The sequence below is a fragment of the Salvelinus fontinalis genome, chromosome 4 (genome assembly GCF_029448725.1).
Source record: "Salvelinus fontinalis isolate EN_2023a chromosome 4, ASM2944872v1, whole genome shotgun sequence".
In the NCBI taxonomy this organism is placed as follows: Eukaryota; Metazoa; Chordata; class Actinopteri; order Salmoniformes; family Salmonidae; genus Salvelinus; species Salvelinus fontinalis.
Window position 1 is genome coordinate 15,979,564 of NC_074668.1, and position 288,358 is coordinate 16,267,921.

At 42.6% G+C, this 288,358-nt stretch overlaps 3 protein-coding genes across 9 annotated transcripts; 2 read left to right on the plus strand and 1 right to left on the minus strand.

Annotated features, from left to right (window-relative positions):
* Window positions 1–1,273: 1,273 nt before the first annotated feature.
* LOC129853163 (netrin-G2-like) lies at window positions 1,274–79,312 on the minus strand. 3 transcript variants are annotated; one of them, XM_055918904.1, is made up of 13 exons: window positions 78,715–79,312; window positions 77,241–77,963; window positions 62,635–63,278; window positions 31,181–31,353; window positions 30,703–30,726; window positions 11,377–11,463; window positions 10,934–11,089; window positions 8,253–9,281; window positions 7,857–7,922; window positions 6,744–6,815; window positions 5,318–5,485; window positions 3,693–3,827; window positions 1,274–3,274 (listed from the first exon to the last, which is right to left on the minus strand). In XM_055918904.1, the coding sequence occupies exons 2-13, from the start codon at window positions 77,475–77,477 to the stop codon at window positions 3,051–3,053; spliced, it is 3,015 nt and encodes a 1,004-aa protein (XP_055774879.1). In that variant the 5' UTR covers window positions 77,478–77,963; window positions 78,715–79,312; the 3' UTR covers window positions 1,274–3,050. The 3 variants fall into 3 exon arrangements, with proteins under 3 accessions (XP_055774879.1, XP_055774880.1, XP_055774881.1); XM_055918905.1 differs by lacking the exon at window positions 11,377–11,463; XM_055918906.1 differs by lacking the exons at window positions 6,744–6,815; window positions 7,857–7,922; window positions 8,253–9,281; window positions 10,934–11,089; window positions 11,377–11,463 and having other exon boundaries at window positions 78,715–79,304.
* A 938-nt stretch (window positions 79,313–80,250) lies between these two features.
* On the plus strand, window positions 80,251–181,137 carry med27 (mediator complex subunit 27). Its single transcript, XM_055918907.1, has 8 exons — window positions 80,251–80,466; window positions 85,039–85,183; window positions 124,512–124,642; window positions 142,715–142,808; window positions 165,024–165,131; window positions 176,088–176,129; window positions 177,340–177,417; window positions 179,901–181,137. Exons 1-8 carry the CDS (start codon window positions 80,264–80,266, stop codon window positions 180,033–180,035), a joined length of 936 nt encoding a protein of 311 aa, XP_055774882.1. The 5' UTR covers window positions 80,251–80,263; the 3' UTR covers window positions 180,036–181,137.
* Window positions 181,138–218,565: 37,428 nt separating this feature from the next.
* On the plus strand, window positions 218,566–265,308 carry rapgef1a (Rap guanine nucleotide exchange factor (GEF) 1a). 5 transcript variants are annotated; one of them, XM_055918910.1, is made up of 26 exons: window positions 218,566–218,788; window positions 233,891–234,036; window positions 234,274–234,452; window positions 234,927–235,083; window positions 235,339–235,427; window positions 235,565–235,726; window positions 237,918–238,044; window positions 238,461–238,638; window positions 244,105–244,623; window positions 246,610–246,812; window positions 249,998–250,144; window positions 251,167–251,421; window positions 253,496–253,585; window positions 257,255–257,337; window positions 257,493–257,598; window positions 259,197–259,272; window positions 259,667–259,751; window positions 259,939–260,031; window positions 260,164–260,349; window positions 260,635–260,719; window positions 260,810–260,904; window positions 261,064–261,142; window positions 261,257–261,358; window positions 261,541–261,638; window positions 261,825–261,953; window positions 262,124–265,308. In XM_055918910.1, the coding sequence occupies exons 1-26, from the start codon at window positions 218,761–218,763 to the stop codon at window positions 262,272–262,274; spliced, it is 3,648 nt and encodes a 1,215-aa protein (XP_055774885.1). In that variant the 5' UTR covers window positions 218,566–218,760; the 3' UTR covers window positions 262,275–265,308. The 5 variants fall into 5 exon arrangements, with proteins under 5 accessions (XP_055774885.1, XP_055774886.1, XP_055774888.1 ...); XM_055918911.1 differs by having other exon boundaries at window positions 251,281–251,421; XM_055918913.1 differs by lacking the exon at window positions 251,167–251,421.
* Window positions 265,309–288,358: the final 23,050 nt, after the last annotated feature.

Sequence of the window (288,358 nt, forward strand, 5' to 3'; positions counted from 1 at the left end):
AAGCCACCACCGTGGTCAGATGCCCACCCAGACCCTCCCCTGGACTTTTTGGTGATGCGTTCGGAGTACGCATCTTGAGGGGGGGGTTATGTCATGTTCCTGACCTGTTTTCTGTTTAGTTTTGTGTGTTAGTTGGTCAGGACGTGAGTTTGGGTGGGCATTCTATGTTGTCTGTTTCTATGTTGGTTTAGGGTTGCCTGGTATGGCTCTCAATTGGAGGCAGGTGTTTGGCGTTCCTCTAATTGAGAGTCATATTTAGGTAGGCGGTTCACAGTGTTTGTTTGTGGGTGGTTGTCTCCTGTGTCCGTGTCAATGTTTGCACCATACGGGACTGTATACGGTTTGTTCATTTCATGTAGTCTGTTCCTGTTCATTTCGTTCGTTACGTTGTATGTAAGTTCGTCGTTCAGGACTGTCTACTTTCGTTTTGTTATTTTGTATCATTTTCAAGTATAGTTCGTTTTGTCTTGTTTAATAAATTCATCATGTCATTTCAACGCGCTGCACCTTGGTTCAATCCCTGCTCCTCCTCTTCAGAAGAAGAGGAGGAGAACGATCGTTACACCGGTACTCATTTTGAGTACTGCTACTGTTTATATTTAGGTGCAGGAGCTCCACAATACTTTCGAGCTAATATTCTATAAGAGGTGCAGGAGCTCAAGCAGTAGAACATTTTAGGTGGCGGTACTCAGCTCCGGTGAGTTCCTGCCCAAGTCAAGCACTGCCCATAGGAGTGTCTACTTACCCCCTTGTTGTAGTAGTTGAAGTTATTTCAAGTGAGACTGATGCTGTTGTACTATAAGAGAGAGAGAGTAGTATTGTGCATGAAGAAGATGCATTATTTGTTTTAGAGTTGGCCAAATGACCACATAGCAAAGTTAGTATTGTTAATTCCAAATTAAATTCTTTATTCATGCTGAATCTTAAGAGCCATACCTAAAAGTCTACCAAACAAACATGAAGCACATGCAAAGGATCCTGCAAAGTTAATCAGAGGGATAATTGAATTTAAAATGAACGTTGCCCCTCACCACTTACCATTCAGTATCAGTACACTGCTATTCCCTGGAGGATCAGTGTGTTCTAACCCAAAAATAGCTGTTGTTCCGATGGCTAACTGGTAAGACCTAACATGTGTCATGCTTCTAGGAATGAGTACAAATGTACACATTAATTAATAAGCTCTCTATCATATACATTTTATTAAACCAAGATAGATTTTTTGGAAAATCACAAACACAAAATAGAAGATTTTGCATACCTTATTTTCTGACTGCGGTGCTCTTCTTCCATTGAGGATTTGTAGTGTCTCTCAATTATTTTGTGCTTCAAAACTGTCATCCAACAAATCATTGGCTGCTAAAATCCAGAGCTGTGATCTTGTTCATTTTGGATATGCACAGTTTCAAAACAGAATTTCATGACAAATATCCCGTAATGATATCCCTTGCATACCAGGTTTCTGATGCTCAGGATAAGGATACATAGAAAATCATAATACTGTAGTATCAATGTCACGGTTTCATATCATAATACTGTAGTATCAATGACATGGTTTCATATCATAATACTGTAGTATCAATGTCACGGTTTCATATCATAATACTGTAGTATCAATGACATGGTTTCATATCATAATACTGTAGTATCAATGTCATGGTTTCATATCATAATACTGTAGTATCAATGACATGGTTTCATATCATAATACTGTAGTATCAATGTCATGCTTTCATATCATAATACTGTAGTATCAATGACATGGTTTCATATCATAATACTGTAGTATCAATGTCATGGTTTCATATCATAATACTGTAGTATCAATGTCATGGTTTCATATCATAATACTGTAGTATCAATGTCATGGTTTCATATCATAATACTGTAGTATCAATGTCATGGTTTCATATCATAATACTGTAGTATCAATGTCATGCTTTCATATCATAATACTGTAGTATCAATGTCATGGTTTCATATCATAATACTGTAGTATCAATGTCATGGTTTCATATCATAATACTGTAGTATCAATGACATGGTTTCATATCATAATACTGTAGTATCAATGACACGGTTTCATATCATAATACTGTAGTATCAATGTCATGGTTTCATATTGTGTGACCTAAATCAAGCACCTAATTGTAGCTCTAGCATTGTACATGTTTTGTTAGAGACATACGTGATAATGCTCGTTTGTGATCTCAACAAGTCAAAATAAATATCTAAAGCTAGGTGTGTGTGTGTGTGTGTGTGTGTGTGTGTTTGTGTTGGATAAAACCTTGGACTGAATTCTTCAACTTTCAGACCTTCAGGCTTTATTCCTTCAACTGTCTGTATGCAATGGCATCAGGAACAGCATCTAACAGTCACATTCTCAGGAAGGTTTACAATAATAAAAAGCTCATCGTGGGTCATTTTCTTCAGAATGATAACGTTTACTTGGAACAAAAATAACAATTTCTACAAAAAAATATTCATACATAGATTTGTTTGATTTGGATAGGTTATACTCTCTCTCGTTGCTTCATGATTTCCATGTGACAATTGATTCTCCACCACAAGCTACTGAAACATCAACTCTGGTAAAAAAAAAAAAAATGGTTTACTTTTTCTCCACTTTTCAGTTCAATGATTGTTCCAGGAAACAAATAAACTATGCAGCAAAGTAAGGAAATGTGAATTTGAGAGTAAGATAAACTTGGCATTAGTAGGCCTCAGCAGTGATTACAGCCATCTCTGTTCAGAAAGCAAGTTGGGTAAGTGCAGTATTTCAGTGAGAACAAACTTAGATGTACGACAATACAATTCGCTCTAAACTTTTCTAAGATAGTGATTTAGTTTTTTTGGTATAAGTTCTTTCAGCACTGGCTTTCATAGAGAGAGAGTAACTCTCTCTGTCTCATCGTGGCGAAGGTGACAGGGGGGCTGGAGCCCTCAAACACTCTCCCAGAATGCAACAGCACAGTTAGACTGAGCTAAGCACTGCGAATGGCGGGTCCCAAAAATGTAGCCAGGTGTACTCCAGCTGTCCCGGGTGTAGCTCAGCAAGCAGTGACTAGTCTAAGCAGGGTGTTGGCTAGAAGGCAACTCAGCATGGCAACCAGGCTGAGGTAGGAGGCAGAGGCACTGCTGCAGCCCCTCTCTCCCTCACAGAGCAGCTGCTCACACAGCAGGCCCTTGTACTCTGGCAGACACAGACACTTCTGGTTCTGGAAGCAGGTGCCTCCATTCTGGCACAGCAGCATGTCGTCGTCGCAGACGTTGGCTACGAGGGGAGACAGGGAGGAGATGGAGAATAAGGAGGGAGGAAACAAAGTGGCCCGCTGAATGCCTCAAGACTAGAAACAATACAGGATACTCTGGTTCTGGCAACAGTTACTGTACATTAACAAGACACCTGTTCTGACCTTACCTGTACAGTTCTAATTTTCTCTTGAATTAGTGATTATAGTTGTTATACAACCTTGCGAAGGACTCATGGCGCTCATTGTGCATTGATAAACTTCTCAACTTTAGGCTACTCAGAACAATACCCCCCATTTTACTTCCCCTACACACACACACACACACACACACGCACACACACACACACACACACACACACACACACACACACACACACACACACACACACACACACACACACACACACACACACACACACACACACACACACTCCTTACGAGAGCAGCCTTGTCTCCAGCTGTATCCAGGCAGGCAGTCCTCGCACTTTGGCCCAGTGGAGCCATCCCTACACTGGCAGTACCCCGTCTCGTTGCAGCGGGCGTGGAAGGACCCCAGCTGGTTACAGTTACACTCTGCACAAAGGCATTAACAAGACATTGCTGTTTTAGTGAGGGTAGAAATACAACACAGCACATGTAAATAAGCTAAGTGCTCATCAATCTAGTTGAAACAGCAGTGTCACTAGCCCCGGTCACATAGACCTACATCAACATAAACATGTCAGTGGTATTATACTGACCATTCTATGCACGTTTAATCATTTTACATGACACGTCTCTCAGCCTGAGGAAACTTTGACAGCCTGAGGAAACTTTGACAGCCTGAGGAAACTTTGACAGCCTGAGGAAACTTTGACAGCCTGAGGCGTTGCTTTACCATTTCTCTGTAATATTATATTACTTTAGTACATGTCTTATCCTTTGCCTGAAAACATTAGGCCCACTTCACAGCTGTATCTTATAACACTGACACTGGATTCTGTGACAAACTTATTTGGATAAAATATCATAAACTTTGTTTTTAACATTTGATAAGAGCTCAGCTGACTTCATTGTTCAAACGGTCAGCATTTTCCCAAGGTAGGACACGGTCGTCTTCATTCGCTACCAAACAGAAGGAAATGGACTGAAACGGGGGAACTTGCCAAGTAAGAAAACTTCCTGATTTTGTTTCCATTGCAAAATGTTGAATGTCCAATAGATCACGACTAACAGTACGAACAGTATTGCTGTTGTGTATGATAGATCCTCCAGTAGGTGTCAGTGTGCCATTGTGTCATTCTTGCTCGGCACTGTGCAGTACTTTGTGTAGTGCTACTGTATTTGTGTAGTAAAATGTTAATCAAGGGTTTATAAATGGGTCTGAAAAGTGTATACGTTCATAGACTATTTATTATGAGTATATATAAATCATTAAACCTCATTGGTTGAAATTGTGTAATTGTAATTTTCTTGGTTTACAAATCATTTGTTTATAAATACACCTGAATGTTGCATGCTGTTTAAAATTGTCGACAGTTACATTTAATTTAGACACTGGCTGTATTCTTTAGCTACAGTCATTTTTTCATCTTACCTATGATAAATAGGATGCATGGTAATGGGCTCCACCAACACAATTCTAATATAGATGTGAAAAGAGCATTTAAAGTATACTTAACAACGTAACAGTTAACAACTTTAGACAGGGTACCTTCATGTATTGTTACATATGCTGCTTTACAAACATTGTATGCTGATTAATTTAGATCCAGCAGGTGTAATTGTAATTCCTTAGCATTTTAGGTTACTATGGTATGAATCGCAATGTTTTCAACCTTTTCTGAATAAATGATTAGCTAGCTATAATGATTCTATTTAGCTGTTATAGGCTCAAGGGATCATGCTTTAATACTCTTGACCTGCAAGGGGTCATACAGGAGACATCACAGATTTGCAGGTGATTAGTAAGGATTGAAGGCAATACACAATGATACATCTGTCTTGTTTTGCCTTTATCAAACATTTTCCGTTGTGCATATCATTGTGTAATGTACATGAAGGAACTGATGAGAGGTCCTGACCTATACAAACGTTGTCATCGTCCAGCTCGGCAGAGATATTCCGGAAGTATCCCAGTCGACAGTGCTGACAATTCTGCCCCCTAGTGTTGTGTTTGCAGCTGACACAAGTCACGATGTTGATAAAGTCAATATAACTGCAGCGGTTCGAGTGGCCATAGCACTCACAGTCTGACAAGGGGAAAGAGCGGAGTAGGGTTAGTGGTGGAGGAGGAGGAGGAATGGTCCTATTCAAACAATTCAAACTGAGGTAGCACTCAAAGTTATTTACTCTACACTCTTAGAAAAATGTTTCCAAAAGGGTTATTTGGCTGTCCCCATAGGAGAACCCTTTTTGGTTCCATGTAGAACCCTTTTTGGTTCCATGTAGAACCCACTATGGAAAGGGTTCTACATGCAACCCAAAAGGGTTCTACCTGCAACTAAAAAAGCTTATTCAAAGGGTTCACCAATGGGGACAGCCGAAGAACCCTTCAAGGTTCTCGATAGCAAATGTATTTCTAAGTGTACAACTTAACTGTTTCACTCATTATACAAAAGCCAAATGGATAAGACATAACAGGCTCCATAGACATGAATTATGCTGAGTTCAGAAACCAGTTCCTGACTTTGTGGCCACATGGGAAATCCATTGACCTCAATAAGTCAAAATCTGCATTATTTAACCAGCTAACGATCCGGCCTCAATACTGTACATTGATTTACAGAGGTGTAACATGTAATCAATGGTAGCGCAAATACACTAAATAAGTTGTTTCAATTTTGTTTGCATTACAGTCTTGATCAATTGATTGTCATAATGGAGCTTATTATGCATTAGTAGTTTGTTCCATTATACTACAAGAAGCCTAAAAATGCTAAATTTACAAGGAGATTTAGATTATGGTTTAGTTGTTTAATCAGGCATCATGTTACATCTCTTTGTTTAGAGGGGATTCATTATTGACACGTTATTTTGAAGATGCTGCTGGTGCAATATGAAGACCTGCTGTGCCACAGAGTAGAGCAGTGGGACGGGGGGGCGGGACAAGGGGGGCGGGGGGCGGGGGGCGGGGGGGCAAGAACAGCTTATCAAATATGAATGGGCCAATTACCCTACAGTTTGTTGAAAGAATGGCAACTGTCTCACAAATGAATCCACAGTTCAAACAGACATCCACACTAATGACATTACACAATCAGTGGAAACATAGACGCTATAGGTTGTGAGATTTCATTAAGTTCACAATAAAAAAGAACGACAGTATTACTAAAATGGAAGAGAAATTAGTTGCTTACCTTATGAAACAAACAGAACACCAAAATGCAACAAAGAAACACATGGAAACAACAAAAGATGAATGAATGAAGGAAAATAATGGACAAACTTTGGCCATTTTTCCACAGTTGTCTTGTCCAAACAGATCTAATGCGGGAAATTATTTCTTACCTTGAAACTGGATGTATGCAACCTTAGACTGGCTGTATTTGGACCCACCAGGAATCAACAGTTTGACAACCGCTTGAGAAATAAAGCATATATTTAACCGAGTTATAGTTAATACTAACATGCCAATGTGAACACGCCTCTAATACGCAGTCGCTGAAATATAGGGACCACTAAAATCAAAATGTCTGTCAAACACAAGAGGGTACGACCTGCTAATAGTGAGTCACTCTCAGACATCTCACAGGATTCACAGAAAAAGACAGCATACAATCCATAAATAGTTATCAACCATGTAAATCTACCCATTAACACAAAGCATTGTGCATTACAACGTTCAGTAATTAACAAGTATAGCTATTTACTGCTCTACCAGAACAACATCTCATTCCCAATCAGACAATCCACCTCACCAGCAGTAAGAGGCCTTATTAGGGATGTGTATATTATGGAACGCGATGGGGGAAAAGTGTAATGTTTTTTTTACAACTGAAAACAAAAATTAGCTTCAGTCTGTTTTCTTCAGTTTTAGTGCCTAATGAAAACCACCCTGAAATGATTGTAATCACCGTCCAAAGCTAGTTTTCAACACTGGTTCATCTACAGCTGATGAGTGGAGTCTAAGTGGTGACAGAATCACCCACACAATAGTATGTGGCCCATTCTGTAACATGTCAACAACAAAAATACATTAGGTTTCACACACACACACACACACACACACACACACACACACACACACACACACACACACACACACACACAAACTACTCCTAATGCATGTTAGCAGCTTGGTGCTTTGAGTCAATAGCCTCATGAATCCATGGATCAGGTATCTTACTAGGACATGGGCTCAGCCCAAAAAATGGCTCAATGCTTTTCTACTCCTATTTTGTCCATCAATTATCTGTTTGCAATCTGACCCCCCATTAGGGATGTTTTCCTATAGCAACCAGGCGACTAACACGTCAACTTCAACCCCATTGCTGAGTCACCGTGAGTGGGTTCAGGGAATTCAAAATGGATGGTTACCGACACCGCTACAAATTGACATGCTAATGATAGCAGAATTAGCATACAGTACAAACACTACTAGACTACTGTTGATCAATATACCTTTTTTTGTCTCTTTCTTTTTCACCTTTCCTTTGCTTTCCCATTTGGCTTCAGTTTTGGGGGTAACTATGTACACCAGAGAGATTGTGAGAGATCAGAATAAATAGCAACTTCAAACTGTTTACTCATTCTTTATTAGTGTCGAATGAACCTTTAGGTATTGTCCCCCCAACTATTTGATGAAGCCATTAAGGCAACACCTTGTGTGAAGGTCATAACACCGTACTGACACGACTGCATATTAGCAGCATATAGACTGCATACACAACTGCACATCAGAGGATCATTTTGTTCATTCTAAATGTGGTTCCTTCAATATTTGCAGTGTTATCATAGTTTACTGATGCAATATGCATAAACTTATAAATGGAAGAAAAAATATATATCACAATGTACCTGTTTCCTGTTTAACATTTTCTTCTTTATTTTCCCCTTTCTCACTATCGCCAGTATCATTAGTTGGACCACCTGAATCGGGAGCTGGATCACCTGAATCGGGAGCTGGATCACCTGAATCGGGAGCTGGATCACCTGAATCGGGAGCTGGATCAACTGAATCGGGGGCTGGATCAACTGAATCGGGGGCTGGATCAACTGAATCGGGGGCTGGATCAACTGAATCGGGAGCTGGATCACCTGAATCGGGAGCTGGATCAACTGAATCGGGGGCTGGATCAACTGAATCGGGGGCTGGATCAACTGAATCGGGAGCTGGATCACTTGTGTCAGGAGATGGGGTTGCTGAAGATGAGTCTGGAGCTGTAGTAACTACATCAGGTGCCTGGGTAGGATCATCAGATGTTAAGGTATCTGTGTCAGGGGATGGAACAGCTGCATCAGGCGCAACTATATCAAGAGCTAGGGTAGCAGCATCAGGTGTAGATTTGTCTGGTACTTGGGTGGTAGCTCCACCCAGTGCCCGGGAAAGAGGTTCAGGTTCTGAAGTAACAGTGTCGGGAGGTGGTGGAACTGCTCCTGGTATTGAAATAACTCCATCAGATGCTGAAGTAGCCACGTCAGAGGCGAGTGTATCTCCATTAGATGCTGGAATAAATGTAGCAGATACTGAGGTATCAGCATCAGGTGCTGAGGTAAATCCATTTATTAGTGGTGTTACTATATCAGATACTGGAGTAACTGTGTCCGATGCCAGAAAGGGCACACCAGATGTCGAAGTGAATACATCAGATGCTGAGGTAACGGTGCCAGAAGTTGTGGTAAATATGTCAGATGTTGGAGTCACTGTGTAAAATGTTGTAGTACTGGTGTCAGATGCTTTGGTACTGGTGTCAGATGCTGTGGGACTGGTGTCAGAAGTCACTGTGTAAGAGGTTGTCATTGTGCTGTCTAGTGTTTGAGTAAATCCATCTGATGTTGGAATGGTTGCATCAAATGTGACGTCAGCTGCTTCAGATGATTGAGTAACTGCAATTGTGTACAGAAAAATCATGAGTTGTCAAGATGGCATATTAACCACTATATCAATAATATATTGATGTTGGCTCACTAACTTTTCCCCCATTTCAGTCAGTATCAGTAGAAATGGAATACCCCATGCCCTGATATCATCACTTCCATTGCATCTGCCCTGTAGCCCAACCTTAGGCACAGTGTTCTGTGCCTCCATCCTGTTATGGTTTCATGTATGTATCTATCTCCACGGGCTCCATAATTTTGCCTGTTTTGGTCTCCCTTACCACGACCGGTCTTCTCTCGGCTTGTGAAATATTTAGCATCTGTTCATTCAATTGGTATTCAGAAATAGATCAGAAATGCTTGAGCTTTGGCTCCCAGCGCAGTAATGCTGGCTCAACCTTGTGCTCCAGAAAGAGATGATGTTACACAATGATAGCGTATTTCATGATTTATCACCCCTGGCTGTTGATTGTGTCCAGTGACAGCACTTTCCCTGTACGGTGTGAGGTATAGCACCGGCTGGGCGGGCAGCACACAATGCATCGGTGGATATAATCAGACCCTTGCTAAGCAGGAGGAAGGTGCTAAGGGGGCAACAAACAGAATGGCCATTTGATTTAAAAGTAAAATGCCACAAAGCACTTTGGTGTCGTTTTTATTGCAGGTGATTGGAAATGATCTGTTCCATTCTTTTTCCTATAAAACATTCCCAAGGGAATCAAAGTAGCTACATTCATCTGTGTTCTAGAAATCCCTGGGATAAGATCAACATGCTGCCAGTTCCTGAGAAATAGTGAGCCTGCTGGGTATTTAATCGTCCAAATAAGAGAGTAGAAAACCCCTGGCCAACTTCTCACCTTCAGTATTTACAAACTGTCTCTGTCAAAATAGACAAAAAACAGCATAGAATGATAGTTACCTTATCATCATTGGTCCTGTCAAAGTATGCTTTCCATACTCTCCATACTCCCCTATTCACTCCACTGTCTCTGTATATCTGGGGGTTACAAATGTGGGCTCTGTACAGTGAGTAAAAAAACAAGGCTCTGTTCTAATACTCACCCAGCCTCTGGGGGACACAACTAAGTGTAAGCTAGTAGCTGACACAAGACAGGAACCCCTGAAGTGTAAGTACCCTAGCACATGGAGATGTTAACAGAGCAGCATCATGGCCCACATACCGTATCGTGCCTTAAGGACTACTTTAGCCTCGTAATCATGTTTAATCTCTTTACCCCAGTGCAACCTCCGGGGAGATTAAGACACTCTATGGCCTCCAGCAGTCGTGATCCACACTGAAAGAGGTTAATGGGTGTAAATAGGGGGTCTACAGGCTTCTTTGAGTTTTCTCGGACAAACAGTGAGGATTTCTGATCCTCTTGCCTGTCACGCTTACACATCTGTTTCAAGTGAGGCGTGTTTCGCTATCCTTATAGTCCAAACGTTTGTAAAATGTACTAAATGATAAGTCATAGAAAAATCTGTGACTATCAGTATGTCCAAGGTGGATGCATTGCAAGAATAGTCTAACCAATATTCACATGTTTAGATCTATAAACAATATCAAAAAGACATTTACAGAAAAAGGGTGACAAAGCTAATGTAGTGTAAGGGTGCAAAGTCAGAGGTCAGGGATTCCTCCGGTGTATCTGGGTACTTACCTTTCGGCTGCACTTTCACTGTGGTTGTGGGGGGTGTTACCTCCAGGGGTGGCGAGGTCACTGTGTTTAACGATGGGCTATCTGTCTGGTCGGGACTGGCAGAGGCTGGCACAGTGGCTGGTATAGTGGAGGTTTGGTCAGTTGCCACAAGCAACACTTGAGGGAGCAATTGGAGAGCATTTACTGAGTCAGTAATGAGGTAGTTAGGTTGAGAGGTTTATTGTGTATTCATAAGGCAGGTATTCTTTCATTAACTTCAACAGCTACACACCAATGCTCTCCAGATGTTGTCTAACATCATATTACAACTGCAATCCTAGTGTGTGCCTAGTGAGACTAAATGTACCCCGACTAAAATACTTTGAATTCATATACAGTTTGAGGTGATCATACTCTATACTACTACTACTACGAGACTTGTGTTCATCTCACTAGTTTCCCACCTGGTGTGTTGGTGAGGGAGTCCCTGAGCTGCGTGCTGGATGTGGGACCCACCACAGCTGTCACTGTGTCAGTGAAGCTGCTGGTGTCTATTTGGCACAGAAGATGATGAGGGTCATACAGTGTCTCGTAAGGGTCTGACATTTTGAACTATTCTAACAATGAACGCTATGCTTCTAACTAAAGGTACATTGGCTGAGAGACAGAAATACAAGCACACACACAAATTAATGCACGCACATATAAAACACACACACACACACGTGCATGTATGCAAACATGCCTACACACACACAATATTGGTTTCTTTGCGCTTGACCTATAACTAAATCATGTTTTTTTTTATCCCTTATCCTGTCTAGGATGAGGGTGCCGCTAGCGGCACTCCCCCCCCACCCCCACTGAAAAACCAGTGCCGCGAAATTCTAAAAAAATATTTTTTTTAAATATTTAACTTTCACACATTAAAGTCCAATACAGCTAATGAAAGACACAGATCTTGTGAATCCAGCCAACATGTCCGATTTTTAAAATGTTTTACAGGGAAGACACAATATGTAAAGATGTACATCTATTACCTAAAAACACATTAGCATAATCCACCATCTTTTATTTGTCCACCAACACCAGTAGCTATCACCAATTCGGCTAAACTAAGATATTTATAGCCCCTAACCAAGAAAAAACCTCATCAGATGACAGTCTGATAACATATTTATGGTATGGGATAGGTTTTGTTAGAAAAAAGTGCATATTTCAGGTAGATGGCATAGGTTACAATTGCACCCACCGTCACAAATGGACTAGAATAACTACATAGAGCAATGTGTTTACCTACTTACTAATCATCAAACATTTCGTAAAAATACACAGCATACACTAATCGAAAGACACAGATCCTGTGAATACAGACAATATTTCAGATTTTCTAAGTGTCTTACAGCGAAAACACAATAAATCGTTATATTAGCATAGCACATAGCACATAGCAGCCCAGCATTGATTCTAGCCAAAGTGAGCGATAACGTCAACATCGCCAAAATATATTAATTTTTTCACTAACCTTCTCAGAATTCTTCAGATGACACTCCTGTAACATCATATTACACAATCCATATAGAGTTTGATTGAAAATGTTTATATTTAGCCACCAAAATCATGGTTAGACAATGTGAAATGTAGCCCAGCTGGTGAGAAAATGTCCGTGCGCCATATTAGACAGTGATCTACTCTTATACATAAATACTCATAAACGTGACTAAAAAATATAGGGTGGACAGGGATTGATAGACAATTTACTTCTTAATACAATCGCGGAATTACATTTTTTAAATTATCCTTACTTTTCAATACAATTTGCGCCAAGCGAAGCTACGTCAAAAAACATGGCGTCCTAAGCCACTAACATTTTTCGACAGAAACACGATTTATCATAATAAAAATGTCCTACTTTGAGCTGTTCTTCCATCAGTATCTTGGGCAAAGGATCCTTTCTTGGGTCTAATCGTCTTTTGGTGGAAAGCTGTCCTCTTGCCATGTGGAAATGCCAACTGCGTTCGGGATGAACTGGAAGCGTGCCCAGCAATTCACAGCGTTTCAGAAATAAATGTCCCAAAATCGCACTAAACGGATATAAATTGCTATAAAACGCTTTAAATTAACTACCTTATGATGTTTTTAACTCCCATAACGAGTAGAAACATGACCAGAGTAATATTACTCCCTCCACTAATGCTTGGAACAAGTGCGGGTCGATGTCCTCCAGGCGCATTACGCAGCAAGAAAAGACTTGCTAGCTACAGGGTTTTTTAATTTATAGTGCCTGTGAACGCGCAATCGACCCCATTCAAACCGTCATCACATAAAGGCATCCAGGGGAAGACGTAAGCAGTGTCCGTATACTCATAGCAATAACAGTGCCCTTTTAACTGACTCCAGATCAGGGGCCAACATTTCTGAAATCTGACTCCATGTCAGGGAAATTGCTGTAGAATGGGTTCTGTTCCACTTAGAGACAAAATTTCAACTCCTATAGAAACTATAGACTGTCTGTTTTCTATCCAATAATAATAATAATATGCATATTGTACGATCAAGAATTTTGTGGGAAGCCGTTTCAAAAATTACACGATTAGCATAAATAGTGACAACAGCGCCCCCATCCTCAACAGGTTAAGTCCGATATTTCAAATCATACTAATATTATGCGTCAACGTCAACATGGTTCAGGTATAGCACTAAGCGTGGAGTCTCCCTGTAGTGTAGTGAGACGTGGCAGAGAGGAGGGACTCGCCCTCCTCCTGTAGATGGGCGCATTGTGATTCAGTGGGGCGCACTTGGAACAGTGGGAGCATTCCTGCTGTCTGGCAGGCTGATGTTTTATTAACGCAGAATCCCTCCCCAGTGGTTGATCATTAGCACATGGCCAAAAGGACACACTCTCAATTCAATCTTTACTTAAAAAGATGCCCAATTATCAGCCGGGAAGAGTTAATACACGCTGGGCACCAGGCACAAGCGCATATCATTAAGGAAATGTTTGTGCATGTACTTTGGGACAACTGCTGGAGCATATCTTAGTAGCATCCATGTGGGGAATTCAATTCTGTTCCGCTTTGTTATGATCTGTATTTACATATTTGAATACTACGTGCCAAGAGGAACATCATGGCTTCGTTAGGGTGGGGTATTATTGCCAAATGGCCGTGCTAAAATCATATGTCTGCTGGAGGTGAATTTACCTGTGGTAAACTATCTGGGCTACATGGGACTCACACGTATGTGGAGCAGAGCTAGGTACTGAGGCAAGTCACAATTCATATGTACTGCAGCTATGGTAACATGAAGGTTGGGAGATTGGGACAGCTTTCCCCTAACACCTCCCCTCTCCCCCCACTTACTATCTGCCTCAATGGACAACCAGTTTAGAGAATAATGTTACCAGAGAAGATCTGCTCCCTGAATGACATCCCTAGATCATATATCACTCTCAGCCTCTTGATGGTGGAGTTACACTGACGTGTCTGTGTGTACGTGTGTGCGTGCGTGTGTGTGTGTGCTTGAAGGTAATGTAAATGAACACCACTACAATGTGCCATTGCTTGAATTTGTCATCGGTCATCCATAAATTCAATGAATTTCACCTTGTACATACAGTGCATTCGGAAAGTATTCAGACCCCTTGACTTTTACCAGCCTTATTCTAAAAGTGACTAAATAAAAACTATTCCTCTGCAATCTACAAACAGTACCCAATAATGACGAAGCGAAAACATGGTTTTATAAATGTTTGCACATTAATAAAAAAAAAAAACAGAAATACTATGCTACTAATACTTTGCTATGAGACTCGAAATTGAGCTCAGGTGCATCCTGTTTCAATTGATCATCCTTGATGTTTCTACAACTTGATTGGAGTCCACCTGTGCTAAATTAAATTGATTGGACATGATTTGGAAAGGCACACACCTGTCTATATAAGGTCCCACAGCTGACAGTGCATGTCAGAGCAAAAACCAAGCCATGAGATAAAATAAATTGTTCATAGAGCTCTGAGACAGGATTGTGTCGAGGCACAAATCAGGGGAAGGGTACCAACAAATTTCTGCAGCATTGAAGGTCCCCAAGAACACAGTGGCCTTCATCATTCTTAAATGGAAGAAGTGTGAACCACCAAGACTCTTCCTAGAGCTGGCCAACTGGCCAAATTGAGCAATCGGCGGAGAAGGGCCTTGGTCAGGGAGGTGACCAAGAACCCGATGGTCACTCTGACAGAGTTCTAGAGTTCCTCTGTGGAGATGGGAGAATCATCCAGAAGGACAACTATCTCCGCAGCACTCCACCATTCAGGCCTTTATGGTAGAGTGGCCAGATGGAAGCCACTCCTCAGTAAAAGGCAAATGACAGAACTGCTTGGAGTTTGCCAAAAGGCACCTAAAGACTCTCAGAACATGAGAAACAAGATCCTCTGGTCTGATGAAACCAAGATTGAACTCTTTGGCTTGAATGCCAAGCTTCACGTCGGGAGGAAACCCGGCACCATCCCTACAGTGAAGCATGGTAGTGGCAGCGTCATGCTGTGGGGATGTTTTTCAGCGGCAGGGACTGGGAGACTAGTCAGGATCGAGGGAAAGATTAACAGAGCAAAGTACAGAGAGATCCTTGATGAAAACCTGCTCAAGAGCACTCAGGACCTCAGACTGGGGAGAAGGATCATCTTCCAACTGGACAAAGACCCTAAGCACACAGCCAAGACAACGCAGGAGTGGCTTCGGGACAAGTCTCAATGTCCTTGAGTGGCCCAGCCAGAGCCCAAACTTGAACCCGATCGATCATCTCTGGAGAGACCTGAAAATAGCTGTGCAGCAAAGCACCCCATCCAATCTGACAGAGCTTGAGAGGATCTGCAGAGAAGAATGGTAGAAACTCCCCAAATACAGGTGTGCCAAGCTTGTAGCGTCATACACAAGAAGACTCAATGCTGTAATCGCTGCCAAAGGTCCTTCAACAAAGTACTGAGTAAATGGTCTGAATACTTATGTCAATGTTATATTATTGTTTTTTATTTTTAATAAATTAGTAAACATTTCTAAAAACCTGTTTTTGCTTTGTCATTATGGGTTATTCTGTGTAGTTTTAGAATACGGCTGTAATGTAACAAAATGCGGAAAAAGTCAAGGGGTCTGAATACTTTCCGAAAGGCACTGTATTGTATAGTAAATCCTATTACAACCGTCTTGTGATTGTTTTATAGTATTAATATCTAAAAAATATTGCCCTTGGTGGGGAATGTATTGTACAGTATGCACTATTTGTGGTGAGAATGGAGGGATATAAATATTCATCACTCATCCCTCCATAATTCCAACCTTTCTCCCTCCCGGAGACAGGGAAAGGTTCTGTCACCGTGAGGAATCTCACCTTGGAGAACAACGCCACTGTGATACAGGGATCATGTGTGGAATTAATATGATATAGAATGATACAGTCATCCTCTGTTATAATCAATCTTTAATCACCTTTAATCCTATGGTTGGGACTGACTACACACCTGGAATTGATAGGAACCCCACCAAGATCTGTATTCATAAAGCGTCTCAGAGCAGGACTGCTGATCTAGGATCAGGACCTCCCCTGTTCATAATCTTATTCATTATTTATTAAAAGTCTAAGCCGTTGGGGGTGGTCATACTATGGATCATTTAGCTATTTGATTTCAATTTTAGGGCCCCTTTAGGTATAAAATATATATATATATATATATAAATAAATATATATATATATATATATATATATATATATATATATATATATATACTGCTCAAAAAAATAAAGGGAACACTAAAATAACACATCCTAGATCTGAATGAATGAAATATTCTTATTAAATACTTTTTTCTTTACATAGTTGAGTGTGCTGACAACAATATCACACAAAAATCAAATTTATGAACCCATGGAGGTCTGGATTTGGAGTCACACTCAAAATTAAAGTGGAAAACCACACTACAGGCTGATCCAACTTTGATGTAATGTCCTTAAAACAAGTCAAAATGAGGCTCAGTAGTGTGTGTGGCCTCCACGTGCCTGTATGACCTCCCTACAACGCCTGGGCATGCTCCTGATGAGGTGGCGGATGGTCTCCTGAGGGATCTCCTCCCAGACCTGGACTAAAGCATCCGCCAACTTCTGGACAGGCTGTGGTGCAACGAGCGAACGAGTTGGTGGATGGAGCGAGACATGATGTCCCAGATGTGCTCAATTGGATTCAGGTCTGGGGAACGGGCGGGCCAGTCCATAGCATCAATGCCTTCCTCTTGCAGGAACTGCTGACACACTCCAGCCACATGAGGTCTAGCATTGTCTTGCATTAGGAGGAACCCAGGGCCAACCGCACCAGCATATGGTTTCACAAGGGGTCTGAGGATCTCATCCCGGTACCTAATGGCAGTCAGGCTACCTCTGGCGAGCACATGGAGGGCTGTGCGGCCCCCCAAAGAAATGCCACCCCACACCATAACTGACCCACCGCCAAACCGGTCATGCTGGAGGATGTTGCAGGCAGAAGAACGTTCTCCACGGCGTCTCCAGACTCTGTCACGTCTGTCACATGTGCTCAGTGTGAACCTGCTTTCATCTGTAAAGAGCACAGGGCGCCAGTGGTGAATTTGCCAATCTTGGTGTTCTCTGGCAAATGCCAAACGTCCTGCACGGTGTTGGGCTGTAAAGCACAACCCCCACCTGTGGACGTCGGGCCCTCATACCACCCTCATGGAGTCTGTTTCTGACCGTTTGAGCAGACACATGCACATTTGTGGCCTGCTGGAGGTCATTTTGCAGGGCTCCTCCTGCTCCTCCTTGCACAAAAGCGGAGGTAGCGGTCCTGCTGCTGGGTTGTTGCCCTCCTACGGCCTCCTCCACGTCTCCTGATGTACTGGCCTGTCTCCTGGTAGCGCCTCCATGCTCTGGACACTACGCTGACAGACACAGCAAACCTTCTTGCCACAGCTCGCATTGATGTGCCATCTTGGATGAGCTGCACTACCTGAGCCACTTGTGTGGGTTGTAGACTCCGTCTCATGCTACCACTAGAGTGAAAGCACCGCCAGCATTCAAAAATGACCAAAACATCAGCCAGGAAGCATAGGAACTGAGAAGTGGTCTGTGGTCACCACCTGCAGAATCACTCCTTTATTGGGGGTGTCTTGCTAATTGCCTATAATTTCCACCTTTTGTCTATTCCATTTGCACAACAGCATGGGTAATTTATTGACAATCAGTGTTGCTTCCTAAGTGGACAGTTTGATTTCACAGAAGTGTGATTGACTTGGAGTTACATTGTGTTGTTTAAGTGTTCCCTTTATTTTTTTGAGCAGTGTATATATATATATTGAATTTGGCCTTTACTACTATAGCCCAGAGAAACTGTCATGTTTTGTCTTTGATCTTCATGTCTTGTCCCTGTGCTTCCCTCTGCTGGTCTTATTAGGTTCTTTCCCTCTTTCTATTCCCTCTCTCCTCCTCCCTCTCTCCCTCCCCCGCTCTCTCTCTCTATCATTCCGTTCCTGCTCCCAGCTGTTTCTCTTTCTCCTAACGACCTCATTTACTCTTTCACACCTGTCCCCTATTTTGCCCTCTGATTTGAGTCCCTATTTCTCCCTCGGTTTTCTGCTTCTGTCTTTGTCGGATTCTTGTTTGATGTTTGCTGTTCTGTGTCCTGGTTCCGCCCTGTCGTGTTTTTGCCTTCATCAGATGCTGCGTGTGAGCAGGTGTCATCTAAGATATATCCTGGAGTACCGTTTTGTTTAAGACTGGAATAAAGACTCTGTTTTTGTTAAGTCGCTTTTGGGTCCTCATTCACCAGCATAACAGAAGAATCCGACCAAGAATGGACCCAGCGACTACGGATTCTCTCTACACTACCGTCAAGTTCCAGGGAGCAATGCTCGGCAGACACGAGCAGGAATTGTCTGCTGCTCGTCATGCCGTTGAGACCCTGGCCGCTCAGGTTTCCGATCTCTCAGGACAGTTTCAGAGTCTTCGTCTCGTACCACAAGCTACTTCCTGGTCTTCCGAGTCTCCGGAACCCAGGGTTAATAATCCACCATGTTACTCTGGACAGCCCACTGAGTGTCGCTCCTTTCTCACCCAGTGTGATATTGTGTTCTCTCTCCAGCCCAACACATACTCTGGAGAGAGAGCTCGGATCGCTTACGTCATATCACTCCTTACTGGGCGGGCTCGGGAGTGGGGCACAGCTATCTGGGAGGCAAGGGCTGAGTGTTCTGACGTTTATCAGAACTTTAAGGAGGAGATGATACGGGTCTTTGATCGTTCAGTTTTTGGGAAGGAGGCTTCCAGGGGTCTGGCTTCCCTATGTCAAGGTGATCGATCCATAACGGATTACTCTATAGAGTTTCGTACTCTTGCTGCATCCAGTGACTGGAACGAGCCGGCGTTGCTCGCTCGTTTTCTGGAGGGACTCCACGCTGAGGTTAAGGATGAGATTCTCTCCCGGGAGGTTCCTTCCAGCGTGGACTCGTTGATTGCACTCGCCATCCGCATAGAACGACGGGTAGATCTTCGTCACCGAGCTCGTGGAAGAGAGCTCGCGTTAGCGGGGCTTCCCTTCTCCGCATCTCGACCATCTCCTTCCATCGGCTCAGAGACTGAGCCCATGCAGCTGGGAGGTGTTCACATCTCGACTAAGGAGAGGGAACGGAGAATCACCAACCGCCTTTGCTTCTATTGCGGTTCTGCTGGACATTTTGTCATGTCATGTCCAGTTAAAGGTCAGAGATCATCAGTAAGCGGAGGGCTACTGGTGAGCGCTACTACTCAGGTCTCTCCATCAAGATCCTGTACTACCTTGTCGGTCCGGGTCGGCTGCTTCCTGCAGTGCCTTGATAGACTCTGGGGCTGAGGGTTGTTTTATGGACGAAGCATGGGCTCGGAAACATGACATTCCTCTCAGAGAGTTAGGGAGGATCACACCCATGTTCGCCTTAGATGGTAGTCCTCTCCCCAGTATCAGATATGAGACACTACCTTTAACCCTCACAGTATCTGGTAACCACAGTGAGACCATTTCTTTTTTGATTTTTTGTTCACCTGTTACACCTGTTGTTTTGGGTCATCCCTGGCTAGTATGTCATAATCCTTCTATTAATTGGTCTAGTAATTCTATCCTATCCTGGAATGTTTCTTGTCATGTGAAGTGTTTAATGTCTGCTATTCCTCCTGTTTCTTCTGTCCCCTCTACTCAGGAGGAGCCTGGTGATGTGACAGGAGTGCCGGAGGAACATCATGATCTACGCACGGTCTTCAGTCGGTCCAGAGCCAACTCTCTTCCTCCTCACCGGTCGTATGATTGTTGTATTGATCTCCTTCCGGGGACCACTTCTCCTCGGGGTAGATTATTCTCTCTGTCGGCTCCCGAACGTAAGGCTCTCGATGATTATCTGTCTGCTGAAGGCATTCAGATGGATCCCGCTAAGGTCCAGGATGTCAGCGATTGGCCCGTTCCTAAGTCACGTGTCGAGTTACTGCGCTTTCTCGGTTTCGCTAATTTCTATCGGCGTTTCATTCGTAATTTCGGTCAAGTGGCTGCCCCTCTCACAGCTCTGACTTCTGTCAAGTCTTGCTTTAAGTGGTCCGGTTCCGCCCAGGGAGCTTTTGATCTCCTCAAGAAGCGTTTTACATCCGCCCCTATCCTTGTTACTCCTGACGTCACAAGACAGTTCATTGTCGAGGTTGACGCTTCAGAGGTGGACATGGGAGCCATTCTGTCCCAGCGCTTCCAGTCTGACGATAAGGTCCATCCTTGCGCTTACTTTTCTCATCGCTTGTCGCCATCGGAACGCAACTATGATGTGGGTAACCGCGAACTGCTCGCCATCCGCTTAGCCTTAGGCGAATGGCGACAGTGGTTGGAGGGGGCGACCGTTCCTTTTGTCGTTTGGACTGACCATAAGAACCTTGAGTACATCCGTTCTGCCAAACGACTTAATGCACGTCAAGCTCGTTGGGCATTGTTTTTCGCTCGTTTCGAGTTTGAGATTTCCTATCGTCCGGGAAATAAGAACACCAAGCCTGATGCTTTATCCCGTCTCTTTAGTTCTCCTGTGGTTTCTACCGAACCCGAGGGGATTCTCCCTGAAGGGCGTGTTGTCGGGTTGACTGTCTGGGGAATTGAGAGACAGGTAGAGCAAGCACTCACTCACACTGCGTCGCCGCGCGCTTGTCCTAGTAACCTTCTGTTCGTTCCTGTCTCTACTCGTCTGGCTGTTCTTCAGTGGGCTCATTCTGCCAAGTTAGCTGGTCACCCCGGTGTTCGGGGTACGCTTGCTTCTATTCGCCAGCGGTTTTGGTGGCCTACTCAGGAGCGGGACACGCGCCGTTTCGTGGCTGCTTGTTCGGACTGCGCGCAGACTAAGTCAGGTAACTCTCCTCATGCCGGTCGTCTTAGACCGCTTCCCATTCCTTCTCGACCATGGTCTCAGATCGCCTTAGACTTTAGTACCGGTCTGCCTTCGTCTGCGGGGAGGACTGTGAGAGCCGCCAATAAACGTAGGATTAAGAGTCCTAGGTATGGTCGCGGTCAGAGAGTGTGGCTTTCCACTCGTAACCTTTCCCTTACGACAGCTTCTCGCAAGTTGACTCCGCGGTTCATTGGTCCGTTCCGTGTCTCTCAGGTCGTTAATCCTGTCGCTGTGCGACTGATTCTTCCGCGACATCTTCGTCGCGTCCACCCTGTCTTCCATGTCTCTTGTGTCAAGCCTTTTCTTCGCGCCCCCGTTCGTCTTCCCTCCCCCCCTCCCGTCCTTGTCGAGGGCGCACCTATTTACAAGGAACGGAGGATCATGGACATGCGTTCTCAGGGACGTGGTCACCAGTACTTAGTGGATTGGGAGGGTTTCGGTCCTGAGGAGAGGAGTTGGGTTCCATCTCGGGACGTGCTGGACCGTTCGTTGATTGATGATTTCCTTCGTCGCCGCCAGGGTTCCTCCTCGAGTGCGCCAGGAGGCGCTTGGTGAGTGGGGGGGTACTGTCATGTTTTGTCTTTGATCTTCATGTCTTGTCCCTGTGCTTCCCTCTGCTGGTCTTATTAGGTTCTTTCCCTCTTTCTATTCCCTCTCTCCTCCTCCCTCTCTCCCTCCCCCGCTCTCTCTCTCTATCGTTCCGTTCCTGCTCCCAGCTGTTTCTCTTTCTCCTAACGACCTCATTTACTCTTTCACACCTGTCCCCTATTTTGCCCTCTGATTTGAGTCCCTATTTCTCCCTCGGTTTTCTGCTTCTGTCTTTGTCGGATTCTTGTTTGATGTTTGCTGTTCTGTGTCCTGGTTCCGCCCTGTCGTGTTTTTGCCTTCATCAGATGCTGCGTGTGAGCAGGTGTCATCTAAGATATATCCTGGAGTACCGTTTTGTTTAAGACTGGAATAAAGACTCTGTTTTTGTTAAGTCGCTTTTGGGTCCTCATTCACCAGCATAACAGAAACGCTTTGAATAAAACATTCATAACAATCAAAAAATAAATAATACGAAACAAGGTGTTGAAGTGTTTGTTCTATATCTAGGAGATATAAGACAGCTCAGGAAATATATTTACACTACCGTTCAAAGATTTGGAGCCACTTAGAAATGTCCTTGTTTTTGAAAGAAAATACATTTTTTTGTCCATTTAAAATAACATCAAATTGATCAGAAATACCGTGTAGACATTGTTAATGTTGTAAATAACTATTGTAGATGGAAACGGCAGATTTTTTATGTAATATCTATGTAGATGTGCAGAGGCCCATTATCAGCAACCATCACTCCTGTGTTCCAATGGCACGTTGTGTTAGCTAATCCAAGTTTATCATTTCACAATGTCACAATGTCAACAGTGAAGAGGCGACTCCGGGATCCTGGCTTTCGAGGCAGAGTTGCAAAGAAAAAGCCATATCTCAGACTGGCCAATAAAAAGAAAAGATTAAGATGGGCAAAAGAACACAGACACTGGACAGTGGAACTCTGCCTAGAAGGCCAGCATCCCGGAGTCGCCCCTTCACTGTTGACGTTGAGACTGGTGTTTTACGGGTACTATTTAATGAAGCTGCCAGTTGAGGACTTGTGAGGCGTCTGTTTCTCAAACTAGACACTCTAATGTACTTGTCCTCTTGCTCAGTTGTGCCTCCCACTCCTCTTTCTATTCTGGTTAGAGCCAGTTTGCGCGGTTCTGTGAAGGGAGTAATACACAGCATTGTACGAGATCTTCAGTTTCTCACATGGAATAGTTCTCATTTCTCAGAACAAGAATAGACTGATGAGTTTCAGAAGAAAGGTCATTGTTTCTGGCCATTTTGAGCCTGTAATCGAACCCACAAATGCCGATGCTCCAGAGATACTCAACTAGTCTAAAGAAGGCCAGTTTTATTGCTTCTTTAATCAGTACAACAGTTTTCAGCTGTGCTAACATAATTGCAAAAGGGTTTTCTAATGATCAATTAGCCTTTTAAAATGATAAACTTGGATTAGCTAACACAACGTGCCATTGGAACACAGGAGTGATGGTTGCTGATTATGGGCCTCTGTATGCCTATGTAGATATTCCATGAAAATAAATTGCAGTTTCCAGCTACAATAGTCATTTACAACATGAACAATGTCTACACCGTATTTCTGATCAATTTGATCTTATTTTAAATGACAAATTATTATTTTTTCTTTCAAAAACAAGGACATTTCTAAGTGACCCCAAACTTTTGAATGGTAGTGTGTATATATATACTCACACATGTATACTGTATATTTTTACACATATTTAAACCCTTTTTTGGGTAGGCACAAAACTAACTTCTATCACATTTCAGGTAAGACCCAAGTGCAGACTGTGTTGAATTAACAATGTTTATTACAGCAACAGGGGCAGGCAAACGAGGTCAAGGCAGGCAGGGGTCGGTAATCCAGAGTAGGGGCAAAGGTACAGGACAGCAGGCAGGGGCAGGGGCAGGCAGAGTCAGGACAGGCAATGGTCAAAACCAGAAGGGCGAGAAGAGAGACTAGGGAAACGCAGGAGCTGAGATACAAAACACTGGTTGACCTGACAAACAAGACAAACTGACATAGACAGACAGAAAACACAGGTATAAATACCCAGGGAATAAGTGGGGAAGATGGGCAACACCTGGAGGGGGTGGAGACAAGCACAAGGACAGGTGAAACAGATCAGGGTGTGACACCTTCATCCTTTAAAACCGGTTCCGGGTACCTTCAGACGATTGCGTGACACTTGTGGAAAACGGATACCAACATCGTGTGCGTGAGAGTCTCCCCTTTCCATAGAGTGGTCATAATAGTTTGTAGGTGAAACCGTTCTGACGCTACATACGTTTTCGTGAGAAGGTCGATTTTCGGGATGTCTCATGGAATGACAAAACACCTCTCTAACTCTGCCACCTTTCACCGCAGAAGCGGAAGTGAGATATCGGCAGATGCTGTGAATTTAGACGCATCCTATATAAAAAAAATAACAGGTCTCTAGTTCAAACTGACAGATTTGAATGGGGACTTTTTTTATTATGTTACTTACATGCAATCGACTATAGATTTTATAATACAAATAATCCAAACTGTTCATAGATCAGCCCTCCAAGTCAAAAAAAGGCTGCCTTTGTACTTTAACAAACAAGTGAGGATTGTCTAATGAACAAGCATGTCGAATTAATTTGGAGAAAAAAATATGACTGCCAAGCATCGTAGGTGGATGTAGAGTAGAATCTACTCTCATACCATTCATTTTGAGCAAATTCATAATCGTCTACTAGGTACAGATGTAGTATCTTAAATTGATCAATGTTTTCGTTGCTGAGAATTTTCCTGCACAGCAGGAAATGCAAACTTGTAGTCTATTTATCAACCCCTATAAAAAATGTCCATTATAATCCACATAATAATTCACATTTCCTGTTGTTGCAGGATACATTTTCTGCTGTAGCAAACTGGCTCAAACCATATGAAATCTCCCTCTGATCCTTTAACTTATTGTGTACATAATGTTGCTGCTACTGTCTCTTATGACCGAAAATAACTTCTGGACATCAGAAAAGCGATTACTCACCGCTTACTGGAAGAAACGTTTTCCTTTAACGAGTCCGACGAGAAGGATATCTTGCTTTCACTGGAACAGGCCCAGATCCACGCCTTTTGCGTGAAACTGTAACATCTTATGTTTCACCGTGACGTGGCTGGATTTTCCATGCACCGGCAGAACAGAGATGCTACCTCTGGTAAGACGAGGGGCTGGGGTGTGTGTCTTTTTGTCAATAACAGCTGGTGCGCGATGTCTAATATTAAAGAAGTCTCAAGGTATTGCTCGCCTGAGGTAGAGTACCTTATGATAAGCTGTAGACCACACTATATACCAAGAGAGTTCTCATCTTTATTATTCGTACCCATCTATTTACCACCACAAAGCGAAGCTGGCGCTAAGACAGCTCTCAACCAACTCTATAAGGCCATAAGCAAAAAAGAAAATGCTCATCCAGAAGCGACGCTCCTAGTGGCCGGGGACTTTAATGCAGGCAAACTTAAATCCGTTTTACCAAATTTTTACCAGCATGTCACTTGTGCAATCAGGTAAGGAAAAAAAAATCCTAGACCACCTTAACTCCACACACAGAGATGCGTACAAACCTCTACCCCACCCTCCATTTGGCAAATCTGACCACAATTCTATTCTCCTGATTCCTGCTTACAAGCAAAAACTAAAGCAGGAAGTACCAGTGACTCGCTCAATATGGACGTGGTCAGATGATGCAGATGCTACACTACAGGACTGTTTTGCTAGCACAGACTGGTATTTGTTCCGGGATTCATCCAATGGCATTGAGGAATATACCACCTCAGTCATCGGCTTCATCAATAAGTGCATCGATGACGTCGTCCCCACAGTGACTGTACGTACATACCCCAACCAGAAGCCATGGATTACAGGCAACATCCACATCGAGCTAAAGGCTAGAGCTGCCGCTTTCAAGGAACGGGAGACTAATCCGGGCGCTTATAAAAAATCCAGCTATTCCCTCAGACGAACCATCAAGCAAGCAAAAAGCGTCAATACAGGATTAAGATTGAATCCTACTACACCAGCTCTGACGCTCGGATGTGGTAGGGCTTGAAAACTATTACGGACTACAAAGGGAAACCCAGACATGAGCTGCACAGTGACGCGAGCTTACCAGATGAGCTAAATGTCTTTAATGCTCGCTTCGAGGCAAGCAACACTAAAGCATGCACAAGAGCACCAGCTGTTCTCGATGACTGTGTGATAACGATCTCGGTAGCGATGTAAACAAAAGCTTTAAACAGGTCAACATTCACAAAGCCGTTGGGCCAGACGCATTACCAGGATGCGCGGACCAACTGTCAAGTGTCTTCACTTGACCGAGTCTGTAATGCCTACATGTTTCAAGCAGACCACCATCGTCCCTGTGCCCAAGGAAGCGAAGGTAACCTGCCTAAATGATTACCGCCTGCCTAAATGATTTCCTTTGTATTATGACTTTTTATTTTAGCCTTGGTAAATGTTCTTGGTTAAGGACTGCACTGTTGGTTAAGGGCTTGTAAGTAAGCATTTCACGGTAAAGTCTACACTTGTTGTATTCGGCGCATGTGACAAATAAAGCTTGATTTGATTTGTGTCACCACAGAGAAAGGTATCAGAGCAAGGTGCTTAAAAATAAACATGGATTACCTTTCCTCTTGAGTATTCATATTGAGCATATTCCATAATTCATCAGGACAAATGGGGGGAGACATAACCAGGGCCGGATTAAGATTACGTTTTTTTTATAGCCCCAAAACACCAAACTGTGTTTTTCCAGTAATTGTATTTTGAAATCTGCAAAAGGCAAACGAACAGCCGCAACCAACCATAGAAAGATATATCCTTACATTTTTTTGTTTTCCGGCCTCTTCGGCCCCCCACTGGCCTGGGCTTTAGCCCTGGTAAGCCTCTGCGTTAATCCGGCCCTGTACGTGTCTATAGGCTTCCAATTATGAAATAAAAAAATGACTAATTTCCTCCCATGAGCTTAGAATAGTTCAAGCTATCATGAACATTTTAAACATTTCAGAGTACAACTATGAGCCCTTGACATTAGAAAGACCCATTTCAGGGAAAGCTAAATGGACAACTGACCCTGAAGTTCTCCACTGTTAACACCATATCACTTTCCCAATGGACAGTAGCTGGCATAATCACAGTACAGTATCCTGTCCTATGCTGTTCCCGTGGGGATTGTCCTTAGACTTTACTACACTCTACAAACTAGCCTAGAATTTCTCTATTTTCAGACAGCTTAACTAAAAGATTTCTTCTGTGCAAGTGTATTGTGGAATTTGACATTTTCACTTGTGAGGTTTTGAAGTCACTACTGACAGGGAACACAAGCTGTAAAAACTCTCACACTCAGCGCCTGTGAGAGTTTGTCACTTCACGGCAGTAGACAGAGCCATGAGGTGGTTCCAATCTACTGAGCCGCACGCACACGCGCACGCACACGCACACACACACGTCAGAAATCACTAGGCCTGTGTCCAGCCTGACATTCTGGGAGATCCAGTTCTATGGAAGTATAATTCAGCACAAATTCTCTCTCTCACACGCACATACAGAAATTAATGCATACAAATACAAACAGAAATGTGCATGAATGCAAACCATCACACACAAACACACACAGACAGACACGCACAGAAAATGTTTACTATAAATATCTTTACTCCTCTGATAACACAACACACATGCAGATATGAATATGTTATATTCTTTCCAGTATGCTATGCATCATAAACTACTGTAGTGGGGCTGATAAAAACTATGGGTGAGATATACAACACTCATACTCAACCAGCCACTTTACTAGTACAAACTAAATGACCAAGATTCATCAACTCCTCTCTTCTCCTTTGCCTTTGTGCTACGTCAACACTATAGTATACTTCCCTTTCAGCTTTGCAGTACTACACATTTCCTGGTCATCAGGAATGTACCGGGGACGCATTCTACTGTATGTGCTGCTTTAGTAAATGTACTCTGGTTTAAAAGTCAATAGGAGGCAGGAGGTTGATGAGCTCTCAGGCTGTCTGCATCTGAAATGGCACCTTGTGTCTTTCATATACCCGAAATATAGTAAGTGCACTTAAATGGAACGTAATTGCTTTTTTAATACAATTTTCTCTCAACGCGTAGTCTGATCTTGAACAGGCATGAGAATAGCATGCTATTCACCTCACTATTCGTTGGGGGAGGAGATCAAATAAATGAAAGTGTGTCTTCAGATACAACGTATTCTGACCTCGACTTAAATTCCCTCATAACTCCACCACCTTTACACACAATGAAATTATGAATAAAGTCGAGCAACCTGTGGGTTCCAAGTGGAACATCATCTACATCATTTTTTCAGATAGAAAAAACACCATTCTCCATGCACTGTAATTTACAAATTGATGAGAGCTATAAATAAGAGCTAGGTACATGAGTAATCTGTTCAGGTAAGGGGATTGAAAATATTAATGACAGTTGTTTTAGATCTATTTGACCATATGATCGCTGGTGACAAATGTGAAACCAGTCACATGGTGGCAAACTGAAGAATATCAACATGTCACCTTTTCCACAGTGACATTTATAAAATGCTGGCCTTATAACTTATATGAAATGTGGAGACCCAAGCAATAGGCTTTTGTAGCCTATCGCAAATGACAGTGTAGTGCCAAACCTACCAAGTGGATTCATGAATTTTTATAAATCGGCAGACTATTCTCTGTATTTAAAAAAAAATACTAGCCATTATCGGTAGCCACCGTCAGTTATACCAACATACATTTATAACAGTCACTGACTTTAGTGTTAGTTTCCTTACATTTTGCATCATTCTATTACATGGTTAGTTTACCTTTCTTTCCTCTGTCACGTTTGTGTGGTAGTTCCTGAGGATCGCTAGCAATAGTGGCTAACGTATTACAAGTTGTGCAATAATATGGAACAATATAACCTATTTGAATCATTATGGAACGCAGACCATACATAGCAGACATGGATCCTGGTGCATGGTTCACAACAACTGGAACGTTGTCATCACAGTTCCATGATTAGTGAGGATTATTAGGGTAGATTTATAGTAATACCGTTCAACCCCTATTGTACACTTTCTCACCGTCCAATAATTCATGGACGGAGTAATTGAATATGGTAACTTTCAGGATGAATCAAACCACTGTATTTTTGATTTACCAATATATTTAGTGCATAAAGGCCCTCCAAAAATGTTTTTTTAATTCATAAATACTTTGCTAACCCTAAATAATATAAATATTATTTTATAAATAATAATAATAATATTTTGAAATCTACCAATTGGTGCTGAAAGGAGAGGAATATGCATTTAGGCCTACATGGTTTCCTTTTATTGATCCGTAATATTCTGAAATGTTTTCCTGTATATTTTCTAACTAAGTTAGGCTACCCCATATTAAATGGATGGATTTAGATAAATGTACTGAAAACCTTATTGAATGAAAACCCCACTAGAAATTATATTGGCCAGCAAGTGGGAGGTTTTCAGCTGTTCAATTCATTCAGAGCACGCAAGGGAACCACGCCTGCAAAGCCTGTTACGCAGCTAAAAAATGTACGTCTGCATACCAACTTCTAAGAAGTGCGTAGGAAAGGCGTACATTTCCTAAGTCTGAATCGGGCCCATAGTGCACTACTTTTTACCAGGGCCCATAGGGTTCTGTAGTAGTAGTGCACTATATAGGCAATGTAGGGAATAGGGTGTCATTTCGGATGCAGCCTATGTTCCTTTTAGACAGGCACTCTGCCTGGCTGTCAGACACTCCAACCATAGTTGCTCTCCCACCTTCTATACTAGTGGCAACTGTGGGCAGTTGGTCTGTGGGTGGATTGGCTGTAGTTGCCAACGCAGGTGTGGTTGTTGGCAGGGGCTGGACTGTTGTGGGGGCTGAGAGGGCACAACACCAAGAAGGTAGAGAGAAACAGTCAAATTATATCAACAGATGCACTAACATGAGAATATCCGGATCATGGATATACCATCAAATCAACCCATTATGTGATTGCGCTTGCCACAGACATGTACAGAGCCATCACTTGTTTGGCCGTTGTGGAGAACACCTTGCTTTCAACAATATGGTTACTCCACCACCGCTGTGGCTGTACAGCATCTCTTATACAGATGTACGATCTTAATTTGGAAAAACTTTTCTGCAACACAGGAAATGTAAAACTTATAGTGCATTTGAGGTTTAAAAAGGCTTCTGAAGTTAAATTTCCACTGAAATTTCAGACTTGATTTTCCCTTACAAAAAATGTATCAACCCCTACAAAAATGTCCATTAATTATGATCCATATAATAGTTTACATTTCCTGTTGCTGCAGCATTATTGTCCTGCTGTAGCAAACTGGCTAAAATTAAGATCTTGCATCTTTAGGTCTGCACAGAACCCCCATACACTCACAGTCCCTCTCACACCATGTCCTTGGGCTAGCCCTCATCTACAAAACCTGTTACACTGAAACACTTTGAATCCCCTCCCCCCATTTGAATTATAGACCAGCACTGAGGGATATAAAACTGTGGAAAAATGTGTTGTGAGTGTGATCATTGTGATTACCATGAAGGGACCCACCACAACACCAGAGGGGAGCGACATAAATTATATAATATGATAGACAATAATTTTTATGGCATACGAACAGAGAATGAAAAAGAAATGATAACAAGCTCTATCCCGTTTGATTAGGATTGTTACTTACTGCCAAGAGTCCCAGCAGCCTCACCTGACAGACAGACAGACAGACAGAGAAAGAGAGAGAGTGAGAGAAACAAATTGAGATTTACTCATTTATTTTTGAGAATCAGTGACTTTATTTATATATACTGTATACATATTTTTTTTAGAGATGAAGGCTTTTCAGCTTTCAGTGCTTAATGTACAGAACATCAGGCACCAAATCTGTCATTGGAAGCGGCAAGCCCCCATTCCCGCTGTAGTTTGTGAGTTTAGAATAGGGTGCTTCTGCATACAGTGTCAGTATACATCTGTAGAATTCCTCAAGACAACGGACTTCTCTCCTGTGAAATGTGACAGCTTCGGCTGCACCACTCTGTGGCTGTATAGAGCAGATGGCCCAAATTGTTTTTCAGCCATTACTTCATCCATCAAGTAACGTGCCTGATACAGTATTTTTGGTATAATATGATGTTTGAAGTGTATAGCTGTCAGCTACGTACAGGTATTGGGGGATCCGTTGGGGGTGGGTAGGTAGGATCCAGGTTTCCATGATTTGGCTTTGAAGCCCCTCTCACAGCGAGTGCAGTCCTGGCCTGTCGTATTGTGCTCACAGTCACACTGCAGGCTGCCCTCCCGAAAGGTGCACTGGCCAGCATGGAGATTACACTTACACCTATGGCAAGATGGGGGGGGGGGGGGGGGGGGGGGGGTAGAAGCAACGTCAATCCACAACACTGTCATGGCCTCACTTGAACAACTCCTGCGCTAATCATGCATGATCAAGTACACCTTGCGGTTATTGACATTGTTTTTGATCAATTTTATTTTTTATAAATTGCCTTCCTGGATAAATTGCGGTTTTAAAGAGTAAGCCGAAAGAGTACGATTTAGAGAACATTGATAATTTATTGAGAGCTCAAAGAAGAGTATGACGAGAGAGAGAGAGAGAGAGAGGGAGCACAAGAGATAAAACGTTCTTGAAGATCGTGATTGACAATCAGCAGTATGCATTTGCATGTTTTATAAGTGGCAAGAGCTAAATCTTTCAGGGAAACAGAATAAAATAAATAGATAAGAAAATAAAAAAATACCAGGTCAAACAACATTTTCTGATCTCGAGAAATTACCAGGCCATTTACATCCAAATCATTTTTTGAAGGGGTAAGATTGAGATGGCGAGAAAGGTGGCAAGCAGGATAGCATGGTAATGGTGACATTTGAATAACAATCATAATCAGATGAGGGAGTCACTTCCAATATAAAGTGTTCCACTCTGGTGAGCCGACCACCCTTCATTTGCATGAAATATTCATAGGACGGACCTCCACACCTCCACAAGGATTTGTATTTTTGTATTTTATTACGGTTCACCATTAGCTGCTGCCCTGCAGCAGTGTGTTCCAAACAAGATTAAGGCAATTACATACAAAATAAAACAGTACATCACACAACACATTATTACACACTACTACACCACAACACATTATTACACACTACTCTACCACAACATATCTACAATATAACACATTATTACACACTACTCTACCACAACATATCTACAATACAACACATGATTACACACTACTCTACCACAACATATCTACAATATAACACATTATTACACACTACTCTACCACAACATATCTACAATACAACACATTATTACACACTACTCTACCACAACATATCTACAATATAACACATTATTACACACTACTCTACCACAACATATCTACAATACAACACATGATTACACACTACTCTACCACAACATATCTACAATATAACACATTATTAAACACTACTCTACCACAACATATCTACAATACAACACATTATTACACACTACTCTACCACAACATATCTACAATATAACACATTATTACACACTACTCTACCACAACATATCTACAATACAACACATTATTACACACTACTCTACCACAACATATCTACAATACATCACATTATAACATACTAATCTACCAAATCTCTACAATACAACACATTATTACACACTACTCTATGACAACATATCTACAATACAACATCCATAATACAGCAATATAACAATATTACAATGTAGGTGTGTGTAGAGTGCATGTGTCTGACTGTGTGTGTACCTCTTCACAGGATGCACTGTTCCATAAGGTGTATTTTTATCTGTTTTTTTTGTCTCTGATTTTACTGCTTCCATGAGTTACTTGATGTGGAATAGAGTTCCATATAGCCATGGCTCTGTGTAAGTACTGTGCGTTTCCCATGGTCTGTTCTGGACTTTGGGACTGTGTAAAGACCTCTGGTGGCATGTCTTGTGGGTTATGCATGGGTGTCTGAGCAGTGTGCTAGTAATTTAAACCGCAAGACAAGTAGTGATGCAGGGGAGATTGACATGCATGTTATTAATGATGTTAGGTCTCTGTGAACATTTAAGGACCAGCCGTGCTGCTTTTGTCCCTCTTTGTGGCACTTGACCATATGACTGGACAGTAGTCCAGGTGTGACAAAACTAGGGACTGTTGGACTTTTTGTTGATAGCGATGTCAAGAAAGCAGAGCAACACTTTATTATGAACAGACCTCTCCCAATCTTAGCTACCGTTGCATCAATACATTTGACCATGAGTAGTTTAGTTTATAATGCAGGGCTGAGCCAAGCAGTTTATTCTCCTCAACTTGCCCCATTTCCACATTATTCATTACAAGATTTAGCAGAGGTTTAGGGTTTAGTGAATGATTTGTCCCAAATGCAATGCTTTTAGGTTTTAAAATATGTAGGACTACACTCTTAGAAAAAAGGGTTCCAGAAGGGTTATTCGGCTGTCCCCATAAGATAACCCTTTTTGGTTCCAGGTAGAACCCTTTTTTGGTTCCAGGTAGAACGCTTTTTTGGTTCCAGGTAGAACCCTTTTTTGGTTCCAGGTAGAACCCTATGTGGAACAAATTCTACACGGAATCCAAACGGGTTTTACCTGGAACCAAAAATGGTTCTTCAAAGGGTTCTCGTATGGGGACAGCCAAAGAACCCATTTAGGTTCTAGATAGCACCTTTTTTTCTAAGAGTGTAGCTTATTTCTTGCCACCCATTCTAAAACTGACTGCAGCTCTTTGTTAAGTGTTGCAGAGATTTTACTTGCTGTGGTAGCTGACAGCATACATAGACACACAGGCCTTACTCGTGCGAGGTCATTACTGTAGATTGAAAAAAGTAAAGGTGCCTAGACAGCTGCCCTGGGGAATGCCTGACTCTACCTGGATTATGTTGGAGAGGCTTCCATTAAAGAACACCCTCTTTGTTCTGCTAGACAGGTAACTCTCTATCCACGATATAGCAGGAGATGGAAAGCCATAACATAAATTTTTCCAGTATCAGATGATGATTGATAATGTCAAAAGCTAACAAGACAGCTCCCACAATCTTCTTATTATCAATTTCTTTCAGCCAATGATCAGTCATTTGTATACGTGCCGTACATGTTGAGTGCCCTTCCTTATAAGCGTGCTGAATGTCCGTTTCTTTTGTACCTCGTCAAACACCATTTTTTTTAAATGTACCAAGGGTTGGTAACAGGCTGATTGGTTGGCAGTTTGAGCCAGGAAAGGGTGCTTTACTATTCTTGGGTCGCAGATATCTCGTCTCCTCTCCTCGCCCCTCTTTGCCTACTCATCTCCTCTGATCTACACTTACTGTGCCCTATAGCTAGCTAGAATTCCATTGAAAAACCTGATTGAGATTACAGTGAACTTCCTGAACTCTCCAAAGGATGCTCTTTGTCTGTACATGTCCAGCAAACACAACGACATTGTGTCAACATTGTCCAACAACAAATCATACTGTTAGAGGCATATAAAAAAAAAATCTGAATCTTATCAATCAATTCTGAGTTCTGGAATTTGGAATTTGGTTCTTAGCATATCCAAATACTGAAACTTTGATACCATGAAGATGTACAGTCGTGACCAAACGTTTTGAGAATGAAACAAATATTAATTTTCACAAAGTCTGCTGCCTCAGTTTGTATGATGGCAATTTGCATATACTCCAGAATGTTATGCAGAGTGGTCAGATGAATTGCAATTCATTGCAAAGTCCCTCTTTGCCATGCAAATGAACGGAATCCCCAAAAAACATTTCCATTGTATTTCAGCCCTGCCACAAAAGTACTAGCAGACATCGTGTCAGTGATTCTCTCGTTAACACAGGTGTGAGTGTTGATGAGGACAAGGCTGGAGATCACTCTGTCATGCTGATTGAGTTCGAATAACAGACTGGATGCTTCAAAAGGAGGGTGGTGCTTGTAATCATTGTTCTGCCTCTGTCAACCATGGTTACGTGCAAGGAAACACATGCCGTCATCATTGCTTTGCACAAAAAGGGTTTCATAGGCAAGGATATTGCTGCCAGTAAGATTGCACCTAAATCAACCATTTATAGGATCATCAAGAACTTCAAGGAGAGCAGTTGTGAAGAAGGCTTCAGGGCACCCAAGAAAGTCCAGCAAGCGCCAGGACCGTCATCTAAAGTTGATTCAGCTGTGGGATCGGGGGACCACCAGTACAGAGCTTGCTCAGGAATGGCAGCAGGTAGGTGTGAGTGCATCTGCATGCACAGTGAGGCAAAGACTTTTGGAGGATGGCCTGGTGTCAAGAAGGGCAGCAAAGAAGCCACTTATCTCCAGGAAAAACATCAGGGACAGACTGATATTCTGCAAAAGGTACAGGGATTGGACTGCTGAGGACTGGGGTAAAGTCATTGTCTCTGATGAATCCCCTTTCCGATTGTTTGGGGCATCCGGAAAAAAGCTTGTCCGGAGAAGACAAGGTGAGCGCTACCATCAGTCCTGTGTCATGCCAACAGTAAAGCATCCTGAGACCATTCATGTGTGGGGTTGCTTCTCAGCCAAGGGAGTGGGCTCACTCACAATTTTGCCTAAGAACACAGCCATGAATAAAGAATGGTACCAGCACATCCTCCGAGAGCAACTTCTCCCAACCATCCAGGAACAGTTTGGTGAGGAACAATGCCTTTTCCAGCATGATGGAGCACCTCGCCATAAGGCAAAAGTGATAACTAAGTGGCCCGGGGAGCAAAACATCTATATTTTGGGTCCATGGCCAGGAAACTCCCCAGACCTTAATCCCATTGAGAACGTGTGGTCAATCCTCAAGAGGCGGGTGGACAAACAAAAACCCACAAATTCTGACAAACTCCAAGCATTGATTATGCAAGAATGGGCTGCCATCAGTCAGGATGTGGCCGAGAAGTTATTTGACAGCATGCCAAGGCAGATTGCAGAGGTCTTGAAAAAGAAGGGTCAACACTGCAAATATTGACTGTTTGCATCAACTTCATGTAATTGTCAATAAAAGCCTTTGACACTTATGAAATGCTTGTAATTATACTTCAGTATTCCATAGTAACATCTGACAAAAATATCTAAAGACACTGAAGCAGCAAACTTTGTGTAAATTAATATTTGTGTCATTCTCAAAGCTTTTGGCCACGACTGTACTGTAGGCTATCACCTTTTTGTGTGTGTTTTATTCAGTGAATATGTCATCACACGGTCTTCAACATTCGCATAAAATGACATACCCAAATGTAACTGCCTGTAGCTCAGGACCTGAAGCAAGGATATGCATATTATTGATACCATTTGAAAGGAAACACTTTGAAGTTTGTGGAAATTAGAAATGAATGAAGGAGAATAACACATTTGATCTGGTAAAAGATAATACAAACAAAAAAACATGCGATTTCTCCATCATCTTTGAAATGCAAGAGAAAGACCATAATATAATGTTTCAGTTTAGGCGCAATTTAGATTTTGGACACTAGATGGCAGCAGTGTGTGTGCAAAGTTTCAGATTGATCCAGTGAAGAGTCGCAATACTGTACAGTATTTTGTATCAAGTCTGCACAAAAGTGCCGAATTGGTCAATTGATACATTTTCAAGTACATAGCTACAGAGAAGATACAAAAATGATATGCTAATACAAAATATAAGTTTACACACTCACAGGAATGTCATACATGATGGATCGTTAGCTTATACACACATTTTCACACATCTAGATGGCCAGGCGGGGTAGGTATGGAGCCAGAGACAGCAGGGGTTCAAACTGTTGAACCCAGTTCCTACATTTGAATATGAAATTAATTTTATCAAACATAACTATGCCACATTTTATCTCTGGGACTCTCAGGATGACAAATCAGAGCAAGATTACTGAATGTAAGTACATTATTTACCTTCAGAGGTGAATGTATCAAACCAGTTGCTGTGTTGTTGTGCACTCTCCTCAAACAATAGCATGGTATTTTGTTCACTGTAATAGCTACTGTAAATTGGACACCGTAGTTAGATTAACAAGAATTTAAGTTTTCTGCCCAATTAAGACATGTTTATGTCCTGGAAAGTTTGCTGTTACTTACAATGTCATTCTGATAACGGGTTTCCAGCATGCATACAAAGAAGGGCATTCTACGAGTACGGTCTTAGCACAAACGACAGATGATTGGTTAAAGAGTATGGATGACAGGAAGTTAGTTGGTGTACTGTTGCTAGATTTCAGTGCTGCCTTTGATGTAATTGATCATGAACTGTTACTAGGTAAACTCAAATGTTATGGTTTTAAGTCTGCAGCTCTATCCCAGATGGAAAGCTATCTATCCTGGAGATGGCAAAAAGTGTTCTTTAATGGTAGCTTTTCAAACAGTAAAGATATACACTGTGGTGTTCCTCAAGGAAGTTGCCTAGGCCCACTTCTCTACTCTATCTATACTAATGGTTTAACTTCAGGAATGAATAAAGCAAGAGTGGTCATGTATGCTGATGACTCTAGCATCAGAATGCAATGAGCTAACATATGTACTGAGCAGTGAACTAAGAATGGTGTCTGAGTGGGTTGATATGAACAAATTGGTGTTGAGCATTTCTAAAACTAAATATATTGTATTTGGTTCAAGATATATGCTTGCTGATGATCCCCAATTGAATTTGTCATTGAATAGAACACATGTAGAGCAAGTGAAAAAACTAAACTACTAGGCTTCATGTTGGACGCAGCTTAATCATGGTCAGAACGCATAGACACTATTATTATTAAGATGGGTAAGGGAATTGCTGTTACAAGAAAATATTCAGAGTATGTAACATCTAGCACTCTGAATCAGGTGATTAAATCCCTTGTCCTATCACACTTAGAGTACTGTCCAGTTATATGGTCATTTGCAGCAAAGAAAGATATGAAAAATCTCCAAATCGCTCAAAACAGGGCTGCCAGATTAGCGCTTCATTGCTCTATCTGTATGAATATTATCCAAATGCATCAGAATCTCTCATGGCTTCACGTTGAAAACAAATTACTATCCAGTCTTCTGATTTTTTTTAGGAATGTTATATATTTTTAAAAACCACAGTATTTTTCAGGCCAGTTAGTACATCCTAGCAACACGATAACCACCAAACCAGACAGGCAAGGACAAATCACCATAAATCTACAGTTTTATATAGAGCCATAGCTGAATGGAACTCTTTACCAATCCATATTTCTGAGGCAAAGAGTAAATCCACCTTCAAGAAAAAATTAAAATAACATCTAACGCTATAGACCATATCACTGGAGAGGAAATAGAAAGCATCAACTGAATGTTAAATGTGTTTCCTGTCAGGTATTTTAATTGTCTGTATTGTCTACTTGTTGAATGTTTGTGAAGTCTTGATTTGTGGTTGTTTGTAATGTCTTGTTAATTGGTGTTGGACCCCAGGAAGATTAGCTAGCGTTACGGTGTTAGCTAATGTAGATCCTAATAAAAATAACAAATTAGTCACATTAGCGCACGTTAGCATCAACCATCCCGGTATAGGGACACCGATCCCGTAGAGGTTCCTCCTGGTAAAGATAGATACAAGGGTGGGTTATATGAAGATGTGGCTCTTTCTCATTTCAAACTGAACACAATGAGGAGGATAATTGACAGACAGAGCCTGGTTTCATTCCAAACCGATTGACTTCAATTAAGTCTGTTTTCAAAACCCCCTCTGGAAACTGTTGGAGTTTCTCCCACCCTCTTAAGACCTTTAAGCCATAATTAAAAAATTGGTGACAATCGCAGGGCTTTTTTATCCCAGGGCTCCTGGAAACAGAACTCCCATCAAGTGCCTCTTCATTACAAATAAATCAGTAGCCCACTTCGTCTCAGTGCCCTCTGTGAAAACCCCCGGCGCTCCAGCTTATCACTAGGTCCTCCACTTTAGCTACACTATTAATCAATTACAGAACTCTTTCGGCAGTTAGCGATCTCCCACCAAACATCTATGAACAAAGATAATCTTATTCACTCCTTTACATGCCCATGGAACTTGCTCATCAACTATTTTGCAAGAAAGCTCTAAACATTGGATAAATATAGTCTTTCCCAAACCATTTCTGGCTTTCATAGGAACATTTTACATCCTCCTCCACCATTTATGCTTACAAATACTGCATGAACATTTGCATCCACTGGATGGTCCCTTATTACTGTAACAAAGCCACTGTGCCTTATTTAATGACAGAGACCCTACCCAAGCCCTATCCCTGACTGTAATGCTTCCAGGAGAAAGTGCAAGCTCTAAAAAACATCTGATGCAAAATAGATCTGTCTTGTCTGATGGCAGAATAAATGCCTGCTGGCATTTTCTAAATGTGCTTAGTTATGGACTGTGAAACACTATGCAATGTGCACACACTAGTAGGCAGACTGGTATGCATCACCATCAACATGAATATTACAAATTATTGACACCTCACGAAAGTGCAAAGTGGACAGTAAAGCCCCATGATTAAACATGGAGAGTGAGCCAAGGACAGGATGAATCATTTGCTACACTGTAAAGGACAATATGGACAAGGTCGCTCTGTCTTTGAGAAAAACATATTGTTTTCCCTTCTCCTTTGAGAAGTCACTGAAGCATGGGGGTGGCTGTGGAATAGAGAACAGACCCTCACATCAAGCCGTATACTATATATTAATGGCTTTGCTCACACTACGCTCTACATTCAGGAAGTATCCTGCCTTCATGCAGTGGCTGTCACACACACGTACACAGTCACACAAGTACACACACAAGCGCACACACACACACACACACACACAGTCATTCATTACTGAGACCATGTTAGATTTTCAAGCGCAAAAACAGTGTGCGGAAATAGTGATTTTGTCAAGGTGTGAGGATGTGTGCGTAGGATTTTCAAAGTGCCTTCAGAAACCCCCCGTTATGATTGTGGATGGAGCCTCACTCCTGTACTCTCGGAGGAAAATGCTCTCCTTCCTTCCCAGAACCAGGGCAGCTATATCCGGCTGCTGCAGGGCAACACCCCCGCTGCCTAGGCTCATGAGCTCATGTTAAGGGCCAGAGCCAGCCAGGCCCTGCTATTGGGCCAGGATCAAACCCCCATCCGGCCATCTGGAGAGGAAGAAGGAACAGGACCGTACATTCTACATATTTTTTAACAGGGAAGACATATTGAGACCTAGGTCTATTTTTCAAATGGGCCCTGTATAATACAACATAAATATACACATTATACACAAAATATATATGTATATATACACACGCTAAAATAGAAAAACCCAGTCATGGGAAGCACTAATAAAACATTACAAACCACCTGGAAAAACAGCATTCCTCCACAAATAAGTCCCCAATCAATACTTTAAATTGCCCAAATGGCACCAGAACATCAAGATGAAATGTATTTATAAGTTTGTTCCAGCAATACGGTGCATTAAAACTAAAAGCAGATTTACCTAGCTCGGTGGAGACCCTAGGAACATCAAGAGTTAACCAATCCTATGAACAGGTTAGGCAACTCAGGTGTATATACTTCAACAGCAAAGTTGATAAGACAAAAGTTTATGAAGTAGGGCCTTGTAAACACAAAGGAAGTAATGCAGAGATCTGCGGGTCTTTTAGCGAAGTCCAGCCAACCTTTTGATACAGGATGCAGTGATGAGTATCAAAACTGTCACCTGTTACAAAACTAAGGGCACTATGGTAGATGGCATCCGATGGATTAAGAATAGTAGCAGCTGCACCTTGATAAATAATATCACCATAATCAAGAACAGATAAAAAGGTTGACTGAAAATGTGATTCCTACTACTTAGAAAAAAGCACCATTTGTTTCTGTAGAAAAAGTCAACTTTAAATCTTAGCTTCTTAACCAGTTCATCTATATGTTTTTTTAAACGTCAAATCCATATAAATCCAAATGCATAAGTATTTATATGCGGGAACACATTCAATTGGAGAACCATCTAATGAGTGAACATGTAGATCTGAAACATTCTTACGAGAGATTAAAAACAACGTGTACTGTATTCGGTTTTGCCCCCATTGAGCACAAGTTTTGAATCAGCAAGGGATTCTTGCATAGCTATACAATCTGACAGTAGTTTTGACACAGACCAGATCTACAATTAGGGCAATAGTATAATAGTATCAGCCGCATGTAGATTAAGTTTACAATTTTTAACAGATTGCCCAATGGTATTCATATAAATAGTGAAGAGAACAGGTTCCAAAATCAACCCCTGTGGTACATCTTTATGTACTTTTAAAAATTCAGATTTAAATCCATCAATCATGATGGCCTGAGTTCTGTCACTAAGATAATCATAAAACCATGAACAGGCATTAGAGCTCAGGCCTATCAAGGACAACTTATTCAATAAAATAGTATGATCAACAGTATCGAAAGCTTTTGACAGGTCCACAAATAAAGCAGAACATTTAATTTTAGTGTCTAAAGCATGGACAAGATCATTAACTGGTTGCTGTAATAGTGCTATGCCCAGGCATAAACCCTGATTAGTTTACATTCAAAATACATTTCTAAAATAAAAAAGAGCAAAGTACTGTGATGGAAATGTTATACTTGTGCTTTTCTAATAACTAATTTCTGTGTTCTATTCATGTGCTGTTCTAATAACCAATTTCTGTTTTCATGCAAGTGACTGATTGAACGAATCCTCACTTATCAGTATCTGCAATTTGGTAGTACGCCCAGACCTTGTTTTGAGAACGAAAGACATCTCAGTTTCAAGGTCTCAGCTTTGAGAGAAGCCTTGTGAGGTATTGGTCGGTCACATGAAGGAAGCAAATGCTAATGATTAATTAATTATGAATAAACTAAATCATGCAAATATGACTTCAGAGCTCAGTATATAAGTACATAAGGGAACTAACGGGATATAAGGGAACTAACGGGACTGCCCCATTAGAGCTCTTGACAGATGTTCATCAAGCTTCTTGGAACATCTCCAGCGTGCTGACAATAAACAATGATTCATTTAAGATTGACTTCGAGTGTCCCTGTGTAAGAATTTCCACAACAGTACATTTACCAACGATTCAAGAATCTTAGCTAGACAAGGAAGCCTTGAAATAGGTAGATAATGATTAAGATCACTACTATCCCCGTCCTTATGGAGTGGCAGATCAAGAACTGATTTCCATACTTTTGAAATATTTCCTGATAACATTGTTAAATAAAAGAATGTGGGTACTTAAGCAGACCAGGATCCAATTGGTCGGCCCCTGTGGATTTCTTGTTGTCTATTACTAGTAAAGCATCCAGTACTTTTTTCTTCTGTAAATAGCCTAAAAGAAAAGCTTTGACTATCATTTCTCTGAACATTCACCAAATTTCCCCTATCAGCATCCAGCACGATATCATTGTGAATAGGCTTAGAAGTTATTTAAAAGAGACAGTCTGCTGAAATAAAATGGTTATTAAATGCATCAATTATGTAATTTTTTCCCTTAATGAGGCCAGTGTCTGAATAATTTTTTTGTGGCAGAGAGGAAGTAGACCCAGTTTTTTTGGACAGTTTTCCATAATTTAGCCAGGTTCCCATTACAATCCAAAAGAGTGGTTACATGCTCTCGAGTGGCGCAGCATTCTAAGGCACTGCATCTCAGTGCAAGAGGTGTCACTACAGTCCCTGGTTCAAATCCAGGCTTTATCACATCCGGCTGTGATTGGGAGTCCCATAGGGCGGCGCACAATTGGCCCAGCATTGTCTGGGTTTAGCCGGGGTAGGCCGTCATTGAAAATAAGAATTTGTTCTTAACTGACTTGCCTAGTTAAATAAAAGTTAAATACATAAATAAAACATAATCATCAGATTTAGCCTTTCTGATTTGTCTTACACAATGATTCCGCAGTTGCTTAAACAATTGCCAGTCTGGGCCTAAGTCTATGTTCCTGGCCTTGACCAAAGCATCATCTCTTTTATGAATGACTTCTGATCATTCCGGAGTGTACTAGGCATTCGATCTACCTTCAACCCTTCATTTTATGAAGGCAGCATGATTATCCACAATAGTATTGAAGACAAAGCTAAATCAGGCTCAAAGCTAAATCAAGTTCAGGGATCTGAAATACAATCAAGGTCACTAAAATAAAGATAATGTGAAAAAAAGCTTGTTCACTTACGTTTTAAAGTTCCTGTTTGTGATGATACGAGGCTTACACTTTTTGTATTCTCACATCTCTAACACAAACAACTGGGAAAAGGTCACTAATGTCTTGGGCGAAGACACCAGTTGAAACATATTTCTTTGGTGTATTCATTAAAATAAGACCAATCAGAGTTTACTTTGAAGGATCTTTAGGGTTGGGCTGTGTATGCTTAGTCATCATCTGGGTTAGGTTTAGTTCATTACAAATGTATTTTAGATTGTCTGAAGAATGCATTTCCCAATCATAATTTAAGTCACCCAGGATAATTTCTGATTTGGTAAAAGAAGACAACTAGTTAACTCCTCGAGTACACAAAGATTAGCAGAGGTCGGTCGACCACTACAACAGTTATGGATACATTTTTCTCCAGAGAGAATGCTTGAATATGGTAGCAAAAAAAACATTTCAAGAATGAAGAATGATCAGTCTACCACCTCTACCCTGTCTGTCAGCTCTAAACACATTATAACCCTCAATATTAATATCAGAATCCAGAATGTCCCCAGAGGTCCAAGTTTCCGTCAGTACCAGAATGTCCGGATTCATCTGCATAGCCCAAATCCTGATGTAATCCAGTTTAGAAAGTAAAATCCTGATGTAATCCAGTTTAGAAAGTAAAATCCTGATGTTCAGATGCATCAACCCAAGTCCTTTACGATTTTTTAAAAGTCACATGGAGTCCACACTCAATCAAGTCACTGTACGTTCAATAGGCGGTTGCAGACCCTGTTTGATGGTTGATATTGATATAGTTGCTATGGCTATAAGATTGCATAGAACTGCACCATTTGGTATATCTATCCCTATTAGTATTAGAGGAAGGAAAATACATTTGAATGACTTTTCCAATTACTTTTCTAAAGTTAGCACCAAAGGGCACAGCCAATGTCAATATGAGGGACTCTCAGAGTAACCAATGATAGAATGTTATAAACTGACTTACATGGGCTTTGGTTTATATCGTGCAACAGCCCAAGGCCTCTATGTGATTTGGAAACCGATGGAGTATTAAAGTTTATGGAATTCACATTTGAACTAAAAGCACTGGGTGAGCAGACCACAGTGGGCTTCTCTTTTGAGCTAACAATAGCAGATCTAAGAGTGGAGTTCAAACAAATAGGTACAAGATTACAACTGACGACACCCCTGGCAGTATAGACAACAGTACGACGATAACGCTTAGAGAGGATGGGAAGTATTACCTGAGGGGGTTTGGTCTGTCAATGAGTCAATATCTTAACGCGGCCTTGAAAAGGTGAAGAGAGGGTTCAGGCTCCTAGATGGTTTGGGTGTAGTCCAATATCTCTGTAGAGCATCTTTTGTTTCCAAAAAGTGCAGAAATTGTCAATAACAGTTATGCCAACAGAGTGGCAGTAGTCTTTAAGCCAGATATGAAGTGCTAAGAGCCTGTTGAACCTTTCGTAACCACAATCCAGCGACAGCACGGGACCAGAGATAATCGGCTGATTTTCAGAGCCTTTCAGAGTGTTGATCAGCCCAATAAAATCCTGTTTCATTAGCTCTGATTGACACTTTTTGATGTAATTTTAATCCCAGAAGCACTACGACAGCAGCGGCCCTGGGATGCAGGATCGATAACCGAAGCATCCGTCAGCTCCTCATAAATCATCCTTGCTCCTTTATTCTCCAAAGGGGGTGGGGAGGGGGGGCTGGGATGGGATGTTGGTTGGTAGGATGGGAAGAGGGAGTGAGATGGGAGGGGAGAGGTGGCCCCGGCCAGGCCACACTACTGCTACAACGCACGGCTTGAAGTCATATGAAGTCAGTTGCAATTTCAAACACATACTTAGAAACAATGTTTTTAATCCACCTAATTTAAAGACATAATCACAGCCTGTAAACAGCTGAATGTTTATTACCATTGGTGAGCCAGAGACGCCAGCTCCACCTTTCAATAAGAAACACGCAAAAAAAGGTTTGCATCTGCCGGAAATGAGAAATTCCGCATTTAGGTGAGTAAATAACAGCAAGTGCTAAACAAATATGGATAGACAGATCAAAGGCTGGCGTAGAGTCAGGTGCCCCGCTCAATCACAGCTGGGAGCTACCGTTAATGGGAGCTGTATTTAATTCCTCAATTTCTCTCGTGAGAATTGCCGGGCGTCCACTCCCACTGCCTCATGATGACTTGCTTAATCCCAAATAAGAATGGATAGCGAGGACACAGGGACAAAGGGTGCCTTCCGATTCACCCTCCTGCACAGAGGGGGCCACAACCATCATTATTACAGCTGTTAACACTCACTTCTTTCCCTAGTGGGGCTGTTCATGCATAGAAAGACGAGTGTTCCTCGAGAAGGAAAGAAAGAGAAGAGAAGGACAGAAACACTCAAACGTAGAAATGTACAATCACTTTTTCAAATCAAATCAAATTGTATTTGTCACATGCTTTGTAAACAACAGTTAAATGCTTACTTACGGGTCCTTTTCCAACAATGCAGAGTTAAAGATAACCTACTACTCAGCCGTCAAAACTAGGCTCATAACCACCATGATGCATTTATAGAGTGGGCTACACTTGACTACTGGGATGGTCGGTGAATCTGAGAGGATAAAAGAAATTGCATGACTTCATTCTGTATATCAGTATTGGTTGTTTAGGAGGAACATTGTACTGCTACTCATATTGATTTTCAGGAATACAGGTTGTCTCCATGGGCCTTGAAGAGGATATGTAGAATTGGCTTTAACCCTTCTGCTGTGTTCTGGTCGAATTGGACCGATTTACAAGTTCTCTCTGAAAAATGTAGTTCATTTGATCTGATTATCATAAGGTTCCATGACTTTGTCCACACAGCGCATCTGAACACACAAAATACATTTTGATTATTTTCATAAAATTTTGGGTGTTTTATTTAACTTTTGTACACCTGTGGTGTTTCCAGTCAAAAATGACCAGTGATTAGAAATGAATGGGTGAGACTAAAATCAGGCACATGCCCATTCATCAGATGGATACACTTCCTCTCCCAGACCCCCACATGCATGTGTGTTTGAGCACACACACACACACACACACACACACACACACACACACACACACACACACACACACACACACACACACACACACACACACACACACACACACACACACACACACACACACACACACACACACACACACACACACACACACACCTCACTCCCCTTCTTGGCCTCCATGGCAAACCCCACAGGAACCTTTCCTCAGTAGAATCTTTCCCCCACAGGAACCACACCTGTTGGCATTCTCACAAACAATCGCAACATTGTTTCAATAATATATCAATCTTTTCTCGCAGCTCTGGTATTTAAAGCTTTTTTGAGGCCTTGCTCACAATTCATTCTGTGGCAGCACAATGACCGAACGATATACTATATGTGAGGCTCTTGATCATATCTTTGATCATGACACTGGTGAGGAGGAGAGAGTCCTTGTTAAACTTTGACACAAAGTTGTCTGTGATAAATAGCAGAATATGTTTCATCTGAGTGTTTGTTATAATCAAAATAATTCATACATTATGCTTTTTTTACTCAAAAACGAGTTGTATGAGCTCAGGTTAATGAGGCCTACAGGCCATAAATAGCAAATAGAAGTTCAAAACCTGTAATGTTCACAAGAACATAAGTTGATAAAGAGATCTAACACAACATTAGGTGGTAATATATGTATTATTATGGATTTATAATCAGCTATAATGGGGGCGGTCATTTTGGACCGGGAACACAGAATTAATTAACATGAAACGGACACGACAAGAGGGTTAAACAGCCTTTTCTGCTTTGGTTTAGATCTGTGCCCGGGACCAGAAGGACTCTGACCTCCGCTAATGATAACCTGCTCAGGGTTTTCACAACAGCTCTCCATTGGAGGTAACATTTCACCTGACTAACAGTGAAACTAACAGCCCCTGTACATTCTAATAGAGGTTCTGAGGCACAGGATTTAGAATGCTGCTAGCCCCTTGCCAGGGAATATGTCTGAGAGAGGCAGTCATACAGAGTTCACTGCTCCACATGCTTTTTGCATTTTCTCTTTCACTGTGCTCTGAGGAACGTCAGATATGAGAAAAAACAAAACCCTGCTGTTTCCAGCTAATACCCGCGAGAGCACTGGATCCCAACGCAACCCGGAGGGATGGACATCTACAGGAGACTTTTTCTCCACATTTTTCACCCTTGCCCCTACCGGAGAATTTTGCGATGTAAGTGTTGGTGAGCGCCAGCACAGCCCAGGGAGACACCACCTCATGAAGGGAGCAGCAACCCTTCTACAACATCAAGCTGCTGGCTCTTTTACTACCAATCGCCAACGACCTTGAAAGCTTTGGCACGGACATCTCCTTTAAATTATTCACACAGGATGCAAAAAAAAAAACATTTACTGCACTCCCAACCAACAAGGGCGGAAGTCAAATGCAAAGCGCAGCTCCTTTTCCTGAAGGGATATGCAGATAGGCAGAGATATACTGTAGATACATAGTGTAAGTGAGAAGTGTAGACAAAGGGGAGCTTTAGAAAGGGAGACGGCTTCAAATTTCCAAGAGCACACCAAAATAGTTAAAGCACACTGGGAAAATAAAAGGGTCCGTCCTTGCATAATTAATTTGTGGGCTCCGTGGGTTGAGTCTCAGTGGGATTCTGCCAATTATGACCAGAATGTGCTGAAAGCACCCGCAGTGCAACTGTCCACAGCAGGGACAGTTAGGGACTGGATCCCCTGCACTTCTCCCACTATACACCATAGTGGAGGCTCCTCAGAGGAGGAAGGGCAGGACCATACTCCTCAGTGAATTTCATAAAAATTTTAATTGTAAAAAAGTTAAGTTATACTTTTTAGATAAAACTATACTAAATATAGTCACATCACCAAATAACTGAACACACTATTTTGTAAAGAAGGTCTACAGTAGCCTCAACAGCACTCTGTAGGGTAGTACCATGGTGTAGCCAGAGGACAGCTAGCTTCCGTCCTTCTTTGCGTACATTGACTTCAATACAAAACCTAGGAGGCTCATGGTTCTCACCCCCTTCCATAGACTTACACAGTAATTATGACAACTTCCGGAGGACGTCCTCCAGCCTATCAGAGCTCTTGCAGCATGAACTGACATGTTGTCCACCCAATCAAAGGATAAGATAATTAATCTAGTACTGAAAGCATAAACTACAGCTAACTAGCACTGCATTGTATAAAATGTGGTGAGTAGCTGACTCAAAAGAGTGAAAGACAGTAGTTGAACAGTTTTGAACAAATTCATTGCTTCCAAAATGAAGGAGAAGCCTAATGAAACACCCTGCTCAAACAGAGGGGTGCTATGTTAGCTAGCTGGCTATGACTTTCCAACACAAAACTGGAACTCTTCCAAGTCAAGGTGTAACTGCTTACTGACTGTACACTAACGTTACTGAATGATTGTAGAGGGTTTACAAACGCGCTAGTTCTATTAACTATGCTGACTATGACGTTACTTTAGCTAATATGGTGACAACGATGTAGGCTGTTTGTAGAGGTTTGGCTTGGCTGTTATGAGAGTGAACTCTGTTTACGTGGGATCAGGGGTGTATTCATTCTGCCGATTCTGTTGAAAAACTTTTTTAAACGGAAGTAAACTCAAATTTGTCTCTCGACCTGTGTGCACCTATGTTGTACATTTTAATTTCATAGGCTCTGTCATAGCAACCTCATGAAGGGTATAGGGAAAATGTTACTATCATGTGGTAGCCTAAACCTATCGCTGTTACATTGAACTGGGTGAATGGAATATGAATGAGGGTCATCCAATATGCTGTAATAGAAATAAGGCCATGCTCATTAAAAAAAATCTCCTCCCTCCTCTTAAAACAGCACACCGTGTGTAGAAGCACATCTAGCCTTTTTGGGGCCAAAAAGCGAGGATGGTTTGAGGGTCCCCCACTGTGTGGGCAAAATTTTTATTGAAAATATTGCAGTTTTGAATCTAATTTCATGCCATTCTACAGATTTTGCTATGGATTTGTGGGAAACTTTTGCAGTTTTAAAGCTAGTTTCCTGCAATTCTACACATTTTGTCAATACTTACACCATGTTCATATGATATCAGGACTACTGAGCACATGCCCTGCGTGCCTGGTCAGTAATTTGGTGATGATTACTACAAGATTTAGATAGCTGGCTAGACTACCTTACCAAGCAATCTAAAAATGTTTAGCTGACATGGGTTAATTGGGTAACTGTCAGTGGAAAACTGCTGATGCGCTGCCAAATTTTGAAATTGCATATTGTGTACTCTACTTTTTTAACTCTCAACAGTAAGTTGAGTTCCTAAACTCCTAGCGGCCACGGGGCCCTACGCACATTGCGTAGTCTGCATATAGGCAGAGACGCTTCTGACACAGTGTATCTGTATCTGTGCAATTTATATCTACAGCAAGTGAAGAGAGTAAAAAGCTATATGACAAAGTAATTATTGTCATTGTAAATTATTTGACACACACTGTCTGTACCCTCTCCATGTGACACAAGCACAGCCAAAACATCTGTGTCTGAGTCAGACAGATCATTACCAGGTCACAACTTCCATGACAATCCTATAAGGTCCCTGGAAAGTTCAGGATGTGGCCTATCACTGCTTTGAGCTGTACATCCTGGTAGTAAGGCTAATAATACCCAGCTAGCACATAACATTCTGAGAACCATATGTTTCTTAGAGCTTGGTGAGAGTGTGGTTGTCCTATGGTTATTTTGCATACAACCTTTCCACAGCTTTCTGGGAATGGTTTCGTTTAGTTTATTAGGACCGCCATTAGCTACTGCACATGCAGCAGTTACTCTTCCTGGGGTCCACATATAACATACTAATACATGACAAAGTACAGAACAGATATAGACAAGAACGACATAAAATATTACATTCAATTTTACATTAAAAATAATAATGTATTTATTCACATAAGTATTCAGACCCTTTGCTATGAGACTCAAAATTGAGCTCAGGTGCATCCTGTTTCCAATGATCATCCTTGAGATGTTTCTACAACTTGATTGGAGTTCACCTGTGGTAAATGCAATTGGTTGGACATGATTTGAAAGGCACACACCTGTCTGTCTATATAAGGTCCCAAAGTTGAAAGTGCATGTCAGAGCAAAAACCAAGCCATGAGGTCGAAGGAAATTGTCCGTAGAGCTCCGAGACAGTATTGTGTCGAGGCACAGATCTGGGGAAGGGTACCAAAAACTTTCAAAACTTTCTGCAGCATTGAAGATCCCCAAGAACACACTGGCCTCCATCAATCTTAAATGGAAGAAGTTTGGAACCACCAAGACTCTTCCTAGAGCTGGCTGCCCAGCCAAACTGAGCAATCAGGGGGGAAGGGCCTCGGTCAGGGAGGTGACCAAGAACCCGATTGTCGCTCTGACAGAGCTCTAGAGTTCCCCACTAATCAGGCCATCATGGTAGAGTGGCCAGACTGTCACGCCCTGGCCTTAGTTATCTTTGTTTTCTTTATTATTTTAGTTAGGTCAGGGTGTGACATGGGGGATGTATGTGTTTCGTATTGTCTAGGGGTTTTGTATGTTGATGGGGCAGTGTCTAGTCTAGGTGTTTGTATGTCTATGGCTGCCTAGATTGGTTCTCAATTAGAGGCAGCTGTTGATCATTGTCTCTGATTGGGAACCATATTTAGGCAGCCATATTCATTGGGTATTTCGTGGGTTATTGTCTATGTCTATGTGTAGTGTTTAGTGTCAGCACTATTTGTTTATAGCGTCACATTTGTCGGTTTGTTGTTTCGTTTAGTTTGTCAAGTGTTCTTCGTTTCGTGTCATTACACGAAACGAAAACGTATTCACTTCACGTTGCGCCTTGGTCCTCCTCTCTTCCACCATACAACGATCGTGACACAGACGGAAGCCACTCCTCAGTAAAAGGCACATGACAGCCCGCTTAGAGTTGGCCAAAAAGCATTTAAAAACTTTCAGACCATGAGAAAAAAGATTCTCTGGTCTGATGAAACCAAGATTGAACTCTTTGGCCTGAATGCCAAGTGTCACTTCTAGAGGAAACCTGGCACCATCCCTACAGTGAAGCATGGTGGTGGCAGCATCATGCTGTGGGAATGTTTTTCAGCGGCAGGGACTGGGAAACTAGTCAGGATAGAGCCAAAGATTAACGGAGCAAAGTAGCAGCAACCCGATCGAACGACGCTGGAGAGACCTGAAAATAGCTGTGCAGTGACGCTCCCCATCCAACCTGACAGAGCGTGACAGGATCTGCAGAGAAGAATGGGAGAAACTCCCCAAATACAGGTGTGCCAAGTGTGAATTTCAGTATTTCAGCATAACGTCTCCTAGAGGTTTCTTCATGGTTGTAATTAAAGTCATGTTCTCAGAATGTTCAGAGATCATAAGTTTAAATATCACTGAAGCCTTGCCACAATAAAAAACAAATGTGTTTTCATGATTAATGCCTAAGCAAATACATTTCCACAGCTGTGTTCGAAAAACCCATACTAACATACAGTAAACTACATACAGTGGCTTGCGAAAGTATTCACCCCCCTTGGCATTTTTCCTATTTTGTTGCCTTACAACCTGGAAGTAAAATAGATTTTTTGGGGGTTTGTATCATTTGATTTACACAACATGCCTACCACTTTGAAGATGCAAAATATGTTTTATTGTGAAACAAACAAGAAATAAGACAAAAAAACATAAAGCATAACTATTCACCCCCCCAAAGTCAATACATTGTAGAGCCACCTTTTGCAGCAATTACAGCTGCATGTCTCTTGGGGTAGGTCTCTATAAGCTTGGCACATCTAGCCACTCTGATTTTTGCCCATTGTTCAAGGCGAAACTGCTCCAGGTCCTTCAAGTTGGATGGGTTCCGCTGGTGTACAGCAATCTTTAAGTCATACCACAAATTTGCAATTAGATTGAGGTCTGGGCTTTGACTAGGCCATTCCAAGACATTCAAATGTTTCCCCTTAAACCACTTGAGTGTTGCTTTAGCAGTATGCTTCGAGTCATTGTCCTGCTGGAAAGGGAACCTCATTCCCAGTCTCAAATCTCTGGAACACTGAAACAAGTTTCCCTCAAGAATTTCCCTGTATTTAGCGCCATCCATCAGTTTCCCAGTCCCTGCCAATGAAAAACATCCCCACTGCATGATGCTGCCACCAACATCATGGTGGGGATGGAGTTCTTGGGGTGATGAGAGGTGTTGGGTTTGCGCCAGACATAGCGTTTTCCTTGATGGCCAAAAAGCTAAATTTTAGTCTCATCTGACCAGAGTACCTTCTTCCATATGTTTCGGGAGTCTCCCACATGCCTTTTGGTGAACCCCAAACGTGTTTGCTTTTTTCTTCTTGAAGCAATGCCTTTTTTCTGGTCACTCTTCTGTCAAGCCCAGCTCCGTGGAGTGTACAGCTTAAAGTGGTCCTATGGACAGATACTCCAATCTCCGCTGTGGAGCTTTGCAGCTCCTTCAGGGTTATCTTTGGTCGCTTTGTTGCCTCTCTGATTAATGCCCTCCTTGCCTGGTCCGTGAGTTTTGGTGGACTGCCCTCTCTTGGCAGGTTTGTTGTGGTTCCATATTCTTTCCATTTTTTTATATTGGATTTAATGGTGTTCTGTGGGATGTTCAAACCCTGATCTGTACTTCTCCACAACTGTGGGATGTTCAAACCCTGATCTGTACTTCTGCACAACTTTGTCTCAGACCTGTTTGGAGAGCTCCTTGATCTTCATGGTGCCACTTGCTTGGTGGTGCCCTTTGCTTAGTGGTGTTGCAGACTCTGGGGCCTTTCAGAACAGGTACTGAGATCATGTGACAGATCATGTGATACTTAGATTGCACACATATGGTCTTTATTTAACTAATTATGTGACTTCTGAAGGTAATTGGTTGCGCCAGATCTTATTTAGGGGTTTCATAGCAAAGGGAGTGAACACATATGCACGCACCACTTTTCAATTTTGTATTTTTTGAAACAAGTTCTTTTTTAAATTTAACTTCACCAATTTGAACTATTTTGTGTATGTCCATTACATGAAATACAAATACAAATCAATTTAAATTACAGGTTGTAATGCAACAAAATAGGAAAACCGCCAAGGAAGATTAATACTTTTGCAAGGCACTGTACAAACTGGGGTACACGTATTTAAAAAAAAAAAAAAAAAGAAAAAAGAATTGTCACATTTTCAAACAGTCCAGTTATAAGCCACGGGAGTTTTTTGAGTGAGAATTAAGATGACTTTCGACTAGTAAGACATGTATAAAAGCAACAGATACCATTAATAAGAAGGGGCTAGAAGCGCCTTTGTCACGCCCTGACCATTGAGAGCCCTTGTAGGTCAGTGCGTGACTAGGGTGTGTTCTAGTCGCTATATTTCTATGTTTGGGTTTGAGTATGGTTCCCAATTAGAGACAGCTGATTATCGTTGTCTCTAATTGGGGATCATACTTAAGGTGTCCCTGTTTCCACCTGTCTTTGTGGGATATTGTTTTGTGTATGTGCATGTAGCACCACGTAGGTCACGTTTCGTTGTTTGTTTATTGTTTTGCTGAAATTTCACTTTAAATAAAGATGTGGAACTCGAATCACGCTGCGCCTTGGTCCGTCCATTATCACGACCGTGACACTCTTATATAGTGAGCTACCGAGTGGCTAGAACAAGCAAGCCCCATACTATTGTGGAGGACTTAATTCTTCCTGCTGCCGCGAATATGGCTGGGACAATGCTGGGGGAAAAGGCCCAAAAAACTATACAGACAATGCCTTCAACAAACAACACTGTTTCACAACGCATCAGTGACATGGCATGTTTTGAAACAATTACTGCTTCGCATACAAGCCAGTGAATTCTATATGTTACAGCTGGATGAGTTAACAGACATGGCAGGCCTGGCACAGCTCCTGGTATATGTCCGTTACGTTTATGTGGGGTCAATTAAGGAAGACATCCTCTTCTGCAAACCACTGGAAACCAGGACAGCAGGAGAGGATATTTTTTTAGTTCTGGACATCTTTGTGACATCAAATGGACTTTGGTGGTCAAGATGTGTTGGTATCTGTACTGATAGCGCAAAAGCCATGACAGGGAGACATAGTGGAGTGGTAATGTGCGTGCAAGCAGTTGCATCCACCGAGAGGCTCTTGCTTCCAAGGAAATGCCTGACAGCTTGAAAGATGTGTTGGACACGACAGTAAAAATGGTTAACTTTGTTAAAGCAAGGCCCCTGAACTCTTGTGTATTTACGGCACTATGCAATGATATGGGCAGTGACCATGTAACGCTTTTACCAAGTGCGCTGGTTATCAATGGGCAAAGTATTGACACCGTTTGAATTGAGAGACGAGCTTAAAGTTTTCACTGGGTGATGTTGGGTGATGTTTTTCCCTCGCCTGAATAATCTGAATCTAGCATTACAGGGACTCTCCGCAACTATATTCAATGTGCGGGACAAAATTGAGGCTATGATTAAGAAGTTGGAGCGCTTCTCTGTCTGTATTAACAAGGACAACACACAAGTCTTTCCATCACTGTATAATGTTTTGTGTGCAAATGAACTCAAGATTACGTAAAATGTCAAATCTGATATAGCGAAGCACCTGAGGGAGTTGGGTGCGCAATTACTTTCCCAAACCGGATAACACAAACAACTGGATTCGTTATCCTTTTCATGCCCTGCCTCCAGTCTTCTTACCGATATCTGAACAAGAGAGCCTCATCAAAATTGCAACAAGCGGTTCTGTGAAAGTTGAATTTAAATCAGAAGCCACTGCCAGATTTATGGAATGGGCTGCGCTCAGAGTATCCTGCCTTGGCAAATTGCGCTGTTAAGACACTGATGCCCTTTACAACCAAGTACCTATGTGATAGTGGATTCTCGGCCCTCACTAGCATGAAAACTAAATACAGGCACAGACTGTGTGTGGGAAATTATTTAAGACTGAGACTCTCTCCAATACAACCCAACATTGCAGAGTTATGTGCATCCTTTCAAGCACACCCTTCTCATTAACCTGTGGTGAGTTATTCACAATTTTCGATGAACAAATAAGGTTTTATATGTAATATGGTTAAAAACTAAGCTAAATTATTGACTATTATTATATTATTATTTGTGCCCCTGTGCTATAAGAGCTCTTTGTCACTTCCCACAAGCCGGGTTGTGACAAAAACTCACACTCATTCTTATGTTTAATAAATGTATAGTATAGTGTGTGTGTGTGGCAGGCTTACAATGATGGCAAAAAAAAAACATTTGACAGTGCGCTGACCCTGGTGCTAGATGGGTACACAGCTGGAGGTTGAATGTTAGAAGGGGTACGGGACTATAAAAAGTTTGGAAACCACTGCTGTAAACGAACAGTATCCTTTCAGTTGAGCGTACTAGATCTTTGCCTGTCTACCGAAAGTTGATGCTGTTGCTATGCAACCTCTTGCTAGCTTGTTTCTTTTACGACTTCAGGTGTTTTCTTAAATTCAATCTGGAGCACCAGAGGGTGCTCAGAGTGCGCGCTGGGCGTTCATAAATTCAGAGCATTGTCAGATTGTCCATTTGTAAGTTCGGGGTGTTCAGAGCGCACACTGGATGCTCTGGCCGAGGAGTAGGGTTGACCCGAGCTTTCTGGCCTCATAACGACAGTCAAGCACCCAAGCTAACTGGCTAGCTGCTTCCAGACACAAATGAGAGAACACCTCACTGACCATTTTACTCAACCTAGCAGAGCTGGTTAGGCGGTTTTCATGTTATCCAGACCATTGGTGACTAACTGTGCTGCTGGCAACAATTTAATGTTGCTTATGTTTACTGACACTGGCCATATTCAACGGGTGTTGAGTGTTCGTAAATTCATCAGTTATTCTGCGCTCTGGTACACTCAGAGGAGAGTACTCTGAAATTGAAGTAGATCACCAGAGCGAATTTACGAAAGCACCCGAATGTCCATTGAGAATGCACAACAACTATACCATTTAGCTAAGCTAAGAATGACGGGAATAATCAAGTCAATAAATGTTGGGTAATTAGTTAGATAGCATATAGTTAATATACTGGTAAGTTTGATATATTATAAGTCAACTAACGTTAGGTAGCTAGCTAACATACCGGTACATACTGCTGTAATGATATGCTATGTAGTTCATAAGGATAACGTAGCTAACAAATTGTCAGCCAACATAACGTGAAAGCTAACTTCTTTGAAAAGGCATAGCTTTATTACATTGCTCAACATTTTCTTAACATTTGTCATAATTAGTTAAAGGAATGAATTTGTATCCGCTCACGTTGGACTTCGGCTGCATATGTAACGCCATTTTCTTCAAATCTGAAAACGATGTGAAGCCACGCCCATTTTCTGAAGAATTGCATTATGGGCCCTAAAAGCACAGAAATAGTGTCCACTGCTTGTATACTTCGTATTTTGGCGAATGTAGTACAACATCCGGGAACTTTTGGCATACTCACTATATCCATAATATGACCAATAAGCATACTATATACTCAATTTACGTCACAAATAGTATGGTTAGTATGAGTATTTGAACACAGCATGAGTTCAAAACGGTTAACCTAATCTAGCAGTGTTATCAAAAGTCTTATTGAAACATTATTCAAAAACCTCAAATAACCTATAATCTCCATTCTCAAAACGTAATTTTTTTTAAATAAACTCCCAGTAAAAGGTTAAAGGAACAATAGTAAAATGTTCTCAGAACCTCCCTGCAACCTAAAAATGTATGTTCCCAGAACAGGTGAAATGTTCACTTACATTCTCAGAACGGTAAAACTGAACGTTTTTAAAGTGGTCAGGTACGTATGGCTTTGTTCCCAGAACCAATGGGAAACCAAAAACTTTCGCTCCCACAACTTCCAAAGAACCAAATGTGCTAGCTGGGTAATGATAATGAACCGTATGCTCCCGATCATTAGAGGACGGATGGACAGGTTGGCTGGCCAGGGATCTCCTACTGTGATGGAGCTGCACCAAAAAAGTCCTCCTCATCATAGAATTGGGCAGATGAAAATTTGATGAGGGACAGCGTGCTGCTGAAATATTCTGTTTGCCTTCATAAGGACACCCTCTTTTGTTTGGGCCCCTGGGGGCATGGGATCCATGTAGGCTGCCATGATATTTACGCCTGAGGTGCTGCTGGCATACAAGTAGGATCCCACACTTAGCAGCCTTTCAAAAATCCCATATCTGCAAACGTTGCTTGCTGCATAAAAACCAGACATTTCCAGCCTTTTCCTAAGAGACAAATTGTCCGCAGAGTAATCTTTGAAAAAACTGGCATCATTGGGGAAACAAACCACTCTTCACTTCAAATGATGCTTTACTCCCTCAATTAAGCCCTTGTAAATTCACATTTCAATATTTCCCTCTACAAATAGAAACCTTTATCCTCTTGCTTAATAACATCTTACTTCAGCAATCTGGAAGATAGAGTTTTTGACAATAAACTATAACGATAACAGACCCAAAATGATCCTGCTGTGACAATTCCTATTTTTTTTTTTTTTACCTTTATTGCAATGCAAAGCTAGTCAGAGGATTACTTTTTATTCACAAATTGACACACTAGAAGCTCACAGTGTCAAATGGCTGTTTCATCTCATTGGAATGATGCCCCAACAGTAACCAACCCCCCAAAAAGTATGTTTTATTGTCACATACACCGGATAGCAGAGCAAGGGGACTGGGAAGAGCGAGCGTGGGAGAGAGTGTGCTGTTCTCCACTCATACAGAGCTTACTTCCTGAGATGACAGCATTAATTCCTCATGTTCCAACCCCCTGAAATGTTAATTTCATTAGCCGCATTAGGGTTGAACTGTAAGTGTTGGAGTACCAGACGGTGAGCAGTGTTTTCTATTTTCATAATTCATCTGCAACCCAAAGCTGACAACGACAGGGCAGAAAGCATGGACTGGTTAACTCTGTTATCATCCTAAGCCTGGGCAGAGCATCATTAGTCATACAATAAGCTACTCCCCTAAAGGGAAACACAGAGAGAAAATAACTGTTGGAAAACTATGGTTCAGTACAGTATGTCTTGTGAACAGGCATACTGTACTGATATATTGTAGGCCTACTAAACATTCAGTAGGAGCAGACAGCAATTCCTTAAAAGGCTTTCAAATTAAAGTTATAAACAGACATAATAACACAATGCATTTCACATACATTTTCTAGAACGGTCCGTTTCTGCAGACAGTCTTGAAAATGTTGGGAATACCCTAGTGGTTGTATCACAACCGGCCGTGATTGGGAGTCCCATAGGGCGGCGCTCAATTGGCCCAGCGTCGTCCGGGTTTAGCTAGGGTAGGCCGTCATTGTAAATAAGAATTTGATCTTAACTGACTTGCCTAGTTAAATATAAGGTTAAATAAAAATATATTTAAAAAAAAATGTAAATGAGAAGAGCTTGTGCCTCGACAAAGCAACACAAAGTTCACAGAATCATAAAATCAAGTGCTGAGTCAGCGTGATTCCAAAAAATGTTACTACACTCCATGCCACTGTGTGAGTGTGTGTGTGCCATTTCATGCCGTGCACAGGTGTCATCATGCCAGCCAGGTTTCGGCTCTATCGGCAGAATCCCTCAGACAAACAAACTGTATGTGCACTAACTAAGTGACGCCTTGCAGTTTCCTCCAGAAACATATCATTATTGATAATCTGTCGGTTACATACCAGTAATGATATATGTACTGTATATAATTACTTGTACAATGGAAGGGCAGGCATCCATTCTCTTGTGGTTTACCGACTCCAGACAGGGAGTCGGGCATTGAGCATTTGACCTCGCCCTCACTGAAGCCAAGGCCCATTGCTGGATGTTTGACAGACAGCACTGATTGTGATGGCATAAGGATTTTTTAGAAGCAAACTCAGTAGTCTCATGAAAGTTGTTTAAGTGCCCTCTCCCCTCACTCCCATCCTGCAATCATTACATTCATAATGTTTTTCCTCATACTACTGCTCCACAGCACACGACTCCGCTCTAGAAGCACAAGATGTCCCAAAACTAGGCCAAGTCCTGCATCATGCACAACCAATTGCAGACCAAAGCAAAAATGTAGAGAAAGACTGTAGCCTATAGACACAGTAGCAGCAGTGCACTAACTTCATCCCTACCCTTGCCTAACCCAAGACAAGAAAGTTGTGCTGAGGTCATACTGACATTTTATTCTTCTGTGCTCTACAGAGATCTATCCAGAGTGTGCCCTCAGTTGAGTCAGTTCCAGATACACGTGTCCTTTTTACCCCCACTCAAATAATGACCTTACGAGGACATAGGCAGGTAAAATAATGGTGTCAGAGACCAGTCCTTTGTCACAGTGACAGTTAAGGATATATCCCATAATACTTTTCACATCTGTGATTGGACAGGCCCATAAGGCTGAGAGGGTCACTGCTGTCACTGTCAGGTGTGACAGACTGTCATCTTAGGGAGACACTCTCTCTGGGCTCCTCGTAATATCAGCCACCCTGTCTTCTTCACAGCTCAAATCCCTCCACAGTCACAACACAGTGCAGCAACACCAGCAATGGAGAAAAGCCACTCCGAGCTCCTGTACACAGGCCTGAGAGGACACCGTTTGACAACTATCTGGACGCCATGCCGACTGGACTGTCTGTGTGGATATAAATGATTGGCTGGAAAACTCTCTCCAATGGTAGAGTTCTCATTCCAACACTGCTAAACACAGTTAACAAAGTAATGCCTGTGTTCTGTATATTACTATATTATTAACAGCCATTGTGGGCTGGGGTGGTGCATGTTTAGAGGTGGTTGGATTGGGAGGATCTGGAGAGAAATATAGTGTCTGTCCTATTGGTCTGTCCCATAATCCACTTACTTTCTAAGAGCTTACCGTCTGGATACATGTTTTTTTTTTTTTTTACATGGAGCTGTTTTCCAACGGGAGAGGAAGCAGGAGATTTAAAGGGAGAGAGTTCAAAATGTCACTGTCAGCTCTGCCTACAGGATCCTTGTGGGAAAAAATGAATCATGTTAGCACACAGAGGTATTCCTCCACACTTATATAATCAGGTTGCCCATGTGTCTCCCTAGTCCCAGCCCAAGGAAATCCCCTGTTCCACAGTCACTTAATTAGACTGTGTGGAAGGAGGATCAGGCCTAACATTATACGGTATTCCATTCTCACTACCTAGGTTTTGGAAAATAAAATAAAAAAATCACAGAAACCTTACAGGCAAAAATTAGCGTCTAGAACCCTAACTTGAGACAAGCCTGTGAACCTCAAGCTTTCGTGGGAAATTATTAATTATCAACAGTTGTTAGTGTCAAGGTCCTTTTCCCCACTGTGACAGGTGCCCGAAACAGGACCAAAGTTTACACAGACCACCTCACAGAGCCCAGGCAGATGAAGACAGCATTAGTGGGGCCTCTGTCTGTCTGACACTTGGGTTTCTGCTGACAGCTCGACGTCTCCTATCATTGTGTAATAGAGGAAGGTGGGCGAGGAGGTCAGACGGATGATGGCTATGCCAATATATTACACCCAACAATTGGAGCCATCTCGAAACAAGATAATACTGTATGCACCAGGGTCACTCTCACACTAACCTAACGTAGCAGGCGTAAAAGATACACCTGAAACTATATCCCCTACTTATTGGTCTTGACAAGAAGAAAAGTAAATAAAAACCTTCCCCGACAGTTTTATCTTCTGTGCTGTTCAACCAATCCAGTAAATGTGGAGAAGGAATTAAGATGGAGTGTCACCTTGTTAATGTCCAAAAGTGGAAGTCGCATCACAGGCTCTCTTTCCATTTCCCCTTAAAACTGGAACATCTGGTTGTTGGGGGCTGGACAGAGGTCACTCTCACCCCAATCCACCTATCAATGACAGCGTCCCTATTTCCACCCTTTATTTAATAGTTTCCTGATTGTCACAATATGATTCATTTAGATATGTGTTTGTATAATGCAAACCAAGGGTTTTCAAATGCCTTCTGGACACAAATAGGCTCCACACCATAAAGATTTTGTAATGTTCTATTTGTAGACTACCCGGCCAGCTCAACTTCATCCACACCAGCTGGTGATTATTTAGATATTGCCGTATCAGGCTTGTGTGTGTGTGCAGTTTAGTCGTTTTCTAAGCAGACAGATTCATTTCAGACTGTGAGATAGTAATGATCACGTGCACGCTGAGTGACCAGAGGGGAGGTCTGAGAATGGTTTCCTTCTTTTCTTCTTGTTCTATGCTTCTTTTAACAGGCGCACGGACAGAATGACAGAAACAGATATATCTGGTTTGCTCTAGTACGCTGTTTGTCAAAATAATATGTGCCATCTAAGGACAGGCAAGCTATGGTCCTTCCTCTTTGAGGCTGCTTCAAACTAGCACTTTGGGGAACGAGGGAGGAGGAAGGAGGGAGGGAGGGAGGAGAAGGAGCAGGGGGAGGAGAGGAGGAAGGGGAAGGTGAGGTGGAGGAGAAGGAGGAGGGGGGGGAGAAGGAGGAGGGGGAGGAGAGAAGGGGAAGATGAGGTGGAGGAGAAGGAGGAGGGGGGGTGGAGAAGGAGGAGGGGGAGGAGAGAAGGGGAAGAGGAGGTGGAGCAGAAGGACGGGGGGGTGGAGAAGGAGGAGGGGGTGGAGAGAAAAGGGAGAGTAGGAAGAAGTGAAGAGGGAGGCAAGGAGAGAAAAGGAGGAGTAGGAGAAGGAGTCAGTTCCATCCCTGTGCTGATGGTCCTGATGTCATTATAGAGCCCTGGGCCTCCTCCATCCATGTGTGCAGTCCATGTAGGGAGGCACACACACACAGGCCATCAGGGAGGCCGTCCCATCCCCTTTATTTAAACACTGCAAGCGCTTCTCAATACTTAGGGATGATCAAAATATCCAAGAAGAATTTCCTGGTGGTTATTAGCTTAACATGTCCCTATTCCCTGATCATTATAAACCAGTGAACATCAGTCATGGGTCCATTTGACCGCTCAACTTCCCCTGCCCCCATCCTCAACCCCCTTTAAAAACAATTTGCTCTTTGACATACAGGAATAACTATTGATTGACAGCTTGTGTTACCGGAGGTTTGGGCAATGCAATGATGCCTGGAGGGGCTAATTCATACATTTTTATCAATATTTATATTAGCAAAGGTTGCTGATTTAGCACTAAGATTGGATTGCTATAGATTTGACTGTCAGTAGAAAGAGCGACCGTTTCTTTGACAGTATCAAGCCGGTTTGTGTTTCAGACAATTTCCTGCACAGCTCCTCATCAGAAACCAAGACCTTGGCCACTCTTTCCTTCTGGACTATTGTATACAGTGTACACTGTACGGTATAACATTAGGACTGTGCATTTTGCCATTTGACTACAAAAAAAGACCCTTACTCAAATATCTTTGCAAGAGATATTGTCCAAAGAGGCAAATAAAGGTAAGGTTGTGTGTATTTACCTGGCTGGTACATCTATGTTGGATATGGCGTAGAAGTATTTGAGAAGGTTGTCTCTCTGGACGTAGGTTCCCCCCAAGGCCGGCTTCAGCAGCCTCAGTCTCAGGTTGGTGAAGGTGAAGAAGTCCCTCAGGCCCTTCATACTCTCCATGCGTGTGTACAGACTGTCCATATTGAGCAGCTTGGGCCCTGCGAAGATAGCAAAGCGCGCCATCACCTCGAAGCGCAGCACCTTCTCGTTCTTGGAGCCCACCCAGCGAGAGTACTGCTCGGTACAGATGACCCGAGTCACGTTTGTCGCCGACAGGTCCTGCACCCGCTTGGCGGGCATGTCGAAGGCGTCCATGCAGTCGTCGGCGTAGAACTGGTAGGGCTGCCAGGTGCGCCCTTTGTCCAGGGACTTGTCCAGCACCATGACGGTGGGGCGGCCATACTCGAAAGTGACCTGGATGTCATCGGTCAGCTCCAAGCTCTTGTTCCAGGCCAGGGAGATGTTGGCCAGCAGGGGCTCCGGGTAGCGGCTCCACGTCACCGTCTGCCAGTAGGTGATGAGGCCGCTGCTCTCACGGTCCTGCATCAGCTGGGGAGGGTGAGCCAGGTCCGGGTTGGAGGCGTCACATTCGTCACTACACAGGTACGGGTTCTCCTGAAAGAGGGACAGGGGGGAAAAGACAACTGGTCAGTGTTGGAAAACACTGTTCTACTCCCTTCCCTTTAGAATATAGTACACATTTACGATCTCATCATTTTATGGTTCTCCTATGGGAATAGCCAAAGAACCCTTTTAGGTTCTAGATAGCACCTTTTATTAAGTGTAGGAATGACTCCCTAAAGGTTCCCACAAGCTCACAAAGTACGCAACTGATGTTTTTGTAGTATTTATTGTTTTTTTGGAAGCCTTTGCTTATGAGAAACAAGTCAGATAAAATTAAAGTAACATTTGCATTATCTCATATAGGCTACTTCCCCCCCAACAAAGAAACCTGAAACAACCTGGAAACAGATTTTCCTAAACAATCTGGCCAACCTTTTTAATGGGTCCCCCTGGGACCATGTTTGTGTGTTTGTCCCAACATGTTAACACGCTCAGCATATGTCTCCATTAAACACTTTGTAGGCTGTGTTTGGTGAATATCCATCAGGGAATTGCCCTGTATGCAGGAATCATTGCCTCTGGTTATAACAACACTAATTTAATGCACATTGTGAATTACTGTTTCCATTTAATCAAATGACATCACTCAACAACAAAAAACATCAGAAAGACTAATGAGATGGGTTGCATACCTAAATGTCTGAAAATAGATAGCTTCAACAGTGTTGAGGTGTAACACTAATCTACTGACACAGATGGATTACACACGGAATGGATCAACAAGGGGGGTTGCCTGCTATGTGGTCATCCCTGACCTCTAAATCCCAGTGTCAATACGTCACATTGGTCTGCCTGAGTGCAAACTGTCACACTCGTCACCAACAGTCGTACTCACCCACACAGCTTCCAGGCCTGGGTTCAAATACTATTTGAATTTGTATTTGTATTTATTAAGGATCCCTATTAGCTGCTGCCTTGGCAAAAATTAAGGCAGTAATATACATTATAATAAAATAAGGTAACATTAAAATACATTTTACAACAGGTTTCACAATACATTAAGTGTGTGCAAATCATCTCAAATACTGTATTTGTGCTTGATTGACCTTGTCTGTTGCAATTGAACCAATAAAAAAGTCTACAAAATGTCTTAAACCCCAGCTTCCTGGAACTCCCGACAGACAAGCATTAGATATATTTCAAATATACTGAACAAAAATATAAACGCAACATGTAAAGTGTTGGTCCCATGTTACATGAGCTGAAATAAAATATCCCCAAAATTTTCTATACGCACAAAAAGCTTTCTCTAAAATGTTGTGCAGTGAGCATTTCTCCTTTGCCAAAATAATCCATCCACCTGACAGGTGTGGCATATCAAGAAGCTGATTAAACAGCATGATCATTACCCAGGTGCACCTTGTGCTGGGGAAAATAAAGGCCACTCTAAAATATGCAGTTTCGTCACACAACACAATGCCACAGATGTCTCAAGTTTTGAGGGAGCGTGCAATTGGTATGCTGACTGCAGGAATGTCCACCAGAGCTGTTGCCAGAGAATTTCATGTTCAGTTCTCTACCATAAGCCGCCTCCAATGTCGCTTTAGAGAATTTGCCAGTGAGTCCAATCAGCTTCACAACCGCAGACCATGTGTAACCACACCAGCCCAGGACCTCCACATCCGCTTCTTCACCTGCGGGATCGTCTGAGACGAGCCACCCGGACAACTGATGAAACAGTGGGTTTGCAAAATGAAGAATTTCTGCACAAACTGCCAGAAACCGTCTCAGGGAAGCGCATCTACGTTCTTGTCATCCTCACCAGAGTCTTGACCTGACTGCAGTTCGGCATCATAACCGACTTAGTGGGAAAATGCTCACCTTTGATGGCCACTGGCATGCTGGAGAAGTGTGCTCTTCACGGATGAATCCCCATGTCGCAAATATCTGTACACAATTCATGGAAGCTGAAAATGTCCCAGTTCTTCCATGGCCTGCATACTCACAAGAAATGTCACCCATTGAGCATGTTTGAGATGCTCTGGATCGACGTGTACGACAGCATGGTGGTCATCCTAGATACTGACTGGTTTTCTGATCCACGCCCTACCTTATTTTAAGGTATCTATGATAAACAAATGCATAGCTGTATTCCCAGTCATGTGAAATCCATAGATTAGGGCCTGATGAATTTATTTCAATTGACTGACTACCTTATATGAACTATAACTCAGTAAAGTTTTAGAAATTGTTGCATGTTGCGTTTATATTTTTGTTCAGTGTGGTATTTCAACCTAGGTCTGATGGCTTCAAGTGATTTGGCTAGAGTACTGTAAAAACCACAGCTTTTTTGAATGTGTGTGTGTGAGTATGAAAGTGCATGTGTGTTTACGTGGATGTATGCATGCCAGATTATAGGATTATTGCCTGCTTACACAGGATAGTGATACAAAGGATAGTAATCCCCCTGTATGTTCATGGCATTATGAGGACCACACACAACAGGTGCACAGTTTCCTCTACCGCTAGCCCCCAATCCTAGCCTCCCTCTGCAGAGAACACAAATCCATTCCAACTGCTACACCAGGTGGCTTTATCCACTAAACCGCTCCAGCAATTATCCACACAGGATTCCTGTCACAGTTAAAGAGCAGCCCAGCGCTAAGCAGACTGTACCCCACTTCTCAGTGACAGCCATGGGGAATTCTGTCAACAAACCCAGAAAGGATCGCTCTCGCTCTCTCGTACACACACAAACTGGAGGGGATCGTGCACCTCGATCCCCTTTCAGTGACCAACAGGTCTTGTGTATTTTTAAGACGATCCCACATTCTATCTATTCTGATAACAGAGGGGTTTCTCTCTCTGTTAGAGTGGAAGCCCTCCACTGACCCCCCCCCCCCCCCCTTTAAGATGTAGTCTAATAGCATTAGTAAGGCACTACGGCCTGTAACCAAGGATCGCTGACCTCTGACTAGGGTTGCACATTTTGGGGAATATTCAGAGATGGAAACTTTCTGTGAATTAATGAAAATATATGTAAGTTAATATTAATACCATTAATATTAATACTAATTCATATTAATACAGTCGTGAAGAGGGCACGACAAAGCCTATTCCCCCTCAGAAAACGAAAAAGATTTGGCATGGGTCCTGAGATCCTCAAAAGGTTCTACAGCTGCAACATCGAGAGCATCCTGACTGGTTGCATCTCTGCCTGGTACGGCAACTGCTCGGCCTCTGACCGCAAGGCACTGCAGAGGGTAGTGCGTACGGCTCAGTACATCACTGGGGCTAAGCTGCCTGCCATCCAGGGCCTCTACACCAGGCGGTGTTAGAGGAAGGCCCTAAAAATTGTCAAAGACCCCAGCCACCCCAGTCATAGACTGTTCTCTCTACTACTGCATGGCAAGCGGTACCGGAGTGCCAAGTCTAGGACAAAAAGGCTTCTCAACAGTTTTTATCCCCAAGCCATAAGACTCCTGAACAGGTAATCAAATGGCTACCCGGACTATTTGCATTCTGTGCCCCCCCAGCCCCTCTTTTTACGCTGCGGCTACTCTCTGTTTGTCATATATGCATAGTCACTTTAACTATACATTAATGTACATACTACCTCAATTGGGCCGACCAACCAGTGCTCCTACACAGTGGCTAACCGGGCAATCTGCATTGTGTCCCACCCACCACCCGCCACCTGCCAACCCCTCTTTTACGCTACTGCTACTCGCTCTTCATCATATATGCATAGTCACTTTAACCATATCTACATGTACATACTACCTCAATCAGCCTGATTAGCCGGTGTCTGTATGTAGCCTTGCTACTTAACATAGCCTCGCTACTGTATATAGCCTGTCTTTTTACTGTTGTTTTATTTCTTTACCTACCTATTGTTCACCTAATACCTTTTTTGCACTTTTGGTTAGAGCCTGTAAGTAAGCATTTCACTGTAAGGTCTACACCTGCTGTATTCGGCGCACGTGACAAATAAACTTTGATTTGATTTAAAATGTAGATGTTTTTTGTATTGGATATATTTACCATATCATATGGAGACAGAAACATAAACATTTTACCTCATCATAAGTAGACATAATTGCAAATGATTAAATCCTTCTTATATCAATAAAAATACAATTTAGTTACGAATTAAACTTTAATTAAATGAGTTGACTCTTCACATGGGATGATTTCACTGAACAACTATAGAAAGGGAATATTGAATGATCCCCAATGATCCATCACATCTCCCAAAAACGTTTTCAACATTCATCTGTAAAATTATAGTCTAGAAACTCTAAAGCTGTGGTTGTCTTCCTCTCAGTCTTCCACGTCTTCTCCCTGGACCTCCTCAATGTCCACCTCTTGAACATCAGACTCTGAGGCCTCATCTTCCCTGTCACTTTCCAACCTTGTTGAGGATGGCTCGTTGTATTGGTCAGCCTGTTGCGTGCTTTGGTGTGTGTGTTCCCAAACAAGGACCAGCTGTGCTTTGAGGCAGTTGATGTTGGTGGGATTTGGAGGATGATAGAAGCAACAGGGGAAAGAGCCTCAGATCGTCAAAGTCCCTTCCACCAGGTGGCTGATAAGATATGTTGTTCACGGCTGCCACATTGCATCTCCATCCCAAAACCCTTGCTTAGAAGTGTACTTTGCCAGACTGCCATGAACCTTGCCCTCATCCAGGCCAAGGTGGCGAGACACGGTAGTGATGACACCATAGGCCTTGTTGATCTCTGCAGCAGACAGGATGCTCTTGCCAGTATACTTGGGGTCCAACATGTACGCTGCGGCGTGTATGGGCTTCAGGCAGAAGTCTTCACGCTTTTTGATGTATTTCAGAACTGCAGTTTCCCTTGGAGCACCAGTGAAGTGGGCAGGGCAGTAAGGAGTCGAAACATCAGACAGAATGGCATTGTCTCCCTCAATCCTTGCAATGGCTACTGCTATAGGTTTCAGGAGTTTCAGGCTGCTTACCACTCTCTCCCAAAATACATCATCCAGGAGTATTCTCTTGATGGGGCTGTCCATATCGGCAGACTGTGATATGGCCATTTCTTGGAGAGACTCCTTCCCCTCCAGGAGACTGTCAAACATGATGACAACTCCACCCCGATGGGTGTTGCTGGGCTGCTTCAATGTGGTGATCTTATTCTTCTCACTTTACTTGGCGAGGTAGATTGCTGCTATAACTTGATGACCCTTCACATACCTAACCATTTCCTTGGCTCTCTTGTAGTGTATCCATTGTTTTCAGTGCCATGATGTCCTTGAGGAACAGATTCAATGCATGAGCAGCACAGCCAATGGGTGTGATGTGAGGGTAGGACTTCTCCACTATAGACCAAACAGCCTTCATGTTCGCAGCATTGTCTGTCACCAGTGCAAATACAATCTCTGGTCCAAGGTCATTGAAGACTGCCTTCAGCTCATCTGCAATGTAGAGACCGGTGTGTCTGTGGTCCCTTCGGTCTGTGCTCTTGTAGAATACTGATTGAGGGGTGGAGATGATGTAGTTCATTATTCCTTGCCCACGAACATTTAACCACCCATCAGAGATGATTGCAATACAGTCTGCTTTCTCTATGATTTGCTTGACCTTCACTTGAACTCTGTTGAACTCTGCATCCAGCAAATGAGTAGATAAAGCATGTCTGGTTGGAGGGGCGTACGCTGGACGAAGAACATTCAGAAATCTCTTTCAATGCACATTGCCTGTGAGCATCAGCGGTGAACCAGTTGCATACACAGCTCGAGCAAGACATTCATCAGCATTTCTCTGACTACGTTCCTCCATTGAGTCAAAAAAAACTTCTGATTCCAGGAGGACCATGAGCTGTTGCTATCGATTTATCATTTTCACCTCAAATAGAAGTAGAGAAACTTTTGTCAGAGGTTGCTTGTTGTGAGGGTTGAGGGAACTTTATGCACTTGGCCAGATGAATCTGCATCTTTGTTGCATTCTTCACATATGATTTGGCACAGTATTTGCAAATGTACACTGCTTGTCCTTCTACATTAGCTACAGTGAAATGTCTCCACACATCAGATAGTGCCCGTGGCATTTTACGGTAAAGATGAGAAATAAATGAGTAAAAAAATAAAAAATTAAATTCCATGTACAGATAAATTGTTAAGCAGTTAGATTAAACAACTCCTTTGTAAGATAAATGTTTTAAAATGAAACATGTACGGAAACAGGTGAATTTACACTCCTCAGTTAGCAGGCTTAAGCAAGCTAAAACCCACATGGAGCAAAAACTAACTAGCAGAAATTGTTATCAATTCAGAAAATATTTAAACACACTTTGCTGTAGGCTACTATTTACTAGTTAACAAAAAATTCTGTATATCATATAAAATATATTCACCCCACCCAGTATTGTAATCAAAACTTACCAGAAAGCATGTAGTCCTTGGCTCAGACAGTGTAGTAGTGTGGGCTCCATAGCATCTCATTAGTGTGCAAGATCTTGAGAATCAGCTGTAGGGGCTTCCCGGGTGGCGCAGTGGTCTAGGGCACTGCATCGCAGTGCTAACTGTGCCACCAGAGTCTCTGGGTTCGCACCCAGGCTCTGTCGCAGCCGGCCGCGACCGGGAGGTCCGTGGGGCGACGCACAATTGGCATAGCGTCGTCCGGGGTAGGGAGGGTTTGGCCGGTAGGGATATCCTTGTCTCATCACGCTCCAGCGACTCCTGTGGCGGGCCGGGCGCAGTGCGCGCCAACCAAGGGGGCCAGGTACACGGTGTTTCCTCCGACACATTGGTGCGGCTGGCTTCCGGGTTGGAGGCGCGCTGTGTTAAGAAGCAGTACGGCTGGTTGGGTTGTGCTTCGGAGGACGCATGGCTTTCGACCTTCGTCTCTCCCGAGCCCGTACGGGAGTTGTAGCGATGAGACAAGGTAGTAATTACTAGCGATTGGATACCACGAAAATTGGGGAGAAAATGGGATAAAAAATAAAAAAATAAAATAAAAAAAAGAGAATCAGCTGTACAGTCGTGGCCAAAAGTTGAGAATGACACAATTTTAATTTTCACAAAGTCTGCTGCCTGAGTTTGTATGATGGCAATTTGCATATACTCCAGAATGTTATGAAGAGTGATCAGATGAATTGCAATTAATTGCAAAGTCCCTCTTTGCCATGCAAATGAAATGAATCCCCAAAACACATTTCCACTGCATTTCAGCCCTGCCACAAAAAGACCAGCTGACATCATGTCAGTGATTCTCTCGTTAACACAGGTGTGAGTGTTGACGAGGACAGGGCTGGAGATCACTCTGTCATGCTGATTGAGTTCGAATAACAGACTGGAAGCTTCAAAAGGAGGGTGGTGCTTGGAATCATTGTTCTTCCTCTGTCAACCATGGTTACCTCCAAGGAAACACGTGCCGTCATCATTGCTTTGCACAAAAAGGGCTTCACAGGCAAGGATATTGCTGCCAGTAAGATTGCACCTAAATCAACCATTTATCGGATCATCAAGAACTTCAAGGAGAGCGGTTCAATTGTTGTGAAGAAAGCTTCAGAGCACCCAAGAAAGTCCAGCAAGCGCCAGGACCGTCTCCCAAAGTTGATTCAGCTGCGGGATTGGGGCACCACCAGTACAGAGCTTGCTCAGGAATGGCAGCAGGCAGTTGTGAGTGCATCTGCATGCACAGTGAGGCGAAGACTTTTGGAGGATGGCCTGGTGCCAAGAAGGGCAGCAAAGAAGCCACTTCTCTCCAGGAAAAACATCAGGGATAGACTGATATTCTGCAAAAGGTACAGGGATTGGACTGCTGAGGACTGGTGTAAAGTCATTTTCTCTGATGAATCCCCTTTCCGATTGTTTGGGGCATCCGGAAAAAGCTTGTCTGGAGAAGACAAGGTGAGCGCTACCATCAGTCCTGCGTCATGCCAACAGTAAAGCATCCTGAGACCATTCATGTGTGGGGTTGCTTCTCAGCCAAGGGAGTGGGCTCACTCACAATTTTGCCTAAGAACACAGCCATGAATAAAGAATGGTACCAACACATCCTCCGAGAGCAACTTCTTCCAACCATCCAGGAACAGTTTGGTGACGAACAATGCCTTTTCCAGCATGATGGAGCACCTTGCCATAAGGCAAAAGTGATAACTCAGTGGCTTGGGGAACAAAACATCAATATTTTGGGTCCATGGCCAGGAAACTCCCCAGACCTTAATACCATTGAGAACGTGTGGTCAATCCTCAAGAGGCAGGTGGACAAACAAAACCCCCACAAATTCTGACAAATTCCAAGCATTGATTATGCAAGAATCGGCTGCCATCAGTCAGGATGTGGCCCAGAAGCTATTTGACAGCATGCCAGGGCGGATTGCAGAGGTCTTGAAAAAGAAGGGTCAACACTGCAAATATTGACTGTTTGCATCAACTTCATGTAATTGTCAATAAAAGCCTTTGACACTTATGAAATGCTTGTAATTATACTTCAGTATTCCATTGTAACATCTGACAAAAATATCTAAAGACACTGAAGCAGCAAACTTTGTGGAAATTAATATTTGTGTCATTCTCAAAACTTTTGGCCATGACTGTACATGTGATGGAAGAGTACACTGCACATGTGATGGAAGAATGCACTGTGCATGCAGAGGGTTGCAATTCCCTTGAATTGGGGATAGTTTAACCAAAATATGCCACAAGATCTAGAATTGCCTTGTGTATCCCACAAAAAAGGTTCACTGTTATAAGCTAACATTTTTTATGAATTTAAGCAAAATTCCCGGCTTAACTTCCCATGGAAAATTTCAGATTTTTTTTTACCGGAAAGTTTATGACCGTTTGCAACCCTACCTCTGACCTACCCTGAAGACGACCTCACCAGTTCGTTCACACAGTCAGAGGCCAGTCGACATTATTAATCCCAATCATAGTCAGCCAGTCGACATTGTTAAGACATTGTTAAGACATTGTCTTTAAGTCCAATCAGAGGGACATCTGTGGAACTGCACTGACCGAAATAGGAAAAAGGAAGAGACATGTAGAGAGGAGAGGAGAGGATAAGTGAAGAGAAGAGAGCCCAGAGATTTGGACAGGACCACAGTCTACAAACATGCCCAACTGCATTGGTGTGGATGGAGAGTCATGTACTGTATGGGAAGCTAGTGTTTAGCGCTGCTATTTACCCACCTGGAGAGAAGTGTCTCCTCTCCTCTCTGGCTCTCTTGCTTGACTTAATTACAGTGAAAGAAGCTCCTGTGGGAGGGCTGCTGATATAACAGCTGGGAAACAGCAGCCTAATTATACCAGAGAGAAAACAAGCCTCACAAGAGCCTCACCTTTCCCAGCATGGACCACAGCCTACTGTATTTTAATCTGCACGCACACACTATGATGTTCATAGCACTGTAAAAGGGCTGTTCAAAATCAGAAGGTAATCAATCAAAACCCCAATTTTTTTCATGTTGGTTTCCTAAAAATCTTGTAATTCCCTGAAAGGTGACGTAGACGATTACCACACTAACAACTTAATTTGAAGAATTCCCCAAGACCTCCAGTTGCATGACAACAGGCAGATGGAGATTATTGCATGTGGTCATAGCCAAATGGGATGAAATCTTTCCCCTTTGGGAGCACAGGAGGGGGGCTGAAGCTGCCAGGACTTATGTATAATTCATGACACAGGACAAAACTGGCCAAAGCTGCACATTTGTGACATTACAGTACCTCTACACCGGTAGGATAAATACACCATGGTGACATATCTAATCTAAACAGTTCTCATAACACACTGCAAATAGTGTACCAAATTGAAGCCCTTTCGATAATGCACTCCACTGCTGTGTTGTAACCTGCAGTGCTATTTTTAGTTTTGGATGTTTTTACATTCTAATGTAGGGCATTTCTGTTGAAAAAGAGTACTGGTAAATAATCATTTGAGCTCATAGGATTGAGAGTGGCAGTGATGCCTCACTTCACATATGGACACTGTCTGTCTCCTCTCTTTGTCTTTCAATGTGTGTATAATTACATCAGAAGTGGGTCTGATTTTTGTTGTTTTGCATAGCTCCCGCCCTCCCTCATTCTCTCCCTCCCTCTCTCCATGATTCTCTCCCTCAGTATTACTTTCCCTCTTCCCTCCTCTCATTGAGCAATGCTACATCCAGTCTGCTCTGCTCCCAGCACTGAAAAAAAATGCAATGGCATTTCCTGTGGGCCTACATTGACAGATACAGTATTTGCTCTAAATCATTCATGAGCAGGAAAGCTTTTCCAAGGAAAGTCAACATACTCAATAGGGGGATGGCTTATTCTAAGCAATGAAGTTGCTTTTTTAGTTAACTGTCCCTTTAATGTAAATGTTTTGTTAACTCTCCCTTTTGTTAACTCTCCCTATAATTGCAGGCACCTCTGAGCCACAGAGATGTGTAGAGATCGCTACTATCAGTCCTCAAATGGAACTTCCTGTGTTATACAGGCTATTGAGCGTTAGCGATCTCTATACATCTCTATGCTCTGAGAGCACCTGCAACCAATTTCCCTCATTAAATACCCACGTTCCTTTGTCTTTTAGTTCAGTGCCAAACAAGCCATGCAGTTGTGAAGAACTCTCCCGCATTTATCCTTTTATTTCTGTTATCTGTGCGTCACAGTATCCAGCCACACACAAATCAATAATGGACATTGAATGGATTATTACTGAAAGAAGAAAATGAAAGGGAGCATAGACTCTAAAATGCAACCTGACGTCGCTCTCCCTATCGTCGTCTAACTGGGACACCTGCTTCTGTATCAGCACCTACCTCACCCAGTGCATTCAGAATAGGCAACCTGCTTTAACCATTTTTATGATTTTTGAACTTTTTAAGTAGAGGTGTGGATAAAAAAAAACAGTGTGACCACCATGTGCCTCACGCAGCGCATAACACATCTCCTTCGCATAGAGTTGATCAGGCTGTTGATTGTGGCCTGTGGAATCTTGTCCCACTCCTATTCAAAGGCTGTGCGATGTTGCTGGATATTGGCGGGAACTGGAACACGCTGTCGTACACGTCGATCCAGAGCATCCCAAACGTGCTCAATGGGTGACATGTCTGGTGAGTATGAAGGCCATGGAAGAACTGGGACATTTTCAGCTTCCAGGAATTGTGTACAGATCCTTGCGACATGGGGCCGTACAATATAATGCTGAAATGTGAGGTGATGGCGGCAGATGAATGGCATGACAATGGGCCTCAGGTTCTCGTGATGGGATATCTGTGCATTCAAATTGCCATCGATAAAATGCAATTGTGTTCGTTGTTCATAGCTTATGCCTGCCCATACCATAACCCCACCATGGGGCAGTCTGTTCACAATGTTGACTTCAGCTAACCACACGCTGCCATACAAGCTGTCTTCTATCTGCCCGGTACAGTTGAAACCGGGATTAATCTGTGAAGAGCACACTTCAAGTGGGCCAGTGGCCATTGCAGTGGAGCATTTGCCCACTGAAGTCGGTTATGATGCCGAACTGCAGTCAGTTCAAGACCCTGGTGAGGACAACGAGCATGCAGATGAGCATCCCTGAGATGGTTTCTGAAAGTTTGTGCAGAAATTCTTCAGTTGTGCAAACCCACAGTTTTATCAGCTGTCCGGGTGGCTGGTCTCCGACGATCTTGCAGGGGAAGAAGCCGGATGTGGAGGTCCTGGGCTGGCGTGGTTACACGTGGTCTGCGTTTGTGAGGCCGGTTGGACATATTGCCAAATTCTCTAAAATTATGTTGGAGGTGGCTTATGGTAGAGAAATGAACATTTAATTTCCCGGCAACAGTTCTGGTGGACATTCCTGCATCCAGTATGCCAATTACATGTTCCCTCAAACTGCACACTTTAGTAGTCTTTGTCCCCAGCACAAGGTGCACCCGTGTAATGATCATGCTGTTCAATTAGCTTTTTGATATGCCACACCTGTCAGGTAGGTGAATTATCTTGGCAAAGGAGAAATGCTCAATAACAAGGACATGCACAAAATGTTATAGAAATAAGATTTTTGTGCATATGGAACATTCTTGGGATCTTATTTCAGCTCATGAAACATGGGACCAACACTTTACATGTTGCGTTTATATTTTTTTCAGTGTATATACAATATTGTTTTTATGACTGTCCACACTCAGTTTTACATGTGACCCATATAAGATTTGCTCATTCACACTGATGTTGTCTCTGAAGTAGCACACAGATACAATGCTAATTTCCTGTCACCTTTTATTGGATGACACTTAAAATCTGACTCCCTGTGGCCTCTAAAGATCCCTTATCAATCATGGTGAGAGACAGGGTGTTAGGCTCGATGTCGCAACCTGGCTCATGCTATCATGGCTATCTCTAATTATCCCCCTTTCAATTTGGCACAATCCATTCTAACCTCTCCACTACCACAGCCAATGTGAGGTTTGCAATCTGGCAAAAAGAAAGCTGCTGTGAGCATTACCCAGGTATATGCTACATATTGCTGCATGTTTAGTTGTAAATGTGATGATCATAATTACCATTGGGGATATTTAGGATGTTAAAAGTGACTTGTCACTAAACACAGACAGATGCTCAAATCAGTGAGTAAGTCTATGGCTATATGACAATTGATCAGCAGAAGTTGCAGATAACACAGTATCAAAATGTACATAGTATGCTTTGTGATCATTATTTGACCTGTGAAGTTCTCTCTTCATTGGTTCCAAAATCTTATTTGCCTTTTTGTTGCAGTTCTACAGTTCACTGTTTCTGTCCCCATGTAGTACAGCCCAGATGGACAAATTATACATCTGTTTATTCTACAATCAAGCCAGCTGGTTGCCCACAGCAACATTGTCAGCCTCTCTTAGACTCTTGTCAGCACCACCCCCCCAAAAAACTAAGCTTACACATAAACAGGCGTATAACTTTACAGGATACAAAATACTACAAAGAAATGTGAATGTAGCCCTATACCATTCACATGCGCTCATGATAGTGCACCTCGCATAGCCCCATAGTCTAGTGTGTCCTGTTAAACAATGTTGGTTATAAGTTAGTGATGGGGGGGTGGGAAATCGTTAGTTACATACAGTATGGAAATATTTTGGGAGGATAATGCTTGACTCCAAGTATCGATTTGTAAACAAACAAAAAAAGTCTACCTAGTCAGCTGTACCTGCGCCAAAAATCTGGTATTTTGTATCCTAAGACTTCTCCATCTTCTTTTGAAATTGTGAGCCAACATGTTTTCAGCACTTTTATTTCCATGACTGATCAAAACTAATTTTCTCATGCTCTCTCCTGTCCCTCTGCAGCAGACACAGTATAGTGAGCAATATGTTTGGAACATCAAATCCCAATAAAACCGCAGTATCCAATTGCAATACATAGAATAGTAATTCATATCAGTACCTAGTATCTCTCCAGGCGTAAGTCCCGTAGGAAGGCAGAGTTCCACAAACACAATGCAAATGTAATCTAATAATATTGTTTGAAAATCAAACACATTTTAATTTAGTTAAATAACCAGAGATAGACTTAGTGGGTTTTAGTATGCAACCGTTAGGTAATAAATTACTGTATTGATGCATAAACCTGTGTAATATTGTCCAATGTACTAATGTTCAATTACCTGACGATTTTGAAGATAAAGTATTTTCTGATTTGTTTCAGTGTATTTCTGCTGCTAAAAGAAATATATATATTAATATATTTAATATTTATATAAAATAATTGTTTATATAATTAAGTTATTATATTCTATTGGTGCATTTATGGAGACAGTGATTCCACACAATTTTAATTGTCTTTAAGTCTTGTTTACATTTTTCACTATAATTAAAAGTAGGTTTCAACTCTTCTGTCCTGAGTTGTCTCATAGAAAAAGTACATTGTCATGCCATCATTGTCCTACCATTAGCTCGAGGTAAAAGGATCAGATACCCTACCCACATCCTAATTAACAACTCCTTCCATTTCAATTTTCTGTTATAGTGACAACACTTCAAAGTTTAGGCATATTGTAAAAATCATGAACCTGAAACTTACCAGAGTACAGAACCTCTCCGGGGGATTGCCGCAAGTGATGCCGGGGGGATCCACCGTAATTTGCATGAACTCTTTCATAGCCGTGGGTTTGGGCTGGCATGCGTAAAACTCCCATGTTTGTCCATTATCCATACTAACCAAACTCTTGCATATGTCATACTGGCCAAGTGTCAAAGTCACAAAGTGCAGAAGAAAGACCACCTGTGAGAACATGGCACTCGTAGAGACCACATCCATGGTCCAAGACCGAGTGTCCGGAGGGAGGCAAGATGTGCCACCGTCGGTCCACACACAAAGAGGATCAACTTCGAATCTGTTTTGAGGTTTTCATGTTGAGACACCTGCCGCTTGTAGGATACGACCTAACTCTGCTGGATGTCTATACAAATCTAGGCCTATGCCTTCCCAAATAAGCTACATGTACTTCAGTTTCGAAATATGTGTTGTCCTAAATTGAAATTACATCAATGAAAGCATCCCTTTAAAGTATAGTTAGTTGCACGGTAAAAGGAGCCTGTTGTGTTTGATATTGGTGACATGCAAATCTTGCTCAGATCATACACCTTTGGCACTCCAGGTAAGTCACACTAAAAGCAGTCGCATGTCCATGAGTGTCCTATACCATTTAGAATATTCCCGCTGTCCACTCAGAAGCTCCCTCTTGATGAGATTTTGTTGAGTTTAATGTCATTCAAATGATGGGTTTACAGGCTCCATCTTTGGCTATATCGAGAAGGAGAAAAGACAATTTGTTTAACACACACTGGACGATAAACGTGGTTTCCACGTGAAATAGACGTTGAATTGATGGCACACTAAAACTCTACTGTAGGCTACTGCTACTTCTTTATTGTTATTATAATTGTTTAAGACAACTAACAAACATCAATCTTTAATTAGAGAAACTTGAACATATTTGAAACCCTTTATAATAAATATTGGTGTAGACCTAAATCTGAAATATTGTAGCCATTCAATTTGTTTTCACAACCAATTCATATTCATAAGACTACCATAATTGATGCATTTTCGTAACTCAAATGCAAGTTCAAAAAGTTATCCAACGTCCCCACAGAAGGATGACTGTTGAACTCATATACTCTGCCATTAGAGGTAACGGAACTGTCGACCATTTCTCCCAGGCAAACGGAGACATACCTAGGCTACACTTTGCAAATAAGTACGCTAGAAATGTCGCATTGTGACAAATTCTATAAACTTTGAAAATGTTTCGTTTCCCAGGTGGGGGACGGATGTTCTCAACTTTGACACTACAGCCTATGTCAAACCTCTAAAGCTCTCTGTATTTCTGATTCCAAATGTATTAAGGTAATATGAAATATGTGGCTAGTCATTACTGCATGGTTGCAAGCGTTATTCATTTTTGACGGTGCAATTAGTCTTTAATAGATACATAAATAAGCACCATCAATTCCTCATGTTCTAGGTAGAACTCGAATAGCACGGCACTTACCAAATTGCTCCGAGAGGGTAGGCATGTTTATATTCTGCCATGGGTGCATCCCTTTGCAAAAGTGTTGTCAGCATTCTGAAGCCTGCCGTCGCACCTTGTTTCGTCGTTAAAAAGAAGCTTAACGTCACTGTATTTAACTGTATTCCCTTCAGTAAGAGGATTAGATGAGATGCTCTCCCCTTCTGTTTGTTTCTCTTCTGTTTGACACTTTTGAGGAAAGCAGTGCTTTGTTAGGATGATACCGACTGCATCCCGTACGCGAAATAGATGACTTCTTCTAAATATATCACATTTCAATACTTTTTCAGGAATGGCACTGCGTCTATTCATGTTCCCCTACTTTTTACGATATCCGTTTTGTCCTACGCGCTCAAGGGCAGAAGGAAATAGCTTAATTTCTCTCTCTCTCTTTCGACCTCACTTTCCCCATGCATTAACACACTATCTTATTTCAAAAATGCCCTACTGCTCTTGTTCTCCTGCGCTCTTTTCGTCTCCATATTTGGCTATCAGAATCTGATCTGCAAACTACGTGTTTGTGAAGAGGGTGCGCAACTTCATCTACCGCCCAGTAATATAACCATCCCATGAGTCGATCGGGCTACCTGTCCTGCTTAAAGGAACAGCTCAAACGAGTCACTCAAGGCAGATATGGATATCTAGTTTTCACTCAGCAATAGAATAACGCAAATTGTTTTACAGTTAAACAACTTGAAGTTCCTTTATAGCTCTTGAAAAGTATTGCCTATGTATGCTATACAGTCTAGGCCTGTAGCCTAAAACTCTAGAGGAATATGTAGGCTAGCTTATGCTTTTTTATTGTTGACAAATGCATTAATGAATAATTAAGATGGACAATAAAACGAAAAAGTAGCCTAACCCTAAAGGTGCGACTTTTGGATATAGGTGTAATTCAAGTAATAGCATCAAGCCAAGGGGAGCTTCTTACGTAAGGAACACTAAGTTGAGCTGTCCATGGTCCTGATGGCCACACACACTTTATTTGTTGCTGTAAATTTAACCTTGATTTAACTAGGCAAGTCAGTTAAGAACAACTTCTTATTTACAATGACAGCCTACCCTGGCCAAACCTGGCCGACGCTGGACCAATTGTGCACCGGCCCTATGGGACTCCCAATCACGGCCGGATGTGATACAGCCTGGATTCGAACCAGGGACTGTAGTGACGCCTCTTGCACTGAGATGCAGTGCCTCAGACCGCTGCCACTTGGGAGCAGAGAAAAGCAATGAGTGTAAAGCCTACACATTTCTACAAGGTCACATGAAGCCAAATTATTGTCACAGGCAGGCAGTGACACAATGCACATGAAGCCAAATTATTGTCACAGGCAGACAGTGACACAATGTTTGTAGACAGAAAACTTAGCAATGATTAAAAAAATTGATTAAGGGGGAAATGTTATACCTGTTGTTGGCAAATGAGAGCAAAAGTGTGGGCATGGGAAGAGAGAACTACAATTCCCTTGCTACATGCAATCCAAATCAATGACGTTGTTTATGCGACATACAGTCCCAGCGTGTGGAAAAAATGGCGGACGCAATGAACGTCGGTGTGAATTTAGAAGCATTTTCTCAAGCAATAAATGCTATTCAGGCACTTCGTTCGAGTGTAACAAGGGTTTTTGACTCTCTGAAAGATGGGATGAAAAACAAAGAAACCCTTGAAGGTCGCGAAAAGGTTTTTATTACCGAGTTTCAAGATAACCTGCAGTCTGTGAATCGCGACTTGAAGTGAGTAACGTTAGCCGTAGCTAGCTGTAAACCGAAGAAAATGCGAAATATTTGCTGTAAACAGACAGCATGCTGTTTAGTTATAGTCCGTGAGGAATGTATTGTTGAAGTAGAAATTGTGTGTGTGTGTATATATGTAACGTTAGCTTGTGTGTGTTCAAGAGCAATTAATAATAATATATGAATTTTATATAGCGCTTTTCGTTGCAAAAAAAAAAAAAAAACGCATAATGGCAACTAGCTAGCTAACACCAGCACACTGGCAGTCTTACATGCACACCCCAAGTGCTTTCCATTGCATGGTGATTGTCAATAGCTATGTTTCCATCCAATTGGCGAAAGTTTTTTATGCAAATATTCTAAAATCAGCATGAAAATAATATGCGCATTTTCCCACCAGAGATGTGTTTCCATCAAATTGACTTGTTGCATATAAAAGGCGGTGTGTGACGATGTAGTTAACATAAAAAAAACCTATTGGGATTAAATTCCCATCTACTGATTAAAAAAAATACAAGTTAAATGGGTTTCCATTTAACCAGCCTGAATTCAAAATGTATTGAAAGTTGTTTTTTTACCCATCTACACACAATACCCCATAATGACAAAATGAAAACATGTTTTTAGACTTTTTTGCAAATATATTGAAAATGAAATGGGTTTCCATCACATTTTCAACTCTACTGATGAATGTTGCATTATATAGTGAGTGCCCACTCTGCTATTGGCACGTGCGCTGTAGCCAACAGAGCTATATAGCCTACATTATTAAATTATTATGGACAAAAGAGTGAGATTTATTTTTATTTGTCAAATGGCAACAAGCATCGATCATCATGTTTTTTCCCCCACCTGTATTTAACTAGGTAGGTAGTTGAGAACAAGTTCTCATTTACAACTGTGACCTGGCCAAGATAAAGCAAAGCAGTGCGACACAAACAACAACACAGAGTTACACATGGAATAAACAAACATACAGTCAATAATACAACAGAGAAAGTCTATATACAGTGTGTGCAAATGAGGTAGGATAAGGGAGGTGAGACAATAAATAGGCCATAGTGGCAATTATTACAGTATGGCAAATTAAACACTGGGGTGATAGATGTGCAGAAGATGATTGTGCAAGTAGCGATACTGGGGTGCAAAGGAGCAAAATATAACAATATGGTGATGAGGTAGTTGGATGGGCTATTTACAGATTGGCTATGTACAGGTGCAGTGATCTGTGAGCTGCACTGACAGCCTGTGCTTAAAGCTAGTGAGGGAGATATGAGTCTCCAGCTTCAGTGATTTTTGCAGTTTGTTTCAGTCATTGGCAGCAGAGAACTGGAAGGAAAGGTGGCCGAAGGAGGAATTGGCTTTGGGGGTGACCAGTGAAATATACCTGCTGGATCACGTGCTACGGGTGGGTGCTGCTATGGTGACCAGTGAGCTGAGATAAGGCGGGGCTTTACCTAGCAACGACTTATAGATGACCTGGAGCCAGTGGGTTTGGCGATGGATATGAAGCGAGGGCCAGCCAACGAGAGCATACAGGTCGCAGTAGTAGTATATGGGACTTTGGTGACAAAACAGATGGCATTGTGATAGACTGTATCCAATTTGCTGAGTAGAGTGTTGGAGGCTATTTTGTAAATGACATTGCATAGTCAAGGATCGGTAGGATAGTCAGTTTTACGAGGGTATGTTTGGCAGCATGAGTGAAGGATGCTTTGTTGCGAAATAGGAAGCCAATTCTAAACTTAATTTTGAATTGGAGATGCTTTATGTGAGTCTGGAAGGAGAGTTTACAGTCTAACCAGACACCTATGTATTTGTAGTACACATATTCCAAGTCAGAACCGTCCAGAGTAGAGGTCGACCGATTATGATTTTTCAACGGCGATACCGATACCAATTATTGGAGGACCAAAAAAGCCGCTACTGATTAATCGGCCGATTTAAAAAAAAAAAATAACAATAATAATAAAAAAAATATTGTATTTTTATTTTATTTGTAATAATGACAATTACAACAATACTGAATGAACACTTATTTTAACTTAATATAATACATAAATAAAATCTATTTAGCCTCAAATATATCATAAAACATGTTCAATTTGGTTTAAATAATGCAAAAACAAAGTGTTGGAGAAGAAAGTAAAAGTGCAATATGTGCCATATAAGAAAGCTAACATTTAAGTTCCTTGCTCAGAACATGAGAACATATGAAAGCTGGTGGTTCCTTTTAACATGAGTCTTCAATATTCCCAGGTAAGAAGTTTTAGGCTGTAGTTATTATAGGAATTATTGGACTATTTCTCTCTATACCATTTGTATTTCATTAACCTTTGACTATTGGATGTTCTTATAGGCACTTTAGTATTGTCAGTGTATAGCTTCCGTCCCTCTCCTCGCTCCTCCCTGGGCTCGAACAAGGAACACAACGACAACAGCCACCCTCGAAGCAGCGTTACCCATGCAGAGCAAGGGGAACAACCACTCCAAGTCTCAGAGCGAGTGACGTTTGAAACGCTATTAGCGCGCACCCGCTAACTAGCTAGCCATTTCACATCAGTTACACAAGCTTAATCTCGGGAGTTGATAGGCTTGAAGTCATAAACAGCGCAATGCTTGACGCACAAAAAAGAGCTGCTGGTAAAACGCACAAAAGTGCTGTTTGAATGAATACTTACGTGCCTGCTACTGCCTACCACCGCTCAGTCAGACTGCTCTATCAAATCATAGACTTAGTTATAACATAATAACACACAGAAATACGAGCCTTAGGTCATTAATATGGTCGAATCCGGAAACTATCATCTCGAAAACAAGACGTTTATTCTTTCAGTGAAATACGGAACCGTTCCATATTTTATCTAAGGGGTGGCATCCATTAGTCTAAATATTCCTGTAACATTGCACAACCTTCAATGTTATGTCATAATTACGTAAAATTCTGGCAAATTAGGCGGTCCAAACTGTTGCATATAGACTGACTCTGCGTGCAATGAACGCAAGAGAAGTGACACAATTTCACCTGGTTATTATTGCCTGCTAACCTGGATTTCTTTTAGCTAAATATGCAGGTTTAAAAATATATACTTCTGTGTATTGATTTTAAGAAAGCATTGATGTTTATGGTTAGGTACACATTGGAGCAACGATACGCACCGCATCGATTATATGCAACACAGGACACGCTAGATAAACTAGTAATATCATCAACCATGTGTAGTTAACTAGTGATTATGATTGATTGATTGATGGATTGTTTTTTATAAGATAAGTTTAATGCTAGCTAGCAACTTACCTTGGCTTACTGCATTCGCGTAACAGACAGTCTCCTCGTGGAGTGCAATTAGAGGCAGGTGGTTAGAGCGTTGGACTAGTTAACTGTAAGATTGCAAGATTGAATCCCCCGAGCTGACAAGGTGAAAATCTGTCATTCTGCCCCTGAACGAGGCACTTAACCCACCGTTCCTAGGTCGTCATTGAAAATAAGAATGTGTTCTTAACTGACTTGCCTAGTTAAATAAAGGTGTAAAAAAAAAAATTACAGATTTTCGATTGTTATAAAAACTTGAAATCGGCCCTAATTTATCGTCCATTCCGAATAATCGGTCGACCTCTAGTCCAGAGTAGTGATGCTGGACAGGTGGGTAGGTGTGGGCAGCGATTGATTGAAGAGCATGCATTTAGTTTTGCTTGCATTTAAGAGCAGTTGGAGGCCACGGAAGGAGAGTTGTATGGCATTGAAGCTTGTCTGGAGGTTAGTTAACAGTGTCCAAAGAAGGGCCAGAAGTATACAGAATGGTGTCATCCGAATAAGACCCCCAATGTTTATTGGAAAGGAGCATCAAGCTCATCACTGCACTTTCACCACACTGAAGTTCATCACAATTTATTTAATCTGTAGCCTAATAAACTACATGCTTTCCCAACGAGTCTAGTGGGAGGACCACACAACATGTCATCGTGTGACTCCAAGTTTACTTTGATATGATGGTTATTATCAATATTTGCACATAAGCTTTCCAGCAAAATTTCTCGCATAATTTTACAGACACAAAAAGATCTCACCTTGTCTAGCATATTCTGTTTTGTAGACATTTGGAAAGTTTGCCAACATAAATTCTGTTTCCATCAGGCCTGTCATGACATTTTGTATCTGACTTACTTTACTCACATAAAAAGGTTGGATGGAAACCTGGTTGAATGTGAAACATTTGTTGCGCTCGCTAGATACTGTTGATGTGAAGGACTCTAACATAAATATTAATCTCCCACAAAGGAATATGCTGAAAAATCCCGATTTTTTTTGTGGACTACTTTGCAAAAGTATAAATTACATCAGATTTGTAAAATATTAACAGAAAAGCACTTTTAATTGAAAATATTGGGCATTTGCTATGTGCGCTGTTTTCTTTGGATAGTCTAGTAAATCTTAGATGATTAATATACATGTGTATTGATATAATTTCTGTGTTGGCTCCATTGTGGTGAATCTATTCTGTTGTCTTTTTTGATGTGTTAAAGGGAACAACAAGCCTATTCTAACAGCTGCTATTCAATGTACTTGCGTAGTGAATTGGAACGCCTCAGTACGCTGGTTGGCAGACCTTCAGAGAGTCATCCCCTTCACAACAGTGGCCTGCTGAGTCTGGACCCAGTTCAGGACAAGACTCCGCTGTACAGTCAGCTCCTTCAGGCTTACAAGTGGTCTAACAAGGTAGGCTAAGCTTTTCTACTGGGCTAAAAATTCAAAATATAAGGCCAGTATTCAGTCGTAGTGCATTCTGGATTTTCTGCAATGCAGTTTCCCTCATGTTGTGTGAAATATTGGAATCTTGTGGACTATTTCCTTGGATGTCAATGTGAAGCCCCTCCATCCTTAAAAATATTTGTTTGTATCCCATCTATTATCCCAATTTTAGACATTGTAAACTCATTGATAAAGTAGCTCCCGTTTCCTCCGTGATACGCTTCCAGTGCATTAGCTAAAGACCTACAATGACATGCTAGCATCTCTGTTAGCCAAAAAAAACACCTGACCACCCTATTGTTACGAAATTGTTACGTTTTTAAAGCATAGGCCGCTGTTTATTATCTATCCATAGTCACTTTACAAATGATCTCGACTAACCTGTGTCCTCACACATTGACTCGGTACCGGTACCCCCTGTACATAGCCTCGTTATTATGTACATTTGTTGTTACTTTTTGATTGATAAAAAAAACAAAAAACTTTAGTTTATTTAGTAAATATTTTATTAACTCTATTTCTTGAACTGAATTGTTGGTTATTAAGGGCTTGTAAGTAAGCATTTCACGGTAAGGTTGGAACAAAGAACTTTCTTCTGAAACTCGTCAGTCTATTCTTGTTCTGAGAAATTAAGGCTATTCCATGTGAGAAATTGCCAAGAATCTGAAGATCTCGTGCAACGCTGTCTACTACTCTCTTCACAGGACAGCGCAAACTGGCCCTAACCAGAATAGAAAGAGGAGTGGGAGGCCCCGGTGCACAACTAAGCAAGAAGACAAGTATATTAGTGTCTAGTTTGAGAATCAGACACCTCACATGTCCTCAACTGGCAACTTCATTAAATAGTACCCACAAAACACCAGTCTCAACGTCAACAGTGAAGATGCGACTCTGAGATGCTGGCCTTCTAGGCAGAGTTGCAAAGAAAAAGCCATATCTCAGACTGACCAATAGAAAGAAAAGATTAATATGGGCAAAAGAACATGGACACTGGACAGAGGAAGACTGGAAAAAGTGTTATAGATAGACTAAGTTTGAGGTGTTCGGATCACAAAGAAGAACATTTGTGAGACGCAGAAAAGATGCTAGAGGAGTGCTTGACGCCATCTGTCAAGCATGGTGGAGGCAATGCGATGGTCTGGGGGTGCTTTGGTGGGGGTAAAATGGGAGATTTGTACAGGGTAGAAGGGATCTTGAAGAAGGAAGGCTATTACTCCATTTTGCAACGCCATGCCATACCCTGTGGACGGCTCTTAATTGGAGCCAATTTCCTCCTACAACAGGACAATGACCCAAAGCACAGCTCCAAACTATGCAATAACTATTTAGGGAAGAAGTCAGACGGTATTCTGTCTATAATGGAGTGGCCAGCACAGTCACCGGATCTCAACCCTATTGAGCTGTTGTGGGAGCAGCTTGACCGTACGTAAGAAGTGCCCATCAAGCCAATCCAACTTGTGGGAGGTGCTTCAGGAAGCATGGGGTGAAATCTCTTCAGATTTCCTCAAGAAATTGACAATTAGAATGCCAAAGGTCTGCAAGGCTTTAATTGCTGCAATGGAGGATTCTTTGACGAAAGCAAAGTTTGAAGGACACAATTACTATTTCAATTAAAAATCATTATTCATAACCTTGTCAACGTCTTGACTATATTTCCTATTCATTTTGCAAATAATTTCATGTATGTTTTCATGTGTCGAATCGGAGGGCCTTTTGTCCAGACCTCTGGCAGTCTCTATGGGGGTGCCACAGAGTTCATATCTCGGGCCGACTCTTTTCTCTATATATCAATGATCTTGCTGTTGTGGATCAGGTGATTCTCTGATCCACCTCTACGCATACAACACCATTCTGTATACTTCTGGCCCTTCTTTGGACACTGTTAACAAACCTCCAAACGAGCTTCAATGCCATACATCACTCCTTCCATGGCCTCCAACTGCTTTTAAATGCTAGTAATTACTAGCCTAGCATTGCTACTCTGGACGGTTCTGACTTAGAATATGTGTATAACTACAAATACCTAGGTGTCTGGTTAGACTGTAAACTCTCCTTCCAGACTCACATTAAGCATATCCAATCCAAAATTAAATCTAGAATCAGCTTCCTATTTCGCAAACAAAGCATCCTTCACTCATGCTGCCAAACATACCCTAGTAAAACTGACTATCCTACCGATCCTTGACTTCGGCGATGTCATTTACAAAATAGCCTCCGACACTCTACTCAACAAATTGGATGCAGTCTATCACGGTGCCATCCGTTTTGTCACCAAAGCCCCATATACTACCCACCACTGCGACCTGTATGCTCTCGTTGGCCTGCCCTCGCTACATATTCGTCGCCAAACCCACTGGCTTCAGGCTATCTTTTTACTCGTTGCTAGGTAAAGCCCCACCTTATCTCAGCTCACTGGTCACCATAGCAACACCCACCCGTAGCACGTGCTCCAGCGAGTATGTTTCACTGGGCATCCCCAAAGCCTTTGGCCACCTTTCCTTCCAATTCTCTGCTGCCAATGACTGGAACGAATTGCAAAAATCACTGAAGCTGGAGACGCAACTACCTCATCACCATATTGTTATTTATTTATTTATTTTTCTCTTTTGCACTCCAGTATCTCTACTTGCACATCATCATCTGCACATCTATCACTACAGTGTTAATGCCAAATTGTATTATTTTGCTTCTTTGGCCTATTTATTGCCTTACCTCTTTAATCTTACTACATTTGCACACATTGTACGTAGATTTTTCTAATGTGTTATTGACTGTAAGTTTGTTTATCCCATGTGTAACTCTGTGTTGTTGTTTTTGTCGCACTGCTTTGCTTTATCTTGGCCAGGTCGCAGTTGTAAATGTGAACTTGTTCTCGACTGGCCTACCTGATTAAATATAGGTGAAATACATCAATAGAAATGTCCTTGTTTTCCATTGATGTAAGTTACCCCAAACTTTTGAACGGTAGTGTATCTAGCTTATTTTTATTTCAGGGTGACTGTTGCCTTTATTTCGCACTGGAAAGGGTGCTCACTAAGTCACCATTGTGGACTAATATTGTTTTAGAAATAAGATTTTTATGTATCACTGTGACAGTTTTCTGACCATGTTCTGGAGTGCTTGTGATGGAGCCAGTCACAATGTTTGATGTAGCCTAATATAAAAGTCCAGGGCTCTCCTGTTGAGAATGCACAGATGTCTCCCACTCCAGTAGCTGATACACTTGTGCTTGAAGTGATCTTGAACCCCATGTCCCCATTTTCAATGTCCATTTTCATAGGGTACTTTGGCTTCCTTTGATCACTTGGCTTTCAGAAGAAAATAACTCAATGAATGTTATTTCCCTTACACACAAGACTCCCTCCTATTGCTCTTATATAGATAAGAGAAAGCAAGGTAGCGTGTCTTCATTAAGGAAGATGCAGTGCCTTCAGAAAGTGTTCATACCCCTTGACTTATTCCTCATTTTGTTGTGTTATAGCCTGAATTCACAATGTATTAAATAACTGTGTTTTTCACCAATCTACACATAATACCCCATAATGACAAAGTGAAAACATGTTTTTAGACATTTTTTCAAATATATTGAAAATTAAATACAGGTATCTAATTTAAATAAGTATTCACACCCCTGAGTCAATACATGTTACAATCACCAGTGATTACAGCTATGAGTCTTTCTGCCTAAGTCTGTAGAACTTTCCACACCTTGGATTGTACAAGATTTGCCCATTTTATTATTTTCAAAGTCTTTAAGCTCTGTCAAGTTGTTTGTTGATCATTGCAACACAGCCATTTTCATGTCTTGCCATAGATTTTCAAGCCGATTTAAGTCAAGCGTAACTAGACCGCTCAAGGACATTCAATGTTGTCTTGGTAAGCAACTCCAGTGTAGATTTGGCCTGTTTTAGGTTATTGTCCTGCTGAAAGGTGAATTCATCTCCCAGTGTCTGACTGAACCAGATTCCCGGCTAGGATTTTGCCTGTGCTTAGCTCCATTCAGCTTATTTATTTCCCTGAAAAACTCCCCTGTCCTTAACGATTACAAGCGATTACATAACATGATGCAGCCACCACTATTTTTTTAAATATGGAGAGTGATATTGAGTAATGTATTGGATTTGCCCCAACACTTTGTATCCAAGACAAAAAGTAAGTTGCTTTGCCACGTTTTTTCCTGAATTATACTGAACAAAAAAAATAAATGCAACATGCAACAATTTCAAGATTCTACTGAGTTACAGTTCATATAAGGAAATCAGTCAATTTAAGTAAATAAATTAGGCCCTAATCTGTAGATTTCACATGGCTGGGCAGGGGCGCAGCCATGGGTGGGCCTAGGAGAGCCACTTGGGAGCCAGGCCCAGTCAATCAGAATGGGATTTTCCCCACAAAATGGTGTTATTACAGACAGAAATGCTCCTCAATTTCATCAGCTGTCCGGGTGGCTGGTCCCAGACGATCCTGCATGTGAAGAAGCCGGATGTGGAGTCCTTGGCTGGCGTGGTTACAAGTGGTCTGAGTTTTTTTGTCCGTTTCTACGTACTGCCAAATTCTCTAAAATGACGTTGGAGGTGGCTTATGGTAGACAATTGAACATTCACAAGGTGCACCTGTGTAATGATCATGCTGTTTAATCAGCTTCTTGATTTGTCACATCTGTCAGGTGGATGGATTAACATGGCAAAGGAGAAAAACTCACTAACAGGGACATAAACAAATTAGTGGCTGCCGCCTGCAAGTTATATAATTTCAGGGAAAATGTGGTCAGTCTGGAATTATGCAATTCTGATATAAAAAAAAATAGACGTATCGATATAAATAAATATTTATTTTTGAAAAATATGGGGGAAAATGAAATAAATCAAAAAATTTTATAACAATCTTTTATGTCATATTCCATTTTTTATATAAAACATTTTGAATATCTTTCAATTATTGTAATGTTTGATATCAACCTGTTTCTGATATCAATAATTTAAATTATTCTGTGTTTAATATATATGTTTTGAATATGATATTGATAATTACATTTTTATATAAAAAATCGAATTACTGATTTAACCATTCAAATGGTTGATATTGAAAATTATATTGATATCAAGAAATACATTTATTGATATATATTTTAAAACTACTTTGCATACATAATCTGAGCCGTTGCCTTTTTAGGTCCATGACCACCCGAACTTGATCAACGGTTATTGTCTGCTAAAGAAATAAAAAAAATACACGTAACTGTCTCCTATTCCAGTGTGTTGCTTTTTTTGTCCAAAGGGAGGATAAAAACAGTTGATCAATAGAAGTTTTCCAGCTATTGATCAGTCGGCTAAGGCTGCATACCTGCTGTCTTTTCCCATGTCTCTATCTGACTTGCTTGCCAACTTGATTCCTCACGGTCATGGGCAGAGGGCACCCACCCAAATCCACTGTCAAGTTTCACTTCTTATGGTAGTTTGTCTCACGTCAACGGTACTTTCATTCATCATTACCAGTGCATATGGAACTCCGGATGTTGTTGAACTACTTTTTGGATGTATGCTGAACAAAAATATAAATGCAACATGCAACAATTTCAAAGATTTTACTGAGTTACCGTTCATATAAGGAAATAAATGTATTAAATCTGTAACGTTCTTTGCTTCACGGAAACATGGCTCACTCGAGACACGCTATCGGAATCGGTAGAGCCAGCTGGTTTCTTCACGCATCGCGCCGACAGAAACGAGCATCTTTCTGGTAAGAAGAAGAGCGGGGGAGGGGTATGCCTTATGATTAACGAGACGTGGTGTGATCATAACAACATACAGGAACTCAAGTCCTTCTGTTCACCTGATTTAGAATTCCTCACAATCAAATGTCGGCCGCATTATCTACCAAGAGAATTCTCTTCGATTATAATCACAGCCGCATATATTCCCCCCCCAAGCAGACACATCGATGGCCCTGAACAAACTTCATTTGACTCTCTGTAAACTGTAAACCACATATCCTGAGGCTGCATTCATTGTAGCTGGGGATTTTAACAAGGCTAATCTGAAAACAAGGCTCCCTAAATTCTATCAGCATATCGATTGTGCAACCAGGGCTGGTAAAGCCCTGGATCATTGTTATTCTAACTTCTGCGACGCATATAAGGCCCTCCCCCGCCCTTCTTTCGGAAAAGCTGACCACGACTCCATTTTGTTGCTCCCAGCCTATAGACAGAAACTAAAACAGGAAGCTCACGCGCTCAAGGCAGGTTCAATGCTGGTCCGAACAATCTGATTCCACACTTCAAGATTGCTTTGATCACGTGGACTGGGATATGTTCCGCATTGTGTCAAACAACAACATTGACGAATACGCTGATTCGGTGAGCGAGTTTATTAGCAAGTGCATCGTCGATGTCGTACCCACAGCAACGATTAAAACATTCCCAAACCAGAAACCGTGGATTGATGGCAGCATTCGCGCAAAACTGAAAGCGCGAACCACTGCTTTTAATCAGGGCAAGGTGACTGGAAACATGACCGAATACAAACAGTGTAGCTATTCCCTCCAAGGCAATCAAACAAGCTAAGCGTCAGTAAAGAGACAAAGTAGAGTCGCAATTCAACGGCTCAGACACAAGAGGTATGTGGCAGGGTCTACAGTCAATCACAGACTACAAAAAGAAAACCAGCCTCATCGCGGACCAGGATGTCTTGCTCCCAGACAGACTAAACTTCTTTGCTTGCTTTGAGGACAATACAGTGCCACTGACACGGCCCGCTACCAAAACCTGCAGATTCTCCTTCGCTGCAGCCGACGTGGCATCCCCAGCCGCGTCCTCAGAGCATGCGCAGACCAGCTGGCTGGTGTGTTTACGGACATATTCAATCAATCTTTTTCCCAGTCTGCTTATCCCAAAACTGCTCGCTGCTCTGGCACCCCAATGGTGGAACAAACTCCCTCACGACGCCAGGACAGCGGAGTCAATCACCACCTTCCGGAGACACCTGAAACCCCACCTCTTTAAGGAATAGCTAGGATAGGATAAAGTAATCCTTCTAACCCCCCCCCCCCCCCCCCCCCCCCCCTTAAAAGATTTAGATGCACTATTGTAAAGTGGCTGTTCCACTGGATATCTTAAGGTGAATGCATGAGGGCCACCATTGTTCCTGATCCCAAGAAAGCTAATGTAACTGAGCTAAATGACTACCGCCCCGTAGTACTCACTTCTGTCATCATGAAGTGCTTTGAGAGACTAGTCAAGGACCATATCACCTTCACCCTACCTGACACCCTAGACCCACTCCAATTTGCTTACTCCCCCAATAGGTCCACAGACGATGCAATCGCAACCACACTGCACACTGCCCTAACCCATCTGGACAAGAGGAATACCTATGTGAGAATGCTGTTCATCGACTACAGCTCAGCATTTAACACCATAGTACCCTCCAAACTCGTCATCAAGCTCGAAACCCTGGGTCTCGACCCCGCCCTGTGCAACTGGGTACTGGACTTCCTGACGGGCCGCCCCCAGGTGGTGAGGGTAGGTAACAACATCTCCACCCCGCTGATCCTCAACACTGGGGCCCCACAAGGGTGTGTTCTGAGCCCTCTCCTGTACTCCCTGTTCACCCACGACTGCGTGGCCACGCACGCCTCCAACTCAATCATCAAGTTTGCGGACGACACTACAGTGGTAGACTTGATTACCAACAACAATGAGACGGCCTACAGGGAGGAGGTGAGGGCCCTCTGAGTGTGGTGTCAGGAAAATAACTTCACACTCAACGTCAACAAAACAAAGGAGATGATCGTGGACTTCAGGAAACAGCAGAGGGAGAACCCCCCCCCCCCATTCACATCGACGGGATATAAGGTGGAAATAAGGTGGAAAGCTTCAAGTTCCTCGGTGTACACATCACTGACAAACTGAAATGGTTCACCCACACAGACAGCGTGGTGAAGAAGGCGCAGCAGCGCCTCTTCAACCTCAGGAGGCTGAAGAAATTCAGCTTGTCACCAAAAGCACTCACAAACTTTTACAGATGCACAATCGAGAGCATCCTGTCATCCTGTATCACCGCCTGGTACGGCAACTTCTCCGCCCACAACCGTAAGGCTCTCCAGAGGGTAGTGAGGTCTGCACAACGCATCACCGGGGGCAAACTACCTGCCCTCCAGGACACACCCGATGTCAGTACAGGTGCATCATTCCTCTCCTTAAAGTACAATATTCTGTGTAAGAGAGAAAGACTTGCACAGTGGTTGGTGAAGGGAGGGAGGTGTCTTTGTTCATCTTCTCCCCACCTCCACCCCTCTCTGGTGTCTTTTTCCCAGCCCAGGCGTGAAGCAGAGTTGGAGGGAGATTAGCTCTGTCTCCCCCACGCCTCCAAAGGGGTCCACAGAAGGGCCGGGGCTCTGGTGCAGGAGTATCGACGCTCCCCGTGCACTTGGCCAAAGACTACAGCACTGACCCTTTCTCCTGCATTCTTTATGTTAATGTAAACACAATTGATTAGAGAATTACCAGTTCCGCAAATATAAAGGAAGCAACAAACAAAAAAAGTTTGCACAGTTGTGCTGTGACTCATGTGTGCACAAATGGTAGGCTATACCCAAGCTAGTGGTAAACCAAGGTCATTAACAAGGGTACATGATGCTTCTGGAATTGCCATTCATCTCAGGTTCTTTTTCTCCATGAATTGCTTTCCAGGATATTCAATAACATGGATTGTAGTTCTCATAAAATGATAACAAAGTGTGTAAAATGATACAGCCTGGTTTAGAAATACAACCAGATTTCAAGACGGGATGTATGCAAGAATGAGTAAACAAACATTTCATTAAAGGGAAACATGTTCAGCCCACGGCTACTACTTGTCACTCACCATAGCCCAACCGTAGATATGCTCAGTTTGAGAAAGCTCAAGGTCCATTTTGTCCTGAGGCCTAGACTATTATGTTTAATAAAAACATATTTTTCTTCCTATTGCTCTAATGTAAGGTGACCATGTAGCTCACTTGGTAGCCTGTTTGCCCTGTCATGTTCTTTTTGGCCTTAAGCAAGGTGAATTATATATTAGCCAACTCCTCTGACTGCTGTTTCACTGTGCGAAAATACACACAAGCTCCTACACTGATACATAATAAGTTTTCTAAAACTATTACATTGAAATCTAATTGTATTTGTCACAGGTGTAGATTAACAGGGAAATGCTTACTTGCGGGCCCCAACAATGCAGAGAGAAAAATAATAGAAAGATGATATCATGAGGAATAAATACACAATGAGTAACAATAACTTGGCTATACACTGAGTATACCAAACATTAGGAATACCTTCCTAATATTGAGTTTCGCCCCCCTCCCTTTTGCCCTCAGAACAGCTTCAATTTGTCGGGGCATGAACAATCTACAAGGTGTCGAAAGTGTTCCACAGGGAGGCTGGCCCATGTTGACTCCAATGCTACCCACAGGTATGTCAAGTTGGCTGGATGTCCTTTGGGTTTTGGACTATTTTTGATACATACGGGAAACTGTTGAGTGTGAAAAACCCAGCAGCATTGCAGTTCTTGATATAAACCAGTGTGCTTGGCACCTACTACCATACCCAGTTCAAAGGTACTTTTGTCTTGCCCATTCACCCTCTGAATGGCACACACACACAATCCATGTCTCAATTTTCTCAAGGCTTAAAAATCCTTCAACCTGTCTCCTCCATCTACACTGCTTGAAGTGGATTTAACGAGTGACCTCAAAAAGAGATCATAGCTTTCACCTGGTCAATCTATCATTGATAGGGTAGGTGTTCCTAATGTTTTGTACACTCAGTGGATACACATGTACAGGGGTACAAGGTAATTGAGGTAGATATGTACATATAGGTAGGGGTAAAGTGACTTAGCAACAGGATAGATAATAAGCAGTATTAGTATTATAAGCAACATTCTGATCCAAATCCAAAATGCTTGTGACAAAGACCTTTCATGTCTAAGACCATGGGCTACGTGCCAGTGAAAATAATATCTTGGTTTGTTAACTACATCAGTCTTGACCGCTTAATCATATTTGTCTGCTAAATCAATGCGTTAGCCTACATTATTTTAGTCCATAATTTAATCGTGATTCCATCGCACCTCATTCTCTTAGGTCAGAGGTCGGCATCCCGTGATTTTTGGTTTTAGTTAGAACAGTATAATAAATATTGATTACAATCAAACCTGTTTGTATTATAATACTTGTATCTTGTGCTTTATTATTCATTTTCATGTGGCTTGATGTGGGTATTTCAATTAATCACTGGAGTACAATATTTCCTTTTGTTGGTAGGTTTTTAAATCCAAAAAGTAACATCACTCCTGTAGCATATTTAATGTATGTTCACGAGTTTCAATTCTCCCTGCAACTTCACCAGACAGCCATTGTGTCCACTACTCTGTGGCCCTGAACGTCAGATTTCATGGGAATTTGATCCGACTGCTATCCGTGGTGCTGAATATCATATATTGCTGCTATTCTGCTCGAAAGGGCTGGAATTTATTTTGCGTCTCCCTCAACAGGTGACATCAATAAGAGATCATAGCTTTCACCTGGATTCACCTGGTCAGTCTGTCATGGAAAGAGCATGTTTTGTACACTCAGTGTATATATACATTATTTTAATAGCGGGACACTAAGGTTCATTGTTCCACTGAAGAGTATGAATTAGGCTGTTTGAGAAGATTTAAATCCTAAGTAACATGTACACTCATTGTTTGATGTACAATATACAGTGCATTTGGAAAGTATTCAGACCTCTGGACTTTTTCCAAATTTTGTTACTTTACAGCGTTATTCTAAAATTGATGAAATCAATTATTTTCCTCATCAATCTATACACAATACCCCATGATGACTAAGCAAAACAGGTTTTTAGACATTTTTGCAAATTAATTATTTACAGTTGAAGTCGGAAGTTTACATACACACCTTGGCCAAATACATTTAAACTCAGTTTTTCACAATTCCTGACATTTAATCCGAGTAAAAATTCCTTGTTTTAGGTCAGTTAGGATCACCACTTTATTTTAAGAATGTGAAATGTCAGAATAATAGTAGACAGAATGATTAATTTCAGCTTTCATTTCTTTGATCACATTCCCGGTGGGTCAGAAGTTTACATACACTCAATTAGTATTTGTTAGCATTGCCTTTAAATTGTTTAACTTGGGTCAAACGTTTCGGGTAGCCTTCCACAAGCTTCCCACAATAAGTTGGGTGAATTTTGGCCCATTTCTCCTGACAGAGCTGGTGTAACTGAGTCAGGTTTGTAGGCCTCCTCGCTCACACACACTTTTTCAGTTCTGCCCACACATTTTCTATGGGATTGAGGTCAGGGCTTTGTGATGGACACTCCAATACCTTGACTTTGTTGTCCTTAAGCCATTTTACTACAACTTTGGAAGTATCCTTGGGGTCATTGTCCATTTGGAAGACCCATTTGCGACCAAGCTTTAAGGAGAAGTTTATCTAAAGTTTAATGTATAATAGCTGTATTTTCATCAACATTTATTATGAGTATTTCTGTGAATTCATGTGGCTCTCTGCAATATCACTGCATGTTTTGGAACTACTGAATCGAACACGCCAATGTAAAATAAGATTTTTGGATATAAATATGAACTTTACCGAACAAAACATACATGTATTGTGTAACATGAAGTCCAATGAGTGTCATCTGATGAAGATCATCAAAGGTTAGTGATACATTTTTATCTCTATTTGTGCTTTTTGTGACTCCTCTCTTTGGCGGGAAAAATGGCTGGGTTTATCTGTGACTTGGTGGTAACCTAACAATCGTTTGTGGCGCTTTCGCTGTAAAGCATTTTTGAAATCAGACACTGTGGCTGGATTAACGAGAATTTTATCTTTAAAATGGTGCTTAATACTTGTATGTTTGAGAAATTTGATTTCTGAGATTTCTGTTGTTTTGTATTTGGCGCCCTGCAATTTTATTGGCTCTTGGCGAGGGGTTCCACTAGCTGTCCTAGACAGGTTAACTTCCTGACTGATGTCTTGAGATGTTGCTTAAATATATCCACATAAATGTCCTCCCTCATGATGCCATCTATTTTGTGAAGTGCACCAGTCCCTCCTACAGCAAAGCACACCCACAACATGATGCTGCCACCCTCGTGCTTCACGGTTGGGATGGTGTTCTTCGGCTTGCAAGCATCCCCCTTTTCCTCCAAACATAACGATGGTCATTATGGCCAAACAGTTCCATTTTTGTTTCATCAGACCAAAAGACATTTCTCCAAATAGTACGATCTTTGTCATTGAAAAACAAGTTTTAATGACTCCAACATATGTGTATGTTAACTTCCGACTTCAACTGTTTATAGTCTTAATTCCATTCCTTCAGATGTGTGTATTTTATGAAATTGTTAGATATTACTTGTTAGATATTACTGCACTGTTGGAGATACAAACAAGTTTTTCACTACACCCGTAATAACATCTGCTTAACACGTGACAAATAAAATTTGATTTGTACTTTCCTCCATCTTTCCCTCAATCCTTACTATTCTCCAAGTCTCTGACGCTGAAAAACATCCCTGCAGCATGATGCTGCCACCACCACCATGCTTCACCGTAGGGATGGCGCCAGGTTTCTTCCAGTTGTGATGCTTGGCATTCAGGCAAAAGGGTTCAATCTTGGTTTCATCAGTGCCTTTTGGCAAACTCCAAGTGGGCTGTCATGTGCCTTTTACTGAGGAGTGGCTTCCGTCTGCCAACTCTACCACAAAGGCCTGACTGGTGGAGTGCTGCAAGATGGTTGTCCTATGGAAGGTTCTCCCATCTCCACAGAGCAACTCGAGCAATGTCAGTGACCATCAGGTTATTGGTCACCTCCCTGACCAAGGCCCTTCTCCCCCGATTGCTCAGTTTGGCCAGGCGGCCAGCTCTAAGAAGAGTCTTGGTGGATATGGTATGGGCAGGCATAAGCTACGGACAATGAACACAATTGCATTATATCAAGGTTAATGGGAATGCACAAAAATAGCGTGACCTAGATTCTTAGGTCCATTGCGAGGCCATTTTTTTTTTTAAAGGTATCTATGACCAACAGATGCATATCTGTATTCACAGTTATGTGAAATCCATAGATTAGGGCCTAAGGAAGTTATTTAAATTGACTGATTTCCTCATTTGAACTGTAACTCCTTAATAATCAATGAAATTGTTGCATGTTGCTTTTATATTTATGTTCTGTATATATACACACACACTACATGACCAAATGTTTGTGGACAACAGCTCGTTGAACATCACATTCCAAAATCATGGGCATAAATATGGAATATGCCACCCCCTTGCTGCTATAATAGCCTCCAATCTTCTGGGAAGACTTTCCACTAGATGTTGGAACACCGCTGCCGGGACTTGCTTCTATTCAGCCAAACTGTTGCCACAAAGTTGGAAGCACAGAATCGTCTGGAATGTCACTGTAAGCTGTAGTGTTAAGATTTCCCTTCACTGAAACTAAGGGGCCTAGCCCGAACCATGAAACCATTAATTCCACCTCCACCAAACTTTACAGTTGGCACTATGCGTTCGGGCAGGTAGCGTTCTCATGGCATTCGCCAAACGCAGATTTGTCCGTCAGACTGCCAAATGGTGAAGCGTGATTCATCACTCCAGAGAACGCGTTTCCACTGCTCCAGAGTACAGTTGCGGCGGGCTTTACACCACTCCAGCTGACGCTTGGCATTGCGCATGGGGATCTAAGGCTTGTGTGCCGCTCCCATGGAAACCCATTTTATGACGCTCCCGCCGAACAGTTCTTGTGCCGACGTTGCTTCCAGAGGCAGTTTGGAACTTGGTAGTGAGTGTTGCAACCAAGGACAGATGATTTGTACAGTACTCTGCGGTCCCGTTCTGTGAGCTTGTATGGCTTACCACTGCGTGGCTGAGCCGTTGTTGCTCCTAGACCTTTCCACTTCACAATAAGAGCACTTACAGTTGACCGGGGCAGCTCTATCAGGGCAGAATTTTGACAAACTGACTTGTTGGAAAGGTGGCATCCTACAGTGGTGTAAAGTAGTTAAGAAAAATACAAGTACCACTTAAGTAGTTGTTTGGGGTATCTGTACTTTACTATTAATCTTTTTGACAACTTTTACTTCACTACATTCATAAAGAAAATTATGTACTTTTTACTCCATACATTTTCCCTGACACCCAAAAGTACTAGCTACATTTTGAATGCGTAGGACAGGAAAATGGTCTAATTAACACACTTATCAAGAGAACATCCCTGGTCATCCCTACTTCCTCTGATCTGGCGGACTCACTAAACACATGCTTCATTTGTAAATTATGTCCAAGTTGGAGCGTGCCCCTGGCTATCTGTAAATAAATCCACTAGAACATGTGGCCAGCTGCTTTGCTTAATATAAGGAATTTGAAACAATATTTTTATTTTGATACTTAAGTATATTTAAAACCAAATACTATTGTCTGACATTTGGGTACTTTTTCCCACCACTGGCATCCTATGACGGTGTCACGTTGAAAGTCACTGAGCTCTTAAGGCCATTCTACCAGCAATGTTTTTCTAAAGAGATTTCATGGCTGTGTGCTCATTTTTTTTTTTACACCTGTCAGCAACGGGTGTGGTTGAAATAGCCAAATCCAAAAATTGGATGTATATTTTGTGTATATATACAGTACCTGTCAAAAGTTGGCACTCACGTACTCATTCCAGGTTTTTTCTTTATTTTTACTATTTTCTACATTGTAGATTAATAGTGAAGACATCAACACTATGAAATACACACATGGAATCATGTAGTAACCAAAAAAGTGTTAAATCAATATAATCGTTGCAATGATGCCCCTGCTCCCCTTTTGCTGCTCGTGTACCCTCTCGGGCCACCTGTTTGATTTGCTTGTTCAATTGTGGGAGCCCGTGTGAAGTTCTACTGGCCCAATAGTTTTGGTATTACCTTTTCCAGGAATTCGTCCATTCCGGTTGTTCCACAGCTTTAGGGAAATTTACGAAATTAAGATTTGAACGGCAACTGAAGACCTCCATCCCATTTAATCTTTCAGTAAGCCCCGTAATTATGTATTTTGTTCATCCACCGTTTTCTGGAGCTTTTCCCGTGGGATATCCTCCAGAGTTAACATGGTTTCGGCCTTCTCTACATGTTTACCCAGCTCTGCCATATCAGTTTAGATTTTTTTAACATCAGATATCTGCTTAGACAGTTTCTCATTGCCAGTGCGAATTTCTGTCAGTAGCGTCTCTAAACTCACTTCGTTAGCTACTCGGTCCATGGTCACATTGTTTAGCTGTGCTTGTTTGTCTCCATTTCTAGATGTAGTATTTGCCATAACATGTAGTTGCCAAGATAACGTTTCAGTTATTTCTTGAACCACCTTCACCCGACTACCTCACGGTCGACATATCAAAAATTGGATAGCTAAAAGCCGGTTTCTGTTTCTAACTGGTAGTTAAATTGCACTTACCTTTTGTCCCTGTTTAAAGGCCCCTCCGTTGCAACGTAACCTGAACGCCCATCTGCGGCCCGCTAATCGTTAGCTGTCTTATCGGCTGCTATCCGAATAGGTCTATCGGACAATTTTCTTGGGTCACTATAACTATATCTATTTTGCCAATTGGACTGGTCCCCTCTACCACACGGAACCCCACTTATCTACCGATGGAAACGCACGAGGTGGCTAAAAACCGACCTCCATCCTCTGCCAGCTTGCTACCCATGGCCCGGCTAGCTCTGAATCGCCGTGACCCCAACCAACCTCATTACTCACTGGACCCTTATGATCACTCGGCTAAGCATGCCTCTCCCTAATGTCAATATGCCTTGTCCATTGCTGTTCTGGTTAGTGTTTGGCTTATTTCACTGTAGAGCCTCTAGCCCTTCTCATTATACCGTATCCAACTTTTCAGTTCCACCACCCACACATGCGATGACATCACCTGGATTCAATGATGTTTCTAGAGACAATATCTCTCTCATTATCACTCAATGCCTAGGTTTACATCCACTGTATTCACATCCTACCATACCTTTGTCTGTACATTATACCGTGAAGCTATTTTATCGCCCCCAGAAACCTGCTCCTTTTACTCTCTTTTCCGGACGTCCTAGACGACCAATTCTCATAGCTTTTAGCAGTACCCTTATCCTACTCCTCCTCTGTTCCTCTGGTGATGTAGAGGTGAATCCAGTCCCTGCAGTGCCTAGCTCCACTCCTATTCCCCAGGCGCTCTCTTTTGATGACTTCTGTAATCGTAATAGCCTTGGTTTCATGCATGCATTAGAAGCCTCCTCCCTAAGTTTGTTTTATTCACTGCTTTAGCACATTCTGCCAACCCAGATGTCCTAGCCGTGACTGAATCCTGGCTTAGGAAGACCACCAAAAACTCTGAAATCTCCATCCCTAACTACATCATTTTCCGACAAGATAGAACGGCCAAAGGGGGCGGTGTTGCAATCTACTGCAGAGTTCTGTCCTAATATCCAGGTCTGTACCCAAACAATTTGAACTTCTACTTTTAAAAATCCACCTCTCTAAAAACAAGTCTCTCACTGTTGCCACCTGCTATAGACCACCCTCTGCCCCCAGCTGTGCTCTGGACACCATATGTGAACTGATTGCCCCCCATCTATCTTCAGAGCTCGTGCTGCTAGGTGACCTTAACTGGGACATGCTTAACACCCCGGCCATCCTACAATCTAAGCTTGATGCCCTCAATCTCACATAAATTATCAATGAACCCACCAGGTACAACCCCAAAGCCGAAAACACGGGCACCCTCATAGATATCATCCTAACCAACTTGCCCTCTAAATACACCTCTGCTGTTTTCAACCAAGATCTCGGCGATCACTGCCTCATTGCCTGCATCCGTAATGAGTCAGCGGTCAAACGACCTCCACTAATCACTATCAAACGCTCCCTGAAACACTTCAGCGAGCAGGCCTTTCTTATTGACCTGGCCTGGGTATCCTGGAAGGATATTGACCTCATCCCGTCAGTAGAGGATGCCTGTTTTTTTTTTTTTAATGCCTTCCTCACCATCTTAAATAAGCATGCCCCATTCAAGAAATGTAGAACCAGGAACAGATATAGCCCTTGGTTATAGCCCCAGACCTGACTGCCCTTAACTTCTTTGGGGAACCCCCCCCCTCTTCTCAATTTCCGCCTAAAGACATACCCTAATCTAACTGCCTTGAGCTCAGGCCCAGAAGCAAGGATATGCATATTCTTGGTATCATTTGAAAGGAAACACTCTGAATTTTGTGGAAATGTGAATTGAATGTAGGAGAATATAACACAATAGATCTGGTAGAAGAAAATACAAGTAAATAAACATACATTTTCTGTTTTTTATTGTTGCTGCATCATTTTTCAAATGATCAAGAACAGCCAAAAATACAGATAGGATGCTGTGGATGATTTGAATGAAGAACATAAGATGGCAACAATAGCTGAGCAAAGTTTTAGACAGATAACGTAAAAAATGAGCGAGCTACATGACATTGAGCATGAAGTCACCCAGGTGTCCCACACAAATGTACCCAAGTGGCCGAATTGGTACAGTGATAAATTTTGAAGGAAAGAACTATATAATAATACATAAATGCTATTCTAACACACCCCCAAAAAATTAATATATATATATATATATATATATATATATATATATATATATATATATATATATGAAAAAAATTAAAATAATAATACACTGCTCAAAAAAATAAAGGGAACACTTAAACAACACAATGTAACTCCAAGTCAATCACACTTCTGTGAAATCAAACTGTCCACTTAGGAAGCAACACTGATTGACAATAAATTTCACATGCTGTTGTGAAAATGGAATAGACAAAAGGTGGAAATTATAGGCAATTAGCAAGACACCCCCCAAAACAGGAGTGATTCTGCAGGTGGTGACCACAGACCACTTCTCAGTTCCTATGCTTCCTGGCTGATGTTTTGGTCACTTTTGAATGCTGGTGGTGCTTTCACTCTAGTGGTAGCATGAGACGGAGTCTACAACCCACACAAGTGGCTCAGGTAGTGCAGCTCATCCAGGATGGCACATCAATGCGAGCTGTGGCAAGAAGGTTTGCTGTGTCTGTCAGCGTAGTGTCCAGAGCATGGAGGCGCTACCAGGAGACAGGCCAGTACATCAGGAGACGTGGAGGAGGCCGTAGGAGGGCAACAACCCAGCAGCAGGACCGCTACCTCCGCCTTTGTGCAAGGAGGAGCACTGCCAGAGCCCTGCAAAATGACCTCCAGCAGGCCACAAATGTGCATTGGACTTGGAGTTACATTGTGTTGTTTAAGTGTTCCCTTTATTTTTTTGAGCAGTGTAATAATAAACAAATAAAAAGGGGTAACTATTTACACATTTTCTATTTACAATATTGTGTAGACCCTCAGTCCTCTACACAATATTGTGCTGCTGGTGCCATGGCCCATAGCAGTCTCTTTCTGCTGTAAAGCAGAGGCTTACTGAACAGGTGGTGCAGGTGATGGGGCATTTCCTGTGACAAAGGGCACAACGGCGTCTCCCTACTGTGCCCTTTTTGCCCTGAGGCACATTCATGCCTGCAGAGATGAATCTGGGCAGGTGAACACCACTGGTTGGAGCAGAAGGTGCTGCAGTGGACTTGCTGTAGCTAGCAAGCTCCTGGATGAGCAGCTCCCTGAAGGCTAGCTGTGAGATGGGGGGCTGTCTCTATCAATTTCCTCTATAATTTGGGTTAAATCTGTATACCTAGACTTTGTTTTAGCTATTCCTGATTTATTCGCCATAATTTAAATATATAAACTTGTTGAAAATGCTATTGAATATGTACTGCTATGCTTAACACTTGTGGCTCCTTCAAGTAGGATTTGCAATGGCGAATGAACCTCTTTTACGCCAGAGTTTACGACAAAGGCTGGTCTTCAAACTTATAACCATTACATATTGCCGTTTACCTCAGCTTATTGGCTATCTTCCAAGCTAGATTTCAAGATGATCAGTGGTCATTGGGCCAAAATACAGTGAATCAACGATAGACCGGTCCTACCATTGGTGCGCAATGAGGTCATTGATTGGTGTCTTCAAATCGGTTTGTTTCGGTCAATACGTCCCGGGAAAAGAGCCATCATGTATGGTTGTGTTAGTAACAACCAGAGGATTTCAATGAAACCAACCATGACTGGATAAACGTTTGTTTAGTGTGTGCAATTACCACGAACGCTTCGTCCAAAGTTGAATGAGACGGAAATCACGACGCAACCGGTTTACAAATGTTTCGTGTTAGACTATAAAAATTGATTTTATCAAACAAAACGAACATTCACTGTGTAGTTAGGACACTTGGCATTGCCACCAGAGGAAGATCATCAATGGTAGGCGATTTATTTTATTGTTATTTCTGACTTTCGTGACGCTAATGGAAAATTGGAAAATGCTAGTAATACTTGTGTGTGTGGTGCGCCGTCCTCAGAAAATCGCATGTTTGCTTTTGCAGTAAACCTTATTGAAATCTGACACAGCGGCTGGATTAAGAAGACGTTCATCTTTTAAATAATGTAAGATACATGTATTTACAAGAATGTTTAATACAACGAATGGTGTATTTAAAATGTACCCTACCCTAGAGAAGTTAACCAACACAAAAATATCCTATGGCGTTCTGCATTAGCATCGAACAGCCCCCGTGATATGCAACTTTTCAGGGAAGTTAGAAACCAATATACACAGGCCGTTAGAAAAGCCAAGGCTAGCTTTTTCAAGCAGAAATTTGCTTCCTGCAACACAAACTCAAAAAAGTTCTGGGACACTGTAAAGTCCATGGAGAATAAGAACACCTCCTCCCAGCTGCCCACTGCACTGAGGATAGGAAACTGTCACCACCGATAAATCCACTACAATTTCTACGGCTGGCCATGCTTTCCACCTGGCTACCCCTACCCCGGGCAACAGCACTGTACCCCCCACAGCAACTCGCCCAAGCCTTCCCCATTTCTCCTTCTCCCAAATCCAGTCAGCTGATGTTCTGAAAGAGCTGCAAAATCTGGACACCTACAAATCAGCCGGGCTAGACAATCTGGACCCTTTCTAAAAATTATCTGCCGAAATTGTTGCAACCCCTATTACTAGCCTGTTCAACCTCTCTTTCGTGTCGTCTGAGATTCCCAAAGATTGGAAAGCAGCTGCGGTCATCCCCCTCTTCAAAGGGGGGGACACTCTTGACCCAAACTGCTACAGACCTATATCTATCCTACCCTGCCTTTCTAAGGTCTTCGAAAGCCAAGTCAACAAACAGATTACCAACCATTTCGAATCCCACCGCACCTTCTCCGCTATGCAATCTGGTTTCAGAGCTGGTCATGGGTGCACCTCAGACACGCTCAAGGTCCTAAATGATATCTTAACCGCCATCGATAAGAAACAATACTGTGCAGCCGTATTCATCGACCTGGCCAAGGCTTTCGACTCTGTCAATCACAACACTCAGCAGACTCAACAGCCTTGGCTTCTCAAATGATTGCCTCGCCTGGTTCACCAACTACTTCTCTGATAGAGTTCAGTGTGTCAAATCGGAGGGCCTGTTGTCCGGGCCTCTGGCAGTCTCTATGGGGGTGCCACAGGGTTCAATTCTTGGGCCGACTCTCTTCTCTGTATACATCAATGATGTCGCTCTTGCTGCTGGTGAGTCTCTGATCCACCTCTACGCAGACGACACCATTCTGTATACTTCTGGCCTTTCCTTGGACACTGTGTTAACAGCCCTCCAGACGAGCTTCAATGCCATACAACTCTTAAATACAAGTAAAACTAAATGCATGCTCTTCAACCGATCGCTGCCTGCACCTTCCCGCCCGTCCAGCATCACTACTCTGGACGGTTCTGACTTAGAATATGTGGACAACTACAAATACCTAGGTGTCTGGTTAGACTGTAAACTCTCCTTCCAGACTCACATCACAGTTAAATCTAGAATTGGCTTCCTATTTCGCAACAACGCATCCTTCACTCATGCTGCTAAACATACCCTCGTAAAACTGACCATCCTACCGATCCTCGACTTCGGCGATGTCATTTACAAAATAGCTTCCAATACCCTACTCAATAAATTGGATGCAGTCTATCACAGTGCCATCCGTTTTGTCACCAAAGCCCCATATACTACCCACCACTGCGATCTGTACGCTCTCGTTGGCTGGCCCTCGCTTCATACTCGTTGCCAAACCCACTGGCTCCAGGTCATCTACAAGACCCTGCTAGGTAACGTCCCCCCCCTTATCTCAGCTCGCTGGTCACCGTAGCAGTACCCACCTGTAGCACGCGCTCCAGCAGGTATATCTTTCTGGTCACCCCCATAGCCAATTCCTCTTTTGGCTGCCTCTCCTTCCAGTTCTCTGCTGCCAATGACTGGAATGAACTACAAAACTCTCTGAAACTGGAAACACGTATCTCCCTCACTAGCTTTAAGCACCAGCTGTCAGAGCAGCTCACAGATTACTGCACCTGTACATAGCCCATCTATAATTTAGCCCAAACAACTACCTCTTCCCCTACTGTATTTATTTATTTGCTCCTTTGCACCCCATTATTTCTATTTTTACTTTGCACATTCTTCCACTGCAAATGTACCATTCCAGTGTTTTACTTGCTCTCATGTATTTACTTCGCCACCATGGCCTTTTTTGCCTTTACCTCCCTTATCTCACCTCATTTGCTCACATTGTATATAGACTTATTTTTCTACCCTATTATTGACTGTATGTTTGTTTTACTCCATGTGTAACTCTGTGTTGTTGTATGTGTCGAACTGCTTTGCTTTATCTTGGCCAGGTCGCAATTGTAAATGAGAACTTGTTCTCAACTAGCCTACCTGGTTAAATAAAGGTGGGGGGAAAAAAGGAGAGGATGAAAACCAGAAGTATTTTGACCTTCCAGGACTAGAATTGAACAGTCCTGCGTTAAGCCCATATGACAGATGATGGTAGTAGCTAGCCACGGCAGAAGTCAACTGCAGCAGCTACGTAGCACAGTGTATACAGTAAGGCCTACATATTATTCAATACTAGTGGCTCTACTCCCACTTCAGAATATTGTTTGGGAACTCTTTCACAAAGAAGATAATACTGAATAAACATGTCATTTTTGAACGTTCTGACAGCATTTCTTCCCCCTTTTCAGTCAAGTTACAGAGCGCTCCCAAAACCCTCATGTTGGAGAGAGCGGGAACAGCATGGTGCTGTGTGAACGTAACCGGTTATTATCTCCATTCAGCTCTGACACAAGCTCTAGTTACCTGCTACCCATTCCGTTCATTTAGAGCCAGCTGTGTCCTTGCCTGTCCAGGGCCCCAACCTCCACAACTCCCTGCATCTCCTCCCAATGGCGAACCGTGACTATTGGTCCTAGGCCTTCAGTTGGAGAAAACATTTCCAATACATCAAATCAAATTCAAACCTCAAGAAAATAACAAACAGAGCATCACTGAAAGCGCCCAACATTATATTGTGTAGTCGGACCATACTAGCACACTCAAGTGCAGGTTAAGCAATGCTTTTACGACAAAATCAAAACGGGACACAGCTCACACAGAGACAGCACACGGACACAACAGCGGCACAAAAGTAGCGGTGTGTGTTAATCACGAGGGAACCAAGCCAGGAAAATCCAGATTACAACCTGTTGTGATAATTGCATTGTTTAGGCTAATCTACAACCCGTTAGAAATGCATTCATACGCCACCGTGATATAAGGACAAAAAGACATACATCGTTTCAAAAGAAACAGTTCCAACAGACAACAGTCAAATATAGGATTAACTACTGATTCAGGACCACGGAGAGTTGCTGCAACTCAAAGCAAAGAAAACAGGTGCTCTGCCTCCAAAATGTCAGCATGCTGAAAGAGAGTGCTGATAGAAACAGCAGTCACACACAGCATCAAATAATGTGAAATAATAAGCTGCCCATTCACTCAAATAAATAAGCCAGTAGACCTCAATCATAACAATAGAAAAACAACCATTTAGTAGTTCCAACACGAAATTAACAAGCCAGCTATTACTTCCTATTGCAAACATATTTTAAATCCCTTTCAACACACCAAATAACCAGCAATCTAAAGTTCAAATGCAACAATGTTTCACACGCATTATATCAAAGAGATTAATAGCAACAGCAAGCAAACTGCACATTTTTTTTTAAACTGTGCCACTCACCAGATGATCAATTGAAAACTAAGGCCATCCTCCAGTCCTTCTTTATGACATGGGCAATGGCAGGGACATATAGTTTGTCCTTAGAATTTACAGTGCATCTAGAAAGTGTTCAGACCCCTTCCCGTTTTCCACATTTTGTTACGTTACAGCCTTATTCTAAAATGGATACAATTATTTAATTCCCTTATAAATCTACACACAACAGTTGAATGGCAGAGGCCTTCTGTCCAGCTTCTGAATACCAAGCCAATGGCTGGCTGAGCTAGATTGGTTGTGTCTGGGTAGAAAAATCTAAGAAAAATTCTGATTGGATATTTCTTCTCTTCAGTATTAAAGGCCTAGAAGGCCCTCAGGGCTCCCCAATGTGTCATCCCCATCCAGCATAATGGGAGAGAACAGTCAAAGAGTTTTAACTATAGGATTAGTGGGAGCATCAAAGTAAGTCTCATTCACATTTTATATAGGAAAAATGTCAATCACTTTAAAACACAAAATAGGGAATCACAGAGGGGCAATTCTGATGATGGCCGATTATGTTGATGTAGAAGTTACACGGAGCTTGTCTGAAAATAGTTTGACTTGAGTTCAACTCTCGAATGACAAAAACGGTCAATGATGAATGTGTCATTCAATTTCATACGTCTTCATGAAATTGGACTTTGTGGCCATAGCCTAGAAGGCACATATTAATAAAGGCCTGATGAAAGACCTCCACCTCTACAATGAGGTGTTCTCCGTATACTGGTCGCATAACTCATTATCGCTGATGGATTTTGCCATTGGTTTTCTTTATCACAGGACACTAAGAGGGAACAAGCAGGGTTATGCGAAACGCAAATGAGATTGGACATATTCCTCACAGGAAACTAATTTGGGTTTAAACAAGTTTCTACTGACTCTGATTAAACAAGAAGAAGCGGTGTGACAGTGCAGTCCTGTTTTAATAAAAGCCTAACCGCCAATGACCGCTGCCGGAATGACTGAACAAATGCTCCCGTTTATTTTTTTTAATCAGTAATCTTTTCACAAATAAAAAAACAGAACGGGAACCTTTTGTTGGGCATACACTACACGTAAATATACAATCTTATCTTGGACGTGCTCACATTTTGCGATTTCCTTGTCCTACATCTTTCATTCCTCAACCCCAGGACGTGGCCGCTCTTATTATTATTATTATTATTTTTTTTTTAATTTATCCCATTTTCTCCCCAATTTTCGTGGTATCCAATCGCTAGTAATTACTACCTTGTCTCATCGCTACAACTCCCGTACGGGCTCGGGAGAGACGAAGGTCGAAAGCCATGCGTCCTCCGAAGCACAACCCAACCAGCCATACTGCTTCTTAACACAGCGCGCCTCCAACCCGGAAGCCAGCCGCACCAATGTGTCGGAGGAAACACCGTGTACCTGGCCCCCTTGGTTGGCGCGCACTGCGCCCGGCCCGCCACAGGAGTCGCTGGAGCGCGATGAGACAAGGATATCCCTACCGGCCAAACCCTCCCTACCCCGGACGACACTATGCCAATTGTGCGTCGCCCCACGGACCTCCCGGTCGCGGCCGGCTGCGACAGAGCCTGGGCGCGAACCCAGAGACTCTGGTGGCGCAGTTAGCACTGCGATGCAGTGCCCTAGACCACTGCGCCACCCGGGAGGCCCGTGGCCGCTCTTATTACACGATGATTCCCAAGTTGATCCAGCCCTGCTTTTTTTCGGTTGTCAAAGGAATTTTGATTTGCACATTATTAAGTGCAGAAACATAAAAAATAAATGGAGGCGCAGAATATGGACTTAATATGAAATAATTATAATATTAAATTATCTTTTTGGTTTCTGTCATGGTAGGACGCACGCGGATGTAATATTGATGGAGTTCGTTTTGCATGGCCTGGTGCCTCGTATGATGCATTTTGCATTATATGATGCAAAACGCATCATCATAAGATACAAAAACGATTCAAAATGCATCATAAAGGGATGATTTCCGTATCTTTAAAGTTAAATATCGCTCAAACCACGCCAGTCCCAACGTACTGATCATTGCCCAAGTTCATAGGATTTCACCCCGATCATGAAAATGTGTCTTGGTCGGCAAAACGTGACGAATGTGGCAAAATCATGTAGTGTATGCCTGGTATTAATTACACCCCCCCAACTCCTCTTTTACGCTGCTGCTACTCTCCGTTTATCATAAATGCACTGTCACTTTAACTATACATTCAAACATACTACTTCAATTAGCCCGACCAACCAGTGCTCCCGCACATTGGCTAACCGGCCTATCTGCATTGTGTCCCGCCACCCGCACACCCCTCTTAACGCTACTGCTACTCTCTGTTCATCATATATGCATAGTCACTTTAACCATATCTACATGTACATACTACCTCAATCAGCCTGACTAACCGGTGTCTGTATGTAGCCTCGCTACTGTTTTTCACTGTCTTTTAACTGTTGTTTTATTTCTTTACTTACCTATTGTTCACCTAATACCTTTTTTGCACTATTGGTTAGAGCCTGTAAGTAAGCATTTCACTGTAAGGTCTACACCTGTTGTATTCGGCGCATGTGACAAATAAACTTTGATTTGATTTGAGCAACCTCTTACCAACAGCATATAATCATTTTAGAATACACTTAGATCTCAGAAACAACATGGGGTCGTGCACATTGGTGAGGCAACCGCTACAGGCATAGGCTAATGCAATTGACAAAGTGTACTGTGAAAGATTATGGAATATTCCAATTATTGGATTGCTCAAAGAAGATTGGCTGAAAAATCATCATGTCCACAGGGTTCAACACAACGTGTTGGCTAGTTTTGGAAGAAAATACACTGCAAATAATGAAAGAAATCCAAGATGAAAAGGTCCTTCTGAAAGCATCAGACACGAGCAGTTACAGATGAATCTGTGGTATTCAGAAAACAAATATTTGGAAAATATTATCAAAAGGTCCCCTGCAGTCCTGAACTTTTTTAATGAGGAATTAGCAGGCGAAAGCAAACACAGGCGACTGTTCCTCTAAGCTTTATAGTCCCGTGTCTGAGAACTAATAAGGGATCCAAGCCAGCAAAGTTTGAACATCAAACATCTTTTCTCTGAGCAGCATATTTTCAAAAGGTCTCTGCTTTTTAAAAGTTGATTCCCCCTCCCCCTCACAGTCCAGATCTTCCAAACTGACCAGCCATTAGTTGTGTCTTTGCCGCAATCTGCAGACATGTGCTCCATCATTACTGGCAGAGCAGAGCCGTGTTGTGTGGTGTGGAGGCAAGCTTTCTGCTCTCTGATCATAACTTAGGTTAGGGGCTGAGCCCCGTCATTCATCTGTTTTGACAGCCTTGTTCAACAGATGATTAAGACTTACAACCTGTTGGTGGAATATTGGGACTGTGCAGAGAACAAAATTATCAGCTTATTCTATTGCCATCAGGGTTTTTTGATTAGACTAGTTTACCAAGAAAGATAGAGACATAAGTAATGACATTGGATGAGAAATGCTGTACATGACGCCAGTCAGAAGGATTTTTACCAGTAGCAAGTGAGGTCGTTCAAACGCCACATTAATGCATTCTAGCATTGAATTCTAATGCATGAAACTGTATATTGAATTGAATTTCACACCAGCATTACGGAAAAGCAAGATGTGAACCTTCTCACTAATTAAATTGAGTGCAAGTGAATGGAGTAATGTAGATCTAGAGAGGGATTTTTTAAGATAACATCAATGCATAATTTGCTATTCGACCAATTTTCAGAAAGATAGGACTAATAGTGGCTTCTTAATCTCTGAGATCATTAGCTGTCTGGGTTTGTGGCCGCTGGCCTCTTGCTTTTTAAGTGGGGAATGTAAGACTGCCGCTGGCAATGTGACCTTGAAGAAGCAAACAGGGCTGGAAGGGTTGAGGGGAAATGTAGCAATGCAGTCCGGAGGATACAGCTTAGCACTGTATATCAGTAGCCACGCCACATCTGCAGTGCCTTCAGAAAGTATTATGCAGACCTCGACTTATTCCACATTTTGTTGTGTTTCAGCCTGAATTCAAAATGGATTCAAATTGTTGTTTTCTCACCCATCTACACACAATACCCCATAATGAAAGAGTGAAAACATGTTTTCAGACATTTTTGCTAATTTATTGAAAATTAAATACAAAAATATCTAATTTTCCTATGTATTTACACCCCTGAGACAATACATGTTAAAATCACATTTAGCAGCGATTACAGCTGTGAGTTTTCTGGGTAAGTCTAAGAGCCTTGCACACCTGGATTGTACAATATTTGCACACTTTTTTTTTATTCTTCAAGCTCTGTAAAGTTGGTTCTTGATCATTGCTAGTGGAGGTCGACCGATTATGATTTTTCAACGCCGATACCGATTATTGGAGGAACAAAAAAAGCCGATACCGATTAATCAGACAATTTTATTTATTTATTTGTAATAATGACAATTACAACAATACTGAATGAACACTTATTTTAACTTCATATAATACATCAATAAAATCAATTTAGCCTCAAATAAATAATGAAACATGTTCAATTTGTTTTAAATAATGCAAAAACAAAGTGTTGGAGAAGAAAGTAAAAGTGCAATATGTGCCATGTAAGAAAGCTAACGTTTAAGTTCCTTGCTCAGAGAACATGAGAACATATGAAAGCTGGTGGTTCCTTTTAACATGAATCTTCAATATTCCCAGGTAAGAAGTTTTAGGTTGTAGTCATTATTAGAATTATAGGACTATTTATCTCTATACGATTTGTATTTCATATACCTTTGACTATTGGATGTTCTTATAGGCACTTTAGTATTGCCAGTGTAACAGTATAGCTTCCATCCCTCTCCTCGCCGGTACCTGGGCTCGAACCAGGAACACATCGACAACAGCCACCCTCGAAACAGCGTTACCATGCAGAGCAAGGGGAACAACTACTCCAAGTCTCAGAGCGAGTGATGTTTGAAACGCTATTAGCGCGCACCCCGCTAACTAGCTAGCCATTTAACATCGGTTACACCAGCCTAATCTCGGGAGTTGATAGGCTTGAAGTCATAAACAGCGCAATAGCTGCTGGCAAATGCACGAAAGTGCTGTTTGAATGAATGCTTACGAGCATGCTGCTGCCTACCACCACTCAGTCAGACTGCTCTATCAAATCATAGACTTAATTATAACATAATAACACACAGAAATACGAGCCTTAGGTCATTAATATGGTTGAATCCGGAAACTATCATCTCAAAAACAAAACGTTTATTCTTTCAGTGAAATACGGAACCGTTCCGTATTTTATCTAACGGGTGGCATCCATAAGTCTAAATATTCCTGTTACATTGCACAACCTTCAATGTTATGTCATAATTACGTAAAATTCTGGCAAATTAGTTCACAATGAGCCAGCCGGCCCAAACTGTTGCATATACCCTTGACTCTGCGTGCAATGAACGTAAGAGAAGTGACACAATTTCACCTGGTTAATATTGCCTGCTAACCTGGATTTCTTTTAGCTAAATATTCAGGTTTAAAAATATATACTTCTGTATTGATTTTAAGAAAGGCATTGATGTTTATGGTTAGGTACACATTGGAGCAATGACAGTCCTTTTTCGCGAATGCGCACTGCATTGATTATATGCAACGCAGGACACGCTAGATAAACTAGTTTAATCATCAACCATGTGTAGTTATAACTAGTGATTGTTATTGATTGATTGTTTTTATAAGATAAGTTTAATGCTAGCTAGCAACTTACCTTGGCTTCTTACTGCATTCACGTAACAGGCGGGCTCCTCGTGAGGCAGGTGGTTAGAGCATTGGACTAGTTAACCGTAAGGTTGCAAGGTAAAAATCTGTCATTCTGCCCCTGAACAAGGCAGTTAACCCACCGTTCCTAGGCCGCCATTGAAAATAAGAATGGGTTCTTAACTGACTTGCCTAGTTAAATAAAGGTGTAAAAAAAAACAACTATTGTTCCAATTGTTATGAAAACTTGAAACCGGCCCTAATTAATCGGCCATTCCGATTAATCGGTCGATCTCTAATTGCTAGACAGCCATTTTCATGTCTTGCCATATATTTTCAAGCCGATTTAAATCGAAACTGTAATAAGCCCCTCAAGAACATTCCATGTCTTCTTAATAAGCAACTCGTGTAGATTTGGCCTTGTGTTTTAGGTTATTGTCCCGCTAAAAAGTTAATTTGTTCCCCAGTGTCTGTTGGAAAGCAGACAACCGGGTTTTCCTCTAGGGTTTTGCCTTTGCTTAGCGCTATGCCGTTTATTTTTATCCTAAACATTTCCCTCGTCCTTGCCGATGACAAGCATACCCATAACATGATGCAGCCACCACCATGCTTGAAAATATGAAGAGTGGTACTCAGTGATGTGTTGTATTTGCCCCAAACATAACATTTTGTATTCAAAAAACTTTTTTTGCAGTTTTACTTTAGTACCTTACTGCAAAAAGGATGCCTGTTTTGGAATATTTTTATTCTCTATATGTTTACTTCTTTTCACTCTGTCATTTAGGTTAGTATTGTGGAGTAACTGCAATGTTGTTGATCTATCTTGAGTCCTCCTATCACAGCCATTAATGACCTTATACTGAAACTATCTCAATGTGAGGCAATATTATATGGGGGGGGTGATTTTATTTGTGTGCGGGATGCAACTCTAGACAAATCATCAACTAAACTGTATTCTATTCCTAACATGTCTAAGGTATTAAACCACTACAGATCCATCTCGTTGATATGTGAACTGTGGAGATATTAATATCCAACTGAAAGACAATACTCCTTTTACGCTCATGTCCACAACTCATATTCAAGTATTCACTTTAAAAAAAAATGTAAACCTTTCTTCATTTGACTGTTTCTGTGTAAATGCCTTTGAATAATTACAGACCATATCCCATTTTTCTTAACATTAAATAAGCTCAAACTTCCTATGCCAATAACAAAGACATGGCGATTCAACATAATGTTCCTTGGAGATAAGGAGTTTACCTCATATCTCAACACAGACATATTTGGGTAAATAAATGTAGATAATGAAGTTTGACCAACTGTTGTCTGGGAAGCTCTCAAAGCATATATGAGATGGTGTATCATGTCTTACTCTTCACATTATTTGTAATTCATAAAGATTTAGAAATACTAGAACCATAAATCCACGACTTAGAAAGAAAACATTTTAGATAGAAATGCTGACACCCTTCAACAGTTGAACACTTTGAAGCTCATATATAACACGAACACCTGCAGAGACTGCTGCCATAAAATCCAAGCAACAATATGTTAAGCAAAGTTAAATTGCAGTTGGTTGCGTAACAATTAATTGATTTCAGAAGGATCCAGTCTTTAAAACATTTTTATCACAACTGTATCAGTCCGAAAACAAAAGTTCAAAGGACGATATAGACATTCTCCTTAAGGCCATCTTACCAATTATTCAGTGCCTTCAGAAAGTATTCATATCCGTTGACTTACTCCACATTTTAGTGTTACAGCCTGAATTCAAAATGTATTAAATTGTTTTTGTTTTTTCTCCCATCTGCACACAATACCCAATGATGATAATGTGAGAACATGTTTTAAGAAATGTTTGCTAATAAATGAAATGCAGAAATATCTCATTGACGTAAGTATTCTCACCCCTGAGTCATTACTTTGTATACGCATCTTTGACAGCAATTACAGCTGTGAGTCTTTCTGGGCTCCTGAGTGGCGCAGCGGTCCAAGGCACTGTCTCAGTGCAAGAGGCATCACCATAGTACCTGGTTTGAATCCAGGCTGTATCACATCTGGCCGTGATTGGGAGTCCCATAGGGCGGCTCACAATTGGCCTAGCATCGTTATTGACCCAGCACTTTTATTTTTACCAATCCACCAATAGGTTATCTTCTTTGCGAGGCATTGGAAAACCTCCCAGGTCTTTGTGTTTGAATCTATATTTTAAATTCACTGCTCGACGAAGGGACCTTGCAGAGATCATGTTAAACAGGGTGAGTCCTTATTATGTTACTTGTTAAGCAACTCCTGAACTTACTTATGCTTGCCATGACAAAGGGGTTGAATACTTATTGACTCAAGACATTTCAGATTTTAATATTTTATTAATTTGTACAAATTTCTCAAAACATAATTTCCTTTTGACATTATGGGGTATTGTGGGTAGGCCAGTGACAACATATCTCAATTTAATCCATATTAAATTCAGGCTTTAACAACAACAAATGTGGAAAAAGTCAAGCGGTGTGAATACTTTCCGAAGACACTGTACGTGATCCAGAGAAGACGAATATGGATAGAAACATTACCCCAGATGAATTGTTGGCCATCAATAATTTACAAAATGGGAAATCCCAGTGGAATTTTTTAGACACTATTGTCTCAAATTGCTAAAGCCCATGTTACTTATGCTCACAGCAGCTCTAGAGAGAAATTAACTTCCCCAGTCACTACGTTTGGCTACAATCACCCTACTTAAAAATAAATGAGGATCCATTGTAATGCGGATCCGTCTGCCCAGTATCACTCTTGAATGTGTATTATAAAATCATTGGTAAGGTATTTGCTTTTTGCATAGAAACGGTAATGCAAAGTTTATTCATTCAGATCAAACAGGATTTATACGCAACAGATGTCTTCAGGGATCTCGCTCTATTTCTATGTTAGATACAGTGGGGCAAAAAAGTATTTAGTCAGCCACCAATTGTGTAAGTTCTCCCACTTAAAAAGATGAGAGAGGCCTGTAATTTTCATCATAGTTACACTTCAACTATGACAGACAAAATGAAAAAAAAAATCCAGAAAATCACATTGTAGGATTTTTAATGAATTTATTTGCAAATTATGGTGGGAAACAAGTATTTGCTCACCTACAAACAAGCAAGATTTCTGGCTCTCACAGACCTGTAACTTCTTCTTTAAGAGGCTCCTCTGTCCTCTACTCGTTACCTGTATTAATGGCACCTTTTTGAACTTGTTATCAGTATGAAAGACACCTGTCCACAACCTCAAACAGTCACACTCCAAACTCCACTATGGCCAAGACCAAAGAGCTGTCGAAGGACACCAGAAACAAAATTGTAGACCTGCACCAGGCTGGGAAGACTGAATCTGCAATAGGTAAGCAGCTTGGTTTGAAGAAATCAACTGTGGGAGCAATTATTAGGAAATGGAAGACATACAAGACCACTGATAATCTACCTCCATCTGGGGCTCCACGCAAGATCTCACCCCGTGGGGTCAAAATGATCACAAGAACGGTGAGCAAAAATTCCAGAACCACACGGGGGGACCTAGTGAATGACCTGCAGAGAGCTGGGACCAAAGTAACAAAGCCTACCATCAGTAACACACTACGCCGCCAGGGACTCAAATCCTGCAGTGCCAGACGTGTCCCCCTGCTTAAGCCAGTACATGTCCAGGCCTGTCTGAAGTTTGCTAGAGAGCATTTGGATGATCCAGAAGAAGATTGGGAGAATGTCATATGGTCAGATGAAACCAAAATATAACTTTTTGGTAAAAACTCAACTCGTCGTGTTTAGAGGACAAAGAATGCTGAGTTGCATCCAAAGAACACCATATCTACTGTGAAGCATGGGGGTGGAAACATCATGCTTTGGGGCTGTTTTTCTGCAAAGGGACCAGGACGACTGATCCGTGTAAAGGAAAGAATGAATGGGGCCATGTATCGTGAGATTTTGAGTGAAAACCTCCTTCCATCAGCAAGGGCATTGAAGATGAAACGTGGCTGGGTCTTTCAGCTTGACAAAGATCCCAAACACACCGCCCGGGCAACGAAGGAGTGGCTTCGTAAAGCATTTCAAGGTCCTGGAGTGGCCTAGCCAGTCTCCAGATCTCAACCCCGTAGAAAATCTTTGGAGGGAGTTGAAAGTCTGTGTTGCCCAGCAACAGCCCCAAAACATCACTGCTCTAGAGGATATCTGCATGGAGGAATGGGCCAAAATACCAGCAACAGTGTGTGAAAACCTTGTGAAGACTTACAGAAAACGTTGACCTCTGTCATTGCCAACAAAGGGTATATAACAAAGTATTGAGAAACTTTTGTTATTGACCAAATACTTATTTTCCACCATAATTTGCAAATAAATTCATTAAAAATCATAGAATGTGATTTTCTGGATTTCTTTTTTTCTCATTTTGTCTGTCATAGTTGAAGTGTACCTATGATGAAAATTACAGGCCTCTCTCATCTTTTTAAGTGGGAGAACTTGCACAATTGGTGGCTGACTAAATACTTTTTTGCCCCACTGTATGGTCAGCATAATCAAAAGGAATAGATTATCAAGGTTGATGTATTTATTCTTGGCCCTGCCAGTTTCAATTCCATGTGCATTTTTTAATAAAAGAAATGGCAAGCTCTCAACTGTATTTGGAATGGAAAGACCTTGAGTCAAATTGACTGTTTTACACTTACCCTATAAAGCTGGAGTTCTTGGACTACCTCTTATGAAGATGTATTACTGAGATGCACAATTGCCTTCACTTAAACAATGAACAGCAGACTATCCTTGTGCATTTAGGAGTATCAAAGCCACAAAAGTAATACATTGTGATGTAAAATATATTCACTACTTCGGGTCCAAGGCATCGAAGAAAAAAACAGACAGTCCAATGATTCTCAATTCCATTTGTATTTAGGTAAATGTACATGCATTCATGAGGTGGAAAAGCCAGTATCGTCAGGCATCCCTGTTTGGAATAACCCCACCTTTCCTCCAGTGTCCTTTAAGTCCTGGTTCCAAAGTGGCATCATGAATTTTGAACATTACAAGAAAGATTTGGAATATCCAAGGCCCAGATCTTACAACTCAGAAATCGTATTCAATTGCTTCAACAGAATCTGGATGAACCTAAGGCATCTAGCACAGAATAAATCCTGAAAGAAGCTGCTACGCCAAAGAAGTTGATTGCCAAGTTATATTAAGGGTTGATTGAAACTATACCTGATGGTTCAGACCCTATAAGGAAAAATTGGGAAAAGGATCTCAATGAAGAAATTGAGGAGAACCATTGGTCACAGATATGTGAAAATGCTCATCATACCTGTTCCTACAACCTAAGACTTGAACTACTGCAATTTAAGATAATTCATAGGACTTGTTCACAGAAATGTCACATCTCTGTTGGAGATGCAAAAAGCATTACATATTCTGTGGTCCTGTGTCAAACTGACACCATTTTGGGATAATATTTGTATAATTTCATTGTGTCTATGAATTTATATTCATCCATCTCCACGATTATGTCTGTTGAAAATGTAAATATTACTGATCAATATCAGAGAAATGTATAGCCGTCAATTGGAAAGCTTTGTATTCACCCTCAATAACAAACTGGAGGACAGAAGTATCTAGTTACATGCCTTTAGATATGGTATATTATAAAGTTAAACAAACAACTGAGAGATTTGACAGAATTTGGAGGACATGCAGTATGTTGATCACCTTGGAGAATGTTTTGCATAGTGGGCGTTTTGTTTTCATATTTGAAAGAAAAATGTCAAAACAGAATCCAGAAGTGTTTCGGCCCTCGAGGACCGTAATTGAACAGCCCTGGGCTAAAGCATCACTGTCTGCTCTGCAGCTTTTATGCTTGTTTATTTCTATCCATTGAATTTAGTGTGTTTGGCATTCAGGTTGAGCTTCACTGGGCTCCTGCAGCATCGGGCTTCTTCACAATCCAGGCCTAACAAAGTAGCCTCATTAGCCATGAAGAGGAGGCTTGGTCAATTAAAATAATTCCCCGTTAGCACAGCTGCTTTGGTCAGCCAAATTTAGCTAGGGGAGTGCTGTGTAGTCTGCCTCTCGCGTTGATTTGATTTGAAACGGCTCTCCGTAGCCGCACATCTTGGCTAATTAGTTCAAGAGGAGGAATATTTGAATAGCAATTAATGAGCTGTGGGATTATATGAGCCCCAATTTAAGTGCTCTGTCTGTGGATGAGCCCTGTGGCGAATCGACAATGAAGTGAGGTGATGTACCGTAGGATAGCTGGTGGAATCAGTCCAGATGAGACCTGCTATCTGTTTGCACTGCAGCCAGGAGACCCTGAGGAATGGTGCTAGGTTGTCCTCTACCTGTTGATTTTATTTCAGTTGTCTCCTGTTGTGGTAATACTTTGTGACATACTGGTATAGGCTTACTGCATTTTGATACAGGATACATTAAAACTGATCAGAAGTATGGCTTTATCATATCAGCAATTTTCAACCTGTTGAAAAATTGCTGCATAGAAACCCTTAACATTGACTAAACAAAAATATACACAGCATGAAACAATTTCTAATATTTTACTGAGTTACAGTTCATATAAGCAAATCAGTCAATTGAAATGAATACATTAGGTCCTAATCTATGGATTTCACATGACAGGGAATTTAGATAAGAATCTATTGGTCACAGATACCTAAAAACAAAAATAGGGGTGTGGATCAGAAAACCAGTCAGTATCCATTTGATTACCATTTTTACCTCATGCAGCGCGACACATCTTCTTCACATGGAGTTGATCAGGCTTGTTGATTGTGGCCTGTGGAATGTTGTGCCACTCCTTTTCAATGGCTGTGCGAAGATGCTGGATATTAGCGGGAACTGGAAAACTCTGTCAAATACGTCGATCCAGAGCATCCCAAACATGCTCAATGGGTGACATGCCTGGTGAGTATGCAGGCCATAGAAGAACTGGGACATGTTCAGCTTCCAGGAGTTGTGTATAGATCCTTGCGACATAGGGCCGTGTATTATCATGCTGAAACATGAGGGGATGGCGGTGCAGGAATGGCAAGACAATGTGCCTCAGGATCTCCTCACGGTATCTCTTTAAATTGCCATTGATAAAATGCAATTGTTTTTGTTGTCCATAGCTTATGCTTGCCTGCCCATACCATAACCCGACCTCCACCACGGGGCACTCTGTTCACAACATTGACATCAGCAAACAGCTCGGCCACACGACGCCGTACACATTGCCTGATTTCTGCCCGGGTATAGTTGAAACCGGGATTCATCCGTGAAGAGCATACTTCTCCAGCGTGCCAGAGGCCATCGATGGGGAGCATTTCCCCAATGAAGTCGGTTACAACGCTCAACGGCAGTCATGTCAAGACCCTGGTGAGGACGATGAGCACGCAGATGAGCATCCCTGAGACGGTTTCTGACAGTTTGATGAAATTCTTCAGTTGTGCAAACCCACAGTTTCATCAGCATGTCCGGGTGGCTGGTCTCCGACCATCCCGCAGGTGAAGACGCCGGATGTTGAGGTCCTGGGCTGGCGAGGTCACGTGGTCTGCAGTTGTGAGGCCGGGTTGGATGTACTGCCAAATTCTCTAAAACGAGGCAGCTTATGGTAGAGAAATGAACATTCAATTCACTGGCAACAGCTCTGGTGGATATTCCTGCAGTCAGCATGCCAATTGCACTCTCACAAAAAAAATGACATCTGTGGCGTTGTGTGACAAAACTGCACATTTTAATGGCCTTGCATTGTCCCCAGCACAAGTTGCACCTGTGTACTGATCATGCTGTATAGTCAGCTTCTTGATATGCCACACCTGTCAGGTCAATGAATTATATTTCCAAAGATGAAATGCTCACTAACAGGGATGTTAACAAATTTGGTGCTCAATTTTAGAGAAATAAGCTTTTTGTGCTTATGGAACATTTCTAGGATCTTTATTTCAGTTCATGAAGTATGAAGTATTTTTGTTCAATATAAGTTGACTAATAAAACATTTATTATACACGGAGGGTAAAAAAACATTATGAACACCTGCTCTTTCCATGACACTGTCTGACCAGGTGAATCCAGGTGAATGCTATGATCCCTTATTGATGTCACCTGTTAAATCCACTTCAGTCAGTGTAGATTTAAGAAGGTTTAAGGTTTAAGAACGATTTTTAAGCCTTGAGACAATTGAGACATGGATTGTGTATGTATGCCATTCAGAGGGTGAATGGGCAAGACAAAAAAATGTAAGTGTGTGCCTTTGAATGTATTTATGGTAGTAGGTGCCAGGCTCACCTGTTTGAGAGTGTCAAGAACTGCGATACTGCTGGGTTTTTCACGCTCAACAGTTACCCGTGTGTATCCAGAATGGTCCACCACCCAGAGGACATCCAGCCAAAGGCAGGCCTGTGGTCGAAAATGGGTAATTGATGAAAGCGGACAAAGGAGGCTGACACGAATTGTGCAGAGCAACAGATGGGAAATGGGCTACAATTAGTCAGCTAACAGTCCAGTACAACATTGGTGCTCAAAGACCCATAAAAGAATGCACAACGTGTCATACCTTGACACGAATGGGTTATGGCAGCCGACGACAGAGTTCCACTTCTTTCAGCAAAAATGTAAAAACTGCGGATGCAGTGGGCTAAGGAACGAAAACACTGCACCCTGGAGAATTGGAGGATCTGATGAATCCCAGTTCCTGCTATTTCATGTTTTTGGGAGGACTAGGGTATGGAGAAAACCCCATGAGTACATGCATCCATCCTGTCCCGTGTCAACATTGCAGGCTGGTGGTGATGGTGTGGGTTGTGTTTTCATGGCACATTTTGGGCACCTTGATAAAAGTGGAGCAACCTTTAAATGCCACAGGATATCTGAACATCATTGCCAGTCAGGTGCATCCTTCATGGCAGCAGTGTATCCATCTGCAAATAGATTTTTTCCCAGCAGGATAATGCCCTATGCCACAAGGCTAGGATTGTCCGGGAATGGTTCCACGAACATGACAGTTAATTCCGCTTACTGCAGTGGCCTGTCCAGTCACCAGATCTCAATCCAATTGAGCATCTGTAGGATGAGGTGGAACAAGCTATTCGGAGTAGAGATCCACTACCAGCCAACTGGTGGGAAGCATATGAGTCAACATGGGCCAGAATCCCTGTGGAACGCCCCAACGAATTGAGACTGTTCTGAGGGCAAAGGGTGGTGCAACTCAATATTAGGAAAGTGCTCCTCATGTTTTGTACACTCAGTGTACATGCTTATAAAACATTATGCTAATTATACCTGTAAATTCATACCAAATTAGTAATGTCTTTATCAGGCCTGTACATACCCTGTTTTTATTTTGGGGGAATATCAAATAGAGGTAATGCTGGTCCCTTTAGGCTTTACTGTCACATTTGACACCTGCCGTTGGGCTGTAGGACGGACACTGATTTTAACACGTGTGTTCTGCATAGCTTCCATCTCTTTCACGCCGTTTCATCAGACGTGGAGTGGCACTGCCGACAGGCTTCTGTCGCTTCTACTTCAAAGTGAGAGCTGCTTTACTTGCCACTCGTCGCTCCCAAACCAACGACAGGAGGAGAGGGGGAGGCAGAGTGGGCAGGAGTGGAGGATATAGTTGGGCTACCAAACAAAATATTTCTCCTTTTTAAGTGAGCAGATTGTTGTCAGGCTTGGGTTTTAGCTTTGGGAAAACAGTCGGCTAGTGTCTCAATTAAACTTGATGATGACTCACTTCTTTTCTTATTTTTCTCTACTCTGCTGCCAATGTTATCTTGTGAATTTTCTTGTTTTGTGTGGGCTGCTCCAGGCTAGAACAGAGGACACATTATAATATGTAACAGTACAGCTTTCAACTTGTCATGTGTCACTTAACTCAAGGTCAGATTTCTACCTTTTATTAACTTTAATCTGACGCCTGTCACATTAATGTCACATCGTTGGCCTTGGAGCTGTATTTAAGTGTCTCAAGGTTTAGTGACAAAACAGAACCAGACTAACTCAGCTTTTGGGTATTCACTATGTATGCTTGATGTGATGTGGTTTAGAGCTCCTCAGGATGATCTCAACCCTGTAATAGAGTACCGTCTGAAGTGTCTTGTCCTTCTCACCACAGTAGATACATATCCTACCACATGGTTTCAATGGTTCTGTGGGTTGTTAAAGCAAGGTGCATTTGGATTTCAGCATTGACCATAGATGTCTTAATCCCTCATGTTTCCTGTTAGGCCTAGTTATTGTACTAAAACATGGCATGTTATTATTATTTTCTGTTCTTTTCTCCCCATTCAGTTGCAGTACCATGCTGGCTTGGCATCCAGTCTTCTTAACCAGCAGTCATTGAAGCGCTCAGCTAACCAAATGGGGGCATCTGCCAAGAGAAGACCCAAAGTCCAGCCCAGTACCCTGGTTCTGCCACCACAGTAAGTACAGCCCCTCTTCCTGCTTAAACATTTCCATGATAGTTGCTAATGCAATGGCTGAATGACTGAAAGATGAATAATCTCCCTCCAGTTATTTGTCTTTCTGTTTAGAGTTGTCATAGTCCAGAGGGATCATGTGACTAATACAAATGGTGCATTGTCTTATTTTGTTGTCTTAGACCTCTTGCTTTGATAGGAGAGTGATGAGAGTGGGGGAAGGGCATGCAGGAGGTCTGGTTGGAGGGACTGAGGGACGACGTCCCCGGTGGAAGATGAAAGTGGTTGAAGGAGAGCGAAAATAGTGGTCCCCGCGGGCATAGTGCGTGGTCCCCAGCTGGAAAAGCTGCTACAAAACAGAAATCCATTGTGTGTTGGGCTCTTATGAATAGTCCTTGATCAGTGTGGCATTGTACCCTTAATAATCTTTGTACCCTGGTCTTTGAAATCGCCCACCTTTTTTCATCAATGTGCCTTTTGATAGATCTAGGCTTTGGTTTTCATAATGTTATTACAATGCAGCTTTCTGGTGGATCAGGTTTGCAGAATGTGTGAAAATGGCACCTGGTGCTCTCTTCTGTTCACCCTCACACCCCTTGTCAACAAAAGAAAGATCCTCACAAAATGTCAGATTCACTGGGTTTGGGTGACATTTTCCCCCCATATTTCCCATCTGGCACTTTAGCAGTTTTTGGCTTGGGAGGTAGGGCTGTCTTTGCTCAGTAAAGTGTCTGCACTCTGGATGGAAAAGGAAATATCAATAGTGGGCAACAGTGAAGGCACGGCTGTCACTGTACATCTTCCCTGAGCAGCTTCTCACTGTCCGTTTTCCTGCGTTGTGCCGGGGTGACTCTGAGCTTTGGGGAAGTCTAATGGCTCCGTACAGCACAGGAAGAGAGTGGATGAAGAGTGGGTCAAGGTGAAGCCAACCAGCGGCTGCTCTGTCAAACGTCATTGTTCTGATGAATTTGCCGTTTCTAAAAGGAGCAGCCAGCGCATGAATTATGCAGCACAACCTTTAAGTTTTTTTTGCATCCACCCTCCGGCATTTTTCTTCTGTATGTAGCTACAGAAATGCCCCAGAAAGTGCACGGTGTAATTACAGTATTCCAAAGAAATGTTGATGGTAGTGAAAATGATATGATAGTACTGAAAATGATATAATAATGGGTTTATGCAGACACTCTAGCTACCAAGGAGTCAACTCCTTAACAGACACATTTCTGTTGGAGATTAGATCAAAGGCAGGCCATTAGAGACTGGCCAGGGTGATTGTTCAAATCGAATATGCTTTGTCATGTGAGCTAATCCTTGAAATCAATCATGGTCAATGTATGGAGAAACCAGGTTATACAATCTAATAGCCTATTAGTCCAACAAGTCACAAGAAGAGTTTGGCATGCAGGAGTCAAGACTGGATGCTGAAGAGATTAACAAATAATAGAATACATCTGACTGCTAACTAGCATGCCTCATGGTAGGACGACGTCTAGGATGTGGCTTTGGTATGAAAGGGGGTTTCCAGACGCATATGAGAGAAGCGAAGAGGCAAAATTCTATTTAGCTGAATTTGACGAAATAGTCATACCTGAACAGCAAACCTGGTTTTTAAAAAACAGATAAAGCAACACCTCACGGCACAACGTCTCTCCCCTATTTGACCTAGATATTTTGTGTTTATGTATTAATAAAATTTTATTTGTCACGTACGCATGGTTAGCAGATGTTAATGTCAGTGTAGCAAAATGCTTGTGCTTCTAGTTCCGACAGTGCAGTAATATCTCACAAATTCACAACAACTACAGTTTAAGTCGGAAGTTTACATACACTTAGGTTGGAGTCATTAAAACTCGTTTTTCAACCACTCCACAAATTTCTTGTTTACAAACGATAGTTTTGGCAAGTCGTTTAGGACATCTACTTTGTGCATGACACAAGTCATTTTTCCAACAATTGTTTACAGACAGATTATTTCACTTATAATTTGCCGTATGACAATTCCAATGGGTCAGAAGTTTACATACACTAAGTTGCCTGTGTCTTTAAACAGCTTGGAAAATTCCAGAAAATGTCATGGCTTTAGAAACTTCTGATAGGCTAATTGACATAATTTGAGTCAATTGGAGGCATTCCTGTGGATGTATTTCAAGGTCTACCTTCAAACTCAGTGCCTCTTTGCTTGACATCATTGTAAAATCAAAAGAAATCAGCCAAGACCTCAGAAAAAATAGTTGTAGACCTCCACAATTCTGGTTCATCCTTGGGAGCAATTTCCAAACGCCTGAAGGTACCACGTTCATCTGTACAAACAATAGTACGCAAGTATAAACACCATGGGACCGCGCAGTCGTCATACCACTCAGGAAGGAGACGCGTTCTGTCTCCTAGAGATGCACTTTTCGCAACAAAGTACGGTCAAATCAATCCTGGAACAACAGCAAATGACCTTGTGAAGATGCTGTAGGAAACAGGTACAAAAGTATCTATATCCACAGAAAACAAGTCCTATATCGACATAACCTGAAAGGCCGCTCAGCAAGGAAGAAGCCACTGCTCCAAAACCGCCCAAAAAAGCCAGACTACGGTTTTCAACTGCACATGGGGACAAAGTTTGTACTTTTTGGAGAAATATCCTCTGGTCTGATGAAACAAAAATGGAACTATTTGGCCATAATGACCATCGTTATGTTTGGAGGAAAAAGGGGGATGCTTGCATTGCAAGCCGAAGAACAACAACCCAACCGTGAAGCACGGGGGTGGCAGCATCATGTTGTGTGGATGCTTTGCTGCAGGGGGGACTGGTGCACTTCACAAAATAGATCATGAGGGAGGAAAATGATGTGGATATATTCAAGTAACATCTCAAGACATCAGTCAGGAAGTTAAAGCTTGGTCGCAAATGGGTCTTCCAAATGGACAATGACCCCAAGCATACTTCCAAAGTTGTTGCAAAATGGCTTAAGGACGACAAAGTCAAGGTATTGGAGTGGCCATCACAAAGCCCTGACATCAATCCTATAGAAAATGTGTGGGCAGAACTGAAAAAGTGTGTGCGAGCAAGGAGGCCTACAAAACTGACTCAGTTACACCAGCTCTGTCTTGAGGAATGGGCCAAAATTCACCCAACTTATTGTGGGAAGCTTGTGGAAGTCTACCTGAAACGTTTGACCCAAGTTAAACAATTTAAAGGCAATGCTACCAAATACTAATTGAGTGTATGTAAACTTCTGACCCACTGGGAATGTGATCAAAGAAATAAAAGCTGAAATAAATAATTCTCTCTACTATTATTCAGACATTTCCGGTTCTCAAAATAAAGTGGTGATCCTAACTGACGTAAGACAGGGAATTTTTACTCGGATTAAATGTCAAAAATTCAAAAATTAAATAAATGAACTGAATTTAAATGTATTTGGCTAAGGTGTATGTAAACATCCAACTTCAACTGGACCTTATACACACAAATGTAAAGAAGATGGAATAAGAATATGTACATATAAATATATGGATGAGTGTTGGCCGTGCGGCATAGGCAAGATGCAATAGATGGTATGAAATACAGTATATACATATGAGATGAGTAATGTAGGATATGTAAACATTATTAAAGAGGCATTATTTAAAGTGACTAGTGATACCTTTATTAAAACTTCTTATGGCTGAGATCCCGTTAACAGGATTGATATCACAACAGCCAGTGAAAGTGCAGGGCGCCAACAGAAATCTCATAATTAAAATTCCTCAAACATACAAGTATTTTACACCATTTTAAAGATAAACTTGTTGTAAATCCAGCCACAGTGTCCGATTTCAAAAAGGCTTCACGACGAAAGCACACCAAACAATTATGTTAGGTCAGTACCAAGTCACAGAAAAACACATCCATTTTTCCCGAGATAAAATTAATCACTAACCTTTAATGATCTTCATCAGATGACACTCATAGGACTTCATTTTGCACAATACATGTATGTTTTGTTTGATAAAGTCCATATTTATATCCAAAAATCTTAGTTTACATTGGCGCGTTATGTTCAGTAATGTTTTGCCTCCAAAACATCCAGTGATTTTGCAGAGAGCCACATCAATTTACAGAAATACTCATAATAAACATTGATAAAATATACAAGTATTATACATGGAACTTTAGATAAACTTCTCCTTAATGCAACCGCTGTGTCAGTTTTACGGAAAAAGCACACCATGCTATAATCTGAGTACAGCGCTCAGAGCCCAAACAAGCCATAGGATGTTTTTAAATCTTCAATAATGTTTCAACCGGAGAATTCATTTGTCTTCAGAAATGCGATGGAACGCAGGTCGCTCTCATTCCTGTGACATCGGGGGCTGTTGGTGTCCTGGAGGGCAGGTAGTTTGCCCCCGGTGATCCGTTGTGCAGACTGCACTACCCTCTGGAGAGCCTTGCGGTTGAGGGCGGTGCAATTGCCGTACCAGGCGGTGGTACAGCCCAACAGGATGCTCTCGATTGTGCATCTGTAAAAGTTTGTGAGGGTTTTAAGTGACAAGCCACAGTTCTTCAGCCTCCTGAAGTGGGTGGACCATTTCAGTTTGTCCTTGATGTGTACGCCGAGGAACTTAAAAGTTTCCACCTTCTCCACTACTGTCCCGTTGATGTGGATAAGGGGGTGCTCCCTCTGCTGTTTCCTGAAGTCCACGATCATCTCCTTTGTTTTTTTGTCGTTAAGTGAGAGGTTGTTTTCCTGACACCACACTCCGAGTGCCCTCACCTCCTCCCTGTAGGCTGTCTCGTCATTGTTGGTAATCAGGCCCACTACTGTTGTCATCTCAAACTTGATGATTGAGTTGGAGGTGTGCATGGCCACGCAGTTATGGGTGTACAGTAGAGGGCTGAGCACGCACCCATGTGGAGCCTCAGTGTTGAGGATCAGCGAAGTGGAGATGTTGTTTCCTACCTTCACCACCTGGGGGCAGCCCGCTTAATGATGAGCTTGGAAGGTACTATGGTGTTGAATGCTGAGCTGTAGTCAGTGAACAGCATTCTTACATAGGTATTCCTCTTGTCTAGATGGGATAGAGCAGTGTGCAGTGTGATGGCGATTGCATCGTTTGTGGACCTGTTGGGGTGCTATGCAAACTGAAGTGGGGCTAGATATGTAGCTATGTGCGCCATTTTAAAATGAATCTAGTTCTGTTATTGTCTATGAATGTTCTGTATTATGTCATGTTTTGTGTGGACGCCAGGAAGAGAAGCTGCTTCTTTCGCAACAGCTAATGGGGATCCTAATAAAATACCAAACAGTCAGATCACTGTCATGCGTATGTGTTAATCCTCTAAATGGAGTCATGCTGAATGTAATCAGCTAAACTGGAACATATTGACTGACTCCTCTCATGCATAAGCCAACCTCCCTTAGACCGCTAGCTACCCCCCCAGCCCCCCCCCCCCCCCCCCCCCCCCCCCCGGTCTGGATTATTATGTTAAGTGGTTAACACATTTAGGTTAATCATGCATCTCTTTGAGCTGCTAGAGTTGCTGCTTTGTTTAATCCAGAGATGCAGTGACCGAGTTAGAGCGATCTATTGTTAAAAGTTAAGATAAATGTATGTTTAGAGTCAAACTAACCAGTAAGCTTGATCGTGATTCCGACTGACTGATAGCAAATCTATTTTTTCTCTGGAGGGGTACCACTGTACACTGAGTGTACAAAATATTAGGAACACCTGCTCTTTCCGTGACATTGACTGACCAGGTGAATCCAGGGGTGAAAGCTATGATACCTTATTGATGTCATCTGTTAAAACCACTTCAATCAGTGTAGATGGTGAGGACACAGGTTAACCTTTTCTCAATAGTGGGTGCTGTTTGCACTTTGTAATAATTTCGTTCCCAAATTAAACTGCCTCGTACTCAATTCTTGCTCGTACAATATGCATATTATTATTACTATTGGATAGAAAACACTCTCTAGTTTCTAAAACCGTTTGAATTATATCTGTGAGTAAAACAGAACTCGAGTTGGAGCAATTTTCCCATGAGGAAGTGAGAAATCTGAAATCTGCAGGCTGTTCTGAGGTCGGTTTATTAATTTGCATGTATTCTATTAGTTGAGATGCACTGCATACGCCTTCCCCTGGACGTCAGCGAATAGTGAGAATTGAAATGGAGTTGCTAGGCAGATCTGAGGCCTTATAAATGGGCTGGCAACGTGGTGTACTCTCTTTTTTCCCTTCGCCATGGCGCAAGACAGACCTCAGGATGTCGTTCTAGAAAGCTCCCGTTATAGCCCTTAGATATATCCGGCTCTGATTTTATTCGATATAGGTGTTAAAGACATCATAATGTTGTTATTTTAAACCGAGTTATATCAGTTTATATCAGTATATTGCGATTTTCGGGTATTTATTTGTGCTGCGTTCTACGGAGTTGGACACGTCTGGCCCACATGGCTAATGTTTACTGCTAAATCCAAAGTTGAAGGCGACAATCTACAACCGAGCAACGATTCTTTTGGAAAAAGGACAACTTGCCCAAGATTCTGATGGGAGTTCATCAAACAGGAAGAACTATTTATGATGTTAATTCGTTGTTCTGTTGAAAAATGTAAAACTCATATTCCGCCATTCATTTCGGTGCGGTCTCGCTTTAACGCACGCTGTATGTCGTAGTAACGTTAATTTAAAAAATCTAACACAGCGATTGCATTAAGAACTAATGTATCTTTCATTTGCTGTCCAACCTGTATTTTTTAGTCAAGTTTAGGATTAGTTACTGATTAGATTAGGTGCCTCTCCCAAGATTTCTCCCGACATATTGTTGGCAGCTTGGCTACTTTTCTCATTGTATAACCACGATTTGTGCCGCTAAATATGCACATTTTCGACAAACTCTATATGTATTGTGTAATATGATGTTATAGGATTGTCATCTGAAGAAGTTTGAGAAGGTTAGTGAAAAAATTAATATCTTTTGCTGGTTTATTCGATATCGCTATTGTTGGCCTGAATCAATGCTGTTGTGTGGTTGGCTATTGTAGTAAGCTAATATAATGCTATATTGTGTTTTCGCTGTAAAACACTTAAAAAATCTGAAATATTGGCTGGATTCACAAGATCTTTGTCTTTCATTTGCTGTACGCTGTGTATTTTTCATAAATGTTTTATGATGAGTATTTAGGTAATTCACGTTGGTCTCTGTAGTTATTCTAGTTGCTTTGGTGAGAGTTGTGATGGTGGCTGCAATGGTAAACTATGATTTATACCTGAAATATGCACATTTTTCTAACAAAACATATGCTATACAATAAATATGTTATCAGACTGTCATCTGATGAAGTTGTTTCTTGGTTAGTGGCTATTTATATCTTTATTTGGTCGAAATTGTGATAGCTACCTATGCAGGGAAAAAATGGTGGGAAAAAAAAGTTGTGTCTTGCTATCGTGGTTAGCTAATAGATTTACATATTGTGTCTTCCCTGTAAAACATTTTAAAAATCAGAAATGATGGCTGGATTCACAAGATGTGTATCTTTCATCTGGTGTCTTGGACTTGTGATTTAATGATATTTAGATGCTAGTATTTACTTGTGACGCTATGCTAGGCTATGCTAGTCAGCTTTTTTACTGATGGGGGTGCTCCCGGATCCGGGATTGTGTTCAAGTAGAAGTTAAAGAAGGATGTTTAAGCCTTGAGACATGGATTGTGTATGTGTGCCATTGAGGGTGAATGGGCAAGACAAAATATTTAAGTGTCTTTGAACGAGGTATGGTAGTAGGTGACAGGCCCTCTGGTTTGAGTGTGTCAAGAACTGTAATTCTGCTGGGTTTTTCATGCTCAACAGCTTCCCTGTGTATCAAGAATGGTTCACTACCCAAGGACATGCAGCCAACTTGACACAACAGTGGGAAGCATTGGCAGCAACAGTGGCCAGCATCCCTGTCGAACGCTTTTGATATCTTGTGGAGTCCACACCCCAACGAATTGAGGCTGTTCTGAAGGCAAAAGGGGGTGCAACTCAATAGTAGGAAGGTGTTTGTAATGTGTAGTAATATGGTGATATTGCCTCTGCTTCTGGAAGGTCACCTGCGTACTGTGAGCCGTGCAATGTCATTTTTGTGGGACTCGTGCTGGGGTTGTCGTCTGTTGGCCAACGATGATAATTCTGTCTCTCCTGGGACACAGACCTTTGTCCATGGAACATCAATTCAGATTGGCGTTGTCACCTTTGACTTGTCTATTCCTATCAGCATAGAGGCTAAGCAGGTCTATTGGGAGCCAACCCTATCCCCTTCCCCACTGCACTTCTCTCTTAGGTCTGGCCTTGTCACAAGCATCACACAAACACACGGGCCCCACGTCCACTCACATATTAACACGGTAACAGAACAAGAGGAGGAACATTTCTGAAACACAAGCTATTTTTCACATTGATCTTAAATGTGACATCACATTGTAACTGGGGTGATCATTTCCAGATGGTTTGTCTTCTCGTTGAAGCTTGGGCCATCACATGGTTCTTCCCATTTTCTTTCATTGATCCCTAATATTCTGAAACCATCTCTCCATATATTCTAGTGAGTCTGTGGACAAAATTCCAACTAAAAAAGTACACCATTTTTAAAGGGATAACTTAAGATAAAAGTACTGAAAAGCCTATTGAATGAAAACTTAATGAGAAAATCTGTTGGCCAGTAAGTGGAAGTGTTTTTAGCAGTTGAATTACATTTATTTTGCGTGCACAAGGGAACCATGCCTGCAAAGCCTGTTAACTTCTACTTGCACACAATCCCGGATCCGGGAGCACCCCCATCAGTAAAAAAGCTGACTAGCATAGCCTAGCATAGCGTCACAAGTAAATACTAGCATCTAAATATCATTAAATCACAAGTCCAAGACACCAGATGAAAGATACACATCTTGTGAATCCAGACATCATTTCTGATTTTTTTAATGTTTTACAGGGAAGACACAATATGTATTTATATTAGCTAACCACGATAGCAAAAGACACAACTTTTTTTTCCCACCATTTTTTTCCTGCATAGGTAGCTATCACAATTTCGACCAAATAAAGATATAAATAGTCACTAACCAAGAAACAACTTAATCAGATGACAGTCTGATAACATATTTATTGTATAGCATATGTTTTGTTAGAAAAATGTGCATATTTCAGGTATAAATCATAGTTTTACATTGCAGCCACCATCACAACTCTCACCAAAGCAACTAGAATAACTACAGAGACCAACGTGAATTACCTAAATACTCATCATAAAACATTTATGAAAAATACACAGCGTACAGCAAATGAAAGACAAAGATCTTGTGAATCCAGCCAATACTTCAGATTTTTTAAGTGTTTTACAGGGAAAACACAATATAGCTTTATATTAGCTTACTACAATAGCCAACCACACAACAGCATTGATTCAGGCCAACAATAGCGATAACGAATAAACCAGCAAAAGATATTAATTTTTTCACTAACCTTCTCAAACTTCTTCAGATGACAGTCCTATAACATCATATTACACAATACATATAGAGTTTATTCGAAAATGTGCATATTTAGTGGCACAAATCGTGGTTATACAATGAGAATAGTAGCCAAGCTGCCAACAAAATGTCGGGAGAAATCTTGGGAGAGGCACCTAATCTAATCAGTAACTAATCATAAACTTGACTAAAAAATACAGGTTGGACAGCAAATGAAAGATACATTAGTTCTTAATGCAACCGCTGTGTTAGATATTTAAAATTAACGTTACTACGACATACAGCGTGCGTTAAAGCGAGACCGCACCGAAATTAATGGCGGAATAGTAGGTCAACATTTTTCAACAGAACAACGAATTAACATCATAAATACTTCTTCCTTTTTGATGAGCTCCCATCAGAATCTTGGGCAAGTTGTCCTTTGTCCAGAGGAATCGTTGCTCGGTTGTAGATTGTCGCCTTCAACTTTGGATTTAGCAGTAAACATTAGCCATGTGGCGAAGACGTGTCCAACTCACTATAACGCAGCACTAAGAAATATCCGAAAATCACAATATACTGATATAAACTGATATAACTCGGTTTAAAATAACAACATTATGATGTCTTTAACACCTATATCGAATAAAATCAGAGCCGGATATATCTAGGGCCTATAACGGGAGCTTTCCAGAACGCAATCCTGAAGTCTGTCTTGCGTCATGGCGAATGTTGAAAAGAGTGGACTCCATGTTCCCAGACCATTTATATGGCCTCAGATCTGCCTAGCAACTCCATTCCAATTCTCACTATTTGCTGACATCTAGGGGAAGGCGTATGCAGTGCATCTTGACCAATAGAAGACATGCAAATTAATAAACTGACCCCAGAACAGCCTGCCTGATTTCAGATTTCTCACTTCCTCACTGGAAAATTGCTCCAACTTGAGTTCTGTTTTACTCACAGATATAATTCAAACGGTTTTAGAAACTAGAGAGTGTTTTCTATCCAATAGTAATAATAATATGCATATTGTACAAGCAAGAATTGAGTACGAGGCAGTTTAATTTGGGAACAACATTTTTACAAAGTGAAAACAGCACCCCCTATTAAGAAAAGGTTTTAACCACCTGCACAAGTTAAGTATGATTACCAACTTACTGAGAAGTGTGTAGGAAAGGCATGTGTAATAAAGGTGTAATATCCTAAGTCGGAATCAGGCCCTATGTACATTGGGTTGAACATAGGCAGTAGAGTTGCTTAATAAAGATGCAGAACAATGTCAATTGGCAGCATTGTAGGGTGCAGGCTGCCAGACAGTAACAAGACAAGACTTGTTCTTACATCTAGCTGCTTAATAATTCATCTATGGAGTGAAACTCATTTAACCACAACACAACACATTTTCACTGACTCAAATCAGTATTGTAAATTAACATCTCCCTAGGCGTTGGATACTTGCCATTCTGGGCTAGGAGTTCCAAGTTCCACTTATAACCATACCAAGATATTTGAGCCTGACCCCCCACCCCCCCCACCCCAAACGTCCTCTGGTACATGTATGGTTCAACATTAAAAACTTCAGTACACCCTTTAAAAAAACAGCGGCCTCTGTTTCTTTAACTTGCAAGAAAAGCACTTGGATCGCAGGATGTCTCCAGTCTCCATGTAAAGTCGACTTCCCTAAAACGAAACCATGCACCATGGGGATACTCAATTAGCATAGCCCTAATTACTTGATATTGAGCTGCTCCATAAATATTTGCCTCTGTGTGTAGAAGTGGCTGCCATATCATCCTTTGTCCTAATGAGGGCTTGGATTTGCCAAGACCTATATTATCACAATACTTAGGTGCCAATATAATATGTATTGCAATTCTGCTGCAGAGAAACAAGAGAGAGCCAAGAGAAAACAAGTTTTGGCTCAAAAATGTTGGCACAACATTTTAAAGATTTAAAAAGAAGACGGAGAACAAGCTATAGGATAAGAAATGCCAGAGTTTTGGCACAGGTACAACCGACAAACACTAGCTAATGTTTACTACTTAGCAAAAAATCATATATATACACTACCAATCAAAAGTTTGGTAGTGTATATATAAGGGTTTTTCTTCATTTTTACTGTTTTCTACATTGTAGAATAATAGTGGAGACATCAAAACTATGAAATAACACATATGGAATCATTCAGTAACTGGAAAAGTGTCAAACAGAGATTCTTCAAAGTAGCCACCCGTTCTTTGCCTTGATGACAGCTTTGCACAATCTTCAGAAACGTTGAGCACTGCCATGTCTGGTGTGCTCACAGCAAATGTGGCCCTGATGAAAGACAATAGTCTATAGATGGTTCGGAGGCTTAAAGATGAAAACACAATGGCGCAAAAACGTTCAGCTCGCTGTAGACTGACAAAATGTACTTTCATTTTCTTGTGGGGAGAGCACCCCTGTGCACTGATTGGCTTCCCAATTTAAGCCTTCATCAACAGCCGAATATTCTGAATGTTGAATTGGGAAAGTCAACCACCCCTTGCCACCAAGTCCTCCATGGTGCGGGCAGCAGGTGATTCTGGGACATCATCATGTAACCTAGTGACCACATTGAGCAATAAAAACCCAGCAATCAAATTCAAATGCTCCAAACAGGGAATTTAGGCCTAACTCTATGCGAGAGCTGATTGTACATATGGATAAAAAAAATAGGACTTGACTAAAAGAAAACACAAAGATTAGATTGTCTGTGTAGCAGCTAGTCTTTTTAAAGCTACAGTATGAATACTGTATTTAGCCTTCCGCTGACAACACTACCTTATGCACTTTGCTGAATATTCCTCCAATGAATAATCTTCCCATTATTGTCCATGAGAGATGTTTTATTGAATAATTTACCAGGCATAATATTGGTAATATAGAGGGATGAACGTGGACTTGGTTTGGTTATAAGTGGAACTTATAACCAAAGCCCAGAATGGCAAGTATCCAACGCCTAGGGAGATGTTAATTTACAATACTGATTTGAGTCAGTGAAAATGTGTTGTGTTGTGGTTAAATGAGTTTCACTCCATAGATTAATTATTAAGCAGCTAGATGTAAGAACAAGTCTTGTCTTGTAACTGTCTGGCAGCCTGCACCCTACAATGCTGCCAATTGACATTATTCTGCATCTTTATTAACTTGTTTGGGATAGGGGGCAGCAAAAATCCAAACAGGAAGTGGGAAATCTGAGGTTTGTAGTTTTTGAACTCACCCCTATCGAATACACAGTGGGATATGGGTTATGTTTCACTTCCTAAGGCTTCCACTAGATGTCAACCGTCTTTAGAACGTGGTTTCAGGCTCCTCATGTGAAGGGGGGCCGGATGGGAGCTGTTTTACTAAGGGGTCTGCCTACAGCCTCGTTCTCAGTCACGCGCTTTCACTTGAGATGTTGCTCTCGTTCCAGTGCAATTCTACAGACAATGGAATTCTCCGGTTGGAACAGTATTGAACTTTTATGATAAACACATCCTTTAGATTGATTCTATACTTAGTTTGACAAGTTTCTTCGACCTGCAATATAACTTTTTGAACGTTTCGTCCGAATTGGACCAGATTGCGCTTTTGGATTGTTTACCAAACGCCCTAACAAAAGACGCTATTTGACATAAATGGACATAAATGATGGACATTATCGAACAAAACAAGCATTTATTGTGGAACTGTGATTCCTGGGAGTGCATTCTGATGAAAATCATCAAAGGTAAGTGAATATTTATATATGAATAATATGAATAATGTTGACTACCCAACATGGCGTATATTTCTCTGGCTGGTTTGGGCTCTGAGCGCCGTTCTCAGATTATGATTTTTCCGTAAAGTTTTTTTGAAATCTGACACAGAGGTTGCATTAAGGAGAAGTGTATCTAAAGTTTTGTGTGTAATAGCTGTATTTTAAACAACATTTATTATGAGTATTTCTGTGAATTCATGTGGCTCTCTGCAATATCACTGCATGTTTTGGAACTACTGAATCTAACACGCCAATGTAAAATAAGATTTCTGGATATAAATATGAACTTTACCGAACAAAACATACATGTATTGTGTAACATGAAGTCCTATGAGTGTCATCTGATGAAGATCATCAAAGGTTAGGGATTGATTTTATCTCTTTGTGCTTTTTGTGACTCCTCTCTTTTGGCGGGAAAAATGGCTGGGTTTATCTGTGACTTGGTGGTGACCTAACATAATCGTTTGTGGAGCTTTCGCTATAAAGCATTTTTGAAATCAGACACTGTGGCTGGATTAACAAGCATTTTATCTTTAAAATGGTGCCTAATACTTGTGTGTTTGAGAAATTTGATTTCTGAGATTTCTGTTTTGTATTTGGCGCCCTGCAATTTTATTGGCTGTTGGCAGTCCTAGACAGGTTAAGCAACTCTACTGCCTATGTTCAACCCAATGCACATAGGGCCTGATTCCGACTTAGGATATTACACCTTTATTACACATGCCTTTCCTACTCACTTCTCAGTAAGTTGGTATTCAGACTTACCTTGTGCAGGTGCTTAATAGGCTTTGCAGGCATGGTTCCCTTGTGCACGCAAAATAAATGTAAATCAACTGCTGAAAACACTCCCACTTACTGGCCAACAGATTTTCTCATTAAGTTTTCATTCAATAGGCTTTTCAGTACATTTATCTTAAGTCATCCCTTTAAAAATTGTGTACCTTTTTTAGTTGGAATTTTGTCCACAGACTCAGTAGAATATATGGAGAGAATGGGTTCAGAATATTAGGGATCAATGAAAGAAATCCATCTAAATATATGCATATTCGTCTCTGTTTCAGCACCAATTGGTACATTTTAAAATACTCTGATCTTGTAGATTATTTAGGGTTAGGAAACTATTTGTGAATAAAAAAAAAAAATTAAATCAGGTTTGGAGAGCCTTTAAAAACATTCAGTTCTTCAACCCATGGTAATATTGGAAGATTAGTGTACATAGAATTATAATAGGGAGAATAGTGTACAATACTAGGCTATACCCTTGTCTGTTACCTGCACTAGCCATGGAACTGTGTGACGACACAGCCAAGTATTGTGCCATGCGTCGGGTTCAAACTGTTGCAGCTTGGTCTGAGCTCCGCTAAATAACAATTTAATTAGCCCACATGTCTTTAAAAAAAGATAAATACTACCGTTCAAAAGTTTGGGGTCACTTAGAAATGTCCTTGTTTTTGAAAGAAAAGCAAAAATGTTGGTCCATTAAAAAACATCAAATTGATCAGAAATACAGTGTAACATTGTTAATGTTGGAAATGACTATTGTAGCTAGAAACGGCAGATTTTTAATGAAATATTTACATAGGCGTACAGAGACCCATTATCAGCAAACATCACTTCTGTGTTCCAATGGCATGTTGTGTTAGTTTGAGAAACAGACGCCTCACAAGTCCTTAACTGGCAGCTTCATTAAATAATACCCACAAAACACCAGTCTCAATGTCAACAATGAAGAGACGACTCCGGGATCCTGGCCTTCGAGGCAGAGTTGCAAAGAAAAAGTCATATCTCAGACTGGCCAATAAAAATAAAAGATTAAGATGGGCAAAAGAACACAGACCCTGGACAGAGGAACTCTGCCTAGAAGGCCAGCATCCCGGAGTCGCATCTTCACTGTTGACGTTGAGACGGGTGTTTTGCGGGTACTATTTAATGAAGTTGCCAGTTGAGGACTTGTGAGGCGTCTGTTTCTCAAACTAGATACTCTAATGTACTTGACTTTTTGCTTAGTTGTGCACCGGGGCCTCCCACTCTTTTTATTCTGGTTAGAGCCAGTTTGCGCTGTTCTGTGAAGTGTAGTACACAACGTTGTACGAGGTCTACGGTTTCTTGACAGTTTCTCGCATGGAATTGCCTTCATTTCTCAGAACAAGAATAGACTGACGAGTTTCAGAAGAAAGATCTTGGTTTCTGGCCATTTTGAGCCTGTAATCAAACCCACAAATGCCAATGCTCCAGATACTCAACTAGTCTAAAGAAGGCCAGTTTTATTGCTTCTTTAATCAGTTTTCAGCTGTGCTAACATAATTGCGAAAGGGTTTTCTAATGATCAATTAGCCTTTTAAAATGATAAACTTGGATTAGCTAACACAACGTGCCATTGGAACATAGGAGTGATGTTTGCTGATTATTGGCCTCTCTACGTACGCCTATGTGGATATTCCATAAAAAAATTCTGCCCTTTCCAGCTACAATAGTCATTTACAACATTAACAATGTCTACACTGTATTTCTGATCAATTTGATGTTATTTTAATGGTCAAAAAATGTGATTTTCTTTCAAAAACAAGGACATATCTTAGTGACTCAACTTTTGAACGGTAGTGTACATTATCAACTGTTACTAATGATCCTCAGCAACAACCAGCTGAAGAGAACTAACATTAAATTGACAGTTGAATGTGTGTGGTTATTAGGCCTACTGAGGGTCGGTCGATACTGATAGTTGCTAATATTTAACATGATAGAAAAGAGGCGGGTTGGTCAATAAATAAGACATTCGAGACTGCCCCTCCCTGCAAGTTAAAAGGCTCTACAATTTAAATTCTGCATAATGGCACAGCATTTCATAAACTTTACTGTGGGAAAGTTATGTTGATGTGCTTCAGTTTGCTGCCATATGACGGGTTTCACATTTGTCTCCAGCTATTATAAGGTAGAATTGATCTAAAACAACGGTTATTTATATTTACAATTCCCTTATCCAAACTGATTACTCATTTACCTAGCTCTTATCAAGTTGTAAGTTGTAATGCATGGAGAATGCTGTTATTTCTATCGGTAAAAAGAGAGTATATACTTTGTCCACTTGTACTTGAAACTAGCAGGTTTGCTCGACTTCATTCATGGTTTCATCTCAGGTAAAGGTAGTGGAATTATTAGGGAATTTACTCAAGGTCAGAACAAGGCATATCTGTAGACACACCCCCATCACACCTTCATTTATTCTATCTCCACCCCAAAAGAAAAGCGGGTAAATAGCATTCTATTAATGAGGGGAATAAAACAATTTCGTACATTTTAGAATAAGGCTGTAACCTAACAATGTTGAAATAAATAAATAAATACTTTCCAAAGGCAGTGTTTAGACCCCTTGACTTTTTCCACATGTTGTAAGGTTACAGCCTTATTCTAAAATATCATTAATCTACACACAATACCCCATAATGACAAAACAAAACAAAAAAGTATTTTTTTTGGTAATTTATATGAAATAAAACAAGACATCACATTTACATAAGTATTCAGACCGTTTACTCAGTACTCTGTTGAAGCACCTTTGGCAGTGATTACAGCGTTGAGTCTTCCTCTCAAGCTCTGTCAGGTTGGTGCACAGCTATTTTCAGGTCTCTCCAGAGAGGTTTGTTCGGGTACGAGTCCGGGCTCTGGCTGGGCAGTTCAAGGACATTCAGAGATTGTCCCAAAGCCACTCCTGCATTGCCTTGGCTGTGTGCTTAGGGTCGTGGTCCTGTTGGAAGGTGAACCTTCGCCCCAGTCTGAGGTCCTGAGCGCTCTGGAGCAGGTTTTCATCAAGGATCGCTCTGTACTTTGTTCAGTTAATCTTTCCCTCGATCCTGACTAGTCTCAGAGTCCCTGCTGCCAAAAGACATCCCCTCAGCATGATGCTGCCACCAATTTGATTTGATTTGACCACCATGCTTCACCGTAGGGATGGTACCAGGTTTCCTCCAGACGTGACGCTTGGCATTCAGGACAAAGAGTTCCATCTTGGTTTCATCAGACCAGAGAATCTTGTTTCTCATGGTCTGAGAGTCTTTAGGTGCCTTTTGGCAAACTCCAAGCGGGCTGTCATGTGCCTTTTACTGAGGACTGGCTTCGGTCTGGCCACTCTACCATAAAGACCTAATTGCTGGAGGGTTGCAGAGATGGTTGTCCTTCTGGAAGGTTCTCCCATTTCCACAGAGGAACTCTTGAGCTCTGTCAGAGTGACCATCAGGTTCTTGGTCATCTCCCTGACCGAGGCCCTTCTCCCTGGATTGCTCAGTTTGGTCGGGCGGCCAGCTCTAGGAAGAGTCTTCGTGGTTCCAAACTTCTTCCATTTAAGAATGATAGAGGTCACCGTGACAGAATCCTGTCTCGGAGCTCTACGGACAATTCCTTCGACCTCACGGCTTGGTGTTTGCTCTGACATGCAATGTCAACTGTGGGACCTTATGTAGACAGGTGTGTGCCTTTCCAAGTGATGTCCAATCAATTGAATTTACCAAAGGGGGGACTCCAAGTTATAGAAACATCTCAAGGATGATCCATGTAAACAGGATGCACCTGAGCTCAATTTTGAGTCTCATAGCAAAGGGTCTGAATACTTATATAAATATTTTTTATACATTTTCAAAAATATCTAAAAACCTGTTTTCACTTTGTCATTATGGGGTATTGTGTGTAGATTGCTGAATAAATTGTTTTATTTCATCAATTTTAGAATAAGGCTGTAACCTAACAAAATGTAGAAAAAGTCCAGGGGTCTTAATACTTTCCAAATGCACTGTTTTGTAGTTTGAAACATTTGCAATTTTTTTCCCTAAAGGTAAAAATGTTCTCTGTCATTCTCCAGGTATGTGGACGACGTGATATCAAGGATCGGCAGGATGTTTCCAGACATGTCAATTGAACTCTTCCGACCCAACGGGACGTCAGCAGTACTTCTGGTAAGATTCCTCCTCACCACCGGGAATACAACACTCCTCTGGTCCAAAACTGCTTCTCACACATTCAACATCTGACCAATTATTCAAGTTTGGAAGGCCACTCCCAATATAAATATATAAAAATGCTGACCAAGATGATATTTGCATGGTGTCAGCAATATCCACAAAAGAACATGCAAGCTATGCACCTAGTCCTCAGTTTTTTCCTTCATCGGATACCAGAATGAGTGCAGCTTCCTGTCCATGACTGCTGTCCAAAAATACAGAACCAAGGAGCTATTATGGTGTGTGCATTCTGTGGCAAGAAATCCATGATAGAGGAACACTGGGTAATTCCTTGACTAATGATTGTCATGTGCAGTTGAAAGGGTACTGCACATCTGACTGTTCACGCAAGAGGTAGATTATAGAGAAACATCTTCAGTCCTCCTACCAACACTAGGTTCTCCCCAGCTCTGCTTTTGCTCTGAGTTTTATTTATACGAAGTGCTTAAGCATTCGAAGAAGACTTGAACTGTTAAATATTAATACTACCTGTAACCTCTAACGAGTCACAAACCCGGATCCGGGATCCCCCCATCAAAAAAGCTGACTAGCATAGCCTAGCCTAACCCGACAGGGATATCATATAACATAATTTTCATGAAATCACAAGTCCAATACAGCAAATGAAAGATAAACATCTTGTGAATCCAGCCATCATTTCCGATTTTTAAAATGTTTTACAGCGAAAACACAATATGTATTTCTATTAGCCAACCACAATAGCAAAAGACTCAACCGCATATTTTCAAAAATTTTCTACCGCATAGGTAGCTATCACAAAACCGACCAAATAGAGATATAATTAGTCACTAACCAAGAAACAACTTCATCAGATGACAGTCTTATAACATGTTATACAATAAATCTATGTTTTGTTCGAAAATGTGCTTATTTGAGGTATAAATCATAGTTTTACATTGCAGCTACCATCAAAAATATCACCAAAGCAGCCAGAATAATTACAGAGAGCAACGTGAAATACCTAAATACTCATCATAAAACATTTATGAAAAATACATGGTGTACAGCAAATGAAAGATAAACATCTTGTGAATCCAGCCAATATTTCCGATTTCTTTAAGTGTTTTACAGCAAACACAATATAGCATTATATTAGCTTACCACAATAGCCAAACACACAGATGCATTTATCAGCAGTAAAAGGTAGCGATCGCAAAAACCAGCAAACAATATAAAATTAATCACTAACCTTGACCAACTTCATCAGATGACAGTCTTATAACATCATGTTACACAATACACTAATGTTTTGTTCGAAAATGTGCATATTTTGAGCTGCAAACTGTGGTTATACGTTGTGAATATGTAGCATCGATTCAATCTGACCAAATCTGACCAAAGAACTCATCATAAACTTTACAAAAAAATACATGTTGGGCAGCAAATCAAAGATACACTAGTTCTTAATGCAATCGCCGTGTTAGATTTAAAAAAATAACTTTACCATAACAAACAGCTTACGTTATAGCGAGGCAGCGCCCGCAAAATGGGCGGAAAATAGGACTAAACATTTTCCACAGAAATACGAATATTTCCACAGAAATACGAATAGCTCTTGTTCGACCTCAGATCAAGCTAGACACCCCATTCCACCTTCCACTGCCTGTTGACATCTAGTGGAAGGCATATGCAGTGCATGCAAATCCATAGAAATTAGGCAATTGAATAGGCAGGCCCTGGAACAGAGCATCGTTTTCAGATTTTTCACTTCCTGTCTGGAAGTTTGCTGCCAAATGAGTTCTGTTTTACTTACAGATATAATTCAAACAGTTTTAGAAATGGGAGAGTGTTTTCTATCCAATAGTAATAATAATATGCATATTGTATAGAGTACGAGGCCGTTTAAATTGGGCACGATTTTTTCCAAAGTGGAAATAGCGCCCCCCTATTGACAAGAAGTTTTAACATGGTTCCCTGGGATGTGTGGTGGAGCTCTGCTCTACAGTAGTATACATACTGCTGAACGACACAGCTACTGTTCTTTACCGTCTCTTACCACAAAAAGGGCCCTACAAAGTCGGTGCCTCTGACTTAGTGATGTGAGGAATAGCACTCTGGTCAGTTTTGCTATTTTAATCATGACCGCCAGGTCGTCAGCACTCAGCACTTTGTCCTTTCCTTTAAGTATTTTTGTATTTTATGACAGATCCCCATTAGCTGTTGCCAAGGCTACTCTTCCTGGGGTCGAAACAAGATTAAGGCAATTACATACAAAATAATACAGTACATCACACAACACATTATTACACACTACATATCTACAATGCAACACATTATAACATAATTATCTACCACATCTCTACAATACAACACAACACATTATTGCACACTACTCTACCACAACATATCTACAATACAACATCCATAATACAGTAATATAACAATATTACAATGTAAGTGTGTGTAGAGTGCGTGTGTTAGCGTGTCTTCACAGTCCGCACTGTTCTCCTTATGAGGTGTAGTTTTTTCTTTTTTTTCTTGCATTAGTTACAGTGCCTTCAGAAATTAATAAAAAATGATAAGCCGAAATGTCAATAAGTATTCAACCCCATTTATGGCAAGCCTAAATAAATTCAAAAGTAAAAATGTGCTTAACAAGTCACATAATAAGTTGCAAGGACTCACTCTGTGTGCAATAATAGGGTTTAACATAATATTTGAATCGCTACCTCAACTCTGTACCCCACACATACAATTATCTGTATGGTCCCTCAGTCGAGCAGTGAATTTCGAACACAGATTCAACCACAAAGACCAGGGAGGTTTTCCAATGCCTTGCAAATATGCCCCCCCTTTTTTACATTTTTTTTATTAAATAAATATTCCCCCCTTTTCTCCCCAATTTTTCGTGGTATCCAATTGTTAGTAATTACTATCTTGTCTCATCGCTACAACTCCCGTACGGGCTCGGGAAAGACGAAGGTCGGAAGCCATGCGTCCTCCGATACACAACCCAACCAAGCCGCACTGCTTCTTAACACAGCGCGCCTCCAACCCGGAAGCCAGCCGCACCAATGTGTCGGAGGAAACATTGTGCACCTGGCTCCCTTGGTTAGCGCGCACTGCGCCCGGCCCGCCACAGGAGTCGCTGGTGCGCGATGAGACAAGGATATCCCTACCGGCCAAACCCTCCCTAACCCGGACGACGCTAGGCCAATTGTGCGTCGCCCCACGGACCTCCCGGTCGCGGCCGGCTGCGACAGAGCCTGGGCGCAAACCCAGAGTCTCTGGTGGCGCAGCTTGCGCTGCGATGCAGTGCCCTAGACCACTGCGCCACCCGGGAGGCAAGAAGGGCACCTTTTGATAGAGAAAAAAACATTTAAACAAAGAAGACCTTGAATATCCCTTTGAGCATGATGAAGTTATTAATTACTCTTTGGATGGTATACACCCAGTCACTACAAAGATACAAGCGTCCTTCCTAACTCAGTTGCTGGAGAGGAAGGAAAACGCTCAGGGATTTCTCCGTGAGGCCAATGGTGACTTTAAAATATTTACAGGGTTTAATGGCTGCGATAGGAGAACTGAGGATGGATCAACAAAATTGTAGTTACTCCACAAGACTAACCTAATTGACAGAGTGAAAAGGGAACCTGAGCAGAATAAAATATTGCAAAAGATTCATCCTGTTTGTAGCGCATTTACTAAAGTAGCACTGCAAAAAATGCGACAAAGCAAATAACTTTCTGTCCTAAATACAAAGTGTTATGTTTGGGGCAAATCCAATACAACACATTACTGAGTACTAATGTTCCCCATAATTTTTTTGTAGCACTGAGAAAATGTAAAGTCTTTTGAGTGACATTTTTGTGCAACTTCCGGTGCGCATTTACAGTGAACACTGAGGCTATACCCTTACAGTTTTAGACAGTAGCCTTGTGGCCAATGTTCCCTCAAAAAAATATCAACAGTGAGCAAATTTCAGGTCTGCTAAGCTCAAACTTGAATGTTGTGTGGAGTACAGGCTGAGTCGTGCGCAATATAATGTTTTATTTCGGTATTTTGCATTGAAAGTGGCTAATATTGCATTGATTCGATCACAATTGCCACAGTAAAGGGAAACGTTGATAGTGTTAGCTAACAGGGAGAGCTCTAGAATGTTGAGTGAAGTTAAATCTCATGCTTCTCTCTGTGGGCTGATAGTTCTTCTGCGCTTTGCGTGGCAGTCCCAGGGGAGCTACCAGGCAGTCTCGGGCGCATTTGAGCATAATATAGGCCTACCAACAAAACTAATAGACAAAATCCAATAAGATTTTCACATGGAAATATACACTGCTCAAAAAAATAAAGGGAACACTTAAACAACACAATGTAACTCCAAGTCAATCCCATTTCTGTGAAATCAAACTGTCCACTTAGGAAGCAATACTGATTGACAAAAAAATTCACATGCTGTTGTGCAAATGGAATAGACAAAAGGTGGAAATTATAGGCAATTAGTAAGACACCCCCCAAAAAAGGAATGGTTCTGCAGGTGGTGACCACACACCACTTCTCAGTTCCTATGCTTCCTGGCTGATGTTTTGGTCACTTTTGAATGCTGGCGGTGCTCTCACTCTAGTGGTAGCATGAGACGGAGTCTACAACCCACACAAGTGGCTCAGGTAGTGCAGCTCATCCAGGATGGCACATCAATGCGAGCTGTGGCAAAAAGGTTTGCTGTGTCTGTCAGCGTAGTGTCCAGAGCATGGAGGCGCTACCAGGAGACAGGCCAGTACATCAGGAGACGTGGAGGAGGCCGTAGGAGGGCAACAACCCAGCAGCAGGACCGCTACCTCCGCCTTTGTGCAAGGAGGTGCACTGCCAGAGCCCTGCAAAATGACCTCCAGCAGGCCACATACAGTACTTTTTTCCAGCAGCACATTTTGATCGATAATGTCAAAAGCTACACTGACGTGTAACAAGACAGCTTCTTATTATCAATTTTTTCAGCGAATCATCAGTCATTTGTGTAAGTGCCGTACATGTTTTTGTGTAAGTGCCGTACATGTTGAGTGCCCTTCCCTATAAGCATGCTGAAAGTCTGTTAATTTGTTTACCGTGAAATACACTGAACAAAAATATAAACACAACATTTAAAGTGTTGGTCCCATGTTTCATGAGCTGAAATAAAAGATCCCAGACATGTCCCATATGCACAAAAGCTTATTTCTCTCAAATGTTGTGCAGAAATTAGTTTACATCCATGTTAGTGAGCATTTCTCCTTTGCCAAGATAATCCATCCACCTGACAGGTGTGGCATATCAATAACGTTGAATAAACAGCATGATCAGAACACAGGTGCACCTTGTGCTGGGGACAATAAAAGGTCACACTAAAATGTGCAGTTTTGTTACACAACACAATGCCACAGATGTCTCACATTTCTCACATTTTATAGGAGTGTGCAATTGGCATGCTAACTGCAGGAATGTCCACGAGCTGTTGCCAGATAATTGAATGTTCATGTTTCTACTATAAGCCGCCTCCAACGTCATTTTAGAGAATCACAATCGCAGACCAAGTGTAACCACGGCAGCCCAGGACCTCCACATCCGGGTTCTTCCCCTGCGGAATCGTCTGAGACCAGCCACCCAGACAGTTGATGCAGCTGTGGGTTTGCCCAACCAAATAATTTCTGCACAAACTGTCAAACCGTCTCAGGGAAGCTCATCTGCGTGATCATCGTCCTCAACAGGGTCTTGACCTGACTGCAGTTCGGTGTTGTAACCAACTTCAGTGGGCAAATGCTCACCTTCACTGGCCACTGGCATGCTGGAGAAGTGTGCTCTTCACGGATGAATCTTGGTTTCAGCTGTACCGGGCAGATTGCAGACATGGTGTCGTCTGGGCGAGTGGTTTGCTGGAGTCAATGTTGTGAACAGTGTGGTGGGGTTATGGTATGGGCAGGCATAAGCTATGGCAATTTGAATGCACAAATGCACTGCCATCACCTTATGTTTCAGTATGATAATGCACAACCCAATGTCTCTAGGATCTGTACACAATTCCTGGAATCTGAAACTGTCCCAGTTTTTCCATGGCCTGCATACTCACCAGACATGTCACCCGTTGAGCATGTTTGGGATGCTCTGGATTGACGTGTACGACAGCGCCTTCCAGTTCCCACCAACGTCCAGCAACCACTCACAGCCATTGAAGAGGAATGGGACAACATTCCACAGGCCACAATCAACAGCCTCGTCAACTACGTAATGTAGATGTCACACTGCATGAGGATAATGGTGATCACACCAGAAACTGACTGGTTTTCTGATCCAGGCCCCTACATTTTTAAAAGGTTTTTGTGGCCAACAGATGCATACCTGTATTCTCAGTCGTGGGAAATCCATAGATTAGGGCCTAATTTATTCATTTCAATTTACTGATTTCCTTATATGAACCGTAACAGTAACATCTTTGAAGTTGTTCCATGTTGCGTTTTTTTTAAATTTATTTTTATTTAACCTTTATTTAACCAGGTAGGCTAGTTGAGAACAAGTTCTCAGTTGCAACTGCGACATGGCCAAGATAAAGCATAGCAATTTGACACATACAACAACACAGAGTTACACATGGAATAAACAAAACATAGTCAATAATACAGTAGAACAAAAGAAAACAAAAAGTCTATATACAGTGAGTGCAAATGAGGTAAGATAAGGAGTTAAGGCAATAAATAGGTCATGGTGGCGAAGTAATTACAATATAGCAATTACACACTGGAATGGTAGATTTGCAGAAGATGAATGTGCAAGTAGAGATACTGGGGTGCAAAGGAGCAAGATAAATAAATAAATACAGTATGGGGATGAGGTAGGTAGATGGGCTGTTTACAGATGGGCTATGTACAGGTGCAGTGATCTGTGCGCTGCTCTGACAGCTGGCACTTAAAGCTAGCAGAGACTTGTAGATAACCTGTAGCCAGTGGGTTTGGCGACGAGTATGAAGCGAGGGCCAACCAACGAGAGCGTACAGGTCGCAATGGTGGGTAGTGTATGGGGCTTTGGTGACAAAACGGATGTCACTGTGATAGACTGCATCCAGTTTGTTGAGTAGAATGTTGGAGGCTATTTTATAGATGACATCACCGAAGTCGAGGTTCGGTAGGATGGTCAGTTTTACGAGGGTATGTTTGGCAGCATGAGTGAAGGATGCTTTGTTGCGATATAGGAAGCCAATTCTAGATTTAATTTTGGATTGGAAATGCTTAATGTGAGTCTGGAAGGGGAGTTTACAGTCTAACCAGACACCTAGGTATTTGTAGTTGTCCACGTATTCTAAGTCAGAGCCGTCCAGAGTAGTGATGCTGGACGGGCGAGCAGGTGCGGGCAGTGATCGGTTGAATAGCATGCATTTAGTTTTACTTGCATTTAAGAGCAGTTGGAGGCACGGAAGGAGAGTTGTATTGCATTGAAGCTCGTCTGGAGGTTAGTTAACACAGTGTCCAAAGAGGGGCCAGAAGTATACAGAATGGTGTCGTCTGCGTAGAGGTGTATCAGAGAATCACCAGCAGCAAGAGCAACATCATTGATGTATACAGAGAAGAGAGTCGGCCCGAGGTTTGAACCCTGTGGCACCCCCATAGAGACTGCCAGAGGTCTGGACAGCAGGCCCTCCGATTTGAGACACTGAACTCTGTCTGAGAAGTAGTTGGTGAACCAGGCGAGGCAATCATTTGAGAAACCAAGGCTGTCGAGTCTGCCAATAAGAATGTGGTGATTGACAGAGTCGAAAGCCTTGGCCAGGTTGATGAATATTGCTGCACAGTAATGTCTCTTATCGATGGCGGTTATGATGTCGTTTAGAACCTTGAGCGTGTCTGAGGTGCACCCATGACCAGCTCTGAAACCAGATTGCATAGCGGAGAAGGTACGGTGGGATTCGAAATGGTTGGTAATCTGTTTGTTAACTTGGCTTTCGAAGAGCTTAGAAAGACATGGTAGGATAGATATAGGTCTGTAGCAGTTTGGGTCAAGAGTGTCACCCCCTTTGAAGAGGGGGATGACCGCGGCAGCTTTCCAATCTTTGGGAATCTCAGACAATACGAAAGAGAGGTTGAACAGACTAGTAATAGGGGTTGCAACAATTTCGGCAGATAATTTTAGAAAGAGAGGGTCCAGATTGTCTAGCCCGGCTGATTTGTAGGGGTCCAGATTTTGCCGCTCTTTCAGAATATCAGCTATCTGGATTTGGGTGAAGGAGAAATGGTGGGGGCTTTGGCGGATTGCTGTGAAGGGTGCCGGGCAGTTGACCGGGGTAGGGGTAGCCAGGTGGAAAGCATGGCCAACCGTAGAGAAATGCTTATTGAAATTCTCAATTATAGTGGATTTATCGGTGGTGACAGTGTTTCCTAGCCTAAGAGCAGTGGGCAGCTGGGAGGAGGTGCTCTTATTCTCCATGGACTTTACAGTGTCCCAGAACTTTTTGGAGTTAGTATTACAGGATGCAAATTTCTGTTTGAAAAAGCTAGCCTTAGTGTTCCTTACTGCCTGTGTATATTTGTTCCTAACTTCCCTGAAATATTTTTTTGTTCAGTGTAGCATTGTATCTAGCTGACCGGTGGCTTCAACCATTTGTCTGTGTCTTTGCTCAATGATGCTAAGATCCCTTCATGCGCCAGTACTGTGTCCAACTCTAATCCATTTGGCGTGCGAAGACAGAAATTAGAGGATAGAGAGGGTGAGAGAAAGAGAGGCAGAAAGAGAGAGGCTGGCAGGGGAGAGAAAGAGACAGGAAGATTACAAATACGCCATCCAAATTATGTATATAAACCCTGGATTGCTGATATGTATTGGCCAGTGAGATGCTTTGACGCCACCGGTCAGCCATATTGGCACTCGTCAGTAGGAACAGTCCTCCATAGGAATTAATGGAATTCAATTAAATTATTAAAGGACAAAATGTAAGAGGTTTTTGTTGTTGTAGTGGGGACAGTAACATTAGAAGATTCAAAAATTATACTTTAACTTCTCTGGGATATGTGGGGCGCTAACGTCCCACTTGGCCAAAAGCCAGTAAAAATGCAGAGTGCCAAATTCAAATAAATTACTATAAAAATCAAACTTTCACAACTTTGTTGTGAATCCAGCCACCATGTCTGATTTCAAAAAGGTTTTACGGGGAAAGCACACCTTGCGATTATGTTAGGTCAGTACATAGCCACAGAAAAACACAGCCATTTTTCCAGCCAAAGAGAGGAGTAACAAAAGGCAGAAATGGATTTAAAATGAATCACTAACCTTTGATGATCTTCATCAGATGACACTCATAGGACTTCATGTTACACAATACATGTATGTTTTGTTCGGTAAAGTTAATATTTATATCCAAAAATCTGAGTTTAGGCGGGCCGCTACTGTCTCACTTGGCCAAAAGCCAGAGAAAATACAGAGCGCCAAATTCAAATAAATTATTATAAAAATCTAACTTTCAGTAAATCACACATGAAAGATACCAAATTAAAGCTACACTGGTTGTGAATCCAGCCAACATGTCAGAATTCAAATAGGCTTTTCGGCGAAAGCAAACGATGCTATTATCTGAGTTAGCATCATAGTAAACAAAGAGAAAGAAGCATCTTTCAACCCTGCAGGCGCGATACAAAACGCAAAAATAAAAATATAATTCATGCCTTACCTTTGACGAGCTTCTGTTGTTGGCACTCCAATATGTCCCATAAAACATCACAAATGATCCATTTGTTCGATTAATTACGTTGATATATATCCAAAATGTCCATTTATTTGGCGCGTTTGATCCAGAAAAACACCGGTTTCAACTTGTGAAACATGACTACAAAATATCTCAAAAGTTACCTGTAAACTTTGCCAAAACATTTCAAACTACTTTTGTAATACAACTTTAGGTATTTTTTTACGTAAATAATCAATAAAATTGAAGACGGGATGATCTGTGTTCAATACAGGATTAAAACAAACTGTAGCTAGCTTTCTGGTCATGCGCCTCTAACAAACAGGACACTTCGAGTGACCCTCGTTCAAGATGGCCGTACTTCTTCATTACACAAAGGAAAAACACTCAAACAATTTCTAAAGACTGTTGACATCCAGTGGAAGCGGTAGGAACCTCAAGAAGGTCAATTAGAAAGCTGTATTCCCAATGAAAATCTATTGAGAAGAGAGTGACCCCAAAAAAGAAAAATCTGAATGGTTTGTCCTCGGGGTTTCGCCTGCTAAATAAGTTCTGTTATACTCACAGACATGATTCAAACAGTTTTAGAAACTTCAGAGTGTTTTCTATCCAAATCTACTAATAATATGCATATCTTATCTTCCGAGGATGAGTAGCTGGCAGTCGAATTTGGGTATGCTTTTCATCCAAATGTGAAAATGCTGCCCCCTATCCTAGAGCAGTTAAGGAACATTTTTCTATGTATTCTTCTTTTTAATGTTGAGCGCAAGATAATTTAAAATTATGCATTGTCTGTAATGTAATAAACATTACAAATACAATTCTAGACATAAATGCATTTCTATAGCTTCCATAATTTGTTGTACAATTATGTGGAAGTGCCTAGATGGAGTTGCGGTTGCTTTAAAACAGCGCCCCCTGTCAGTCATCTAATGTATATATAAATCATTGCTCCATCCCCACCAACAGGGGTTCACTGGCTCACAGATGGCCCAGGTGGCAGGCTGGCAGCCCAGCCAGATCCAGTTCTACTCCCAGCCCTGTCCTCCATAGTACACCCAGGCCTCATTACCTCACCACCACCGTCACTAGTTCAGCAGAGCTCGAAAGAACACAGTCATTTAAATACAAGCAACCCATATGTCGGTTTCTTGCACGTGGATTTGTTAATGGACTGTTAGTTTTGTAACAATCACTGTGTGTGTGTGTGTTTTGCCACTGTTAAAGTTAATCATTTGTCCATCCCTTAAAGTGGGTTGTAAGGGATGGACAATAATTTTTGCGTCGCCCATCAGAATACAATGTACTTCATTGTCAGAAGATTTTTAAAGAGCGGTTAGCTTTTGAAAAGCCCAGAATGTACGAATTAACGATTTACAAAACTGAAGATCTTGCCTTTTGGGGTGGTGTGTCCTTGAAGGAATTTAGTGAAAAGGGGGTATGCACTGTTGTAGAACATGACTGACAACTGACAGGCGTGTGTTCTGCTAAGGGAAATCAATAGCATAGAGGAACAAAGTCTACCAGGCCACCATGGGTTTCGTCTGGTAACCTGTAATAGAAAATGAAAGGCCCTGCTTGTGCTGTGTTACTCGCTCTCCCCCTTTCTCTCTTTCTCTCCTCTCTCCCCATCCTCCCTTTCTCTCGTTTTCCCCTTCTCTCTCGCCCCCATTTTTTTTCTCTCTCGCCCCCATTTTCTCTTTCTCTCTCACCCCCTTTTCTCTCTCTCTCGCCCCCATTTTCTCTTTCTCTCTCACCCCCTTTTCTCTCTCTCTCGCTCATTCATCCACCCTCTCTCTCTCGCTCTCTCTTTCTCATTCTCACGTTCTGTGTTTGTAAATGGCGTCAGCAGCGAGAGGGAATGCAGCGTTAATTGGGGCGGTTGATTGAGGTCAGAGGAAAGGCTCAGCTCGTGTAATCCCCTCCAGTGGCAGGCGAAGGCTAAAGGCGTCCACAGGCTTCCCATCCAAAACTGTTCGGAACAGTTCATGCATATATTATGATGGCATTTTGTGACATTTTTGCTCTGTTTGGTCTTGGGCAATTTTTGGGCTGGTCGTGTACATTACATATTTTCTCGAGGCAAGATTACGCCCCTTCGTCAGTAATTGGTCAACAGTAGGGATTCTACAATAGTGTTGTCATTCAACGATAGACGACTCGTTTTCATGGACATTTTTTCACTTAAGTAATATTACACCGAACATCTTAGTTACAGTACCTTCAGAAAGTACCTTTTCCACATTTTGTTGTGTTACAGCCTCAATTACAAATTGGTTAAATGTAGATTTTCTGACACTAGCCTACACACAATAGGGCTGTCCCCGACAACAGCAACAAATGTTCGTCGACAGAGTCGTCTGTTCCTTCGCCCAATCGATTGGTCGACATTTTACAATACAGTCAACTACATGTAGGCTACTGAGCTTGTTTGATGCTTTAAGCACTGCGATGAAAAATTAATTCACAGATTCTGCCGTTAAGCTCCAGAAGGTGCGGGTAATGGGCTACACCATCAGTTGGCAACGTTTTCCATTTGGTGTGCCAAGTTATCCTACCATTTCTACTGACCTGAATGCCAGTTATTTTAGACGCAGTATTTGCAGCATACTGCAGTTATGCTGCACTCTAACTGTAGTTATACTGCAATTATACTGCACACTGACTGCAGTCTTTTTTCGTGATGGAAATTATACAAATCTAAAAGTAACTTCTGTTGCCATTGCCAATATTTAACAATAGCCTACATAAAGCCAACAAATAAAAACATTACAGCCCGCAAGTATAAAATATCCTTATCATCACATTGGCTACGCCTGGCCAATCTGCAAGGAACTTGAAACATTGTATTAACTTGGTCTGGCGCGAAGCTTGTGCAAACTTGCAACGTTGTATAAAATATTCTGGGCCCTCAGAGTTTCCTGTGCCATTGAGCTCCAGACAGAAAGACACTGCTGTAGGCTGTTTACACAAGGGATAAGAAGGTAGGCCTATTTTATGAAGTTTCCACCAGATCAGAGCATGACATTTTTTCCCCTTTCATGCTGAGTGGTAATCGAAAGCGAGAGAGCTGGAAAGATTACATTGAGGAACTATTGTCAATGGATGTAAAAACAGACTTTGTTAACTTGCTGTTTGAGGTCAAGAAAAAATTACTTTGAGAAGCTCCACAATGATGGTGAGTTAATAAGACAATCAGAAATAGTATCAGATACCCAAATGGGCACATTTTTATAGGGCTACATTTGCGCGCAGGCCAGGTAGACTAGTACTACTTCTATATGCATACTAAAGTGTGTGTCCTTTCTCAAGATTGACAGGAGCGTTCCGAACAGAAGACAATTAATAAATTGACAACTCATAAATGGAATAGGGAAAAAATTACACTTTTTTCTGACAAGTGTAGTCTAGGTTGTGCGCTCTTCAAACGTGTCTACTACTACAATGATAACTTTAAAACTGTAACATTAATATATTGAATGCATTAACATAATTACCTTAACCAAACAAACATTGTAGATTAGAAATGATGGGAATTAACGGTAAATGTACTACTGGTGATACTGGTGTGCCGTCTCCTCAGCCTCCCAATGGATTAGTCCACTGACAGACGTGAAATCCTTTAAATAAATTTGCCACTTCTCGACGAAAAAAAACCTGTTGGTCGACCATCAACAAAACGATCGACCAGTTGACTAAATGTGGTCAGCCCTAACACACAGTACCCCATAGTGTCAAAGTGGACTCATGTTTATCTTTACAAATTAATAAACAATTAAAAGCTGAAAGGTCTTGAGTCAATAAGTATTCAACCCCTTTGTTACGACAAGCCTAAATAACTTCAGGAGTAAAAACGCGCTTAACAAGTCCCATAAGTTGTATGGACTATAATAGTATTTAGATAGCCAGTATGAGGGTTTGCACTTAGTTAGAATGAAAGGCGGACAGTGCGTGGAGGAGAAAATATCTGTAGAGTTCAAAAGGTACTCGCACTCAAAAGCATGAAAAGGAATAACCCAAGGAGTCTGAGATGATGTAAAAAAGAATGTAATTAATTGCTCGAAAGAATACAAAAAGTGAAAGTGCAAGGTGCTAAATAAAATGAAAAGGGAACAGAGCATATGTTTCGGCCTTATGCCTTCATCAGTGCTGTAGAAACAAATTAAGAAGACAACTACTTAAGAAGACATACCTGCTGTGCGTAACAGGTGCAGGCAGATAGTTGATTAGAGACTGGCGAATCGGGAGTCAATGCATATTAATAAGGAATACATAGAAGAGTATCAAAAATTGACAATTCAAATGTCACATATAATTGGAACGAGACAACAGTCTGGGCTATATAATATCAGAAGCAATAGATGTGAAATACTCAAGTAGGCGAAACATTTCTTTGTACAGCACTGTCGTATGCATAAGGCCAAAACGTATGCTCTGTTCCTTTTTCATTTTGTTTAGCACCTTGCACTTTCACTTTTTAATATTTCAAGTATGGATTGAATTAATTATATTATTTTTTTGCGACCTCCTTGGGTTATTCCTTTTCATGCTTTTGGGTGTGAGTACTTTTTGAATGATGTTCCAAAACATGCATATTGTTTGAAATAAGACACTAAAGTAAAACTGCAAAAAATGTGGCTACTTTGATACAAAGCATTATGATTTGGGCAAAACCAACACAACACATCACTGAGTACCACTTCATATTTTCAAGCATGGTGGTGGCTGCCGCATGTTATGGGTTTGCTTGTCATCGGCAAGGACTAGGGAGTTTTTTAGGATAAAAAGAAACGGAATAGAGCTAAGCACATGCACAATCTTAAAGGGAAACCTGATTCAGTCTGCTTTCCAACAGACATTGGGAGACAAATTCACCTTTCAGCAGGACAATAATGTAAAACACAAGGCCAAATATATGCTGGAGCTGCTTACCAAGATGCCATTGAATGGTCCTGAGTGGCCTAGTTAAAGTTTTGACTTAAATCGGCTTGAAAATCTATGGCAAGATTTGAAAAAGTCTAGTAATGACTAACAATCGAGGTGACAATCTCTTTAGACTTACCCAGAAAGATTCACAGCTGTAATCGCTACCAAAGGTGATTCTAACCTGTATTGACTCAGGGGTGTGAATACTGCGTCTTGATAGTTATGTTTGATGACCCTAGTTGTTTGTTGTTGCCTCTTTTGAAACATTTGAGAGGAGCAGGGGCGTGCTGTACATGGGCCTCATTCATTTAATTTTAAAGTGACCTTGTTGGGGTATCGATCTAAATTTAAAAAATGAAAAAAATCCCACATCAAGGTCGCTACACCAGGAGCGGAACTGAACACCTGGGCCAAGGGGAGCGGGGCGGGCAGGCAGCGCTCCATGTGTGGAATATTGACCTGATATCCTCTGACTGGCTTAATTCTGAGGGGGAGAGACCCTCCAAGCGCTGAGGTCAGGACAGGGAGACCAACAAACATGGCCGTCATCAAAAGATATAGCCAGCTTCAGCAAACCCTCAACAAGCAGGATCAGGTAGCAGACTGACTGGCAGCCAGGTGGGCAAATAAGTCCTGTTTTGGTGATGAAATAAATCAGTGATCCCTCTCACACTGTTTTTTTAACCAGTTCAAAGAAGAAACAGATTCACTGTCAACAATTCACTCCCCCTTGTGTCACACAGCAGCATTGTTGGATTTAATTGACTTTTTCTTCAGACCAAATGATTAACTGTCAAGAGGAAAGGTTATTGTTGTTTTTTCTACCATTTGTTGCCCAGAGCCACACAAACTCAAAAAACTTGACGTCATTCCTTATGGTGACATATCAGTGGGCTAATAGTTTGGGATGTTAAATTATGAACCTCTACGTGTCTTTGTCATGTTTGCTGTGAATATGCTATAGGATGTGAAAATGGCAGAGCATTTTATTGCAAGGCTGACTTCCCTCTTTCTCTCACTATCTTTTTCTGTTCTCCATGTCAACTTGTCAGCTTTCTTTTTTTCCTCTCAGGACCATGGAGGATGTCAGTCACATTCAGACCCACTTGTTGCTTGGAAACTGTTACTTTTTTTAATCGTGTCTCCAATTTGTTGTGTGCTCTGCTCTCTACAGTATGCGATCTGCTGCCCACTCTCTCGCTAAATAAAACGGCCCACCATCTGTGAGCCTATGCTGCAGCAGCGGACAGAAATGTACTTTTCCTTTTCCTAATTAACCACAGTAGGCCAGCTCATCGGGGTCCAAAGTGGAGCTCTGTTCTGCCCACTGAGTCATACTTTTAGTCTGGGCATCAGGAGAGCACTTTGTAAACGTATGAAGTATAGCTGCCTCGGTAGGGAGTCAGCTAGTCTCATTTGTAAAATATGTAATAGTAGTGTGTCAGTCATTTCAATCGCGTTTGAAACATTCAGAAAATATTAAGTAGAGAGTACCTGAGTGTAGGGAGAAGTCTTAGACTCTATGCTTGTGTTTATTGTGGTTGGGAATATGTCCAACATAATCTGTCAACATTTGTTCAGGAAGGAGACCCAGATCAATTCCTCATGTAAGCGTACGTGCACCTGTGCGTCTGTGTGTGAGTGCACTGCTAGGCTTTCGTCTGTCCCATTTTCATTGGATAGACAGAGCCATTAGTTGATGTTTGTATTTTAGCGCCTCGTTCGTGTAGGTTATGTAGTACTTTGGAGCTCCACACACACACTCTGTTTGGACCTCCACAGAGAGAAGGCATCAAGGACTAGAACAAGGCACTATGTTAAATGTGATTCACAAACACAAGTCAGGGCACTGGCTGGGCCACTCAAGAACATTCAGAGACTTGTCCCGAAGCCACTCCTGCGTTGTCTTGGCTGTGTGCTTAGGGTCGTTCTCCTGTTGGAAGGTGAACCTTTGCCACACTCCGAGGTCCTGAGCGCTCTGGAGCAGGTTTTCATCAAGGATCTCACTGTACTTAGCTCTGTTCAGCTTTCCCGTGATCCTGACTAGTCTCCCAGTCCCTGCCTCTGAAAAACATTCCCACAGCATGATGCTGCCGCCATCATTTTATTATTCTTTTATTTTTATTTCATCTTTATTTAACCAGGTAGGCTAGTTGAGAACAAGTTCTCATTTACAACTGCGACCTGGCCAAGATAAAGCAAAGCAGTGCGACACAAACAACAACACAGAGTTACACATGGAATAAACAAGCATACAGTCAATAATACAATAGAAAGAAAAAGAAAGTCTGTATACAGTGTATGCAAATTGCATGAGGAGGTTAGGCAATAAATAGGCCATAGTAGCGGAGTAATTACAATTTAGCAGATTAACGCTGGAGTGATAGATGAGCAGATGATGATGAGCAGATGATGGTGTGTAAGTAGTCATACTGGTGTGCAAAAGAGCAGCAAAGTAAATTAAAACAATATGGGAATGAGGTAGGTAGATTGGGTGGGCTATTTACAGATGGACTATGTACAGATGCAGCGATCGGTTGGCTGCTAAGATAGCTGATGTTTAAAGTTTGTGAGGGAATGTAAGTCTCCAGCTTCAGCAATTTTTGCAATTCGTTTCAGTCACTGGCAGCAGAGAACTGGAAGGAAAGGCGGCCAAAGGAGGTGTTGGCTTGGGGGTGACCCGTGAGATATACCTGCTGGAGCGCGTGCTACGGGTGGGTGTTGGTATTGTGACCAGTGAGCTGAGAAAAGGTGGAGCTTTACCTAGCATAGACTTATAGATGACCTGGAGCCAGTGGGTCTGGCGACGAATATGTAGCGAGGGCCAGCCGACTAGAGTATACAAGTCGCAGTTGTGGGTGGTATAAGGCGCTTTGGTAACAAAACGGATGGCACTGTGATAGACTGCATCCAATTTGCTGAGTAGAGTGTTGGAAGCTATTTTGTAGATGACATCGCCGAAGTCGAGGAACGGTAGAATAGTCAGTTTTACTAGGGAAAGTTTGGCGGCGTGAGTGAAGGAGGCTTTGTTGCAAAATAGAAAGCTGATTCTAGATTTGATTTTGGATTGGAGATCATGCTTCACCGTAGTGATTGTGCCAGGTTTCCTCCAGACGTGACGTGACGCTTGACATTCAGGCAAAAGAGTTCAATCTTGGTTTCATCAGACCAGAGTATCTTGTTTCTCATGGTCTGATAGTCCTTGAGGTGCCTGTTGGCAAACTCCAAGTGGGCTGTCATGTGCCTTTTACTGAGACAATTCCTTCGACCTCATGGCTTGGTTTTTGCTCTGCCATGCATCAACTGTGGGATCTAATATACAGTACCAGTCAATAGTTTGGACACACCTACTCATTCAAGAGTTTTTTCTTTATTTGTACTATTTTCTACATTGTAGAATAATAGTGAAGACATCAAACCTATGAAATAACACACATGGAATCATTTAGTAACCAATATTTTATATTTTATATTCTTCAAAGTAGTCACTCTCTGCCTTGATGACAGCTTTGCGCGCTCTTGCTTTGCACATGCATTCTTTGCACACGTATTCTCTCAACCAACTTCGCCTAGAATGCTTTTCCAACAGTCTTGAAGGATTTCCCACATATGCTGAGCACTTGTTGGCTGCTTGTCCTTCACTCTGCGATCCAACTCATCCCAAACCATCTCAATTAGGTTGAGGTTGGGTGATTGTGGAGGCCAGGTCATCTGATGCAGCACTCCATCACTCTCCTTCTTGGTCATATCGCCCTTACACACCTGGAGGTGTGTTGGGTCATTGTCCTGTTGAAAAACAAATGATAGTTCCACTAAGCGCAAACTAGACGGGATGGCGTATCGCTGCGGAATACTGTGGTAGCAATGCTGGTTAAGTGTGCCTTAAATTCTAAATAAATCACTGACAGTGTCACCAGCAGTGCACCCCCACACCATCACACCACCTCCTCTATGCTTCACGGTGGGAACCACGAATGCGGAAATAATCAGTTTACCTGCTCTGCGTCTCACAAAGACATGGCTGTTGGAACCAAAAATCTCAAATTTGGACTCATCAGAACAATGGACAGATTTCCACCGTTCTAATATCCATTGCTTGTGTTTCTTGGCCCAAGCAAGTCTCTTCTTATTATTGGTGTCCTTTAGTAGTGGTTTCTTTGCAGCTAACAGACCATGAAGGTCTCCTCTGGTATGTTGATGTGTCTGTTACTTGAACTCTGTGAAACATTTTATTTGGGCTGCAATCTGAAATGCAGTTAACTCTAATGAACTTATTCTCTGCAGCAGAGGTAACTCTGGGTATTCCTTTCCTGTGGCGGTCCTCATGAGAGCCATTTTCACCATAGAGCTTGATGGTTTTTGCGTCTGCACTTGAAGAAAGTTTTATAGTCCTTGAAATTGTTTAACACTATTTTCTGTTTACTACATGATTCCGTTTGTGTTATTTCATAGTTTTGATGTATTCACTATTGTAGATTAAAATAAGAAAACACCTGGAATGAGTAGGAATACAAACTTTTGACTGGTACTGTATGTAAATAAGATATTTCTGTTATTTATTTTAAATACATTTGCAAAAATGTCTAAACCAGTTTTTGCTTTGTCATTATGGGTTATTGTGTGTAGATAGATGAGGGGGGGGGGGTTATTTAATCCATTTTAGAATAAGGTTGCAACATAACAAAATGTGGAAAAGGGGAAGGAGTCTGAATACTTTTTGAATGTACTGTATATCAAATTTATTTATAAAGCCCTTTTTACATCAGCTGATATCTCAAAGTGCTGTACAGAAACCCATCCTAAAACCCCAAACAGCAAGCAATGCAGGTGTAGAAGCATGCCAGGTTCTTCATCCTCTAGTCAACTGTAATTTTAGCTGTTTACAAATAAATGTTTTTCTAGACTCCATATTGACTTGTGAGGTACATAAACTTCTGACAACTTTGATTCGGTGTGAACCGTCCATGTAATGATGATGATTGACTTGTTATCAATTACAAACTTTCTTGCAGAATAATTTATAAATACTGAAAAGGCTACTAAAACTACAGAAAAGGCTCTTAAAATGGAGGATTTATTTGGATTTGCTGAAGTGAGCTTGGTGACTGTTTCTCAGACATGGGAGAAGTCAGTACTCAGTCATTCAGTCAATGTGTACTTGAGCCTCATGTCCTGGGCCTGGCCAGGGTAAAGCAGAGCAGAGAGCCAGGGCCCTGCCTTTATAAAAGGCCTGTTGTCAGTAATGTATTCTCCCTTTGAGCACCTGTCTTGGCAAGTAGCGAGCAGGCCGCCGGAGAGGTTTGACAGCCTTAGAGCCGCTCTGACATAGCCCAACCGCTAAAGATTGGAAAATGTGTGTTGCTGAGGAACCCTCATGAAATATGAATGGATGCTCCTGCGTTTTCTAGACATGTTTGATCACGTCAGAGGATTTTCTAGTCCACGCTCCTACGTTGAACTTAAAGGGGCCTTCCAGGTCTGCAGTATTCAATTGTTTCAAAATGTATTTTGGTGTGTCATCTCTCTGAAGGACTTTTTGAGAGACATGTGTGTACTTCTCTCAGTAGTGGTTCTGGGTTGATCCACAGTTTATCCTACATTGACTGGCCATGCAGCAAGACTTTCCTCCTCTCATCATACTGCATAAATACTGCATTTACCTAGTTAGCCTTGAACTGTTTTGGAACCATCACTGTCTTTTACTAGTCTGTGATAACAGTTAACAGGAGTACGTTTCTCACTCGATGGGTTCAGGCGCTCCTTGAAATTTGTTTGCTGATCACCTCTCCAATTAGCTGGCTTACAAGAGCTGTGGAAGTGACACGCCTTTTACAGAAGCCTCTTAGGCCATCTAACAGGCCGTCTTCTGTGGAGAAACAAATTATTTTCAATGGTGATATTTTCTCCATTAATGGATTTATTCATTTATGCATGGAGGGTTGTTAGATTTTCTGTCACCGGACTTAAAAAGTGTCCTTTTGTTTTTTGTTTTGGTGTGCAGAACAATCCATCAAGTCAAATGCTTTTGAAGTGTTCGACAATGCTGGGGGGGGTTTCCTCACTAACAAATTCAAATACCGGCCACAGTAAGATGAACATTTTCTCTCATAGCTTAGAGCTTACAAATCCACTATGAACTGAAACTCTGATCAGTTTCCATTGTATTTAGAGCTAGAAAAACATCCAACTGGTCAATTATTTAATAAGAAACGATTTAATGAGTCATCTGAAATTACTATTGCAGATGCCTTTCGGGCACTTCATTTTACGGTACTGCTTCCACAATGTTTGTATGATATTAACAGGAAATGATCTGGCAACAAATGGATATGTTAGAATTCAACACAATTGGTAACTACTGTAACTGGTACTAAATTGTACCCATGAAACGGTTTAATGATTTAATTGGTTAGCTTATTACTGTGTAATGAACATGTTACCATGTAAGCCTACCATAAGGCTTTCACAGACTCCAAAACAATGTCAACACAATGTTCTCAGCTTGGGGAAGCCTGATGAAGACAATTTAGTTGTGAACGCTATAGTTTTTTTGTAGATATAGCCTAATGTCGAGGTAAATGGCTGGTAACATTCGTAAAAAAGACTGCCTCTGATTATTTAGGTCTTTATTGAAAAATCAATTTCAAAATGTGTAGGCCTACTTAGTATATTTTGTAACATGCAACCTCTTTTGAAACATCTTCTTTCTTTTCTCTCGAAGGTGTTGTTGCTCCGTTCATGCAAAGTTGTTCTGCTAAATCTGCCATTGAATCCAACTGGCTTGTTTAAATGAAAGGTTTTCTCAGTCACCCCCTCTTTCTCATGTTTGAGTGGAGTCATGAAAGCCCTCCCAAAAACTGCTCTCCCTGTCAGTCTGGGACCGTCTTCCCTCCCGTTCGCCAACTGAGCCGGAGCGCTGACTTGGATGAATAATTCCGACTGGGTAGAGCAGGCGATAAGCACCGCTCTTTTGTTCTAGGGACGCTGCTGCTGTTGGAACAGCTTTGACAAATAAAGCAAGGGTTTTTTCTCTTATCATTCTCCCCCTCTAACCCCTTCTCTCCCCCTATATCTCTCTCTCTCCTCTCTCTCTCCTCTCTCTCTCTCCTCTCTCTCTCTTTCTCTCCTCTCTCTCTCTTTCTCTCTCTCTTTCTCTCTCTCCCTTTTTCTCCATCTTTCCCTCTCCCTCCCTCCCTCTCTGGTACCTAAAGAGGTCAATTTCTGCTGTTTCTTTCTTATCCCCTGCTCTTACACAGAGATAGTCAAAGCCCTTTGTAAGCTTTACTCAGCCTTGAAAGATCAAGGTCAATATCTAACAGGGCACACTTTGCAACTCAGTAATTATGTATGTCAAGCGTGTGTCAGATGAAAAGAGGTGTCTGCTCTTTTCCAAGGTTAATTCACTGGAAAGTACAATAAGCCTATTGGGCCATCCAGTGGAGAGCACTGTAGGTTAACCTTCGCCTCAAGGGGAGAGTGAAGGGTAGAGAAGTCTAAGCACATTTCTTTGACATGGCAGTTGGTTAGGAGAGGTTTGAACAAGGCTTCATTTGTCATTGTCTTTTCATCTCTGCTGTCTCTTCCTTTAGGTGACGTTGGGGAAGGTGCTGAAAGCCATTGTGGTGATGAGAAGCCTCTTCATAGACCGGACCATCGTGAGAGGATTCAGCGAGAATGTGTATTCCGAGGATGGCAAGGTATTGTGTTCAGGGTTAAAAGTGCCCAAACAGCTGGATTGGGTAGTACTGCATGAGATGGTGAGGTGCGACCCTCTCTCCATTGAAAAAATATGCATACGGTTTTACTTCACATAAGGTATTACTTCACATAAGGTATTACTTTACATAAGGTGTTACTTTACATAAGGTGTTACTTTACATAAGGTATTACTTTTACACTCAGGTCAAGAGATGTCATAATAGGCATATTATCTGTACACATCCCAGGAGACTTCAGTCTAGAGGTCTTCACGGGTCCCAAAAATGTTGATCCATTCCGAAATAGATTCGTGGCTTTCCCACATGACCCAATATGCATCCCGGAGCCAACTAGGTAAAAAACATGTCGATGTGCCCTTCAGCATGGGCACTTAACCCTAATTGCTCCTTTAAATCACTCTGAATAAGAGTGTATGCTAAATAACTCAAATGTTAAAAAAATAATTAAAAAAATAAAAGCATAACTTCATTTTTTTAAGAGACCCATTCCGAATGGACCCGAGGACAGTTAGAACCGTTGCAAAAAGGCCTGTGGAAAAACAGACCCCAACAGACCTGTGCCGATTCGGATCAGAGAGACCCATTCACTTCCGAGAGTAGAAAAAGAGAGCGAGAGAAACCTGCTAGCGCCATCAATAAACAAGCGATATTGGCCAAATGATTTACAGTTGGAAGTCGGAAGTTTACATACACCTTAGCCAAATACATTTAAACTCAGTTTTTCACAATTCCTGACATTTAATCTAAGTAATAATTCCCTGTCTTAGGTCAGTTAGGATCACCACTTTATTTTAAGAATGTGAAATGTCAGAATAATAGTAGAGAGATTGATTTAATTCCGCTTTAATTTCTTTCATCACATTCCCAGTGGGTCAGAAGTTTACATACAGTCAATTACTATTTGGTAGCATTGCCTTAAAATTGTTTAACTTGGGTCAAACATTTTCAGGTAGCCTTCCACAACCTTCCCACAATAAGTTGGGTGAATTTTGGCCCATTCCTCCTGACAGAGCTGGTGTAACTGAGTCAGGTTTGTAGGCCTCCTCGCTCGCACGCTTTTTCAGTTCTGCCCACAAATTTTCTATAGGATTGAGGTCAGGGCTTTGTGATGGCCACTCCAATACCTTGACTTTGTTGTCCTTAAGCCATTTTGCCACAACTTTGGAAGTATGCTTGGGGTCATTGTCCATTTGGAAGACCCATTTGCGACCAAGCTTTAACTTCCTGACTGATGTCTTGATGTTTCTTCAATATATCCACATAATTTTCCTGCCTCATGAGGCCATCATTTTGTGAAGTGCACCAGTCTGTCCTGCAGCAAAGAACCCCCGGCTTGCAAGCCTCCCCCTTTTTCCTCCAAACATAACGATGGTTATTATGGTCAAACAGTTCTATTTTTGGTTCATCAGACCAGAGGACATTTCTCCAAAAAGTACAAAAGCCTCATGGGCCTCCCGGTCGTGGCCGGGTGCGACAGAGCCTGAGCTCGATGCAGTGCCTTAGACCACTGCACCACCCGGGAGGCCTGTAGTCTGTTTTTTTTATGGCGGTTTTGGAGCAGTGGCTTCTTCCTTGCTGAGCGGCCTTTCATGTTATGTCGATATAGGACTCGTTTTACTGTGGATATAGATACTTTTGTACCTGTTTCCTCCAGCATCTTCACAAAGTCCTTTGCTGTTGTTCTGGGATCGATTTGCACTTTTCGCACCAAAGTACGTTTCCTTCCTGAGCGGTATGATGGCTGCGGGGTCCCATGGTGTTTATATTTGCGTACTATTGTTTGTACAGATGAATGTGGTAACTTCAGGCGTTTGGAAATTGCTCCCAAGGATGAACCAGACTTGTGGAGGTCTACAATTTTTTTCTGAGGGCTTGGCTGATTTCTTTTAATTTTCCCATGATGTCAAGCAAAGAGGCACTGAGTTTGAAGGTAGGCCTTGAAATACATCCACAGGTGCACCTCCAATTGACTCAAATGATGTCAATTAGCCTATCAGAAGCTTCTAAAGCCATCACATAATTTTATGGAATTTTCCAAGCTGTTTAAAGGCATAGTCAACTTAGTGTTTGTAAACTTCTGACCCATTGGAATTGTGATACAGTGAATTATAAGTGAAATAATCTGTAAACAATTGTTGGAAAAATGACTTGTCATGCACAAAGTAGATGTCCTAACCTACTTGCCAAAACAATAGTTCGTTAACGATAAATTTGTGGAGTGGTTGAAAAACGAGTTTTAAAGACTCCAACCTACATGTATGTAAACTATAACAAATTATTTAAAAAACTATTTATTGTGTTTAAATGTGTAGGATATTCAAAACTTTATAGCCCATTGTTTTATGGGGTTTACTTTCTTAAAACAATAATTGACCACCTCCCGGTTCAGCTGTCAGAAATGTTTGCGCTAAATGCATCAAGACATTGCATGCATATAGACCTAGGAGTCCACTGTATGATATTCATCAAAATGGACTGAATCACTGAGCTGACAAGGTAGACATCTGTTATGCCCCTGAACAAGGCAGTTAACCCAATGTTCCCCGGCTGGCCGTCATTGTAAATAGGAATTTGTTCTTAACTGACTTGCCTAGTTAAATAAAGGTTAAATAATTATATAGCCATACCACACCTTGACGATGGATCCTTAACTTTATTAGGGTAATATTGGGTAATATCAAAAGTAAGGCATCTTTGTTAATACGGAAAATACAAACAGGTTATTGCGTCATTAAATACAGTTTTGCATCTCGCCCCTCCTTTTCATGGTTTGAGTGCGTGTGCGAGTAGCCTACCGGCAACACAACATTAGAGTTGGAACTGTTAATAGGCTTAGGCCTATATTGCTGCAATTACCAACAAAGGTTTGTTTCTACCGCAGGCCTAAAAAACATGAGCTGGCGCACACCCCAAAAAATGAGTTTGTGTGGCGGTGCTGACTAACGGAAAATAAACTAAACTATCAAAATAGTCGCACTCTCCATATATTAACTCCCAATAATTTATTGGGTATTTACCAATGTTTCGACATAACTGTGCCACCTTCTGTGATGGCCTACCCAACAAATGACTGCAATAGGCTAAAGTTATTTATTTTACAACAGGCTTACTTTTAATCTGAAATTAAAAAGACAGTTCGAACTTAATTTTGCCAACAAAAATGTCGCAACAAAAACACTTTGAGCATATTTAAAGAACTGGCTCTTAAATAGGCCAATAATAATGATGATGAGAAACCAAATTATAATAAATAAATCAAAGTTAGAAAATTGCATCAAACCTGAATAGCGAGTTGAATACAGTCCATTTGGCCACGCCAACCTTCTTCTCATCTTTGTTCACTCACAGAGATTCCCCTTGTCGGCTTCTTTTCACTATACTCTTTCTCCTCTAGCTTTCGTTGAACTTCATTAAAAATGTCCTCCATCTTTGCAATCAACAGCCGCAGACACGTGTGAGGCGAGTGGCCTGAACCAGGTTCAGCTGGACATAAGCTATACGTTTTATTGAGTTGCTATTGGCTGACACAGATAACAAGTTCACACAATTGTCATCACCTCACACATTAAATTAAGAGGACGGGTCCAGTCGGTAAATCAATTTTAATTGCACATACCTGAGACCTGTAGCCAATATACACTATATATACAAAAGTATGTGGGCCCACCTTCAAATTAGTGCATTCGGCTATTTCAGTCAACCCCGTTGCTGACAGGTGTATAAAATTGAGCACACAGCCATGCAATCTCCATGGACAAACATTGGCAGTAGAATGACCTAAATGAAGAGCTCAGTGACTTTCAATGTGGCACCTCATAGGATGCCACCTTTCCAACAAGTCAGTTTGTCAAATGTCTGCCCTGCTAGAATTGCTCTGGTCGACTGTAAGTGCTGTTATTGTGAAGTGGAAACATCTAGGAGCAAAAACGTCTTAGCTGTGAAGTGGTGGGCCACACAAGCTCACAGAACGGGACCACTGAAGCGCGTAGCGCATAAAAATTGTCTGTCCTCGGTTGCAACACTCACTACCGAGTTCCAAACTGCCTCTGTAAGCAACGTCAGCACAAGAACTGTTCATCGGGAGCTTAATGAAATGGTTTTCCATGGCCAAGCAGCTGCCAACACGCCTAAGATCACAATGCGCAATGAAAAAGCGTTGGCTGGAGTGGTGTAAAGCTCACCGCCGTTGGACTCTATAGCAGTGAAAATGCTTTCTCTGGAGTGATGATTCGTGCTTCGCCATCTGGCTGTCTGACGGACGGGTCTGGGTTTGGCAGATGCCAGGAAAACGCTACCTCCCCGAACTGTAAAGTTTGGTGGAGGAAGAAAAATTGTGTTGGGGCTGTTTTTCATGGTTCAGGCTAGGTCCCTTAGTCCCAGTGAAGGGAAATCTTAACGCTACAGCATACAATGATATTCTAGACAATTCTGTGCTTCCAACTTTGTGGCAACAGTTTGGGGAAGGCCCTTTCCTGTTTCAGCATGACAATGTCCCCGTGCACAAAGCGAGGGCCATACAGAAGTACCTTTGTCGAGATCCACAAACTTTTCGTCATGTAGTGTATTCGACTCGACCCAGATCCGAGACAGAAGTCTGAATTTAGGAACCACTCGGGTCCTGGGTCAGATCTCAGAGTTTCTGGTCTATTGGACCTGTGAAGACCTCTACTTCAGTCTACTTGAGACTGTCCTGGCTACAATGAAGGATCCCTCTGGGCTATGTATTCAAGTCAATCAATCAATCAATCAATTTTATTTTATATAGCCCTTCGTACATCAGATAATATCTCGAAGTGCTGTACAGAAACCCAGCCTAAAACCCCAAACAGCTAGAATGCAGGTGTAGAAGCACGGTGGCTAGGAAAAACTCCCTAGAAAGGCCAAAACCTAGGAAGAAACCTAGAGAGGAACCAGGCTATGAGGGGTGGCCAGTCCTCTTCTGGCTGTGCCGGGTGGAGATTATAACAGAACTATGCCAAGATGTTCAAAAATGTTCATAAGTGACAAGCATGGTCAAATAATAATCATGAATAATTTTCAGTTGGCTTTTCATAGCTGATCATTAAGAGTTGAAAAACAACAGGTCTGGGACAGGTGGCGGTTCCATAACCGCAGGCAGAACAGCTGAAACTGGAATAGCAGCAAGGCCAGGCGGACTGGGGACAGCAAGGAGTCACCACGGGCGGCAGTCCCGACGCATGGTCCTAGGGCCCAGGTCCTCCGAGAGAAAGAAAGAGAGAAGGAGAAAATTAGAGAGAGCCAAGATTTTCAAAATGTTCATAAATGACAAGCATGGTCAAATAATAATCAGGAATAAATCTCAGTTGGCTTTTCATAGCCGATCATTAAGAGTTGAAAACAGCAGGTCTGGGACAGGTAGGGGTTCCATAACCGCAGGCAGAAGAGTTGAAACTGGAATAGCAGCAAGGCCAGGCGGACTGGGGGCAGCAAGGAGTCACCACGGCCGGTAGTCCCGACGTATGGTCCTAGGGCTCAGGTCCTCCGAGAGAAAGAGAGAAGGAGAAAATTAGAGAGAGCCAAGATTTTCAAAATGTTCATAAATGACAAGCATGGTCAAATAATAATCAGGAATAAATCTCAGTTGGCTTTTCATAGCCGATCATTAAGAGTTGAAAACAGCAGGTCTGGGACAGGTAGGGGTTTCGTAACCGCAGGCAGAAACAGTTGAAACTGGAATAGCAGCAAGGCCGGGCGGACTGGGGACAGCAAGGTGTCAGCATGCCCGGTAGTCCTGACGTATGGTCCCAGGGCTCAGGTTCTCAGAGAGAAAGAGAGAACGAGAGAATTAGAGAGAGCATACTTTTTTTTTTCTTTTTTTTTTTTTTCCATTTTCTCCCCAATTTTCGTGGTATCCAATCGCTAGTAATTACTATCTTGTCTCATCGCTACAACTCCCGTACGGGCTCGGGAGAGACGAAGGTTGAAAGCCATGCGTCCTCCGAAGCACAACCCAACCAGCCGTACTGCTTCTTTAACACAGCGCGCCTCCAACCCGGAAGCCAGCCGCACCAATGTGTCGGAGGAAACACCGTGTACCTGGCCCCCCTTGGCTGGCGCGCACTGCGCCCGGCCCGCCACAGGAGTCGCTGGAGCGCGATGAGACAAGGATATCCCTACCGGCCAAACCCTCCCTACCCCGGACGACGCTATGCCAATTGTGCGTCGCCCCACGGACCTCCCGGTCGCGGCCGGCTGCGACAGAGCCTGGGCGCGAACCCAGAGACTCTGGTGGCGCAGTTAGCACTGCGATGCAGTGCCCTAGACCACTGCGCCACCCGGGAGGCCGAGAGAGCATACTTAAATTCACACAGGACACTGGATAAGACAGGAGAAGTACTCCAGGTATAACCAACTGACCCTAGCCCCCCGACACATAAACTACTGCAGCATAAATACTGGAGGCTGAGACAGGAGCGGTCAGGAGACACTGTGGCCCCATCCGAAGAAACCCCCGGACAGGGCCAAACAGGAAGGATATAACCCCACCCACTCTGCCAAAGCACAGCCCCCACACCACTAGAGGGATATCCTCAACCACCAACTTACAATCCTGAGACAAGGCCGAGTATAGCCCACAAAGGTCTCCACCACAGCACAACCAAGGGGGGGCGCCAACCCAGACAGGAAGTTCACGTCAGTAACTCAACCCACTCAAGTGACGCACCCCTCCTAGGGACGGCATGAAAGAGCACCAGCAAGCCAGTGACTCAGCCCCAGTAACAGGGTTAGAGGCAGAGAATCCCAGTGGAGAGAGGGGAACCGGCCCTGGAGAGACAGCAAGGGCGGTTCGTTGCTCCAGAGCCTTTCCGTTCACCTTCACACTCCTGGGCCAGACTACACTCAATCATATGACCTACTGAAGAGATAAGTCTTCAGTAAAGACTTAAAGGTTGAGACCGAGTCTGCGTCTCTCACATGGGTAGGCAGACTGTTCCATAAAAATGGAGATCTATAGGAGAAAGCCCTGCCTCCAGCTGTTTGCTTAGAAATTTTAGGGACAATTAGGAGGCCTGCGTCTTGTGACCGTAGCGTACGTGTAGGTATGTACGGCAGGACCAACTCGGAAAGATAGGTAGGAGCAAGCCCATGTAACGCTTTATAGGTTAACAGTAAAACCTTGAAATCAGCCCTTGCCTTAACGGGAAGCCAGTGTAGGGAAGCTAGCACTGGAGTAATATGATCAAATTTCTTGGTTCTAGTCAGGATTCTAGCAGCCGTATTTAGCACTAACTGAAGTTTATTTAGTGCTTTATCCGGGTAGCCGGAAAGTAGAGCATTGCAGTAGTCTAACCTAGAAGTAACAAATGCATGGATTAATTTTTCTGCATCATTTTTGGACAGAAAATTTCTGATTTTTGCAATGTTACGTAGATGGAAAAAAGCTGTCCTTGAAACAGTCTTGATATGTTCGTCAAAAGAGAGATCAGGGTCAAGAGTAACGCCGAGGTCCTTCACAGTTTTATTTGAGACGACTTTACAACCATCAAGATGAATTGTCAGATTTAACAGAAGATCTCTTTGTTTCTTGGGACCTAGAACAAGCATCTCTGTTTGGTCCGAGTTTAAAAGTAGAAAGTTTTCAGCCATCCACTTCCTTATGTCTGAAACACAGGCTTCTAGCGAGGGCAATTTTGGGGCTTCACCATGTTTCATTGAAATGTACAGCTGTGTGTCATCCGCATAGCAGTGAAAGTTAACATTATGTTTTCGAATAACATCCCCAAGAGGTAAAATATATAGTGAAAACAATAGTGGTCCTAAAACGGAACCTTGAGGAACACCGAAATGTACAGTTGATTTGTCAGAGGAGACAAACCATTCAAGTGACTTCATATAGCCTTTTATACAATGGGGCTGATGGTCTCCAGCTGCTAACGTAAGACGATACAATCCAGGATCTGGACCTCCATTCCTCATTGTCAGTTTTCTGTTGGCGCGGCTGAATAATTTAGGTGACCACTTCCTCTCTTGCACACTCACATGAAAAACTTGTAAAGGATAGGTGACATTGGCTTTCCTCTACGATTTCCACTCTATCAGATTCAACATTAATCCCTAATTAATTTTGAATGTGGCTCTGTGTTGGTGTTTCGCCCTCACTCAGCCAGAGAGTAAGGACTCTTTGAACTGACATCAATATTAGGAGGCCATCAAAGCCACAGAGAACCTTGATCACCATTAATTATGCCAATGAATGGTAGACTTCTGAACATCCTGCCAGAACAATGCTGTCTGATGTACTCAACTGTGTGTGTGTGTGTGTGTGCGTGCGTCCGTGCATTTAGTGTTTCAAATCGAGCTCTCACATACACTACCGTTCAAAAGTTTAGGGTCACTTAGAAATGTTCTTGTTTTTGAAAGAAAAGGAATTTTTTTTGTCCATTAAAATAACACTAAATTGATCGGAAATACAGTGTAGACATTGTTAATGTTGTAAATTACTATTGTAGCCGGTAACAGCAGATTATTTATGGAATATCTACATAGGTGTACAGAGGCCCATAATCAGCAATCATCATTCCTGTGTTCCAATGGCAAGTTGTGTTAGCGAATCCAAGTTTATAATTTTAAAAGGCTAATTGATCATTAGAAAACCCTTTTGCAATTATGTTAGCACAGCTGAAAGCTGTTGTCCTGATTTAAAGAAGCAATTAAACTGGCCTTCTTTAGACTAGTTGAGTATCTGGAGCATCAGCATTTGTGGGTTCGATTACAGGCTCAAAATGGCCAGAAACAAAGCGCTTTTCTTCTGAAACTCGTCAGACTATTCTTGTTCTGAGAAATGAAGGCAATTCCATGCGAGAAATTGCCAAGAAACTGAAGATCTGGTATAACACTGTGTGCTACTCCCTTCACAGAACAGCGCAAACTGTCTCCACAATAGAAAGAGGAGTGGGAGGCCCCGTTTCACAACTGAGCAAGAGGACAAGTACATTACAGTGTCTAGTTTGAGAAACAGACGCCTCACAAGTCCTCAACTGGCAGCTTCATTAAATAGTACCCGCACAACACCAGTCTCAACGTCAACAGTGAAGAGGTGACTCCGGGATGCTTCTATAATTTTTCCCCCTACTGTATTTATTTATTTATTTTGCTGCTTTGCACCCCATTATTTCTATCTCTACTTTGCACATTCTTCCCCTGCAAATCTACCATTCCAGTGTTTTACTTGCTATATTGTATTTACTTCGCCACCATGGCCTTTTTTTTGCCTCATCTCACCTCATTTGCTCACATTGTATATAGACTTATTTTTCTACTGTATGTTTGTTTTACTCCATGTGTAACTCTGTGTTGTTGTCTGTGTCGAACTTCTTTGCTTTATCTTGGCCAGGTCGCAATTGTAAATGAGAACTTGTTCTCAACTTGCCTAACTGGTAATATAAAGGTGAGGGGGAAAAAATAAATGAAAAAAATTTGACCCTGTAATCGAACCCACAAATGCTGATGCTCCAGATACACAACTAGTCTAAAGAAGGCCAGTTTTATTGATTCTTTAATCAGAACAACAGTTTTCAGCTGTGGTAACATAATCGCAAAATACTTTTCTAATGATAAACTTGGATTAGCTAACACAACATGCCATTGGAACACAGGAGTGATGGTTGCTGATAATGGGCCTCTGTACGCCCATGTAGATATTCCATAAAAAGCAGTCGTTTCCAGCTACAATAGTCATTTACAACATTAACAATGTCTACACTGTTTTTCTGATCAATTTGTTGTTATTTTAATGGACAAAGAATGTGCTTTTCTTTCAAAAACAAGGACATTTCTAAGTGACCCCAAACTTTTGAACGGTAGTGTATATGTAACTGCCACAACTACCCAGGGTACTTTATAGAGATAATGTGCTCCATGGAAAATGTTTTGAAGTCCAGACATTCCCAAAGCTCCACCTAGGATGAGTTAGACAGACACAACAGCAACTAGGGTTTTGTTTAGGATGTCTCGCACCCCCACCCCTCAGGCTCCAACATCCCTATTTCTGCCATTTTCTCCACTAATTATCATACGGTAAGAAGCAGCAGGAGCAGCAAGCTGAACCTTCTAGCATACAGAGAGAGGGGGAAAAGGAGAAGGAAAACTGCACTATCAAAGGAGGGCTTCAAAGACTATCGAAGGCATCTCTTGGGTAATTTGTGATCCTGTATTATTTTCCCTTCAAAGGGTCTCTGTGTGTCGGTAGTGGGTAAAGGGACAGAGGGGGATTGAATCCGATTTCTCTAATAAATGCTGACACCAGGCCTGTTTGATATTAGTTTCAGGGTAGTGTTTTGATTTGTTATCGCCTTTTGAAACTGTTTGGACGACCTTCGCACAATCTCCTGCCCTTCTCTCCCAGTTCACTGAAGGACCATGCATGTCACAGGACACCAGGGGAGCAAGAAGAGAGGAGTCATTTGAACTTAAAATATAGACCTGATCAAATGATCAATACAATGTTAATGAATGGTATTACAAAGATTATAGACTTAAGTGAAAGTTGATGGTGTAGTCCAGAGGTATTTAACTCTTACCGAATGAAGTCCGGAGCCTGCTGTTTTATTCATTTATTTCCCCCCACCTTTATTTAACCAGGTAGGCCAGTTGAGAACAAGTTATTGTTTACAACTTTTCTGTTCTACCTGATAATGAATGGCACACACCTGGTGTCCCAGGTCTAAATCAGTCCCTGATTAGAACATTGAAAAAATGCAGTGGAACTGGCTTCGAAGTCCATAGTTGAGTTTGAGGGGTGAGGTCAGTCTTGATGACGACTACACGTGTACTCCAATCTCATTGTTCTAAATATTTAAAATGAACACTTGCTGTGATTTGTATTGTATACAACTGAAGAAAATAATGTGTGTGGATTTGAAAATGTACAATTGATTACATGGATATGAGAATAATATAATTTTATCTCCTCAGCTGGATATCTGGTCAAAGTCAAACTATCAGGTATTTCAAAAGGTGAGACCCTATCTCTATGTTTACTCCAAATGGAGATACAATGCACAACCTGAGGAACTCACGAGTAGTCATATAGTTCTCCGTATTGTGGAACCCTCTGTCTCTCTCCCGTTGGGCCAGCTGTTGCTGTGTGTTCTCTCCCACTTGTCAAGCCCTGTCAAACCAAAATGTACTCTGTTTCCGGTCGGATTTCATTTCAAACTCATTTCTGGCGAGCATATGGGGCTTCTGAGTCGTCCTCACTTCCCTCTCATCCTCCCTGACCAAATCTCATCAGGTGGAGTCATCGCCATGGCAGCATATGGGCAGCCAGAAAGCCACACACACCAACGACTGGGATGGAGCCAGCATTAATAGAAAGAGGGCCCCCAATTGTGTTTTTCATAGAGAATTGTCACTTGTGCACCCTGGCTGTTCAAAGCACAGTATGTTTTATTTCTTGATCTCATCCTAATGCTAAGTCAAACAGACCGTGAGGAAGAAGAGAGCGAGGAAGGATGGCACCTCTCAGCTTCCCCTCCCATCTGTCACTGCACTGCCAAGGTCTGACTTGTCACCAAAGCCTCTTTGTTAACCGCCCAGTCATATCCTTACATCTTCTTTGAGGAGAAACCCCCCCCCACCCCCCCCCCTTCTGTTTTGATATGTTTTCCCTGTGCATTTAGTGAACTATATGCCTGCCATGTGTTGCTAATAGCCGTGTCCCTCATGCTTTGCCAGATAGTAAAAATGTAATAGCAGTGGACATATTGACTGGACACAGAATAAAACAATACGAGCTACATCGACAGAAGAACTTAGTTACGTAATAGATGGCCCACAGATAATTGCATGTGGGATGAATATTTGATTTTGATCAAAGTATTAAGAATAATAAGAAACCCAGTCACTGCCAAGTGAATGTGTAGGAGGGAGAGATGGATACAGTATACGCTATGATTAGTATTGCTCCAATGATAACCATGCAGTAGTCTACCAGAACTCTTTTAGTTATTTTAAAAGTGAGTAATAAGTACTCTGTCTTTGAAAACATCTTGTTTTACTTGACCGCTTGTATTGATTATGTTATGTAATGCTTGCTCATAAAACCATATTGAATTGAAAATGAACTGGCAGGCTTAATGTGATTTTATTGTTTCAGGTTTAGCAGAGAAAATTGGAATGTTCTCAAATGTTCATGTGTTTTTACAAGCCCCGTTTTCTCTCCGAGGTTACGGATCACGCCACCACTGCTCTGCTGCACTACCAACTTCCACAAATGCCCGACGTGGTGGTACGGTCCTTCATGGTGAGCACATTCACAAAGCAAACTCTACATAACCCTCTCCCACCCTGTGTCTGAGCTCCTCTACTTGATAATCCACTCTGTCTTTTGTCCCATATCTTCACCATGTACACATAGCCGATGGATTGCACTGGCATTGTTAGTCAGTCCAGGCATCTTATCACACAGTACTGTAACAGTACCTCATTTGATTTAAAACTCTGAGACTAATTTTTGATAAGGGGAGGAGGGGGCTGAAAATTGTCAGGCTATTACTGAATAACTACTGGTTGAGTCGGACAAAGCTTCCATTTCTCACTGACGCTAGTAGCCAGTCACCACATAGAGTCCTAATTGAGGAGGTACCTCAGGAAGCATAGAAAATACTTGTTATTGTGTGATGTATCAGGTACCATCGGATGTTCTTACTCCTGGCTTCCCGGAGTGCAGGGCGGGGTTATATATTAGTGTTTTAGTCTTTAAATAGCCCGACTGTCCACTCTGTAGACCCATGCTCTTAGTGCTGAAGTGAGAGAGATTGATTAGCTCCGGTGCTGAAAATCAATGAGATACTATTTTGATCTTTCCCGGGCCAGGGTGTGGGGGCTAGGTAGCACGGCCGTCCTTTAGGGAGGGGTTTCAAACAGACAGCTCAACGGCTCGGCTTCAGGGCCAACAGCGGGGCGCCTCCTTTACTGACCTGTCCTCATTTACAGCTTGACACTGTCCAGAAAGACATGATCACTACGTACCCAGCCATCACCATGTTTTGAAACATCTTAAGACATCTTAAAAAGTCAAGACATCTTTAAGGTGCATCTATAGACTGTCTCAATACGTCTTAAGACAATCTTAGAATGAATGAGACGTTTCAAGGCACTATAAATAGTATTTATATGGTTTAGTTGTTTACTTTTTGATTCCATGTATGTCTTGTAGTGATTTGGCAATCACTTACTCATTGCTAGCACAAACTTTACAAAAAAATCTGTTTAAAACAGATCATTTCAACACTTGCAGGATACCTCTGATGTGCTAGAGTAGGACCTAAGAACAGTGAAATACAATATTACATTTAAGTATGTGATTATTTCTCAATAGATGTAAATATTCAGATAGAAAAGATGGGCAAGAGTCCAGGCTCTGTCGCAGCCGGCCACAACCGGGAGACCCATGGGACTGCGCACAATTGGCCCAGCGTCGTCCGGGTTAGGGGAGGGTTTGGCGGGCAGGAATGTTCTTGTACCATCGCGCACTAGGGACTCCTGTGGTAGGCCGGACGTAATGCAGGCTGACACGGTCGCCAGGTGTACAGTAATTCCTCCGACACATTGGTGCTGCTGGCTTCCGGGTTAAGTGGGCGTTGTGTCAAGAAGCAGTGCAGCTTGGTTGGGTTGTATTTCGGAGGATGCACAGCTCTCGACCTTCGCCTCTTCCGAGTCCGTAGGGGAGTTGCAACGATGGGACAAGATTGTAACTATCAATTGGATACCACGAAATTGGAAGAAAAAAGGGGTAAAAAAAATGTTTGATATAGAAAAGAATAGATGGTCATGATAGGAAACTAAATGTATAGAGTCTTAGAAATAGATGGTCATGATAGGAAACTAAATGTATAGAGTCTTAGAAATAGATGGTCATGATAGGAAACTAAATGTATAGAGTCTTAGAAATAGATGGTCATGATAGGAAGCTAAATGTACAGATTCATAGAAGTAGATGGTCATGATAGGAAGCTAAATGGACAGAGTTCTTGTGCTGTTGCTTCCAGAGGCAGTTTGGAAGTCGGTAGTGAGTGTTGCAACCGAAGACAGACGATTTTTACGCGTTTCAGCATTCGGTGGTCCTGTTCTCTAAGCTAAATGTAAAGGGGTGTGAGTACTTTCTGAAGGTACTGTTTGTCTGCAATCAATCTTGTTTAAAGAACAGTTGGCCTAAGTCAAGTCTTAAATAGCTACTAAAACAGTCAAACAAATATGGCTTTTCTGCACCTTTTTCTCAGTTGCTATTCCATAGGCTTGCAGAGACATTTCTCTCTCCTTACACATAACTGTATGTAGCCTTCTGGTTGCAGAGCTAACCTGAGATTGTTGTAATGGGTATTTTCTCACGCTTCCCAGTGAGAGTGGTGAACATTACCCTGGCTGGTGATGAATCTTGGAGCGAGGTTTTAATCCTCTAGATTGATGGTGCCAGTGAATGTGTTCTGCCAGGTGTGTGACTGAGAGGGAGGTGTGGCTGGCTGGAGCCCACTGACTGGCTGGGAGAGACAGCAGTGGGGGGGCCCAAGCAGGATCAACCCATTTCACCTCCCTGGGTTGATCAACCGCAGGCCCCCACATTGGGTCTCTCTCATCATTGTCAGCACATATGCTCATTGTAGTGGCCATCATTGAGTTTTGATTCAAAATTTGATGTTTTACTAGAATCAGTCTATTGGTGAATCCTCCTGACTAATATATCACTGTCCTCCTGCCTGAATGTCCCTTTTCTGCTCTCCTCGGCAGACCTGGCTAAGAAGCTACATCAAGCTGTTCCAGACCCCGTGTCAGCGCTGTGGAAAGTTCCTGCAGGAGGGACTTCCCCCGACCTGGAGAGACTTTCGTACCCTGGAGGCCTTCCACGACACGTGCAGGCAATGAGGAAACGGTGGGGGAAAGGTTCCACTGGAAACTGCTCTGACAACTCATCTGATAAGACAAGAGCATGGCAAGACTTCACCTTCTCTTCAACCTCTGTCTACATTGTGCATGTAGAGCAACAACCCCGGGATGTATAGACTGTCATGCCTGGCTGTCCACTTCCTGGTTGAATAGGCAGCAGGCAGCTGACTGGGTTGGACTGGGATGGAGAGAGGGCTCCAGTAAGTAGGGGGAATTCCAGTTTACAGACGTCAACATCAGAATTCAAATCTGCCAAGACTGCCACCGTTGACTCTTTCATCATTAACATGACATGAATGTTGTTTAGGTCTGTAAGTCCCCCCTCCCCCGCTGTGTATGATGACGTCATATTAATGAGTCTACCTTTAACCTAATCTCACACAGCTGACCAAATGTTTGCCTTCTAGAGAAATGTTCATTGCTCCTACTCCAGTCCCCTGGTCGTGCCTTTTCTTCTGTTCCACCCAACTCTCCAAATAACAAAATAAAAAGTTATTTTGCATCAAAGGTAGATCGAACATATTCATGCCTCAAATCTTGTGCCGTTTTTTGGCATTGTGTTGTAATTGGTCACTTTTATACAGGAGCCGGGTTTAATATTTCTTGATCTATGCTGGATATGTGGAGGGAAAAGTATTTTTTGTGAGGTGGTAGTTAAAGTCAACTTCTGTTAGTAGGTCATGACCCTTAGGTATTTAGATGGCAAGCGAAGGGAATTGCTAATTTTGTGCAGATGTAATATCTTAATTTTATTACCCTATTGCAGGAGAACTTTCGTGCAATGCAGGAAATGTTTAACTTGTAGGCTATTTGAGGTTTTAAAAGTTTGTAATTGCCATTTAGAAGTTTGACTTGATTTTACCTGACAAAAAAATGTATCAACCCCTACAAAAATGTCCATGAATTATAATCCACATAATTTCAGTTTCCTGTTGCTGCAGGATTATTTTCTTGCTGTAGCAAACTGGCTCAAATGAAGATCCTACATCTGTAGAATTAGGCGCCTGCCTTTTTGTACATTTTCAAAAGAATCTGTCTTTTTTTATAACCGTTGTCTAAATAAAGTACAGAATTGTTTTAATTGTAGCCGTCTGTCATCTTATCTCAATCTTCTGGAGGATGGAGGAAAGAGTCTTATCAATTCACAACACATTTTGAATATCTCTAGTCTTCAATGTTGTTCATCAATTTTCAGATTAGACATTACACATGCATTTCATCATTCATGGGGCTCTTTGTGACTGTGAACAGCAGTTATCAAGGATCCTTGGCACATTCTCAAAGAGAATACCGTTCACAGTCAAATGTAGTCTAAATGTTTTACACCACACGCAAAACTGAAATACTGAACCAAGGTAACAACACTCTCCAAACGAAACACTTTGTTGCACAGTTTTGAAAAAACAATGCGTTTACGTGAGGGATTGAGATTGCATGAAGAGTGAAAGTGGAATGGGCCATTGTTTAGTAACCTCCCCAGTACAGTACGGACATTGTTTAGTAACCTCCCCAGTACAGTACGAACATTGTTTAGTAACCTTCCCTGTACAGTACGGACATTGTTTAGTAACCTCCCCAGTACAGTACGGACATTGTTTAGTAACCTCCCCAGTACAGTACGGACATTGTTTAGTAACCTCCCCAGTACAGTACGGACATTGTTTAGTAACCTCCCCAGTACAGTACGGACATTGTTTAGTAATCTCCCCCAGTACAGTATGGACGTTGTACTTTGTCACCTCTGTACATGTCGCTTTCTGGCTTTCCAGCTCTGAATTATTGATTTTGTTTCTGTTACGATGTAGAATCAGCCATCGAAAGAGCCAGTCAGATGAAGCAGAAAAGGAATAATGATGATGGTAACAGCATACTGTTAGTGCCGTCTCCTCCATAGGACAGGACCGTGTGTCTGTCCATCTGTTTTGTCCGTCCGTCCATTGGAAGCGGTCAGTGCTCTGTTCAGAGATGCTCCACACACCCCTTCCGTCCAGTTTATTTAGCTGTGTAAAATAGCCACTGGGCCCTAATCAGAGGTTTTGAAAAAATGTCCCCTCTATGTCCTCCTGGGAAGCTACACTAGGATACACCGGAACGCGGTAGAGATATGAGTGGGATATACAGAAGAAAGTGGGGGACCTGGAGATGGAACCCCTGCCTCCAGGGGCAAGTGTTTAGTCTGGACTCTTCACGTTACCATTAGACCAGACTCTGGAACACTGGGTAGCTACTGTACACTTGAGGATGTGAATGTAATTGTATGTTTGTAAAACAGACTCACTCCTAATAATGAATCATGAAAACAGAAAATGGTACAGTATATGATAGTTTACACTAGCTAGTGTTGCAATCTAACGGTTGTCTGACTGAACACCAGAAGATTACTTCTCTGGACTATTGGTAACCGCTGCTCTAGGCTGTCGCCGCTGCTTGCTGGTCTCGCAATTACTTTTTCTCGCTGTCTCAATTCTTCTTCAGTGTATTCCGGTTCGAATAAATATGGCTGTATGTTCCCATGTAAAATATATATTTTTTAAATGCTGTCATCCAGCTCTTGGTAAGAGGAATCCTCAGAAGCAGCCATTTTAGCTAATTATGGGAACTTCGATGAGACAAGTCCAGTGGCTCTATTGAACAAGGACAACCATATCTACTCTCTGCTAGCGTGAGGGGGCAATCGGTGAAAAAGGCCACAACAATTGCTACAAAACATGACTCCATTCATTTTTTATATCAGACAGCAGGCTCAATCAACCAATGACGTCATTGGTTGAACTCTCCCTGCGTAAAAATAAAATAACACAGCTTTAGTACCTAATTATGTCCGAAACACCCGATCATCAATCAGAATTATGTAGGGAGACTGGAAGAACACCCCAAATAGTGTCTAGCGGTGAAGTTTCCCTTTAATAGAACAATAAGAAGGAGCGTTCCAAACGTCTCTGCCAATTCCGGCTAGTTTAATGTAGTCTATTTTGTTCTTCTTTTGAGGTGTTTTTATTTATGCAACGTATATGATTATATGGCAAAAATTCACTAGCTAAATAACTAACAACTGTAACGATGTATACTACATGACCTAAAGTATGTGGACACCTGCTCGTTAAACATCTCGTTCCAAAATCATGGCTATTAATTTGGAGTTGGTCCCCTCTTTGGTGCAATAACAGCCTCCACTCTTCTGGGAAGGCTTTCCACTAGATGTTAGAACATTGCTGTGGAAACTTGCTTCCATTCAGCCACAAGAGCATTAGTGAGGTCGGGCACTGATGTTGGGGGCGATTAGGCCTGGCTCACTGTCGGCAATCCAATTCATCACAAAGGTGTTCGATGGGGTTGAGGTCAGAGCTTTATGCTGGCCAGTTAAGTTCCTCCACACTGGTCTCGACAAACCATTTCTGTATGGACTTCGCTTTCTGCACGGGGGCATTATCTTTCTGAAATAGGAAAGGACCTTCCCCAAACTGTTGCCGCAAAGTGTGGAGCACAGAATCGTCTAGAATATCATTTTATGCTGTTGCGTTAAGATTTCCCTTCACTGGAACTAAGGGGCTTAGCCCGAACCACGAAAAACAGCCTCAGACCATTTTTCTTCCTCCACCAAACTTTATACTTGGCACTATGCTTTCGGGCGGGTAGCTTTCACCTGGCATCCGCCAAACTCAGATTAGTCCGTCGGACTGCCAGATGGTGAAGCGTGATTCATCACTCCAGAGAATACGTTTCCACTGCTCCAGAGTCCAATGGCAGCGAGCTTTACACCACATCAGCTGACACTTGGCATTGGGCATAGTGATCTTAGGCTTGTGTCCGGCTGCTCGGCCATGGAAACCCATTTCATGAAGCTCCCTTGTTAGAAAGGTGGCATCCTATGACGGTACCACGTTAAAAGTCTCTGAGCTAATCATTTAGGCCATTCTACTGCCAATGTGTGTCCATGGAGATTGCATGGCTGTGTGCTCGATTTTATACACCTGTCAGCAACGGGTGTGGCTGAAATAGCCAAATCCCCTAATTTGAAGAGCTGTCCACATACTTTTGTATATATAGTGTATTTGAGAGACAACAAGTACTTATTGTGTAAATGTATTTATGTTTTCAATAAACATTTGGATAAACAATATGATTCAAAGCCAACCCTGTCTGTTTTGCACCAAAGATGCATGCAGCTGTCTAAAGGAGGTCCCCATTTATGATTAATATTACCTTCTCTCACACATCCAGTATTCCTATGGAGTTGACTGATGCCTGTATGAATCCCTCCTATTGCCAATGTGTGCTCTTAAAACTCCTCAATGTCTAATTATTGCTCCCCAACACTGCTTATGATTGATAATGAGTGCTGGTGTTGCTCTCCCCTCAAGTGTGAAAGAAGACCAAGAGAGCAGGGTGTAAGGTGTGTAGCTAGCAACGCTGCTGGATGACTGGTGTCTGCAGAGCCAACTGTGCCCCGCGCCGTAAGCCTCCTCTGGGTGGATGCAAAGTTAGTTTAGGGCCTGCACACTTTTCAGTGCACACACTGGTAGTTAAGACTACTCAATTATCCTCACAGGATTCACTATCCAAATACACACTATAATGTGTGTTATGTTAGAAAATGTTGACATTATACACAGACAAGACGTGTTCCTCCTAGTTTAATAAAGTTTCCCCTCGTCATGAAAATGGAAACTGACAGCATAATAAATGAGTGGCTAAGTCTATGTCAAAGGTTGTCAAAAACCTACTGAACAGACACCCTGACATTTCTTAATTACAGTGGAGGCTTTTGTTTTTAACCATGGACTCCCATTCTGCCTGCATTACTGAGTAGAGGGGTTGTGGAAGGAGGTCTGTGTAAGGGAGGTCAGTCGTTGTCCCGGGCGGCAGATGGTGATGAGTTCCTCTCGATGCCAGGAGAAGTCTGGACAGGCTCCATTCACACAGCCCTAGGCGTATGTAGGAGGTGCGTACACCGGGGTCGGCCTCAGCAGTGGAGGCCACATCCAACTCCCATCTGTTCTTTGGCTCCACCACCAGATCTCCAACTAGCACTGTGTTATCAGCAGCACTCCACCACTTGAGTCCTGCCCTCTCTCTGGTCATGGAAAGGTCATTAACTGTGAACCTGTCCAAACCACACCACAGTAATGACTGTATATCAGCATGTTTGAATAGAAAGATAAAGTGACACATTTGAATGGCATTTAAAATGATGCTGCAATAATCTGAGGAACCTTAGCAAGCAGTATATATCATTGGTCCTCCGTATGTTTACAAGCTTTCTAATAATTTGATATTTAACTGATTATGGCAGTAGGCAGAGTATGGCATTGGTCATGTCAACACCTTACTCTGCTTATCTTCAGCATAAGGTCGTAATCGAAGTAAGCATACGCTGATTAAAACACCTGGTTTTCTGAAAAATGTTTTGAATTATTAGACATGTAAACAGCTTAATCAGAGTTCCAGCGATGTATTTGATCTGCACATTTGATTAAAAAATATATATTTTACCTTTTTTAAACAGGTAGGCTAGTTGAAGACAAGTTCTCATTTGCAACTGCGACCTGGCCAAGATAAAGCAAAGCAGTTTGACACATACAACAACACAGAGTTACACATGGAATAAACAAACATACAATCAATAATACAGTAGAAAAGTCTATATACAGTGTGTGCAAATGAGGTAGGATAAGAGCGGTAAGGCAATAAATAGGCCATGGTGGCGAAGTAATTACAATATAGCAATTAAACACTGGAATGGTAGAATGTGCAGAAGATGAATGTGCAAGTAGAGATACTGGGGTGCAAAGGAGAAAGATAAATAAATAAATACAGTATGGGGATGAGGTAGATTGGATGGGCTAATTTACAGATGAGTTATGTACAGGTGCAGTGATAAGTGAGCTGCACTGACAGCTGGTGCTTAAAGCTAGTGAGGGAAGTAAGAGTCTCCAGCTTTAGTGATTTTTGCAGTTCGTTCCAGTCATTGGCAGCAGAGAACTGGAAGGAGAGGCGGCCAAAGGAGGAACTGGCTTTGGGGGTGACCAGTAAGATATACCTGCTGGAGCTCGTGCTACGGGTGGGTACTGCTATGGTGACCAGTGAGCTGAGATAAGGCGGAGCTTTACCTAGCAGAGACTTGTAAATGACCTGGAGCCAGTGGGTTTGGCGACGAGTATGAGGCGAGGGCCAGCCAACAAGAGCGTACAGGTTGCAGTGGTGGGTAGTATATGGGGCTTTGGTGACAAAATGGATGGCACTGTGATAGACTGCATCCAATTTGTTGAGTAGAGTGTTGGAGGCTATTTTGTAAATTACATCGCCGAAGTCGAGGATCGGTAGGATGGTCAGTTTTACAAGGGTATGTTTGGCAGCATGAGTGAAGGATGCTTTGTTGCGAAATAGGAAGCCGATTCTAGATTTAATTTTGCATTGGAGATGTTTAATGTGAGTCTGGAAGGAGGGTTTACAGTCTAACCAGACACCTAGGTATTTGTAGTTGTCAGAACCGTCCAGAGTAGTGATGCTGGACAGGCGGGCAGGTGCGGGCAGCGATTGGTTGAAAAGCATGCATTTAATTTTACTTGCATTTTAGAGCAGTTGGAGGCCACGGAAGGAGAGTTGTATGACATTGAAGCTCATCTGGAGGTTAGGTAACACAGTGTCCAAAGAAGGGCCAGAGGTATACAGAATGGTGTCGTCTGCATAGAGGTGGATCAAAGAATCACCAGCAGCAAGAGTGACATCATTGATGTATACAGAGAAGAGAGTCGGCCCGAGAATTAAACCCTGTGGCACCCCCATAGAGACTGCCAGAGGTCCGGACAACAGGCCCTCCGATTTGACATACTGAACTCTATCAGAGAAGTAGTTGGTGAACCAGGCGAGGCAGTCATTTGAGAAGCCAAGGCTGTTGAGTCTGCTGAGTGTTGTGATTGACAGAGTCGAAAGCCTTAGCCAGGTCGATGAATATGGCTGCACAGTAATGTCTCTTATCGATGGCGGTTATGATATTGTTTAGGACCTTGAGCGTGTCTGAGGTGCACCCATGACCAGCTCTGAAACCAGATTGCATAGCGGAGAAGGTCCGGTGTGATTCGAAATGGTCGGTAATCTGTTTGTGAACTTGGCTTTCAAAGACCTTAGAAAGGCAGGGTAGAATAGATATAGGTCTGTAGCAGTTTGGGTCTAGAGTGTCTCCCCCTTTGAAGAGGGGGATGACTGCGGCAGCTTTCCAATCTATGGGAATCTCAGACAATACGAAAGAGAGGTTGAACAGGATAGTAATGGGATTTGCAACAATTTCGGCAGATCATTTTAGAAAGAGAGGGTCCAGATTGTCTAGCCCGGCTGATTTGTAGGGGTCCAGATTTTGCAGCTCTATCAGAACATCAGCTATCTGGATTTGGGTGAAGGAGAAGTGGGGGAGGTTTGGGCGAGGTGCTGTGGGGAACGCAGGGCTGTTGACCGGGGAAGCCAGGTGGAAAGCATGGCTATTCGTAGAAAAATGCTTATTGAAATTCTCAATTATAATGGATTTATCAGTTGTAACAGTGTTTCCTAGCCTCAGTGCAGTGGGCAGCTGGGAGGAGGTGCTCTTATTCTCCATGGACTATAGTGTCCCAGAATTTTTTTGAGTTTGTTTCAAAAATCTAGCCTGTGTGTATAACTGCCTGTGTATATTTGTTCCTAACTTCCTTGAAAAGTTGCTAATGCAGAACGCCACAGGATGTTTTTGTGCTGGTAAAGGTCAGTCAGGTCTGGAGAGAACCAAGAGCTATATCTGTTCCTGGTTCCATATTTTTTGAATGGGGCATGCTTATTTAAGATGGTGAGGAAGGCACTTTTAAAGAATAACCAGGCATCCTCTACTGACGGGATGAGGTCAATATCCTTCCAGGATACCTGGGCCAGGTCGATTAGATAGGCCTGCTCGCTGAAGTGTTTTAGGGAGCGTTTGACGGTGATGAGAGGTGGTCGTTTGACCGCTGACCCATTACGGATGCAGGCAATGAGGTGGTGATCGCTGAGATCTAGTTGAAAACAGCAGACGTGTATTTGGAGGGCAAGTTGGTTAGGATGATATCTATGAGGGTGCCCGTGTTTACGGATTTGGGGTTGTACCTGGTGGGTTCATTGATAATTTGTGTGAGATTGAGGGCATCAAGCTTAGATTGTAGGATGGCCGGGGTGTTAAGCATGTCACAGTTTAGGTCACCTAGCAGCACGACCTCTGAAGATAGATTGGGGGCAATCAATTCACATATGGTGTCCAGGGCACCACTGGGGGCAGAGGGTGGTCTATAGCAAACAGCAACAGTGAGAGACTTGTTTCTGGAAAGATGGATTTTTAAAAGTAGAAGTTCAAATTGTTTGGGTACAGACCTGGATAGTAAAACAGAACTCTCCAGGCTATCTCTGCAGCAGATTGCAATACCGCCCCCTTTGGCAGTTCTATCTTGTCGGGAAATGTTATAGTTAGGGATGGAAATTTCAGGATTTTTGGCAGACTTCCTAAGCCAGGATTCAGACACGGCTAGGACATCCGGGTTGGCAGAGTGTGCTAAAGCATGTCATTTTAAATAATTTATCTTACAAAGGAGTTGTTTAATCTAACTGCTTAACTATTTATCTGTACATGGAATTGTATTTGGGTTTTTTTACAACAAAAAAATCTGATCTTTACAGGAAAATGTCACAGGCACTATCTGACGTGTGGAGACATTTCACAGCAGCTAATGTAGAAGGAAAAGCTGTGTACATTTGCAAATACTGTGCCAAATCACATGTGAAGAATGCAACAAAGATACAGAATCATTTGGCCAAGTGCATAAAGTTCCCTCAGCGCTGACAACAACCAACCTCTGACAAAAGTCACTCCTATTCGAGGTGAAAATTATGAATCAGACACCTTATCGATAGCAACAACTCATGGTCCTCCTGGAATCAGAAAGTTTTTTGACTCAATGGAGGAATGTAGTCAGAGAAGTGCTGATGAATATCTTGCTCGAGCTGTGTATGCAACTGGTTCACCTCTGATGCTCACAGGCAATGTGTATTGGAAAAGATTTCCGAATGTTCTTCGCCCAGCATAAACCCCTCCAACCAGACATGCTTTATCTACTAATTTGCTGGATGCAGAGTTCAACAGAGTTCAAATCAAATCAAAGTTTATTTGTCACGTGCGCCGAATACAACAGGTGTAGACCTTACAGTGAAATGCTTACTTACAGGCTCTAACCAATAGTATGAGGTGAACAATTGTTAATTAAAGAAATAAAAACAACAGTAGAAAGACAGCAAAAAACAGTAGCGAGGCTATATACAGTAGCGAGGCTATAAAAGTAGCGAGGCTACATACAGACACTGGTTAGTCAGGCTTATTGAGGTAGTATGTACATGTAGATATGGTTCAAGTGAAGTGAAGGTCAAGAAAATCATAGAGAAAGACTGTATTGCAATCATCTCTGATGGGTAGTCAAATGTTTGTGGGCAAAGAATAACTAACTACATCATCTCCACCCCTCAATCAGTATTCTACAAGAGCACAGACACAAGGGACAACAGACACACCGGTCTCTATATTGCAGAAGAACTGAATGCAGTCATCAATGGCCTTGGACCACAGAAGGTATTTGCACTGGTGACAGACAATGCTGCGAACATGAAGGCTGCTTGGTCTAAAGTGAAGGAGTCCTACCCTCACATCACACCCATTGGCTGTGCTGCTCATGCATTTAATCTGCTCCTCAAGGACATCATGGCACTGAAAACAATGGATACACTACAAGAGAGCCAAGGAAATGGTTAGGTAAGTGAAGGGTAATCAAATTATAGCAGCAATCTACCTCACCAAGCAAAGTGAGAAGAATAAAAGCCCCACATTGAAGCTGCCCAGCAACACCCATTGGGGTGGTGTTGTCATCATGTTTGACAGTCTCCTGGAGGGGAAGGGTTCACTCCAAGAAATGGCCATATCACAGTCTGCCGATATGGACAGCCCCATCAAGAGGATCCTCCTGGATTATGTATTTTGGGAGAGAGTGGTAAGCAGCCTGAAACTCCTGAAACCTAAAGTAGTAGCCATTGCACCGATTGAGGGAGACAATGCCTTTCTGTCTGATGTTCAGACTCTGCTTGCAGATGTAAGAGAAGAAATCCGTACTGCCCTGCCCCCTTCACTGTTGCGCCAAGCAGAGGAAACTGCAGTTCTGAAAAACAGCGTACATGTTGGATCCCAAGTTTGCTGGCAAGAGTATCCTGTCTGGTGCAGAGATCAACAAGGCTTATGGTGTCATCACTGCTGTGTCTCGCCACCGTGGCCTGGATGAGGGCAAGGTTCTTGGCAGTCTGGCGAAGTACACTTCCAAGAAAGTGCTTTGGGATGGAGATGCAATATGGCAGTCATGCCAACATATTCCATCAGCCACCTGGTGGAAGGGAATTTGTGGATCTGAGGCTCTTTCCCCTGTTGCCGCCATCATCATCCAAATCCCACCAACATCAGCCGCCTCAGAGCGCAACTGGTCCTTTGTTTGGATCAAATCAAATCAAATGTATTTATATAGCCTTTCTTACATCAGCTGATAACTCAAAGTGCTGTACAGAAACCCAGCCTAAAACCCCAAACAGCAAGCAATGCAGTTGTAGAATCACGGTGGCTAGGAAAAAACCCCTAGGAAGGCCAAAACCTAGGAAGAAACCTAGAGAGGAACCAGGCTATGAGGGGTGGCCAGTCCTCTCCTGGCTGTGCCGGGTGGAGATTATAACAGAACATGGCCAAGATGTTCAAATGTTCATAAATGACCTGCATGTTCAAATAATAATAATCACAGTAGTTGTCGAGGGTGCAGCAAGTCAGCACCTCAGGGGTAAATGTCAGTTGGCTTTTCATAGCCGATCATTAAGAGTATCTCTACCGCTCCTGCTGTCTCTAGAGAGTTGAAAACAGCAGGTCTGGGACAGGTTGCAAGTCCGGTGAACAGGTCAGGGTTCCATAGCAGCACGGCCAGGTGGACTGGGGACAGCAATGAGTCATCATGCCAGGTAGCCCTGAGGCATGGTCCTTGGGCTCAGGTCCTCCGAGAGAGAGAAAGAAAGAGAGAAAGAGAGAATTAGAGAGAGCATACTTAAATTCACACAGGATACCGGATAAGACAGGAGAAGTACTCAAGATATAACAAACTGACCCTAGCCCCCTGACACATAAACTACTGCAGCATAAATACTGGAGGCTGAGACAGGAGGGGTCAGGAGACACTGTGGCCCCATCCGATGATACCCCCGGAAAGGGCCAAACAGGAAGGATATAACCCCACACACTTTGCCAAAGCACAGCCCCCACACCACTTGAGGGATATCTTCAACCACCAACTTACCATCCTGCCACAATGCAGAGTATAGCCCACAAAGATCTCCGCCACGGCACAACCCAAGGTGGGGGCGCCAACCCAGACAGGAAGATCACGTGAGTGACTCAACCCACTCAAGTGACGCACCCCTCCTAGGGACGGCATGAAAGAGCACCAGTAAGCCAGTGACTCGGCCCCTGTAATAGGGTTAGAGGCAGAGAATCCCAGTGGAGAGAGGGGAACCAGCCAGGCAGAGACAGCAAGGGCGGTTCGTCGCTCCAGAGCCTTTCCGTTCACCTTCACACTCCTGGGCCACACTACACTCAATCATATGACCCACTGAAGAGATGAGTCTTCAGTAAAGACTTAAAGGATGAGACCGAGTCTGCGTCTCTCACATGGGTAGGCAGACCATTCCATAAAAATGGAGCTCTATAGGAGAAAGCCCTGCCTCCAGCTGTTTGCTTAGAAATTCTAAGCACGCAGATGGAAAAAAGCTGTCCTTGAAACAGTCTTGATATGTTCGTCAAAAGAGAGATCAGGGTCCAGAGTAATGCCGAGGTCCTTCATAGTTTTATTTGAGACGACTTTACAACCATCAAGATTAATTGTCAGATTCAACAGAAGATCTCTTTGTTTCTTGGGACCTAGAACAAGCATCTCTGTTTTGTCCGAGTTTAAAAGTAGAAAGTTTGCAGCCATCCACTTCCTTATGTCTTAAACACAGGCTTCTATCGAGGGCAATTTTGGGGCTTCACCATGTTTCATCGAAATGTACAGCTGTGTGTCATCCGCATAGCAGTGAAAGTTAACATTATGTTTTCGACTGACATCCCCAAGAGGTAAAATATATAGTGAAAACAATAGTGGTCCTAAAACGGATCCTTGAGGAACACCGAAATGTACACTTGATTTGTCAGAGGACAAACCATTCACAGAGACAAACTGATATCTTTCCGACAGATAAGATCTAAACCAGGCCAGAACTTGTCCGTGTAGACCAATTTGGGTTTCCAATCTCTCCAAAAGAATGTGGTGATCGATGGTATCAAAGGCAGGACTAAGGTCGAGGAGCACGAGGACAGATGCAGAGCCTCGGTCTGACGCCATTAAAAGGTCATTTACCACCTTCACAAGTGCAGTCTCAGTGCTATGATGGGGTCTAAAACCAGACTGAAGCATTTCATATACATTGTTTGTCTTCAGGAAGGCAGTGAGTTGCTGCGCAACAGCTTTTTCCCAAAAAATTGAGAGGAATGGAAGATTCGATATAGGCTGAAAGTTTTTTATATTTTCTGGGTCAAGGTTTGGATTTTTCAAGAGAGGCTTTATTACTGCCACTTTTAGTGAGTTTGACACATCCTGTGGATAGAGAGCCGTTTATTATGTTCAACATAGGAGGGCCAAGCACAGGAAGCAGCTCTTTCAGTAGTTTAGTTGGAATAGGGTCCAGTATGCAGCTTGAAGGTTTAGAGGCCATGATTTTTTTCATCATTGTGTCCTGAGATATAATACTAAAACACTTAAGTGTCTCTCTTGATCCTAGGTCCTGGCAGAGTTGTGCAGACTCAGGACAACTGATCTTTGGAGGAATACGCAGATTTAAAGAGGAGTCCATAATTTGCTTTCTAATGATCATGATCTTTTCCTCAACGAAGTTCATGAATTTATTACTGCTAAAGTGAAAGCCATCCTCACTTGGGGAATGCTGCTTTTTAGTTAGCATTGCGACAGTATCAAAAATACATTTCGGATTGTTCTTAATTTCCTCAATTAATTTGGAAAAATAGGATGATCGAGCAGCAGTGAGGGTTCTCCGATACTGCACGGTACTGTCTTTCCAAGCTAGTCGGAAGACTTCCAGTTTGGTGTGGAGCCATTTCCGTTCCATTTTTCTGGAAGCTTGCTTCAGAGCTCTGGTATTTTCTGTATACCAGGACGCTAGTTTCTTATGACAAAAGTTTTTAGTTTTTAGGGGTGCAACTGCATCTAGGGTATTGCGCAAGGTTAAATTGAGTTCCTCAGTTAAGGTGGTTAACTGATTTTTGTCCTCTGACGGTCCTTGGGTAGGTAGAGGGAGTCTGGAAGGGCATCAAGGAATCTTTGTGTTGTCTGAGAATTTATAGCACGACTTTTGATGCTCCTTGGTTGGGGTCTGAGCAGATTATTTGTTGCGATCGCAAACGTAATCAAATGGTGGTCCGATAGTCCAGGATTATGAGGAAAAACATTAAGATCCACAACATTTATTCCATGGGACAAAACTAGTTACAGAGTATGACTGTGACAGTGAGTAGGTCCAGAGACATGTTGGACAAAACCCACTGAGTCGATGATGGCTCCGAAAGCCTTTTGGAGTAGTTCTGTGGACTTTTCCATGTGAATATTAAAATCACCAAAAATTTGAATATTATCTGCTATGACTACAAGGTTCGATAGGAATTCAGGGAACTCAGTGAGGAACGCTGTATATGGCCCAGGAGGCCTGTAAACAGTAGCTATAAAAAGTGATTGAGTAGGCTGCATAGATTTCATGACTAGAAGCTCAAAAGACGAAAACGTCATTTTTGGGGGGGGAAATTGAAATTTGCTCTCGTAAATGTTAGCAACACCTCCACCTTTGCGGGATGCACTGGGGATATGTTCACTAGTGTAACCAGGAGGTGAGGCCTCATTTAACACAGGAAATTCATCAGGCTTAAGCCATGTTTCAGTCAGGCCAATCACATCAAGATTATGATCAGTGATTAGTTCATTGACTATAACTGCCTTTGAAGTGAGGGATCTAACATTAAGTAACCCTATTTTGAGATGAGAGGTATCACGATCTCTTACAATAATGGCAGAAATGGAGGAGGTCTTTTTCCTAGTGAGATTGCTAAGGCGAACACCGCCATGTTTAGTTTTGCCCAACCTAGGTCGAGGCACAGACACGGTCTCAATGGGGATAGCTGAGCTGACTACACTGATTGTGCTAGTGGCAGACTCCACTAAGCTGGCACACGCACAACAAAGCACGCAACAGGCTGACCAATACAAGGGTTGAAAAATTGGTTGCCAATCGTGCAAATTTGAGCCTTTTGGAGCCTGACAACGAGCCATCCTCAACAAGGTTGGAAGGTGACATTGAAGATGAGGCTGATGTTCAAGAGGTGGACATTGAGGAGGTCCAGGGAGAAGACATGGAAGGCTGAGAGGAAGACAACCAAAGCTTTAGTTTCTAGACTGTCATTTTACAGATGTATGTTGAAAACGTTTTTGGGAGATGCAATGGATCATTGGGGATCATTCAATATTCCCTTTCTTTTGTTGTTCAGTGAAATCATCCCATGTGAAGAGTCAACTCATTTAATTAAGGTTCAATTCAACAACAAAAAAAGTAATTTGCATTTATGTCTACTTATGATAAGGTGAAAGGTTTATATTTCTGTCTCCATATGATATGGTAAATATATCCAATTAAAAAAACATCTACATTTAAATGGATTTAATATTAATTTGCATATATTTCTGTTAATTCCCATATAGTCCTGTTAATTCCCACTGAAAGTTTCCACCTCTGAATATGTCGTAGTGTTACAGACTGAATTTAAAATGGGTTCAATTGAGATGTTGTGTCATTGGCCTACACTCAATACCACATCATGTCAGAGTGGAATTATGTTTTTAGAAATGTTGAAAAATGAAAAGCTGAAATGTCTTGAGTCAAGTATTCAACCCCTTTGTTATGGCAAGCCTAAAAAAAGTTAATGAGTAAAAATGTGCTGAACAAGTCACAAGTTGCAAGGACTCACTCTGTGTGCAATTAGAGTGTTTAACATAATTTTTGAATGACTACCTCATCTCTGTACCCCACAAATAAAAATATTTGCAAGGTCCCTCAGTCGAGCAGTGAATTTCAAACACAAATTCAACCACAAAGACCAGGGAGGTTTTACAATGCTTCGCAATGAAGGGCACCTATTTTTTTTTAAAGCAGACATTTGAATATCCCTTTGGGCATGGTGAAGTTCTTAATTACACTTTTGATGATGTATCAATACACCCAGTCATTACAAAGATACAGGCGTACTTCCTAACTCAGTTGCAGTAGGAGAGGAAGGAAACCGCTCAGGGATTTCACAATCAGGCCAATGGTGACTTTAAAACAGTTGCTGAGTTGAAAGCCTGTGATAGGAGAAAGCTGGGGGTGGATCAAGAACTTTGTAGTTACTCCACAATACTAATCTAAATTACAGAGTGAAAAGAAGGAAGACTGTACAGGGAAAAAATATTCCACAACATGCATCCTGTTTGCAGTAAGGCACTAAAGTAAATCTGCAAAAAATGTAGCAAAGAACTTCATGTCCTGAATACAAAGTCTTATTTTTGGGGCGAACACAACACATCACTGAGTATCATGCTTCATATTTTCAAGCATGGCGGTGGCTGTATCCTGTTATGGATATGCCTGTCATCGGCAAAGCCTAGGGAGTTTTTTAGAATAAAAATAAATGGAATAGAGCTAAGCACAGGCACAATACTAGAGGAAAACCTGGTTCAGTCTGGTTTCCAACAGACACTGGGAGACAGGACAATAACCTAAAACGCAAGGCCAAATATACACTGGAGTTGCTTACCAAGAAAACATTGAATTTTCCTGTAACGTCCTGACCAGAGTTCTTGTGCTTGTTTTAGTGTTGGTCAGGACGTGAGCTGGGTGGGCATTCTATGTTGTGTGTCTAGTTTGTCTGTTTCTGTGTTCAGCCTAATATGGTTCTCAATCAGAGGCAGCTGTCAATCGTTGTCCCTGATTGAGAATCATATATAGATGGCTTGTTTTGTGTTGGGATTTTGTGGGTGGTTGTCTCCTGTGTCAGTTTTTGTGCCACACGGGACTGTGACGGTTAGTACTTTTGTTGTTTTGTATTCTTGTCTAGTTTTCATGTCATTAAATTATGGAAACTTACCACGCTGAACATTGGTCCTCCGATCCTTCTCGCCTCTCCCCGTCCGATGAGGAGGACGACTTAGACTGCCGTTACAGAACCACCCACCTAACCCGAACCAAGCAGCGTGGAAACGGGCAGCAGCGACAGCAGCAGCGGTACCAGGAGGAATGGACATGGGAGGAAATCCTAGACGGTAAAGGACCCTGGGCAGAGCCAGAGGAGTGTCGCCGCCCCAAAGCAGAGCTGGAGGCAGCGAAAGCGGAGAGGCGGCATTATGAGGCGATAGCAAGGCAGAGCGGCTGGAAGCCCGAGAGGCTCACCCAAAAATGTCTTGGGGGGGGGGGGGGGGGCTAAAGGGGAGTGTGGCGAAGTCAGGTAGGAGACCTGCGCCAACTTCCCGGGCTTACCGTGAAGTGAGAGGGCGTCGTATTGGTCAGACACCGTGTTATGCGGTGGAGCGCACGGTGTCTCCAGTACGCGTGCTTAGCCCAGTGCGGGCTATTCCACCTCGCCGATCTGGCCGGGCTAGAGTGGGCATCGAGCAAGGTGCCATGAAGCCGGCTCAACACATCTGGCCTCCAGTACGTCTCCTTGGGCCGGTGTACATGGCACCAGCCTTACGTAGGGTGTCCCCGGTTCGCCAGCATAGCCCAGTGCGGGCTATTCCACCTCGCCGCACTGGCAGGGCTACGGGGAACACTCAACCTGGTAAGGTTGGGCAGGCTCGGTGTTCACGAGCTCGTGTACTCCTTCACGGTCCGGTATATCCGGCGCCACCTTCCCGCCCCAGCCCAGTACCACCAGTGCCTACACCACGCACCAGGCTTCCAGTACGTCTCCAGAACTCTGTTCCTCCTCCACGCACTCTCCCTATGGTGCGTGTATCCAGTCCGGTACCACCAGTTCCGGCACCACTCACCAGGCCTACTGTGCGCCTCAGAAGGTCAGAGTCGGCCGTCTGCCCAACGCCGCCTGCACTGCTCGCCTGCCCAGCGCCGTCTGAGCCATCCGTCTGCCCAGCGCCGTCTGAGCCATCCGTCTGCCCAGCGCCGTCTGAGCCATCCGTCTGCCCAGCGCCGTCTGAGCCATCCGTCTGCCCAGCGCCATCTGAGCCGCCCGTCTGTCCCGAGCCGTTAGAGCCGTCCGTCAGTCAGGAGCCGCTAGAGCCGCCAGCCAGTCAGGAGCCGCCAGAGCCGCCAGCCAGTCAGGAGCCGCCAGAGCCGCCAGCCAGTCAGGAGCCACCAGAGCAGCCAGCCAGTCAGGAGCCGCCAGAGCCGCCAGCCAGTCAGGAGCCGCTAGAGCCGCCAGCCAGTCAGGAGCCGCCAGAGGCGCCAGCCAGTCAGGAGCCGCCAGAGCCGCCAGCCAGTCATGAGCCGCCAGCCAGTCATGAGCCGCCTTCCAGTCATGAGCTGCCCGCCAGTCATGAGCTGCCACTCAGTCATGAGCTGCCACTCTGTCATGAGCTGCCACTCTGTCCGGAGCTGCCACTCTGTCCGGAGCTGCCACTCAGTCCGGAGCTGCCACTCAGTCCGGAGCTGCCACTCAGTCCGGAGCTGCCACTCAGTCCGGAGCTGCCACTCAGTCCGGAGCTGCCCTTCAGTCCTGAGCTGCCTCTCTGTCCTGAGCTACCTCTCTGTCCTGAGCTACCTCTTTGTCTTGAGCTACCTCTCTGTCCTGAGCTACCTCTCTGTCCTGAGCTACCTCTCTGTCCTGAGCTGTCTCCTCTATCTAGGAGGGACCTTTATGAAGGTTCCTAGACCAGGGTCGGGGGCGAGGGTCGCCACTCAAAGGACGCTAAGGAGGGGGACAAAGACAATGGTGGAGTGGTGTCCTCGTCCTGCGCCGGAGCCGCCACCGCGGACAGATGCCCACCCAGACCCTCCTCTTGAGTTTTAGGGGTGCGTTCGGAGTCCGCACCTCAGGGGGGGGGTACTGTAACGTCCTGACCAGAGTTCTTATGTGTTGTGCTTGTTTTAGTGTTGGTCAGGACGTGAGCTGGGTGGGAATTCTATGTTGTGTGTCTAGTTTGTCTGTTTCTGTGTTCAGCCTAATATGGTTCTCAATCAGAGGCAGCTGTCAATCGTTGTCCCTGATTGAGAATCATATATAGGTGGCTTGTTTTGTGTTGGGATTTTGTGGGTGGTTGTCTCCTGTGTCAGTGTTTGTGCCACACGGGACTGTGACGGTTAGTACTTTTGTTGTTTTGTATTCTTGTCTAGTTTTCATGTCATTCAATTATGGAAACTTACCACGCTGCACATTGGTCCTCCGATCCTTCTTGCCTCTCCTCGTCCGATGAGGAGGACGACTTAGACTGCCGTTACATTTCCTGAGTGGTGTAGTTACAGTTCTGACTTAAATCGGCTTGAAAATCTATGGCAAGACTTGATAATGGCAATCTAGCAATGATCATCAACCAACTTGAAATAGATTGAAGAATTTTTTAAAGAATAATGTGCAAATATTGTACAATTCAGGTGTGCAAAGCTCATACACTTATCCAGAAAGACTCACAGCTGTAAACGCTGATGTATTGACTCGGGTGTGAATACTTATGTAAATTATATATTTATTTTCTTAATCTATTTTGAATTCAGGCTGTAACACAACAAAATGTGGAATAAGTCAAGGGGTATGAATACTTTCTGAAGGCACTGTATGTCCAAACTTAATCAAATAGGCTTCCCAAATATAAAGTAGTCACTGTTGTAGAATGTTTCCATCAGGAAGCCTGATTTCCGATGTCCATGTAAACAGGATTATTAGGGAAATCATTCTTCTTGCAAAGCATGTAAATGTTAAAATCGAACTACTTTAATCTGACTATTCACAATTATCACATTGTGTGCATGCTACCGTACTCAATGACAGTTGGGGGGGGGGGGGGGGGGGGGCTCTTGGCTGAGGAGTAGTGAGGCACCAAGCTAGTGATACAACAGCCCTGAAAGCTCTCTGAATCAGATGCTCTACTGGCTCCTGGACAGAAATAGAACTGTATTCCAGTCCATAACAGATGGTGAAACTTTCACAGAAAGAAACAAAAGTCAAGTACAAGATGCACAGTATTAGAGAGAAAGGGGAAAGATTTGCTACTCAACAGTAGTTCTGCTGAGGCAAATCTAGCCCAGCAGTTGGCCGCAGGTGGTCTTACAATCACATTCACTTTTATGTGATTGTGTGTTTTTATTGATTCTATGGAATCCAGGATTCCCTGGAAAACAGTGGGAATTGTTACTGAGGGGACTTTCTTGGCTAAACAGATGAAATGACATTCACTAATGTACATGCCATAACATTGATACCGTTGGTACATTGTCAGGTAGTTGGAACTCACCAATACGAGTTTGTAATTGTAGACATGCAGTATATAGTTTTATGATGAAGTTCTTAAACGTTATACTGTGTAAATGTTATGCCTATGATTAAGTTGTAGCACTGGGAGAGAAAAAAGAAAAGCACAACAATATGATTAGACAGGCTAATCACATAATAAGTTTGCAATAAACAGTGAGAGATGTACTGCCCTGATGAACCCCACGTATTAAAATATTCATTATAGTCATCCAATTAAATATCATCTCCAGGGCATTGTTCTTTCAATGCTGTAATTTTTATATATCTATGCAAATGTACAGTTATGAATAAGTGCTTGAACTTTTCATAATGCTGAATTACAGCATTCTAATGTCAGTTTCTTTATTTGGAAACAGTGCTTTAGTGTGATATTTGACAGAATTGAATTTGCTTCAAAGAAGAATGCGTTATTCCTAAAAGTTTTCAGTGGACACCGGGCAGCAGTCTTCTAATTAATTGATAATTGTGTTTAAATTAGAGTCCCTATCAGTTCAGTAAACTACGGCAAAAACACATAGGTTTACAGATTTGGAGGATTGGAAATCGGGCCCTATTGTGATAATTGAATACTATTTGTTGTCCCTAGTTCCTACTAAACAAAACAGGGAAACTAGAATATCATCGAGAAAGTATTATAATCAATGTGCAATATATTCCCCCATTCTCTTCCTTCTGGGAACAAGCATTTCCTGGCTGGTTGAAGCCACTAAAGTGAATTAGTAGCCTGGCAGAGCATTAAAGACAGCACAGTCAGGGTAGCTACAGTATCAATAGCCTGGCAGAGTATTAAAGGCAGCACAGTCAGGGCAGCTACAGTATCAATAGCCTGGTAGAGCATTAAAGGCAGCACAGTCAGGGTAGCTACAGTATCAATAGCCTGGCAGAGCATTAAAGGCAGCACAGTCAGGGTAGCTACAGTATCAATAGCCTGGCAGAGTATTAAAGGCAGCACAGTCAGGGCAGCTACAGTATCAATAGCCTGGTAGAGCATTAAAGGCAGCACAGTCAGGGTAGCTACAGTATCAATAGCCTGGCAGAGCCTTAAAGGCAGCACAGTCAGGGCAGCTACAGTATCAATAGCCTGGCAGAGCATTAAAGGCAGCACAGTCAGGGCAGCTACAGTATCAATAGCCTGGCAGAGCATTAAAGGCAGCACAGTCAGGGCAGCTACAGTATCAATAGCCTGGCAGAGTATTAAAGGCAGCACAGTCAGGGTAGCTACAGTATCAATAGCCTGGCAGAGCATTAAAGGCAGCACAGTCAGGGCAGCTACAGTATCAATAGCCTGGTAGAGCATTAAAGGCAGCACAGTCAGGGTAGCTACAGTATCAATAGCCTGGTAGAGCATTAAAGGCAGCACCGTCAGGGCAGCTACAGTATCAATAGCCTGGCAGAGCATTAAAGGCAGCACAGTCAGGGCAGCTACAGTATCAATAGCCTGGCAGAGCATTAAAGGCAGCACAGTCAGGGCAGCTACAGTATCAATAGCCTGGCAGAGCATTAAAGGCAGCACAGTCAGGGCAGCTACCGTCCCCGGTGGTAAACACACCTTGAAATCTGGATTGGAGATTAGCAATTCACTGAGGTCAGAAGACTGATTGATAATTTAATTAAATGCAAATATTAAAATAGATGTTTATATCCGAGTTGCAGCTTGAAAGTGCTACTGTGGGGTCCGTAGGGGGTTAATGGTGTGAATTGTATTGATGTTGGGCTCTCTGACAAGTGTTAACTGATTTTCTGTCCCTGGCAGAATTGTGCTGCTTGTTAATCCATTGAAGTCAGATCGTGGTAGGGCTCAGTAGGTGTAGGTCATCGCTAACAGGATGCTAATGAGGGCCGGCTAATACATTTGTGCTTTATCAGCCAATCAATGCATGCTGCAGCCGGCTGTAGCCCGGGAAGCTAGCAGTGCCATGAGAAACTGGCCCCAGGTTCAAAACCTCCCAGTCACCCACCCTCCAACTCCGGGCCTATATTTTTGTTCCTTCAAAGGGTTTGAGGTTTTAATTTTCCAATTCCAACAAAGTAAATCATTTGTTTTACTATAGACAGTTGAATTGACATCAAATCATCCGAGATACATGATACTTACAAATTATTTGATGGTTTCAAGCAGGTTTTATTGACCACTTTCCATGTGGTAAAATTGACCATGGCACTAAATTACATAATGCAAAATCAAGGGATATACTGTAGACAGTGGCATTAAAAATGTATTCTCAAGTGCTTTTGGGTTTGCCAAGTGCATTACTCTCAGACATGCAGATGATAGTTTGGGGGCAATACATTAGTCCTTTATTAAAACTCTCAGAGGAATGGTGTTACTCAATCTTTTCCACAGCGTGGCCTGCTCCCAGAGAGCTCAGCTCTGTTAAAATGTTTTACTTTAATCCCTGAACTGGCAGGCAGGAAAAGGAAGGCGAGGAATTAATCTTGGAGAAAGATCCTAAATAAAAACAGCGAGGAATAACCAGCGTTGGCTGCCAGGCAACTATACTGCACACGTCCTTTGTCTTTTTAAATGGAAATCGTGTAACACTGTTGGATTAAATCATAGCTGGGGAGAGAGGGCCGCTCAATCCACATTCCGGACTAATCTGTATCCCTATGACCATCTGTGTCTCGCAGGGCTCGGGGGGTGTTAGACTTTTCAAACACATGCAGAGAACGTCTGTCGAGTCAGCCTGTTCTTCTACACAAAGACATTCATGCAGAAAAGATGGAGATCAGCTCACATTAAACTTGCCACATATAAACCCTCAGATCAGATCTGTGTGGATTGGGGATGAGATCCACAGATGCAGTGCCTACGCCATAGCACATAAACTTATCACAGGGGCATGATGTCTTTTGAAACTGAGGGCCGAGGCTTCCTCAAATGTTTCCACTTGCACACTGAAAGTATGAAATATATAGTTATTTTTTTTGCATATACAGTGCATTCCGAAGGTATTCAGGCCCCTCAATTTTTTCCACATTTTGTTACGTTACAGCCTTATTCTAAAATTGATCAAATATAGATTTTTTTCTCATCAATCTACACACAGTACCCCATAATGACTAAGTAAAAACAGGTTTTAATAATTTTTTGCAAATCTATTAAAAATAAAAAACAGAAATACCTTTACATAAGTATTCAAACCCTTTGCTTTGAGAAAATTGAGCACAGGTGCATCCTGTTTCCATTGATCATATTTGAGATGTTTCTACAACTTGATTGGAGTCCACCTGTGGTAAATTCAATTGACTGGACATGATTTGGAAAAGCACACACCTGTCTATATAAGGACAGTGCATGTCAGAGCAAAAACCAAGTCATGAGATCTAAGGAATCGTCCGTAGAGCTCAGAGACAGGATTGTGTCGAGGCACAGATCTGGGGAAGGGTACCAAAACATTTATGCAGCATTGAAGGTCCCCATGAACACAGTAGCCTCCATCATTCCTAAATGGAAGAAGTTTGGAACCACCAAAACGCTTCCTAGAGCTGGCCACCCGACCAAACTGAGCAATCAGGGGAGAAGGGACTTTGTCAGGGAAGTGACCAAGAACTCGATGGTCACGCTGACAGAGCTCCAGAGTCCCTCTGTGGAGATGGGAGAACCTTCCATAGAACAACCATCTTGCAGCACTCCACCAATCAGACCTTTATAGTAGACTGGGCAGAAAGAAACCACTCCTCAGTAAAAAGCACATGACAGCCTGCTTGGAGTTTGCCAAAAGGCACCTAAAGGACTCTCAGACCATGAGAAACAAGATTCTCTTGTCTGATGAAACCAAGACTTAACTTGAGTCTTAACCAAGACTCAAGCATCACATCTGGAGGTAACCCGGCACCATACCTACGGTGAAGCATGGTGGTGGCAGCATCATGCTGTGTGGATGTTTTTCAGCGACAGGGACTGGGAGACTAGTCAGAATCGAGGGAAAGATGAACGGAGCAAAGTACAGAGAGATCCTTGATGAAAACCTGCTCTGGAGTGCTCAGGACTTTAGACTGGGGCGTAAGTTCACCTTCCAACAGGACAATGACCCTAAGCACACAGCCAAGACAACCCTGGAGTGGCTTCGGGACAAGTCTCTGAATGTCCTTGAGTGGTCCAGTCATAACCTGGACTTGAACTCGATCTAACATCTCTGGAGAGACCTGAAAATAGCTGTGCAGTGACGCTCCCCATCCAACCTGACAGAGCTTGAGAAGATCTGCAGAGAAGAATGGGAGAAACTCCCCAAATACATGTGTGCCAAGCTTGTAGTGTCATACCCAAGAAGTCTCAAGGCTGTAATCGCTGCCAAAGGAGCTTTAAGAAAGTGCTGAGTTGTGTGTCGATCGATAATGGAGAAAAATGATTTTATACATTTTAGAGTAAGACTGTAACGTAACAAAATGTGGAAAAAGTCAAGGGGTCTGAATACTTTCCGAATGCACTCTGTATTCAAAGATTGGATTTGGCCATTGCTTAATTGGTGCATGTCACTTCTGATCTCCCTACTTCAAAGATAACATGCACCTAATGTATACAGTTTCAATGGGCATGGTAGCCGTGCTTTACCCTACTCTGCCCCCTCTCATCCTAATGGAAAGGATATGATGGGATGCTAAATGGTCTGATAGAGTTCATGGAATTAAATAATTGTACTTGGTGAAATCGTATTAGTTGAGCACGATCACATATGACCTTCACTCAAAATTAATAATGCATTTAATGTTTATTTGAGGCTCATTATCAAATTCTATAACTTTTTCGCTGGATTATCTTTTTTCTCAGTGACAGACCAGAGATTTGATTTCTCTGTGATTCGTGTCAACTTCTAAGAGAGCATGTTCACCAAGAAATTGCAATGTTTAATTTATGAGCAAATCAAAATGATTAAATATATAATCTAGTAAGAGGTGACTACCGATTATGACATTAAGTTTGTTCATAAAACCTTGTATACCGGGATGTAATATGCAGTATTCATTTTTTATTTGCTATTGGATTTGGATTTGGTATACAGACACAATTTCAATCAACGAATGCTTTCTGTTTCTGAAACAAATCGAATGTAAAGCACAATCACATGATCACACCCTTGTTTGGATGTAGCAGTTAATTATCATTCAACATTGTTGTATTACTATCATTTTACTATATACTGTCATTATACAAAGAGGGTCAGTAATAAGAGGCAGCTAATTACCATACAACAGATGGGCAACCAATTACAAACGTGCACTTTTACACTGTTGAATTCTACAATTTGAACTCAGCTGGAAACGTGTAGATGTATTTCTGATCTAGCTTCTCTAACAGGAGCATAGCTTCTTTAATTTGCATGAAAGTCTAACCTTCATTAGAGATAAGCAGATCACTCCAGGGGCCGTTCTTAAATGATTCTTCAATGCGTTTGATTTTAGATTTATCTGCTGTTTGAAGGCCCCTACTTAGAGTGGAGGAAGTGTATGACCAGAATACTAACCTAATGTATGTACTTGTTCACAAAGGAAGTGGATTGACCTCTATTCAAAGAGGAGCAAGATAACCATGGAATGTGGAATACTATTTGTCAAGGAAGTTTTGATGTCCTGAAGGTTTGAGCATCATTTAAAAAATAATAATATTTAACCATTATTTAACTAGGCAAGTCAGTTAAGAACAAATTCTTATTTACAATGACAACCTACCCTGGCCAAACCCAAACCCAGACGACGCTTGGCCAGTTGTGCGCCGCCTTATGGGACTCACAATCACGTCCGGTTGTGATACAGCCTGAAATCAAACCAGGGTCTGCGTTGTTGTTTGTGTCGCACTGCTTTGCTTTATCTTGGCCAGGTCGCAGTTGTAACTGAGAACTTGTTCTCAACTTGCCTACCTGGTTAAAAAAGGTGAAATAAATCAAATCAAATAAAAGTAGTGACGCCTCTAGCACTGAGATGCAATGCCTTAGACTGTTGAGCCACTCGGGAGCCCCTCATTAAGCACTACTTTAAAATAATTTCATCTTACAAAAAAAAGTATATAACTTTGAATCATTACCAATTCATACCTTGAGGTAAGAAACCACTTAAACTACAGCGATGAAAGAAATGTCAACACTGCTAATTTCTGTAATCAGATACCACCCAGTTTATTTTAGTTTATGTTAGAACATACTGCATCTAGATGAATTTAGAAGAAAATGCTTCATCATTCTTTTATTAATGTTTGAATATTTATCCTGGCTTTCCTCGTTACTTTGGGAGCGATATGCTAGCTGTCATATTCCCACTAAATATGTAAGCAGAAAGAAAATAGAGCGCACTACACCATGCATTCCAATGAGGGAGGGATATTAGAAATTCCTTTTGATGGGAAAATCTATTTGAATATCTTTCAAGCTGTTTTTCTTTAAAGATACATCATACAAATACTGTATTTTTTTTAACATCAGTACTCCTGCCATAAACCGCCAAAGGTAGTTTGGGGCATTTGAAATTATATTGTGAAATATTCCCAAGCATTTCTCTGGAAATAATCCTTTGAGTAAAAAATGTAATAATACATAATAATAATAATAATTAAACTCAAAATAAGGTTTCCAAAATAGTAAATTGTGTCCAATTCAGATAATTCTATGACTATGAGTGCACACTTTGTCAGCCATGTATGCCTGGGCATTACTGCAAGTAGCATACACTTCAAATATCTCTGTTCTTATGTTGTCCCAAGTAGTATATTAATGATTATGTTTTATTAACTACTGCTGAGAGAATTGGCCAAGCAACAGAAACCCCATGAAATTTCAGACTCTAAATAGCTCCTTTATTCCTTGTTGCATCAGTGTCTCCATCATCCTCCTCAACTTTTTAAATCACCAGCTGCCACTGCTTTACTGTAGAGACATCCCTCACCTCTCATCAGATCATGTCTCATCGAGCACTTGACTCTTAAAATAAGTCTGCTCTACCAGTGCACCAATCTTAAGGATGTGTGATGTGTGATGTGTGATGTAAGATGTTTTTATTTTCTTAGTGTAGCGATACATTCTGCTTGTAATATGGACATGGATAAATAATGGATCTTTGAGGGGCCACTTCTCCAAGATCTTCATTATCCTCAATTTATCAGGAGCCAGAAAGTTAAAGAGCTGGCTTTAAACACCACGCCTCTGTCCTGCTCCACATTGCTTGGTCTAAACGCCATGTATTGCAGATGTGTTACTCCCCTGGCCCTGTCCAACTGCTTCTGTCTTTCTCCTGCATCTCTGAAAAGACCCGCTCAGCTTCCCCTATCAGATCCCATGTAATCACTCTTTAAGCATACTGTCTTTTGTCTTTTCCTTTACCTCGGGGGAAAAGCCTGTTTAGGACCGTGGCCACTGCTGTGTGCTTGGCCAAGGTCACAGAGAGACTATCGCTGCACGTCCTTCCTGCAGACTACAGTAATGAGGGATGTGTTCTTCTTGTTCCAGGATAGACTGCATTTCATCAAGGGTACACAGTCAAAGTGCATACAGACTGAAGCATCAAGCTAGGGTAAGAGACTCAAAGAATAGTATTGGGAATGGACCAGCAAACAGAGGAATTAAAACCTTGTAAAATTGTCTGCACTGTTATACAATATTGCTATATTTTAAAGGTGTGCGTGCGCGTGTCTGTGTGCGTGTCGGCGTGCGTGTTGGGGGTCAGAGCAGAGATGTGGATGGGATAGTAGCTCACCATCAATACGTTTTTATTGAATCACAGGGCCTGTCACCTGAAATATAACAGCGTGACCCCGCTGACAGGTGCCTGAGATGAGATCTTCTTCCTTCCTCTGCTCTTTCATGGAAGACTTGTCAAGGTCTGTGTCAATAATAGATGGGAACGGAGCATCTCTCAGGCCTGGGGGGGATTTTACATTTTAGTGAATTTTGTAAGCAATCACCATGTGCACACAGAAGTGTGTGTGAGAGAACTCGAGAGACCGGGAGAGGGAGAAAGAGAGAGGAAGAAAAGAGAGAGGGGGGAGAGGGGCAGAAAGAGAGATGGGTAAGAGAGAGTGAGATAGAGAATGAGAGAGAGAGGTGGGGGGATGGGGAGGGGTGGAGGATACTCATACATTTTTATCACCAATCTGCATGCTGCCTCTTAAATAATGTATTGATCTCTGGACTTGTTCTTAATTCCCCTGTTATCTGGGTGTGCAAAGTAGACGTGGTTGCTCGTGATGGATGAGTGGTTTGGCCAAGCTGTCTATGTACTTTGACAGCCATAGTCCCACTTCAGTGCTGGAGGTGACCTTTGCCAAGGTTGGAAGAGTGGGCATCTTTTTCAAACCTCTTCCATTTAAAATGCAGATTAGAGCACAGTTCCTATAGTTACTGTCGTTGATGTCACTTTTCCAAAGAACAACTTGAATATAGTAACCACAGCCTAAATGTTCCAACTGAGATCATTCATGTGGTATGACAGAGGATATTGGCGGGTAATGTGTCAATGTACAATACCAGTCAAAAGTTTGGATACACCAACTCATTCAAGGCCCAAATAAATGCTTCACAGAGTTCAAGTAACAAACATATCTCAACATCAGCTTTTCAGAGGAGACTGCGTGAGTCAGGCCTTCATGGTCAAAATGCTGCAAAGAAAACACTACTAAAGGACACCAATAAGAAGAAGAGACTTGCTTGGGCCAAGAAACATGAGCAATGGACATTAGACCGGTGGAAATCTGACATTTTTTAGATTTTTGGTTCCTACCGCCGTGTCTTTGTGAGATGCAGAGTAGGTGAATGGTTTGTCCTCTGACAAATCAATTGTAACTTTCGGTGTTCCTCAAGGTTCCATTTTAGGACCACTATAGTTTTCACTATATATTCTACCTCTTGGTGATGTCATTCGGAAACACAATGTCAACTTTCACTGCTATGGGGACGACACACAGCTATACATTTTGATGAAACATGGTGAAGCCCCAAAGTTGTCTACCCTGGAAGCCTGTGTTTCAGACATAAGGAAGTGGATGGCGGCACATTTTTTACTTTTAAACTCTGACAAAAGTTGTAGGTCCCAAGAAACAAAGAGATCTGCTGTTGGATCTGACAATTAATCTTGACGGTTGTACAGTTGTCTCAAATAAAACTGTGAAGGACCTCTGGGTTACTCTGGACCCTGATCTCTCTTTTGATGAACATATCAACCATTTTTAATGGACAGCATTTTTCCATCTACGTAACATTGCAAAAATGTTAAACTTTTTTCAAAAAATTAGGCAGAAAAGCTAATCAATGCTTTTGTTACTTCTAGATTAGACTGCTGAAATGCTATACTCTCTGGCTACCCAGATAAAGCACTAAATAAACTTCAGTTAGGCTGCTAGAATCAAATTTGATCATATTACTCCAGTGCTAGCCTCTGTTCCTGTTTAGGCTAGGGCTGATTTCAAGGTTTTACTACAAACCTACAAAGTATTAAATGGGCTTGCTCCAACCTATCTTTCTGATTTGGTCCTGTTGTACATACCAACACGTACGCTACGATTACAAGATGCAGGCCTCATTATTGTCCCTAGAATTTCTAAGCAAGCAGCTGGAGGCAGGGCTTGCTCCTATAGAGCTCCATTTTTATAGAATGGTCTACTTATCCATGTGAGAGACTCGGTCTCAACCTTTAAGTCTTTACTGAAGATCATCTCTTCAGTAGGTCCTATGATTACGTGTAGTCTGGACCAAGGGTGCGAAGGTGAACGGCAAGGCACTGGAGCAACGAACCACCCTTGCTATCTCTGCCTGACTGGCTTACCTCTCTCCACTGGGATTCTTTGCCTCTGACCCTATTACGGGGGCTGAGTCACTGGCTTACTAGTGCTCTTCCATGCCATCCCCAGGAGAGGTGCATCACTTGAGTGGGTTGAGTCACTGACATGATCTTCCTGTCTGGGTTTTGTGCCCCCTCGTGCGGTGGAGGAGATCTTTGTGGGATATACTCAGCCTTGTCTCAGGGTAGTAAGTTGGTGGTCTGTTGATATCCCTCTAGTGGTGTGGGGGCTATGCGTTGGCAAAGTGGGCGGGGTTATCTCCTGCCTGGTTGGCCCTGTCCAGGGGTATTGTTGAACAGTGTCACCCGACCCCTCCTGTCTCAGCCTCCAGTAGCTGCAATAGTCTATGTATTGGGGGGCTAAGGTCAGACTGTCTTATCTGGTGTCCTGTGTGAATTTAAGTATGCTCCCGCTAATTCTCTCTCTCTCCCTCCCGGAGGACCTTAGCCCTAGGACCATGCCTCTGGAGTACCTGGCCTGGTGACTCTTGGCTGTCCTCAGTCCACCTGGTCGTGCTGCTGCTCGTGTCAACTGTTCTGCCTGCTGCCATGGAACCCTGACCTGTTCACCTGACGTGCTACCTTGTCCCGGCCATATACTTTTATAATTTGCCACCGTGCTTCTACATCTTCATTGCTTGCTGTTTGGGAGTTTAAGCTGAGTTTCTGTATAGCACTTTGTGACATCTGCTGATGTAAAAATGGCTTTATAAATACATGTGATTGATTGATTTGATTGAAATGGGTGTGGTATCCTCGAGTTATGTTTGTGTAAAGCCGCAAACACACCGTTGTTGCACCAGTGGTGTAGTGGGTTGGGTATACATTTAACATGGCCTGTCAGAAGGTGTTGACTTAGGAAGTCTTACTGGACAGATTGCTCTGCATGTCACATTTTTACCCCACACAAAATGGAAAAGCATGATTCTCACTTTTCATGAATTCAAAAATGCATGCCTTCATCTACCTTCTACACCCCCTCATCCCCCCCCCCCCCCCCTCTCTCCCTCCCTCTCAGTAATGTAAATTTGGTCTTTGATAATAAATACACTGAGGCAGTGAAAAGTGCATAGACTGAGTATACTATAATTTATATTTCAGCTGAACACATGCAGCCCATACTGAGCTCCTGATGCCGTCTGTATGGGTTCCTTGGAGAGGGGAGGATAGTGTGTTTGTTATTCATAGAGCTATTAGTGAAGCTGTTAATGAATTGGACCACTCGCTCAACGCTGGGTATTGTTTGTTTTGTCCTATTTGCTGTTAACTAGATGCCCATAGACTTTAAGGCAACCAGGGGGGTTTTAATAAAAAAATAAGGAAAACAGCATACAGATCTGCAACTGAAAACCTTTTTTTTTTAATGAATAATGAATTACTAATATCTTAGCAAACCTCCTGGGGTCCCAAACAAATTGTGATACTGTTGTTGTAGTTTTAGTGATGAGATGGCTTTGAGCCATGGTAAAACCACATTGATGTCTGGGTCTTTAGGTTTTGTGTTTCACCCCGTCCAATAACTCATTGCCAGAGGTAGAACCTAATTAGCAACTACACCCCATTGCAGATACAGTACCTCCCTCTAAAACAGATCAATACATTTATTAAATAAGCCTTCTCTACAGTATGTAGGAATGTTATTCAGAACCCGTATACCAAATTGTAGTTGTGATCGTCACAGCATAAATATAAGGTAAACAAAACGCATGGGAAAGAATACTCAGAAACAGCAGAGTTTGAATAGGTATTGTAATATTAATCATTGAAAAAGGAAAGTGTGTGTGTCTGTGTGTGTGTGTGTGTGTGCGTGCGTGCGTGTGTGTGTCCCGCCGGCGCTCTGGCAGTTAGTGTGGCTCTCAATGTTTTTTACACACTCCAACAAACATAAACATCAAAGATGTGTGCTGTCTCAATGGAAAACTTTCTCACCCTCAGCTCAACCATCAAATAATCCTTTTGTCTTAACTCAAATCTCAAAGATCAGATAGGTAGTCCACTTAAAGAGATGTCAATTTTGATGCAACTTTCCTGGTTCAATAAGATACATTAAGAAAAAATGTTATAGAAGGAAACTCACCTGCTCCTGTGCATCAATTAGATCACGTTGTTGAGCAACTAGTTGATGATAGAGATAGATGGCCATCTAGTGGCCACCAATGTCCACTGAACAACATGGATATATACAAAAGGAATATTCTCAGCTTGTGGTATAGAGTTGCCTTTGTCAAATGGACATAATAGGCTATAGGATATATCAGTTTCCCTGAGCAGAGGTAGTGCATCCCTGCCCAACTATCCTGCAAGAATGGACTTGATTGATCTGACAGATTTCCTGCTGATTTCAAATCAAATCAAATAGTATTTGTCACATGCTTCGTAAACAACAGGTTTAGGCTAACAGTGAAATGCTTACTTACGGGCCCTTTCCAACAATGTAAAGAGAAAGAAAATAGAGAAATAATATACAACTAATAATAAAATGAATAACAAATACACAATGAGTAACGATAACTTGGCTACATACACCAGGTACCAGTACCGAGTTGAGTTGATGAGCAGGGGTACAAGGTAATTGAGGTAGATGTGTACATACACTTAGTGTATAAAACATTAAGAACACCTTCCTAATATTCAGTTGCACTGTTTGAAAATGTAGGGGACTGTTTTTACTTTAAATATGAAATGACATGAGCTGCATACTCCACTAAACCCATAATAATATGTCATATTTATATTTTCTCTCCTATTTCCTATACTAAAACATGCATCATGATTAAAAACACAGTCAATAACGTCTCTCAATTAAATTCAAGGAATTTTATTGGCATGGGAAACATATATTAACATTGCCAAAGCAAGTGAAATAGATAATATACAAAAGTGAAAAAAAAACAATAAAAATGAACAGTAAACATTACACTCACAGAAGTTCCAAAAGAATAAAGACATTACAAATGTCATATTATGTATATATACAGTGTTGTAACGATGTACAAATGGTTTAAGTACAAAAGAGAAAATAAATAAACATAAATATGGGTTGTATTTACAATGCTGTTTGTTCTTCACTGGTTGACCTTGCTGCTGTGATGGCACACTGTGGTGTTTCACCCAGTAGATATGGGAGTTCATCAAAAGCGGGTTTGTTTTCAAATTCTTTGTGAATCTGAAGGAAATATGTGTCTCTAATACATTGGGTAGGAGGTTACGAAGTGCAGCTCAGTTTCCACCTCATTTTGTGGGCAGTGTGCACATGGCCTGTCTTCTCTTGAGAGCCAGGTCTGCCTACGGCGGCCTTTCTCAATAACAAGGCTATGCTCACTGAGTCTGTACATAGTCAAAGCTTTCCTTAAGTTTAGGTCAGTCACAGTGGTCAGGTATTCTGCCACTGTGTACTCTATGTTTAGGGCCAAATAGCATTCTAGTTTTCAGTTTTTTTGTTAATTCTTTCCAATGTGTCAAGTAATATCTTTTTGTTTTCTCATGACTTGGTTGGGTCTAATTGTGTTGCTGTCCTGGGGCTCTGTGGGGTGTGTTTGTGTTTGTGAACAGAGCCCCAGGACCAGCTTGCTTAGGGGACTCTTCTCCCTCTCTTCTTAAATCTTGTTTTTCAGCCACTCCACAAATTTCTTGTTAACAAACTATAGTTTTGGCAAGTCAGTTAGGACATCTACTTTGTTCATGACACAAGTCATTTTTCCAACAATTGTTTACAGACAAATTATTTCACTTATAATTCACTGTATCACAATTCCAGTGGGTCAGAAGTTTACATACACTAAGTTGACTGTGCCTTTATCTGATAGGCTAATTGACATAATTTGAGTCAAATGGAGGTGTACCTGTGGATGTATTTCAAGGCCTACCTTCAAACTCAGTGCCTCTTTGCTTGACATCATGGGAAAATCAAAAGAAATCAGCCAAGACCTCCACAAGTCTGGTTCATCCTTGGGAGCAATTTCCAAACACCTGAAGGTACCACGTTCATCTGTACAAACAATAGTACGCAAGTATTAACACCATGGGACCACGCAGCCGTCAAACCGCTCACGAAGGAGACGCGTTCTGTCTCCTAGAGATGAACGTACTTTGGTGCGAAAAGTGCAAATCAATCCCAGAACAACAGCAAAGGACCTTGTGAAGATGTTGGAAGAAACAGGTAGAGTCAGTATATCGACATAACCTGTAAGGCCGCTCAGCAAGGAAGAAGCCACTGCTCCAAAACCGTCATAAAAAAGCCAGACTACGGTTTGCAACTGTACATGGGGACAAAGATCGTACTATTTGGAGAAATGTCCTCTGGTCTGATGAAACAAAAATAGAACTGTTTGGCCATAATGACCATCATTATGTTTGGAGGAAAAAGGAGGAGGCTTGCAAGCCGAAGAACACCATCCCAACCGTGAAGCACGAGGGTGGCAGCATCATGTTGTGGGGGTGCTTTGCTGCAGGATGGACTGGTGCACTTCACAAAATAGATGGCATCATGAGGCAGGAAAATTATGTGGCTATATTGAAGCAACATCTCAAGACATAAGTCAAGAAGTTAAAGCTTGGTCGCTAATGGGTCTTCCAAATGGACAATGACCCCAAGCATACTTCCAAAGTTGTGGCACAATGGCTTAAGGATAACAAAGTCAAGGTATTGGAGTGGCCATCACAAAGCCCTGACCTCAATCCTATAGAAAATGTGTGGGCAGAACTGAAAATGCGTGTGCGACCAAGGAGGCCTACAAACCTGACTCAGTTACACCAGCTCTGTCAGGAGGGCCAAGCTTATTGTGGGAAGCTTGTGGAAGGCCACCTGAAATGTTTGACCCAAGTTAAACAATTTAAAGGCAATGCTACCAAATACTAATTGAGTGTATGTTAACTTCTGACCCACTGGGAAAGTGATGAAAGAAATAAAAGCTGAAATAAATAATTCTCTCTACTATTATTCTGACATTTCACATTCTTAAAATAAGTGGTGATCCTAACTGACCTAAAACAGAGAAATTTTACTTGGATTAAATGTCAGGAATTGTGAAAAACTGAGTTTAAATGTATTTGGCTAACGTGTATGTAAACTTCCGACTTCAACTGTATGTGTGACTTCCATGTTGATGTCCTCTTTGCGGGGGAGAGGCATAGGTCTGATCTGAGGGGGCCTAAATGGGGTGTGGGCATGGTTGACTTGAGGGGGTGTTGATTGGCTGGGGTGGGGGTGTGTATGTGGCTGGTGGTGTTGTGGTCTGGATGTAGGTCCTCTCAGCATGGGTCCTCTATGTGTAGGTCCAGGGGGAGGGGTCCCACAGGTCTGGGAGAGTGTCTCGCTGGTCTGTTCGGGGTATCTATTGATCTGTTGCTCCTGTGTGAAGTGTTGGGACTGCGTTTGAGAGCAATGTCCTTTAGAGTCCGGGTGAAGGTGGGCACTGCTGCCTTGTATAGGTGGACCTGGTCATAGAGGCAGTTCAAGTCAAGGGTGGAGTGGTGGAGTGGTGGGCCAGGAAAATATTTGGTTTTGAGGCACAGTCATGGGAAATACTTGCGTTTACCCACTGTATGGTAGCAGGGTGGAAGTCTTTTCGTGGTAGCAGGGTGGAGATAACCACCTGTGCATTGGGGAAAGTAGAAGAAGCTTTTTCAATCACTCCCTTCAGTGCTGTGGCCACCATTTCCTGCTGTGTTCTCAGGTCATTTGTGCCTGTGTGTATTATTATGTGACTAGGTGAACCTAGTTGGTCCTCAGACAGGTCTAGGGCGCGCTGGGTGTTTGGACATCAGAGTTTAGACACACTGTGTTTGGCAAAAAGTTGTTTTCTTGTATATATTTCCCATTTGAGTCCATAAGGAGTACAATCTGTGTCTTGTGTGTGTGCTCAGTGGGTGTGGGGTTGTCAGGAGGGCTATCAGGGTGGCTGACAGGGGGGGCAACCCTGGGCTTGGGGTTCTTCGTTTGTCTGTTCTGCTGTGATGTCGACGCTATGGTCAGGGTCTGGTGTGGACTGTTCTGCTGTGGTGTTGAGACTTTTGTCGGGAGCTGAGGTGGGCTGTTCTGCTAGCTTCTCTGCGGAGGTGGCCACCTCTCTAGTGGGTTGTTCTCTGTCACATGCCATCTCCCTCACTCTCTTCTCCAGCAGTCTGATTCTCTCCTCTCGTGGTCGGTTCTTCTCCTGCTCTTGCTTTTTATATTGTTGAAGTTGTCTCATCACAGTCCAGAGTGCAGATATGTCCCTCTCCACCTCCAGCTCTCCGGGTCTGGTTAAGGGGGTGTTATTGTGCTGGACTGTTGTCAGGGTCTGTGCTGACTGGAGTGTAATCACCTGCTGTTCCAGCTCTACCTGACTTACCTCCAGCTGGGTAAATGTATCCTTCATTTCAATGAGGGGGTAGTACTCTGTGCTGGGAGATTGACTTTCCGCTTGGGGTTGCTCGTCTGCGGGGTTATATAATGAAGAGGTCTGGTCTGACCCGCTTGGGGTGGGGGTATCTTTCTCAAGGGAGAGCGTCTCCTGCTGGGCTAATTCTTTGATTAGGTGAAAGTCAGCTGAAACCGGGGTTGCTCTGAACAAATACTGTTCCAGACTTATAGAGATTTATATTAGCTGACTCAGAGTCCTTGGTGTCTAGTGTCCTGAGTTTCCACCCCTTGTTAACACCCCCCCCCCCCCCTTTTAACAGAGGGGTAGTGTGCTAATATAGCACTGTGCCATGCCAGGGGATGGTTTGTGTGGAAGATGAGGTTGCTGATGTTCCCATTTTTATAATAGTCAGCAAAAAGTGTGTCTTGATTTTCCATAAGGAGCTTCATTTTGTGATATTTTCTTGCCTTATAATTCTTTACATACACGAGGTGCTGTATTTGAATTACCTCTGAACAGCGGGAGGCAGCTTCTAAGGCCTCTCCATTTGTTTGGAGTAGACTGCGACTTTCCTGCCATTGTTGGGCTAACGGTATTTGACACCTCTCACTTGACACGTCAGTGCTAATTGAAGTTGTATCAAGCTTGGCAGCCTTAATTTAGGATTCAGTCCTTATAATGTAATGATTTTTCTTCTTGGCGTTTGGAAATAAAATACAGCTTCAGACTAAACATTACTCACTCAGTTCCAGGTTGGATGGTGTTTTCAGGTTTCTGTTGTTTTCCAGAGCATTTGCAGTATAGCGTTGGAATAATAATCTTTGGTAATTGTAAACCTTCCAGGTGATTCCGTAATTCCGTCCAAAATCAGGTTGTAAGTTTTGATTTGGAGTGAAGGTTATGTTGTTAAAGGTAGCATCCTGTATATGTTCCTGACAAAATAATCTAAGTTTATCTAACTCTAAATCTATATATTTTGAAAGATTCTCTCTCTCTCACTCTCTCTCTCATATATCTATCCTACCCTGCCTTTCTACAGTCTTCGAAAGCCAAGTTAACATACAGATCACCGACCATTTCGATTCCCACCGTACCTTCTCCGCTATGCAATCTGGTTCCCGAGTGGGTCATGGGTGCACCTCAGCCACGCTCAAGGTCCTAAACAATATCATAACCGCCATCGATAAAAGACAATATTGTGCAGCCGTCTTCATCAATCACCGCATTCTTATCGGCAGACTCAACAGCCTTGGTTTCTCAAATGACTGCCTCGCCTGGTTCACCAACTACTTCTCAGATAGAGTTCAGTGTGTCAAATTGGAGGGCCTGTTGTCCGGACCTCTGGCAGTCTCCATGGGGGTGCCACAAGGTTCAATTTTTGGTCTGACTTTTTTCACTGTATACATCAATGATGTTGCTCTTGCTGCTGGTGATTCTCTGATCCACCTCTATGCAGACAACACCATTCTGTATACTTCTGGCCCTTTTTTGGACACTGTGTTAACAAACCTCCAGACGAGCTTCAACGCCATACAACACTCCTTCTGTGGCCTCCAACTGCTCTTAAACGCTAGTAAAACTAAATGCATGCTCTTCAACCGATCGCTGCCCGCACCCACCCGCCCATCTAGCATCACTACTCTGGACGGTTCTGACTTAGAATATGTGGACAACTACAAATACCTAGGTGTCTGGTTAGACTAAACTCTCCTTCCAGACTCACATTAACCATCTCCAATCAAAAATTAAATCTAGAATAAGCTTCCTATTTCGCAACAAAGCATCCTTCACTCATGCTGCAAAACATATCCTCGTAAAACTGACTATCCTACCGATCCTCGACTTCGGCGATGTCATTTACAAAATAGCCTCCAACACTACTCAGGAAATTGGATGTAGTCTACGACAGTGCCATCCGTTTTGTCACCAAAGCCCCATATACTACCCACCACTGCGACCTGTATGCTCTCGTTGGCTGGCCCTCGCTTCATATTCATTGCCAAACCCACTGGCTCCAGGTCATCTATATGTCTTTTCTAGGTAAAGCCCCACTTTATCGCAGCTCACTGGTCACCATAGCAGCACCCACTTGTACCCACAGCACCCACAGCACCCACTGATCTTCCCCAAAGACAACTCCTCCTTTGGCCGCCTTTCCTTCCAGTTCTCTGCTGCCAATGACTGGAACGAATTGCAAAAATCACTGAAGCTGGAGTCTTATATCTCCCTCACTAACTTTAAGCACCAGCTGTCAGAGCAGCTTACCGATCATTGCACCTGTACACAGCCCATCTGTAAAGAGCCCACCCAAATACCTCATCCCCATATTGTTATTTTATTTGTTTGCTCCTTTGCACCCCAGTATCTCTACTCGCACATTCATATTCTGCACATCTATCACTCCAGTGTTTGTTTGCTAAATTGTTATTATTTTGCCACTATGGCCTATTTATTGCCTTACCTCCCTAATCTTACTACATTTGCACACACTATATAGATTTTTCTATTGCATTATTGACTGTATGTTTGTTTATCGCATGTGTAACTCTGTGTTGTTTGTGTCGCACTGCTTTGCTTTATCTTGGCCAGGTCGCGGTTATAAATTAGAACTTGTTCTCAACTAGCCTACCTGGTTAAATAAAGGTAAAATAAAAATAAACTCATGAATCAGATTATTCCATCACCGGAGGGCACACTTTTCGTCGCGTGCACTAACATTTCTTCATTCCAGCCACAAGGGGGAGGTATTGATTATGATACTGAACCGAGTTGTCTGTTTCTGGCTGCTAGTCTGCCCATCATCATCATTCTCTCATCGTCGGGGTCTGGCTGGGATAGCAGAAATTGCTGGTTGTTGTATTTGCGTCGGAACTATCAAAGCTCAATCGCTTTGGCTGAAGGATGTGGGATTAAAAGAGAATAAAAGGTCAAAATACCTCCCTGGATTTAATTTGTTCCACGATACTGTCTCTGCTTCGAAATGTCGGGGAAAATAGAGAGTAAACCAGGTAAGCACGGCTAGACTTGACTAAATAGCTAACGGCAGCTAGCTAGGGTTTCCACTAAATAACACAGCTACAAATTCAGATTCCACAGCCACAAAGTCCAAATATAGCATTTTGGTCTTAATTTAAGGTTAGGGTTATTACGGTTAGTTTGGAAATATGAGTTGAAGAAGATAAATTGTATAAATGGGCGGGGTTTAGCCATAATTAGGATTGTGTGGCTATGTTAACTAGTGACGACCTCTCGCTAGATGCTAGTCAGTCTGATTTGTCTGTCTTTTTTCTTCTAACTAGAAATACGGCCGCATCACCCACCAAACGTTCACATTCTGTCGCAGCGTTAGCTAGGTAGCTACTACCTAGTCAATATTGGTCAAACATTCAATCAGTGTTTAACTTGCTAACATTAGCTAGCTAACCAGGCAAAGTTAGATTGCTAGCATTGGCTAGGCTGCCTAGCTAACTGAGTTAACGTGATTGAAATGGGAAAACACAACTTTCATATTTTATTACAATGTTGCTATAAATATATTTGCATTTAATTTAATTTTTTATTCTGAAAAGAGCTGGTGGCGAATTTATAGAATGTCTAGCAAACTAGTTAGCTAAGATAGCTAGCTTTCGAGCTAGTTAACGTCAGCTGTCGAGCTACAGTCTGAATAGCCCGAATAGCAACTTCTTTTGACAGTATTGATAGTAACGTTAACAAGGTAGCTAGTTAATTATAGCTACATCATAATCTAGTTTGCTTGTCACTGTTACTTTTAAAATACACAGTGACCGTAGCCGTCATTCATTCTAGGTTACCTGATAAATATGGTCTAACTAGCAATGTAGTAGTAGTGTTTTCTCTATCCCTATGATTTACAGCCAGTAGCTGTCAGGGTTGGTTATTACCCTCCACCACCTGCTCTGACCTTCCTGATCAGGGACTAGCTATTCGAGGAGAATAACAAGTACTTTGTCTCATTCACAGTGTGAGAGTCTAGCCCTTCTCATGGGTTATTGAGAACTAGTGTCATAGTTCACTGAAAACCTTCCTACATCCTCTTTGGCTGGAGAGTCACTTCTAGCTACGTCAGTCAAGTGTCCCCATCTGTAGCCAGTATGTATGTGTTCTATGTATTTAGTGAGTTGACACTAGAGAGCTAGTTGAGTTTGCTAAGGAGTCAGTCAACCCATCTTTTTTGCCACCTTCAAATTAATTGGGTGTGTTTATGATGAATTGTGTTACTCATACCTGCCATACAATTCAGGAATGATCAGATTAAAGTTTATACTGTTTCAGAGAAGACTTCAGGCCTATCGATTTGCTCTCTGTTGGGTTGTTGCGTGTTTAGAAATGTACATATATCTGGAATTCTAAATGGCAGGGCCAGCACTAATCTCAGGAGGTGTTGTTCACTACTGGTTCATGGTGAACTAGAAGTGGTAGGATCAGGATGTCCTTGTTGAGTGTGTGCTGTGATTCTGATCAGTGGCAGCTGGTTGGTGTTGGTTGAATGACTGTGGACAAGCTAACGCTTTAATAACAGTGCTGACTCATCGGATGTGTAATTACAGTGGTGTTCAAATGAGCTGATTAGATATAATCAACTCTAGTCTTAAGCGGCCATTGGCAACACATTCCTTTTAGATTGCTGAAAACAATTGTGTTGGCTATCTAGGAGTGCACATTAAGAGCTTCCCAGCAGTGGTTGTCAGAGGAAGGCCTTCTTGCTGCCATACAAAGTAGATCCTGTCCCTTTGGGCTCGAACCAGGTACCTTCTGCACATCAACAATATGCACTCACAAAGCAGCGTTACCTATCACTCCAAAAAAGCCTTGGTCTTTGCGGCGCAAGGGAAACAACTAGCTTACTTCAAGTCTCAGGGGGAGTTTCATCACTTGCACAAGGGATGCTACTAGCATACCGCCCAACAAGCTAGCGATTCCAAATGGGCTAGGCAACACAGATGGGTGGGGGGAATTGCGGTACTGTGTTTTATTTTAAATTATGTCATTTTTATGTTTTGCAGGCTAAATGTTACCAGAGCCGGCAGATCAGTTTGGAACAGTCTGAGGCCCTATTGTATATGTGTTCTCTCTTGTAGCTATGATTCTTGATACTTTCCCACTGAGAGATAACTATAGAGGCTATGTCTTTATTGTGGCAATTTTTTAAACAATTTACCTTAATCTTCAGTAATCCTCCCACTGGTTCTCTGCAGTTCCTCTTGGTCTAGGGCCGTATCCACAAAGCGTCTCAGAGTAGGAGTGCTGATCTAGGATCTGTCCATACAATCATATTAATTATGAATAAAAACCCCAAAACTGATCCTAGATCAGAACTCCTACTCAGAGACGCTTTGTGGAAACGGGCCCTGATAAGTTCTGATGCATCATTATGCGTGACCTACATTTGTGGTTCTTTTGGGGGGCTACTAACAGTCATGACTCAGTCATACTAGCCAGCAGATCCGACCCGCTTGTTTACAACTGCACTAGGGTAGGTAGAAGCCACAGCATCCATTTTGGAAAGGCAGTGTCAGCCAATCAGCTCTTTTGTTGTTCAACGAGACATTCTAGAAGAAAAATAAACGCACACCTATTAGGCGAGGTGCTGGCTAGCGGAGTTGAAAACTTGAAAATAAAGGAGAGCCGCACACTCTAGCTCAGATGCAAAAATGTAATTACCAACGTTTCGACAGCCAAGCTGTCTTCATCAGGGTATGATCAAACACTGCAGTATGACTCGTTTATATAGTGTCAAAAGACACACAGGTGTCTGTAATCATGGCCAAGTGTGGCCTAATATCATTGGTTAATTATCAAATATTAAAATGGCATACAAAGAACAGCATACAAAAAAACAAATGGATAGCATACGATCATAGATTCATTTTAGACTGCACAAGCAGACAAACAATTACAATGGCAAAGTCACAATAATCACAAAAATGGCTTCAGATCAAAGTCTACGTTGAGACCGAAGGGAGCAAGGGTCTTTAAATTAAAGATCCAGGCAGCCTCTCGTTTTAACAAATTATCAAGGTCACCCCCTCTCCTAAGGAGGGTGACATGTTCAATGCCAATATAACGCAGAGACGAAATCGATTGGTTTGCTTCCAAAATGTGGGCCGCAACTGGGTAAGTCAAGATTTTGCACCTTATGGTGCTACGATGCTCTGAGATACGTACTTTTAATTCGCGCTTTGTTTTACCCACATAATTTTTACCACAAGGACAAGTTATAAGATAAATAACTGCCTTAGTGGAGCATGTGATAACACCTTTGATTGGGATCTGTTTCCCTGTTTGTGGGTGTTTGAAGGATCTACATTTATAAGTGCCATTGCATTGAGCACAGCCATTACATTTGTAATTTCCATCCAGTAGGGGCGCAAATAGAGGTTGTTCAGGAATATCTTGGGGTGGTAAATCAGAGTTTACCAATTGGTCTCAGATTTCTGCCCCGCGAGAATATGACCAAGGGACGGTCAGAAAACCCATTACCGAGACTATCATCGGATTTTAGAATGTGCCAATGTTTGTGAACAATTCCCTTAATTTGTTCAGAGCACTTAGAATAGCGGGTAGTTAGAACGCAAGAATGCGTCTTTTTGCGAGACTGACCTTGAAAAAGGTCATGTCTCTTTTTGTTTTGAATTTTCTCAATGGCAATATTAATCGGATCATTTTTATACCACCTCTCCTTGAATTTACTTTGCGTCTCAGCCATATTTCTGTCGAAATCTGAATGTTTTTTGCAAATTACACTATATAAACGAGTCATACTGCAGTGTTTGATCATACCCTGATGAAGACAGCTTGGCTGTTGAAACGTTGGACATTACATTTTTGCATCTGAGCTCCTAGAGTGTGCGGCTCTCCTTTATTTTCAAGTTTAACGAGACATGCCATTCCATAATGGCTGCTGTTGCTACTGCTAGCAAAAAACAAAAAAAATGCTTTATTGTCACACACAGGATGGGTGCAGTGAAATGTGTTGCTTTACAAGGTCAGCCATAGTAGTACGGCACCCCTGGAGCAAATTAGGGTTAAGTGCCTTTCTCAATGATGCATCAACAGATATTTCAACATGTCGGCTCGAGTATTCGAACCAGCGACCTTTCGGTTACTGGCCCAACGCTCTTACTGCTGGCCCTACATCATGTCCTCCTCTCCCTCCCAGAACGGTACAGATGTAGGGTCTAGCATGAGGATGAATATGGACGTTTTCTTAACGAGCAGTCATTCAATCTTCATGTTGTAGGAAACGGAGGGCAGAGCATGCCGCCATCCACATCAACCTGGCTGTAGTGGAGCGGGTCGAGAGCTTCAAGTTCCTCAGTGTCCACATCACTAAGGAATTAGCACGGTCCACACACAGGAGGCTAAAAAGATTTTGCATGGGCCCTCAGATCCTCAAAATGTTGTACAGCTGCACCATTGATAGCATCTTGACTGGCTGCATCACCCCTTGGTATGGAAACTGCTTGGCATCTGACAGAGGCACTACAAAGGGAAGTGCGTACAGCCCTGGGGCCGAGCTCCCTGCCATCTTGGACATCTATAACAGGCGGTGTCAGAGGAAGGCCCTTAAAATTGTCAACGACTGCTAAATAGTTAACCAAATAGCTACCCGGACTATCTGCTATTTACACAAACTCTTTTGATTCATCACATACGCTGCTGCTACTGCTTATTATCTATCTGGTTGCCTTGTCACTTCTGCCCTACCCATATGTACATATTTACGTTAATTACCTTGTACCCCTGCACATCTACTCAGTACTGGTACCCTGTGTATATAAACCAAGTTACCGTTACTTGTTGTGTATTTATTCCTTGTGAAATTATCTTTCTATTATTTTTTGATTTTTCTCTCTGCATTGTTGGGAAGAGTCCGTAAGTAAGCATTTCGCTGTTAGTCTACACAATTTGATTTGATAGATAGATTTGTGTAACAGTTGGGATAATGGGACAATTCTAAGTGCAACGCATTTCTCATCCCTGAATTGATGTAAGTTTTTTTCCGAGCCATATCTCGCGCCAGCTCCACAGTCTTAATATACACAGGAATGCTGTCCGACCCTAGTGCAGCTGTAAGCAAGGGGGACGGATCTGCTGGCTACAGTCATGCCTGTTCTGTTCTCGCCTTTCTTTACAACCATGGTGGAGCAATTTCCACCCTTGCACAGAGACCGAGCAAACAGGGGAGTGGTTACTGCACCCTCTTGCTCATGTAAATGTTATTTTCAAGTTAGCTAGACTGGCTGTTGCAGATGGATATATAGCATTCAGGCCATGTTGTTAAAAGTAGCTAGGAACAGTTATTCTCTACACTCAAAATAGTAATTGAAGAACTAAGCTAAGTTCCAGTAGCATTGTGTTCTAGTTAAATGAGTTTTGAAATAGAGGAAGTAATGAGTAGGACCCGGAAGTTCTAAAACAGGCTATGTAGGCTAATGTCTAAATGTATCTATTACAGGAAGTGAAATGGTTCAGCCCTCACAATGTTGGAAACTGATGCCGTGGCCATATAGGCTAGGTTATCTTTTGGTTTAATAGTCAGGCTGCTTGAAGACCTGAGAGCAAAGTGACCCTTTATAACTTGTGGAGCAGCGGGACATGTCAAAGAAGTGCATTCAACAACATCAGAGAGCAGTCAGAACCCATACATACAAAGGCTCCTTTTGGCATTTCAATGTCATGGTGTTGGTGTAAAGTAGGAGCAAAAAGGTGTGTTATACAGAGGAAACCGAAACATTGATCCTGAATTTGGACATCTGCCTGTTCTGTTTAAGTTAACGCTGACATGAAGGCACAATGTTTTGCTACCTCTTTATTGTTGTGATTTCTGATGATTGTTCCCTAATTCTTTTTCTATTTTATCTTGACCCCATTTGTTGTTGAATGTCCATAGATGGATCAATTCTGTCGCTCATGATCAATGAATTAATTCTCTTAGTAACTCAAGCACTGCTCAATTGTGTGCCCTGTTTGCTATTGGGCTATTGCATTGGAGTGTTTCTTACAACTCATTATAATGGCCTCTGTGTATTAGCCTACTTGATGACTGGGTGTGCCGTAGATGTTGCTGGCAGTAGGTGTGAGCAGCAAACGTAGGCCTTTTTGTATTGCTTCAACCTGTCTACACCGCTTAAATCAATAAGCAACTCAATGTTTAGGTTAGGTAAAATATGGGGTGCTTATATTTGACCTGTTTCACACATGTGTAACCTGTACAAGTGTGTGGTGTGAAATGCAAAAAACTAATTTCCATATCCCACTCCCCCTGAGACACCCTCAGAGAGTGGGGTCACGGCATGGGACCAGCCATTATTGACGGCAACCAGGGAGCAATTAGAGTTAAGTGCTCAAGGGCAGCCGGCCGGCCAGATAGCTGCATCCTTCCAGACAGATATGTAGGTCCGGCCGGCCAGCCAGTTAGATCAGCCATTCTTGACCCTAGAGCAATTAGGGTTAAATAGTGTTAAGTGCTTATTAAGGGCAGATCGATAGATTTTTCCTCTAGTCGGCTCTGGGATTCGAACTACCAACCTTTTTGTTACTGGCCCAACACTCTAACTGTTAGGCTACTTGCCGGGGTAAGCTGTTTATTGAAAGTCTTGACTGAAATAATAGTGTACAGTTATTGTAGTGGGACTGGGAGTACATACAGTCTTTTCACACCCACATTTGTGTCCGCGGATCCTGATGATCACTCTTATCGCTGAATGCAGAAATGATATGACAGCAATAGATTTTATTGATTTCTTCTGGAGATCTAGTGGGCATTAGCGAGGTTCACAGCGTTGTTGTCCTTTCCACATGATGCCTGTCTACCATTGGACACGTTTCCGAACTCCGGTGAATGTAAGGCCCCTGCTGCTCAGGCAAAACTTGAGTTGAGCAGACAAGCTGTTGCCACGGGCGTCTCCAGGGGCAGAATTGAGTTGAGCAGACAAGCTGTTGCCACAGGCGTCTCCAGGGGCAGAATTGTGTTGAGCAGACAAGCTGTTGCCACAGTTGTCTCCAGGGGCAGAATTGTGTTGAGCAGACAAGCTGTTGCCACAGGCGTCTCCAGGGGCAGAATTGAGTTGAGCAGACAAGCTGTTGCCACAGGCGTCTCCAGGGGCAGAATTGAGTTGAGCAGACAAGCTGTTGCCACAGGCGTCTCCAGGGGCAGAATTGAGTTGAGCTGACAAGCTGTTGCCACAGTTGTCTCCACGGGCAGAATTGAGTTGAGCAGACAAGCTGTTGCCACAGTTGTCTCCACGGGCAGAATTGAGTTGAGCAGACAAGCTGTTGCCACAGGCGTCTCCAGGGGCAGAATTGAGTTGAGCAGACAAGCTGTTGCCACGGACGTCTCCAGGGGCAGAATTGAGTTGAGCAGACAAGCTGTTGCCACGGACGTCTCCAGGGGCAGACTTGAGTTGAGCAGACAAGCTGTTGCCACGGACGTCTCCAGGGGCAGAATTGAGTTGAGCAGACAAGCTGTTGCCACGGACGTCTCCGGGGGCAGACGTGTGGTGTGCAGACAAGCTGTTGCCACGGACGTCTCCAGGGGCAGAATTGAGTTGAGCAGACAAGCTGTTGCCACGGACGTCTCCAGGGGCAGACGTGTGGTGTGCAGACAAGCTGTTGCCACGGACGTCTCCGGGGGCAGACGTGTGGTGTGCAGACAAGCTGTTGCCACGGACGTCTCCAGGGGCAGACGTGTGGTGTGCAGACAAGCTGTTGCCACGGACGTCTCCAGGGGCAGACGTGTGGTGTGCAGACAAGCTGTTGCCACGGACGTCTCCAGGGGCAGACGTGTGGTGTGCAGACAAGCTGTTGCCACGGACGTCTCCAGGGGCAGACGTGTGGTGTGCAGACAAGCTGTTGCCACGGACGTCTCCAGGGGCAGACGTGTGGTGTGCAGACAAGCTGTTGCCACGGACGTCTCCAGGGGCAGACGTGTGGTGTGCAGCACTCCACACCGTCTGCCCTCAGGTCTGCACCGATGTGGAACTAACGGAGCTTTTGTGGAAACCACTGCACATTAGGAGGCTCAAGTGTAGCACTGCACAGGGAAAGGGAATCATAACATGCATAGATCTAGTTTTTATATTGCTACGGACATGTCTATGAAATTAGCAGGAGACAACAACACACCCAGTGACAATCATAGTTTTTCTCCATAGATTTGAAAACTGCCTCTTAAAGGAGGAGTCCACTTAATTTGAACAGAATCTGTATTTTGGATGTAAATGGCATGTTATAGAAGTACCCAGACCCTTTTTTGCACTCTCACTTGTTTTTGAGAAACTTATCCCACTACCTATACTTCCTCATGCTCGTTCAGCAGTTGTGCACACAGGTTGCACAGAGAAGTATCACTCGAGTTGCACAAAATAGAATATAACTTTGCAGATAAAGTTCATAATGACACAATTTCATGTGTCCAACATCAAAAGGCCTGCATCACTGTACTGAGAGTGTTGTCGTTTCTAAAATAACTAATTTGGGGCGTTTGTTCATGTTTTATCTGTGCCCTGGCAACTGCTGAACGAGCATGAGGAAGTATATCGCTGGTGGGGTAAGTTTCAAGTGAGATCGCATAATAAGTGTCTGGGCACTTCTAGAAAATATCCACACCTCTGGTATGCTCCCATAGTGATTCAGTGATCTAACTCGATTCAAAACATATTTTTTTGCGTCTGATAAGAGGGAGCATACCAGAGTTCCAGACATTCCTTATTGTTTTATACTTTCTTCTGTCTTGCAACTGAGAAATTGGATGTGCATATTCTTCTCTTTTCTACACTTCTATTACATGCCATTTACAATGGCAAGAAAAAGTAGGTGAACCCTTTGGAATTACCTGGGGTTCTGCATAAATTGGTCATAACATTTGATCTGATCTTCATCTAAGTCACAACAATCGACAAACACAGTTAAACTAATAACACACAAACAATTATACGTTTTCATGTCTTTATTGAACACACCATGTAGGGTGGAAAAAGTATGTGAATCCTTGCATTTAATAACTGGTTGACCCTCCTTTGGCAGCAATAAACTCATACAAACACTTTCTGTAGTTGCGGATCAGACCTGCACAACGGTCAGGAGGAATTTGGGACCGTTCATCTTTACAAAACTGTTTCAGTTCAACAATATTCTTAAGATGTCTGCTGTGAACCGTTCTCGAGGTCATGCCACAGCATTTTAAATCGGGTTGTGGTCAAGGCTCTGACTGGGCCACTCCAGAAGACGTATTTTCTTCTGTTGAAGCCATTCTGTTGTTGATTTACTTCTGTGTTTTGGGTTGTTGTCCTGTTGCATCACCCAACTTCTGTTGAGCTTTAATTGGCGGACAGATAGACTTACATTCTCCTGCAAAATGTCTTGATAAACTTGGGAATTCATTTTTCCGTTGATGATAGCAAGCTGTCCAGGCCCTGAGGCAGCCCCAAACCATGATGCTCCCTCCACCATACTTTACAGTTGGGATGAGGTTTTGATGTTGGTGTGCTGTGCCTTTTTTTCTCCACACATATTGTTGTGTGTTCCTTCCAAACTACTCAATTTTAGTTTAATCTGTCCACAGAATATTCTGCCAGAAGCGCTGTGGAACATCCAGGTGCACTTTTGCAAACTTCAGACGTACAGCAATGTTTTTTTGGACAGCAGTGGCTTCTTCCATGGTGTCCTCCCATGAACATCATTCATGTTTAGTGTTTAACGTATCGTAGACTCGTCAACAGAGATGTTAGCATGTTACAGAGATTTCTGTAAGTCTTTAGCTGACACTCTAGGATTCTTCTTAACCTCATTGAGCATTCTGCACTGTGCTCTTGCAGTCGTCTTTGCAGGACGGCCACTCCTAGGGAGAGTACCAACAGTGCTGAACTTTCCCCATTGATAGACAATTTGTCTTACCGTGGACTGATGAACATCAAGGCTTTTAGAGATACTTTTGTAACCCTTTCCAGCTTAATGCAAGTCAACAATTCCTAGTCTATTTAATCTATTATCTGAGATCTATTTCATTCGAGGCATGGTTCACATCAGGCAATGCTTCTTGTGAATAGCAAACTGAAAATTTGTGAGTTTCTTTTATAGGGCACAAGGCAGCTCTAACCAACATCTCCAATGTCTTCTCATTGATTGGACTCCAGGTTAGCTGACTCCTGACTCCAATTAGCTTTTGGAGAAGTCATTAGCCTAGGGCACAGGTGTCAAACTCATTCCACGGAGGGCCGAGTGTCTGCGGGTTTTCGCTCCTCCCTTGTACTTGATTGATGAATTAACATCACTAATTAGTTAGGAACTCCCCACACCTGGTTGTCTAGGGCTTTATTGAAAGGAAAAACCAAAAACCTGCAGACACTAGGCCCTCCGTGGAATGAGTTTGACACCCCTGGCCTAGGGGATCGCATGCTTTTTACAACCTACACCGTGATTGTTTAAATTATGTATTCAATATAGACAAGAAAAATACAATAATTCGTATGTTATTAGTTTAACACACTGTCTATCTGTCTATTGTTGTGACTAAGATGAAGATCAGATCAAATTTCTGACTAATTTATGCAGAAATCCAGGTTATTCCAAAGGGTTCACATACCTTTTCTTGCCACTGTACATCCAAAATACAGATTTGGTTCAAATTAAGTGAACTTCACCTTTACCATTGCCTGATCATCCATTCCGTAGCTATTTCAGAAAGATGTTTACCATGATCTGCCCATGGGAAGACAGAGATTTACTGGGATCTGATAATCAACCTTTTCCTGTAAAAAAATCTCACGTCATAGTTTCCAAACTGGTCAAAGCAACCTGCCTGTTTTAGCGGAAGGGTGGCACATCCCCAGAGACTGATGGGCACTGCCAGGAATTCACAGCAAACACTGGATGAGATGAGCAGTGAATGGACATCCAGACTGCATTCATCCTCATTGACTCTATAGGCAGAAGCATTTCACCCCCAGTTGTGAAGCCTGCCGATTCTCTCTCTAAAGCCATTGACAGCTCCCATGCTTCTGTACACAACGGAAGAGCAGCACAATCATTGGTGTTTATTTATGTACTCAATATCCAGTTTCAACCCCCCCTTTTCACCCATTTAGTATGGGTATGCCAGCAGCATCAAACTTTTGTTTTCAGTTTCTCTGCAAATCTTCACTACCTCGCAGAGAAGGGGAAATGGGCTGTATCCTGTATAGGCTACCTGAGGTGTTTTGAATGCTGTGCTGTGCACAACTAGTGCCTTCCGAATAGGCTTCACTGATGCATAATGTAGCTTGGCGCATTAAGCCCCTTTGTTCAATTTGAGTTTGTAGTCAAATAATATTTCACTTTTGTTTAAATAGTCTGATTTTCAAGGGAAGCTCACTTAAATTACAAACTTAAGCTACATACTCTGAACAAAAATAGAGTATAAATACAACATGCAACAATTTCAAAGATTTTATTGAGTTACAGTTAATATAGGTCCTAAATTCATTACGCCCTAATCTACGCATTTCCCATGACTGGGAATATGAATATGCATCTGTTGGTCATAGATACCTTAAAAAAAAGGTAGGAGCGTGGATCAGAAAACCAGTCAGTATCTGGTATGACCACCATTTGCCTCATACAGCGTGACACATCTCCTTCACATAGAGTTGATCGGGCAATTGATTGTGGCCTGTGGAATGTCCCACTCCTCTTCAATGGCTGTGCGAAGTTGCTGGATATTGGCATCCCAAAAATGCTCAATGGGTGACGTCTGGTGAGTAGGCAGGCCAAGGAAGAACTGGGACCCGCTGATCCTCAACTCTGGGGCCCCACAAGGGTGCGTTCTCAGCCCTCTCCTGTACTCCCTGTTCACCCATGACTGTGTGGCCATGCACGCCTCCAACTCAATCATCAAGTTTGCAGACGACACTACAGTGGTAGGCTTGATTACCAACAACGACGATACGGTCTACAGGGAGGAGGTGAGGGCCCTCGGAGTGTGGTGTCAGGAAAATAACCTCACACTCAATGTCAACAAAACAAAGGAGATGATCGTGGACTTCAGGAAACAGCAGAGGGAGCACCCCCCTATCCACATCGACGGGACAGTAGTGGAGAAGGTGGAAAGTTTTAAGTTCCTCGGCGTACACATCACGGACAAACTGAAATGGTCCAACCACACAGACAGCGTGGGTAAGAAGGAGCAGCAGCGCCTCTTCAACCTCAGGAGGCTGAAGAAATTCGGCTTGTCACCAAAAGCACTCACAAACTTCTACAGATGCACAATCGAGAGCATCCTGTCGGGCTGTATCACCGCCTGGTACGGCAACTGCTCTGCCCACAACCGTAAGGCTCTCCAGAGGGTAGTGAGGTCTGCACAACGCATCACCAGGGGCAAGCTACCTGCCCTCCAGGACACCTACACCACCCGATGTCACAGGAAGGCCAAAAAGATCATCAAGCACAACAACCACCTGAGCCACTGCCTGTTCACCCCGCTATCATCCAGAAGGCGAGGTCAGTACAGGTGCATCAAAGCGGGGACCGAGAGACTGAAAAACAACTTCTATCTCAAGGCCATCAGACTGTTAAACAGCCATCACTAACATTGAGTGACTGCTGCCAACATACTGACTCATCTCTACCCACTTTAATAATGAAAAATTGATGTAATAAATGTATCACTAGCCACTTTAAACAATGCAACTTTATATAATGTTTACATACCCTACATTACTCATCTCATATGTATATACTGTCCTCTATACCATCTACTGCATCTTGCCTATGCCGTTCGACCATCCCTCATTCATATATTTTTATGTACATATTCTTATTCATTCCTTTACACTTGTGTGTATAAGGTAGTTGTTGTGAAATTGTTAGGTTAGATTACTTGTTAGATATTACTATGGTCGGAACTAGAAGCACAAGCATTTCGCTACCCTCGCATTAACATCTGCTAACCATGTGTATGTGACAAATAAAATTGGATTTGATTTGGATGTGGAGGTCCCGGGCTGGCACGGTTACACGTGGTCTGCGGTTTTGAGGCCGGTTGGATGCACTGCCAAATTCTCTAAAATGACACTGGAGGCAGCTTATGGTAGAAACATTAACATTAAATTCTCTGGCAACAGTTTAGGGGGACATTCCTGCAGTCAGCATGCCAATTGCACACTCCCTCAGCACTTGAGACATCTGTGGAATTGTGGTGTGTGACAAAACTGCACATTTTAAAGTGTCCTTTTATTTCCTCAGCACAAGGTGGACCTGTGTAATGGTCATGCTGTTTAATCAACTTCTTAATATGCTACACCTGTCAGGTTGTTGGATTATCTTGGTAAAGCAGAAATGCTCACAAACAAGGATGTTAACAAATTTGTGGACAAAATCTGAGAGAAATAAGATTTCTGTGCATATGGAAATTTTCGGAGATCTTTTATTTCAGGTCATGAAACATGGGACCAACACTTTACAGGTTGCGTTTATTTTTGATCAGTGTATTTATTTCCTTACCTTGTTATCAGTCTATGGAAAGGAGAGACTATAGTCAGCATTTTTGGGTTTGTTTACGTAGCCACTGCCACAATCCGCTAACTGTAGTTAGCAACTTCCTTCAAACTGCACACAGAGACATAAAAATGGTATCCACGAGTTAATCTGGGGAAGTAGATAAATGGCTTCATTGCCATAATCCTGAAGTATCCCTTTAAGGTCAGCTGGCTAACAGTATTGTGGAGCACAGAAGTCCGGGTTGGCTGGTTTTGAACCCAATCGGTCACACAGGCATGCACAGTGCAGCACCGCCTGCAGTCAACTCTTAGAGGGCCGTGATGGGAGACAGATTGTTTTGATATCATGAGAAAACATGTAGTATTGTAAATAAACTGCTAGTTGCCATAGCAGTGGTCTTTCCAGATTCGGGGTGTTGGGGTTGTGGGGAATCGCTGCTCTCATAACAGTGAGCACGAGTGAGGGTACGCCTTTTGTCATGTAGTGTGTTAAGTCACCACTTAAACACTCCCTAATAAATAGTCCCATGTGCAACACATCATTCCGCAGAAGGTTCTCTCATACAGCTGATGTCATTGTGTCCCAGCCCTTTTGCCTGTACGGGTTGCTAAAGGATTAATTTGGGCCATGGCCTTCATGCAGTTGACAATGAAAAACAGGCAGATTTGTTTTATGTACTCTACAAAGTATTTTAGGTTTTGAGGGTAACCATTATTTCTATACAGTTGAAGTACAGTACATGTTATTTTTTATGAGGACAGATTACAAGGCTCTCACTCATATTATGCAGTTAAGGCTAATATTTTTATTTATTTATCCGTTATTTTACCAGGTAAGTTGACTGAGAACACGTTCTCATTTGCAGCAACGACCTGGGGAATAATTACAGGGGAGAGGAGGGGGATGAATGAGCCAATTGTAAACTGGGGATTATTAGGTGACCGTGATGGTTGAGGGCCAGATTGGGAATTTAGCCAGGACACCAGGGTTAACACCCCTACTCTTACGACAAGTGCCATGGGATCTTTAATGACCTCAGAGAGTCAGGACACCCGTTTAACGTCCCATCCGAAAGACAGCACCCTACACAGAGCAGTGTCCCCAATCACTACCCTGGGGTATTGGGATCTTTGTTTAGACCAGAGGAAAGAGTGCCTCCTACTGGCCCTCCAACACCACTTCCAGCAGCATCTGGTCTCCCATCCAGGGACTGACCAGGACCAACCCTGCTTAGCTTCAGAAGCAAGCCAGCAGTGGTATGCAGGGTGGTATGCTATGTGTACTTTATTGGTGAGGTAGGCCTATCTATTATCTCACTCTGACAAAAATTCACTTTTGAGGAACACATGCACAAAATCTTCAGAGGATCTCTCCTATATTAATTGTTCTTCAGAATTTACGTGCTTACTATTTCTTATAGGCTGAAGTTCTGAACAAATGCAGTTGGGAGAGGTTGTGTTTCATGTAACATTAAATGAAACTTCCATAGTTTGAAGTGTGGTGTCTCAAAGTGACTTTCTAACTAGTGTTCTCTCAATTCACGCTCCCTTGATTATGAATATTAGCGGTTCTTCTCTTAACTCTGCCTCTCTCTCTTTCCCTCTCCTCCTCAGACTCCCAACGCTCCCATTTGTCTTCCTTCACCATGAAGCTTATGGACAAGTTCCACTCTCCCAAAATCAAAAGGACACCCTCAAAGAAAGTCAGTAAGCCGCCTTTAGAACATGGTGTCAAGACTGCGGAGAAACCTGCTAACAAGGTGTGTTTAATGTATATATTTCTCCCTCTACATAGGCCTCAAGTCTTTGCTGTGCCCGTCTCAAAAATTGCAATTAGTTGTTGATTTATATCCTACAAGAAAACAGAGTGAGACTGAAGGCAGAGTGACAAACAAGACCTCATGTTATGCAATAATCGCACAACCAAGATGCCATTACTAAAAGTAATGCCATGCCAGCAAGTTCACGATTGCTCTCACGTTGTCTTACTTTTGCAGAGTCTGAGTCGGTTAGAGGAGCAAGAGAAAGACGTGGTCAGTGCCTTGCGTTACTTCAAGACCATCATTGACAAGATGGCGGTGGACAAGAAGGTGCTGGAGATGTTACCAGGCTCTGCCAGTAAGGTCCTGGAGGCCATCCTGCCTTTAGTCCAAGTGGACGCAAGGATCCAGCACAGGTGAGTCTGGCCCAGGGGATATACAGTGCATTCAGAAAGTATTCAGACCCCTTGACTTTTTCCACATTTTGTTATGTTACAGCCTTATTCTAAAATGGATTAAATGTTTTTTCCTCCTCAATCGACACACAATACCCCATAATGACAAAGCAAAACATTTTTCTATAATGTATTTTGAAAAACCAATTTTTTAAAATAAGACTTTAACGTAACGAAATGTGGGAAAAGGGAAGGGGTCTGAATACTTTCCAAATGCACTGTATCTGTAGCTTGTTGGCCCATTGAGGGTTTTTAGACAACGCTTCAACCGTTACGAGATGAGATCCAGCCAAATGTCATTTTAAGGTTGCTGATTATGTTAGTTTTAAGGTTGAAATCATGAGGAACCTTCAAAGACTGATACAGAATTGCCAACCAACCATGGAGTGTTTTTGTCAGTCTGTTTGCCCAATCTTTCCTCTGGGGTGTTCACAGCTCGGGGGTGTCCTCCTGTCTGAACCGTGTGTACCAGAGTCTGGGCAATCTCATCCGTTGGTCTGACCAGGTCATGCTGGAGGGGGTCAACCTGGAGGATAAAGAAACCATCGTTACCGTCACCACTGTGATCAAGGCAGTGCTTGATGGTGTTAAGGTAACGTTAGCATACCAGACCGTCACCACTGTGATCAAGGTAGTGCTCAGCGGTGTTAAGGAAAGGTTAGCATACCAGAAAACAAGTAAACATGAAATGTTAGACATCGCAGATTATGTGTACCATTTAATGCACGTTGTGGTTTTTGGGGAAATGGTAGCTAGCCGTGTACTTAGTACTCTCTCGGTAAGAGATGGTAAAAATGGCAATGAAGTTGTTTAGCATTTATTAACTGCACACGGTGATTGTCCACAGGAGCTAGTGAAACTGACCATAGAGAAACAGGAGCATCCTTCCCCCACGTCTCCTGTCAAACCAGTGCCAGTGGCGTCCCCACCCGAGAGGTGAGTGAGCCACGGAGGACATCAATACACTCCTCCACTAACCTCATTCTCTCATATGTTCAGTAAATATATATCAGACTTGATGGTAATTGTACAAGATGTAAAACAACATCAGTTAACAACTTGCATACCCACAGTGCTGCTGAGCTGCCTGCCAATGAGAAGGAGAGTCTGGACAAGAGCTCAGCCACATCCCAATCTATGGAAGTCCTGACTGAACCCACTGGAGAGGAGGAGGAGGAGGGGGTGGTGGCCCCGCCAAAACCCCCTCTCCCTGGCCTCAAGATGGCTGAACACAAGTAAGAGCTCATTTCATGGAGATAGTGTCTGTTTCATAGCTTCAATATACAGTAGTTCATCAATGGAGCCCCCCTATCACTGGCCCAGACATGTCGCTTCAGGCAAGTCCAAGTCAAGTCTCCAGTATCTCACCTCTCTTTCTTCAAATGGCACAGAGCTGCATATCAATATCATGATCCACGCAGGATACCATTGCATTCTGCAGGATACCATTGCATTCAGACTTAATAAACTGCTTCGGAATGGGAAAAGTTTAACCCCTCATAAGATCATTTAATTGATTGCTCTCAGTCACAGCACAAGGCAGGGTCAAGTCTGCACTGAAGTAGATACAGTAGCCAAGTCACAAATCACTGATTAGCCAAGACTCAAGTCCCCAACTCTGTATACTTGTTAGGCCTGCCGATAGCACAGCACACAGCTCTCTTGAAGCCAACACGAATTTATCAACTGAAAAACGTTCATTGTATACCACTCATCACATTGAATGTCCTTGGATTACAGACCAATGTGATTGCTGCTCGTCTCTTTACAAGAAGACGAGAGGTACAATAGCTGGGAAACTGTGTGTTATAAGTAGTCTTGATTCTTTAGAAAGCTTTATAGACTTTGAAGGGGGTAATAAAGGGAGGTGTCAGAAATTAGACTTCCTCTGGTGAGATAACTGTCACGGCACCATCTCTGAGGCTCTTTTCTTTTGGGAGAAACTGGGCTCGGCAGAGGCTGGCGAGTTTACGGCCAGAGAGTGACGACAAGGAATGGAAATGGACCAGATTCCAGAGCCCACCACAAACACACTGGACAGCAGCATATCCAGACACTTCTAAATACTTAAAGGCTCTTTGTCTTTCCTTCTGCTCCGAACAGTAGCTCTCTGAATTTCACTTTTCCCGCAGCTGGTGCGAGTAGCTCTCTGAATGTCACCTTGCCCACAGCAGGTACGGGTAGCTCTCTGAATGTCACCTTGCCCACATCAGGTGCGGGTAGCTCTCTGAATGTCACCTTGCCCACAGCATGTGCGGGTAGCTCCCTGAATGTCACCTTGCCCACAGCAGGTGCGGATAGCTCTCTGAATGTCACCTTGCCCACAGCAGGTGCGGGTAGCTCTCTGAATGTCACCTTGCCCACAGCAGGTGCGGATAGCTCTCTGAATGTCACCTTGCCCACAGCAGGTGCGGATAGCTCTCTGAATGTCATCTTGCCCACAGCAGGTGCGGATAGCTCTCTGAATGTCACCTTGCCCACAGCAGGTGCGGATAGCTCTCTGAATGTCACCTTGCCCACAGCCGGTGCGGTAGCTCTCTGAATGTCACCTTGCCCACACCAGGTGCGGTAGCTCCCTGAATTTCACCTTGCCCACAGCAGGTGCGGATAGCTTTCTGAATGTCACCTTGCCCACACCAGGTGCGGGTAGCTCTCTGAATGTCACCTTGCCCACAGCAGGTGCGGGTAGCTCTCTGAATGTCACCTTGCCCACAGCAGGTGCGAGTAGCTCTCTGAATGTCACCTTGCCCACAGCAGGTGCGGGTAGCTCTCTGAATGTCACCTTGCCCACAGCAGGTGCGAGTAGCTCTCAATGTCACCTTGCCCACAGCAGGGTAGCTCTCGACAGCGGTCTGTGTGTCTTACGCAGGGGCACACTGCAGATTTTGTCATTGTTCTTTTTTGTGGTAATTCGTTTTTATTTTTCTCCTCCCTGGGGTCTTGCCTTGTCACCCTCGCCCCACTCCCTAACTGGCATAGAGTATATCCTCCACCTCTTCATCACCACAGCTGCCTGCCTGCCCTGCATCTTGTCATTGGGCCATCTGTGTGCACTGCGGTGTGGAAACAATTCAGTAGCTGCTGCTCTCTCCACCGCTATCTGTTTGTGGAGGGGGAAAAAGCAGCCAGGCAGTGACCCGTGCACTGCACATTTTTCCCATTCTGCTACTACAGAAGGCTCTCGGAAAGTGTCAGATATTGTATATTATCTCTCAACCCACCCAGGCCAGTGTCAGTGCAGTCTTTTCCCAACCTCCCTTCACCATACATACTACATAATACATACTACACTGTACACACAGAAGAAGTGAATCAGTCAGTTTACTGTGGCTAGGGCTGCATGCGTGGCTTTTGGAATACTTTGCATTGATGGACATTGCACGCTGCTTCATATTTAAATGATATCACCCTCTTCTCTCCCTCCAGTCCTCCTGCTCTCCCTCCAAAGAAGCGCCAGTCTGCCCCCTCCCCCACCCGGGTGGCAGTAGTGGCCCCCATGAGCCGCGCCACCAGTGGCTCCAGTCTTCCCATGGGCATCGGCCTCCACAAACAGGTACAGTGGCTCCGGTCTTCCCATGGGCATCAGCCTCCACAAACAGGTACAGTGACTCCAGTCTTTCATGGGCATCAGCCTCCACAAACAGGTACAGTGGCTCCGGTCTTCCCATGGGCATCGGCCTCCACAAACAGGTACAGTGGCTCCGGTCTTCCCATGGGCATCGGCCTCCACAAACAGGTACAGTGGAAGGAGCAGCTACACACACTGGGGCTGTGTCTGAAATGGCACCATATTCAGTATGGTGTACTACTTCTGGCCAGGCCCCATAGGGAATAAGTTGCCATTTTGGATTTTTCTATGTTTTACACCGGGGTGAGACATATATCAGCCATTTCTTGCACTGTTTCTTTTTTGCCGGCTTATGTATTTTTCCACTAAAACGGGTCTTGTCACCTCTCTCTGGTTGGCAGGAGTACGAGGTGGATGCTCTGCATCGGCGCTTCTCTGGGGGCAGCCATTACTACGGAGGGGAGTCGCCGCGCATATCCCCCTGCAATAGCATGGGCAAGCTGAGCAAGTCCGACGAGCAGCTGTCCTGGACAATGGACAGTGGGCAGTGCTCACGCAACACCAGCAGTGAGGCTCTGGGTGAGTACTCAAATGGGCGTCAAAGCTCGATCTTTAACCAGAGATCCATTTTATTTTTCAAATAATGTAAACTATTTGGTGGAATGTGCTTTGTGGCTGCCCGAACGGGCAAGTAAAATGTTGTCTTTAAGACAACGTTAATTTGCTTTGACTCTAGTGTTCCATTTGTACATTTTACTTGCCCGTGTCACATTCACTCAATTCCATTCCAACCCCTCCCTCCACGCGTGCTCAGTGCGCACACAAGCTCCTGTTAGGTCTACAGAAATAAATGCCTAAAAAAATATATCTGATGGGATACACAAGCTACATTCCTTGCCAAACGATGACAGTTTTATCACAAATTCAAAATGGACTGGTTGTTTGAAGTAGGAAAATGTGTTCCAACAACAAGCTGTAGTTTTTGAATAATTGCATCCCATCTATTTTCCGCTTAAGCTACTTTGCGAACTGCTAGTGCCATTTAGAATGAGACCTCCTCTGGACATAGACAGGTTCCCCCCTAAACATAGACAGGTTCCACACTGACAATATGCAGAAACATTAGTTTGACTAAGACAAAGAGCGTATTTTCATCAGAAACATCAAGCATGCAGTGGCAAGAAAAAGTACATTACCGTTCAAAAGTTTGGGGTCACTTAGAAATGTCCTTGTTTTTGAAAGAAAAGCACATTTTTTTGTCCATTAAAATAACATAAAATTGATCAGAAATACAGTGTAGACATTGTTAATGTTGTAAATGACTATTGTAGCTGGAAACGGCTGATTTTTTTCATGGAATATCTACATAGGCGTAGAGGCCATTATCAGCAACCATCACTCCTGTGTTCCAATGGCACGTTGTGTTAGCTAATCCAAGTTTATCATTTTAAAAGGCTAATTGATCATTAGAAAACCCTTTTGCAATTATGTTAGCACAGCTGAAAACTGTTGTGCTGATTTAAAGAATCAATAAAACTGGCCTTCTTTAGACTAATTGAGTATCTGGAGCATCAGCATTTGTGGGTTTAAATACAGGCTCAAAATGGCCAGAAACAAAGGACTTTCATCTGAAACTCGTCAGTCTATTCTTGTTCTGAGAAATTGGCAAGAAACTAAAGATCTCGCACAACGCTGTGTACTACTCCCATAACACAACAGCGCAAACTGTCTCTAACCAGAATAGAAAGAGGAGTGGGAGGCCCCGGTGCACAACTGAGCAAGAGGACAAGTACATTAGAGTGTCTAGTTTGAGAAACAGACGCCTCAAAAGTCCTCAACTGGCAGCTTCATTAAATAGTACCCGCACAACACCAGTCTCAACGTCAACAGTGAAGAGGCGACTCCGGGATGCTGGCCTTCTAGGCAGAGTTTTTCTGTCCAGTGTCCGTGTTCTTTTGCCCATCTTAATCTTTTATTTTTATTGGTCAGTCTGAGATATGGCATTTTCTTTGCAACTCTGCCTAGAAGGCCAGCATTCCAGAGTCGCATCTTCACTGTTGACGTTGAGACTGGTGTTGTGCGGGTACTATTTAATGAAGCTGCCAGTTGAGGACTTTTGAGGCGTAGCTATTATAGTGAAATAAATCTATTGTTTGAGGAGAGTGCACAGTTTTGAACATGAAAAGTTATTAATAAATAAATTAGGCACATTTTGGGCAGTCTTGATACAACATTTTGAACAAAAATGCAATGGTTCATTGGATCAGTCTAAAACTTTGCACATACGCTGCTGCCATCTAGTGGCCAAAATCTAAATTGCAGCTGGGCTGGAATAATACATTATGGTATTTCTCTTGCATTTCAAGGAGGGTAGTACAAAAAAAATTACACAAGACTGGTTGGTTTTTTCTTTGTATTATCTTTTACCAGATATATTGTGTGTTATTCTTCTACATTCCTTTCACATTTCCCCAAACTTCAAAGTGTTTCCTTTCAAATGGTCCCAAGAATATGCAAATCCTTGCTCCAGGGCCTGAGTTACAGGCAGTTAGATTTGGGTATGTCATTTTAGGTGAAAATTGAAAAAAAGGGGCGGATCCTTAAATCCAAGGGATCACATACTTTCCCCAACCTGCACTGTGAATGTTTACACAGTGTGTTCAATAAAGACATGAAAATGTATAATTGTTTGTTATTAGTTTATTTTTATTTTTATCCCATTTTCTCCCCAATTTTCGTGGTATCCAATCGCTAGTAATTACTACCTTGTTTCATCGCTACAACTCCCGTACGGGCTCGGGAGAGACGAAGGTCGAAAGCCATGCGTCCTCCGAAGCACAACCCAACCAGCCGTACTGCTTCTTAACACAGCGCGCCTCCAACCCGGAAGCCAGCCGCACCAATGTGTCGGAGGAAACACCGTGTACCTGGCCCCCTTGGCTGGCGCGCACTGCGCCCGGCCCGCCACAGGAGTCGCTGGAGCGCGATGAGACAAGGATATCCCTACCGGCCAAACCCTCCCTACCCCGGACGACGCTATGCCAATTGTGCGTCGCCCCACGGACCTCCCGGTCGCGGCCGGCTGCGACAGAGCCTGGGCGCGAACCCAGAGACTCTGGTGGCGCAGTTAGCACTGCGATGCAGTGCCCTAGACCACTGCGCCACCCGGGAGGCCGTTTGTTATTAGTTTAAGCAGACTGTGCTTGTCTATAGTTGTGACTTAGATGAAGATGTTCTCAACTAGCCTACCTGTTTAAATAAAGGTGAAATAAAAATAATAAAAAACGATCAGATAACACTTGATGGCCAATTTATGCAAAAATCCAGGTAATTCTAAAGGGTTCACATAGTTTTTTTTCCCACTGTATGCCTACTCACCAAATAGATGTCATGGCCACAATTCATCACTATGCAGTGTTCAATGTGGAATGTTCATCCATTTAGAAAATTCCGAAGATTAAATCGAACGTCTGTATATCGAAAAGAAGACAAATGTTGGTTTGTAACCCTGAATTTTTTCTTTCATCTCAAACAAATTGAGTCCCGTTTCAAATGATCCCTCTTTGATAATAACTGCTCCAGGCATGAGATGTGCATGACTTCACACTGGCAACTTTATTCATTTGGAAAAATATTCAGTTATATTGTTTTATTACATCATGGTTTTTTTTATACTATAAAATAGGTGTCTTGACTGTGATAAGGGCTCGGGAAATAAGAGCGTCTGTCTACTAACTTAACAAAACAAGGCTATGCCATTACACAGCCATAGAGTTCTACAAGCAGGTTACTGCCTTTTTGAAGATTGTGTTTCACGATATAATATAATAACCAGTTGATATTGTTTCATTTTTTTAAAATCTTATATGGCACTTGCTTTTTTATTGAGGCAATTTAGCTATTAGGATTTATTTGTAATGGTTATGATACATTATGTGCTGTTGCAATCTTATGACATCTAAAAAAAAAATCGCACAAAAAAAAATCCAGGCTTTGTGTTCTAAAAAATAGTTTTTTTTTCATGCGAGTGCTCGAACAGTCAAAACATTTCAAATGCTCATCCCTAAAACACACACATGAAACTCACACACAACACAAACACGTATGAGTTACATGTTCCTGCACTGGCTTCACAGAGGTCTGATTAGAGAGGAGCTCATTAGGTAGAGAGGAGCCCATTGGTTTTCGAGAGGAGCCACTATGAGCCCATTGGTTTTCGAGAGGAGCCACTATGAGCCCATTGGTTTTCGAGAGGAGCCACTATGAGCCCATTAGGTAGAGAGGAGCCACTATGAGCCCATTAGGTAGAGAGGAGCCACTATGAGCCCATTAGGTAGAGAGGAGCCACTATGAGCCCATTAGGTAGATAGGAGCCACTATGAGCCCATTAGGTAGAGAGGAGCCACTATGAGCCCATTAGGTAGAGAGGAGCCACTATGGGCCCATTAGGTAGAGAGGAGCCACTATGAGCCCATTAGGTAGAGAGGAGACACTATGAGCCCATTAGGTTAGAGAGGAGACACTATGAGCCCATTAGGTTAGAGAGGAGACACTATGGGCCCATTAGGTAGAGAGGAGACACTATGAGCCCATTAGGTAGAGAGGAGACACTATGAGCCCATTAGGTTAGAGAGGAGACACTATGAGCCCATTAGGTTAGAGAGGAGACACTATGAGCCCATTAGATTAGAGAGGAGCCACTATGAGGCCATTAGGTAGAGAGGAGCCACTATGAGCCCATTAGGTAGAGAGGAGCCACTGAGCCCATTAGGTAGAGAGGAGCCACAATGAGCTCATTAGGTAGAGAGGAGCCACTACGGGCCCATTAGGTAGATAGGAGCCACTATGAGCCCATTAGGTTAGAGAGGAGACACTGAGCCCATTAGGTAGAGAGGAGCCACAATGAGCTCATTAGGTAGAGAGGAGCCACTATGAGCCCATTAGGTAGAGAGGAGCCACTATGAGTCCATTAGGTAGAGAGGAGCCACTATGAGCTCATTAGGTAGAGAGGAGCCACTATGAGCCCATTAGGTAGATAGGAGCCACTATGAGCCCATTAGGTTAGAGAGGAGCCACTATGAGCCCATTAGGTAGAGAGGAGCCACTATGAGCCCATTAGGATAGAGAGGAGCCACTATGAGCCCATTAGGATAGAGAGGAGCCACTATGAGCCCATTAGGTAGAGAGGAGCCACTATGAGCCCATTAGGTAGATAGGAGCCACTATGAGCCCATTAGGTTAGAGAGGAGACACGATGAGCCCATTAGGTTAGAGAGGGGACACGATGAGCCCATTAGGTTAGAGAGCAGCCACTATGAGCCCATTAGGATAGAGAGGAGACACTATGATTCCAGCAAGAGAGGCCTGTCTCTTTGATAAGGAGCACCGTGGTCATCATGGGAATGAGTCAACACACGCAGGCAGGAGCTTCCTGTTCCTGCCACCTCCAACAGCACAGCGCATTGTTTACGAGCTGTGACCACCATCCTGTGAGCAAAGAGACAAGACTTCACCGAGGCTGCATCTCAATAGTCTTTAAGCAGCCACCTCTCCTTCATCTGCATCAGTCTGGAAACAGCATAGCAGGGAGGAGGGCAATACTGTGGATGCTTACTGGGAATTTGTTGAGGAGAGGAAGCCATGCGATGCTATTGAGATGTCTAAGCTGTATTACCACGGCTGAAACCTTCTGGGACCGAAGACAAGAAAGTGATGGTTGTCAAGGCATCGAGAACGTTGCACCAAGTCATCAGGTGGCCCTTTTCTCAGTGGAAGGAGAAGCGAGCCATTTTGTGCCTTCTCCATTGTGATCAACTGACGTGTCATGGATCAGTTTCAAAACCAACCCTTTGTGAAATCCCAATATCCCACCTCACCCCCTAATGAAAATAGATTCTGTCAATGTGTTTGTTGTGCTCCTGAGTGTTTTTTTTAGAGAAAAGTACCTTTTATGCCAAAGTGACAGTGTGGCTTTGTTTTCAGTGCTCTGTGTGGTGACTCACCTGTCTCCCGTCTCTCTCTCTCTCTCCCTTCTCCCCTCCACAGACACCACAGACCACTACGACCCGGACTACGACTTCCTGCACCAGGACCTGTCCAGCCTGGAGCAGATGACTCCTGTGCCAGTGGGAGCGTGCCTCAGCCCCCTGCCTGAGTCCCACAGCGAGTCTTCCTCCCCCTGCCCTGGCCCCGGTCCGCCGCTGGCACAGCCCCACTTCAGCCCCCTCCAGGGCTGCTCCGTGTCCCCCCTCTACTCCCGCATGACTTACGCCCTGCCGCCCCCTGCCCTGCCGGAAAAGAAGCGCCGAGGTGGCGCCTGCTCGGGCTTTTCCGACGGCTCCTACTCTGGCTCCTCCTGGTGCGTTTCTTTTGAGCGCCACCCATCCCAATACGACAACCTCATGGAGGAGGACCTACCGCCTGTGCCCCCCTTCCCCCTGTTCACGCCCGACATCTCGCCCCTGTGCCACGCCGCCGGGGGGTTTGTGTCCGAGTTCAGCAGCAGCGAGACGACAGACGTACCTCAGAGTCCACCGCCACTCCCTGAGAAGAAGAGCCGTCACAGTGAGTATCTGACGTCAGGGGCAGGCAGAAATAATTCATAAAAAGCCTTATACAATCTCTACTGTTACCAGGGTTTTCACATTTAAGCTCCAAATACAGCGGATTAGGCCCCTTAGGTATGTCTGTAATGCACATGGAGGCCTACTGCTGTGCTATAATAATAAAACCACAGAATTAAATAGAACACATAATATTTTATCTCAGTGTAATGTTGGGGTCCCAAGTTTTTTTTCCAGTAGGGGGTGTGGCTGGGTTCAGACGAAACCTGGCACCCTTGAGGCGTCAGCAAGCTTCAGTTTGGCTGGCGCCTAGCCAAACTCTGTTAGGGGAACCGAACGATTGTACTCGCATGCTTCCTTAAAATACCTTCGCTTGAAAAACAAGAAAAAAAGCACCAATAGTACTGTTTGTCCTTTTTGAGATGCCTTAGCCAGTATACACTTCCTCAAAATAGTTAGAATTAATCTAAGATAACTCAAGAAATCTGTCATTCATTTTGATGTTTTTGCCGAGGATATCTTCGATTATACATCTAAGATGTTTGGTGCAGTATTTTGTGAATGAAAAAGTGTGCAAGAAAAAGAGTAATCTCTTGTTGAATGACAGCAAAGACTTTATTGAAGAATCCATACTGTTGACCAATCACCGACGAAGGGGCGTAGACTTCTATGGGGTCAATTTCACGCCATATGTTTTGAATTCAAAATAAAATAAATCGTGAACATGAAAAATAAAGTTGAGAATGTAAACATTATATTTTCGAGGACGAAATAATGGATGTTGAAATCAAAAACCCAACAATTGAAAGCAAAATGTATAGAATTGTAAACAAAAATAAGACATCAAACCCCAAAAACTTGTAAGCAAATCATTTTAAAGCGAAAGCAAAACTCTATGACAAATGATAAACGTTTTTTTTTTTTTTTACTAATGCAAAAATTGTTTTCGGTTAAACTTTCCCAGCAACCAATCCTATTGAATAGATTTTGCCTCCACTCTTGCCTGAATGTACTACCTTTCGGTTACGCTACTCGTATCTTTGCTTTCACTGCCAGTCTTTTCGATTGCGAGTTTAGGCATAATTTTCCCGTGAAGGGCGAGGTTTAGAGGCAGGCGTAGACAATGAGTCTCCATTGGTCCGCTAGTTTAGGAGTGACGGTTCGTCTTAACCCAATCAATGAACATGAATTACCTGTCGCACAACATTCAGCGCAGGTGTTGGTAACTGGTTCGCCATACACCTGCGCCAAACTTTGTGCAACAGGTAATTCATATGTTTACCTAAGTAGTTAGATGGTTTGTTATTAAATGTATTAGATAGGCATGCTTCTAATATCCGTACATTATTGACCCGTGACTGACAATTTTGAAGTCCATTAGCTAACACCCTAAAACTAGGTGACGTCAGACCGTCTACTTAAATAGGCAATAGAAAAAAAGCCTGTCTATCATGTTCATTGATTGGACCATACCGTCATCATGCCCGGTAGACCGTCAGGACTACCGGGCATGATGACTCCTTGCTGTCCCCAGTCCACCTGGCCTTGCTGCTATTCCAGTTTCAACTGTTCTGCCTGCGGTTATAGAACCCCTACCTGTCCCAGACCTGCTGTTTTCAACTCTTAATGATCGGCTATGAAAAGCCAACTGACATTTATTCCTCATTATTATTTGACCATGCTTGTCACTTATGAACATTTTGAACATCTTGGCCATGTTCTGTTATAATCTCCACCCGGTACAGCCAGAAGAGGACTGGCCACCCCTCATAACCTGGTTCCTCTCTAGGTTTCTTCCTAGGTTTTGGCCTTTCTAGGGAGTTTTTCCTAGCCACCGTGCTTCTACACCTGCATTGCTTGCTGTTTGGGGTTTTAGGCTGGGTTTCTGTTTGTAATATCCCGTTTTTTTGGTCTGTGTTTGTGTGTGTTTGTGTGTGTCTGTGTGTGCGTGTGTGTGCGTCTGTGTGCGCACGTCTCACCCCCACAGTACTGAAGTACATGCAGTTTGTGGAAGACTACTCGGAGCCCCAGCCCTCGGTTTTCTACCAGATGCCACAGAGCAACAGCATCTATGAGCAACGCAACAAGCGCTTCCAGGAAGTCTACGGCTTCAACGACTCGTTTAGCAGCAGCGACTCTGTCCACGAGCCCCTCCCACCCCCGGCACTGCCACCCAAACAGAGGCAGCTGGTAAACTATAGCCCCTCACCTCACACTGAAGCCACACTGAGGCCTCACACTCACCAGTGTTACAACATGCAGTACTACGCCAGCCCATCCACACACCCATCACTTACCAAGGCTCAATACATATGCATTTCAGGAAACTAATTTTCTTATCATATATTGTACCAAGTGTGTAGGATTGAGTGGTGAGTGAGTCCATGATGTTTTAGCCCATCTGTATACCATAGAAGAAGAAAAGCAGGGTGTTAAGTCCTGAACATCCAGAAGGCAAGCAGACTCTAGTGGTAACTCATCTCCAAACTCTACTTCAATACATAGAGAAAACATTTTAAAAGACATGTTTTATTGTCATATACACCGGATAGGTGCAGAGAAATGTGTTGCTTTACAGGGTCAGCCATAGTAGTACGGTTCCCCTGGAGCAAATTAGGGTTAAGTGCCATCCTCAAGGGAACATAAGCCGATTTTCCACCTTGTCGGCTCGGGTATTCGAACCAGCAACCTTTCAGTTACTGGCCAAACGCTCTAACCAGTAGGCTACCTTTTGCATCAGAAAAAAAACATCTTAACAACAAATACAAATCAGTGCAACGGTACAATTTAAATTACTACCACTTCTCAGTAAAATGTTTTTTTCCCCCGCCGGCAAAAGACGATTGGCCTTTTGTACAGACTTGTCCTCCATGATGTCCCATCTTACATCCCACCACTGGACTAGAATTTGTTTTCATCATTTTGGCCATTTGTTATGTTTGTTTCAGGCCTCTGCAAGGCTGTAGTAGTTCACTTCCCAGATTATATTCAATGCCATAATCTCTCTACCAGACATTCATGGTTGGAAAAAGTCATTTGCTCTGCCAGAAAAAAAACATGAACCCAATATAAATGAGTCAATCCATGCTCAAGGTTTATCCATGATTACAGATCTTTTTAAGCATATCTGAAGCGGATCAAAATGTGAGAAACGAAAATGAAACATTTCTGCACATTTTTTTTCTGTTATTTGACCTTGTGGATTACTGCATGCCCAGTTCATATTGGGTGAGGATTAAGACGAATCACAGAATCCTCTGGGGAGCAGGGAAATAAAACAATGATTTGTTAGATGTAGGCAGGGGTGCAACTTTGGTTTTAGAAGTGGGAGGGACATAAACATTTAAAAATTAAATGTATCCAGTCGGATAAACACGCCAAACAGCCTACCAGACCGCTCTGAGGCTTCTGCATGGTCTTAAAGCACACCGTTGCCTCGTTTTGTATCACATTCCAATGATAAAAGGGGTCCGAATGTGTGGGGGACATGTCCCCCGTCCCCAGTGAAAGATGCGCTCCTGGATGTAGGGAGGGAGAGGAAAGGGTGTTTGTGTTTCATGTAATCAAAAAGTTGTTTCTGTGCTGGCGGTTGTTAACTGCCATGTCCACATTATGTACTTTCTGATTGCCAGAATGAATAGACTTCTACCTGAGCAGAATGTCCACTCACTTCTGATACAGTAGCTAGTTATTTCCATTTAGGCCAGTCGTGGGCTTTGCACAGTATGTAGGCATAGTTCAACGTGGTCTCAGGGCAATTCGTATTATTCTGTACGTAAATCTGTGACACTCCATTTAGTATGATATATTATGTTACGTTAGGTTGCATTATGACTTGCCTAGTTAAATGAAGGTAAACATTTTATATATATATATATATTTTTTTTTTAATGTTTTTTTATTATGAATGGAGTAGCGATCAAAATCAAATGTTATTAGTAGCATGCACCGAATCCAACAGGTGTAGTAGACCTTACCGTGAAATGCTTACTTACAAGCCCTTAACCTACAATGCAGTTTTTATATATTTACTAAATAAACTCAAGTAAAAAAAAAAAAAAAATGGTCATTTGTACATGTAGGTAAGGGTAAGATGACTATGCATAGATCATACAATATCATACTAATTATAGGATGTATAGTATCAAACGTCTTACCTGGATGTACAATAGCATACGAATTGGATGATATACCTTATAATACATCTTGGCGCATGTATAGTATTATACTATTTCTCTGAGACCAGGTTGCTCAGAGATATACCTTATAATACATCTTGGCGCATGTATAGTATTATACTATTTCTCTGAGACCAGGTTGCTCAGAGATATACCTTATAATACATCTTGGCGCATGTATAGTATTATACTATTTCTCTGAGACCAGGTTGATCATAGATATACCATATAATACATCTTGGCGCATGTATAGTATTATACTATTTCTCTGAGACCAGGTTGCTCAGAGATATAGCTTATAATACATCTTGGCGCATGTATAGTATTATACTATTTCTCTGAGACCAGGTTGATCATAGATATACCTTATAATACATCTTGGCGCATGTATAGTATTATACTATTTCTCTGAGACCAGGTTGCTCAGAGATATACCTTATAATACATATTGGTGCATGTATAGTATTATACTATTTCTCTGAGACCAGGTTGCTTAACAACAAAGGAGAATCATGGAAATAATTTACGTTGGCAGTTAGGGAAACTAATGACAAAGGTTAGGATAATTTATGTAAATGCTTAGGTGAAACGGGTTAAAGGGAAAATCCACTCAAACTATATTTTAGTATTTTTTCCTTTAGTCCACTGTTGATACATTCCATGTTCATGCACTAGTCGGAACTAGGAAACTCTGACATTTCCAACATGGTAACTGCGTTCAACAAATCAGCAAGTCGGAAATGTTGGAGTTTCCTAGTCCCGACAAGGATGTAAACGCGGACTAGTTCCCAGCAGTGTCACCGGCCACATCATTATAATGATGCGTTTTTCATCGTAAGATGCGTTTGAAATGAAAATAAAACATTTTGGGGCTTCATTTTCCATTGCACTCATCAAATCTCATTCCTTTTTTCTTTTTGGAAAGCCCAGCCTCCATCAGAGCGATGCATAACACAGAGGTAACAGTAGAATATTAGAAAGCACTAGTGTGTTTCTATTTTAACGCTTTGTCTGCCGTAGCATTCTTTTAGTCCATCAAGCCTATTGTTTTCTGCTGCTTCTAGATTGGGCTTAACTATCGGAGTAGACCTACGTCTTCTTTTGCTAACTAACATCTCCCACTGTACTTTCTCTCTGCTCCTCTCTCTCTACTTTCTCCTTTCCCACGCCCCCCCCCCCCCCCCCCCCCCCTTCCAGGCCTCCCACTCTGCCTCTTCCTCGTCCTCTTCCTCGTCCTCTCTCTCCTGCCACCTTCAGCAGTCGCAGGCTGCAGTGGTGGTGGAGGAGGAGACGGGGGCTGCTCTCAGCATGTCAGTCTCTAACTCCTCCCTGAACACCCCCATGGTGAGTGACTCTCAGTGGGCTTGTCTGCCTGCCTGTCTGATTCTCTGCTCTTCTCACTCTCTACAGCAGACTTGGCTTTAAATAGTATTTGTTTTCTTTCTAAAACGTTTTATTTAACTTGGAAAGTCAGGGGCAAAGTGCGGTGCTAAATCAAATAAAAGTGTTGCACTTTGGGAACTATTTAATTGGTCCCACCGTGTCAGGCAAGCTCGATCAAGTGCATCAGAAGTATTTGAAAGAAAACCAATACCAGTTGAAACCTTGTCTGCTCCGCCACAGACACGACTGTGCTTCTGCTTTAGAAGTATTGACACCAATACAAAACGTTATTTTATTAGCCATTAGCCATTGTAGACATGTTCAGCTACTGATAAGGGAGTATATTGTGCAAAAACCACACACTGGCAAACACACGTTCGTTCTTCACTCTCTATCAGACGCCTCAATATTTACACACTAAATGGCAATCTCTGTCAGAGAGAAAGCATGCAGTTGAAAAGGTGTGTTTTCATCCAGAATTTGTGAAATGTGTTATTTATATTAGCGGATGTCATTCATTTAAAACTGGGGCTTGAACACAATCCAGAACCATTATGATACAAACGCAGCAAATGAATGTTCTGTATTCTTTGTCTAATCATTCTAGTTTTGGAGCAATGTTGAGAACAATTGATCTGTTCTTGCTGAAGAACCATTGATCCTTGTTGCACCCTTTTGACTTGGTTTCAATTAAATCTATATGCATGGGATATTCAACAGATCTGTTACAAGTTACAACAAGCACATTTTGTGAATGTCATTTTGAAGAGACTGAGTTGAATTAGGAATTCTAGTCACTGACTGACCAGTCAGATACAGACAATATAGCCTACAGTCATATTGTTCTCCGATGGCAAGTATGCCAATGCATCTCAATTATTTATTTAAAAAAATATTTGCTCTTTGACCTTGTAGATCTCTCAAGTAGCTTTTGTCTTAATCTCTCTCTCTTTCCTTCTCATTTCTCGCCTTCGCTCTCTCAGCATAAGACAGTTCTCCGGTCCTATTCTCAGGACTTTGCGCCTCTCTGCCAATCTTCCATTCCATATCTTCTCTCATCTGTCTCTTCCCACTCTGCCATTGTCCACCAATCACAGAGCATGGACCTAGCGGCCCCGGGCAGTGGCAGCCCTGACCCTGTGCTGGTGGCCAACGGCTCTCTGGACAGCTCTGGTGGCTCTCTTGCTATCTGTCTTCTCACTGACTCTTCTTTCTCTGACACTCGTCAAACCTCTTTGGTGAGCCCTAGCTGTGTGTTGTGACAAGTGTTAGGCACTGTGCGAAAAGAAAATGTGATTGCAATTTGACAGGGGGGGTGCTATTGAAGAAGAGCACAGATCTGGAGTAGGGTATAAACATTGTTAGCAAAGGGCTGTTTCAATATCGGTGACATGATGTTCTTATCCTTGAAAATAGGCCAAACCCTAGTTAAAAAACAAGTCTGCAGCTCTATGTATGCTGTGGTGATTGGAACAGTTGGTTCTTAGTGGTTTCATTTGAGATCAATCAATTTTCAATCAATTTTATTTTATATAGCCCTTCGTACATCAGCTAATATCTCGAAGTGCTGTACAGAAACCCAGCCTAAAATGAGATGATATACAGTGGGGCAAAAAAGTATTTAGTCAGCCACCAATTGTGCAAGTTCTCCCACTTAAAAAGATGAGAGGCCTGTAATTTTCATCATAGGTACACTTCAACTATGACAGACAAAATTAGAAAAAAAATCCAGAAAATCACATTGTAGGATTTCTAATTAATTTATTTGCAAATTATGGTGGAAAATAAGTATTTGGTCAATAACAAAAGTTTCTCAATACTTTGTTATATACCCTTTGTTGGCAATGACAGAGGTCAAACGTTTTCTGTAAGTCTTCACAAGGTTTTCACACACTGTTGCTGGTATTTTGGCCCATTCCTCCATTCAGATCTCCTCTAGAGCAGTGATGTTTTGGGGCTGTTGCTGGGCAACACGGACTTTCAACTCCCTCCAAAGATTTTCTATGGGGTTGAGATCTGGAGACTGGCTAGGCCACTCCAGGACCTTGAAATGCTTCTTACGAAGCCACTCCTTCGTTGCCCGGGCGGTGTGTTTGGGATCATTGTCATGCTGAAAGACCCAGCCACGTTTCATCTTCAATGCCCTTGCTGATGGAAGGAGGTTTTCACTCAAAATCTCACGATACATGGCCCCATTCATTCTTTCCTTTACACGGATCAGTCGTCCTGGTCCCTTTGCAGAAAAACAGCCCCAAAGCATGATGTTTCCACCCCCATGCTTCACAGTAGATATGGTGTTCTTTGGATGCAACTCAGCATTCTTTGTCCTCCAAACACGACGAGTTGAGTTTTTACCAAAAAGTTCTATTTTGGTTTCATCTGACCATATGACATTCTCCCAATCTTCTTCTGGATCATCCAAATGCTCTCTAGCAAACTTCAGACGGGCCTGGACATGTACTGGCTTAAGCAGGGGGACACGTCTGGCACTGCAGGAGTTGAGTCCCTGGTGGCGTAGTGTGTTACTGATGGTAGGCTTTGTTACTTTGGTCCCAGCTCTCTGCAGGTCATTCACTAGGTCCCCCCGTGTGGTTCTGGGATTTTTGCTCACCGTTCTTGTGATCATTTTGACCCCACGGGGTGAGATCTTGCGTGGGGCCCCAGATCGAGGGAGATTATCAGTGGTCTTGTATGTCTTCCATTTCCTAATAATTGCTCCCACAGTTGATTTCTTCAAACCAAGCTGCTTACCTATTGCAGATTCAGTCTTCCCAGCCTGGTGCAGGTCTACAATTTTGTTTCTGGTGTCCTTTGACAGCTCTTTGGTTTTGGCCATAGTGGAGTTTGGAGTGTGACTGTTTGAGGTTGTGGACAGGTGTCTTTCATACTGATAACAAGTTCAAACAGGTGCCATTAATACAGGTAACGAGTGGAGGACAGAGGAGCCTCTTAAAGAAGAAGTTACAGGTCTGTGAGAGCCAGAAATCTTGCTTGTTTGTAGGTGAGCAAATACTTGTTTCCCACCATAATTTGCAAATAAATTCATTAAAAATCCTACAATGTGATTTTCTGGATTTTTTTTCATTTTGTCTGTCATAGTTGAAGTGTAACTATGATGAAAATTACAGGCCTCTCATCTTTTTAAGTGGGAGAACTTGCACAATTGGTGGCTGACTAAATACTTTTTTGCCCCACTGTAGGTACTTGTTTGTTTTGTCTGGCTAGTTGTGAGAAGCTTTCGCATTCGGAACCACATTTGCTTTTTCCTAGCATCTGTCATTCTCTTTGCTGTCTTTCTTTTTTCCCCCGTAGAGCGAAAGCGCTAACGAGGAAGGCGGGGAGGGAGAGTACGTTAATCTGTACACATCCAGCCAAGCCAACGGAGATGGGCTCTCCCGCCGAGTAAGTAGCCTTAGCAGAGAGGCTGCATGGGAGCGAGGAGAGAAAAGCGTGCTTTCACAGACAGTTGCACCATGACTGACAACAGACCTCACTAAGTAACCCTATCTGTATGTGACCTAACCACTCAGGATTCGCTGTGTCTCTTCGACCGCTTGGCATGCCCTGCTTTGGTTACTGCCTGTACATTACCATGTTTCTCTTCCTTTCCCCAAATCCCCTACTACTGGACTGTCCCCATTAGAGGTCGACCGATCATGATTTTTCAACGTCGATACCGATTATTGGAGGACCAAAAAATGCAGATGCCGATTAATTTATTTATTTGTAATAATGACAATTACAACAATACTGAATGAACACTTTTATTTAAACTTAATATAATACATCAATAAAATCAATTTAGCCTCAAATAAATAATGAAACATGTTCAATTTGGTTTAAATAATGCAAAAACAAAGTGTTGGAGAAGAAAGTAAAAGTGCAATATGTGCCATGTAAAAAAGCTAACGTTTAAGTTCCTTGCTCAGAACATATGAAAGCTGGTGGTTCCTTTTAACAAGAGTCTTCAATATTCCCAGGTAAGAAGTTTTAGGTTGTAGTTATTATAGGAATTAAAGGACTATTTCTCTCTATACGATTTGTATTTCATATACCTTTGACTATTGGATGTTCTTATAGGCACTATAGTATTGCCAGTGTAACAGTATAGCTTCCGTCCCTCTCTTCGCCCCTACCTGGGCTCAAACCAGGGACACATCGACAAGAGCCACCCTCAAAGCATCGTTACCCATCGCTCCACAAAAGCTGTGGCCCTTGCAGGGCAAGGGGAACAACTACTTCAAGGTCTCGGAGCGAGTGACGTCACCGATTGAAACGCTATTAGCGCGCACCCTGCTAACTAGCTAGCCATTTCACATCGGTTACACCAGCCTAATCTCGGGAGTTGATAGACTTGAAGTCATAAACAGCTCAATGCTTGAAGCACAGCGAAGAGCTGCTGGCAAATGCAGGAAAGTGCTGTTTGAATGAATGCTACGAGCCTGCTGCTGCCTACCACCGCTCAGTCAGACTGCTCTATCAAATATCAAATCATAGACTTAATTATAACATAATAACACACAGAAATACGAGCCTTAGGTCATTAATATGGTCAAAACGTTTATTCTTTCAGTGAAATACGGAACCGTTCTGTATTTTATCTAACAGGTGGCATCCATAAGTCTATAATATTGCTGTTACATTGCACAACCTTAAATGTTATGTCATAATTATGTACAATTCTGGCAAATTAATTAGTCTTTGTTAGGAATAAATGGTCTTCACACAGTTCGCAACGAGCCAGGCGGCCCAAACTGCTGCATATACCCTGACTCTGCTTGCACGGAACGCAAGAGAAGTGACACAATTTCCCTAGTTAAAATAAATTCATGTTAGCAGGCAATATTAACTAAATATGCAGTTTAAAAATATATACTTGTGAATTGATTTTAAAGAAAGTCATTGATGTTTATGATTAGGTACACATTGGTGCAACGACAGTGCTGTTTTCGAATGCGCTTGTTAAATCATCACCCGTTTGGCGAAGTAGGCTGTGATTCGATGAGAAATTAACAGGCACCGCATCGATTATATGCAACGCAGGACAAGCTAGATAAACTTAGTAATATCATCAACCATGTGTAGTTAACTAGTGATTATGTAAAGATTGATTGTTTTTTATAAGAGAAGTTTAATGCTAGCTAGCAACTTACCTTGGCTTCTTGCTGCACTTGCGTAACAGTTGGTCAGCCTGCCACGCAGTCTCCTCGTGGAGTGCAATGTAATCGCCCACAATCGGTGTCCAAAAATGCCGATTACCTATTGTTATGAAAACTTGAAATCGACCCAAATTAATCGCCCATTCCGATTAATCGGTCGACCTCTAGTCCCCATTCCCTACTAAATGGGCCTATGTGTAGTTCTAGCTCAAAGGACATCAGTCACTCCCCTGTCATTGTCTCAAGGGGGATTTGTATCCAAGTGACAGTGAGACATTTTCTATCATGTTCATAAACTTGGCCGTTAAGGCCAGTGGTGGTTGTCCACCTGGGTCAGGTCTGGATCGTAGTAACTAATTACAACTGGATTCATGAATGGCTCTGAGTTCAGTCTGTGTATTTAACATCTTGCGTAAGGCCTTTCATCAGGAAGGACAGCCCAGTAAAACCACTAAACGCTCAGCTTATTTATTCATTCTTTCTCGCTCAAAGTTTTCCCCATTCCCCGCGTTTTTAGTTTTAAAAATCTGGACTGTCTTCTGGGTTGGAGATGGGTACATACAGAGCCTTCAGAAGGTATTTACACCTCTTGACTTTTTCCACATTTTGTTGTGTTACAGCCTGAATTTAAGGTGGATTCAATTGAGATTCTGTGTCATTGGCCTACACACAATACCCCATGAAGTGGAATTACATTTGTAGAAATTTTTACAAATTCCAAAATGTCTTAAGTCAATATGTATTCAACCCCTTTTCTTATGGCAAGCATAAATACGTTCAGGAGTAAAATTGTGTTTAACAAGTCACATACATATTACATTGCATGGACTCACTCTGTGTGCAATAATAGTGTTTAACATTTGAATGACTACCTCATCTCTGTACCCCACACATACAATTATCTCGAAGGTCCCTCATGGCCAAATCTACACTGGAGTTACTAACCACGATGACATCTAGTTTTGTCTTGAAAATCCATTGCAAAACTTGAAAATGGCACTCTAGCAATGATCAACAACCAACTTGACAGAGCTTGAAGAATTAAAAAAAGAAAAAATTGCAAGTATTGTACAATCCCGGTATGCAAAGCTCTTAGAATCATTCTTTCTGGGTAAGACTAACATGTAACTCAGGGGATTTGAATATTTATCTAATCAAGATATATTAGTGTTTTATTTTTCTTACACATTAGTTATTTTGTGTAAAAAAAGAAAAGAAAAGACAAATCAATTTTAATCCCACTTTGTAACACAACCAAATGTGGAAAGAGTCAAGGGGTGTGAATATTTTCTGAAGGCACTGTATATTAAGTGTATTGTGTATTTAGTGTTGCACTTGCACTAGAGAAGTGAGGCTAGAGTTATGCATGTATCCATACCACAGGAGATTGGTGGCACCTTAATTGCGGAGGACTGGCCCATAGTAATGACTGGAGTGGAATGGTATCAAATACATTAAAGACATGGTTTCCATGTGTTTGATGTCATTCCATTTCTCCATTCTAGTTATTATTATGAGCCGTCCTCCCCTCAGCAGCCTCCACTGATCCATAGAGCGTGTGATATTAATAGTGTGTGTGAACTACCATTGTCTGTTTTCCTCAAAGCTGACGGAACAACTCACTGAATACTAAGTTGAAACCTCCATGTGCTTAGACAACATACCCACACATCTACCTTAACTAAGAAAGCATTTACCTTTATCTTGACCTCAGGGTCATGTTCATTAGGTACCGAACAGAAGAAAATAACCTGAAACAAGCATAGAAATAAATGTCCAATGAGAAATGCACATTTTCGTTTTCAACTGCAAATCATTGTGAAACCTTTTCTGTGCCATGCCCTAACGAACATGACCTCAGGCTGCTGGATTTGGTGTGAGACCGGTCCTAACCACTCTGTGTTGTTATCAGGACTCGTCTGCCATAGATGACTCACTGGAGGACACTGCCTCAGAGAACCCACTGTGCAATAACAAGGACATGTCCGATGACCGGTAAGAACCCATGCCATAACAGTCTGGCCTTTCTGTTTCCTTTTATTTTGAGGTTAAATAAATAATACAATATTCTCCATTGTTCCTACTCTCCAGTGACAGAAGGAAGGTTTCCCTTTTTTGTTATATTCTTTTTCTCTTTCTCTCTCACTCAGCCGAAGACAAAAGTCCTCTGAAGATGGGCAGAGTAGTGAGGAGACGGATGAGCTTTCCCTCATCGATCACATGGAGATCATGTCCCGGTTAACGCTAAAGCAGGAGGTAAACGTGTCCTCGTTTTCTACTGTTGATGGTCAGTCCATTTTACCTCACGTCTCTTTCAGATCAAGCTGTTTAATCATAGAGCAGGAGATGCCTCTTTTTATGTGATACTTCATAGGATCCTACATGGCTCTACGGTGCGACTATTTTACTCACATATGCGCCTAGAAATAAATGTGTGCAAACGTTTAATTTTTATTTGTATGTTTTACCCCTTTTTCTCCCCAATTTCGTGGTATCCAATTGGTAGTTACAGTCTTGTCTCATCGCTGCAACTCCCCTACGGACTCGGGAGAGGCGAAGGTTGAGAGCCGTGCGTCCTCAGAAACACGACCCAGCCAAGCCGCACTGCTTCTTGACACAATGCATGCTTAAGCCGGAAGTCAGCCGCACCAATGTGTCGGAGGAAACACCGTACACATGGCGACCGTGTCAGCGTGCATACGCCCGGCCTGCCACAGGAGTCACTAGAGCACGATGGGACAAGGACATCCCTGCCGGCCAAACCCTCCCCTAAACCAGCCAACGCTGGGCCAATTGTGCGCCGCCCCATGGGTCTCCCGGTCACGGCCGACTGTAACAGAGCTTGGACCCGAACCAGGATCTCTCTAAGCCAGTGCCTTAGACCACTGCGCCACTCGGGAGACCCCTGTGTCCAAACTTACCTGAAAGTCTACTAAAGTGTGACTTTGTTCTCGTGTTTCTTGGCTATTTACATCGTTTTGTTCACACACTGGGTTGTATTTCAATGTTAGTTTGAGCTTGCTCAACTGCTATCAAAGAGACATGTCGGAGAATCTCATCTCTCACAGACAGACATGTGAGTCCCACCATTACAATGGTAAAGTCCCGCCCCTTAAAGGGGAAGCTGAAATGTTTTGTCTCACCTAAGTGACTCAAATATTTGAGGGTACATTGTAATTGATTCAGCATGGAAGACTCCAAAAACCAAACTTTTTGCCATTTCTTAGAATAACAACACTCTTCCTCATACTTTTATTGTGCACCTACATTTTATTTTTGTCCTCGTAACTTTTTCAACTTAGGAGCACATGTGCTAATACATACTACTAATACAGAATAAGCCACCAATCAGCTGTTTACAGAGAGCTTGCCCTCTGCTGGCCCCTGCCTCTGTAACTCAAATGCAACGTCCCTGTATGTTACTGTTACGAGGTCCAGAGCCTGCTGGTTTTCTGTTCTACCTGATAATTGCACCCACCTGGTATCCCAGGTCTAAATCAGTCCCTGATTAGAGGGGAACAATGAAAAAACACAGTGGAAGTGGCTTTGAAGTCTAGAGTTGATTTTGCGGGGGCTATATGATCACATTCTCACAGTAGATGATAAGTATGTAGGTGACGATCTGGAGTTAGCATGGTGCGGTCAGTGCAGCTTTAGTAGCGCCTATCCCCTTATAGAAAACCCCCTCATGGCTAGCATGGCTTTTCAAAACATATTTTTCAATATTGTTAGAATGGTTTCATCAGGACAGTCACTTGTAGGGCTACACTAGGACTCCTCATGAGGTCAACACTTAGGCTAATCCTCTCTCTCTCTGCCCTTACAACTTTTCATCTGTCCACATGTGATACCAGAACGACGACGGTCCAGATGTCCGAGCCGGATCGGGGGATATTTTATTAGTCCACGCCACAGAAACGGACCGCAAAGGTATTTATGACCTCCGTAGTACACCCCCCTCCCCCTATTACATGCAGTCGGTGTCCACTCAGATGGAAGGTACAAGTTATATGCTTTAGCTACAATAGTAATTTACAACATTAACAATGTCTACACTGTATTTCTGATCAATTTGATGTTATTTTAATGGACAAAAAAAGGTGCTTTTCTTTCAAAAGCAAGGACATTTTTAAGTGACCCCAAACTTTTGAACGGTAGTGTAAATAATGAATTTATAGTCCAAAAATGGATGTAGCAACTAAGGATTCCAAGCTTTTACTAGTACTGCTTTTCTATAATACACCCAGACTTTCCTTCCTCCCAAATAGAGCTCTGGGGAAGTGAGAGGATATTCAGTAATCTCCTTTGTGGTCTTCTTTTCCAGATCTTGTCTTGTACTGTGAGGCTTTCCTGACGACGTACAGAACGTTCATAACCCCAGAGGACCTTATCAAAAAGCTGCACTACAGATATCCTTTCCATGCTTCACTTCTCACATGTGGACCCAAAGAGTTTCCTCCAACAAAGCCTGATTGGTTGAGACAATGGGGAATGGGTAGCAAAATCCCTACCACATCACAGTCGTATACACTCTGAATACTGTAAGATGTGTAATATACTTTGACTAGTTGTTTGTTTTCCTTAACACCTCCACACATACACCAGGTTTTGTCACTGCCCAGATACCTTCAAGAAGAAAGTCAGCAAAAACACCTTCTTTGTTCTCGTCCGTGTGGTGGACGAGCTGTGGTGAGGTCTCTAGCCTGTCATTTGACCAGAAGTCTAGCTATCAAAAACCTGCAATCTGCAAAGAAAAGTTTGTCCACCACCCTCTCTCATACCATTCTCTCATCTCTCCATCCCCTCGGCTGTGTGTGTCAGTCTGGTGGAGATGACGGAGGACATCCTGATGCAGCTGATGGACTTGGTGTTCAGGCTGGTGTGTAACGGTGAGCTGAGCCTGGCCCGCGTGCTCCGCACAAACATCCTGGACAAGGTGGAGCAGAGGAAGCTGCTGCGCTACACCTACTCCCTCAAACCACTGGCCGCAAGAGGTGTCGCTGCCAGGTAGGTCCGCCCGCAATTAGTGGACGAGGATACTGTGACAGCTAAAACGTCACGTCCCTTGTTTCTGTATAATGGATCAATAAAGATTGTATTGCAATGTATTTTGTATTGTTTCAGAGAATGTTACCGCTTGCAGAGGCATTTAGAAATGTTCTGCTCCGTGACAGTGAAGGATTTCCTTGTTGTGTTAGTTGCTGAACATCAATGTATCACAGTGTCTAGTTCTAACTTTGGCCATGTTCACTTTCTTCTAATTTCTTCCCCCCATTTCCTGTGTGAAACTAGACCTGGAACCCTGCACGACTTCCGAAGTCATGAGATCGCCGACCAGCTAACTCTCCTGGATGCAGAGCTCTTCTACAAAATTGAGGTAGCTCATCCAAGCATGTCTTTCTCCTCCTCCTGTGTATGCTGCCCCTCTGCCTAAAAAGTAGTTATTTGTGTCTCTCTCTCTGGACAGATCCCTGAGGTGTTGCTTTGGGCTAAGGAGCAGAACGAGGAGAAGAGTGCCAACCTCACACAGTTCACAGAGCACTTTAACAACATGTCCTACTGGTAAGTTTGCACCTCACATCTTCTCTTAGTCACCACGCTGCTTCTCTTCTTCCCTGCAGCACTTCAGTTCACTGCTCTCTCGCCGAGAGGAAAGCGGCCAGGTCTGGAGAACATGTGGTGACAAACTGATGCATCTCTCCCCCTTCGTGTCTCTCTCAGGGTACGCTCCATAATCATTCTGCAAGAGAAAGCCCAGGACCGAGAAAAGCTCCTCCTCAAATTTATCAAAATAATGAAGGTATGCCTTTTGAAATGTGGATACTTGAGCAAACAGTTGTTTAGGGCGTGTTTGTTGAAAAAGCAACAAATTCTCAGGTGCATTTTAAGATGGTCTCCCTCCACTCTCTTGCAGCACTTACGGAAGCTAAATAATTTCAACTCATATTTGGCAATATTATCTGCCTTGGATTCAGCTCCCATCCGAAGACTGGAGTGGCAGAAAACAACCTCAGAGGTGAGTTAGACTGTGGTCTAATTGATGTCCAAAGATTTCTCCGAAACATCAGTTTATTGAAGAAGAAAAAAAGGTGTAATCTTCACAGCAGTTACTGTAAGGTACCTCTAATATGAACTCTCTCTACACATGTTTTTGTTGTTTGACGTTAACATGGGCGACTGTCACTGTTCTCTTTACAGGGCCTAGAGGAATACTGCACGTTAATAGACAGTTCCTCGTCGTTCCGGGTCTACCGAGCGGCACTGGCAGACGTGGAGCCCCCATGTATACCATATTTGTAAGTCAACCTGCTGGTTTAAAGTGTATGCACTTTACTGTTCTGTAAGTCAACTTGCTGGGTTAAAGTGTTACACTTCGCTGTCACAAGTGATGCAAATGGATTTGCACGTCTACCATTTGTATTGCTTACTTTGCATTTCTCGTCTTTACTGTTTATTGTTTTTTTTCCTCACACGACACACAGGGGTCTTATCCTCCAGGATTTGACCTTTGTCCATCTGGGCAACCCTGATCAAATCAACGGGAAGGTCAACTTCTCCAAGCGCTGGCAGCAGTTCAACATCCTGGACAGCATGAGGCGCTTCCAGCAGGTGTATGTATACAGTGGCCAATCTGGCTGTCGCTCTCATACAGCTTTATGTTCAACGCACTTTTCTTACACGTAACAATTTGTTAATTCATTGGCCTATCTTGGTATTTTATATTTTCCATGAACTTTTACCATTTTTGCAATGTTTAGATGGTGTTTTCCCTCTCTCCCAGGCATTATGATCTGAAACACAATGACGATATTGTCTCCTTCTTCAACGACTTCAGCGACCACCTGGCAGAGGAGGCTCTGTGGGAGCTGTCTCTAAAGATCAAACCTCGGAACATTACGCGGCGCAAAACAGAGCGCGAAGAGAAGACATAGCAACATGTCCCACTGTATTGGGCCTTGGGTCATTTTACAAACTCTTCATGATTACAAGAGACTACAAACGAGAACTGTGAAGGCAGCTGAAAGAATGGGATGTTTTTTTGTTAGTAGTTTACAGGACCTCTCCGACTTAGGATTCTCTGTTGTGGATTGCACTGGGTCTCAGTCCGTGTGTGAGCAAAGCCAGTGGGATAGACACTGTGCAGAGCACAAAGTGTTGGGAGGCTCGCAAAAAGATTCCTCATGTTCACCGTTGTCGCCAACTCCATCCACCCAATGCCATATTATGGGTATAGTCCAAGCATTTCAGGATCTCACAACCAGAGACGTTGTCCTGACTAAAACCATATCATACTGATGTGTGCCATGGGAAACACCACTGTGTCATTCAGTTTCGGCTTCTTTTTTTAAATACGGGACACCAGCCCTTTTTTTGATGACAAAAACTGGGATGCCATAATGCCTGACATGGCAGAGAACCGCTGTTGGTGGTGCAGAACTTTGAGGCAAATACCTCAAATCACCCGGGTCTGCTTCAAGACTACTGGTGGTAAAGTTATTACTGATGCACACAAGACTGAATTTTGTAGTTCAAGGAAGTGTTGTATGATACTGTTTGACTGATGCAATTCAGTTTTCCTTTTGTTCTTGAAAAGGATGTGAAAAGGATACTTCAGAAATGGGGAGAAGTGATATGAAGTTTATATACAGTACCAGTCAAAAGTTTGGACACCTACTCATTCAAATGTTTTTATTTGTACTATTTTCTACATTGTAGAATAATAGTGAAGACTTAAACTATAAAATAACAAAAAAAAAAGTTTTACCTTTATTTAACTAGGCAAGTCGGTTAAGAACAATTTCTTATTTACAATGACTGCCTACCCTGGCCAAACCCGAACGATGCTCCCAATCACGGCCGGATGTGATACAGCCTGGATTCAAACCAGGGATTGTAGTGATGCCTCTTGCACTGAGATGCAGTGCCTTAGACCGCTGTCCCACTCAGATCCCACATATGGAATCATGTAGTAACCAAAAGAAAAGTGTTAAACATGTCAAAATATATTTGAGATTTGAGATTTTTCAAAGTAGTGACCCTTTGCCTTGATGACAACTTTGTACACTCTTGGCATTCTCTCAACCAGCTTCATGAGGTAGTCACCATTTCAATTAACAGGTGTGCCTTGATAAAAGTTAATTTGTGGAATTTCTATCCTTAATGTGTTTGAGCCAATCAGTTGTGTTGTGACATGGTAGGGGTGGTATACAGAAAATAGCCGTATTTGGTAAAAGACGAAGTCCATATTATGGCAAAAACAGCTCAAATAAACAAAGAGAAACGACAGTCCATCGTTACTTTAAGACATGAAGGTCAGTCAATCCGGAAAATGTCAAGAACTTTGAAAGTTTCTTCAAATGCAGTCACAAAAACCATCAAGCACTAGGATGAAACTGACTCTCATGAGGACCGCCACAGGAAAGAACACCCAGAGAGCTACCTCTGCTGCAGAGGATAAGTTCATTAGAGTTAACAGAGGAGACTGCGTGAATCAGGCCTTCATGGTCAAATTGCTGAAAAGAACCCAGTACTAAAGGACACCAATAAGAAGAGACTTGCTTGGGCCAAGAAACACGAGCAATGGTGGAAATACATCCTTTGGTCTGATGAGTCCAAATTTGAGATTTTTGGTTCCAACCGCCTTGTCTTTGTGAGATGCAGAGTAGGTGAACGGATGATCTCCGCGGTTCCCACCGTGAAGCATGGAGGAGGAGATGTGATGGTGCTTTGCTGGTGACACTGTCAGTGATTTATTTAGAATTCAAGGCACACTTAACCAGCATGGCTACCACAGCATTCTGCAGTGATACGCCATCCCATCTGGTTTGCGGTTAGTTGGGACTATCATTTGTTTTTCAACAGGATAATGACCCAACACACCTCCAGGCTGTGTAAAGGCTATTTTACCAAGAAGGAGAGTGATAGAGTGCCGCATCAGATGACCTAGCCTCCACAATCACCTGACCTCAACCCAATTGAGATGGTTTGGGATGAGTTGGAAAAGCAGCCAACAAGTGCTCAGCATATGTGGGAACTCCTTTAAGGCTGTTGGAAAAGCTCATTGAGAGAATGCCAAGTGTGTGAAAATCTGTCATAAATGCAAAGAGTAGCTACTTTGAAGAATTGTTTAACACTTTTTTGGTTACTACATTATTCCATATGTGTTATTTCATAGTTTTGATGTCTTGTTCTACAATGTACAAAATAGTCAAAATAAAGAAAAACCCTTGAATGAGAAGGTGTCCAAACATTTGACTTGTATACTGTATGTGCACTTAAGAATCGAACGAACACCTCACGAGTGGCGCAAGGCACTACATCGCAATGCTTGAGGCGTCACTACAGACCCGGGTTGGATCCCAGGCTGTGTCACAACCAGCTGTGACCAGGAGTCCCGCAGTTGGCCCAGCGTTGTCCGGGTTAGGGGAGGGGCTTTACTTGTCTCATCGCGCTCTAGCAACTCCTTGTGGCGGGTCGGGTGCCTGCAGGCTGATTTCGGTCATCAGTTGAACAACGTTTCCTCCGACACATTGGTGCAGTTGGCTTCAGGGTTAAGCGGGCGGGTGTTAAGAAGCGCAGTTTGGCGGGTCATGTTTCGGAGGACGCATGACCTGACCTTCGCCTCTCCTGAGCCCGTTGGAGAGTTGCAGCAATGAGACAAGATCGCAATTGGATATCACAAAATTGAGGTGAAAAGGGGGATAAAACATTCATGAACAAAAAAGTGATGTGATTTGTGTCAAGGGATCTATGCATAGCAGTGAACATTACAGCAATCATAAGTGGACCTTAGACTTGATATGGACCTTAGACTTGATATGGACATGCTTGCCTATCTCAAAGACTGAGGGACCCCTCAATGCCAAATGAAGCCCTTTCTAGCGCAAATACAAGATGGCACATTATCCCTTGACAGAATCAGACCACAGATCCCTGTGCAAGTAAATAAAACCTGCAGTATTTCTACATGTTGTGTGTGCATTATTTATTCCTCTCTGCCATAGTCATACCGTGCAGTGTGCAATTGGATGGCATCAAGTAAGCATAGAATGAATGGAGGGTCAATGGAGGTTTTCCTGATGAATAAAACATTTCTAATGGCAATCATGCCTGAAATATGACAGTCAGAAGCTCAGTCAGAACATACTTGGAAAAATCTGTTCTGCGCCATTGGACAATTTTCTCCCCACTTCATTGAAGAAGTGAACCTTGAGTCTCAAATTGATTGCAGTACCAAAGACAGAGTAGAGGGCGCAAAGTCAGTGCACCGATGTATTCCAGTGTAAACACAGGAGATTCCCTAAAAACACACCACTTTGAAACAGCTACAACCGGACGTGCCTTTTTTGAGCAAGTTAGAACTTACGCAGCAGGTTTGGAGAATTAGGTTAGGGTTAGCGAAAATTCTCTTCTAACCGTCTACAAAGTCACTTCCAGTCCTAGCTGTATCAAAGTGCCGTTTTTCGGGAGTCCAGGCCGTAGAGCTGTCCATCTGTGAGACCATAAATCAGTAGTCGACTTGAGGGTCTGCTGCCGTGGAGACAGCCTCTAATTGTCTAAACTTGGGGAGATTCTCATTTGGTCAAAAGACCATCCTCTCCTCGACGACTCAGTCCTCTCCTCCGTGAACTGGAAACCGATATGTGGTCGAGTAGTGTCAATGAGTTAGTAGGCGACCGGAAGAGTGTCCTCACCTCCTCCCGCCGAAGAAGCACAAGGCTTTTTCTCATTTGGGAAAAAGTCTGTCCTCCACCACTTTAATTTCACTTCCTGTTGAATTTGCAGACGTGTCTGCTGTGCGTTTTGTTGCTGTGCGTTTTGCTGCCAACTTTACTTTGCTAGCTGACAACTTTACGTTTTGTTTTTGTTTCTAATTACCGTTTATATTTTTTGTTTTTCCATCGCAACTTTTTTTTCCCTCATTCAACTTTTTCACTCCGGACGCTTTATCTGGACATGGTTCGTCAGCACCTTCAACAGCCGAAGCTAAGTAGTAACATTAACATGATGTCTTCTAATTGCAGTCGCTGTACTCATAATATACAGGAGAACGATCGCCTTACTGCGAGAATAGCTGTGCTGCAAGCCCAGCTTCAGACGCAATCGTTAGGCAAGGGTAATTTCAGTGTAGGAAAGGAAGAAATAGCGTCTGTGCCACCAGTAAGTACAGATAGTAACGTTAGTATAAACCCCCCCGCACAGTCCCCGCAGCCGGACAACTTTCTCATGGCTTCTGGAGGGAAATGCTGTAGGAATGCTCAACTGGTGTCGCTTATTCAGCCGACAGAAACTTTCAACCGGTTTTCCCCATTATGTAGCGAGTCGGAGTCTGAGGCTGAGTCTTCTCTTGTCTCTACTCCTCCCGCTACGGGGTCTGAGACGCCGAAGGCTCCAACCATTAGCTCTGACAAATTGAAAACCCTAGTCATTGGCGACTCCATTACCCGCAGTATTAGACTTAAAACGAATCACCCAGCGATCATACACTGTTTACCAGGGGGCAGGGCTACCGACGTTAAGGCTAATCTAAAGATGGTGCTGGCTAAAGCTAAATCTGGCGAGTGTAGAGAGTATAGAGATATTGTTATCCACGTCGGCACCAACGATGTTAGGATGAAACAGTCAGAGGTCACCAAGTGCAACATAGCTTCAGCGTGTAAATCAGCTAGAAAGATGTGTCGGCATCGAGTAATTGTCTCTGGCCTCCTCCCAGTTAGGGGGAGTGACGAGCTCTACAGCAGAGTCTCAGCACTCAATCGCTGGTTGAAAACTGTTTTCTGCCCCTCCCAAAAGATAGAATTTGTAGATAATTGGCCCTCTTTCTGGGACTCACCCACAAACAGGACCAAGCCTGACCTGCTGAGGAGTGACGGACTCCATCCTAGCTGGAGGGGTGCTCTCATCTTATCTACCAACATAGATAGGGCTCTAACTCCTTTAGCCCCACAATGAAATAGGGTGCAGGCCAGGCAGCAGGCTGTTAGCCAACCTGCCAGCTTACTGGAGTCTGCCAATAGCACAGTCAGTGTAGTCAGCTCAGCCATACCCATACCCATTGAGACTGTGTCTGTGCCTCGACCTAGGTTGGGCAAAACTAAACATGGCGGTGTTCGCCTTAGCAATCTTATTAGGATAAAGACCTCCTCCATTCCTGCCATTATTGAAAGAGATCATGATACCTCACATCTCAAAATAGGGTTACTTAATGTTAGATCCCTCTCTTCAAAGGCAGTCATAGTCAATGAACTAATCACTGATCATAATCTTGATGTGATTGGCCTGACTGAAACATGGCTTAAGCCTGATGAATTTACTGTGTTAAATGAGGCCTCGCCTCCTGGTTACACTAGTGACCATATCCCCCGTGCATCCCGCAAAGGCGGAGGTGTTGCTAACATTTATGATAGCAAATTTCAATTTACAAAAAAAAAAATGACGTTTTCGTCTTTTGAGCTTCTAGTCATGAAATCTATGCAGCCTACTCAATCACTTTTTATAGCTACTGTTTACAGGCCTCCTGGGCCATATACAGCGTTCCTCTCTGAGTTCCCTGAATTCCTATCAGACCTTGTAGTCATAGCAGATCATATTCTAATTTTTGGTGATTTTAATATTCATATGGAGAAGTCCACAGACCCACTCCAAAAGTCTTTCGGAGCCATCATCGACTCAGTGGGTTTTGTCCAACATGTCTCTGGACCTACTCACTGCCACAGTCATACTCTGGACCTAGTTTTGTCCCATGGAATAAATGTTGTAGATCTTAATGTTTTCCCACATAATCCTGGACTATCGGACCACCATTTTATTACGTTTGCAATCGCAACAAATAATCTGCTCAGACCCCAACCAAGGAGCATCAAAAGTCGTGCTATAAATTCTCAGACAACACAAAAATTCCTTGATGCCCTTCCAGACTCATTCTGCCTACCCAAGGGCATCGGAGGACAACAATCAGTTAACCACTTAACTGAGGAACTCAATTTAACCTTGCGCAATACCCTAGATGCAGTTGCACCCCTAAAAATGAAAAACATTTGTCATAAGAAACTAGCTCCCTGGTATACAGAAAATACCCGAGCTCTGAAGCAAGCTTCCAGGAAATTGGAACGGAAATGTCGCCACACCAAACTGGAAGTCTTCCGACTAGCTTGGAAAGACAGTACCGTGCAGTACCGAAGAGCCCTCACTGCTGCTCGATCATCCTACTTTTCCAACTTAATCGAGGAAAATAAGAACAATCCAAAATTTATTTTTGATACTGTTGCAAAGCTAACTAAAAAGCAGCATTCCCCAAGAGAGGATGGCTTTCACTTCAGCAGTAATAAATTCATGAACTTCTTTGAGGAAAAGATCATGACCATTAGAAAGCAAATTACGGACTCCTCTTTGAATCTGCGTATTCCTCCAGGGCTTAGCTGTCCTGGATCTGCACAGCTCTGCCAAGGCCTGGGATCGGGAGAGACACTTAAGTGTTTTAGTACTATATCTCTTGACACAATGATGAAAATAATCATGGCCTCTAAACCTTCAAGCTGCATACTGGATCCTATTCCTACTAAACTGCTAAAAGAGCTGCTTCCTGTGCTTGGCCCTCCTATGTTGAACATAATAAACAGCTCTCTATCCACCGGATGTGTACCAAACTCACTAAAAGTGGCAGTGATAAAGCCTCTCTTGAAAAAGCCAAACCTTGACCCGGAAAATATAAAAAACTATCGGCCTATATCGAATCTTCCATTCCTCTCAAAAATGTTAGAAAAAGCTGTTGCGCAGCAACTCACTGCCTTTCTGAAGACAAACAATGTATACGAAATGCTTCAGTCTGGTTTTAGACCCCATCATAGCACTGAGACTGCACTTGTGAAGGTGGTAAATTACCTTTTAATGGCGTCAGACCGAGGCTCTGCATCTGTCCTCGTGCTACTAGACCTTAGTGCTGCCTTTGACACCATCGATCACCACATTCTTTTGGAGAGACTGGAAACCCAAATTGGTCTACACGGACCAGTTCTGGCCTGGTTTAGATCTTACCTGTCGGAAAGATATCAGTTTGTCTCTGTGAATGGTTTGTCCTCTGACAAATCAACTGTGCATTTCGGTGTTCCTCAAGGTTCCGTTTTAGGACCACTATTGTTTTCACTATATATTTTACCTCTTGGGGATGTTATTCGAAAACATAATGTTAACTTTCACTGCTATGCGGATGACACACAGCTGTACATTTCAATGAAACATGGTGAAGCCCCAAAATTGCCCTCGCTAGAAGCCTGTGTTTCAGACATAAGGAAGTGGATGGCTGAAAACTTTCTACTTTTAAACTCGGACAAAACAGAGATGCTTGTTCTAGGTCCCAAGAAACAAAGAGATCTTCTGTTAAATCTGACAATTAATCTTGATGGTTGTAAAGTCGTCTCAAATAAAACTGTGAATGACCTCGGCGTTACTCTTGACCCTGATCTCTCTTTTGACGAACATATCAAGACTGTTTCAATGACAGCTTTTTTCCATCTATGTAACATTGCAAAAATCAGACATTTTCTGTCCAAAAATAATGCAGAAAAATTTATCCATGCATTTGTTACTTCTAGGTTAGACTACTGCAATGCTCTACTTTCCAGCTACTCAGATAAAGCACTAAATAAACTTCAGTTAGTGCTAAATACGGCTGCTAGAATCCTGACTAGAACCAAGAAATTTGATCATATTACTCCAGTGCTACCTTCCCTACACTGGCTTCCTGTTAAGGCAAGGGCTGATTTCAAGGTTTTACTGTTAACCTATAAAGCGTTACATGGGCTTGCTCCTACCTATCTTTCCGAGTTGGTCCTGCCGTACATACCAATACGTACGCTACGGTCACAAGACGCAGGCCTCCTAATTGTCCCTAGAATTTCTAAGCAAACAGTGGGAGGCAGGGCTTTCTCCTTTCTCCTACCTGTCATCGAGGATATTCATGTGTATCCTGAGTCCTCCACAGAAGTGTTTTAAAATTTGCCACACACCCTTTGAATCAGCTTTTGTTTTGGTCGGAGGAAAGCTTGCACACATTTAAAAACAATATGCTACTTATAGTTATCGATAAAATGGCAAAACTAACTTGTGTTTTTATGACTGCACATTTATTCAGGGTTCTACCACTGTAAACGTAATTTGTGAGTTATATCATATCATACAAGCGCATTTTTGTCTACATTCCTTCTCCTCGCCGCCTCTCCTTGATTGCATTTGACCTTTTACAAATGGAGGCAAGAGGGGACGGAGGAGAGCAGACGCAGGAGTTGAGCAAGTCAAATTGAGAAAAGGCGTAGTGCTATCTGGGATCCTTGTGTCGTCCCTACCATTCCCTCATAAATAAGTACTACCCAATATCTACACGATTGCTTTTGAGATGTGTATAAACCACTGTTACTTAAGTAGTAGAGGTCACATAAACAATGTTAATCTTACCAACAATGGCCTCCAGTCTTCTTATGTGGAGGGCCTCCTTGGCAACAGGTAAACAAAAGAGGAAGTAGAATCGGTAAGTATACCAATATGAACATACTGTACATGTGCATACAAACATACTTATTAGCTAGCAAACGAAAACAGAGGCTACATAGCTACATTTCAATAGGTCCGTGCTATCTGGGATCCTTGGGACATACCTACCTCATTAATGTTGACATAATGAGTAAGGGTTAGGGTAGGGATGTCCCAAGGATCCCGAATAGCACTGTACCTTCTCGGTTACCTTTTAACTTTTTCAAAAGGGGTGAGAGAGAGGACACAGGAGTTGAGCAAAACCAAATGAGAATCTCCCACGGAAATTCAGGCTAAAGTTTTGCAATGGTTTGAATGGTCAAAGATGGAAAAAGTACCCAATTATCATACTTGAGTAAAAGTAATGATGAAATAATAAGTAAACAATTATTCAAGTAAAAGTGAGTCACCATGTAAAATACTACTTGAGTAAAGTAAAAAAAATAACTGGTTTTACTATGATTCAAATTCCTTAACCAGTTGAATGATATGTCAACATTTATATTTCTCCCTAAATAGACATACCAAAACGTAATTATTTTTCATGATGGCCATAAACAATAACTGGTCATGTTGCATAGTTTAAGAAAGGTCTTGAACATTGTTGTATAAATTGCTGAGTGTACTCACTTGAGGACTCAATCTCAAGTACATAGTACAAATATTATGAAAACATTTTTTTAAATGTCCTATTCCCAAAAAAAAGTGAGCTTGAAATGACAGAAATTATTTTAATATAGTAACACCTTTCCCCTTTAATCATTTATTTTAGTTATAACATACTTAGTGACAGTACAATTTTGGAACTATTTCATATAACTGACAGCAGAGAATTTTCTACTAAACGTCCTCCAAACTGCGCAGACACACCATTAAAATGTGTGCAGACTCGTTACAACTTCAACTTTAAGCAATAAGTGCTTTTGTCCGTCTGTGACCAAGAGAAAGTGGTGTTGCTCCAATTCTATGAAATGATTTAGTCATTTTTCATGTGAGAGCTAAATCTGGCAGACAATATCACAGCGAGATGAACACACAACTGTTGGATTCGCAAGACGGTTTATTTATTTAACCTTTATTTATAATAGGCAAGTCAGTTAAGAACAAATTCGTATTTACAATGACGGCCTATCCCAGCCAAACCCTAACCCAAACGACGCTGGGCCAATTGTGCGCCGCCCTATGGAACTCCCAATCACGGCTGGTTGTGATACAGCCCAGGATCTGTAGTGACGCCTCTAGCACTGAGTTGTGCCTTAGACCGATGCGCCACTCGGGGGCCCTTTTAAATACTGCCTCCCAGGCTGGGCTCTGGCTAGGCCAGAAAGTCTGACATCACTCCCTATGCAAATGTAGAGGTAAGCAAACCGGACGGCACAATTATTAAAACATTTTTACATTTAAAGGACAGCGAAGGGCATACTTCAACACAGACACCATTTCGATCAGAAGCATTAGGGATTGCCGCACGTTCTCTTGATCTCTTGATCCAAGTCCATGAGTTGCACCATGTAACAAGTACTTTTGGGTGTCAGAGGAAATGAATGTGAGTAAAAAGTACATATTTTCTTTAGGAATGTAGTGCAGTAAAAGTTGTCAAAAACATAAATACTCAAGTAAAGTACTTGTGCACCATTCTTCAACAGTATGAGGTATGTTGGGTATCTTTGCTCCCGTTTGATGGGTGTGGTGGGGTGTGCCATGATCATATTGCTATTTACAGTGATGGAAAAAGTACCCAATTATCATACTTGAGTAAAAGTAAAGATAGAAAATTACTTAAGTTAAAGTCACCCAGTACAAATCTACTTGAGTGAAAGTCCAAGTATTTGGTTTTAAATATACTTAAGTATCAAAAATAAAAGTATAAATAATTTCAAAGTCCTTATATTAAGCAAATCAGACAGCAATATTTTTATTTTATTTACAGCTAGCCAGGGCCACACTCAGACATAATTTACAAAGGAAGCATTTGTGTTTAGTGAGTCTGCCAGATCAGAAGCAGTAGGGATAGCCAGGGATTGTCAGAGATTTAAGTGTCAACTTTATTTCTCATCTCCCAATACTAATCTCTCCTTAACCATTGAGGTTCTGCCTTCATTTTTCACATCATCATTTTGATATGCCAAGTGAGTCCAAGTCAAAGCTAACATTTTATATTCATTTTTATGCTGGAGTCAAAATCCAACGTCCGAATGTAGTGGAGGTGATTTTTAATTCCCACCAGTTTCCCAAGGTCAGTAGGACAGACATCAAATAATGCAGTGAGTTGATGAGTTCAAGTAGCATCTACAGAGGACTGCAGTCAAATATCCTGTATGTCAAACTAATGAGCAGGGACTCCTGTTGCAAAACAAATCCTCATATCTCTCTGTTAGACAACTATGTGGGCATCATGCAATATTCTCAGAGATGAATCATTCATTTATTCAGACCCCCCCCCCAAGAACCGTGTCTCCACTTGGAAGTTGAAACATGTACCTCTCAATCTTCTGTCTGATGCCCACACAGGGTACAGTCATGTTTTGTGCATTCTCTTCATGCATCCTCTTAGGGTTTCATTTGTTTTGAAGCATCAATCACAAATCACTGCACTTACATATTCTCTCCACAGTGTGTATTCTCTTATGACTGTTTAATGCACTTGCATCACTAAGCATTTTCTTCAGACAGGACACAAACCCTGAGTGAGTTGGAAACCAGTGGTGAAAGATTTGCTACTATTTTAGCAGTAATGTGGTTTCTTCCCCTCTGCGACTCCTCATATGCAATTTCATTATATGCTTATTCTGATTGGATTGCTGAGGGAAACATTTGTCACAATCCTGACAGCGAAAGTATTTATGATTTATCACCCGTATGAACCCTCATATGCACTTTCAGATGACTTATTTCGGGTAAAATGTTTGTTATAAAGATGACAAGGATGTGGTGTCTCTCCTGTCTCCACCTCGAGCAAAACATTTTCCACAATCCTGACAGCGATGCGATTTCTCCTCTGTGCGGCTCCTCATATGGGTAATTTGTTTAGAGTTGGACCTGATAGGTGATTTCAGATGGGACACCACGGATTTCCTGCCCTTAGAGCTGATAAGGGAGCTTTGTACTTTTTCTGTCCGCATCCATTTTGATTTCCGCGTCTTCAAAGCTGACAGAGGTCCTTCACTCTCATTCCAGTCAATAACTTCACTATTTCACCCTGAGCTGCAGAACAGGCTGGATTTACTGTAGAGATGGGCTTATAGTCACTGGCTAGTTCTGATGAGTCCTCTTCCCCAGGTTCTGTTTTGATCTGTTCAGTGGAGGGGTCTTTGTATTATTTACTTCGGGTTATGCTCAGATGTGAGGACTCGTCATACTCACTTTTCACACTGAATGGAATGAATACAGTCTTTAGTATCATACTTCAGCTCTTGAAATGGCTTTTCTCCATGGCTGGTCATAAGTTCCTCCTGTTCCTCTTTAATCTGTGTGGGTTTTGAGTCCTGCTCCAGACTGAGGCTACATTCTTGTTCACAATGGTTCTGCTCAGGGGAAACCTCTTCAGAGACTGTGGTTTTCTGGAGATCTGAATGGAAGGAGAAAGAATGTATTTGAAATAAGGGTTTCTGTAAACCTGGCAATATTTCAGGTGCAGCGAACAACTAAGTTACCATTAGAATGCACATGAAAAGCTTTGTATGCCTATTTGGACCATTCAATGTAAATTCTTCAATATCTACCTTCATATGTATGTTACCCGTTTGCAACGCTCATGAAATTACTAATATAACGGAATGATCCCAAGGTTTATGTACACATCCACCCTCTAAACCACCATAATCAAAGTTTTTCAACTGGTCGCTCAGGACAGCATTGTTTCCATTTAATGAAACGTTGCATGCTGTGCCCCCTGGGTCATATTCATTAGAGCACACCGCAATAAACCGTAGCAAAACATTTTGCAATGTATACTCAATGTGGCCTTGGATTCCCAAGAGCTCCCCTAGCCATGTGAACTGGACCCTCAGCAGCAGAGCTAAAGCTTGTGTCTGAGGTCTTGCATTGCTGTTTAGCTGCAATTAGGATATTTTCGACTAACCTTAACTTAGCGACACTTTCTTCGTTCTCAATTTGAAAGTCACCGATACTTGCTAAACTCCCATGGCTAATTGCAGGGGGAACATTGGAATACAGAAAAGGATCTGTCATTAAATTTGTAGCAAAAATGTAATAACAGAGCATTTTCTAAGTCAAAACGTTCCACCTGCAACTAGCAATGGGAGCAACACCAGTGTCTTCCAAGTCAAGAATGTAGTAAGCTGTTATTGACCTCTGTGTCCTGTTAGACAGCTCTCTTTATCCACAATAGAGCTGGGGGTTTAAAGCCATAACACATACTTTTTCCCAGCAGCAGACTATGATCGATAATGTCAAAAGCCTCACTAAAGTCTAACAAAACATCCCCCCCCCCCCCCCCCACAATCTTTTTATCATAGATTTCTCTCAGCCAATCAGTCATTCGTGTAAGTGCTGTGCTTGTTGAATGGCCTTCCCTCTAAGCATGCTGAAAGTCTGTTAATTTGTTTACTGTAAAATAGCATTGTATCTGGTCAAAAATAATTATTTCCAAAAGTTTACTAAGGGTTGGTAACATTTGAGCCAGTAAAGGGGGCTTTACTATTCTTAGGTAGTGGAATGACTTTCGCTTCCCTCCAGACCTGAGGGCACACACTTTCTAGTAGGCTTGAATTGAAGATATGGCAAATAGGAGTGGCAATATCATCCTCTGTTATCCTCAATTTTCCATTCAAGTTGTCAGACCCCGGTGACTTGTCATTGTTGATAGGCAACAATTTTTTCACCTCTTCCACACTCGGAATTCAAAATGACAATGCTTGTCTTTCATAATTTGGTTAGATATACTTGGATGTGTAGTGTCAGCGTTTGTTGCTAGCATGTCATGCCTAAATTTGCTAATCTTGCCAATAAAAACAATAATTAAAGTAGTTGGTAATATCAGTGGGTTTTATGATGAATGAGCCATCTGATTCAATGAATGATGGAGCTGGGTTTGCCTTTTTGCCCAAAATGTAATTTAAGGTGCTCCAAAGATTTTTTACTATCATTCTTTATATTATGCATCTTTGTTTCATAATATAGTTTCTTCTTTTTATTCAATTTAGGCACCTGATTTCTCAATTTGCAGTACTTTTGCCAATCGGTTGTGTTGACAAATTTATTTGTCATAGCTTTTGCCTCATCCGTCTCAGCCATACAATTTTTCAATTCATCAATCCACAGGGATTTAACAGTTTTTACAGTAATTTTCTTAATGGCTGCCTGCTCATTAGTAACTGGGATAAGCAACTGGTTACAGTTTGAAGCTTTTTCTTGAGTGGGCAGCTTGACGAAAGCCAGTCAATATCGAAATCACCCAGAAAGCATACCTTTGTTGATATCACACATATTATCCAGATACTGACTGTTAGCACTTGGTGGTCTATAGCAGCTTCCCACAAGAATGGGCTTTAGGTGAGGCAGATGAACCTGTAGCCATATTACTTCAACAGTATTTAACAGGAGATTCTCTCTAGGCTTTCAAGGAATGTGGCTCTTAAAGATATACTTCTCCTTAATGCAACCGCTGTGTCAGATTTCAAAAAAAGCTTTACGGAAAAAGCACACTATGCAATAATCTGAGTACAGCGATCAGAGACCGAAACAAGCCATACAGATACCGGCCATGTTGTGGTGTCAACAGAAGTCAGAAATAGCATTATAAATATTCACTTACCTTTGATGATCTTTATCGGAATGCACTCCCAGTTCCACAATAAATGTTTGTTTTGTTCGATAAAGTCCATCATTTATGTCCAAATACCTCCTTTTTGTTTGCACGTTTAGTTCACAAATCCAAATTCAAGAGGTGCAGGCACTTAGTCCAGACGAAAAGTCAAAAAAGTTATATTACAGTTCGTAGAAACATGTCAAACGATGTATAGAATCAATCTTTAGCATGATTTTAACATAAATCTTCAATAATATTCCAACTGGACAATTCCTTTGTCTTTAGAAAGGAAAAGGAACGCAGCTAACTCTCACGGGCGCTAGCCTGTTTAAGCTCATGGCATTCTGCCAGACACCTGACTCAAACAGCTCTTATTCTCTCCCCCTTCACAGTAGAAGCCTGAAACAAGGTTCTAAAGACTGTTGACATCTAGTGGAAGCCTTAGGAAGTGCAATCGCACCAAATTTTACACTGTATATTGGATAGGCAAAGACTTAAACCTACAAACCTCAGATTTCCCACTTCCTGGTGGGATTTTTTCTCAGGTTTTTGCCTGCCATATGAGTTCTGTTATACTCAGAGACATCATTCAAACAGTTTTAGAAACTTCAGAGTGTTTTCTATCGAAATCTACCAATAATATGCATATCTTAGCTTCTGGGCCTGAGTAGCAGGCAGTTTACTCTGGGCACCTTATTCATCCAAGCTACTCAATACTGCCCCCCAGCCATAAGAAGTTAATATAGACTGCAACACCGCCCCCATTGGCATTTCTGTATTTTCTGTAGAGGTTATAACCATGTATTGCTACCACTGTAACATCAAAGGTATTATCTAAGTGAGTTTCAGAGATAGTCAGAATATGAATGTCATCTGTTACTAGCAAGTTATTGACTTCATGAACCTTGTTTCTTAGACTACATACGTTAACGTGGGCTATATTTTAGCACTTTCTGGGATTCTTGATTGTTTTTATTGCTTTACTGGGAAGCTTAGCAGAAGTAGACATGCTCATGTTATTTATGTTAGTGCAGTGTGAGCTGAACACAGTGGACTTCCTACTAGGGAACACCGCCTCAGTGCTAACAATATAACTCTAGTTCATGGTACATTATTACTGCATACAATAGCTGTGGGATCAGCAGAGGCATTCAGGTCAGTTAGAGGAACATAAATGATAATGGCTTCACAGCCACCTGCACCACCTTAGCAGTGTGGTTAAGGTTAGGTTTTAAATCAGGTTTTATGACTTGTAGCTGTGCCAGCTCGTGACCACTCTGCGGAGCTGCCTCCAGAACAAGGTTCATTCAAAAACGCTAACCTGCAAAACATTAATTTTATCGCAACTGGTTCATAAGAAGAGTGGTTGTAATACTCAGTTACTGCAGATTCAGTATTTTGTTTCCCGGGTCGCAAGTTCTGTTTTTGGGTCCAACGCTAACGCACAAGACCTTCACCTAATCCGGGTATTCTAACTGGAAGCATACATACTAAAGGTTTTTCTAGGCACACATCAAGCAATGAGTGCATTGCACTGTGGAAAGAAAAAACAATTTGAAATGCTATGGAACTGAGGTGTCAGCTCTTAACGATGGCCAGCTGGCAAGAAATCGCATGTACTTGTTGGCGTTTGTGGACATTAAATTCCTTGTTTCAAACCAGCAACCAGTGAGGGGGACACTGGACGTGATACACTAGAGTCAAGGAGAGGGGGGAAATGGACTTTTACTGTCTATGATAGAATATACTCTCAGAAAAGAAGAGTAACTTAACAAGGGGTAAAACCATTTGGATTCAATCACTTTTTGACAGCATCCCTTTTGATTTAAACAAAACTTTCCATACATTTTGCCCATGGAGGAAGTGGTCAGAAAGTGACTTCTTGAACCTGAACACCAAACATTCAGGAGATAAACGGTTGACCCCACCCAATCATCACTGGAAAAGATAAACAATTGATCTTGATATCATTTAAAAGCTTACAAAGTGTTACAAAGTCAAACAATTATTATTTCTAGAATTGTTTTTATAAAAATGTCATTTTTAAACCTTTAACGTCAATTATCTAAAACCGTGTAAACCCCAATCATATTTGCATATGTTGTAGCTTAGACCCTATTTCACATCTTCTGAGGTTTTTGTGTTGTGCCTGCCATCGGTTGAAACAGAACATGCTCTTGAATACAGGGTGGGTGTCCTTTCAGCATTCATAGACTGGACCTATCCCTTCAGTAACCGGAAGGTTGCTGGATCGAATCTCCGAGCTGACAAAGTAAAACTCTGTCGTTCTGCCCCTGAGCAAGGCAGTTAACCCACTGTTCCCCGGGCGTCGAAGACTTGGATGTCGATTAAGGCAGCCCCTTGCACCGCTCTGATTCAGAGGGGCTGGGTTAAATACGGAAGACACATTTCAGTTGAATAGATTTCGTTGGACAACTGACTAGGTATCCCCCTTTCCATTCCAACCGCTGCAATTTAGCTGGTACACGACTGAAATGTACATTTGAACTTCTAATTACTACCACGAAGAAGATTGCCTGTCCAACCACCATCAAATATCAACTTAAATAGTCATGTCTATTCTATTATCTATATTTCTATAGGTTTCCTATGGAGTATTGAAGATATCATTTAAAACAGGGATGTGCAACTGGCGGCACCCCTTTATTAGAATACCTGTTGTGCCCGCCATCGGGTAACAGGTAATCTTAGGTTTCATTACATACAGTCGGGAGGAACTACTGAATATAAGAGCAACGTCAACTCACCATCGTTACAACCAGGAATATGACTCTCCCGAAGCGCATCCTGTGTTTTGCCTTCCACCCAATACAATGGATCTGATCCCAACCGGTGACCCTAAACAACATCGCCGTAAAAGGCCAAACGAGGCGGTCTCCTGGTCAGGCTTCGGAGACGGGCACATCGCGCTCCACTCCCTAGCATACTACTCGCATATGTCCAGTCTCTTGACAATAAGGTTGATGAAATCCGAGCACGGGTAACATTCCAGAGAGACATCAGGGATTGTAACGTTCTTTGCTTCACGGAAACATGGCTCACTCGAGAGACGCTAACGGAGTCGGTGCAGCCAGCTGGTTTCTTCACGCATCGCGCCGACAGAAACAAACATCTTTCTGGTAAGAAGAGGGGCAGGGGTGTATGCCTTATGATCAACGAGACGTGGTGTGATCATAACAACATACAGGAACTCAAGTCATTCTGTTCACCTGATTTACAATTCCTCACAATCAAATGTCGACCGCATTATCTTCCAAGGGAATTCTCTTCGATTATAATCACAGCCGTATATATTCTCCCCCAAGCAGACACATCGATGGCCCTGAACGAACTTTATCTGACTCTTTGTAAACTGGAAACCACACACCCTGAGGCTGCATTCATCTTAGCTGGGGATTTTAACAAGGCTAATCTGAAAACAAAACTCCCTAAATTCTATCAGCATATTGATTGTGCTAACTTCCAAGACGCATATAAGGCCCTCCCCCGCCCTCCTTTCGGAAAAGCTGACCACGACTCCATTTTGTTGATTCCAGCCTACAAACAGAAACTAAAACAGCAAGCTCCCGCGCTCAGGTCTGTTCAACGCAGGTCCGACCAATCTGATTCCACGCTTCAAGACTGCTTCGATCACGTGGATTGGGATATGTTCAGCATTGCGTCCAACAACAACATTGACGAATATGCTGATTCGGTGAGCGAGTTCATTAGAAAGTGCATTGACGATGTCGTACCCACAGCAACGATTAAACCATTCCCAAACCAGAAACCGTGGATTGATGGCAGCATTCGCGTGAAACTGAAAGCACGAACCACTGCTTTTAACCAGGGCAAGGTGACCGGAAACATGATCGAATACAAACAGTGTAGCTATTCCCTCCGCAAGGCAATCAAACAAGCTAAGTCCCAGTATAGAGACAAAGTAGAGTCGCAATTCAACAGCTCAGACACAAGAGGTATGTGGCAGGGTCTACAGTCAATCACCGATTACAAAAAGAAAACCAGCCCCGTCGCGGACCAGGATGTCTTGCTCCCAGACAGACTAAATAACTTTTTTGCTCACTTTGAGGACAATACAGTGCCACTGACACGGCCCGCTACCAAAACCTGCGGGCTCTCCTTCACTGCAGCCGAGGTGAGTAAAACATTTAAACGTGTTAACCCTCGCAAGGCTGCAGGCCCAGATGGCATTCCCAGCCACGTCCTCAGAGCATGCGCAGACCAGCTGGCTGGTGTGTTTAAGGACATATTCAATCAATCCTTATCCCAGTCTGCTGTTCCCACATGCTTCAAGAGGGCCACCATTGTTCCTGTTCCCAAGAAAGCTAAGGTAACTGAAGTAAACAACTACCGCCCCGTAGCACTCACTTCCGTCATCATGAAGTGCTTTGAGAGACTAGTCAAGGACCATATCACCTCCACCCTACCTGACACCCTAGACCCACTCCAATTTGCTTACCGACCCAATAGGTCCACAGACGACGCAATCGCAACCACACTAACCCATCTGGACAAGAGGAATACCTATGTGAGACTGCTGCTCATCGACTACAGCTCAGCATTTAACACCATAGTACCCTCCAAACTCGTCATCAAGCTCGAGACCCTGGGTCTCGACCCCGCCCTGTGCAACTGGGTCCTGGACTTCCTGACGGGCCACCCCCAGGTGGTGAGGGTAGGTAACAACATCTCCACCCCGCTGATCCTCAACACTGGGGCCCCACAAGGGTGCGTGATCAGCCCTCTCCTGTACTCCCTGTTCACCCACGACTGCGTGGCCATGCACGCCTCCAACTCAATCATCAAGTTTGCGGACGACACTACAGTGGTAGGCTTGATTACCAACAACGACGAGACGGCCTACAGGGAGGAGGTGAGGGCCCTCGGAGTGTGGTGTCAGGAAAATAACCTCACACTCAACGTCAACAAAACAAAGGAGATGATTGTGGACTTCAGGAAACAGCAGAGGGAGCACCCCCCTATCCACATCGACGGGACAGTAGTGGAGAAGGTGGAAAGTTTTAAGTTCCTCGGTGTACACATCACGAACAAACTGAATTGGTCCACCCACACAGACAGCGTTGTGAAGAAGGAACAGCAGCGCCTCTTCAACCTCAGGAGGCTGAAGAAATTCGGCTTGTCACCAAAAGCACTCACAAACTTTTACAGATGCACAATCGAGAGCATCCTGTCGGGCTGTATCACCGCCTGGTACGGCAACTGCTCCGCCCACAACCGTAAGGCTCTCCAGAGGGTAGTGAGGTCTGCACAACGCATCACCGGGGGCAAACTACCTGCCCTCCGGGACACCTACACCACCCGATGTCACAGGAAGGCCATAAAGATCATCAAGGACAACAACCACCCGAGCCACTGCCTGTTCACCCCGCTACCATCCAGAAGGCGAGGTCAGTACAGGTGCATCAAAGCAGGGACCGAGAGACTGAAAAACAGCTTCTATCTCAAGGCCATCAGACTGTTAAACAGCCACCACTAACATTTAGTGGCCGCTGCCAACATACTGACTCAACTCCAGCCACTTTAATAATGGGAATTGATGGAAATTATGTAAAAATGTATCACTAGCCACTTTAAACAATGCCACTTAATATAATGTTTACATACCCTACATTACTCATCTCATATGTATAGACTGTACACTATACCATCTACTGCATCTTGCCTATGCCGTTCTGTACCATCACTCATTCATATATCTTTATGTACATATTCTTTATCCTTTTACACTTGTGTATTTTTTTTTATTTCACCTTTATTTAACCAGGTAGGCAAATTGAGAACACGTTCTCATTTACAATTGCGACCTGGCCAAGATAAAGCAAAGCAGTTCGATACATACAACAACACATAGTTACACATGGAGTAGAACAAACATACAGTCAATAATACAGTGAAAAATAAGTATATACAATGTGAACAAGTGAGGTGAGATAAGGGAGGTGAAGGCAAACAAAATATATATAAAAATAAATAAAAATATAAAAAGACCATGGTGGCGAAGTAAATACAATATAGCAGGTAAAAAAAAATAAAAATTTAAAACACTGGAATGGTTGGTTTGCAGTGGAAGAAAGTGCAAAGTAGAGATAGAAATAATGGGGTGCAAAGGAGCAAAAATAAATAAATGAATACAGTAGGTAAAGAGGTAGTTGTTTGGGCTAAATTATAGATGGGCTATGTACAGGTGCAGTAATCTATGAGCTGCTCTGACAGCTGGTGCTTAAAGCTAGTGAGGGAGATAAGTGTTTCCAGTTTCAGAGATTTTTGTAGTTCGTTCCAGTCATTGGCAGCAGAGAACTGGAAGGAGAGGCGGCCAAAGGAAGAATTGGTTTTGGGGGTGACCAGAGAGATATACCTGCTGGAGCGCGTGCTACAGGTAGGTGCTGCTATGGTGACCAGCGAGCTGAGATAAGGGGGGACTTTACCTAGCAGGGTCTTGTAGATGACCTGGAGCCAGTGGGTTTGGCGACGAGTATGAAGCGAGGGCCAGCCAACGAGAGTGTACAGGTCGCAGTGGTGGGTAGTGTAAGGGGCTTTGGTGACAAAACGGATGGCACTGTGATAGACTGCATCCAATTTATTGAGTAGGGTATTGGAGGCTATTTTGTAAATGACATCAACGAAGTCGAGGATTGGTAGGATGGTCAGTTTTACAAGGGTATGTTTGGCAGCATGAGTGAAGGATGCTTTGTTGCGGAATAGGAAGCCAATTCTAGATTTAACTTTGGATTGGAGATGTTTGATGTGAGTCTGGAAGGAGAGTTTACAGTCTAACCAGACACCTAGGTATTTGTAGTTGTCCACATATTCTAAGTCAAAGCCGTCTAGAGTAGTGATGTTGGACAGGCGGGCAGGTGCAGGCAGCGATCGGTTGAAGAGCATGCATTTAGTTTTACTTGTATTTAAGAGCAATTGGAGGCCACGGAAGGAGAGTTGTATGGCATTGAAGCTCGCCTGGAGGGTTGTTAACACAGTGTCAAAAGAAGGGCCAGAAGTATGCAGAATAGTGTCGTCTGCGTAGAGGTGGATCAGAGACTCACCAGCAGCAAGAGCGACATCATTGATGTATACAGAGAAGAGAGTCGGTCCAAGAATTGAACCCTGTGGCACCCCCATAGAGACTGCCAGAGGCCCGGACAACAGACCCTCCGATTTGACACACTGAACTCGATCAGAGAAGTAGTTGGTGAACCAGGCGAGGCAATCATTAGAGAAACCAAGGCTGTCTAGTCTGCCGATGAGGATGTGGTGATTGACAGAGTCAAAGGCCTTGGCCAGGTCAATGAATACGGCTGCACAGTATTGTTTCCTATTGATGGCGGTTAAGATATCATTTATGACCTTGAGCGTGGCTGAGGTGCACCCATGACCAGCTCTGAAACCAGATTGCATAGCGGAGAAGGTATGGCGGGATTCGAAATGGTCGGTAATCTGTTTGTTAACTTGGCTTTCGAAGACCTTAGAAAGACAGGGTAGGATAGATATGGGTCTGTAGCTGTTTGGGTCAAGAGTGTCCCCCCCCCTTTGAAGAGGGGGATAACCGCAGCTGTTTTCCAATCTTTGGGAATCTCAGACGACACGAAAGAGAGGTTGAAAAGGCTAGTAATAGGGGTGGCAACAATTTCAGCAGATAGTTTTAGAAAGAAAGGGTCCAGATTATCTAGCCCGGCTGATTTGTAAGGGTTCAGATTTTGCAGCTCTTTCAGAACATCAGCTGACTGTATTTGGGAGAAAGAGAAATGGGGAAGGCTTGGGCGAATTGCTGTGGGGGGTGCAGTGCTGTTGACCGGGGTAGGGGTAGCCAGGTGGAAAGCATGACCAGCCGTAGAAAAATGCTTATTGAAATTCCCAATTATTTTTTTTATTTTTTTTATTTAACCAGGTAGGCTAGTTGAGAACAAGTTCTCATTTGCAACTGCGACCTGGCCAAGATAAAGCATAGCAGTGTGAACAGACAACAGCACAGAGTTACACATGGAGTAAACAATAAACAAGTCAATAACATGGTAGAAAAAAAAGAGAATCTATATACAATGTGTGCAAAAGGCATGAGGTAGGCAATAAATCGAGTAATTACAATTTAGCAGATTAACACTGGAGTGATAAATCATCAGATGATCATGTGCAGGAAGAGATACTGGTGTGCAAAAGAGCAGAAAAGTAAATAAATAAAAGCAGTATGGGGTGAGGTAGGTAAATTGGGTGGGTAGTTTACAGATGGACTATGTACAGCTGCAGCGATCGGTTAGCTGCTCGGATAGCAGATTTTTAAAGTTGTTGAGGGAGATAAAAGTCTCCAACTTCAGAGATTTTTGCAATTCGTTCCAGTCGCAGGCAGTAGAGAACTGGAAGGAAAGGCGTCCAAATGAGGTTTGGGCTTTAGGGATGATCAGTGAGATACACCTGCTGGAGCGCGTGCTACGGGTGGGTGTAGCCATCGTGACCAGTGAACTGAGATAAGGCGGCACTTTACCTAGCATAGCCTTGTAGATGACCTGGAGCCAGTGGGTCTGATGACGAACATGTAGCGAGGGCCAGCCGACTAGGGCATACAGGTCGCAGTGGTGGGTCGTATAAGGTGCTTTAGTAACAAAACGGATGGCACTGTGATAAACTGCATCCAGTTTGCTGAGTAGAGTATTGGAAGCTATTTTGTAGATGACATCGCCGAAGTCGAGGATCGGTAGGATAGTCAGTTTTACTAGGGTAAGTTTGGCGGCGTGAGTGAAGGAGGCTTTGTTCCGGAATAGAAAGCCGACTCTAGATTTGATTTTGGATTGGAGATGTTTGATATGAGTCTGGAAGGAGAGTTTGCAGTCTAGCCAGACACCTAGGTACTTATAGATGTCCACATATTCTAGGTCGGAACCGTCCAGGGTGGTGATGCTAGTCGGGCGTGCGGGTGCAGGCAGCGAACGATTGAAAAGCATGCATTTGGTTTTATTAGCGTTTAAGAGCAGTTGGAGGCCACGGAAGGAGTGTTGTATGGCATTGAAGCTCGTTTGGAGGTTAGATAGCACAGTGTCCAAGGAAGGGCCGGAAGTATACAGAATGGTGTCGTCTGCGTAGAGGTGGATCAGGGAATCGCCCGCAGCAAGAGCAACATCATTGATGTATACAGAGAAAAGAGTCGGCCCAAGAATTGAACCCTGTGGTACCCCCATAGAGACTGCCAGAGGACCGGACAACATGCCCTCCGATTTGACACACTGAACTCTGTCTGCAAAGTAGTTGGTGAACCAGGCAAGGCAGTCATTAGAAAAACCGAGGCTACTGAGTCTGCCGATAAGAATATGGTGATTGACAGAGTCGAAAGCCTTGGCCAGGTCGATGAAGACGGCTGCACAGTAATGTCTTTTATCGATGGCGGTTATGACATCGTTTAGTACCTTGAGCGTGGCTGAGGTGCACCCGTGACCGGCTCGGAAACCGGATTGCACAGCGGAGAAGGTACGGTGGGATTCGAGATGGTCAGTGATCTGTTTGTTGACTTGGCTTTCGAAGACCTTAGATAGGCAGGGCAGGATGGATATAGGTCTGTAACAGTTTGGGTCCAGGGTGTCTCCCCCTTTGAAGAGGGGGATGACCGCGGCAGCTTTCCAATCCTTGGGGATCTCAGATGATACGAAGGAGAGGTTGAACAGGCTGGTAATAGGGGGTGCGACAATGGCGGCGGACAGTTTCAGAAATAGGGGGTCCAGATTGTCAAGCCAAGCTGATTTGTATGGGTCCAGGTTTTCCAGCTCTTTCAGAACATCTGCTATCTGGATATGGGTAAAGGAGAAGCTGTGGAGGCTTGGGCGAGTAGCAGCGGGGGGGGGGGGGCGGGGCTGTTGGCCAAGGTTGGAGTCGCCAGGAGGAAGGCATGGCCAGCCATTGAGAAATGTTTGTTGAAGTTTTCGATTATCACGGACTTATCAGTGGTGACCGTGTTACGTGTTACGTGTTAATTATAGTGGATTTGTCGGTGGTGACAGTGTTTCCTATCTTCAGTGCAGTTGGAAGCTGGGAGGAGGTGTTCTTATTCTCCATGGACTTTACAGTGTCCCAGAACTTTTTTGAGTTTGTGTTGCAGGAAGCAAATTTCTGCTTGAAAAAGCTAGCCTTGGCTTTTCTAACTGCCTGTGTATATTGGTTCCTAGCTTCCCTGAAAAGTTGCATATCACGGGGGCTGTTCGATGCTAATGCAGAACGCCATAGGATGTTTTTCTTTTGGTTAAGGGCAGTCAGGTCAGGAGAGAACCAAGGGCTATATCTGTTCCTGGTTCTAAATTTCTTGAATGGGGCATGCTTATTCAAGATGGTGAGGAAGGCATTTAAAACAATATCCAGGCATCCTCTACTGACGGGATGAGATCAATATCCTTCCAGGATACCCCGGCCAGGTCGATTAGAAAGGCCTGCTCGCTGAAGTGTTTCAGGGAGCGTTTGACAGTGATGAGTGGAGGTCGTTTGACCGCTGACCCATTACGGATGCAGGCAATGAGGCAGTGATCGCTGAGATCTTGGTTGAAAACAGCAGAGGTGTATTTGGAGGGCAAGTTGGTTAGGATGATATCTATGAGGGTACCCGTGTTTACGGAATTGGGGTGGTACCTGGTAGGTTCATTGATAATTTGTGTGAGATTGAGGGCATCAAGCTTAGATTGTAGGATGGCTGGGGTGTTAAGCATGATCCAATTTAGGTCGCCTAGCAGCACGAGCTCTGAAGATAGATGGGGGGCAATCAGTTCACATATGGTGTCCAGAGCACAGCTGGGGGCAGAGGGTGGTCTATAGCAGGCGGCAACGGTGAGAGACTTGTTTTTAGATAGGTGGATTTTTAAAAGTAGAAGTTCAAATTGTTTGGGAACAGACCTGGATAGTAAAACAGAACTCTGCAGGCAATCTTTGCAGTAGATTGCAACACCGCCCCCTTTGGCCGTTCTATCTTGTCTGAAAATGTTGTAATTAGGGATGAAAATGTCAGAATTTTTGGTTGTCTTCCTAAGCCAGGATTCAGACACGGCTAAAACATCCGGGTTGGCAGAGTGTGCTAAAGCAGTGAACAAAACAAACTTAGGGAGGAGGCTTCTAATGTTAACATGCATGAAACCAAGGCTATTACGGTTACAGAAGTCATCAAAAGAGAGCGCCTGGGGAATAGGAGTGGAGCTAGGTACTGCAGGGCCGGGGTTCACCTCTACATCACCAGAGGAACAGAGGAGGAGTAGGATAAAGGGTACGGCTAAAAGCTATGAGAATTGGTCATCTAGAACGTCTAGAACAGAGAGTAAAAGGAAGTTTCTGGGGGCGATAAAATAGCTTCAAGGAATAATGTACAGACAAAGGTATGGCAGGATGTGAATACAGTGGAGGTAAACCTAGGTATTGAGTGATGATGAGAGAGATATTGTCTCTAGAAACATCATTGAAACCAGGTGATGTCATCGCATATGTGGGTGGTGGAACTGAGAGGTTGGATATGCTATAGTGAACAGGGCTAGAGGCTCTACAATGAAATAAGCCAATAAACACTAACCAGAACAGCAATGGACAAGGCATATTTACATTAAGGAGAGGCATGCTTAGCCGAGTGATCATAAGGGTCCAGTGAGTAGACGTTGGTTGGGGTCACGGCGATCCAGACAGCTGGCCGGGTAGATGGCTATCGGTAGCAAGATAGCATAGGATGGAAGT

Bases quoted from the DNA above. Each gene is read 5' to 3' on its own strand.
- LOC129853163 (XM_055918904.1), bottom strand. From the start codon at position 77,477: ATGGATGTGGTCTCTACGAGTGCCATGTTCTCACAGGTGGTCTTTCTT. The intron at 31,354-62,634 runs GTAAATACACAC...ATCTTGCCATAG, and splicing joins AACATAGATGTACCAGCCAG to GTGTAAGTGTAATCTCCATG. The intron at 7,923-8,252 runs GTACATTGTGAT...TGGTGTACATAG, and splicing joins AAATGTTAAACAGGAAACAG to TTACCCCCAAAACTGAAGCC.
- med27 (XM_055918907.1), top strand. From the start codon at position 80,264: ATGGCGGACGCAATGAACGTCGGTGTGAATTTAGAAGCATTTTCTCAA. The intron at 124,643-142,714 runs GTAAGTACAGCC...GTCATTCTCCAG, and splicing joins ACCCTGGTTCTGCCACCACA to GTATGTGGACGACGTGATAT. The intron at 177,418-179,900 runs GTGAGCACATTC...TCTCCTCGGCAG, and splicing joins TGGTGGTACGGTCCTTCATG to ACCTGGCTAAGAAGCTACAT.
- rapgef1a (XM_055918910.1), top strand. From the start codon at position 218,761: ATGTCGGGGAAAATAGAGAGTAAACCAG. The intron at 253,586-257,254 runs GTAAGTAGCCTT...TGTTGTTATCAG, and splicing joins GAGATGGGCTCTCCCGCCGA to GACTCGTCTGCCATAGATGA. The intron at 259,273-259,666 runs GTATTTATGACC...CTTCTTTTCCAG, and splicing joins CACAGAAACGGACCGCAAAG to ATCTTGTCTTGTACTGTGAG.